The sequence below is a fragment of the Brachionichthys hirsutus genome, chromosome 14 (genome assembly GCF_040956055.1).
Source record: "Brachionichthys hirsutus isolate HB-005 chromosome 14, CSIRO-AGI_Bhir_v1, whole genome shotgun sequence".
Lineage (NCBI taxonomy): Eukaryota > Metazoa > Chordata > Actinopteri > Lophiiformes > Brachionichthyidae > Brachionichthys > Brachionichthys hirsutus.
The window spans coordinates 9,201,615-9,457,936 of NC_090910.1; the positions used below are offsets into that span (position 1 = coordinate 9,201,615).

The 256,322-nt window shown below is 45.1% G+C and overlaps 10 protein-coding genes across 11 annotated transcripts in view; 4 read left to right on the plus strand and 6 right to left on the minus strand.

Moving 5' to 3' along the window:
- Positions 1–65,908: 65,908 nt before the first annotated feature.
- On the minus strand, positions 65,909–79,637 carry dipk2ab (divergent protein kinase domain 2Ab). The gene is made up of 3 exons (XM_068748146.1): positions 78,984–79,637; positions 68,805–69,108; positions 65,909–66,255 (listed from the first exon to the last, which is right to left on the minus strand). Exons 1-3 carry the CDS (start codon positions 79,635–79,637, stop codon positions 65,909–65,911), a joined length of 1,305 nt encoding a protein of 434 aa, XP_068604247.1.
- A 47,741-nt stretch (positions 79,638–127,378) lies between these two features.
- chst2b (carbohydrate (N-acetylglucosamine-6-O) sulfotransferase 2b) lies at positions 127,379–128,776 on the minus strand. The gene has a single exon (XM_068748143.1). The coding sequence runs from the start codon at positions 128,774–128,776 to the stop codon at positions 127,379–127,381; it is 1,398 nt and encodes a 465-aa protein (XP_068604244.1).
- Positions 128,777–131,821: 3,045 nt separating this feature from the next.
- On the plus strand, positions 131,822–140,882 carry trpc1 (transient receptor potential cation channel, subfamily C, member 1). The gene is made up of 13 exons (XM_068747774.1): positions 131,822–131,990; positions 132,266–132,420; positions 132,489–132,590; positions 132,682–132,884; positions 133,474–133,605; positions 133,781–133,976; positions 134,674–135,010; positions 136,299–136,438; positions 136,693–136,842; positions 139,299–139,483; positions 139,593–139,794; positions 140,088–140,282; positions 140,416–140,882. Exons 1-13 carry the CDS (start codon positions 131,822–131,824, stop codon positions 140,641–140,643), a joined length of 2,394 nt encoding a protein of 797 aa, XP_068603875.1. The 3' UTR covers positions 140,644–140,882.
- Positions 140,883–142,161: 1,279 nt separating this feature from the next.
- Positions 142,162–147,266, minus strand: pcolce2b (procollagen C-endopeptidase enhancer 2b). Its single transcript, XM_068748253.1, has 10 exons — positions 147,257–147,266; positions 146,355–146,538; positions 146,000–146,108; positions 145,407–145,662; positions 144,851–144,975; positions 144,246–144,382; positions 143,999–144,162; positions 143,630–143,713; positions 142,636–142,803; positions 142,162–142,292 (listed from the first exon to the last, which is right to left on the minus strand). Exons 1-10 carry the CDS (start codon positions 147,264–147,266, stop codon positions 142,162–142,164), a joined length of 1,368 nt encoding a protein of 455 aa, XP_068604354.1.
- An 89-nt stretch (positions 147,267–147,355) lies between these two features.
- u2surp (U2 snRNP-associated SURP domain containing) lies at positions 147,356–155,357 on the plus strand. Of its 2 annotated transcripts, none has more exons than XM_068747812.1 (26): positions 147,356–147,400; positions 148,176–148,274; positions 148,357–148,471; positions 148,593–148,717; positions 148,799–148,869; positions 148,988–149,076; positions 149,226–149,261; positions 149,392–149,474; positions 149,629–149,794; positions 149,895–150,106; positions 150,492–150,535; positions 151,950–152,054; positions 152,136–152,202; positions 152,295–152,458; positions 152,539–152,701; positions 152,802–152,881; positions 152,948–153,035; positions 153,141–153,278; positions 153,375–153,567; positions 153,660–153,773; positions 153,833–153,884; positions 153,966–154,113; positions 154,216–154,326; positions 154,410–154,537; positions 154,626–154,802; positions 154,885–155,357. In XM_068747812.1, the coding sequence occupies exons 1-26, from the start codon at positions 147,356–147,358 to the stop codon at positions 155,018–155,020; spliced, it is 2,949 nt and encodes a 982-aa protein (XP_068603913.1). In that variant the 3' UTR covers positions 155,021–155,357. The 2 variants fall into 2 exon arrangements, with proteins under 2 accessions (XP_068603913.1, XP_068603914.1); XM_068747813.1 differs by having other exon boundaries at positions 153,660–153,740.
- Positions 155,358–156,462: 1,105 nt separating this feature from the next.
- nphp3 (nephronophthisis 3) lies at positions 156,463–175,258 on the minus strand. Its single transcript, XM_068747745.1, has 46 exons — positions 174,935–175,258; positions 174,738–174,863; positions 174,498–174,648; positions 174,189–174,341; positions 173,947–174,080; positions 173,691–173,851; positions 173,447–173,603; positions 173,208–173,282; positions 172,922–173,092; positions 172,739–172,842; positions 172,407–172,521; positions 172,162–172,305; positions 171,984–172,081; positions 171,747–171,849; positions 171,534–171,616; positions 170,821–170,956; positions 170,553–170,717; positions 170,376–170,470; positions 170,180–170,302; positions 169,916–170,105; positions 169,593–169,834; positions 169,410–169,485; positions 169,199–169,326; positions 168,823–169,063; positions 168,605–168,730; positions 168,396–168,511; positions 168,152–168,301; positions 163,921–164,020; positions 163,546–163,671; positions 163,250–163,411; positions 163,010–163,174; positions 162,784–162,925; positions 162,569–162,690; positions 162,253–162,378; positions 161,890–162,015; positions 161,673–161,750; positions 161,382–161,520; positions 161,174–161,281; positions 160,959–161,057; positions 158,126–158,192; positions 157,724–157,809; positions 157,573–157,644; positions 157,273–157,427; positions 157,060–157,176; positions 156,866–156,975; positions 156,463–156,796 (listed from the first exon to the last, which is right to left on the minus strand). Exons 1-46 carry the CDS (start codon positions 175,256–175,258, stop codon positions 156,682–156,684), a joined length of 6,102 nt encoding a protein of 2,033 aa, XP_068603846.1. The 3' UTR covers positions 156,463–156,681.
- On the plus strand, positions 159,243–160,346 carry ackr4b (atypical chemokine receptor 4b). The gene has a single exon (XM_068747746.1). The coding sequence runs from the start codon at positions 159,243–159,245 to the stop codon at positions 160,344–160,346; it is 1,104 nt and encodes a 367-aa protein (XP_068603847.1).
- uba5 (ubiquitin-like modifier activating enzyme 5) lies at positions 164,625–168,042 on the plus strand. Its single transcript, XM_068748013.1, has 12 exons — positions 164,625–164,795; positions 164,907–164,952; positions 165,299–165,388; positions 165,497–165,606; positions 165,690–165,776; positions 165,861–165,945; positions 166,023–166,127; positions 166,207–166,334; positions 166,436–166,571; positions 166,656–166,737; positions 166,850–166,956; positions 167,130–168,042. The coding sequence occupies exons 1-12, from the start codon at positions 164,632–164,634 to the stop codon at positions 167,205–167,207; spliced, it is 1,218 nt and encodes a 405-aa protein (XP_068604114.1). The 5' UTR covers positions 164,625–164,631; the 3' UTR covers positions 167,208–168,042.
- A 1,964-nt stretch (positions 175,259–177,222) lies between the features above and the next one.
- On the minus strand, positions 177,223–240,445 carry si:ch211-285f17.1 (sickle tail protein homolog). The gene is made up of 22 exons (XM_068747761.1): positions 240,124–240,445; positions 211,299–211,585; positions 199,580–199,660; positions 198,677–198,872; positions 196,183–196,381; positions 195,246–195,339; positions 191,193–191,974; positions 189,795–189,899; positions 189,308–189,357; positions 188,244–188,383; positions 187,953–188,128; positions 185,962–186,083; positions 185,422–185,569; positions 184,838–185,312; positions 184,440–184,638; positions 184,077–184,360; positions 183,792–183,947; positions 183,371–183,493; positions 182,152–182,232; positions 180,450–182,060; positions 179,798–179,929; positions 177,223–178,767 (listed from the first exon to the last, which is right to left on the minus strand). Exons 1-22 carry the CDS (start codon positions 240,443–240,445, stop codon positions 178,252–178,254), a joined length of 6,279 nt encoding a protein of 2,092 aa, XP_068603862.1. The 3' UTR covers positions 177,223–178,251.
- A 13,932-nt stretch (positions 240,446–254,377) lies between these two features.
- The window catches only part of LOC137904089 (OTU domain-containing protein 1), a 2,439-nt gene continuing 494 nt past the window's right edge, over positions 254,378–256,322 (minus strand). Inside the window, 8 exon segments of the mRNA XM_068748254.1 lie at positions 254,378–255,091; positions 255,093–255,203; positions 255,205–255,606; positions 255,608–255,696; positions 255,699–255,749; positions 255,752–255,829; positions 255,832–256,041; positions 256,044–256,256. Of these exon segments, the coding sequence (XP_068604355.1) occupies positions 255,059–255,091; positions 255,093–255,203; positions 255,205–255,606; positions 255,608–255,696; positions 255,699–255,749; positions 255,752–255,829; positions 255,832–256,041; positions 256,044–256,256 (1,187 nt within the window). The 3' untranslated portion in view covers positions 254,378–255,058.

Consider the following 256,322-nt stretch of genomic DNA (forward strand, 5'->3'; position numbering starts at 1 on the left):
AAGAAAGTGCATTGATTTGCCCTTGCGCTTTCCAACTTTGCAAGGTAAAATATTTTTTTCCACTGTCATTACATTATTTATGTAATTGATGTAATGTATTTATCTCAAGGAAAAAATTTCTGGCATGTTTTGTAGTCATCAAAAAAATAAACCACAAGTGATTCGTTCGTTTTGTGCCAGTTCAGCGGACAAAAATGTTGAAATTACATAACACCTTATGTTCAAGAGTCAATGTTGGAATTTTTAAATCTCAAATCAAATAGCTACTCAATGGCAAAATATTTAAAAATAAGAGTTATTGGGAGCTTCATTTATGCACATTTCAAAGAAATGAAGGTCTCGATCTGAGTCTTTATTCTAAGACTTAACATTTTGTATGATTGATAACAAATATCACAGCAGGCCTTCAGCACTGGAACAGAGCACAAACTTTGGTCTCCAACGCACATAAAGAGCGCACGTCCTCCTGCACAGGCAATGAACAGAAGCCTTGATGCATGAAATCATTCTCTATGAACATAGAGGAAACAACCTCTCTTTTATGCTCCATGTGCGCCGTTACAGCGCCGACACTTGGCTCAGTAAGACAAAATAGACCCAAACTTATTCTTGCAATAAGTTAGTCAGGCAGCAAACAAAATTCTTGTTAAAGACATGACAAAATTGAAATCTTCAGGCAGAACTAAGCAGATCTCTCCGCCTTTTGCGAGGGGCTGTATCCACTGATGTGTTAAGCGTAGATTAGAGGGGCCAGGTTGATTAGGTAAGGATTTTACTGTCAGGGCAAAGAAAGGTAAGGCTCTGTGCCGATGGTGGCACATTGCTCCTTTCTCTTATCCCACCACTGATTAATGGCAGAGCCCCACAGTCCCCGGAAAGATTGCCGAAGCCGATGGGAATCTCTAGAGATGAACCTCCTGCCAATTACCTGCCTCAATAATGTCCGCTCGATGCCTGAGTGACAAGGACCTGCCCCCAAGGATCTGAGTGGGCCGCTAATAAAGCTGAAAGGCGCAGGTTTTCGTGAGGCTGCATTTGGAACCATGTGTAGGTGGGTGGGGGGGGGGGATTGTGCTGTCATTGCTATCTGCCTACTTCCTGAATACACAACTGTGTGGCGGGTGCTTTGCCACTGCTTCGACCTCGGGTGACCTTTTTAGAGTTAAATCAAACTTAAATGGATAGAGGTTGCGTGATCATTCCCTTTTAAATGTATTAAAAAAGGATGACATACCCTCTTGGGTAAAAGATGTGCGCCGCCGAGGGCACGACGGAGTCAGACCGGGCCACCTTTGGAGAATTGTCCCCGGAGAGAGTAAGTAAAAGCAGGGCTGAAAGGACAGATTAGCAGCTTTCAGGAGACTCCTGCTTCTCCTTGTCGATTTGAGCATCCGTTTTAATGGGACACTTAAGACTTTACTCTGAAGCCAAACCCGGAGACTCGGCTTTCTTCTAGCGCCGTCACACGACACCCAGAGCATGCAAATGGTGGCCATTGTGCAGGGCATCAAAAATGCATTACCTACGCTCCTCTGTCTGCTCAGCATTCTCACTGGCGGCTGTTCTCATCGTTGGCATCGTCACCTTTACTGACGGAGCGGAGCAGTTTGTAGGCTACAAGGAAACAAGGCTGTAAAGAGCTACACTCTGCAAACCACAGCTCTGCAATAAGAAGCAAGACGGCGGAACACAAACGACCTTGAAGCTTTGGAAATATTATTTTTCTTTTGTCTTCCTACTTGGCAAACATTGAATGTGAAGATAAAGACTGAATTAAGATATGAAGGATTCATAAACCTGCTCTGCAATTCAGTATCAGAGTTCAAACTTTGATTTTGATGTCTGAGGACTCGCTGCCGAACTCCATTCTTCTTTTTTTTTTTTTTTACCAGCGTAGAGATCAAGTCTGAATCAAAATCTCATTAAGTGCTTCACTAAAGAGCTCCTTACATCGTGCTCTCTCACATATGGGGCCGTCCAACGCTGCAGGACCAACATCCACTAGAAGCGTTGCTGCCAAAGACACTAATGGCAGAATGCCAGCGACTCCAGTGATAGGATCCAGCAGCAAAACAGCATGACTGAAAATGATCAAGACATGTGGCTATCCAGACATTTGTCAAGAACAACAAATATATGAAAAAAAGGGGTCTACATGTTGTGCCCTTTTTTTTTTTTTGAGGAGATGGCTCAACACAGGAGAGCCAACTCCTCGGGACAAGACTCAGCAGTCCACCTGCACCTGAAAGGAACAGGACACTCCTTTGAGGACAGTAATGTCCACATTTTATAATTGTATGTTATGGCACATGACATTTACACAACATACATTCCTAACGCTGTGTTTATACGCTTTGCATATGCAATTAATGTTGAGTATTACTTCTCTCCTTGTCGCTGAGAAAAGGCTCCAGTGTGATTGTTTTTCTGTTACATCTTTTTTTTTTTCTGAAAAATGACTTGCCTCTTTCCTTGACAGGATTAAAATGGGAAAACCGATGAAAACTCTCATGGGGAAACTCATTTGGAACTATTGCAGACAGTCGCTTAGGATGAGTGAAGGACTGCTACAAATGATTTTGTTCTCATTTCCCTTCCCTGCCACCATGAAACGCAGCCCATTACACACTCATAACACTGCAAGTGGTATGATAATCCACGGTGTGTGTCCTGTTCTAGAATATACGGGATGTATATTAGAGATAAGAATGCAACAATGGGGTAAAGTAAAAGGAAATAGCTCGATGTTGGAGGAGGCAGCATATTTTTTTAGGTAGTTCAATGAACATTCACCGACCGTCCTGTAACATTTCCAAAAAGAACAGCTATTTGTTTTCCTGTGTCAGGAGAATCAGGTTTGCTCTCGTGGATTGGGATATACACAAGAATATACACAGGAGGCATTCCATTCTAAGCAGCTGTTGCGTGTCTTTCCCTTGTAAAAGCTATGCAGAGGGAGTGTAGTACGTTTCATTAGCATACAGTACGAAGAACACTTGGTGGGCAGAATATGAATGTATTTTGCAGAATAATGTGACAAGCATACATCTTGGCCTATGGGCTTAACTGAGCAGGAAGAGACAAAATGGAACGGAGAAACTGCTTAATATTGTTTTGGTTCCAACTGCTGGAAGGTGAAAAGAGAATTACTATTATCCATAACAAGAAAACAAGAAAAACCGGATTGCTCAAGTCGTGCAAAAACCGGGTTCACAGTGAAACAACTCTGTAATACCAGGAAAGACTGACCAAGTTGGCAAAAGCGGTGTTTGATGACTTTTATGACTATTTGTCACAAAGTAATAGTCTCTAAACGCTCTTTATACAAAGTTTTATTAGAATTGCTTTCAAGCTTTGGATTGGAAAATGATACTTCCTGGTCTAAAAAGAGGACAAGAAATGCACAAACTAAATACGGACAGGTAACGAGCAGCGATGGGGAAGGACGGGGACAAGAAGGACAGCAACAACAACCAGAGACAGGTGGAAGGAGGAGTCTGGGCAAACAGACAAAAAGAAAAGGGACATATGTGACTGTTTTAACTTGTTTTAATTGAAGTGAACCATCCATTGGATAGATCATTTCAATTAGACATTGATTGCTTTAAAAGGAACAGTGAATGAATTTAGTTGATCAACTGCTTGATCAATCGATTGGTGAAAAACTGTCCTAATTGCATTAAGGTCACACATATCGATTAGTATTAGCAATCGGAGCAAGTTGGCGTTCGGTAGTTCAGGGAGGGTAATGGCCTTTGAGTTTTATTATTGATTAGCAGTCTGGCGAGACTGGTAAACTAAACCTGTCTCAACAGCTCACTTTTGCTAAAAGGAGACAAAAACATGCGGCCCTGTCATGATCTAGATTAATCATCTTGATTGAACTGACCAAAGGAAGCACTACAAGCAAATCATTATATTATACTTCTTTTTTTTTCTCATTTTTCTGGTGTTCTTTATCGTTTTCTCCAGTTGGAACTGCAAATCCAACGAATATGCCTTACTTTATTCCATTACGATATTGATATTCCTTGTACCCCTCCCTATAGCAGTCTAAGCAGAGGTTAAAATAACCCTCAATGCTTGTGCTCGACCCCCGCTTCAGACCAAGACAAATATTGCCAATCTAAGCTCCTGCAGACTCTCGCTCGTTACTCTGTGGCCAGAAAGAAAAATGGCCTGCTTTCCCAAAGCAACAGAGGTAATAGAGCCGTGTGTGCGCGGCTATCAAGGCTGTGCAGCTCATGGATTCTGTAGATATTGCACACTCTCTCTGAAATAATGCCATTTATCGCTTCAACAGGAGCTACAGATCGGTGGAGATGGTTTACTTTATAGGAGGTGTCGAGTGTGACATTTGCAGGCATCAACCTAAAATGGAATGTTTGGAGGCATTCAACAAAATAGCTAAAATGTTTACGGCAGGGTGTTTGCCAGGAAATGAGAGCGCGCATCCTTCAAACGAGGCATCTTTTGCGATTGGAAGCATTTTATATACCAGATGGAACAAGATTATGATGCACGGTCTGCTCTGAGCGCATCTGGGCTTTTGCCGGATAACGCAGAATGCTAAAGTTGTTCACACACCTGAGAAAATGTCTGTCTTCATTCTCTGCCAAGAACATACATCATGGCACTGATCATAAGATAATGCCTCAGAATCAACCTGCCGTGATGCGCTAAAACACATGAATATCCAGAGAAGGGCTGAACAGTTCCGGCGTGGATTCCAGCCAAAGGAATACCGCCAATGACGCGTTTGATCTCAGCGATACAATGGTGGACTTTCTTTGGAGGCAAGACAAGAATCGAGAACAGCGGTGAGGATCCTGGCTTCAATTGACAGCCTCGCACTTCCACAATTGTAATTAGCCCCTTGGAGACACAAACAACACTGTGTTGAAGGAGATATCATTATTTTTCTCCTGCTCTTGTCAAGAATCTGTTCCCAGAGATCCCACAAAACCTAAATAAACAACTTTATAAACTATTAAATGCAAAACATGCCATTACAACATCTTAATGTCACTTTTCTTTTTGTCTTTGTTGGACCTTCTATGGAAAGAAATATATTTTTGAAGGTAATGAGCTGTGCATACTGTTTTTTGTTGTTTTTTTAAAGAGAGACAAATATATAAATACTCCATCTAATACCTCTCAGAATTTACCTTGCCTTGCTGGCATCTCATTGCAAATAAATTTAATGGGCTGGTGTCTTGGAACCAAATTGATGACCGTGAAATTAGACAAGAAACTGATAGACAAAGACAGCATTTAAAATACAGTCAGAAATCTACAGGATACAACAGCAGCACTACAGCGGAATCTTATCTTGGTAAATGCAAATGTTGTTTACCTAAAACAATACGTGCACTCAGTCACACAGATATCCAGTATAGATACTTTGTGTTTTCCTACACAGACAGAACTGATTTGTTTTATCCATTTCAGATTGATTTCCTCTCGTTTGATTTCCTCTTGTGCTCCAGACGCTTGGTCTCTGCATTCTGTGTCAGCAGTCACAGTAAATCCTGACTTGCGCGTTCGAGCTTGGTTGACCAGACATGAAAAAATGAAATGAAAACACTGCAAACGTTAAAGGTACAAATAAATCCACAGCAAGTGCAAGTTCTCGATTTGTCCCATGTGGAGTTACTGAATATATAATGCAATGCTACTGGTGACTCCGACCATCATTTGCTCAACATTTACTCCACTCACAACCCATTTATTAAGTATGGGTGGAGTCAGCTTGTAGCACTGTTTTTTTTTCCCACTTTTATCTAATTTGCTTGATACGAAACGATTGCTATTTGACGGGTTGTAAACAATAATTGGCAAAGAGGAATTGGTCTTTCATTACGATGTGAATAAACGCAACACATTGCATCAGGTATATATTATGGCGGCCATCTAAACATGCATATTCAGTGTCTGAGTGACGGTTGGCAGATGCATCTTCAGAATTCCCTGCTAACAAATATAGGTAATGGTACTGCCGTCAAATATCAATATACTGTAAGGCAGAGAATGAATGCATTGAGCTAAGATGGTTGATGACAACAAATGAGCTGTCCTGTGTTGAGCAACAGGCAATATATTCATATACCCCTCCAGGACAAAGCGTTTTGTTTCTTCCAACGTAACGTGCAATTATCTCAACTGAAGAAACCATTCAATTGTAGACCATCGGAACGTTGGTGCAGACAATGACCTCAACTGATTCCTTACGGGTGGTTAAGGATTGATTAGAAAGGAGAAAGTGATTGTTCATCGTGACATGAGCTGCACTGTGAAACTCACCAAACTGGATCCACCAGTCATGCTAAAGCGTCAGATTAAATTTAGTGAGCATCACACAGGACACCCTTTACCAAAGGATGTTATGGTGATGTTTTGTACACGTAGAATGAGCAAATTACAAATGCTAACCTAGTAAAGTCCAACTGAGTTCTCGTAAGGAAAAGCAAAAATTATCCGTCCTTATTGGGATAACTTCTCTAACCATACACTGGTGATAAACGGGAGAACTAGAAAAGCGCTCAGGGAGTGCAAAACTCTGCCAAGCTGCTCATCCCCCTCCTAATTGGATTTACAATTATTGTAAATAATAAAATAACATTTACATAAACGATATTATCATATGTTGCTTTTTTAACACGATAGTAAAATGTCATTTTTTAATACTGTGATTATCCGCAGCCCTAGTTCAGATCATATTCAAAGCTTAATGAATCATTATAGATTCATTTTTGTTTCATCAAAACAAAACCAGGGATGAAACCCAACCCACTTTTCCAGGTGGATTTGTTGCAGTCTAACCTGTAGTAGAATCTGTTTCGGCCTTCCAACCTGCATGAAAATGCCATGTTCCCGGTCATGTTGCCCCCCCCCCCCGGCTGTGGCATTCATGCATTTTCTCCTCAATTTCCATGCCTTTTAAGCCGGTTGGGTTAGTTTAACAAAGGAGTTCTGTTGTGGATTAGTTTGGTAAATGCGTGAAAGCTATTTCTATTTTTAAAAAATGTGTGCTTTCAGACTCAAGACTATACTCGCAGAAATCAGTCAAGTGTGACCAAACCTTGGATTCTTAGAATTAGCACAAAACCTGCCCTAGATATAAATGTACAACCAATTTTAAAATAAAGTAAAGGCTTTTTCATATAGGGATAAAAATGAATGGAGCATTTTTCTATCCCTCAAGCGTAAAGAGTAAGAGAAATGAAAAATCAATGTCACATAAGCCTATAAACACCAAAGGAAGAGCTAAATCCAGCAGAATGCAGAACTGCCTGTGAGCCTTGAGAGAAGTTTGCTTGTCAAATATTCGACAATAAGAGAAAACATCTTCACAACAACACAAAATGTTTGGTTTGCATCGACACAAAATGGTCTCCAACACCAATCCATCATAATGCCTATCATTAAATATAACTCTCTCTCTGCCAGTGATCCCTGAATGCAATCTGACAGCCACGTAGGCAGCTGTTTAAAACATGGGCATCTTTTTTGTTAATGGCGTGCACTTATCTAACATATCCCGGGGCAATATTGTCTGCCTGGACAATAAATCACGCTGTAAAGCCATGTGTGCTGAAACTAATGTACGGGTGGGGTGGGGTTATAAGTCTCCTTTATTTGTTGAAAGGTTCTTTTATATGCATTATTCTCATATATAATATAAATTCCCTCTCTATTTCTATCAAACTTGTCCGTTCACATTGTCTGATAGTTGAACTCTGATACTGACAGCAATCTTTATTTCCTCTTCTTCACCGTGACAGATTAAAGAAACAAAAAAAACAGGAATTACAGGAATACAATATAGAGACGCCTGATTTGCACCCAATTAATTTGTGTATTCTGCATATTTTAATCCAGAATCCAATATAAAAGAAACTGCAATCAAGAAGTATAATAAAAAAAATACTGCAACCTCATCACTCCAACCATCATAATTAATATATTACCTTCCAACGTGGGATTACAACATTTCTTTTTTTATCAGTCACTTCACCATTATACTAAGTAAGCAATGGCAAGATGTCGAGAGATTTTATTTTCATTTATTTTATTTTACGTAGCAACTATACCTTGAAGACTGTCCACAATCTACTGATGCTACAGTAGATTTACTTCCACTTTATTACAAAAAAAGAAGTTCTCTTCCTCGTTCCGCTTCATTACTCGCAGTAATGCCTCGGCACAATGATGTATGGAACTCTTCTCACTCCCAGATATGCTTCTGGCAGGAACGGCTAAACAAACTTGCAAAAGGGATAAAAAATAAAATAAAAACAGCGTACCAAAACTTATTTCCACTTGAGAGTTGGTGAAAGACTAGTTTAAAATGAACGCCTCTTAGTGTGGACATAACTGTCCTTGTTTGTTTTTTTTGTTTTTTTTTTAGACGGCTCAATTTGAGAAGGTAAGTCTCTAATTTGAACAGATTTAAAAAAAAATTACAAATTCAATTGAATGTCTACAGAAATGTCCAATAATATGCCGAATATCAATTATGGATTATTTTGTACGTTTAGGCATTTCTAATCACTTTACGTGCTCATTCGACACATTAAAAGAGAGAAATTATACTATTCATAATTAGTCACCTCCAAACTTCGTAAAGGCAACCGTATTCATAAATGTTCCTCTAAATTGTAGCACCATTGTCTGGTGCTGTCTGTACATTACAAAGCTGCTGCTTGCATCTATGAGAACAGCTGAAACTCAACTGACAGCGTCAGACAATGACAGCAGGTAATTTAGATTGGGTCTTCATGAAAGGTGTGAATGATGGAAAGGTGTGAAAAATAAACAATGGCAGATGTTTGGAAAGAGTTTTTCTGACTCCATCTCCAGCAGAGCTTGCTTTTTCTTTTGAGCAGACATCCTTACCAGGAAATAGTAGTTTAACGTTGAAAATATGATATTGTGCAATCACAATTGTTGTTAAAATGCATGCTGTGCGTTTTTGGTTTTATTTCGAGAAGTGATTTGAATACAGAAATTTATTGAAAGCAATGACATGCACAGTTGCTCTAAGTCTGCCTTACAGGAAGTATGCGTGAGGTGTTGGAAGGCATAAACACAAAGACCATTTGTAATTAATAACACAACAAATTGGTTATTTCTAAATGAGACTAGAATTGGATCAGTAGAAAGGAAATTCTTGTTAAAAAAAATTACATCGTATAAATGTGGATGATATTAATATCGCTGTACCTGCAAGGCCCCAGTAGTGTGAATAATCAGATTTCAAATGTTTCCTTTACTAAATCGGTATCGAGGTTGATTAAGGCAGAGTAAATTGCAAAGAATGAAAGACAAGATTCATATTCTAGGACTTATTTCCCTGTAAAGATTAATATCAGTCCTGTTTGAACGAAGACATTTCCACCAGCTTTTTAAATAAGGTAGCCGAAATGTTTTGCTGTGCTTTTTTTCGATGGGATGCATTAAAGATCATCATGAGTAATTGCAATGGACTGAAATCGTCCATCAAGCAGCAGACAGGAGATTGTTTTCTTTTTGTGTGAAAAAACGTATGAGCGCAATTATGTTAAATGTTCCTCAACCAGGGACCCGGAGCTTAAATCCCATTCCTAAACCCGTGGCGGTGCACTATTTCATGAAGTTTTTCATGGTAGAACAAATCCCCTCTCCTCGACTTCATACGTCGGCTCATTACGTCCTCAGCCCTTTAATCAGTCTCTGTTTGCATGCTTGTGTGGAAGCTTCAAGAGTGGAAAAGGACAATCTAATGCTGCAGCAATGGATTTGAGCCAATGCAGACGTGGATGTGACAACAGTGAGGATTCAAAAGAACAGCAGCTTGTTCCAGGAACAAAAAAGTCCTAAACATCCTGTTGAGAAAGACTGGGTGAGGTAAAACTTTCACTGAAAGATTTTAGACTCAAAGAGCTTCTTGCTTCTGACTTTCTATGTTTTATTTCTATTTTCATGTTTGCGGTTATGAATCCAGCTCAACCGTAAACCGGTACACGCGTGAACTATTTAATGCGCTCCAGCGAAGCGTGTCAAGATGCAAACGCTCCACGCTAATCAGCCGCAAACATTAATCGCCTGTCATCTTTTTAACATCAAACTCCTGCACGGCAGCAAGAAGCAATGATCAGTCAGCGCTTGACTGGCGAAGAAATAACAGGAAACCAATGTTATAGTTTCAGCTCTACAGAAGTGGTATCAAAGAGTCTAATTAACGTATGATAAGCTTTAATTACCCATTTATTTGTCCATCCAGTCAAGTCAAACTTTCATCTGACTGATCTGAGATTTCAGGCCTCTTTCCATAACATTTAATGATGATCTGTCTGAAACATTTTTATCTGGGTGACTAAAAGAAAAATAGTTTGTGTGGACCCTGCATCTGGTAATGTACACTCTTGCCTATCCTTTTCAAGATGAATTTAAATAGCAGCCCTCATAACAGATACTTTTATTTTGTTTTTTTATGTCATTGTACAGGACTGCAAGTTGTTTATTGAGTGTTTTGTGAACATTTCTGCAACTGCTCCAACTATTATATAATGTATTATAGCGAGAGGGTAGTCATGACGGCAATGCAAGCAAAATAATGGAAAATGAGTAACAAAATACACCACAGAGGCAGGAGCCGTCTGTCTCGGGCGAACAGCAGCTACGACTCAGCTGAGATCAGATACTCCTGATTATCCTTCCATTAACCTACAAAGGCCTCCACACACAGTCACATGACAGCATTAAAGTAAGTCATGTAATAGCGCTTTGTTGGCTGAAAGCTGGAGCAGCAGGAGAATAGCAATTATTCTTAACAGTGGATGGAGCCAGTCGACAAACTAATTAGAGGGTCAGAATGTGAGCGGGTCCTTCATTGCACGGTGACGCTAATCTGACTCGAGTTATTACATTTTTGTTGAAATACTTTTGTGCTGTTGAGTATTATTTTATTGCTTACAAGATGGGATTTTTCCTGTCTACAAAATCGGGGGGGTAATCCAGAGGGAATTAAGGCTGATGGATTGCGAGTGATTATTGATGGTAAATCATGTGATTATTAGGATGTGCTCCTTTTATAGTAGCTCCAATCCAGTATCAGAACAAGCCCTAAAACAATCCTATAATCCATAAGGTCTGCCCCAAGGCTACAGCAGAAACAGCAAATGACATATGAGGGAAAGGCAATACGTTAATAGCATGAATTACATTCGTATTTAGGATTAAAATCATGACTGTCAGCATCCAAGGTGATGCAAATCCCGAGTGAAAAGCATGGCTTCCAGGGAGGCATAGCCAAGATGAAGCAGAGGAGTAATAATAGTGAGAAGGGAAAATTGGAAGCAAGAAACAGCTAAATGGCTGCACCGAGTAACAAACAGCTGTCTGCTGCAACGGCTGCTGGGGTGTTCACACCATTGTTTAATTACAGTCATTAAGGATGCCTTGAAACCTTTTAGATATGGTTTACAATCCAATACCTTTACTTTATGACGACTTTACACAGTGTTGACAATTACTGGGTAATCAACGAGACCATTCATTTTACTGTGGCCAGGGCAGTGAGCACCAGCAGAGGTACAAATTATGCAGCAAAAAACAAAGTGACAAACTTTTTACATTTATCAGCAATTGAAAAACGAAATCATGATATTGAGGCGAATGAACATCGAACCCGAGCGTCATCCGAGGCTAAAAATTGGTTGTTCTGCAGCATGACAGCAGTAACGGCAAATAATGAGTCTGTTTCAGGAGATGTATGATGAGAGATGCAGCAGCACAGTTCAGACAGTCAGTTTCCTCACAAATGCAACACCCAACTGGGGAGGGGGGGGGGGGATTCAGAATAATGTTGCAGGAATAAATGATGCAGCCCGTGTCCCCAAAAAAGAAACCAGCTGACTGTTTAATCAACTAAACATTACAAGCACTTTTTTTACAATTAGAATTCGTGTCAAGCTCAGACTCTGAGTCAACTTCTTTCTTTTACAGCATCCTTCAGTGCTTTTCACAGTTCTGACTGAAGGATCAAAGGACCCGCCGTTTGCACCTAAATATAAAGAGGCACGGGTCAACCAATGTTGAGCTGGCTTTTGAAAATAAGGGGATGAGGCTTAATCAGGCTGCAGCTCATATTATGTACGCTTCTCACTGGCTGTTCTGGCTGCCTTATGCGTTTGGATTATACTTGTCTGAAAACCAGTGTTGGCCCATTTAACCGTGCATCCTTGCAGCCTATTGCAGTTTATTCTATTCTATTTCTAAATGATACAAGACTATCAGGCTGTGCCGTCTCATACATTATATTAAAGTTTGAGCACTGAAATGTGCAACTCAAGCATAATAAGACCGGTTTTTACGCAGCTTCTCCGCGCAGCGCTGCCGTTTTGTTGCGCTCAGTGTGGTGAAAAGTTAATGGAGGCTGACAACAGAGTCTTCTGATATTTGGAAGAAGCCAGAATGTTTTCGCTTGGTTCATTAGCAGTATTTCTCATTGAACCCTGCGTTGGCAACACATTTTGGATGTTTACTCAATTGGAAAAACATTTCAGTGCTCATATTTGGACCTTCATTGGTCTGATGTTTTCTACACTTGAGTTCAATTCAACCTTTGAAGGAATCGCAGCCACAGTCCAGTACAGGCTCGTATCTGATTGGCTGGTCTGCCACATGTTTGCATCACTGTACATATAAAATTATATTCAACACTCAGCTCCAATCCACAGCAGTTAGTGTCTATTGTTAGCTCTTTGCACATTAGCATCCCACTTATTATCATACCCAGAGATGTTACTGCGATCAAAGGCAAGGATGTACTGCTTAATATTCCCTCCTCATTACAGTAGTAGGGCGTTTGATTACTGGCCTCCGTCAGTTTGAGGCAATGATGTCTTTTGCTGTTTGGTGGAAACTGAAACATTAATAGCAACAGAACTTCGCTCCTGAATTAGGGAAGCACTCCGAGGTGCAACACACCAACTTCTAGGCAGTGCAGGCCCTGCAATTGGTCTTCATGCGTCACCTGCTTGACTTTCTCGCATTAAACTCATCTCACGGTCTTTAAATATCAAATGGTGATCCATTGTTTCAAATTCAACACATTTGAGCTGGTTTAATAGCTGCAACATTTTAAGAGGTGTAAAACACCCGGATTTCCAAATTCTTAATCTGGCTTCAGGTGGGATTTGATATGCACAATTCCCCACCAAATAAAGATTCTACTCTGCTCTTCTCAGCCTCCGGAAAGCAGCACAGAATCCAGCCTCCGAGTTAGTGGATCACAACAAGCACCTGCTCCGGAGCATCCCTCCGCTCCTCAGTAGGAGAAGGCGCAGCGGACGCTTTCCAGGTGCATACGTCTCATGTATGCTCGAGTAATTAGCGAAAGAGGAGAGATGACCGTGAAGGTTGTTGTTGTTGTTCACTGCGGATGAATAAATGGTGAGATGAGATGGGCTGGCTGATTGATGGCGTCGATTCGCCCGTGTGCTCGAAGCTGATTACGCAAACAGCTCTGAGATCATCCCCTACCTGCTGAAATCCATTAATAGCCAGGTACCACATAACAGCAACACACACCCGTCTCCACCATCAAGGCATTGCTCATGTTTATGTGCCACATTCACGACTAGAAAAACCCCACCCGATCGATCACCCCAGAACTGCTCTGTTAATTTCATGGACTAATCAGGAGCAAATTATCAAACAGTTCTTATTCAAAACTTTTTCTCAAGAAAAAAAAAAAAAAGGTCAAGGATCCTCCTTTCGGTATCTTCTGGGAGCTCTAAAACAAATTCCCACAAAGGAACGGTTTCCACAGCAGAGAAATCAATTTGACAGCTTTCAACCGAACCCGTACCGGCAGAAGTCTGCAGCGGCGGTGATTACGTCATCCGTTTCAATGCACAGTGTGGATTTTTTTATTTTTTTATAAACAAAGATTAGCTCTGCTCTTCTGTTTTTTTTTTTTAGACAGACACAAATTTTCAGAACCTGCGTTGAAAAATGATTGAATTCATGACTGACACCTTAATTATGAAAAAATAGAAGAAAAGAAAAGAAAAGGCATCACAGTTTCAGTTGGGATTAGTTTGAGCTAATCCTAAAATGTTATGACCTCATCTGATTCACATAGGGCAGTGTGAGTGTGCTGCATAGGTGAGATTGACAAGGGTTCATTAGCCAACATGACGGAGTGCATGAAAAAGAGCTGCAGCGGCGGCAGCGGTGTATTCTGGCCACAACCTAAACTTGGCACTGCATAAAAATAATCTGTTAATTAGCCGCATTCAGGCCAGTCAGTTCATCAATTTAAAATGATGCTCTCTATCTCTCTTCACATTAAGAGATGCTGGCATGGCCCACTGTTAGGCTTGACTTTGCAACCTTGGTAGTTAATGTATGAGCAGCTTTAAAAAAAAAAAAAAAGTACATATTTTAGCCAAAACTGTGCTGAGCAAGTAAAGCAGACTGAGAATCTATCACACCTACCGACTGCTGAAGAAACTTGGCAAACGTATTATTGTTTCAAATTGATTGAGCCGTCTACCAGAAGCTAAAGTTATGAAGTATGTGTGGTAGGATGTTAATGAAGTACTTTGCTACCCAACTGTTGAAACGCAAGGAGTCAATGATTACCAAGAGGCTGTTGAAAATGAAAGATCAGCCCTAATTTATCAGAATAACCAGCTATATATATATATTTATTTTTATTCATAATTTTGATATTGTTAGAGCTTATAGCCTATAATTATTGTGGCCAGCCATTGCTCATCACTTCATTGAGACCGACTAAGAGAGTTTTCCAATTAGTAAAATATGTCATCCATCAGTTTAATTTGTTTGATTAAATCTCTAGAGGTGTTAAATGTTTAGCATATTTTCAATATTCATTTTAATGCCACAGACACCTTTTGCATTAGGAACAGAATAAAGGCAATACAAGCACTTATCTAAAGACGCATTATTATAATGGTATCGAAATGCGCGCGACAAATGGCCCAACGTTGCGTGAATAGGAATTAAACTAAGAGAAACACAATCGCATGCTGTAATTCTCCTCCACACTTGCAAACACAGGGCTGCACCCTCCTTGTTTATAGAGATGAGGAGCCCAACTTTCAGCAGTGGGCAACATTAAATGAGGCGGATTCCCTGTGATGCTCTTATCACCTCATCCTGCTCGTCTCGCGGGTCCACTAATGCATCCCTCTCGCCGTTGATGCTTGACAGAGCCCGTGTAGTCTGGAATGTGTAGAGCGGCTGGCCCAGATATGACAGCGAAGCAGAGAACAGTGCGGTCCTGTGCCCAGCAGGGATGGAAGCAATTACTGGCCATATCATCTCCAGGTGTGGGGCTGCATGAGCTCTACTTTTTCCACACTTTTGCATTTGAGCCCAAAGATCTTCTGGGATTTCCTTCATCTGTTCCTCCATTACCGATCTCAAATTATTCCAGTCGCTCTCATGCAAAAACTAATTTTATGTGATATATAGCACATGCTTAAGCTTAGATATATATTCCACAATAACAAAAGACACCTCCCAAACCACACTGTCATCATTAATGCTTGTTTGCATGCCTGCAAATTCTATATTAAGCACTATATCTGAAAGCATCTTGAGCTGCAGGGAAATTATAGCTCCCTCACACCAACATGAGAGCTCTGTTTTTTATTGTTAAAGAAATTTGAGGATGAATTACAATCACACACATTAGCGATTATGTCGAATGTGATTTAATCTTGCTTTAACACATTTATGAGGCTGTTTATGATGACGACGGGAGCTCCCCCTGCACAGCAGCCGTCAGTCACACTGGTAAACAGCGTGTGATCGGCTCATTATGGAGAGAGAGTTAAAATTGGATAACGATCCTGGCGCGCTTCCTTCATTTGTGTGTGACATACGATATGTTGGCATCCATCCACAGGCCTGAAACGCAGGTCGTGTTGCAGGAATTCACGGCACGGCCTTTGACGCAAGGACAGTCGAGTCTGCAGCAGAGGGAGCGATGAACAGATTAGCTGCTGCAACATACAAAATTAGGTAAATGCTTTATTGATTTTGCCCCTCCCTTGGACAGAGCATAATAGCATGCCAGGAGATGTTAATAAAGACCGACGCTTTAATGAGATGACGCCCACACTGTCTAACTCCTGCCGAGTTGTGCATTTAGCTGCAGTTCCCACCAACTGATCACGTCTGCCTGTCACCTAATACAACAACTTCAAATGAATAATTATTTTTACAAGGTGTCAAGATCAAGGAAAGTGATATAACTAAGTTACTGCTCCTGATCCTCGTCTAAGACTTAAACATAAGTGGGGCTTGACAAGTATCATCAGTGAGTTGCATCAGCCTAAATGTAGCAAAGCCTTTGGGAAGATCATCAAAAGTGTTTGAGAAAGGAGAGAAAAACTATTGATTTTTGGGGGGTTAGTTGCTTCGCTTTTCCACTGAAATCTCATTAAGGATAAAGAGCCTTGCCACAGTTGGCTTTGAGCTGTGTTTACCAGCTCCCACATAGACGGCTTTTTTTTTTTAATTACGGGAGCTGCCTCGCTGCCAGAGTCAATAGTTAGGAATCTCACACTGGCTGGGGTCAAGAGACCTGAGAAATGGAGCAGATGGACGGGAGCACTTTGCATCGGAGTTCACAGCAGTGCCTTTCAAAGGTTTGCCTCCAACTCTGACGACCTGGACAAAAGGCGCGGGGGGGGGGGGGGTAGAAACAGACATCCAGATGGGAAAACTGGATATAAATGGGTGTGATGTGGAGTCAGTTAGGCTTGCTCATTTTACCCTCGTCGATAAAAGTGAGAGACATGAGCTCGAGGACAGTTCACTTCCACCTCCCACTTTACCCCTTCTTTTTTTTGCATGGGTTTAACAAAAGTCATTCTGTGCATGGAAGATGCATCGCTTTCCTTCCAGCTATCGTTCTGCCCCGGAACTCACAAACGTGGTTACATCTTTATACGCACACACACAAAACAACAACCGTTGTGAAAGATATTTGCATTTTAGTACAGAAATCAGCCAACAGGAACACAAATGAAAATTCCAGTCTAGAGTTATCCTTATCCCAGCATGCAACACGGTTCTTTGATTCACAAAAGCATATTTTTCAGACAAAAATGTCTTTTGAGATTTTATAAAAGGACATCTAGTTTTAACGTCATCCCCAGAGCTTTTTCTCAGATGGATAAATTATATTTGAATAGTGACTCGCCATATTTCTTCTGCTAAATTGAATTTAAACAAAATGTTAAATGACAGTAATGATTAATTGGATATAGAACTCAATTCACATGATTAAAATCATTTTATTTGAGCGGTCGCAGCCACACAGTGAAAAGGATGTCGTCGAGGAAATGTAGGATTTAATGAGTGATGCTATTGAAGAAGATACAGCATGAGACTTGGTAAAAAATAAATACAAATGCAAGTATTAATTTTTCATTGAATAGACTGAGGGGTTTTACAGCCTCTGAATTTCACTGCAGGCAACAGTGCAGTTATACATTCTAAGACCTGTGAAAATATTTGATGGGCCTTGAAGCTTATTACAGCAATCAAATCAAAAACATATTCATGTCGGGGATGAAGTTATTGTACGCTCAGGTGTGCTCAGCCTCAGGATGAAGTCGATTCCTGCAAGCGAATGAAAGCCGAGCTGAGAAAATGTCAACATTGATCAGTGAAATTTTGCAAGCATGAGTGTTATATATCAATATATACGTGATGAGGTGCTATAAGTGTTATAAGCGCTAAATTCAATTAGGCTAAATCCTTAAACTAATGAAGCACCCTGTTGCTTCACAACAATTACACCCATTGTTCAAGCTGATGCTAATAAATACCATGCTTTCATTATGTGATTATCAGCGGGTCTGTCTTTGCATATCGTGTCAAAATGTCAACTTGAGCGAGGATGAAAACTAAATCAAGACGAGCCGTGACGCATTTCTCATTCTCTATCTGAGACGACTTTCAGCTTCCTCAGCCACACCGTGGCCGGCAAAGATTACAGCTGTAAAATGCTTTACAATGAGTTGCTTTAAAAAGAGGTGAAGCCTCCAAAGCTTTAGGTGCGACGTGGCATTCATTCGTTGTCCGGCCTGTCTGCTTTACGGGTGCTGAAGCCCAGCCGATATTGCTGAGCGCAGCGCGGGAGTCCAAGAAGAAACACAATAAACGCTATCGACACGGCGCGTGCATGGCTCTCTTGATGTCCTCGGCAAACTGTCTGGCTTAAAAGCTTGCCGCTCTAATTAGCTATGGATTATCCTTTACAGTGGCTCTTCCTCATTATTTGACACAATGTCATTTGTCCAACCCCCGAACGGTTATTATTTCCAGCAGCTGCTATGCTGCCGATTGGACTTCTGCAGCAGTTTATGTGGTCATTGATTTTCATCTCAACCCAAGAGTCAACTTTGGGTTAGTTCCTGCAGGGGATTGACCCCAAAATTTAGGTAATGCCACCTTCTTTTAGAATGCAGTCGTGTTATCTGACAGAATTATTAGCTGCTTGTGCAAAGGCACTACTCGTAACACGTTTCGCGCCTTGCTTGAAAGAGCAGCAGATATAACACCTTTATTTCTGTTAGGGGACCTGGGACTGGGGTTGTAATTAACAAGGATGTCTGTAATGGAGCTAATTTACCAGTCCATAGATTTGAGTTTGGGTATCATATTATAAATAATATCATTGCTGTAAACTCAATTTGGCTCTTAGTGGTCAGCATTTTGCTGCTGCCTTTTAAACAGCCAATCGTCTTTGGAGATGCTGTAGTGAAATAATGATCATTTTGAACTCTTAGGGTTGCTAGGTGACCGGAGAGGTCTCACTAAAGTCAGTAGGGGTATGAACATGGGCACAGAATGTGTTACCTTGTTTTAATGTAGCTGGAATAAACTGGTCAAATTGAGATTATTCAACCAATGTTGAAGAATTGTTTGTGCTTCCACTGAAATAAATAAAACAAAAATAGCATTCCTCTTGTCACTTGGCCAGACTGCAAACGCAGCGGAAACTTCATATTGCCAAGCTGTTGGACGATCTCAGGGATACCGACACATTAACACATAAATATCCTCAAAAGACTCCCTAACTGCACAATTAAGCAGTCAGAAGATGCTTCCCAATTATTATTTTTTTAGGAAGCACACAATTGGACCAAATTCCATTGCTTTTCTGCTGCCTTATGCATTCAGTAATGAGACGACGGAATCATCATGCTGCATTCCCACAGGAAAAGCATCTCCCTAGCGTCTATCGCCGCGTGCGAGCAACTTACCAACTTCCCTGTTTTAATGCAAAAATGGGCCTCCAAGGAAGCAGCTCATCAAATCTGAATTCCATGGTTTCTCTCATTTGTTGTTTTGTTTTTTTTAAGTGTAAGAGCGTAATTAAACCCACTTCGTTGTCCTTGTGCATTGATGGAGTAAGTATTTATTGAAAGCTTATGCAGTCAAGCATCCATATTGGAGTTCTGTGTGCAATTTTATTTGTGCTAAAGTTATTTCTCCTCCATATATATATGTCTATAAAATGTCCATGAAACTATAACAGCTGGTTCTCCCTTACACTTACGAAAGTAATAGGTCAGCAATGTTTATATGAGGCCGTTTCCAGCTTGCCCGTTTACCGTCAGAGGCTGCTCCAGTGGATTCAAAAGCACCTTCACCGACACCTGCAAAGATCCCCTGTGCATTTCTTACAAACATTTCCCTCAACACAGCACAAATCTTCACACTTTGTGCTCGTCTAAGTAAACAAGATCCTTAAGGTGTGCGTTTCCACTCGCGACCATGTCATCTCGGCGTTTCACGCTCTCCCTCTCTCCGAACCTTCAAACCGGTCAGCTCTTTTTTTCCCCTCTGTAGAATTAGAATCAATCACGAAGCCCTCTGGCCACCTCTGCCAGAGCTCCGTCATTCTCTAGCCAGGAACAAAATGTAAAGACTGGAATCAGTCGGGAATATAGACAGAGAAAATACTAGAGGGCTGTGAACGAAGTGAGCGCGGCTTGAAGTCTAATTTTGGTAGATGAAAGCCTGGGAAAAAACTATGGCAGAATCTGACCCTATTTTCCCCCAAAGAACTTTACATTTGGGATATAACTGAAGAGATCCTGGGAAAGCAGATCTTTGTTCCTCTGACAGGCAGGATGGAAAATATCATGAGCTTTTGATGAACCGAACACCCCAGGGAGTAAACAAGCTTTACGTCTGCTGCTTCAGTTCAAACTCATACTGTAGCAATAAAACAGATTTCAGTGAATTTTCCACATGAATGCTGGATAATGAGGAACTTAGCAGTGTCTTGCTCTTGACCACCGGGATAAAGACAGCTTATAGCTAAATGTCGTATTAAATACCATTAGCATAATCGATCCAAACAGAGTGACATTTTCCCTGACATTTAACTGACCTTTTATGTGCACTGATGAGGTTACTGCCTAAACTTGCAGTGTTTGTGTGTTCTGGGTTGTTGGGTGAGTAAGAGATTCCATGCAGTCTGAAGTGTGGTCTCAAGATACTGACACGCATGGCTTTAGCAGCAAAGATCAGGTTATTTGTAAGGCTGCAGTCGCTTTCACCATTCAGTTCACAGCACAGCCGCAACTAATAAAAACATTTTGAAAAAACTTTGTGCATCAATGATACCGTTTGCAATGTGCAAAATACAGAATTGTGTGAAAGGATTTATGGACACGAATCTCAAATCCCTCTCTACATGAAATAATCATTATATTAAATTGCCATAATGAAAAATGTTAATTTCTGCAGGAAAAGAATGTGAAAGACGCAACCTAGACTCATTTGCTTCCCTCATTGCTATTCATCTTGAACCCTGAAGTTTCAGAAGCAGTTTGACCCGATCCAACTGTGTAAAACATTAATGATCTTAAACTCAAAAATATAAATACATTAAACCAGTGGAACCCAACTGGAAGGCTCAATGTAATATCTTAATTTTATTTTCCGCAGTATCTACAGGGTATATTTCAATCAGGAGAGAGAGTATTAAGAGCAACAAATAAAAATGAGACATTAGAAGTCAAATTTAATTTAATTTCAAGAGAAGAGTATTTCCTTGCTCGGTGCTTTAGACCCCGGCAGAAAGTCGACGGCCGTCCAATGAATTACGTGCTTCCGACATGAAGCAGACTTCCCCTGGGACCGTCGGCGCTAGCGGTAAGGATGAGGGATGGAGCTAGCCGTTGGGATAACGTAATGAAAATGAAACAGCAGAGAGTTGGAGCATATTTAGAGTTTGACAGCCTCGTGATTGGCCAAAGGAGAATCTGACGTGGATGAAATAGAAAATGAGCCAGCAAAGTTTAATAGCAGGAAAGCTCCACGGAGTTTTCCCTGAATGAACTTTCATTAAGTTTCATTTGTCATCCATCCATTTATCATTTGTGGGGTCAAGGAAGTAGAAAGATAATCCTGGCTACACTGGATGAGACATGCCAGTTCACCTGTGTTAATGTGGAAGGAGATCAACTCACGCAGATAGTCTAAAGTCCACACAGAAACTCTCCAGGTCGCAATTTGAAATCAGAGCCCCGTGCTTGAGAGAACAATAAGAGGAAAAAAATAGAAGTGAGATTTATTGCTAGCGTAAGAAATAGACATTGGCATTTAAACTCCAGTAGGAAGTAGATGCCCAGGAGAAATTGTGCAATGAACTTCACAAATCTGACAAATTGCCCTAAATACAAGAGGTATATTATACCTGGATATGAAAGGGTAGAAAGAACGGCTTAGAGCTTGAGGAAAAATGCTAAACAGTAATGCAGGGCAATTAGTCATGATGAATGAGCTGGGGGGAAATGTGTCATGACGCGTAAGAAGAAGTCATGAAGTGTCAAAGGAAAAGGTCTGACAGAACAGAACAAAAGCATCAAGTATAAGGGGTGATGTAAGAAAAATGCAGTGTAATGATTCAAGAGAATACTGAATAATGATCAGGATGAAAACGAGGAAACTACCTCCAGTGGATATCAAGAACTCAGAATATGACCAGTGGACGACTATAGCTTGCACTGCTGCAGAGGTGGAAGCAAGAGTTGTGAATGAATGCTAAATATACTTGAGAGAAGTTAGTTTGCCCTTGAGGTGAAGCTCTTAAAAAGGGATGGCTCGACCGTTGATCTTAGATCTTTGTCTCTGAATTATTGGAAGAGATTAGAAAAAGGAGCAGCAACAAATGGAAAGGACTTAGCATGGTTATCTGAAGGGAAAATAGTGAATCCTTGCAAATGTTAACAGCCGAATGAGCACCATTCAATTTCGAACATCTCCATCAGAATTAAATGGAATATGTGGATTCTCCAGTAGAAGACATGGCATGACTATCAGCCTAATAAAAAGACAGGCCCTCATGATCGACAGCCATCAAAACAGGAAGCCCAGTCTCACGTCAACTGGTGTTATCAAGAGAAGGGAAGCATTTAGAAATATTAGTTATTTTTTAATTTTTAAAGAAAAAAAAAGCTGGGAAATAAGGATCAAAGCATCTGAGAGGAGGATGTGCAGCGTCTGCACTGACAGCCAGACAAAGACCTGAGAATTGAGAGTTAGTGATGACGTTGACAAGGCTATATTAAAGCCAGGTTCCAAAGGCCTCGATGAAGACAGCCTTCCATTTGAGGCACAGATTTTCTGGTCTGTTTATGTTGGCACTAAATCTCATCGGATCCTGCAACACAGAGGACTGCTAAAAATATTGGGTCACCGCTTAAACATATGCGGAAGTGCATAATGTTGGATCACCTTTTGCAGGACGACCAAAATAAACTCTTCCCCTGCTGCTAAAAAGCTGCTTGCAGGGCAAACCCAGCTGCAGTCATCTTTGAGTTTTGGTGAGCCTGACAGCGATTATGTCCACAGTGGATGTGCGCAGTTTAATTTCCCACACAGATCCCAGCAGTCCAATATTGGAGCTCCTCCACTTCTCATCTTTGCTCCGTCATCTCCTTTTTGATCTCAGCGTCAATTGCCCCCCCCCCCAGGTGACTCGCTGCCATTTGCGCCAAAGACACTCATTCAGAAAGTTATTAACGCTTGCTGATATGGGACCCGCGTCTCTGATTTCTATGTACACACTTCTCGAACATTCCCCTAGACGATTCCAGAAATCTAATTTTATTTGGCTTGTTATCAATGTGTGGGAGCTCCTGGGATGGGACAATGCAAATTAAAACGCTCAATTGCTGCTCAGGGTGAGAGACGGAACAGACCGAATGATTGGAATGACGGATGCTGAGAGAGAGAGAGCTACCCACCATGTAATTACCAGCACATTGTTATTCCCCTTTATTCTCCTAAAAGATATGTTAAAGTCATATTAAACAGTGATAGACGTGCAGCAACTGACTCAAAGGGACTTGACTCGCACTAATGAAACATGCACAGAACTGCCAAGAAACCCACAATACACTACCCACACAGCCGTATCCCATTTGACGTCTTGTTCCATTTGGAACTTGTGGGTACTGTAGTTTTACTCACCGTTAGCGGTGGTTAGACTGAGATTAATAATTTAGTATGAAGAAATGCACACATGACTTGGTTACAGTTTTTCAAATCTAATTTGCTTCTGCTTATTTTGTTACCTTAAATATTTTAAGCATCTGTAAATCTAGACAAACTTGAAATTTACTGCTAACCTGAAAGCATGGATTCAGCTGCAATATATATATATATACATATATACATTAGACATTGATATAAATGGACACTGTAGATATACTGTAGTGTATTTTGGTACGCATCATAATTAAGATGCAGTGCAAACCTTCCTCTGAAGCAACACCAGATAAACCCTGTTTAGCGATTTAAATGGATAACCTGAAAAAAGGGAGAAAAAGAAAAAGAAAAAAAAGTGTTGCCCGAATTTGCTAAATTAATTGCCAACCTCTTGGATATGATGTCTGTTTTCAGATTAAATTATTCATGCAGACACTGTTTGAGTTTTTGGCCGTCCTTACAGCCAACAGGCAGGTTTAAGCGATCACATCTTCGTCTTTGCCTCAAGTTATGACCGTCCGTCCACCTTTTGCTAACCCATCATGCATGTGGAAAATGTCAGCGAGGGACTGCCGGCACTGGGGAAATGGTTTCTATTCCTCCTCTCTGTGCATTTATCTTAAAGCAATTGACCAAATCTCTTAATCAAAGCCTCCACACTGGAGAAAATGGTTCGGATTGATGTTTCGTACTTCAACTAAATGAACCGCATCACTTGCGGGTTCTCCTTTGTACCCCTCCCCTTATTGGCGTTGACAGAGGATCTTGTAGGGAAGTGGGAGGAATCTCTCCTGTCATGTAAAGTCATTTGACTCGGAAGGACGCAGCGAGGCCCTTCCGAATGACATATTCCAGTGTCTCGCAGACAATGTCGGCTAACGATGAACAATCGTGCGACTGCGCTTGTATCCTCCGTTCTCTTCCGACTGCATTCTGAGTGTTATTGTTGGCAATGAATGCAGCGTGGTGTAATGGGGTAATGGGGCTTAAATGGAGAGTGTCATGGAATAATCCATCTGAGGAGAGCGGATGAACAGAAAACCCATCACTAATGAACGTCTGCAACACCGAGACAAAATATTGTTCCTCCAGTAACTTGCGAGATTCACTGGCAATTTACATCAACGCAGGCAAACATGGAAGGCCGTTAAGATTTTTAGTTTACAGTGTAAAAAGTCTGAGCAATAAGTTTTAATAAAAGTACAAAGGGAATAAATTGAGAGTTATGTTCGCCTTCTCTGCAGCAGCCTTCGATTTGAGCACAGCATGATGTCCTTGCAAGTTCACGGCAACCATTCAGAGAAAGGATAGAAAATGAGGCCACACACGTCACATCGGTGCGCGCCTGCACAACTATTTCTCCCCTCCTGTTCCCAAACTCTGACATTGCATCCTCCTTCGCCGTGCAGCGGGAGCAGCAAAATAGAGAACAGCAGGGATGACGATGATGCAAGAATTAGGGTCAACGCCGCACTTGATGTAAAAAGACACCTCGGTTCATTTCCAAAAACATTCTCGACATGCGTGACAAACACAATGTGGCAGCGCTGCCGCACCACAGCTGACTCCAATGCTGTTGCTCCGACTTGTTCTGTCCAAATAGTGTGACTCATGCAGCAAGTGTTCCACATTGCAGCGGGGTGCCAACAGCTTGCAGACTTCAAAGTCTCACTTTCTTTTCATTTGTTTTAGCAATGGGGTTTTTTTTTTTTTATAGCAAACTGTTTCCTTCACACCTATCCTTCCTCTAGATATTAAAATTGCTTTATTGTATTCCACTCCACTGGGCACTAAATTGGCAGGTTATAAGGAGACCTCCACAGTGCCTGATTCATTCCGAACTCCCTGAAGGACCCTGCTGTAAGTATCCATGACGGAGGCGGCACATTTATTAAGAGTATCTCAGATGAACCGCTAGTAGATCTTCTATTTGTTGCAGACTTGACTCCTTTGAGTACAACAATCAATATTACCTTGTTGCAGACTCTGTGGGGAAAAAAAGGACGAGTATGGCCAGATCTCATCTCTGGTTGCCATGCTTCGGATATTTCTGCCTCCTGAATGAAGATTAATAGCAACTCTAACAAGGTCCCTTGTAAAAGATGAAATGCACTAAGACATTACATTGAGCATGAGCGATGCTGCAGCCAGGACATGAAATATTATAGACGACCCTTAAAGATTTGTATTCTCCTGCGCTTTCTGTGAGCAAGATGAATTATTCTCGCAGGAAAGGCCGAACAAGCTTGTTTCACATTTTTTATGACAAGAATGAATAAAACAGGTTATGATTGTGCCACGTAGAGTGAAGAGGGTTTTATTTTTTTTATCGTTATCTTCGTGCCTCGTCAGCATGGCAACCAGAAAATTCACCCACCAGCAAATGAAAAACGCCACGGATGCGAATGATCAGAGGCGACCGACGTAGGTCGTACTCCATCCATGACGTCTTGAACACTTGCACTTAAAGTTTAAAACAATGAAACCTGATTTAGTTTTAAATGACTATAAAAAGGCCACGATGGTGTTTTATTGGCTGTAATAATTATGAAACATATAGAATGGTAGCTGGAACTTTTTTTAATGATTTTTAACTACTATTACTGACCTTTTCAACGGTCTTAAAGTCAGGATTGGTGCCGAGGTTAAGGGATGACTTAAATTATTTATGACATTCTGCATTTAGAATGAAAATGACCTTTGAAGAAATGATTAGTTATAGAAACACAAACTCTTAATATTTCCGTCTACCGCTGGCCTCGGTTCTTTCCTCCATTTCCCCCCCAAAATGGCTGAGTTCAGTATTTCTAGCAGAGTTCGCTACTTTGAAGGAGCAGAAACCAAACTTTAAATTCCATCTTTCTCAAATAACTTTGTAAACATATTTCAGATGGAGCCCTTTTTCTTTTTTAAATGGATAATCATTTGTCTCACTCTCTTCTATCCGCCCTCATATAGATAGGTGTCTCTTATGCTGCATGCATTACATTCTGCATCGGACTCTTCCTCCACAACCACACCCCAACAGATGAATTGCAAGCAATGAACTCTATAATAACAGTCCCTCCATCTTGTTCTGCCGCAGTAAATTACCTGGGCTCCAAGACGAGCCTCATCTTTGCCTCGCTCAACCCTTGAGGGATCTTTATTAATACCCAGGCTTTACATCAAATACAGGCCTGTGACCTGGTAATGAGATCACAGCCAAGCCTGGCCTGTTTTAAATGCTTAATAAGGGTCAAAGCCAACCAAATGACCCGAACATACCCCACGGGCTGGGTGTAATGGAAATCCAGAGCCTGGTGTTACAAGAGGGGAATGGGAGTTATCATGCATGGGGGGGGGCACATTTTTGGGTGTGTGGGAAAAAGGATGCATGCCGGGTAACACTAGTGAAGGACCCGCCAGAAGCACTTCTCCCTAACACACCAATTACCCAAACTCTGCGTGATCCGTCTAAAGGTTGAGGAAAAAGAGATGAATAAAAACACAACAAACTTACAGTAATTAAACACCAAGGCCCTGGAAAAAGGAAGCACTAATCCACCCAACTCAGCTGATTCCATCACAGCATTTACACTTTCATTTCATCAAAAGCGTGCAAACTCATCTGGAAGGCACTGCATAAACCGGAGTCGACCTGTGGTCGTCGCTGCCACGAGGTTTAGAACGCAACCAGTAGGAGTAGCCGTGGTCACAGCAAGACATTCACAGAGAGGAGCTTCTGAGGAAAATCTAGGCCTGGATAAGTTGTTCAAAGATATAAAACCGCCGTCTGACAGTGAAAGAGATAACGATCACACGGTTTGGTTCCTTCTCAACGCACAAAATGGGAAACGATAAATACTTTAAAGAGGATAAAGGGATTCTTATTGTCAATCTAATTTCAAAAAATCTTGTATGAAAGCCTTGAAGCTCGGCGTTTGAGCCAAGCAATACGAGGAGCCAACAAAGTATTACAATTATTTCAATCTAAATGATCTGTCAAACATGGGAAAGGCCCAGGAGCAGTAGCAGCTGAGCTACGTTGGCCATGTGTTCCGGTTGTAATGTAATTAATGAGGAAGCTCCGATTCACACATTTTACACCAAAAATTGGCAACACATGTGAACATTTCCAAAGCAGGTGTGTAGACAGGAAATAACTACTGATACATAGAGCTAATAGTCTGTTGAGAATTGCATAATTATAAGCCTGATTTGAGGTTTGCATGTATGCTTGGGGAGTATTACTCAACGGCTGCAGGAGGCCGGCGGGTATCTGTCTGCAGCATTCTATATTAGCTCCCCTACCGATTAATGAAAGCATAAAGCTTTCAAATATGCATGGAAGACTAACTTATTAATGTCAGTCACAAAGGCCAAGCAGTCCACTCGATGAGAAGGGTTCTCTTTTTTTCTTGCACTTCATTAAGTTCTAAAATAGGAAAATCAATGCCTGGAACCCACAAAGTCAGCGTTTTTGTTGTTTTTTTAGCAGTCATTGGGTGGAAGTAGGAGTCAGTCTGAGGTGACTTGACGGCTCGCGCTGCTACCACTCCCACCTTCATCTTTGCTACCGGCATTATGCATTTATTCTTTAATGATTATGTTTTTCCAGAGGCTGAGTGAGCGTGCCGATGATGCATGCGGGAAGCGCATCGCAGAGAGAGGGAGGGTAAATAACTGAACACACCAACCGCAGAGTTTTTCCCAGTCAAGAGTTTATTCTAGGACTCTCTTTGGCGCCACAGAACACTAGCAAACATGCTGGAAGGTGAGAAATAACAATGCATCTGAATAAACACTCAGACAATATTTATGTTTAAGTCAATACATAAAAAAGGTGCTTCCTTCTCAAGGTGTATGTATTCCTGAGACCGTAAAGGAAAATATTGCTACGCTGGTGCAGCAAACAGCATTTTTATTTCACTTGACAGGCACACTATAAGTGAAACACTGATCCTGCAGATAACGCCTTCAAAACAGAAGGATGAGTTTAGCAGCGGTCAAATGCGCAACGTACTGCTTGAGCGATTTCGGCACAGATTGCGATGCATTTAATAAACTGTTTTGCATTGCTGCATTTCAAACCTTTTTCTCATTCAAAAATTTTAATTAGTTACTCTTTTTTTAAAGGTCTCTTCATCGGTTGGGTGGAGGCAGATTTAATGTGAAAGCTTTAAACTGACAGATCAGGACATAAATCGCATTTCTAATATGCATTTCCTACGGCAGAAAATGTCTAGAGGCTGTTTGGGGCAGCAAATAATGGGAGCAATAAAAAGATGTGACGTGAAAATGGAAATGAAAAGAAAGGTCCAACCCAGAGAGAAGAGGGTGACAACCAGCAGATGGCTTAAGGCTTTCACACTTGATCTCAAGTTAAATCAAAAAATTAAATACCAATCAACGTCAACGTTGTATTATGAAAACAATGACATCTGAGCCCATAATTGCTGTTCATGGGAAAAAAAAAAAAAAAAAAGGCTCGTAACTCGCAAAGTCTTATAGAACCCAGCGGGACGCGTCCATTACTCCTCAAAACGCTTGATGTAGCTTCCTCTGAAGGTTTCAGTCGACGTCCAGCGGTCCGTGATTCAGAAACATGCCAAGAGAAGAAGCAACAATATGGTCCAATTTATTTTCCTCATGTTTCATTGGCAGCCCTTGCATCTAGGCATTAATTAATACAGAGACATTCCTGCGGCTGAATCTCATCGTGTCCTTATCCTCGATATACAGGTACACACAAACGATCGATGCTTGCCAAGCGCCCGTTTGCTTTTTAATTAGGCCTGCTTTCAAACACACCGCATCTGAAACGCACTGCGTCCCTCTGCGCACCCGACGGAACAGCATGTGGGTAGATTACACCCGACGCTCGCGGCGCGGCACATCCATCTAGGAGCCAAAGCACAGGCTCAGAAAGCGATAGCATCGGTGGGCTCCTACCGCCTAAAGCTGCCAGCGTCCGCTCCTGTCCAAAAGAAGACAAACGGCTGATCCCACGCCAGTTCCTCATTTCCTAATAACAATGGGGTGGAGGAGGGTCCTTTTCTTTTTGGGCCTGCCGGTGTGTGAATATCTCAGGGAGGAAATAGACCCAGTAATTATTCTTTTCTCCACTCATCCTTCCTGTCGCATCCCACCATCACTCACACACACACACACACACACTATTGAATCCTGATGGGAATCCCAGCACAATAATACCTTGTACGGTGTGCACAATAGTTCCTGGTTGGGCATTCCATTTAACTCTGAGGGACTAATAGCAACCTGTGATAGATGACACGCATGTACGGAGCTGTGGAAGAGTCGCCTTCATATGGATTTCTGTCTGATGGCAGCGATATCAAGCGCTGGCGTTCACTCATTGTGTGAGCAATGACAAGATCACTTCATGAGAGAAAGTCAAGATAATGTGAAAATCCAAATCTCTAAATGGAATGTCAAAACATGACAAAGATGGAGGCTCACCTCGGACTGAATATAAATATCCTGTAGCATAAATCCACGTCCAAACCTACTTAACACGGAGGCAGGGGAGTTATGAAAATCAGCAACGCTGGCCTTTACAACGCAAATATAAATGTGAGGCGACGTCGTCCAAGAGAGAGAGAGGACGGCGTTGTTCTAGTCACATCCAGCTTTCAAATAAGTGTGTTGTCCTGTGAAAGGTCACCGTCCTCCCAGCCAACTGTAGAAATGATTCAGGTGCCACCGATGGCCTGTTTGTACACATGGAGAGAATATCCAAAGGCATTAATATGCATTTTCAATATGCTGTGTCCTGTGCAAAGACTTCATGTAATCACATGTGAAGCTTTCATCTCTCGACGAAAAAACAAATCAGTCTGCCTTCCTGTTGTTCTGGCTGTGCATCAGTGATTGCCTGCAGACTCCATTGTGCGCTCCCCACATGCACGCACGTCGGCGTGTGTTTGCAAAATAAGGAAATGTATATAATTGTGAACACAATATAGGAAACAAACTAGAAAAGCACACAGAGCGCAAACCTCCACCAAGCAGCTCATTCCCCTCCTAATTGGATTTACACCATCCACATGGCGATCTGGACCATAAAAATAGATTTCTGAGTGAATTGAATGTATATTTTACAACATTACTTTTTGAAAAAGCCTCCATTGTAAGTAAATGGGAACACCTGGATCGTGACAGAGATCCCCATCCTGCACGACTGTCAAATTCTATAAACATCGGTCAATAATCAACCGAGATTTTGAGGAACAAATTTTGAAGATCCATTGACTGCAGTGCTGTCGAAAATTTCAAAGTGATCCAGAATCTCTTTTGGATCACCAATAACTAATCAACTTCCTGGTAAGAGCCCCAACACTTCCTGAAAATGTAATAAAGATCCATCCACTTTTTGAGTTCTCTTGCCAACAGACAACCAAACAAACGATGGCGAGAGCATAATCGGGAAAAAAAAGTGGCCGGTAGAATGTTCCAGATGGCAACAGCGCTGTGCATGGGGACGCCGATAGAAGGCCATTGAAATGCGAGCCAGCTGGGGGAGGTCAGGATTTCTGTCCTCAGAGGAGGAAGCATGAGGCTGAAAGACCAATAGACAGGGGGCCAAGACATATAGCATACAGCCGCTTCAGTCTTCCTTCATGATTTCCCGAGCTCGCAATCCATTGTTGTCTGTGAAAAGTCCCACGATTCCTCAGCAGCATCTAAAACATTTTATGCACTGCTAATCAGTAAAGTCCCCCGTATGTTCCCCAGCGTCAGTAAACTTTCCCATACGTTCCACATCTCTGCTTTTGCACAAAGCATGACACCGTTTCTAGCCTCGTCATGCTTCATCCCTTCCAAGCTACTCATGAACTCCATCAATCAACAGTGTGTGTGGGGGGGGGGGGGGGGGGAGATAAATAAAAATCTCCACCAGTGTCAAAGAGGTCTGCCTGCCCTTGTCATGTTCCCGCAATTCCACAAGGAGATATAGGACGGCAGTGGAATCACGCCTCAGGTGGCAGGAGCCGCCGAGCAAAATCCTGTCATGACCGGTGATTTGGAAAGACTTCGCGGGGTGATGCTCCTGGTTCACCTCGGCGCCATGTTTGCAGCTGGCCTTTCTAATTCATGACACAGAGGCTGATGAGCAGAACACGTGATGATGGAACAGGACAGGACAGGACAGGAACCCCCTCCCCCCCCCCCGAGCCGGTGGCGTGATCCAGAATGTCGACCCACCTTTCACAGCAGTCATGTTGCGCAGAGTATACAAGTGGGTTTTCCACCTCTGTTTAGCGTCTGCATGTTACGACTACACATTTGCTGGACATCTATTCACATCACGCCATCAGCAGCCTTAGCCACCTTCGGCCGCTCCACCCCCCCGCCCCCCCATCCATTCTGCTGCAACTTCACACTTGTTCCAGTCAAGGTCCATTGGCTTTGTATGCCCTCAGGCCCTGTCCAGACAACGTGTAACCTTCCATGTATGACATGGTCCAACAGAGTCTGGCATAGTGAGGAAAAAAAGAAAGCAAGGGGGGGGAGCTGTCAAAACACACCAAAGGTACTAAAACAGACTACTCTTAAATAATAATGTCACCATTTCCCTTTTTCACAGAATACTAAAGAAATATTGAGAGATCAGGATGTCGGATGGGGGAAATTGGATCTATGCCCGGCGTCGGGTCAACATACATCCACAGTCTCATATGAAGAAGGTCACTCAGTTCCGTGAAATGAAACCCGACATGAATGCGATTCATTATTTTGGGCCAACTGTCTTTTTATTCTTATTATTCGCTATGCATTGCGGGTTGAAATGCACGCAATAATATTCCAGATGCATTATTCATAGCTTCGCTCAAAGTAAAAAATTACTGCAATTTCAGGAAAGACAGCCGTAACCATTGGCTGCCAGTCCCAGTGTTTTCAGGTAGTCCCATGAATCTGCAATGATAAATATCCTGACGGTGATGAGTGCTTCAAATCGGTGCGAAATAGAAGTCATTCTCAAGCCTGTACTGCGTTTTCATGCAAAAACATGCAAAAAACTGATTATTTTTGACAATAATGCGAAGCACTGTTTTTTTATTTGCTGCACTGAACACCGATTTCTGACCTATCGAGGGGCCGCAAAGGAAGAAAGCAGTTTCCAATTCTGCTTCTTTACAACCATTCATCCCTGGAAATGGTCAGCGTGGCTCATAAACCTCAGCGAACGTGGCTTTGAGTCTTGTGCAGTAAAAAGCCTAACAAATGGGACCTTTGTGACTGTGCAAATCCTTAAATCAGTGTGTGCAGCCATTAAATTGTTAACAAGCCCGGTTCTCCCGTTTGCTCCGGACACCGCCCAGTTCTGGTGGAAGACTTCATCCATACTGGAGCTCTTCATGAAGCAGAAAGTTAAAATAAAATTATTGGTCCGGGGTTGAAAGCCTGTTTCCATCTGAGAGACTTGTTGTTTTGTTGTCCTTTCTTTCATTGGCTTTACCCGCTTTCTTCTTATCATATTGAAATCATATTCGAACAACGAGCAAAGGTCACAATCAAATTAATCCTCAAAGTGCCTCACATATAGCTGGGATGCCGTCAAAGGGCCGAGCTCAGCAAAACAAACAAGCCATGAGTCATTATGAATCAAAATTACAAGTGTGATATGGAAGAATGGAAAAACTAATATCAAATTTGAAATGAGGGGCCTTGATAATACTTATTTGCATGCTTGAGTAGATTTGTAATAAAAAGATTCCAGCAATGACATGCTCTGCCTACTTATCGAGCTCCTTTGGGTCTCTTGCCACATTTAAACCAACAAACACAAAAATCTCAACAGAATATTATATCTGGGGGGGGGGGGCTTCATACTATTTATTTGAATACTTTATTAAAGCAGTAGAAACATGCCCATGAATTCAAACTGAGCAGCGCTCAGATATCTCAGAGTTTAATAGGAGGCAGCGACTGGTGTATGAGATGATACCAGTGACTCTGTAATGCACTTAATCTGTCGCTGACTCACCTTACCAGGAGGGCATGACTCCGCAAAAAAAAAAAAAATCATTAGCATCCTACCGCGATAAAATATCTACATGGTATTTTCTGGTCCCTGTATTATACATCAGATTCCCCGCTCACCCCCTTTTTTTACAGGAGGGTGTGTGTTTCACGCTCAAATAACAAGCCAGGTGCCGAAACCCTGCGAGTAGAGAGACCTCACGTCATTTCTAAATGCCACTCACCTGCTTTTTAATAACCTGCAACCGCAGACGCACCATTACCGTCCCACTGGGCCACTTAGATTCTAAGGGGCCAGCTGAAAACATGCTCCGTCTTCATATCTGGCCTTTTCCAGGAGAAGGATTCTCGAGCTCAGAGGTTTTCAAACTCAACTTGTAAAAAGGACAGGAAGCGCGTCTTCCAAGGGAAAGTGTGGCAGGCATCAGTGTCACCGCAAACTCTAATTAAAATCTGAGGTCTCGCCGCCGAGAAGGCCCCGAATACCTTCGAGGAAACAAACAAGCTCGAAGCGCTTTGATTGGTAGCCAGGGGACGAGAAATTGTTTGCCAAAGGTAGCTGGAACTTTGCTCTGAAAATGCTACGCTGACCTCTGGAACTGACCTCAATCACTCGGCCCCCGCCGTGTCCCACACAGCACCCTCGAGATCTGGCAGTTTCCCCGCGTTGCTACGGTGATGGCCTAATTCGAAAGAGAACGTGAGAGTGGCGAGTGGGGGGGGGGGGCTTGTTATAGGAAAAGGATGTGGGGCTTGGCCCTTGTGACCCTCGGTTCCTGTTTCACTTGCGTCGTTGCGCAGAGAGAACATCTTCGTTGACTCGGTTTCTGTTTTAGCTTTTATTTTCCCAGGAGCGCTCAGGAAGGCGAAATCGTCTTGAGTCGCGCTACTCATCTGTGACCTCTGTCGATGGATGATCATTTATGAGCAGGGCTTTTGAGAGATCTCAGATGAGGGGTTTAAGGAGCTACCCCTCACTACAATGGGATGGAAATAGAATTTGTTTGTGCTAATTGCAGAATTTTTTTTTTTTTTTAAAGCTCCACTGGAAGGATTCTTTGTAGAAATAAACTTCGGATAATCTGCAGCAAGCAAGTCAGAAATTGTAAAAATATCCTTTGGAATATTTGTGTGACATCTGATAGGCAGTCCTATACGGAAAAAAATGAGGCCGTTATACGTGTTTGATTGTCATCGTGAGAAAGTGTGACTAAACATGTCCCGCCTTTTGTTTGTGTGCTACGTAAACTCAGCCATGCGCCAGAGATTGACAGAAGAAAGTCATTGCACATGATCCACTTCAGCAGATACGTCTCCCAGACTGTGTGTATTTATATATATATTTTTATATCTGTAGCTGGCAGAGACGCGTGTTCAAAACATCACTCGCTTTCTTCCCTGCTCGTGATATCTGTGATGAAGCGGCGAGGGCGATAGAAAATCTCTCTCATCCTCCAGTCAAAATGGAAACAAGACAGGGAGGAAAAGAGAGTGGCGGGCCAGAGCAGCTCCCATCACTTACCCACCACTCATGCATGATTGAAAGGCCTCTGCAAGCTCGGAGGACTGCATCATTCATAGCAGACTCCTTGAAGAATCAAGAGGCAAGCAGCAGCTCTAGTTAATATTGACAATGCATTGACTTAAAACAAATTAAAGACAGAGAGAAGTCTAAATAAAGTACAAGTCGAGTCCCTCTTGGGTACAGCTTAAGACTTTTGTCTTTCCTTTTGTCTCTGCTGCCGCAACCAGTCTTTGAGATGGATTCAGCTAAATTGTTAGAGTCTCCCACGGAACGTAAATGGAAAGCATCCAGGGATTCGGCGCTGCTATTAGGGAGACAAAGCGATCCATCAAAGCAGCTGCTAAGAAGGAAGCTGGGAAGTAAGGATGATTTTTTTAAAGGAACGCCACGCGGTGCTTTTTTTTAAATACCCTTTCCCATTTGTTAGCACTGCTTGTTCTCCTGCCCATCGTGTGCTCATACATCTGGCCTTCATCAAACTTGTGGTTGGTAAGCACCCATTAAGTCCAGGCCGTCACACCACCGAGGCGGCCGCCTCAGCAGCAGCAGCCTCAACAGGCTCGATCACGGCGACAGAACCGAACGCTCCCCGCCCTGTCGCCCACCTCTGGTCCGCATCGACAGCCTGAGGTTAACGCAGAGGGCTAGTTCTCATCACTCAGGGCCCAAGGTGGTGCGAGGTGCCGATTCCAAGTTAGATGCCATGTGGGGGTTGAGCGTTTTCGGTCACAACGATTAATGACAGAAAGCAGAAGAGCAGATTCTGCATTAGCTCCGCCCACATCCGCACTTGGAAAGAGGACATATTCAGCACCTCATTCAGTTGTTGTCGTCAAAGTTAAGCCTCATTTTCGTTTTAGAAGCTTCGCACTCTTTGCAGCTGGATTTTGATGCTTTAGAAAGTGTGACATCATGCTGTGATGTGAGATCGGAGCCCAGGTTCCACCCACTCGGATCCGACTTTTTGCCTTTTCTCAAACTTGAAAATAAAAAATAAAAACAGGTCCCAAAAAAGATCAGAGGGCATGACACAAACTGGTAATTTTGCAAGTATGGGCCCTGTCCTCTACCTCCCACATGGTTGGTTCAGCACCTCAAGGCCCTATTTTAGGATGCTGTGTAATCCTCCGATGAGACTAGAAGACAACATATGGCCACAAAAAAATCAAAGGGAACAATCCTGCCAGGTGGGGGGGGGCTGATATAAATCACACAGAATATTTAAAAAAAGTGAATTAAAGTTCTCCCGCTGCTCTTATCAAATATGTCTGCAAAGTCCTGTGGATCCAATTAATAACCCGTTCAGCTCCTTCTGGAGTCACTGAGCTAGATTGCTGGATTTTTCCAAGTCTTTCTACTTTAGGTCAGTCAATGCCCATATTTGTAGTTTCCATGCATGTGGAAAGCTTTATCATACCTCAGAGACCTTATTATAACCCGTTAGCGAAGGGAACAGACCTATATTATTCTTTATGTATCTCAAGCTGAGTGAGACGTGGTACTGTATAATTTCCATCATTGTTATACACAGTCAATATGAATTACTATGTAAAAAGAATTCCGCAGGAGTCATATCGGGGCGTCCGCAGGCGCCCTTGAACGCGGGTCCCTGCTAGTAGGCGCTGCACGCTGGGTGCTGATGTACACCCGGAGGCTGACAGACCTCAAAATAAACCCGACGGAGATTCAGTTACAAACTTTCTCTTGTTAATCCCCCCCCCTCACACCCACACACACACACACACACACACACACACAATACACAATATTGAGAGTGACTTATCAACCGAGCTCCACGTGGGAATTAACTGTGATTGATTGCCCCGGCAGCTTAGATTTTCAAGAACTCACTGGAAGGATGAATGAGGACAGATATGCTTAGTTGACCTCCCAGGCTGCTGATTAATGCCGTGTCTGCTGCTGATTTGTGCCGCTCTGCCAGAGAGCATTGAAAGGAGATCTGGAAAACATGCTCCTCTACTCCCATAAAAAAAAAAAAAAAAAAAACAGAACAGGAGGAAACGCACTCCTCCATCCTCCATCCTCCATCCTCTTAAAAACAGCAGAGGCGTGACTTAGATGGTAGGTAGGCAGCAAGTAATCCACCTCAGTGCTCCTGGAAGCTATACTATTGCCAATGCCACAGCCTCCAATGAGTGGCCAAGATGCTGACGCCGCGATTGATCAGGCCAACAACAGGGCTCCTCGCCATAATACGAGGAAAGCTGGGAATCTTGTGTAAACCCTACAAAATGTTTTTTTATATAGGCTCATTCCGTGGGCTGCAAGTGGATAACGAGGCCAAGGCTTGGTAAAATGAAACAGCCTGAGAAAAGGTGGACAATGTGTGGGGAGCAATCCATTTTGTGCGTTTAAGTTCGAGGCCGCTGCGCCGCTTTCAACCCCCGGGCTCAGGGGTTTTTGTTTGACGCAGATCAGATCGGCTTTGTTCGAGTTCTCCTTGGGTTTTCTGTTTAGTTTCCTCTTCGCACAGCTGCAGGGCTAAAATGTTTGTATTTGCAGAGCCCAGTGCGATACTGGAGGTCCCTTAGTTCAGGGTTGAGATTTGACGGATGGGCATGATCCCTGCTGGCCACAATATCCTGCCTTCCTGCCTATATGCGGGGGCTCGGCCTCAGAAGGCCATCTGGAAGAACTCAACGGAAGGGAGTGTGAACAGCTACGAGTGTCTTTGATTTTGCCATAGAATCTCTCCAAGCCTGTATTTTGGTTCCAAATTAATAAATATATGATAAACAACTGCAGATCTCTCAGTAAAGCTTATTTCATACGCAAATTATGTGTATTTTTTAGCAGATTTTTGAATCCATACATGGGGTTTCCGGGGTTATAGATTTCCTGACCTCATTCTGAATCAGATCCAGAAGACATTTTGCATGATAGCGCATATCGGACCTCTTTATGACAGATTTTTTTCGTGAGTGAATTGAATGTATATTTTAAAAGATATATTTGGAAAAGGCTTATAAATGGGAAAATACAGATCTTTTGGTATCCGGAACACCCTCAACATGGAAGATCAAGACCCATCTTCAGATTGATCTATTTTCAATATCCATCCAGCAGTTATTCCATAATGCTGAGACAAACGCCATCAACAACATAACCTCCATGGTAGAGGTGATAAAATGCGACCCTTATCCTTTGATAAATATTAGTCTATTTTTCCTCACCACTGCGCACAAAGCAATTTTCACCTTTTCATCAAATTTTCACCTCTTGATCCAATTATCACCAGTTTACTTTCCAAACACACAAGGGGCCCGGAAAAATCACAACCGAGCGCACAAGGCTGCAAAATCTATTTTGAGACGATGCACACCCCCCCACCCCATGTAGGGGAAGAGGCCCCAGGTGGAGCTCTGAGTATGGGGTCAGGAAATCACTTGTCTGGGCATATGCAAACAAACAAGGGCACAGCGGGCCGGGCAAAGTTAAAAAAAATGGCCTGTGAGAACGACAGATTAGAGATGCAGATAGGATGAAATGGCATAGAAGGCGTTTAAGGGGGGTCAGGCACCATCCATCCTGGTATGCAGGTGATCCATCAGTATGCACAGGGGTCCACGATCCCAACGATCGGAAATCAGAATGAGAGACCTCCCGGGAAGAATGACTGTCAAACGCAGCATCTCCCACTTCTCTGGCTTTTTGTTCATTTGCATTAAAAGAACTTTAACCTCAGAGTTGCTGAATCAGACAGATATACGTGGAAAACCGGTTCAAAAGAAGACATGCTTGAGTTGCTGCTGAATGTGCAATCATATTCATCCTCTGCCGAAGCTTTGGGATTCCCCAGGAAATATATAGGGCTCACGCATCATCACGAAGTCAGGAGGGTGCTGATAACATACAGAAACGTAAACCATAAAGCTACGGATGCCTTGCATTTCTCCGGAGGTATCCGTCTACGCAGCAAGAGAACAATACGCTTGTGCAGCTTCTTCGGCTGCAGGAGTCAAACACGCTCCTCTTCCGACTGCATTAGGGATCTGTGGACTGGTTAACGGTGCCTCCAGACTATGAAGGGTTGATTAATTGATTAGGCCCATTAGGAGCGGAGCACGAGTAGTGCTATTAATTTTGCAGCAGCGGCGCCCCGATGCACCGCCAGACAGCAGATGGCAATGAATGATGTATTTTGTTAGAACGGTAAATATTGACAGGTGCACCCGGGCAACTCCTCTGGCTCCCTATGGAGCATTCCTAATTGGCCGTCTCCAGCAAGGAGACCTCTGGCAAAGACATGCCGCCCCCCCAAAAAAGCAGGTTTCTGTCTGGTGTAGAGGAAGGCCAGAGCGAGTGGATGGTTTGGCTTGGGGAGACCCTCCAAACAGACCTTCACCTGGCTTCACTTCGCCTCGCCTCCACTCACAACGGTTCCACATCACTTTCAATGGAAAGCCAAGAAAACTCATTTCTAAGCAGGCTTGACATCAATTGCACTCTCCCGCTCAGTGGCAATTTTAAAATCGATTGCTTGACACAGATCCCCCCTCCCAGACTTAGTGACACCGAAGCCCATTTCAGATACAGCACTGACACTATAAAGCAACAGAGAGGCCCATGAAGGGAACAATAAAGTTATACTCGCTGTGATTAGCTGCTCCTTCGATGCCTGGTGGATCACGTCATAAACGTTTATGGCTTGATTTGCAAGAAGGCGGCAACAGAGGAAATATTTCCTCAGTATTATAAGGACTCCAACACTGTAAAAAGAGACCGATGCATGCAAGTTGCACGTCTTGAATCACGAACAAACACAGCAAGAAGTCATCAAGGCATCGATTGGGGCTCCTTCTCGCTGGGAGACAGCGGCGCTGCGATACAGGAGAGGCATAAATTAGGAGATGGGAAGGTGGCCCCTGAGGGCAGAACGCCATAGAGATGCTTGAGTTCCAAGGAGTACAAGGAGGCAGGAATCCAAAGCTGGGAGGAGAGCATCGCTCCGAACTCAGAAAATAGATCAAATAGATAAAGCAATTCACTATATTTGGTTTCATTCCCAGACTCTTTACTTACTTTTCAAATACTTTGGACTTATAAAGATGCAACAAAAATAATCCTCAATTTTGTATACTGTAAAAAAAAAATTGCAAAATGAGGACATTTCCTTTAAAACTACTTTGCAGTAAACCTGCAGATGGTATCATTTTAGCTGCCTCGCTCCCCTTATCGTGTAACATCCCAAAGGGTTCACGAAAAAGATGAATCACATGTGATAAGAATGAGGTTTTTCGACGCAGTGGTTTTCCCTTCCAGAGACATTCTCCCCCCCCGGTGAAAATCACACGCATGATGTTCAGCTGAAGTGTCTTTCCCAGAACAGTGGGAATAACTCCCCATCATCACTTCTATATTTTGCTCCTCGATATGGGGCCACTGAACCTCCGTTTCTACTTCAGCCATGAAAACACAGGAAATTGGATTAGCCTCGACCTGGGCATACGCGTGTGTGCACGGTGTGTGTGTCCATTTCTGCACAGCATTGCTCAAGGATGAGATGGGGGGTTATTTTAGGGAAAAATATTTTAAGTGTGCTCATATAAGCTTTAGCTTAGCAAGGTTGACAATGAGAAATGTTGTCATTTGTTATTTCAGTCGAATCTTCTGTTACCTCAACTGCTTTCTTGTTGACCTTTGGCCTATAGCTGAATGATTGTCTTTTAAATCATTGAACTTAAACAGGTCCATTCATAAATACATGCCGCTGCGAGACAGAGATGGATAATAAAGCAAAATCGTCTGGATCAATGCGATTGGCCATTCCAACCCCAGGTAACATAACAGCACAGATAAACATGCATCAAAACCAGGGCTGAAAGTAACGGGCAATTCATCAAATGAACGACTTGACCATTAAACGCGCCACGACCCGGCTTGCAAGTGAATTTATGCCCTTAGGGAGAAAAGTTGAAGCACGCCGATGGAAATGATGCACTGAAATTACAAATAGGGAGCACTGATTTATTAGAACATTAGAAAAAACTGTATCTTCAATTGTTTTAATAAGAGTACGCCAATTTGAATTTGAAGACCCAACATCAAACGGTGAACTCAGATTGCACTTTGTTACGCATATATACTTAAATCAATCTTATACGCATCTTTGTTTGTGCTGAGCACAACACGATGCAAGTGTGCATGCCAAGGAGCAGTGCTCGCATCTAGTGAGAAATCTTTTTCTACATGCGTGGAGCGTTGCTTCGTAAACGTATCAAGTGCGAATGATAAACTCGCACTAAGCTCCATCCTTTATCTTCAAGGGCTCATTTTAGTCCATTACTTGACCGGCAGCCGCTTGGATCCAGTGAACCCAATCATATTACGATTGCCCGGCTACTTTTTGGGGCCCCACCAGCCAAAAATAGAATTTGTGTTCTCCATCACGGCACTACTCACACACTCCCATTATGTAGCAGCTTTGATAAAAATCAAAGCACAGGAAGACAAGGTAAAACAGAGGAAGCAGCGGTCCAGTTCTCCCACTGCTATCGAAGTTCTCCGAGCCTCATTATCCAGGAAGAAATGAACCGGCACGGTATGAAAGGTTGAAAACTCTCGCCTATCTTTACCTCGTTTCCTTCAAACAAAAGGGGAAAAAATTAGGTCTTTGTCAGCAGTCGGAACATCTGCCTTTTTTCACTCCTGCTCGCTTTGAGATAAAAGAATCAGCAAAATAGCATAATGATAGTTAACGGGGCCATTATTAACCTAATTACAGCCCGGCCTGTAATTGTTTTCTCAATGTCATGCAGCCGCTTTCACACTGGGTGGACACCAGTGGCATTTATTAACCCACATCCGTATGATTCTCACTCGTTGTGATAATCACACAGATGCATCTCAGACCCGGGACCACGGACCGCCCGCTTGCTTTGGGAGCCGTTGCACAGAAACAATTCCACTGTGCAATCTAATGAGAGTTTCATGCACGTGTGGGTGGTAAGCGTTTTGTTCACGCACACGTGTATGTGCACGTGTGCATTAGCCGGCGCATTTAAAATACCATTTCGTAGCAGACATGAGCTTCGCCTCGTTTTAATTAGTGGCCCAGAGGACTTGACCTCGCCTCATCATTCTGCCTGAACTAAGTTCCCGCAATTAATTGACTCCTCTGAGTTGTCATGGAACTTTATTTCCTCAGGACACGCCCACACTGCCCGCGAGTTCACAGCACATTCGGCGTACGCAAATATTGACTCTTTAGTAGTAACATATGGTGACGTGCTGAAAGTCTTTGATGTTCTATTTTCTATCTTCCTCAAAGCTGTGAGATGGGTTCATCCATCAGGCTTGACAATAAGCTTAACAACTTCTCGTAAAATAAACCTTTTTTTTTGCCCATTTTCATTCCCCTTCCTCCTTTACAAATCATTACAGATTTAATTGTGCTTTTGAACTGCCAGCAAGTTGCGCGCTGCCCTCAGTTGGTGACTTCATTAGCGTTTCCATCCAACTGTCGAGAGAATCTGAATTTGCACTTTTGAAATGACAGGAAAATAAAATGCTAAATATGGTTTGTTTTCATTACCTGAGCTGAAGGGAATAAGGATTCTTTCAGAATAGAGCGCTTGCTAAAGTAGAAAATGGACCCTGAAGATAAATGTAAGCGGTCTTGATGCTACATTAAATGATACGTGGTAGGAGCATTTTAACCCTTTGAGATTTACTTCTCTTTCCTCATCAAAATATAACCTTCATAGTATCGTTTGGAGCCCTCTGAAATTAAACATTAAAAATTAAAACCTTTTTGATCAGGAACAAGAGACGAGAATATGCAAAAAAAAAAAAAAAGACAAAATATGATTAGAAATGCCAGAGACGATACATGAGGGGGGCCTGAGATAGGACGGTACCACGGGATGCAGCAAGCACACCTTGGCAAATAGGTTCGCTCCTGCCTTGAGCTACACTTACACAGTACATTATATATATATTTATACAAAGAGAGTGAGACCTAGGTACTTACAATTCCCCAGCAAGGACGCAATCATTCTCAGTCTGCCACAGAACGCAGACCTCAAAACTCACGAGTATTCCTGGATGAAAAGAAACGGATGGAATAGAAAAAGATTTACTTTATATCGACACAGCTCTATAATAATGTGCATCTTGCAGCTTTGGCAGATAGAAACTTTACCAAAGTTTTCTGAAGTAAACTTTTCCAGATTAGGTTGCTGACCGGAGGTGGGTGGGGGGGTAGCCGGAAGCACACTGACAGGACAGCGGAATCCAAGAAGAGTTCACAAAAGCAGGTAATCAGTCCAAAACGGCAGACAAATCCGACAGGCAAAGACTCAAACCTGAAGTAGAGCCGAGTCCAGAGTAGAGTATATGGGGGGTTGAGACTGATTGTGAGATGGGTTGCAGGTGTGTGAGGGAACACAGGTGAAGAGGATGATCTCATGATGGGACCAGAGAAGCCTGAAGCAATGAATTCCACCCAGTGCAAGGGCATCGAACGTATCCTTCCACGCCTAAATGTGCAGCCACTGTCGGTACACAAAAAGAAGCACATTGACCTGTTTATATTGAACCTCATCCATCATGCCTGGCTTCTCACATCACTGCTGTTCACCTACTGGGCGTCGTCTCCCTCGGGGGGATCCCCCCCTTCCCATGAATCACCAGGACGATGTTCTCTTTGCAGAACACGACCATTTGTACGTCAGGATGGAGCTAAAGATGTTGTGCCAACCTTACTGACCTATAAGTCTATATAAAATGTGTCGCCATGTGTTTAAGGCGGCTAATTGAAGTCACATGATGGACTGTTTCTTTTTTTAATATGACACCATTTGTGATCTAAATCCATCCGGTTACCATTACTTTATGTTCTTAACCCATCATATAAATCAGGTCGAATGGGAGCAAATGTTCTCATTTAAATCCCAGCACAACAAAACATTAATTAATAAAAATGGAAAAAAATGAAAGCCTAATGTTAAAGTTTCAGGGCTGCTGACTATTTTTACAGTATTTGTTGAATCCTTCTGCTTTTTTTCTCACTTCATTATCATGTATATTACTGGAGCAACACTGAACCAAAAGGATGTGTTAATTTATTCATGTTTAAACATAGACCCATTTTCCTCCTGGGGAGGGGGGGGTGGGGGGGGGCAGGACATGGCAGTGTCAGATTGACACAAACTCACACCATATGCTGATAAAATAATCTGCCAAATAATATGTGATGGTGGCCCAGTGGGTTGGGCCTTGAACTAGGAAGCAGAGAAGTCCACCAGTTCACCAGTTCAAGTCCCAGCTCGGACAAAATGTGGAGTCTGGCTCTGCCTCAAGGCGCTGGCAAAGTGCCCTTGAGCAGGGCACTGATAACGGCACCTTCACATGCTAGGGCCACTGCATGTGTGTGTGTTTCAAGGGGTCCAGTGAATTGGGGTGCCAAAAATAAAGTTAATTCAATTACTAAACTTTGTGCCTCTTAAAGCCGATCAAAGCAATGTCTTTTTGCATAATGGGGGTTTTATTTTGTCTTTATTTCCTTGCTGACAATATGAATATCGCTTTATCGAGGACATTATTTTAGCTTCCGTCGCTGAAATGGAGAACTGTGAGATCGTATTCTCTTGCATCTTTTGCCAGCTACGGTGCGAGCTCCCCTCCAGAGACTAGAAAAGAAAGACTATTCTTCTCTTCCCGGACGTCACCTAAAGCCGCACTTTTAAATGGGCTTTTAGTGTAATTCATTTTCCCACCTCCACAACCACTTTGTCTCAAATTAATGGGCCCCTAAACGTCTATCAGCTGAACACATTTAACAGCGCTTCAATAACTGCCAATGCTTTTAAGGATGATAATTTTGCTACTTTGCATCAGCTCGAAATGTTCGCTCCCTGCATTAACTGACATTACAATTTTACTCAGAGCCCAAAAGACTCGCAAAAGGAAGGAAATAAATGAAAATTGGCTCAGAGCGGTGGTACTTTCGCAAACTTTAGGATCATGTCTTTATCTCGTTCCAGCGAGGCTATAGATGAGCTACGGGGAATAGATGTCAATCACTGCAGCTTCGCTCCTGTCATATCTGCAACGCCAGGTCGACACTCCCAAGGAGGAGGAGAAATCATCAAGTTCATTTTGTTAAAGCACTTTCACAGCTTCTTTCTGTTGTGCAACTGGCTTGAGGCATGAGTCACACACACACAAACACCTACACACACTCCTCTTAACAACTAATAAAATAGGCCATCACGGCGTGCAACAGCCCATAACTTCCAGCAGATCAGCTGATGCCACGGTCTTAACCTAGCGGTCCATGTGGGTTTTGTTCATTTATCTCCACTCTGCTGCTGACTCCAACTTGCTATTGCTATTTTTTGAACCCCCCCCCCCCCCCCCCCCTCATCAAAAGAAAATTGGAGCTAGGTAAACAGCTGCACAAGAACAAAGAACAAAAGCTGTTTTGGAGTCCAGCTGGCTCCTAAAATATGCTTTTACCCTCCTTGCCAAGGCAAGACTCGACTCAGGTCAGCCCAAATCCGGAAATAATACAATCAGTCCCAGCGATGTACGGCATCACGCCGCACCGCGGGGAGATTCGACTCAGCCTTCGCATCACAAAGGCGTGCAGCTTGCTGTCATCATAGCCAGTCTGCTCTTTGTCTCCTTTTGTTAAGCTGTCATGTGAGAATGTCACAGATCGGCTCCGTCCTGTTTGTGCCGGCGTCAGCGCCTCACAAACACCGTGTCGGCACGGCTGGTCCGGGATCACAATTGCATTCATGACTGCATAAATACAGCTGCTTCCTGCATTTCAAACACAGGTACTCACACGGAAAGATGAACACACCCGCGGTATCATGTTGTGGACTCAGCCCACAACAAGAGAAGGGGCAATCAGATACACATCTTTCTAACACACACACTCAGGCAAACACTCTCAGAATGAATGACCTTCCGGTAAAATACCCAGGAGATTCCGCAGCCCTGAGACCAAAGTTTGAGAAGCATCCTCACTCTTTGTCTTTGTCTTTTTTCTGTCCATGTCTAGCTGGTGACGTGGCTTTTGAGTCCTGACACAGAGGCCAGGCAGGCTGGGAAAGAGCACCAAGCAGCAGCCATGACAACCACAGAGCCATTCTTTCCCTTTCAAACCGACTCGCCTTCTACCACCAGGCTGCCAAGAATCATTACAGGAGCAGAGGCGGGGGGGGGGTAAGTGACCCCCGCATTAGACTGATTAGACCGTACTGCATATGATGAATCAAAAATATTAGAGTAAGAGACACAGGACAGAATCATCCATCCATAATGCGTTCGATTCTTCTACCTTTAACTTGTTCCTTGGGTGGCATTAGAAAATCAATGTGTACTCCATAAAGGGGGGAATAAAAATCAGCTTCCTAAATTTTACATTCGCTTTCTCTGACTTTCAGCAAGCCCACGATGTGATATCTTCTCAATGCTGCGTGCAAAAGCAAGGTCAAACGTGCAGCATACCCAGCGCTGTGCCCGACTTTCAGATCGAGTCCCCCCCCCAAAAAAAAGAAAAGATGCAGATGAGCCATGTGCAAAGTCCTCTTTAAGATTCAAGTTCAAGCATCCTCGCTGAAGTTTTTAGAGCTCGCGCTCTTAAAGCTCAAGCTACCACCGAGTGCAACTGTCTGATTGCGTTTGTTTTGCGCCGTTAGCCATCTTAGATGTAATTAGCTGTCAGGGTTGGTGAAGAGGGGCTAATTCCCATTCTATTTATTTATTTTTTGCCTGCCTGACCGGAGGAGACGCTGAAGTCTGACACTGACAGTAATTAAAACTTTGCCTCAACGACTCTCGTGTGCGGCGTAACATTTGTTTTCATCCGTGTAATGTGTAATGCAGCTGGGCATCACTCCCACCATTTCTCAGTGTAATCCCCCCCCCCCGAAGGGTCCGACCGCCTGACAACGGCAGGCCATGATACTTAACCGAGCTATCACTCACAAGAGGTAGTTAAGAAACATCTGAACTGGAGGGCTTTCAAACGTCGGCAGAACGTGAACCAAGATCACGCGTTTGACATTATTTATGGTGACACCATTTTCTACTTTAGCATCTTAAGATTTTGGCATCTTTGGGTTGGGGAGGGTTTCAACAGCCTCCCAAGATATCCTTATTTTATTTATTTCTTTAACAAACACCTAACGCCAAATGTAATGATTTTTCATCGAATTTTAAACTCTGGGGCCAAAATACATCCATCCTGCTTTGTTTCAGCAGTTTAGAGTGAGAACCAAAGTTCAGAGAGTGCGCAGATACTCAAAAGGTGCAATGTAATCATTTTTAGTATCACTATTCCGATTTAATGCATTTATTAACAGGCAGAAACAGGAGACTGACCAGCGAATAGACGGGTTTGATATGCAATAATACACTGGACAAAATAACAGGTTCAAAAGGCAACAGGCAAATGGAAAATCTAATTAAACTGCAAGAGTCGAAAACAGCAGAATAAACTAGAGAAACCCCACAAGAGATTACTAACACGTGAAAAACAAGGATGAGCATCTGGAGCATCTGTATCCACAACACATCAGCAACTAAAAAGGGAAAATGCACAGAGAATAATGAGGAAAAGGTGAGGATCAAACACTTAAATTAATCTGAAAGGGGGGGGGGGGGGTATCCAGGAAGGTTGAGGTAAAAATACTGACACAGGGGGAAAAACTTTGAAAGTAAATACTAAGTACAGAACAATGGTCCTTTTACTTTCCATACATTGTAATTGCACCAAATAAGATCGACGCCATTCCATTAATAGCTGCTTTCACCGAACAGAGAAGCTCCTTTTCAGGAAGCCTTAACAACGCTTGGAACAGGGCTAGAAGACAACCTGGGAGAAGGTTCATCATTTATAATCCGCCTTTTTTTCCAATGATCGGCGTCCCTCCACAGCCAGAACGGCCCCGCTGCAGCCTCACTAAATATTATGGACAGCACTGCATCTTAAATTGTCCAAGAACGTTCTGGCATTGCTTAAAACCTAATTCAATTGGAAAATGGAAATTGACGATAAAGACAGAAATTAGATTTTTCTCTCCAGCTAATGCGTGAATATAATTATAGCACAACAAAATTATGCATCTGGGAACCATCAGCTGTTATTAGAAGGATTATCATTGCCGTCACAATACGGTATGAAAATGAGCCGATATGCTCACACACTTTACCCTGAACAGGAACCCGGTGATATGATGCATGCACACACCAATAATTGAATCCAAAATATAATGCATCTCATAACAAGGCAGGTCATCAGCAGCTCCTGGATTTGCGGGGCAGGTTGCATCGGGAGGTGCACAGATGCTTGTTTTCAGAATGTGCAGTGAAGGGAAAAAAAAAATATTCAGCTCATTTTTCTTCTCGGCCCGTCTGGAACCTGCAGCATATTATCTAACTGCTGTTTGCTTCTGCAATGAGCATCACCAGCAGCCTTTTTGCAGATTACAGCAAGGTAAAAGAGTCCGGTTGACAAAAAGGAAATGCAAACTACTGGAGACGTTAACTGTGAGCCACTTTTGTATTTATATACCAAGTTGAATTTTTGACCCTCGTCGTAAAATAAATAAAATCCAACTCTGGGCTGATAAGAAGCAAACCGCTGCATTTCGAGCAAATTAAGGTCTGGGACTGAGAAAGCGTGCCAGAGTGTTCAAAAACCTCTATTGTTTGGAAGCTAATCTCCAGACAGGTGCAGCAGACATCTATTTTTAATTTGTTATCGTCTCAGTATTCAGCTGCATGATTCGAGGGGACAGCTCCCCTCGCCCAATGCGTGCAATGAGGACTGAGGCAGGCCCTCACAGGAACCCATTTGATTACTGTTCATCATTGCTGTCGGTTTCCGTGGTGACAGAGGGTCAGATCCCTGGCTGCAAAGACGCTACAAAACCGATTAGCAAAAGGGCCCTTATTTTATTTTTTGAACCACTTATAGACTGAAATATTGTCCGAACTAAATTGTTAATTAAAGTAAAAATTATGTTAAAGGCCCATTTCCCAACGGCGATGTATGCCACTCTGTATTTGCGGCTAAAGCAGTGGACAATTACTCAGAAAGCACTTCATTAGCATAAAAACTTGAAATAAATTAAACCATGAAAAGGAAGAAACAGCTGTAAGCCCAGCCCGGGCGCTCGCCGGCCACGATGCCGCGCTCGGCTGCAGATGCTGACGCATGCCGATGCCTCTGCTGCTCAACGCAGGGACAAACTGTGAGCCTAATTATCTCCCTCCAAGTTTGCCGTTTTCCGTTTCTCCCTCTCATCCTCTCTAGTGCATCCTCAACGCTCACTTTCAAGCCACCTGAATATTTCCTAACCACACACTACAGCAGCATTCATTTCCAATTAGAGACACTATACTTTCATCCCTCAAGTGAAACTAGTAAAAAAATATTATCCGATTGGCTTCCCTCTCCAATATTTTCTTTCCCTCCCCCCCCCCCCACTTCCTCTCCTTGTGTGATATTTCCCTGTGTCCACATTAGCATGAGTGAAGCTCACGTTGTTCACGTTGACGCTTTTCAATGGGGAGGAGTTTCCATTTCACAGAGGGACGCATGTGGCAACGGGTGGTCGAGGAGGGTTTGGGGGGGTTGGGGGTGAGGATCAGCGGTTAGGGGGAAGCGGTACAAAGAGAATAGTAGAGGCATTCTGGAACGAGTTCCGTCACTCACGCTTAATAATTCAGCAGGGATCGGAAAGAAGTGGTCGTCCTCGTGCCTAAATGGCGGGCTTCGGTTCGATGCCCCTGGATGCCACAGAAAAAAAAAGATAAACCTCAACTCTGTTCATGAATATGTTATCATCAAATCGGAACCACGGGAGCGTATCGGAGGTCCTTCAGGTCTTCCCGAAAGGCCTCCGGGGAGCACAGGTGACACACAGGTAAGTCCCAGAGCCTGGCCGGGGGGGCGGGGGACACCGCGCAGCAACTCGCTGGAATAGGTTTAAATGTTTGGTCTATCGGTAGATTTTTGTTATGTATTAATGTGAATGCAGCGCCTGCCCCGAGAAAAGGCTTGAATCCGCCAGCATAAGCCAAAGAGATGAATAACCGTTGCATCGGCTTCATATATTGTATTTTTTATTAGTGACCTGCGGCCAGTGCGCTTCACATTTCTGCCTTCAGCAAAAGTTATCTATAAGGGAGAGGTCTCCACACAGACAGCCCTCTGCTAGCTTCAATCTCCTTACACCCAAAGCCTCGTTTTTACATTTGTATGAACAGAAATAGTTCTGAAACAAAAGAATTTGGGTAAAACTTTCTTTGGGTTTCCTCCCACCTTACTAAATTGCCTGTAGTGCATGAGTGGTTGTTTGTCTCTGTGTGGCCCCGCGATGCGCTGGCGACGCATACTGGGCGTACCCTAATGCGTCGCCAGTACCTCTCGCCAGTACCTCTCGCCAGTGGCAAACTGGGAAAGTGGAAAAGCAACAAGAAGATGGATGGAATTAATCTCATGTTTCCAGATCTCAGACTTAAGAGCTTGGCAATAGACTGAAATGTTTGCGCTGTATGTTCCTCTTAGCTGTGTGGCAAGAACCTCTCATTTTACGTGTTTCCTATTGCTAAACATCTGTAACAATTCCATTAGAATACTAAAATATAAAAGAGCTCAATTAAATGCTGCACACCATATCACTGCATCTGTGCTGAAGAGCTCCAGCACATTGGTGGATTATCAAAAGGCTGCTTCTCTCTTTATTGTGCATCTTCACTTTACCCTCCGCTCAAACCTTTTATTGCCGCTTCCGCTCGAGACAATGTATTATTTATGACAGAAATATTACTCAGCTTTTGTTCCTTCGTGTTTGAACAATACTTTTCTGTAGTTTTCTAACAAGGTTACCCGGATGAGGTTAATTGATCAAGTCGTGAGACGCAGCCACGTGGAGACGGCGCCCCACCAGACCAAGATGACATAAATCAGAGCCTATAAATTCATATGATGATAATTCGGATCTAAGTAGATAGTTGGCCAAAATAAATCATCCATCTCAGCTGCCACTGGTAGCCTGTGCAGCGTTGAGCAGATGGCGCTTTATGTATTTATAATTGTCCAAACACTGTAAGAGCCTCTCATTATTTGGATCGTGTGTGTGCTAATTAGCTTTGTGGGTATAAATAATGTGTTTAAGATTTTTTTGCAAACCGTGTGTCGGTGTGTGCGCCAGCATGGTTTGGACATCATGCATGGACTCTGCCCCAACACATTTCTAAGAGCCATCTTTATACGTGAATTATCCAACTAGTCAACAAGCTGCCGTGAGATTTCCCCAGCGTCGCCAGTCACTGTGTATGATTTAATGAACAGGATAGCCGTTGGAAACGACCTGATCTAATAAACATGCCAGCCCTTGTTTCACAACTAGCATTTAACAATGTCTTCAAAATGCATGTAAGGATTGTTAATTAGGTAATTGTAATTCTTTTTTTTTTCAGAATATGTCATCAACCCATCAGCACCAGCACCAACATGAAGTGAGATTAGGATTAAACCGAGCCATTCCTCGAGCATGCAAAAGTAAAACTCATTAGTTTGAATGCAACATCCTCCAGTGAAACACCTGCAGTGGACTCATTTATGGAGACATAAACTAGATCTACAACTAATTTCACCTTGATGGTTATTAGTTTTCCATCTTTTGGATTCGGATTAAAGGCCCAGATAGAAGCACAGTGTTGTTGCAGACATGTAGTATGACAATATTGCACTAAGTGACACAACAACAAAAATGTGTCTTATGTTTTCAAAACCTTGTTTTGAGTTTCAGGATGTTTTAGCCTCATCTCATGGCTGTCTTCATCAAATGCAGTCATCATCATCATGGGATAACTCTGGATGATGTCACCCTGTGGCCAGCCCACTCTGTTCAGTCAGATCTGCCTGGAGATTCTGTCACGCTCACTGAACTGACCCCCCCCCCCCCCACAGGTCTGGATCGGGCTCAGAACCGTGACATCATCGTGCTCCAGAAAACGGGGGCATTAGCTAGTGTAAGGTCATCGAGCTTGAAGTTCATCTCGCCTGGTATGATTTCCAGTTCTTTGCTTTTTCCAAGGCAAACGGTCTACATGTTCACTCAAGCAGTGGAGGAGGCTAAATCATCAGCATCGCTCAGTAGTTTATGCAACACGTGGGGGGGGGTTGGAGTAATTATGCGTGCACACCCTTGTAATTGATGGGAAACGTGTCCTATTTTGATGTCGCAGGATTTAAGAAACCTCCGAGGCTTTTTGACACCAATTCACGCATGCAAAACATTCTCAGCGTGTCACCGACAGTCGTAGCTGCATCAACAACGCTGTGCTGGGGGAACGATTACACCGATGGGGGCACACGTTGTGCGAGTGCAGACATCCACACACTTTTATTGATGTAAAGCAAGCAGGCTGTTTGGCCTCATTTCTCCAAAGCTGTTCCCATTCGACTAAAAATACAGACGCATGGAAGCTGATGGTTTTTATACGAGGCTGGTAAAACCTTCCCAGGTGACGTCATTCTGTTTTAAAAGAAAAGAAAATCGGTTTCAGGAAGTGAAAGTTAATCCGAACTTGATGCACAGGAAGTCTTCACAATCAAATAATTGCAGAAGAAACTGGAACGTCCGACTAAAGAGTCACAATCACTTTTCACCAATTGACGTTGATGGTTCTCTTTTCACGAAATAACACCCGTTCAAATTGATATGACATGATTCCTCAGCGTCTCAGCGTGGGCAACATTTATCTGGTAGAAACAGACACGTTGTGCTCTCCGGGCGACGAGTCTGTCATCTCTTCACAGCAACTAAAAATCCTCCTGCTCCCACTTACAGCATCAACGATCTGCCGCCAACGTGGGCAGCGTAAATATAACCGTGAGACAGGATGATGCAGCTTTCCCAGCCTGACCCTCAACCCCTGCAGGCTTGTTTTCCCTTTCCTGAGATCTTTGGCGTGGGTTTTGTTTGTTAGACTCATCTTGCATGCATTTATTTTATTTTTTTCCCATGAATTAATATTAAACCAAAGGAAACACGCGTGTTTTTAGGATATCTTGTTCAGCAGCAGGCTCTCTTTAGGTTCTCATCTGTTCTATAAAGCTTCAGTCAAGTTGTGCGTCAACTCCAAGATCCTTTCCCTGGAAACAATTTATCTTGCAATGAACGGTAATAATGGTCAATAGAGTTTGTTGGAACCCGATTTGAAAAAGACAAGTGAAGCCTGTCCTTCGGTTCACAGCGCCGGGAGTGACTGAAGGGAGCGCCTCGCAGGATAATCCCTGTGGCTGTGTTCTCCGGGACGGTGTCGTTGTTTCATGCATCTGTTGGAGGCTGGTTTCCAGGACAATCTGCTTTGTCACATCTGCTACACATCACAGAATCTCTTTAGTTTTTTGTTTTTTTTCTTGCAGCAGCCCTCTTATCTGGTCTCCTGCTCCCATTTTTGGATTATGTAGCATTCACATTTTTATTTTTTTTCTGCAACCAAGCCACCGCTTTGTCTTTCAACTCCCTCCTCGTTATCCTCCTGTTATTTTATTTTTTTCCTGACACAGTAGCTTGGTAAGCCTCTTATCCCAAACCTTCATCTTCATCTTCTTCCCTGCCCTAATGTTTAGAGCAAAAGGTTCATAATATCCAAGAGAAAGAAGGAAGTCTTTCAAGAATCATTATCGGGATGGGTCGAGCCCCCCCCCCCGCTATGCAATGTTATCGGGGGGGTTACACATTCTGGAAGTTGAATCACATCAATTTTACAATCTCTCCATCTGGTAAACCAACAGCTTCCCCAATTTCTGCGAGGCCAAAGCCCAGAAATAAAGCAGCAGCTCAGCAGGAGTGGCCTACTTAAGCCGGCGGCTTGATGCTTTTCTGTTTGACTGATTTCAACTGCGAGCTCCGGAAAGACTTGGCTTTTAAACCCCGCTGAATGGTCTTCAGGGTCCAGATCTCACAATGAGATCAACTTAATGTCTTCTTAACCTTAATGTATTTGGCTTTGCTGTGGCAATGCATTTAAACTGGTCCTAATGGGACTCAGAGAGGGCACTCGTATTTCTCCGCCGTATTACACTCCAGGATTTTTTTTTTTTTGTCATCTGTAATCTTGAGTTTTGTACTATATTACGAACTACAGTCCGAACTACAATCACCATCAGCTCTGCTTTCATGCTCCACATAGGCCAGGGTTGGATGATCCTCCGAGCATGTTAGCTATCACGGGATAGAATAATCCGGCTGGAGGAGTCGGAAAGCAAATTACAACAACACACTAGACTCAAAAGCAACTAAAGCTTGGATTGGCTGAGGTCCCGGAAAAAAGCAGCCAAAACAAAAATACTCAAGACTTATATTGGACAGCATGCAGGCGTTGGAGAAAATGAAAATCAAAAACCCTGCCTAACAAAAACTACAATATGCAAAGCTTACAGTCACGGAAGAGCAGGCAGTAATGAACTAGAAATGGATGGCAGGTATGTCTCCAGGTGTTCTGCCGACTCCCACAGGATCAGAACGGCACAACAAATGGGAGACCGTGACATTAGCTGTAGCTAAAGATGTCTTTATTCATCAGGGTGTTTTTTTTTTTTGTCTTCATCGAGGGATTGTGTTGGTTCATTTCTCACATCTCCGTGCAGGATGGAGAGTTTGGTGCCAGGACGAAAAAAGAAACATTCACCTTTCTGTCACGTCTCCCGTTCTTCTCCTCGCACCCATCTAGGATCCCCACAGTGCGGTAAAGCAAAGCAGACGGCTGTCCAAACTCCCCATATCATTACACAGGAATCACACTGGGAGAGGTGTGTGGGACGTGGCTCTGACTCAACGTGGGCACCGTTAATTGTTGGCATTCATCTCCACATGTCACCCCCCCCAGCCAATCAGAAACATGCATCAGGGTTTGCACTTTTTCCACACTTATTACCAGGCAAGGTAAGCTGGTGTCTCCATAGATGTAGTTCACTTACATATCCTATCAGAGTAGTTTACATTTTGTCCATTTTACACACCGCACTCTGATCCTGCACATGGTAGAACATACTGTTTAGACGGAGGAGAAGGAGGAGGAGGAGGAGGAGGAGGAGGAGGGGGAGGAGGGTGGGGGGAATCTCAAACCTCAAATGAATACCCTCAAATCTCAAATGAAAACGACCAGCTCTTGCACCGATTCCAATTACATTTTGGCATATCAGTATGAGAATACATACTCCAGAGCAAATTAAAGCCCTTGCTTAACCAACCTCCGCCAGCATTTCGATTCTATGTAGCGCTAAAATCACTTCCCTGACTGCACTGCCAATCTCTCCGTGTGAGGCGAGAGATTCATTCGAGTCTATTTCTGAAAGTCTAATAAGATGAACCTTCACACTCGCCATGCTCAGATAAGAAGCCGCTTGAGTGTGTTTTCAAGTGTTTACCATGAATCAGACTTGCCTACTGTGGACACAATACCCCCCCCCCCCCCCCCCCCCGGCTTCTGAATGTTAACCCTCTCACTTCCTCACTCCTGTATAAATATGTCTCCTGAGGTCATGAAAACAATGCTTTTGATGATTTATCTGCATATATTTAGAAATGCATTCCAGCAATGACCGATATCTATTTATAAACCGCTGATTGCACAAATCACCAGGGCCTAATCAGTGCTGTGCCAACGTAGCAGAGCTGCGTTGCTTGATTGTTCTCTGACTGGCTGCCTTTGATTGTTGCAGGTGAATGCATGCAAAACATTTTCTATATACACTCCTTCAAAATATGACCTGCTGTAATGAGCTGGGGTTTTTTTTAATTGCCGTGTGTGTGTGGATTGAATTCTGGATGAAGGAATGAGATGAAGCGGGGTGCAGCAGAGTCAGCCGCTGTTTAATCTACTTGGCTCCAAGGCAGTAATCCTCTTTCTTCTAACCTGACCTCGAGAGCTTAGAACACAAGACTGAACACACACACCTTATTCAGATGATATAATAACAATAATCATCTCTCCTTCTTCTGTCTTGCGCCGCACGGCACCGTGAATCGTTCTCATTTAGCCCTACGCTGCAGATGGGGATGGCAACACACGATCGAAATCCTCTCTGAAAAGCGACAACATCATTTAATAGCCCGCCTTAAACGTCGAGAGTTGAAGTTAGCTGCGAGGGAAGCTGCCGTGAAAGTGGTTTTTCAAAGTAATTTGGCGCTTTTTCATTTTTGCTCCCCCCCCCCCCCCCCCCCCCCCCGGGCGAGGAATGGAAAGGAACAGATGTCTGTCTGAAGGAGATGTAGGTCACCGAGTTTCCTGCACTCCCGTTGATACCATCCGATAAAAAGGAGGTTGTTTCTGAGGCAGCTTCCCTCCGTGACACCCTATCAGATCCCCAGCCCTGTATTACTTCCTATGTTTGAGGACAATCCATGTCTTTTGAGGCCGCTGGAGAGGCCATGTCGGAGTAATTACCACATCATGATATCATCTACCCCCCACTTATCCTCTAATGACAAAAAAAACAAAAGAAAGATGCCGAATCCCAGTACTGCGGCTCCCTTTTATGGGCTTTATCCCTGCCCGGGATTCTACTTTAATAATTAGAACGCTTTTTATTTTTTAGATTTTTACTTATTGTAAATATGCGTACGACAGACGGTACTCGGGCATCCAGAGCACGCATCCCTCTATTCATCTCCTGTGACATGCAGGCCTGTTTCATGCCACGGGGGGTTAACAAGGAGCTTAATGGCTTAATCCTCATCAACTTCCCATCTGGCAGACGGTCCTCTTAGTGGCTTATCCACTGAGCCACAGGTCAAAGTGCATCACCCAGGAAAAGACACCAGAGCCCAGGCAAAGCCATGCAAACCCGAGTGCACCGTTTACAAATGTGTGAAGGGAAATCCTCGATCGGCTTCTGCAGATGCTTCTTTGTAAACGCAGCACGAGTCTTACCAATTCCAATTTGACCCCATTGGCTCGCCCTTGTCCCCCCCCGGTGGATTGTGGGTCGACCTCAGGGAAGGCCGACTGACTGGTTTCACTACCTGCCGAGTGTGACCCACATGCCGCTTTCTCGCTAATCCTTTGTTTCCTGTGAGTCCCTAACTGCATCTGATCCTTTGTGCCGCCTTATTTCAGCGCTTAGATTTCATCTCATCCGCTCGTCTTCCTGACGACAGCCTTCACTCCCCTCGTCGACTGCTTTTGGACGTGCAGCGAAGCCGTTTTTTGCCGCTGGTTCAAAGGAAGGGAAAGGATGACGTGAAGTGTGTCCTATTCTGGTCTCATTGTTTCAATCAGAGCGCTTCACCTCATAATACTGGGCTCACATTATACTGCAGCCTGCAGCATGTTTCAATGATCTGAATCCTTTTCCCTTTCAAACCTGTCGGAAGCATCATCAGCTCGCATTTCCATCAACTTGGATCCGAGCCAGTCGAGATCCTTCTTGATTTTCTTGTTTGTTTCGCTTTAATTGGATCCCAACAATTTCCAGATGGCATGCCAGAATGAATATGCCACGCTACACCAAGCACCACCTATTGATTGATCAGTTCAATGCATCAGTTAATACGGTGTGACACATTTGATTTTCTCTCGTGAAATTAGGGGAAATTCCCATGTGGACGACGGAAGAACTGTGGTCTTTTAGATTTATTGTTATTTTTTTAAAGTTCTTTGAAAGCGAAACTTGAAAATAAATAGGTCATATTTATATTCTCATTGTTTCCTCATGCACGCACAAAGAAGATTGAAATTGGCGGAAGCCCCTTGAGTCATTTGAAGCCCATCAACAACCAACCCTGTGTCTGTTTTAATAAATAAATGATGCGCTCTGCATCTATTATACATGAATATATATGACCAGGACACACAAAAGAAACCGAGCTACAATGTAAACTCATGAAGAATCATTTTACACTTTACAGAATAAATGTGCATTGTCATCACAAATATGAAATTCTGTTTAATCAGAGATCAAAAGGCCCAAAAAAATAATGGTCACAATGTTGGAACCCACACACACACGTATAAGCTGGTCGAGCCGCTATGGATTATTCAACATGGCTCATCAACTAAAGAAAAAAAAAATCAATTGATTATTAATGACAGTAAAGCTAAAGAAGTGGCAGCTAATATATGCTGGTGTAATCAGACAAAAGCAGCGACACTGAATTTATGCAAATGTGAATATATTCAGCGTCAGCTTTGCCTTTTTTTCATTTAAATGGCTCTTTGGCTTCAAATGAAAACAAAAGCAGACTTCTTATTTCTCGCACTTTGCCATCTTTGTTTTCAATGCCTGGAACCACCAGGCTGCCTCAGTTAACAAACAGCTGATTTAGCTGAGGTAATATTAGCTCCGCAGCGTGGTTGGAAACGCTGTTCCAGGCTGGGAAGCCCAGAAGAGCATGCTGAGAATGCACTTGAGCTCGAGTTCCGTCTTGCTGAGAACAAATACCCAAAGGTGTGTGTAACGGACAAAAAATGCCAACTTCTACACAAATCCTTACAAAGACACGGCTATAAAGAAACAGCAGTCAGCCTTTTAAACGTCTATAAATAAAAGGAAAGTGTCAGAGGGGGTTATGTTCCTTTCACAAAAGATTCTGTAGCTAATGCCCGAATTAGAAAACGTATGGGCCGTGTATTAATTCTTAAGTGAGGAAGCTTTTAGAATCAATATGAGCAGATGAATTTTGCGAACTCAATGCTTTCTTATGGTGTGTGTGTGTGTGTGTGTGTGTGTGTGTGCGTGCGTGCACGCGGGCAAGGGACTGTTATGATATTTTACCACTTAAAAATCATTTAATTAAAATATTAAATAATTAGGCATGAATTGGGTTAAGATGTTAAGCTCATGAAAATGTTCCTTTGTGTCTCAATGAATGTTTTTGCTGCTGTCATTTCTGCTGTGCTGTGATTGGACAATTGCTTTAGTGAGGTCAAGGGTTTAGCAATCAAAGAGCCTACAAAATCAGTTCCTATTGACTTAAGAGATATAATTTAATTTGAAACGTTCATTGTATTTTTTGGTCTGATTTCCATTCCTAAATTTGAATCGGTCAGACCTGTTCCTGTTGTGTGTCGAACAGTCTCGACGCACAACAGTACTTTACACGCACAACCATTGTGCGAATGCCGAAATTACAATTCTACTGGCACAGTGTGGCGAGATCTGTGCGTAAAAGGAGTCATGACATTTAAAAATTGAACTCGGAACATATGGATGAGAGCGTAAAATGCCACCTCGAGCTTATCTTTGCCGGCGATCCAAATTATTCAGCGTGATAAAATGTGCTTTCCACTTTGTTTTTCCTTCGGCTTTTCATCGCTGCAATTCTCCGTCCAGCCAATCGAGATGCAGAATGAACCTTTCATGGTCAGATTTCTTTTTTTTGGTGCACTTTTTTATCTCTGACTGTTTCTTGTTTTTGGCACAAACTTGCAAGGAATGAAATACCAATTTCCTCACTCGGACCTCGCGTTCTCATTAACAAGCAACTATTTATAACAAGGAAGATAAGGACTTACATATCACATATCAGCATCTAATAAACTTGTTTTTAGATTAAAACAGTTCATTTACTTCATGAGACGTGTTGAAAAGCGAAAAGGGAACCGCAAAATGATGGCGTGGGCGGCTGGCCCAAGAGGCCAGGGGCCATGTTTTTTTTGAGCATGTGGACGCACACTTGTACAAAAGGCAAAAACTTGGCAGCCTCCACAATAAATACTCATCAAATTGCTTTCGAACCCGCCGCAGGCCCCCCCGCGTTATGTCTCGGCGCTCGGACGACAGCTTTGAGCAACTTATCGTGCAGCTTCTCTGGCGTGCGCTCTGTTTGCACGTGCTCGCCGCCACAATCTCTGTGCAGCAGCAGCAGCAGCAGACTGGGGGGGAAGCTGTGGAAATGATTATCTGTCATTCCTCGTTGGCTGCTTTGACGTCTGGCGAATCCCTCTGTGGTTGAACTGATGGACGCGTTTGAAGTCGGCGGGCGCTAGCATCCTGGTTCATTCCGTGGGAGGGGGGGCTGAGCAGAATAACTGCAGGTCTGACCCCAGCCGATGGGGGGGGTGACAATTCTGAATGTAAAAAAAAATGTTTCCTTTCCAAAAATACCATCATTCAAAAACAAGCCTTCTCTTTTTTTAGCCATCATTTTGGCTGCTAGCTTTGTCCTGCATTGGATGTTTTTTTGATCTGAGCGAACGCACCTGTGGCATTAATCAAAAACAAAAGAGCTCAATATCGACTCCAGTTAGGGATGATTGTCTCGTGTTTATTTCAGCGTTGCTGCTCAAATGATGATGCCTTAAACCTAACAGGTTGAGAGCTGGCAATCTTTGGAATAGCTTTAAGAAACATTTTGTCAATTTAATTTGGCCCCTAATGTTCATGAGAAATTCAGTTTGGTGAGAGAATGAAGGAGGTTCACCCTCGGTCACTTTGCTCTATTGAAAATAAATGCAGCTGACTGCAAGTGTCTTAAATAATCATGTTGCCTGCAGAGTGGATAAGAGGTGAGAAAGTGTGTGATGTATTTAGAGCCACGAGGGTTTTTATTTATTTATATATATAAATGTGCACCGTTTAGTCTTTTCCAATTCTTACATGGCAAATTCAGCAAATCCGAGTGGAAACTTTCTGACCCTGCTATCAGCTTTATGTCAGTGAATGTCACTCAGCGAGGCGGACAGCCATTAGAGAAATCTTCGCTCTCGTCCACTCAAGTGTCACTAAGTGACGGATGCCTCTGGAGTGAGCCCGGGCTGCAGTCGTGAAATGCACCAAGCGTTTTTTAGCGCTGCTTTTCACAGGCATAGGAGAGATGCCCATGTGAGGTCACGGCGGAGTAAATATAGCCCGGAGAACGTGTTGAAAGTCGTCCGCCTGGGTCCGGGTTCATGCCCGATGTGCTGTCCTTCCTGTGTTCCTTCCTTCCTGAGGGCGGGCGAACAAAAACGAGGGCTGAAGGTGCACCGACATGGGTCGGACAGATGAAGAACACGCGGCTGTCCTCATGCTACATGAGGGGTTCCACATTTTTACCACCCAGGTAATTCCACTCGTTCGTTTAAACATGTTTGATTCGCCTTATCTGGAGCGTGACGGCTGGGGCAGCGTTCCTGCAGCCATCCAGCAGCCTGCCTCTGAAGTGCAAGCAACAATAATCAGTGCAAATGTCACCAAATACACCCCCCCCCCCCAACTTGCTAAAGGCTAATTGCGTCTTGTCTCAGTCACAGAGCATCGTATGGGGAGCGATAAGAGCAGGGTGCCAGGGAAACATCAGCTTCACTGCAGACACCCTGACAAATAGCCGTAAATGAAGTCTCGATTTTGAGCAGATGTGCACATCAGGACTTAACTGATCGGGAGAGGGGTGTGCGATCGTCGTTCTCTGCCATGCAGGCTGCCACCGCTCGTTCTGATCCGGTTGTACGACAGATAATATTTTGTCTTCATCACGGTTGACTAGAAAGCATTGGATAAGTGAGCTTGCTGAATAAATTATGTTTATAATCATAGCCCCAGGCGTCAGCTAATGTGCCTGCGGAGTCGTAGGTGGGGGGACGTGGGGGGGGGGGGCAGAGAGATGAGGAGTTCCAATCATCTGTCCAAGCAAGCCCCTGTAAGGCAGATTATAATGTGGGCCTTAACTGCTGCACGGGTGGGTAATGGCTTTCCTGCTGGACCGCTTCCCCGATAGCTGCCTATGGGAGGCACAGCATGGCTTCGTCTGATGTGTGTGAGTGTGTGTGTGTGTGAGTGTTGCACATATTATATATGAGACCTTGTCAGTATCAGTAGGTGGGGTGGTGGGAAGGTGAAAACGTGGGAGGTGCACCACCCCCCCCCGGCCAGAGGTATAAGGGAGCGACTAATAAAACTAAAGGACAGTTAAGGGATGAAAGCCAAGGAGAGGTCGTGTTTGCAGAGATTACATTTGTGTTTTCCGTTCAGGCCTCCCCGTCACTGGTGATTAAAGCTAAAGGTGTTTTTTTTATTGGAATAAAATAACAACAATAAACAGTAAAAATAATAATAAAGTTTTCCATTTTGACACCTCTGAATGAATCACATTAGCAGACGGCTTATTGGAATAGAGGAAGCGCCCGTTGCACCATTCTCTTGTGGCTGCTGTTCCTCTTCCTGGAGCCATCACACTGTCTATGGTTTATGACATATTAAGTAATGTGATTTTTGGATCTTTGTTGGGGCGGCTTGTGTCGCAAACCGCTGACCCGGCGGACTTCTTTAACGGCTGGCAGTGAAAACCTGAAAACAACATTTGGATTTATCCAGAGATGCTGTATGTTTCTCCTCGAGGACGACTGTCAGCACAGCACAATTACTTAGATGACTTTTTCTCCGGATCACTATCATTAAATTCTGACCAGCGCTTAGATTAGAACTGGCTGCCTGGGGGGGGGGGGGGGGTAACTTCCCACCCAGATAATAAGGCACTTTGAAAGGGAGCTGGTAGGAAAAAAAAAACGAGTGAATAATTATAGTCTTCTCACTCATTGCTGTTCATTCATTCGGTTCCTTCTCCTGCTCCATTAACCTCCGCGATGATGCCAGAATGTCCAGGATAAAAACATCAAACTGAAGCCATTGCATTTTGATGTTGCTTTTTTAAGTGAATAACTTCTGCTGTGGGTTCTCGTGTTTGGCTTAAGTGTGTAGTCAGTGGCTTTCAAAGAAAAAGAGCTCCAGAAGAGGAGCTCTTTCTAAATGAGGCCAAACACATGCGAGAGCGACACAAGCGTGTTGAAGGGATGCAGGGAACATCGCTTCTAGCAACTCCTGTGTTGCATTAGTGATGATTTTACAGGAGGTGCTCAGAGCGAGTCTTCACAGGGCTCTCCTGAGCCCCCCCCCCTCAAAAAAAACAAAAACAAGAGGCCATGTGAAGACGAGCATGCAGCGCCTGACACAGCTTCACACATCGCTTATTCGTAACCCGCCCCTCAACACTGGTCGAAATCTGTTTCCTCCGGTGCTTAAAAAAAAAAAAAAAGAATACAAATATATATTGGACATTTCAGGTCTAAAAATGGCTGCCTCTCCCTGGGGCTAGCCAGAGCATGAAATAGACTTTACATCACGTTAGCTGAGCAACAGCAAGTGGGGAAACTTTCCTTTCACCGTCGATGCTCGTTTTGCTATAATCTAACATATGGTTGGTCTCGCTTCTCTTTTAGTCGATGACCTGAATACATCAGCGGTTTGCCAGGTTTGGAATACGACAGACGAGGCAGGAGTCATGTACAGATTAAGATAATACGGTTATGGCGCTCTTTACAGTGCCTTCAACTCTGCCTTTCAGAACCCCCCCCCCGCATCCAGAAGAAGGAAAAAGGGTGGATTTCTAAAACGCTTTGGATTTGAAAACTCCTGCCGACATGAAGTTTCATGTTTATAATACTGCATCTACTGTCAGTTAACCCCCCCCCTGAGTAAAGTAGTGGCTGCAAAGCTGCAAAAAACAATACGGCAAAAACAAAAAAGAAACTGCCTGCTCTCGCCTCCTCTGAGGCGGCGACATCTTCAGACGGAGATCAATGGCGGGAAGCTCAGTTGCGCCAAATGGCATCAAAGCAGTGAGGAAATTCCTGCGGTTCAATTTGCTGGAGTTTATTTGACACATTTCCACATGCTCATCCTGCACAAACATTTTGTTTAGTTTATTCAAGAACTCCCTTCCTTTCCAATTTGGAAGAGACTCCCCAGTGGCCACCTCTTGAAATTGCCTCATGTTTATGTACCCCCCCCCCCCCCACCATTCTCGTAGCCAGCAGACCCCGTAGCCATTCATCAGATGGGATGAGTGTAGCTGCAGCAGAGCAAAACAGCACTTCTCCAAAATGAGTGTGACATCAACTCTCCACGCAGCACAATTACAGAGACGGAGAAATGACCAGAGGAAAGAAAGACGCCGTCAGTCACGCAGCTTCTCATTTTTATTTTGGGTGTCAAGAATTTAACAGTTACTCTGAATTTTAAAAAGGCCAGCGAAACGGAATTTCCCTGTAAAAATATAACGTATAAAATTCCACACTGCCGCAGTGAAACGTTTCAAAAATGATCGCAAGTACGGATAAAAGGGGAGGACTCCCATCCCGGTTGAGTGGAGGAGAAAGACGGGCTCGGCTCCAAATGAGGAGAATGATGAAGATGTGGAAGATCAAAAACGGTGGAGGAGGAAGGAGGAAGGAGAAAAAAGGAGCAGGAATTGGCAAACAGACAACCAGCTGTGCTGCAGTTTTAAGAGCAATATTAAATAAAGCTAAATCTCCTGCAGCATATACACACCACAATTTAAATGAAATGGAGACAGACACAAGAATCCACACAGAAGAGAGTAAATCTACTTATATATATTTCTTTTATTTTAATATTTAAACCCACTAAAAGTTGTTGATACAACTTTAGAATGAAAGGCACAGGAAGAATCAGACAACGCTGATAATACTCCAAAGGAAAATTACAGTACAAAAGTGGACAGTTAGTTACGCACAAAAGAATCCCTCCAGGCTCTTCCAAATGGGGGGGGGGTATTTGACACAACAGAAAGACAGGAACGGGTTCAAAACCAGAAATCCATTTGTCAAGCTTCTCTTTATTGCTTTTCATGACTGCCGAGGGTGGAGTCAGCTACCAGGGCTCTCAGAGAAGCCCCCCCCCCCCCCCCCCCCGACACAACTGCCGTCCTCTGGATCGAGTTCATATGCGCTTAATTCATGTCTTTCATACGAGACACTCCATGAGAATAAAATTCATAATATGAATTTCATATAGTTTGTTAGCAAATTAACTGAGTGGGTTTCAGAATATATAAAAAAAAATAAGTGCAGGTCAGGAGCGAGTTCTGTCTCCAAGACAACATTTTGGCTCTCTTTATTCTCTTCTTTTCATTTACTGGACTGCCAGATGGTGAGATTGCGAACACATAAACAGCTCTACTGGGGAACATCTGGAGGGAAAGGTGCCGTCACACTGTACTGCTCTTATTATTATAGGTTCTTTTTATTATATATAGCCTCTTTGGAATAGGCAAATCTGCATCAAAGGTCCAATTATTTCCTTTTCTGATCTGCAGCTTCTTCTCATTCTCCATTTACCATTCAGAAAAAATTTTAACAAATAATAAAGATTGCTATAATCTTGGAACCTGAAAATCAAGTGAGTGATTGGAGTAGCGGGATTTAGACTTCTATCGCCGCAGAGGGCTTTTTCTTTTCTTCTGCATGAAAACCAAAGCTCTACCCCCCCCGCGTCTCGTCTACATGCTGCGGCTCGGCCTTCTTCACTGCCTGGCAGCAGGAGACTCGAGCTATTTCTGCCTGCCCTACAGCCATGTTACAGAAGGGGGGGGGGGGGGGGGGGGCGGCAGTTCCATGGCACAGCAAAACTAAGATCCTAGAGAAACGAAAAACGTCATGAAACAGTTCTGACAGACTGAGTGGGCTGTGGGATTGCTGCTCCTGGATGTTCTGGTTTTGCATGAGCCCGGGTCCAAAGCCTTTTATCACCTTCCACACCTCCTAGGACGACAGTCCACCCTGAGAGAGGAGGTTACCTCTATCCCCCCCTCTCTATCCTGGATCTAACCAGTCTCTTAGACTCTCTCTTCTTTCACACCGGAGCAAAGTCAGGTAAAATCCAGAGCTTTAAGCGAATCTGCTTTGATGTGTGATTCTTACATTTCCTGATGCAAGACCTCCAACACCTTCCAGCCCCAGTGCACAAAGGGTAGCCAATGACATCATGTACAAGAGCCAGGATCGCTAGGGTCCAGAGATTAAGAGTACACGATCGAGTCTTTCAGTGCGTCAGGCTAACGCCGACTCCATTCATTACCTGGCCGCCGCTGAAGAGGAAGCGGCAGCTAGCTGTGTGAGGTATTCGCGCAGTTCCTTGGCCGCCTGGAAGCGGCCAAAGTGCTTTTTGGGTTTGGTGCACTCGTCTAAAAGGGCCTCAAGTTGTCCATCTTTGGCTATGTGTGCAGGGGGGTCATGGAGGAGGCCTCCAGTGGTGCCCCGCCACGTAGCATACCGTGACAGCAGGTTCTGGCACACGGCGTAAAAGTTGTGATCCACGGTGACCCTGGAACAAAGGGAGTCCTTCGAGAACGACAGGCAAGCCTCCCTGTCGCACTCCTCGAAGCGGCTCTCGTACCACACGTCGTAGTTTTCGGGCTTGTCTGTGGGCAGACAGAAATCATTTTTAGAAACAAACCGATCAGGAATGAGTAAAAAGCTTTAATGTCGAGACCGTGCACACTTTGTCTCATCAAAACCAAACAGGAAATATTCTAGAGCAACGTGCATCTAAAAGGGGTTTCGCATAGAGCTTCAAGCTTACATTCTAGATTGCTTCTCTTCAGGGCTTCTTCACAAGTTTACAGTGTAACCGAACTGAGCGTGTTTGATGGCTATTCTTAAAATTGTATAAATGTATTACCACAAGCGCAATGAAACCACTTGGGAGCCAACTGGGCGGACGAGCCATGTTTTATACCCCTGGGGGGGGGGGGGGGGGGGGGGCTAAGAGGAAATTATTTTTCCAAACAAAAGGATCAGCTACCGTTTGATTTGACAGAAATGAACCACTTTCTTTTATTTAATAAACACAAAGTTCTTTCTACAGCTCAATTCACGTCGCTTTTTCTCTTTAGATAACTGTGCTAGCAGAAGCAAGAGACAGAAAAATAACCCGGAATAATGATCGGTTGGTGCATTAAAAAAAAAAAAGAACAGATCAATAACACTGTTGGGAGGGGGCGGGCCGGGGGATGCAAACACATAATCAGCATCGGTGTTGTAATGCACTACTCCTCTGGCTCATCAGTACAACTCAATCAAACACCCAGCGCTGCCCAGTTAGCAAGGGGGCCCCCTGAGAAGGAGGGGGCACATCAACCTCAATCAGTACTGGTGATGAAGATGGATCTGCCCGTGTGCGCCTACAGCAAACGCACACATACATGCACACTGATGTGAGCGCGGTGGCGGCGGATTGAGGTGAAAGCAATTAAGGTTTCAGAGCCGGCCATGCACGACACCCGAGCGCTGATTGACAGATGGCGTCAGGAGAGCGTCCCGTTTGTCTTAGCCCCTCGCTAACGCACACATTATGCATGAAACTCCCCCCCAAAAAAGGAAAAAAGAAAGGGCAGGTCCATTCACCTCCACCAGAGTCTCTTCTGTTCAACTCCGAACATTACGAAAGCAGCACATTTCCGAAAGCACACCGAATCATTTCAAATTCAAATGAGTGTTAGAGCGGCGGCCGAAGGTTGGCTCCCGAGTCCCTCTCATCTCCTGTGTGTGTGTGTGTGCGTGTGTGTGTCCCGTTTCCTCCATCACAAGCAGCTCAGCTTGGACTTACATTCCCCTCACTCCCCTGCCATCCCGGGGAGACACCGGGCCAGAAGCGCTTGTTAACGTGGCCTTACTGGTGGCATCCAACAGTACAAGCAGGTTTTAACAATGCATGCCTGTGCCGAGTGCGATGTTCAATACGATGGGGGTGGGGCGCTTACAAATACGTGGGGGGTTGGGCGACTGATATCAATTGGTGCAAAAATAATGTAATGTTTGTTTTTATATATAAGTCATGTTATGCATGAACAGAATCGGAATAAAGCTCTGGAGTGCACAGTCGCAAATCTCAGGATGCATTTCACACATTTTACAAATATTATTACGTGCATGAAATTAAGTTACACAACTCTCCACTCACTTTTGTAAATAGCTTTGTGACAGAAATAGCTCCATACAGAGAGCGAGTGAGAGAGCGGGTGTGTGTATGAATGTTTTAAGTGTATTGCAGTTGTGCGAGCGAGTGAAATGTCTGTTCGTGCACTTTTTTCCAGAAGCCACTAGGGATGAAACAACCCTCAAACGCTACCGTGATGATGAGGACTGGCTTCTTTCGCACCACTGGACTTTGCAAACACGCACACACTTGAACAAAGTGTGTTTTAATTGACACCTCAACATGGTCCACCCCTAACAAGACGATGGGAGTGTGTGTCTTTGTATTGCAAATGATTTGGCCTCCGTTTTACACAGATGAGATTCACGGCATGCAAAATAACTCTCTTTCAAACTCGGGCTCCGGCTGCGTCGATTGGACCGCATGCTTGCGGAACCGTGGGAGGGTAACGTGCCTATTTCCTACTGCTGGCCGACATGTGGCCGTGGCCTCGGAATTCTCATTACTGCAGTTTTGAGCCTGGCATACACACTCCAGCACGATCGCACAGGAAGTGGAGGTGAAGAACTGCTGGATATGATGGAATACATTGACCTGTGCATCTGTTTGAGGTTTGTCTGGCATCAGATCATGTGATTTGGCAGCGCGGCCCTTTATCTCAGGACAAATTCCTCTTCCACAGCACAGAGTGGCAACAGTTTAATAGGTTTCCTGTAGGAAGGAAGGAATCCGAGTCCCCGACTGGGTGGTCGTCTTTCTATTTTTACTATTCTATAGGTAGGCAGACAGTGGCAAGGCCCCCACCCCACAGAAGGTGTAATGTAGAACTCGGTTCTTATTATGCAGTTTATTCTGCCTTGTTATCCAATAGACGTCTGCTTTGATGGGATGAACGCGTCAGAGGCTTCAAGCAGATTTGCCCAGCGCCATCCATCCCTCGTGACTTTCTGATAAACCTTTGTCGCCGTCGCGTACGTTACAGTCGGCGGTTATAATCACAGGGTACATGTAATAACGGACGCTGCCACTTACTCTGCTTGATCAGTCTTTTGTCTGCCACGAGAACATTCTCTGCATCAACAACAATGACCTTTCCATCACGTGGGCCGACCGCGAAGTTATCAAAGCTGACATCAAGCAGGTAGAGGGCGAACTCAAAGTCGTTGTTAGTAAGCTGCTCGGCGATGTCCATCAGCTGCCGTGCCAAGTCCACCCTCTTCTCCCAGGGCGCGTTGTAGAAGCTCCACAGCTCCTCGCCCACGTAGTTGACAGCTACGACGCGCCCACAAGCTCCCAGGTACTTGGCAAAAGGCCAGCCTTCGTCCGATGGAAAACTCTGGGAAGGAGAAAAAGGAGAAGAGAAAACGCTGAGGCAAAGTAGGCTGAAAGGAAGACAAATAGATCCATTGGATCCCAAAAAGCCTCGGCCAAACCCATTAATCACAAGAACCTCCACACTGTCAGAAATGTTTGCTTAACTTAGATATTTTTTAACAGCAAATCAGTTTCTTATAAATAAAAAAGAGCCAAAACAGAAAGTTCCTCTGAGCACGCGTTGATAGATACTTCTAAGCTCAAGAAAAACAGCGCCAGCGCGGTGTATAATGGATTCAATTTAATAAAGGAGAAGAGCCAGTTTGTGTTCAAGCCCTACAGCTACAAGCTGCTGTACGCTGCGTTCGGAGAACCGATAGGAGGTGATTTGTGGCAGCACCATTCAGCCTTATGTGTTTGTGAGGCAGCAGTGGGACGATTCAGGCTGCTGCATGATGCAGGCTGACTTGAGCTAATGTTGTTTGGACGCATAGACGCCTCGTATCCCTTGTAAAAACTGATTAATAATGCTGCAGTAACACCTCGAGCATGAAGTGGAATTACTGCCGCTGCACATTATCCCCGTCTTTTTGAAGATTTACTCGACATTATTTGAGGTCTGATAAAAAAAAACGCACATGGATATCTGGTGTCACTCAGTCAACAGGCAAACACAGACACAAACAGACAACTCAAATGAGCGTGAAGCAGCCGCGTCTGGTGGATGCGTCAGGCCGCTAACAGACTAAATCTGCCATCTCTCACTATGAGCTCTGTGTCTAACACTCCCCTTCATCCTCTTCTTTTCTCCCGGTCTTCTTCATTGCCACAGACAACCACAAAGACGTGGCCAAATGAGAGGAACCGCCAATATTTGGCAGCCCAAATTAATTTCAGTGAAAGTGATAAACTCCTATGCTTTATAATAAAAGCCCTCTGATACTGGCTTGGGTCTTTTACAGTTAACACCCAGCCCACACTTCCAATTCAACCACTCTTTTGTCGGCTCCTAGACAGACAGAGGCTAAGGAATGGTCATGGTCACCATGCCTTTCTGAAATTGAACCTCATGCAGCTATAGCACCATGTCACGGCAGGTAAGGTGTCAACGACTAGCGATAACTCGACACTTCACCAGCTTCCAATTTATGTCACGAAGAGGAGTTTAAAATATGTATGGCTGCCCTAACTCGCATTCAACTTTAATGAAATGGGAATTATTTAAAAGTAGCCCCACCGGCCACACAGCTGCCGGATCTCAAAGACAACAGCTGGATCCCCGCCACAAAGCCACTGTGGGAATGGGTGGCGTGGGGGGGGGGTGACCGAGACACCATGGCTTTGGTGAACGGATGACTACGCAGCAATTTCCCACTGAGCCGCTAGTCATCTCTACTAATAGACACAGATATGAAGGTAGAATCTGCAGTCTGAGACAATGTTGGAATTGGGAGCGTTCTGGTCTTTGTCTGTTCAGAAATCATGTTTGAACAGCCTTTTGCTGCAGACAGGTAAAATACATCTGCATAAACAAAATACCAACACAAATCTTGAAACACACTCTTGAAAGCAACCAAAGGAATAGAGCTTTATATTAGTTTACATAAACACTAACATTTCTATGCAAACAAACTGTTGTATTTTATTACCAAGTCCATTCACGGATCTCTGGTTGCTAATCAGAGTTGTAGTCTTTTCTTTGAAAACACTGGATGCCTTTGACACAACATCGGGGCCTAGGTCTAGGTCGTTATTTTAAAAAAGAATGAATTCTCAATTAACTTACCTGGTTAGATGATGATGAATATATTTATTAGATAGAATGTTAGAGTACAAGTACAGTCACACAGTAGCATGTATTACAGTACAAATAACGTCAAACATCCTGTCTAAGAGGAGCATTTCAAAAAAGCCCTTGCGGGCTTGTTTCCGTTGAAAGTCCTTCGTACATAAATCATCCACAAAAAACAATACAAATAAAAATAAATCCAATATTAAATTACGCAATTGATGCAACGTAACATTAGAAAGACAAAAATAAAATGTTATTACACCGCCAGTGCAAACTAACAATTAATCTAAAATAAATTACACCACTGATGCGAAATGACAATAAATAACTTACATAAATTACAATAAATGACAATAAATAACTTACATAAATTACAATAAATTACTAATACTACTAAATAAAAGGTCAAATACATTAGCATTGTTGTTTCTTTATTAGCCATTTATTTGTGTATATCCTACACACTATGCAACTATTGTTCCCATCGGTGTTAAGAACAATACCCCACAAAAGAGGGGAGGACAATGATAAGTTGCATGAAATGCAGTCTTGGCAGAGCTGATTTCCCTTAGGTGACCCAATCAATTGTGGGCCAGACAAAAGTCTGTCAAGGTAGCACTACTGGCTTCCAGCAGCCTGTCTGACTGACTGACTGCGCCTGTCAGACTTAGCAATGACTCACCCCAACTTCCCCCCAATTCTTAGCCTAATAACCTACCTCTACATTCTGTGACAGAGCAAACCTGTCAGGAAAAGGAACCTGATAAAGAAGGCACATCAGAAAAAGTGAACATTTTTAAATAGTCGATTAGAAACAAAAACAAAAGAAAAATCTAATCTAGCCATATTGCTTCTTGAAGTCAGCACAGGAAGATGAAGTTGAAGGTGGATCAGTAGGTGGAACACCCTTTATAGGCTTACTTCTCTTGACCCAAATTCAATCATCAGATTGCTTCATGTTCGTCAGGTCCCAGCTTGAAATGGACCAAAAGTAGAGTGGCGGCAGATTTGGGGGGGGGGGGGGGGCTGAATGGAATGGGGTGCCGGATGAATGCCCTTAGGCTACTTTCAGACGCTATCGTCTGTCTGTTTTCAATAGAGATGTCTTTCATTCTTTGCGCTCTTTGGCCTTGAAGACTCATACGTAGGTGCCATCTTTACAAGCTTCCTATTCAAATTTCATATGAAATAAGTTTAACAGAGAGAACTTTTGAACAGGGTAGATAAGAGGGCAGACACGTGGAGATTCACCAAATTCAGAGGTTGATAATAAATACCCAATGTCTCCCACCAATCATTCCCCCTTAGCACTCTTTAAACGGCTACTCTGCAGAAGTCATTAAAGTCTGCAATGAGGCGTTTAGGGGTGTGTGGGTGAAATAAATTGGAAAGCCCAGCCTAATGTTACATCCACTGAACTATCTCTAGCAGAAGGTTGAGGTGTTGAATGTGTGTGCACTGCACAGGTAGTGAATTTTACCAGTAACCTCCCAATGATGTTACTGCTATTGAAAAACTGCTGCTGAGGGTACAGAACTGCCAATGACGCATCCCAGCAGCTTCTACTGCTTTTAAGGTCTAATCACTTCTAGTTCCTGTCATTTGATAAAAAACCTTTTATGTCCAGCTAAGCAAAACCTTTAACTTAGAAGTCTGTGCCAAATGCTGCTCTAATTTTAAACTTCTTTGCTAGAATTCCTTTCAGTCTTATCGAAATAATGAGCTTGGAGTTTTAGACTGAAAGCAAAGAGGTGCAACAAGACCAAAACAGAATAATCTGATTAAAGATGACCTCTATGACCAGATCTGACTGTGAAAGTCGTATGTCCTTCAGTAGTATTGACTGACGGAGTGGGGTGTTTTTCCAATCCCCTCCCCAACAGACACAGTCATCCTCTTGGGGGGAATACTGAGTGGGCTGAAATGAAACAGAGCCACAGACAATCAGAATCAGAACAGGAACGCACACCTGCGTCCTGACATCTGCTGAAAAAGGCCTGCCCCTCCACAAGACCACCGGGGGTGGGGGGGCTCTTCAAGCGGGCCTCTTCATGCGCAATTGTTTGTGTGCAAGCATGTTTGTGTTTGTGCAAAAGTGTAATTAAGTGCATATATGAATTGGAACATGCAATGTGACCAGGACTGATAACGTCCCATATTCATGGTCAGAGTAAACAAGAGTGGATCCCAAGATATTGCTTTGGCTGGCCTGCAAAGTACCCCGGTAAATCAAATGCAGAGGGGCAAATACAGAATACTGTGTTTATGCAAGATTTTAAGGAACTGGCTGCCACCATCCTGACACCACAGCTTCTTATAGCAAAAAGGAAATTAGCGTGTGCAACTTCTTCATTTCTTCATGCCATACGCAGGGAGTGGTGTGAATTCTCAACATTTTCTGTCTTCGACAAAACTCCGCATGCATTACAGCAAACATGTCGGGACAGGAATGATCAGGAGTCCAGGGATCAGAAGGTAAAGTTGAAAAAGCATGGGGGGGGGCTGCATGTTTCATGATGCTACAAGATAAAATTGAGTTCATTTGTCAAAAACAGCCAATAAGGAGTCACATCTCCTCTGCAGGATTTGGGCTGCCAAGCTGAATTTGGGGAAAAAGGCACCATCACTTTTCCTCCTGTTTACCTTGTGTGACAGATATGTGTGTCTGGGAAGTTTAAAATCCAGTTGGTTGTCCACAGCAAGAGCACAGATCCCACAGGGAAGCCTGCATCAACTCCTTATCCCAGCAAACATGCTGCTATCCCTTTATTATTTCTTTTTTCCGAGTCTCGCTGCTTCTCCTACTAACAACCCCTCCTCCGCTTCCCTTTGTTGCACCCCACCCCCAAAACCAGCAATCCGGGGTGGGGATGCTATCTGTTACCAACATGGAAGCTGGGAATAGTTTAGTAAGAGCACCAGGCTGTGGAGAGAGAGTATGTCTGACAAGGAGAGAAAAACCGTCCTGCATACGTGTCTGAATTTAGAAGAGTCCCAGCTTCTTTCATTTCCAGACATGTGCAAAGTCGTTGCACGTAGAGCTGGCAGGAATGATACCAAACTGGAAAATTGTGAACAAGACCGCAACTAGACAGACTTGCTGAACGTGTGAGAGCAGTGGTAGCCCAGATGAGACAATAGGAGTTCAGGTTGACGGACAGGGCAAGGCACACGTAGGCTTCTTGGGGTAGAGGGAAAGAGTGTGGGCATGATTCAGCAGCAGCCAAGTCGTGATATTGAAATTAGTTGGTTAGCAAGGAGTTCCGCGGGCCTGTGCTTTGTACATGGAAATGAGAGCAGGATGAGAAATGGGAGCACAGGAACGCCGCAGCCCAGGGTTGCTAATATACACTTTGCCACGAGCTGATACCTGAAACCGTTTGCTGACTGAACCTGAGCTGCAGAGCGCGCTCATAAATTACCACCAATGAAAACTGGGTAATGTTCAAGTACCAAGTCACAGGCCATGGTGTTGACTCAATCTAGGCGGCACTGTCGCCCACATAGCTCGGGAGAGGCCAAAGTGAAGCTTGGCTGGAGACCTGAGGGCTGTGGGTTTGAGGCCCGCATCGAGGGTTGCGCATTTCAAAGAAGGCGGCAATTATATTGGGAGCAGCTGGTTGGTGTTAGTATGCACCCTGGTCTGCACTCTATGTTCTATGCAAAAGGAGCACAAGGACAAGGAACACTCTCCCCTTCAAGGCACATGAAGTTTCTCACATGCAAGAAAAGACCATAAGAAAAGATGGCAGCATACAACCATTTCTAGTTGTTTTACAAATTGAGAAATGCTCTAGGCCTGGACGATGCTTCATTATGCCCCTGACCCCTCATATTTAGTCTGACAGGAAGTAGATGCCTGACACTTTAATGCAGTGGACTTCATTAGTGCAGTAAGCTGATGGGCTAAAAAGCATTTTCATGCTCTAACACGAGGCCCTACACTTTCAAGGGGACACGGCGCGGTTAAAAGACGCTCTTCACTGATTCATTTTGGCCGTGTTAAGGAGCCCTGGGGGGGGGGGGGAGCGTTGTGGGGCTGTACAACTCTGCAGTGTTACAGATGGCTTCTTCAGGAGTCTTGCATAAGTCAGCTGGGGGTGCAGGATGTAACAATAGGAAGCTGGGGATTGAAGGAATCGAAAATGGTGAGATTTATTTTTTTGGGGGGGTGGGGGTTAGCCACAGGCATTTACCTAACCAAACACAGCTGTCATGCATGTGTGTGTATTGTTTGAAGAAAGGGAAAATGAGAGAAAGTATTATGGTGACAAGCAGTCTGACTCATTCAAATTTAGGGGGGGGGGGGGGGGGAGCACAATGCTCTGGCTTGTACAACACACACTCTTACACACTCCTCTCCTCTTTCTCCCCTTTGCACCAGGGCCTCCATCCAGAAAAAGGCAGACAAAAGAGGGGAGTCAGGCCCAGATAACTCCCCGTCTTATCCTAACAGGATTCAGCCTGTACACAAAGGCCTGTAGGAATAATGAAAGGGGGTTTGGGATCGCTGGAAACGGGGTTAAGAAACATACACAACCTCCTCTCTTATGTGCAGAGTGCGTTCCAATCCCCCCCAGACTCAAAAAAACAAAAAAGGTTCTAATCACAGAGCAGCAACTTAAATACTATTTATCGGTGGACCTCAGCCACTGAGCTGGCATTAGAGACAGAAGCCTTTCACGTGCACGCAGTGCCTGTGATTAGATGAAAATAAATAACACAGTTTTTCCCCTGCAGAGGCAAAATAAGGGTTCAAATTCTGTTCATCATTTGCCAAAACATGACCATGTTGGCCACAGAGGGTTTCATTTAAAATACATTATAGCAGAAATACTGTAGTAACTCCGTTTATACTGCTTTTCGTTTCCTTCTTGCTTGGCTAAAGGGACATATAAAGTTACCCTTGTCTGCCTGTACGTACATAACATATGATCTGTACACATTTACTAACTATTTGTGCTAGTTTGCAAGCGGTTTTATTTTTATTTGACCTCCGAAGTTGCCCGACACGGTCATAACGGAGCAGATTTATTGCAATAAAGCAGAACGTCAGTACTTTTCCTTTGTGCACTTTAGTTATAAAGTCATCCGACTATAGCTGCTGTTGGCAGGTTGTACGGCCTTTTATGACCAGTTATTATCTACCGGTAATCTAAAATAAGTTATGGTTCAAAAGGTCATAATGGAGCTGGTGCTTTGCATCTGGAAAACTATACTGAAATTAGATGATTTGCTTCATCTTCGGTTCCGTGTGTGTGGGATGTGTTCTAATACATGCAGCATCTCATTAAATCAACAGCATACCAAAGAGGCATTCCCATATAAACAGAAAGAAATCAAACAAGCTGCCAACGCATTTGCTCACAGTGCCGTGCATGTTTATTTCAACATTTGCGTTAAAACGCTGCTGTCAAAAATCTCCAAAAGGAAGCGGAGATAAGGTCAACCATCTCGTCTCGTTTCTCTGTCTCCCCTCCAAATTAGTCTCGGAGTCAGACTTCCGAGCTTTGGCAAAAAATAAATAAAAGAGGCTCAAGCCGTCGGATGAATTGTGCCTGTTTTGTATGAAGACAGGGAGTCAAATGAGAAGGTGGATCTATGAGAGTCTGGAGAAGCTGAGGAGGTTAGCCCCAAAGGTCCATCAAGTTTTGCCGTGCCATGAAACAGATGACGCCACGAAAGGTGCGTCCTTGGATTTCTCCTTGGAAATCCTTGGATCCAAGGATTTCTCTTTTTGGACGTCGACTTTTTCTCTTCCCAAAAAAAATGTGAGGCAAATTGTCTTCCTTGTGACAGAAGAGTAGGGAATGTGTGTGTGTGTGTGTGTGCGTGCACTGGTCCTGCAGAGCACAAAGAAAAAGCACTGTCGGCCAGACCCAAAACAACACTGCAGATTGTTTCCCACTGACAAAGAAGGTCTAGTTTCTCATAATGAAATGGGGCCAATTTACAGCCCATGGCTTCAAAAGAATGGAAACGCAAGACATTCTAAAAAAAAACAAAAAAACATCGCAACTCAGTTGTTGGCATCCAACTGTATAAAGCCAGATGGGATAGAAGAAAAACTAAAACCACAAGACGAGAGGAAATAGTCTAGTTTAAAGACAGCAAACTTGAATTGTACACCGATTATTTCTGGCTTCGCCAATTTACCGAAGAGTGTCTTTAATAACAACCTGGGAAAAAAAACACACACAAAAAGTAATTGTGAAGCCCTGAAGAAAATGCAAGACTGATGAAAAGTCAAAGATCAGGTTTCATTAAATAACTGGTCATAAACTCTTCCACAGTCCTCCACCTTTTGTTGAAACGCATCACCGCGCTGTAGCACTAACCTCTGGCGAATAAAGGAGACCTGTTCCCGTTCAATCTTTACAGACCCCATTAATTCTTTATGGTCTACTGCTGCCCAACCTTGTGTGTAGGAAACTCTTTGCAAATTTTCTCCTTATCTTTTTTTTTTTTAGTTCAGGGATGCTGATGAACACTCGAGGCACTCGGGATCTGTGCAGTCTCTTTGTATATTCCCTCCCCACACACACACAGTCCATGCCCACCATCTGTTACTGCTGGCGAGGGGGCATACACAGACCCCTACCGTCCTTTGTAATGCCTGCGGGTCGCAAGTTCAGGACGAGATGAACAATTCATGATTCTCTGTAAACATGGAAAGACTACACAGAGAAGGGAGTGGAGAGAGCTGTGGGCAATATATGATGCATTAAGTGTGTGATGCCTATAGCTGGCAGCGAGATAAGCACGGAGGAGGGGTATTCACGTAGCATCGGAACTGAGGCGTAATGACATTGAACACACTGGCAGAATTATCTAGAGTTTGTGGAGCGGACAGGAAACCGTAGAATGGCACAGACAGAAAAACAGAAATAGGAAAAAAGAAAAAGGAAGTAAGTTCTGGAGGAGGGGGCAACCACACACGGCTAATCAAATTTTATAGACTGACCACCCTGAAGGGTTTATCTCGCCTTTTGTCCTCGGAAAAGCCTCGGAGGTATGTAGGCCTGCAATGTGCATCAGAGGTGGTTTGGAGGTCATGTCTTTACAGGTCACAACCCATTGTTGTTTTGTTCCGTTTAGACCCACGGTCAATAGTGGATGCAGATTGAAATTGATTGACTGCTTGTAAATCAGTGGCATAACAGGATGTGGAGTGGCTTTAGAACTTATACAGTGACAGAAAAGAAACCGGTTAGAATTGTTGCCCCTACCTCAGGACCTGTTGGATAAAGCCAAGAAAAGTCAAAGGGCCCGAGCGAACGAAGCTCACAAATCAACGTGGACTAAAGCAGTTCCATAAAGATCCATTTAAAGCCCCCATACCCAGACTAATTCAAGACAGGTTCACGCAGTTAAGTGTGTGCACACTATTCTCAAGCAGCCCAAGCGATTGAACAACTGTGCAAACAGCGGCAATAAAAGAGAAAGCAGCAATGTTGAGCCAGGAGGCAGTACCGACAATTACAAACATATTGGCAATTCAGAGGGGGAGCAAGCAAAAACGGTAATGTAGCCATCATAAAAACAACAACAACAAAAACAAAGAGGCAAAGATTGAATCATTTGAATCGGTAAAGAGCAACTAAACAGAAATGTAATATCTGTGTCTGGGTAGCGAAGCTCGCATCCCTTATCCCGAGTCCTCAGCATTGTCCTTTGCAATGTCTTTCATGTTCTCCGTTTCCTCTCATTCTGTAGTTATAAAAAGAACAAAGATGAAGTGCTCCCATTATAGGTCATAAACTTGGAGACTGGTAAATATACAAATACGTACGCAGATACCACTGAACAGCCATGAAGAGACACCTCCACATGATGTCTCCCACAAGTGAGAAGAGTCCAGTGGTCAGACGGATTTAAATTAAAAACAATCTGGACCATTTACAGAAGCAACCCTGAATAATTCAAAAATGCCCTACATAGTGTTAAATATGCAGAATTGCTGCCAGCCAAATCTCTCATCTTCTGAGAGGCCACAACTCTTAAATTCCTTTCCATTTAACTCCAAACCGCACTTGGAAAAAGTAAAATCATAAGAGCAGATTATTTCCTGAAAACACACAGTGTTAAAAATGTGTATAAAGTACCTGCAGTACGAGTGGCTCCGGGTTGAAGGCCAAGGTCATGAGCAGCTGCATTCTCTCCGTGTCCTTGAGGTTCTTCAGCAGGAAGCTGCCAGAGTCTTTGGTCTCGGCGTACCTGCGGACCACGCGGTCCAGCAGCCTCTGAGAGGGGCAGTGCACCAGGTCTGACCAGCCCTCCACCACATCTGGAGTGAGCAGACGAACATCGCCGTTGATCCTGGCAAATTCAGTCTTGTACATTGCCTGGATGAGGTCACACCGAGGCCTGCCCGTGGCCCTCTTGCAGATTTTCTGGTCTATATCAGCCAGCTCCTGGTTGGAGCCGAGCCGTTTGAGCACCACCCGACGGGTGCCCTCCCTGGGCTCGCCATACTGAGCAAAGTAAACGTTCTTGACGTTGAAAACGTCCAGGAATCGCAGGCGACCCCACGTCTCAAAGGATACCTGGCCGTTCATGAATTTACGGCACCAGCTGGTGCCGAAGCAGGCGGGACACTTGTTGAGGTTGATGAATCGCCGATCTGCGAGTTCGTTCTTCTGGAAGGAGGCAAACAGGTTGTGGGTGTTCATCAACAAGATGACAAACAACCCCACCACCAGCAAGAGCTTTAGACAGCGGTACAGACGGCCAAGTTTGAGAGGCAGGAAACTCAGCATGATGGGATGAGGGCGGCAGGAGGGATAGGAAGGAGGAGAGGTAATGAGATGCTTCGTCAGGAGAGCTGTCCTCAAAGCCTCTCCGTCATGATGACCCAGTCGTAGCCTCTAAAGCGGCAGGCAGGGGCGAGGTCGGCACGGCTGCCCTGTCCCGGTCTCTGGCAGAGGCAGGTGAATCATGGTCTCCCTTCTCGGGGTTTGTGAGGAACTCTGACTCAGCAGGCCTGCAATTAAGCAAAGAAAGGAAACAATCAGGGCATCAGGGCAGATAAAGCCGTCCTGATAACATGAATCAAAGCATGAAAAAGAGGAAAATAGTGTCAGTTATAAAATGTACAATATCCACTCCTTGTATAAATAAACTGAGCCACAAGCAAGATTCCTTTGAGGAGCTCCATCTGTACCCCCCCCCCCCCCCCCCGTGGTATCAATCACTTTTCCTCTGATGAACAGCAAAACAACTCATCTTCAAACCTTTAATGGTTAAAAACCTGGATTTGGAGAAATCATTGTGTCGTGCTGTGCGTACTTTACCCTTTAATCAGAGTTACTCTGCTCATTTTTATTTAGTTACTAAAAAAATAAAACACTCTTTGAAGTTGTTTCTTTAAAAAAAAAAAAGGCTGTTGTCACTAAAAGAATCGGTGAGAACCTGAATACCTCTTTTTAGGCGTTTCAACGTCAGCAAGAGAAAGAAATAGGAAGAAAGAAACAACAACCTGGACTCGCAGGAGGAGAGCACATCTCAGACAACCCCCCCCCCCCCCCCCCCAACAGTTTGCCGATGACAAACGCATGTTAGATCAGCTTGTGGGCATTAGCTCATACAAGTCTCTTCAAGGAAGACAGAGGCTCGGAGCCACGGAAATTAGCCACTCTCAATTAGAGTTCATTAGAACATGCCTATTAGGACAACTGAGTAAGAGGACATGGCCGACGAGCGGACGCACAAGAGCGATTAGTGCGCACATCGATGGCCAACTCGCATTTCGCTTTCAGATGGGAGCGGTGAAGATCCGGAGAGACAAGGGGGGGGGCTCGAGGCAACCGAGAGAGCAGCGGTTGTGAGACGAGCAGCCGCGATGTCAGATAAGGAGCCCGATACGTCGAGTCTTACCTCACACCTCCGTCTGAAGATACCTCCAGCAGATCCACCGACATCACGAATGTAAAAATAGATGACATCCAAACAGACAGCTGCACCACGTCACTTTTTTAATGAAGAGGAAAGTAGGATTTGTGCGTTCGCTCTCTTCTCACCGCAAATAAAATTAAAATAAAAAAAAACTAGCAATAGCGACTCACCCATGAGCGTGCCATAAAATAGCGATAATGACGGTGACAGAATTACATTATTAGTGCAACAGAATCAGTCATTTTATAATTAATGCTATAATTCTAACAGGATTTTCAAGAATTTCAGTCGTATGATACATTTACTAGAAATTTATTTCTGACTTCATGAATCCATTTAGGAAGCAGCTTTTTGGAAAAACTGTACAGAAAGAACATTTTCTTGCAGTTTGTCATTTGCCACACTAAATAAAGACACGGTCAGCGACGGCGATCTGCCTTGAACGACATGCATTTCGTGTAATGAAATGATAAAGCCCCTAATAATGAAAGATTAAATTAATCAAAAAAAATCTAAAAAAAAGGCAACTCAATCATTAAAATGTGTCAGGCCTAAAAATCATTACAATTCTGCCACATTGTGTTATATTAAATTTGGACAAGACAACATGTTGACAGAAGAAACCAGATTTATGAGTAACAATATTAATTTTAATTGGAGTCAAGGGGTCTTGTGTATCTAACCGGAATCAAGAAAAAGCAGATTATTTGAGGGGATGAATGTTTCAAAGTCTTGATTGAAGCGGCGTTTAGCATTTGACGATGGCAGTCACAGAATGCAAAGGGTGTAAAAGCTGACTAGTTATGACCTCAGGAAGACTGAGGCGTCGACGGTCATCTCTTCACCCCTCAGAGAACACGACAGGGACGGCGCAAGCCTCATCCAAGACCTGGATGCTGCTGAGCAATGAGATCCGCTGGATCTGGTGGCTAACACGGACAGGATGCATGGCTGCTTCCCCGTCTCCAGAGAAAGTGTTAAACCTAAATTACCTATGCAGCATTACCTGGATTATGTCAATGACCACTCTAATTGCTGGAGCAAGAGGAGAAGATACAATCAAGGTGTTCAAACGCTTAAAACGTTGACATCAGACGCACAAACGCACCAGTGATGGCTTATCCTTGATCCGCTACTTTTGTTTAACACAAAGCAGAGCGCGCATTAAAATGCTAGATTAGTGTTTTATAGCAGCAGCGTGTGAATGAGAAGTAAACGTTCAGCTTTATTGGAAAGACGGCATGGTCACTGACGAGGATATATTACCCCCCACTAGATTGCGTCTTGTGGATTTTTTTTTTTTTACACCTGCAACAATATTTATTCAACTTCTCACCGTCTACTGCCAGATGCGCCCCCCCCAAGACCAAGCAGTATTAACAAGATGGGGAGAAAGTTGCACATTCAGGGTGAATTCACTTAAAGCTCTAAATTACAGCCAGCTGCTTTGTGTTCTAAACAGATGTTACCCACTGGAATAAAAGATGCATTCAAAGCAGCGCTTTCTGTCGGACAAACGTCATCGTGCACACAGAAATACGTTTTAAATTAGCCCCATCTAACCCCACTCTGAACTTAGAGGCACAATACCGAGTGTAGGACCATGTTTATCCCGAGCATCAAATTACATCTCATCAGAGGTAGCCACTGTAACTGGAGGAGGAAACTTTCTGCACCGTTTGCCAAGTACTGCGCAGCGCGTTTCAAAGGATGCCCGACTCCTCGTGCATAAGAAATGAGACTCGCATTCAAAATGTTCCAAGTTTGGCAGATGTTAAGAGTTGTAAAATGGCTCATTACTTGGACAGAAAAGGCACAATATAAACGCAAGGAGATCCACGCTGGCTTAAAACAGAACGACAAAAGGGCGATACGGAGGAAGATGACATTACATCTCAATATTCTAACTTTTATTAAAACTTAGATTTGGACTGAATGAACAAGATAAGAACGAGGAAGTTGAAAAGGCTCTTTTTCTTTTTGGTCAAAAATGTCAAACTGATGCATAATCCAGGATCTAAACCGGTTCCTTTGCCGCTCCTGAGGCCGCCATCATGATACGATGACGTCAAGCTACGTATGAGCACGCTTGATTAATTCCACTGGAAAAGAAAAGAGAGAGCGCAAAGGAAGAGCGGTGGAAGACTGCAAACATTTAAACCGGTAACTTTAGAAACGGACCTGCAAGGTAGCGGACGAGCTGGAAAATAAACATCCAAACGGACAGAAAGATAACGAACGGCTAGTTAATGGGCAGTAATGAATGAGGAGACCTGAATGCAGAGCAGCAGCTCCCCATCACTGAATGGAGGCACGCAGACAGACACATAAACGGGTTCGACCCCTGGAGACTGCGGGCATTACCGCCAAGCCCTCCTCAAAGCTGGGAAAATCTCTCACACACACACACACACACGCCTCCCATTGCAAGGTGCAGCTCGAGCCGGAGAGTGGAACTACTGTTGCCAAGGTTATCGACTGGGAGAGTCAATAATGTTTGATCGCAGAAGCATTCAGCCACAGCCGGATCGCTTCAGCACAGCGCACGGGCCGACGGCGATGGACGGGTGCAAACGGCAAACGCTCGGAGAACCGAGTCCTCAGAACACGAGCACCAATCAGCAGCATCCCACACGAACATCCGGTCCGTGTCGCTTCTCACCCAAACCCAAATCAGAGGTTTCAAAAAAAAAAAAGGAGATTCTCGACGGCGTCTTTGTTCCAAATGACCGAAGACGTTCAAGGAGGACACGTTTTGCGTCTGGATTCATCGACGCGATTTTGTTTCGTTCGATTTAAAACAGCTGCAACTTTTCGCAAGCCGACATCACTCCCTGCAGAAGTTTGAAAAGCTTCCGTCTACGATTTCAACGTTGGAGCTGCTGCGAGACTAAATGCGTCATCCGAGCTCGCACCGTTTAAAAGAACCTTTTTTAAAACCGGGATCGGTTTATACTGGGAGCGGACATTATCCAATAGACGCTTATTAATTCATCTAAAAAAAATAAAATAAGGTCGCTGGGGGGAAAGCGGCTCCATCTGTAGTGGAAGCAGCCTCATCCGAGGAAGATTTGTGGAGTTTGGAGGTTAGGGAACGGAAATCAACGGCTCCTCCGGGGGCTTTTTAGGCCACAATTACAAGATCCCCCCCCCCCCCCCCAGCCGAGCGAGGAGCACTGAAATCAACCTAGCAGAAGGTTTTAAGTGTATTTTCATTGTTCCCTTGTCCACTGACCTTTGCAGAAAAGCCGCACAATTAGTCTCCTGCTATGTAGAAAAATAAATAAGAATTGTAAGAAGACCGTTCTATTCATTAGACTGAGAGAAACAGCACAGGGTTTATTAGGAGCCTTTCCTGCCCCACAGACAGTGACTTATAAGCTACACTTCTCTTAAAGAAATCAAGGTCCAGAAGTTTGCAGAAAGCAAAGTGTCACCATGAAATAACAGTTATTACGGTGTAATAATGCATGGATCTCTCTCTCTCTCTCTTGTGGGAAAATGACAAACTGCTGTCTGAACAAGTCACAGGAAACCTGTTGAGGGATTTAAAAAAAAAAAAAAAAGCAACAAATATAAAACGACGAATAGTGATGATGCGTTATTGATTAAACCCGAAACATCAATATGATCAACATCAGCCCCGGCTGGCTCTCTGTTGTATTGATTTAAATTCGAAATGCTCTTCTGCAAAGAGCAAGATGAAATAAATAATAATAAATGAGTGTTCCCCGCTCCAAGCTTTGCGGTTCTTCTGAAGCGCAGGGAACTAATCCGAATCGGAAGACACTTGTCTTTATTTAAACAGAACAAACCTGAATGACTTTCGTCCGGTGCGTCTGTAGTTTTTTTGGAGAATTGCTTTTTTTTTTTTTTTAGACGGTCCTTCTTCAAAGTTGCCGGTAACCGAACGGAGGAGGGCGGCGGACTCCCGAAGGGACCCGCCGACTGTCTCCGAACCGACAAAGGGCTTCCCGAAGCTCGACGGAGAAGCTCGAGTCCTAGCTCATGTGTGCCTTTAGCCAGCTAGCCTGCTAGCAGCCGGAATAAACAGTTGAGATGTCGAGTCTTAACTCTTCACATGCCGGCGCTCTCCGACCGGTCGACGCGGCTCTCGCCACAAAGGACAGCAGCGTCCATGATGTTTATCACCGTCCGTGCGCGTCCGTGCGCGTCCGCGGCGCGTTAATGATTAAATCCCTCCGTGGTGACGGAATTCCTCCTCTTCCTCCTCTTCCTCCTCCTCCTCTCAGGCAGCAGCTCAGTCCTCTCCCGACACCACAATGGGTTCTGTTTGGACTCTTTTCAACACCAGCCTCTTTTACCCCTTACGACACACGCCGTTCCTTTACGGCCGCGGTCGCTAAGCGACCGGTCTGGAACGCTTTCACTCTGGGCAATGTTTGTTCATGTTTATTTTTAACTCCGAGAGTCTTCGTCTCTTTTTTTTCTTTGGATTAACATATGAAGGCATCCTGGGATTAAATTAAATGTTTTCAAAGCAGATTACAATTTTTTATTATCTTTGTATGCAGTATAAAAACAAGCGCTCGTATCTTAATTGCATGAGTGAGAGTGTAGTCATTTATAAATTCCGATTCAACCGTGTTAAATTCAGTGTTCAAAAGACGCGTTTGATATTATTTTATTTTCTCTTATTGTTTAGTTACAGTCGAAAGTCGAAAGATCAAAACAAGTCATTACAAACGAAATGATTAATTAATCGCCGAAGTCCTCATTAACTCCGTGATTGAATCCCTCTGAGCTGAGAAACAGCGGGGGAGGAGACGCTGGGACTATTTATTTGTATTGATCGCCATCTACTGGACAAAAGATGACATAACAAGTAAGAGCGTGTCCAAAACAGCGATAGGCATCGCTTGTAACCGGAGATGCGGTGTTTCATTCTAAGTGGGACTGCCTGGCGTGTTTACTCAACAATTGAAACGCAACATTCGTGTTTTTGCTTCTTTTTTTTTATAATGCTTGCTTTCAACTTCCCCCTATGTGAGATCCAATCCACCATACCCAATAAATATCTTACCTCACAATGTGCGTTGTTGGGTGGCCCTTTCTTGTGAGTAGCTCAAAGCACACCTGCGGAATAACGATGCAGTTTAATCAGCTCCTTGATGAGCCACACCTGTCAAGTGGACCCCGGACGACACAGCCGAAGAGTGGCGGAGACGTGACCTGCTGTTCAATGCACAAAATCCCCGTGGCACCAGATTGTGTGATCAAACTGCACATTATAGACTGTCCTTTTATTGTGGCCATCGAGTCACCAATTTTGATTATGCTTCAACTGTTTGGATGGATTAGCTCCATAAATGGCATGAAAACCATGGAGATGGAAACATGTGGAGGGGGGGGGGGGTACCTGGGGGACCTTGTGTTCCTAATATTTAAAAGTGTATTATTGACCATGAGAATTACACATTTCACTCTGAGTTAGCTCAAGATAATTCCCCCCTAGAAAGAATGGGTCAGTGCATTTTTAGACCTTATATTGACTTGATGTGGGTGACTGGTGGTTAAACCACTGTCGCCTTACAGCATGAAGGCTCTGGGCTAGATTCCAGAAACGGGGCCTTTTAGAGTTCACAGTCTAAACACATGCAACGTAAGCAAGCTGGTGATTCTTGCTTGCCTCGGGTGTGGAGATGTTTGTCTCTCCGTGATGAACTTGTGACCCGTGGAGAGAATATCTTGCAGTGCAGCAGTGATGACTGGATTCTGTGGCGGTTTTGTACCATATTAATTGTATGAACAGAATAGAAACGCCTACAGTAAGGATTTATTCAAGGCTCGGTGATGGAAATGACATTTTCAGGTCTGCTAGCTGGGCAGGGAAAGGGAAATTAGAAGACAACTAAACACAAAAAAACGCCTTCATAGAGTGGATAAAGTAACATAAGGAGCCTGATCAGTCAGCAGAAAGGGGCCTTCTATTAACTATTCCTCAAAAATTGTGCATCTTCAAACAGTCAAATGTCTCAATTCACATTTCCCACTCCGGACATTTTCTTTTTTGCCCGACATGCATCATGGAGCGCTCTAAATTCTCAGTCTGGGTGTTTGATGATGATTTCCAGATGTGCTGCAGCTCGACGCAGCGAGATTCCCTTTTGCTTTTATGAACGCGCTGAAACAAAGCTTTCATCACAACAGTTGTTTGATTTTAATTCATTTTTGTAATGATCGTTTATGCTCAGTCAGAGGCATGAGATGCTAAATCTCGTACATAATTAAAATAATAAGATAAGCCATTCTGTTCTATGGACCATATGTTTAATAGGTGGGGTTTTTCTAAATGATAAATATCCAGACAGTCATGTTTTCTCAACAAATTAGCATTAACATTTTTAAGTAGCCGCAAGTTTTTAATGCTATAAGATGATGCAAAAACTCTTAAGGAGTTTAGGATTTGCTAGAGATGATGAAACGCTTCCTCGCGCACGCTTAAGGGGTTTTTGGCAAAGTGTTATTTGTTTTGGACTGGATTCTGAAAAAAAAAAACCTTGAAAGCAATGATTTGTTAAAAAGGAATTAGTCAGTTAAATAAAATCACTGCTGAGTGGAAGAGCCCGACTCTTGACGTGGCCCTCTGCTCATTAGCATCCTTGATGCTATTTTAGCCCCATGTCATAATTCAGAGATGTGTCGTCTCAAAGAAATGAAGCAGAGCGCCGGATTTTGTGGCATGGTGGCTAATGAGCATGCGAGCATTTGGACCAAGCGTGCGCGAAGAAGCGTTTCATCATCTCCAGCAAATCCTAAAGCTGAGAGAAAAGGAGCGAGTCAACCGTGAACCTTGAATCATTCAGGCCAAAATGTAACTCTTCGCTAATGGCTTAGCCGCTTTGGACCTTTCGATGCTTGGGGTCTCATTAGCAAACCAGCAGAGGCTGCCACACGAAGGCCATTACACTGGTCGGAACATTCTGTTTGGCCTTCACACCATTAAGCCTGATGCATATGGGGGAACCTAGCAGGGCGAGATAAGGATTTCATTGCATTGCTGAGTCCATTAAGTTCCACTGGGGAGTAAGGCATTAAAGTTTGTGGTCTGATTAAATTTAGCGCTGCTCAGCCCAAGAGGCAATTAGTGTATACAGCACACCTCCATCCCTGGCTGTGTGGCGCAGGTGGCCCTTAAAATAAAACCCCCAGCATATGCATAATTTATTGATTACAGTCTTTGTATTATTCTCTGTTGTGCAGTTTTGTATTTATCACGCACAGCTTGCATGGATTTAAAAAAAGCATATGTATATTGCACCGTGTGGGTAATTGCACAAGGAAGAAAGAAAAAAAATAATTTATATTTAGCTCGGCGATCGTATAGCAGAAAGATGGGAGCAATTTAAAGCTGCAGCAGCGATTTCAAGAGTAAATTACTGAGAGAGCAAGGTGCCGCTCCGAATCTGCAGTCGCCCAGAATTAGAAATGATCATTATCTTGCATGTGTCAATGTTCACTAAAATGCAGTCTCTCTTGGAAATAGGACATTTTCATAGGCAGGCCTTAATTTGTATTAATAAAAAATAATTTTTATGTGATTCATGTTGCTTCAACATCTGATTGTTTTTCAAAAGCAAAACCGAGGCAATGTCCAAAAATAAGGAGCGTGATTGGAACATCTCGCTTCTCTGGACTGTAAATGCAATCGAGCCAGAATTTGGAAATGTGGCGCGTGGGATGCGGGGATGAAAATAAAAAAAACAAAGGCAGGATTATTTTTGATCTGAATGTATCGCCGCTGCTGTTAGATCCTCAGAATGTAACCACAATCGACGTTTAAAGGTTTCACTGGTGTTGCGTCATGTTGGCTAAGAGGAGAAACACACGTCTCTGGTTTCTGCCTGTTGTTGAAGGTCTTGTGATTTTCAGATGGGATTTTGCTTCCTGTTAATCTATTATCTGATGTTTAATCCCAAAGTGCAAGTATTCATCCTTTGCCTTGCAAAGATGATATTTCTTTTAGGGTCATTGCTTAAAAAGTGTAGCCAGGTAGAGACGGCTGTATCCTCGAAATTAAAGTTCCACATGTGTTCCATTTCTTATCTACCTATCGCTTCACCTGTTGTTGCCATGGTACCTGCCGATGGTTGCAACAGTAGGCGTCAAAGAGAAAAGACATCTAACGGGCGTCTGCCCTCCTCTAAGCAAAGGTGCTGATGCGACTCTTGTGTAAAAGTCAGGGCGAGTAAACGGAGTGCTCTCCTCCCCGTGGAGCGCCGTCAGTCACCGACGCAGCAGCTCTGCCTTTTCAACGGGAGGCCCTTTCCCAATCTGTCCCACCGAGCTCACACCCTTAATCAGGTGAGACTGCCGGACTGACACGCCACCGAGCAGAGAAAGAAAAAAACACACCATGGCAGGATCGCTCCTTCTATATGGGAGCTGCGTCCGCACACAACTTAACAAAAAAGTCTAGAAGCCACAAATGTATAAATAGGCAGTCACAAAAAACAATCTGCCCGTGTGTGTTATTGTAAAAGGGACAATAAGCTGTAGAAAATGTGCCGCTTTCATTTTCTCCCTTCATTCATGATTTTCACAGTGTGTTGATCATCCTTAAACAAATTTATAAAAGCACATTTTGTTCCAGTTCTTAATTGTATACTATTAGTATACATTACTACATGTCTGATGCGTCAGTTTATGTACTTTGCTATGTCTTTACTGAGGTAAACTAATTCTTTCATGTCGTTTTTTTCTTCTTCTTGAATTGTGAGTCTCTCCTTTTTTTTCTTGCATTGTGTGGAACATTTGTCAGGAAAAGAAAGAAAAAACATGTGTGTAACTAATAACAGTAATTAGTGCTCTAGTTTGAGCTCCATCTGCAAACCTTTCATCTACAATAACACAAATGGTTTGTAGCGTGCATCTACAGCGGAGCTGAACATTTAGCAGATATCATTTGGTTTGAGCACAATGAATGGCATCTACTGTATCTACTGGGCATCAGTGTGGACTGTGGAGTGAAGAGCAGTGGTGCTATTCTGAAGTCATAACGCTAGAGGGCGCGCTCACACTTTGATGGAAATTGAGATCTTCCAATTCGACTCCAGAGTACAGACACCGCTCTCTGTCGGTCTGTCTGACTTTTAGCAGCATAACTCAAAAAGTTACCGACGGATCCTGATGAATTTGTCAGGAAATGTTGGGAATGGCACCGGAAACGGCTGATAACATTTTGGTCATGATCCAGAAGAGATCCTGGATTCTGGATCACTTTGAAATGTTTAACACTGCAGTCAATGTAACTTAAAATTTTGTACCTCAATATCTTGGTTGATTATTGACCGATGTTTGTTTGACACAGTCGTGTAGGGCGGGGGCCTCTACCTCGTCACCGTATTTCATCCGGATCTGATCCAGAATGAGGTCATGAACAAAAAATACAATATATATATATATATATATATATATATATATATATATATATATATATATATATATATATATATATATATATAACCCCATTTACAAATACAAATCATCTCCAATTCACTTTTACTTTTCATGGTTGATGTACAAAGATACCAAGAACTATTTAGAACCTTTTGATGATGATCCAGATCACCATGTGGATGGTGTAAATCCAATTAGGAGGGGAATGAGCTGCTTGGCGGAGGTCTGCGCTCTCTGAGTGCTTTTCTAGTTAACTGTGCGCTAAGAATAGCAGCCCTTTCTTTCTTGATAAGATTACATAATTAATATGACTCAGTTTTAAATTCAGATTTTTTTTGGAAATGCAAGTTATTCTCTTTTTTTCCCACCCACAGCAATACCCACTCAGTGGCTAATTGTATTAGCTACACCTGTACAGTACAATATCGTTCAGCCGTAAGGCTTTAAGATGCCTTCCATGTTCAGTTGGTAAGAGGGAGATGCTAAATATAGTAGCCTATAATGTTTCATATATAAAAGCTTCACCTCCTCCAGATGTTATTACTGGAACTAATTGGCTTCTCCAACCTGCTGAAACACCACCTTTCCCTCCTCCTTTTTTTCTTATTTCTTAGAGCTTCCCTGGAGCGTCCTTTGTCAGGCTCCCCTGAATTGCCATGGGATACAGGGCGGGGGTTTGATGTGTTGACTCACATGCCTATTATTTGATGCTATAGAGACAGACCTGACCAATGGTGCAGCTTCTGAGTGAGTCTAATGGGGTCGGGATGGACTCCCAGGAGTGAGCGAGCCCTTCTGACTCATCTCATCATTGTGTGCATCTCTTCCCATCTTCCTCTGTCCGTCTCCTCCTCTCTCTCTTTCTTTGTTTCTGTCTGTGCGTCCCTCCCTCTCACATTTTGTTCATACCAAAATCTCAGATTGTCCATTAAGAGCACGAATAAGACGGCTTAGTCGTTTGATCTGAGGACAGTGCTTTAAATCCCAGCCTTGGGCGGCGGCGTGTGCCGTTTCCGTAGTAACAGACTTATGCCAATGGATGGAGAGCCTCCCCGTGGGGGACACCCTAACGTACTGAGTATTCTGGGATGCCTCACAGCAACAGGATTCGTGCTTGGCGCTCACCGTTTGCCCATCAGGAACTGGCTGGGCTCATTAGCTGGTTTATTTGTAAGGGGGAGCATGCAGTGGTGCATTCTGGAACGGATTTATGCCCCCGCCATCTGACAAACAATCTCCTGCATGGTCTCACACTCGCACTCTCTCTCTAGCTGCTCTATTATGTCAGGCTGCTGGTAATAAATACTGTGAAGATGGATATATGCCAACAAATGTCGTGCGTGTGTGTGTGTGTGTGTGTGCGCGTGATATACAGCTGGCTGTGAGAGACTCTTTCACACACACACACACACCGATAAATGCTTTCGGATTTATCGCCCGCTCTACGTTTCCACCTGCGTGAAGCAGTCACCGCCTGGACACAGGTCAACCCATCTGTCTTCGGGGTGGCGTCTGGCCCCATCGTCCAGACGTCTCAGGGGGGGGGGGGGGGGGGCTGCTTGCGGTTAGAGGGATGACTGATGGGCCTGCTCTGCCTGGCACTCCCCGATGACCTCACCGTGCCTCCGTTTGTCTGCGTGTCCTCTAGCCCAGGGCCGGCGTCTTTGGCTTCGCCAGACCGATAGGGCCAGGGAGCAGATGGAAGCTTGTTCCTTGCTGATTTGCCACCTGTTTCGGCCGCTGACCCGGGTAGCTGGCTTCCTGAAGGGATCATAAAGCCCCTGCAGCAGCTTTTGTCACTTCAGGAGGCAGCACTGGCATTTTTTAAAAACAGATTATTATTTTTACTCTCCTTTTAAATCCTGAACTCTATATGATTTTTTTTTTTATATAACAGACACATCACAAAGATCTACCAAAGACAAAACCCGAAATGAGTCAGCGGTTTGTGAGTTTGATGCTGTCCATTGCAGCATGAGAAATTGCCATGAAAAAGGTCAAAGTCGCTCGTGCTGCTCTTTCAGACTATCAGTATCTCATTTTTCATTGCATACATGATACTATGTACTATCAGACTATATCCATGTTTTACACGCTTGTGTCTCTAACCTCTGCGGAGCTCTTTAAGTACAGATAACATTGTCCAGATCCTTTAACAGTCACCATCCTCTCAGCATATACCGTATAACTGCTTTAAATTCAGAGGACCTTAAATTTACACCTAAATGGAAACACAATCTAATCTCAGTTTTGAGGAGAAAAACAGCGGATTAATTTGAGCACATTCTTCATTGCTTTCTAAAGATAATTAGATTTAATTTAGATCTTAAAGAGGCATTAAAAAAATCCACTGAGAGCGTCAGAGTAAACAAAAATAACCCAAAAAATTGGAAGTGGTACATTTAGTTTTTAAAGTGAGAGGAAGGCCTCTCTGTTGTTCCAACCCCGTTTGCAGAGATTATAGTAATCCCCTGCCGACTGTTTTCTCTTAATTTGCCTAATTTGATCAAATCAACAAGCGGCTCTCGTGTCACGTGACTGAGACGTCCGTTCGATGAAACCTCTCCTGAAATCATTTGACCTGATCAGGCTTCCGTTTGACCCTTTTCAACTGTGTTATGTCAGAAATAATCGTGCACTCCTTTCACCTCATGTTGTTGCTGTGGAAACTGATGAACACTTGACAGCTGTGGGACTGGGTTGCCATGACAACGCAGCCAACCCGCACCCTATTTGTGCGTGTGTGTATAGTGTATACATGTTTTTTTTGTTAGTTTTTTTTTACTGCGTCTCGCAGTTTGCCCAGTGCATGACGTGGTCTCATCAGCCAATCATCACGTGAGCATGGAGGTGGAACAATCCCCCCCCCCCTCCAGATGCATGCATTCTTCCCAAACAGGAGGCGTTTTAGACCCGTCAGAGACCAAAGAGCCAGATCTGTCACGACAAGTCCTGAGGCTGCGCTCATTGTCAGTCTGGTTGTGTTCTCCCTGGGATGACCTCACTGGCCTGGTATTTACTGCCGTTGTTGCTGTTAGGGCCTCGACACGCGTGGAAGGCGGAGCTACCGAAAGCTGCAACATATGGTTTTTGATATATGATTATTTTGTCTTGCCAGAATGAAACCTGTATCTATGCATTATTATTTTTTTCCTCTCTGTACAATCCAGATCGGGAGCTAATCTAATCTAATCTAATCCAATTCATCAGTGATCATAAGGCACTACAGCGCACCGGTCGATATGTTGCTGACGGGCACGTCACCACCTCGTCAACGTTAGTATTGTCCTTGTCACTCAGCGACAACGCTGCACCGCCCGGCGGGGCCAGGCCTGTTGTGTGTGTGTGTGTGTGTGTGTGTGCGTGCATGCATTCACATTTTTCACCCCAACATGCTCTTCTGAAGGAAATTGATCGTCCTCCTTCGCGGCTCATTAGATGAAGGCGTGCCTACGATCAGTTATGTCGGCTTTTGGCTTTGGCGAGACTCTGTCTGACGCGCTCTCGCGACGTTCTGCCGCTGATTGAGGAGGTTCCATCAGTTGCAAATGATTTGGTTTGGCATTTCCAACATTTCATCTCGCACCTTGACATCCGTCACATTAAGGCGGAGTGATCTGCGGCGTTTACGGCAGCGCAGCATCTGGGGACACTTCGAGATGCCAGCGTTGGTGATTTGACTCTTTACTCGTCTCAACGCTCAAAACAGTGCACAGCGTGTCAATCAGGATACGTTTCCGGCAGCGAGGGAATCCTGCACTGTTTAAAGCCTGGATCCTTCTGCCTTTAGTTTCTTCCCCCCCATCGCTCTGTGGTTGCTCAGACAAGGAAATTAAATGATTCGGAAATATTAAAGCCACGGCAATTTGAAATACAATTTAGAAATGTAGGAAATATGCCCCGTAATAAAAACAAAAACAAAACACAGTCGTACTCTCAGGGAGAGCGTCAGCGGACTTAAAAAGGTGTTGACTCAAGATGTGAAATCTTGTTATGTGTGAAATTATTTTTCCCGTTGATTTGCGCTTCCTTCATCGTGCACGTTGGCTCAGTGTGGCGGGCGTTCCTCTGTGATCATTAGCGATCACTGAGACAGAGAACAATCTGGCGAGAGCAATTTATTTCTAGGTTGAATTGTGTTGGAGCTCATTTTTCTCCATTTGCCACTATGGGGGGGGCTGATTGGACGCTGCCAGCTTTAAGAGGAAGGGGTGCGACTGGCAAAATAAAACCCCACATGAGTACCTCAGATGATCTGCAGCCGAGTGCGAAAGCCAAGTTGCCCCTGGCACCGTCGGCATCTCATTAAGGCGCGCAGCCGATGGACTCACTGCCAGAGCCGACACACTTCCAGGGAGCGGACTCGGCTAACAGAGTTACTGTCACATTCAGACAAAACACAGCATTAAATAATCCCGAGCAGTAGCCACAATGGAGTCTCGCCTTCTCTGTGCAGGTCCCTCTAGTGCCCCCCCCCCTTCTCAACCAGTGCCGTCAGCGACATTTCCACATCACAGTTCGTGTTTGTTCTTTTACACGTTGCTACTACTCCAAAACTGTTGGGGATGATCTGTGGCGGCGAGATGGAGAAGGAAGATCATCTCTAAAGGTCCACGTCCGTGGCCAGGCAGGGGTAGAAAGATGGCGGCAAAAGAGAAACAACATCCATTGATTGCCTGCACAATCCTCCCGTCCTGATCGCACAAACAGGTCCAAAAACTGAGCGCGGGAGTCTGCGCATCGTGCCGGACAAGTGTTCAGACAGCGTTGTGTCTCTCCCTGGAGTGGCGTGACCGGCCTTCGTGCCATCTCCTGTCAACTTGACTGGCTCGCCGGCCCCCCGCCGGTCGCCCCTGGCTGGCTCCACACACAAAGCCGAGCCTTATTAGCGAGCCACCCGGGGTTCTGGCACTGGAATTTTAACAAGCTCCCGGAGCAGCTCAACCTTACGCTGATGCGCCCTCTGACAGGCCCTAAACCTCCTGCGCCGGCGGCCCTGGCCCAGGAGCCATTCAGCCAGGTCTTGTGTTGACAAGACATCGATGGCCACGCTGACCAAAGTCACCTCGTGACCTTCGTACAGCCTCTAACAACTTGAGCATTTTCATGCTAGGTGTTTCCCATTTTGGCTTCCTGAGCTCGTTGAGTGTTTCCTCCCGTTTCTGCGATTAAAGCATGGAAAGTAGAAATCAGATTTCGCTGAGACTTTAACTGAGCCAATGAGAGTTCCTTCCTCCCAAAATCTCAGTTCTTCTCTCTCCTTCCTGTTAGGCCCCTACTGCATTCACGGTTTTGTACAATGAATTCCATCTGGACCCCCCCCTCCTGACCCTAACCCAGCCTTCTCAAAGTAAATATTTACAGCGGGGTGAATAGCATGCCGCTGTATTCGCGGACAACATTAGTATTTCACCTCTGTCTCCGAGGTGACGTCTCAAAGGTCAATAATTGACTACTGCTCATTTTTCAGGGGGGGGGGGGGGGGGGGTTGACCGCTGAAGACATTTGTGTGCTAAAGGCTGAGATCACTGACTTTTTCCATCTCTCTTGACTGATTTACTTCATCATATTCTGGACGACGTACTTTATCTGTCAAAGATATTCCTGCACTGGATCCCTCCCCCCTTCACATCCCTTCCCCCCCCTCCCATCTGTGTCTCCACACGCCAAACGTAATTATCGCCTCAGCATCCGCTGCAGTCGCTCCACTTCCTCAACGTCGTGATTGCTTTTCCTCACAGACGGCCTTACAGAAACTCTTTTATCAACAAAGGCAACACGGTTAAGTGTAAAATGCTCCTGCGGCATTAACGGCTAGCAGAGGGGTCTTCAATCAAGCCAATAAGCCTGCGACGAGTTCCGCAGCCGTCTGGCATTTCTGTCTGATCGTATAGTAATCAGGGTTTAGGATGAAAAATGAGGACGTGTCATGAGGAGGCTTGGGATGCAACTCAGCTCTTATTTGCAGTGACAAATCTCCAGGTGTGAGCGCAGCGTGAGCATTTATTAGACGGTGCTGATGCTAACCATATTGCAGCAGCCTGCTCTGTTGTGCTGCCTCTTGTCTTAAAGCAGTTTCGCTTTGACATACGGTTGCTCATTATTTTATTTTTTTTATAACTTTCTTGATAATTGCAACAAGAGGCTCGAATATGCGTTTTCATCGCTGCGAGGCGGCCAAAAGGGAATTTAACGGAGCTGGGATGTTATAAACAAATGCGTGGTCCTAAAACTGCGGGAATTACGGCACATAAATGAAGTACCATTTATGTGCGTGTGTTTTTTTTTTGTTGTTGTTCGTGTCGCATTTGTTGCATGGTTTGCCCGAGGGGATGTGAGGAAGTGAAAGCGGGGCGTGGACTTGAAAAGCTTGATCTTAGTGGGAACAACAGTTCCGATTTAAACTCCTGTCGCGATTCTAACTGTATATCAGCGATAAATATTGCATGAGTGTCTTCATGAAAATAATTCGCTGATTCACTTGACTGTTCGGGAAAACATCATTTATTGTGGCGGAAGCTGGCGAACAGTCTGGCAAGCAGCGAGCCCCTCGTTTTGGGGGTCATGTTCGAGCTCGGCTGGCGCTGAGGTCGGCTGTAGAACACAACTCCACCATTTCTCCCTGAGGCAGCTCCCCCCCCCTCCCCCTTCCAGCCGCATGCACCGACATGCTCACCGCTGCACAATAGCAGCAACACAAGCAGCTGCTTGATTGGCAAGCTTTTGCTGCCTCGGGGGCCGAAGCCGGCACTTCACATACCTGCGGTATGAAAGCGCACTTCACCCAGACGTGACCATCTGCCCAGTTTCACACTGGAGAATCGATGAATTTCCGTTAGAAACAAGGGGAGGCCACTTTTTATTTTTGTTAACTTGTTCGATTTTTCACTCGATCTGATTCATCCGCAGTCTCGGCCGGCTTCTGTCGCCCAAACAAATAATTATTTGTCTGATGTCATCGTTTTCTTGTTTTTTTTTTCCATCGACCGCTCCATAATGTGGTTGTGAAAAATGGATGCATTAGCTCGGCCGTCCTGATTGTGTCAAAGGGATTGCCCTCGTTCCGCTCGTCTTGGCGCGGCTTTCTGTGGCTTGTGGCGAAACGCAGGTTCATGAAACAGTCTAACCTTTGTCCATTTAACCTCAATATATTAACCCCCAATGCCCAATCTATAGGCTACAGTAGAGACCGAGCCTTTCAGCCCTAATGGTTTCATGGGGACTCCAACCCATCCAGGCTGTTTGTCTCCTTACCATTAGAAAAAAAAAAGATCCATCTAAAATCTAACAGACTGCTGAACAGCTTCTCCCCCCAGAGCGGCACTCTCCTCCACAACACGTCCACATCTTCCTGCAGCTGCTGAGGGCCAATCTCCAACAACATGCACGTTGACAAACCCACTGTTGCAAATGTATGAACTTGTTTCTAAACATGTCTCAATGGTCTTTTAATCTAAGGTTTGTCCAGTGCCTTTAGTCTGAGAGGAAGCTAAATAATGCCATGAAATGAAGAGTAAAAATGAAATCTGCTCGTTTTTATTTCAGGATTCTCGTGAAGAAAATTTTCCAGGGCATAGTAGGGGGAAGAAGAAAAAAAAAGACTTAATGGAACCAGGTTTAAATCTCACAGTTCACCACGGCAACCTAAAAAAATCTTAAAATTGCTCAACCAAAATCTGGTGCCGCTCTGTGAAAGTGTTTTTAACGGTCCATTTTGGGCGCAACAGCTCCTCATACAGAGCGACCCAGTGAATAATAGGAGTCCTCCTTTTCTAATTGAGGCTCTCTCGGCCTCTGTTAGCGACGGTGAACCTGCTGACCTTATCTGCTGTCATTAATCTCACGCTCCTCAAAAACCGCTCGTTATGTCAATCATCTCATTTGTTGCCAAGCGCCCCGCGAGGATGATTTGCTACTTCAGCCAGCGCCACGTAAACCAAGGAGGATGACGCTGCCATCAATCAAAGGGGAATTCCAAATCTGCAGCGCTGGCGTTGGCCCATCAGACTTCGCTGAACAGCGCTGGAGCGAGCGCTGTAAACAGGAAATGAAGGCTGGGATATTGCCAGGTCAGAATCCTAGTGTGAAGGCGGGAGATGAAGGGAGTAACGGACTGGCTTTTTTTCCTCCCATCCTCTTTGAGGCTCTCTGAAGTCGAAGGACTGGAAAAAAAAAGGAAATTGAATTTCTGCATGTCCCGTGAGGCATCAAACCCACCATGCATTATGCTTTAAATATCAGCCTTCTTGCTCCAGCCAACGTCCCCTCAACCAGCAGGGGCCCTAATCGCTCCACTCTGTGCCTGACTTTGTCCGCATTCCTCCCCCCCCCCCCACCCCCTTTGCCTTCTGTGCTTTTGGTTGTGTGTGTTGTGCTTTTTGTGTTTCAGATTTTGTTCAATTCTGCTCCTCCACATCTGGCATGATTCACAGCGATGATGTCATTCGTTGACGTTCATCTTTCTCCGGAGGGTGGAGGTGCGAGGAACATTTTTGGCCAGAAATGTGAATCTCTTCCAATTAGGTTGGGCAGCACATTATGATTAAGCTGTTTATTCAGTGGGACGTCAGTGGGTGGATACTGGGTTGGGTTGTCTGATGTCCTGTATTTAATTTTGAAATGGAAAAAAAAAAAAAAACCTTTTTTTTATGCTTCAAATTTCTTACGGATTTAGTTGATTTCTTATTAAAAAGCCACCAGATAGAAGCACGCAGATAAAAAAAAGATATCTTCGTAAATCATTTTCCTGCAGCATGTTCTCAACGTGAGAAGCCTCATGGCTCTGTGCATTAATCAGCGCAGATGAATGCACAGATTCTCACAGCGTGATCACATAACAGGTGCATGCATAAGCAATTGTGTATACTTTGCACCAATTAGATTCGGCACGTTGTGTCTCCGGATCCTCTGTTGATAATAACTTTATTCAGGCTCACATTTGCCTCGTATGCACGTGTGCAATCAATCTTTAATTGCCGGTAGCTGTCTGTTTGTCGAGCTAACAGGCCCAACGCTCTCCAGCTACCTGCTTTAAAGGCTCAGCACAGATGGAGGACAGCACACCATCAGCATGCTTCACAGAGGGGCAAATAACTCAGGCCTGCACACATACACTAATCTTTGCATTTATTATTCATTATCGGTGCCGGAGCGGACTGTTTATCACAGGGAATCTTTTTTTAATAGCCCACACAGCACAGCCGTTGCCTATAAAGTGTATTTTGGTGGATGTGTACGTAGACTAGATCTGGCAGATCCTCTTCATATGATTTATACATGTAGCTGCAACTCAAAGAGAAAGACAAAGTGACCCGGTGTGTGCAAAGAAAGTTGAATCGCTATAGCAGGATCCATATTTTTTTCATGTGGCATCTCTTGTCCTTTTGATGTTCTTAAAGTAAAAAGCAGGCTTGTTTGGTTTGATAGCATTTTCATCAAAGCATTAAGGCAAAGTTGACGGGACTGAATGAATGAATCGTAAAAGAAATGACAACATCTGCTCTTAATTTCGTCCAGATACAAAACAGGGACCTCAAATTACATTTGATTTTACGTCCAATTTTTTATTTTCTTTTATAATTCAAATTCTGTGTTTCATCTACAGCAAAAGCTTTTTGATTTGACCTGGACTCCACGTGGAACTGCAGGGCTGAGTTGAATATTTATATTGTTCATCTCCAAAGAAATGTTTTGGTAAAGGGTTCTCTTTTAAGGTCTAGGAGTCTTTACAAACCAAATCAGTTAATACCCAAATGAGAATAAAAGAGAATGACGTCAAACTTCAATCCCTCGGATGACCTTCTCCTTCGTCATATTCTCATACAGTACCTTTTCTAATTTGCAGATCCTTGACATTTTAAAGATCTTTTCATCACCATCGTGAATTCAAAACATAATTTGCATCCTTTTCTGCACCCCCCGCCCAACCCCCTGCCAAAATATTGTGCTCTGATCTCTTTTATTCTGTCTCTACCTTCTGCCATAACCTTATCTGCACCCTCACTTGACACTTATTTGACCAGAGTTGTTTTTGTGTTTCCTTCTTGCTCCTTTGCTGCAGTGCAATGAAGTAATTTCCTCAGTCCTGGAAAAACAAAAACAACAACTCAGCACTTAAATTGCACCGGTTGTATTCGGTGTGCTTTGCAAATGCCATTCGGCTGGTCTGCAGATTAAGATGCTGCATTGCAGGGTTTCCTCTGAGGAACGCCTATTAAACAGAAAGTTAAATTGGTCTTAAATGATTGTTTTTTCTGCTGCTTGTTTTCTCTTCTCACTGGAATAAAGATGCATTAAATAAACTTTCAGAACTTTAATTCGTAGTGGATGAAGCGCTAATGCCCAAAGGTGGAACGATAGCGTAGGTTGAAGGTGAAATCTCATTAGTTTCAGAAGCTACAATGAAAGAAGTTCCTTCTTTTCTTTCCTTGTATAAAAGAGAAAGTTGCTGCTTCCTGAAGAGGACGGACTCGAGGGCAGTTAATGGATTCCTGGCAGGAGCAGTCCTTCCCTGAGAGCGAGCACGACCGTAGCGTATGCCTGAAGAGGAGAACACTCTCGGGCGGCACTTCAAGGAGCTGCTCTTTCTCAGCCCAGATGGCCAGCGATCGTTATAACAATCCATCTTCCACCAAATGGTCAAAGGCTCCATGGAAAGCCAACCGGGCAGAATCTGTTGCCAGCGCTCTCGTGTTCTGCGTGAGGGGCCGCCAGATCTCCCCTTCATTGTGCTTCCTTATCAAAGGTTCGAAAACGCAAGAAGCCTGGCGACACCAACAGCTGACCCGGATGTGCAAGCAGGAAAACGAGTTGTCGACCAAACTGAAATAACCCTGTTATTCAAAGCGCTCTGGTTATGCAGTAGGTTTTAATCGTCCTCGCTTACCGACATTGCCACTGACAATGGACGCAGGCTTTATTGGAAATGAGGCTGTGATGGAAGCGTTTAATTACGTCTTTTCAAGGAGCTACGAGGCCTTTGATAAAGAGAAATGCCTGCTTTTTGGGGGGCAGGATATTGCTTCTGAAAATCCATATGGTACATCAGATCCAGTACTGGCTGAGTGATGCAAGGGAGCTCTGTTTCAGCCGTAGCCTGGAACATTAAGTTCCTCTCCCTGAGGTCTCTTCATTATTCCAGTTATCACATTTGGAATTATTATAGAAGAACTACAATCCCTCTCTTTTCTTCTTGTTTGTAGACATAACCTTAATATCCCAACGTCAGAGCAACTGGAGGACCCCAGACTGTCCTCGGGCTTGCGGGAGGTTCACAGGTCATGTAGGGAACTGCAGGTTCAACAACAACAAAAATTCGAGCTATGTCCCTGATAAATGAACAGATATCCTCTCCCTATTTCCTGCCCAGGATGCTTAGCATTCAGTCCCATCCAGTGGGAAACATCAAAGTGTGTGTGAAGGGCAGAGACAGCTGGGAGAGGCTGATTGGCTTCAGCACCGGCGTGGTGATGCAAGTGCTCCTCTTGCATCGGAAACAGACAGTATTCAGAGGATATTGTGCAAAAATTAATAAACTTATCCTTGACTGGAAAAAGTAATAATAATAACTTATTTTAAGCAGCTTGACTACGAGTGGAAAACTTCTGTCGGTTAGTTCTTCCGTGAAACCATGTTGACTCGTAAAGCGCTGCAATTTCTGCACGCGCCTCGTAAAAAGTCTCCTTAATCTGCACACAGTATAAACAGTCCTTCGTCTGTCCGTCAAGCAAGATCATGCCACATGTCTACGTTCGATGCTTCCTTCGGATCCTGAGACGCACAGATATACCCCACACCTTTCAACGCATCGTCACGTTTGAATGTTCTGGGTTTTTGGGTTTTTTTGAAGATCATAGCAACATTTAATTATTGCGATTTGTCTTTTTCTGCATTTTCCAACCTCAGAAAAATATTGTTGATAAATGTGAGCAGACAGGAATCTGGAAAATGGAAGATTTTAGTCCAATTTATCCTTCAACAACTCTGAGATTATTTCTTTCTTCTAAGTGCCTGCAGCCGATGGCATTAATGGGCACTGAAAGTGTCCTGCCAAAATGTGATTTTGCGTAAAGTAAATGAAGCTCACTTGAGTGTGTGAGACTGACGGTTGTGGGTGACTGGGTGGCTGGTGATGCAGTAGGAAGGAGTGTGTGCCGCTCTGTGATGCAGGGTGGTGCAGCAGCAGCAGCGGTGTGTTTCACCGCCCGCCTGACCCACTTTACCTCTCCTTATATAAGAAGGTCTCTATGTAAAAAAAAAAAAAAAAATCCTTGTCTTGCATTTTCTTTAAACTTCTCCCACCTCTTCCGTCTGCTTCTCATGGATTTGCTTTGGGAATATTTTGAACCACTCTACCGTCCCCTAAGGTCTTTTTTTTTTTTGGCGAGGGGGGGGGGCGCTGCCTGCACAGTGATTGCCCACAGATGTAGTTATTGCACACACATCCACAGAAAACGCCTCTATCCACGCCACCGTGCCGCTGTTAGCCGGCATCAGCTATGGCTGCCGTCGCTCAAACACACACACAGACGCAACTTAATTAGACTCTCATTAAATATTTATCTCACGCAGCATGCAGCAGCTTTTTGTAACGCATTTCTCTGCATGTTTGAATTCTACCTCATTGTCTCCACCCCCCAACCAATCCACCTTCCACCAGCACTTAGCTCTACTTGTGTCGTGTACAGCTGGCACTCAGGGGAAAGCCTGGTCTACGGGTCCCTGGAAACATGTTACGGTATTAAAATACAGCACACAATGCCGGAAATCTGCGTATACAAAGAAATCCACTCTAGCTATTGGGAGAACACAAAAACGCACACGGTTCTGGTTTCTGGTTCTGTTACTCGTGTAAAGTGTCGTTGCCCCATCGATGAATATGAGCCCAGTGAAAGGATAGGAGGCTTTAATTACATACTTATATTATTAAAGAGTAATCTATGGCCTAGATCACAGTGGTATAATTGACTCCCACGGTCCTTTGAGGCGATGCTTTTGAATCTCCATGGGTTGCCAGTGTGTGTGTGTGTGTGTGTGTGGGGGGGGGGGGGAATTTCTCCTAAGCCACCAAGTGCTATTGAAATCTGTCAAGTTGTTTAAACAAACGGGCACTGATTTAAACATATACTCCCTCATCATGGGAACAAAATGTCCCGTCCAATCATCCCGGCTACACAAATACAACGATCTGTGATGCGATGTCCAACCTGGAGCAGTCCTTCTGTTAATCAATTACAGCTCTGCTTCGGCCTCTCAATCTGCCCAACCGTTTCACGGTGATGCTGGCGTTCATGAAACAGACAAAGAAGCGACGTCTCTGTAGATCTCAGGGCAGGTGGATTTGCGTCCTCAAACTTGGGTCCATTGTTCCGCATCAGCTCAGCAGCTCAAGGAGTTTTTGCATTGCTGTTCAGGGCCCACGTCTTCACCCGGTCATTTGCATCGTCCTCCCTCACTACGTCCATGCGTCTTGTCCTCCCAACATTCAAAGTCCCTGCTCTCAAGCGTAAGATATTTCCATTCCCTCCTCTCTCGCTGCTGATGCACCTCGTCTTCCTCCTCCTCTTCGTCTCTGTCTTTAAACCCACAGTAATCCCATTTCCAGCAGCGGCTTCTGAGTGGAGGTCGTTGTTAACCCGGGCCCTTGGCCGGTCCGGCATGAGTTTCATATTAAAAGTTAATTGCATGTCCAGATTTGGCAAAGTTTTACACCGGATCACAATCCTGCCGCAGCCCTCTGCATTCCTCCGGGCTCGGGACCGGCTCAAGGGAGACGCTGGCTGGGTTACGCTGGCTCCTGCCAAGCGTTCTTCCGGTGCTCCAATAATATATTTAGTATATTGGTCTCTCAGGGTCCCGGAAGGAGGTTTTCCCACTTCGTTTGAATGTGGTTTGATCTTCAGCCACTGCAGTCTCGATACTAAACCTCACAATACTCCCAACGGCGGCTCTGTGGCTTTGTTTGTGTGAAGTCCGCCCCTCCACGAGGTTGAGATGTCGTGACCACAGAATGATGCCAAGATTCTGCACAACTTTGGAGTATTGTCTAAAATCACATGTCTGCAAATTTAAACCATCTCCTTAGTTTCCGCTCAAGTGTTGCCAAAAATAGCATCCCGTATCTCGAGCCGGCAACTTCCCGGAAGGACTGTGTGAATGCTGCCTTTTGTTCAGATTAGATTATTCAAAATCCTAGTTCAACTGCATGAATAAAACATTTACCAGATATCTGTTGCATGCGGTATCAGCCGAGACGCGTCCTTCACAGCGCTTCACTTGCACCTCTCACGCGTGAGCTTCGCCTGTGAATGAGGGTGCATACAGAGCCTGTATGGATGTAGAGCTCTAATACACCCTCTTTTGACGGGTAAGCTTCAATCCCCACGGCACTGCCATCTTTGCGTGCAGTCGTTCAACCTCTGGAGCGTACTGCCGTTTACTGTGTCGAGCCTTCAGGGCTGTCATGTTTCAGAGAATAACTCTGTTCTCACTTTCTAACCCCCCCCCCCCCCCCCCCACCTCTACCGCCCTCCTCATCTCCCTTTCCTCACCTGATCGTACGAAATGAAGGGACGAGCACCAGCATTGAAAGACTTCATTTTTGTGAATAATACATTACATTTCTACACCCGGAGAGAACTTTATCTGACAATCCATCTCTGAAACGGTTTTGTGGCGGTCTTTGAAAGCTAGTGTTCCATTGTGAGAAATGATTGTGGTAATGTTTGGGGGGGGGGGGGTTATACCCCTGTAGCTACCTCAAAAGACCCCCAACTGCAGATGAAGAGACAGTAAAACATATTTTTGTTTCCAATGTGCAAAATATGTCTAAGAAAGGTGGTATCACATATAATGGGTGCTTCCCATTGCATTGTAGAGTGGAAGTGGTGATGATTGCCGCTCTGTTTTCATATGGAGGGTTTGATTCTTAATGCAGAAACTGAGACTGGAGCGGACGAGGGCCGTTTTCCCTCAGTTTGCTTTATTATTATGTTTTTTTACCCCGATCATAAAGCAGGAATGTGGATTCAAGAATACAAAAAAACTAAACAGTTGAGGCTTATAACCCAGGCTCAAAGGAAAAACATGCGTAGAATGTCACTGTGTGTTCCGCCCTCCCGAGTCCTGAGACTCTCGCAAGCAACCACAAATGCATTTAAACAAACACACTCAGAAATTCATGACATACTAGGGTGAGCTGAGCCTGGAGAGGTGATCCGTCTGTCAGGCTGTAAACCAGATGATGACTGCGCAGTGAATAAAAAAAACGGCCTCGGTTTCAGTTGGCTCATTTTGCAGGCTTCGGAACACGAGATGAAATGTGCCCTTAAAAGGCTCGGCTGCATGGCGCTCCTCTTCTCACCAATTCTTGCCTGTCCTTCTCAATCAGTCTCCCTTTCAAGGTGCATTATTCGCCCACACTTTAAAGTGTCATCCTAAAATAATGGGATTATTTACAGCTGCAACTGCGTGCGGGAATAAAGACACTATATTTGCCTGTATTTGTATGATTGATTGTAGTTGTGATATCCACATTCATAACTCACCGTGAAGCTGGAAAATCTTTCTTTTCTCTCACTCTCTTTTTCTCCTTCACATTGTCATGTTTGTTGCACAAGTCAAACCTCCCGGGACGTTTTCTTTCCAACGAAGACTTGTGCCTGAGGAAAGTGGATTTGCGCCACCATTTGTTCCTCCATCTGTTTTGCTTTTGAGTATAGTTTAGAGTTTGTTTCTGTGTTTGGAGCCATTCTTGCTTTCTTTTATTTATGGGACTGACCAAGTGGCATCATAAGCACACAATTTCTGTCTGTTTCCTTGGCCTTGATGAGAGCTGGGGGTGACAGGACGTCCCCGGTGAGACCTGAGACCACAATAGTACACTCTTTGACCTCCATCAGTCTGCAGAGCCGTGATAACATTTTGTCAATTGTACGAATCGTGGCAAAGCGGGAATACATCCAGTCAAACTCACGCTACACCCATCCTCCATCTTCATAGGTGTAGCAGGCTGAAGGAGAAAGGAAAGTCACTCGCGTATCCCCTTGTGCACAGGCAAATGCAAGTGTCATCCCGATAAGATGGAAGATACTTCAAGGGGATCTTAAGATGAATAGTTTTGTCCCTTTCCTGGAAAAGAATGGAGGCAATCAGGGTTAGATAAAGAGAAAGGCCTTCCTCTTTTTATGCTTTATTCTACTGAATCAAAGCGATCACTCCCAAACAAGAGAAAATCTGTAAGGGAGAATTAGAAAACCAACTTGGACAGGCAACAAAGACGTTCCGTCTCGCTTTAAAATGCATCCTTAAATCGGCCTTCCAAAGCAATCTTTGTTGCACTCCGGCTTCGTGAATATGAAAACTGGTGAAGTCGTCCATCTTTTCTTTCGTCTTGGAATAGATCGCTGTGCTCGGATGGCTGTCTCTGAATTGTCAAGCAAAGTACATCAGTTATTTCTACAAAGCACATTCATTCTTAATGCAGCCTGATGACCGCTGATGGATTGGAGCTACGATGTTGTTCCCGGAACACTTTGTCACCATTATTTATCAGAACAACCTCCAGTTATTTCAACCCGTCTTCTTCGCCACGTTTATTCTTCCTCTGCTCGCAATTGAGCGACCCCTCCCTCTCAGCGTTCTGACAGTTCAGTCTCATTTTTCATTAGGCGAGCCTCGCCTCCAGCCGGCGTGACGGTTCAGATGTGCCCGCGCTAAGTGGAACCCCGCGAGTTCAGCCCGCCACACCGACCACTGGCTGCGTCTCATTAACATGAAATAAGACGCTTTGTTTGTCAGTCGAGGCTCTGCCATAATTCAGCCTGCCTTCATCCGGAGGTGGACCTTTACAGCAGAGCTACATTATCCTAAGCCATCATTTGACATTTCTGCACTGTCAAGGCCATGTACGCCACGCTTATTCTATATTCATGAAAGCGATAAGAGGCCATCGGTGCAGCCCAGACGGTTGTTAGGGTGCTCCACGGTGCTGCGTTCAGGGTCCATTCAAAAGATTGAATCAAGGGCCAGCCTTGAACAGGTGGTTTAGAACTTTAGATGAGGCTTTTGATGCTGATGCTGCTCATTAGCTCCTCTCAACGGCACGAGATGCAGACAGTCCTCTTTCAGCTCGGATATCAACACGCCTGTGTTTTTGTGTCCGTGCGTGAAGAAAATAAACAGGTATGTGCGCCTGCTAAAGCAACGCTCGCCCTCTGACACGGTTCGATGGGTTTCCTGTTGCAGCGGATTGATAGTCGGGGCGGGGAGCGGAGAGACTGGACAGATTGCGCGGGTAAGCACGTCTGTCAGATCCGCCAATACGAGGAGTTTATCAGGTGGCGATTGACTCTGGACGGGGGTCTTGCACGTCGGAGTCCTCCGCTCCAGCCTCTACTAAAAAGGCCCAGAGGCACGGCCCTAATGGATGTGCGGTCAATACGAAGAGAGAGGAGGAGGAGGGCCATTAAAAAGAGAATCAGGGAAATAAAAGTGCCCAGTTGTGTGTGCATGTCTATGTCGACATGTGTGGGCGGATGTGGGCGGATGCTCTAAATGCAGAGCTGCACAAATACCTTATGCAAATGGAAAAATGCACCAATACAAAGTTTTTTTTTTTTACTTTACCGTTAAAAGACATTTTCAGCAAAGCGCCAGAGAGGAAAAAGAAGTTGGAGGGAAAATATAGCAAGAACATCAGTATGGGCTGCGTGTTTCTGTGGCAGGTGTCTGTGGGCTGAAAGAGGATCCACACATGAGTATGAATAATAAAACAGACACGGGGGTGCCTCAGCTGTGCACTGTCTCACACATGCATAAATGCAAACGCAACCACATGCACACACACAGTTATTTCCACTCTGCTGGTAGATGAACAATGCTTGAAGAATGTGGCCCGCACGAGTCCTCGGAGGGAATGTGAGATTGGTCATGAGGGTTGATGGATGGCACTGATGGGGCTAAATTTGCAACACTGCAGAGAGCTGCAGCAGGAGAGATGGAAAGCATGTTCAAAACGCTCCGGATCCCAACGAGCTGACGAGCAAATCGCACCGCGTGTTTGTGTGGGAGAGTTGTGGGGGCTACGTTTTGGAAATGGAGAGTGCTAATGAATCCAGTTTACCCAGCATCCCTTGCTGCCTATAGTGACCTCGTCTCTCAATCACTCGCAATGGGCACACCTTATTTATAGAGCCATTATTTTTAGCCCTGTATAATTTAAGCCCCTCTCCCTATTGAAGAATTAACAAAATGAACATTGGAGCCAACGACGGAGACAGAAAAATGGAAGCGTAGGAAGGCGAAAAGATAAGATAAGTGCCACATTATTAAGTTGATACATTTTAATTTAAAAAAATTAACAGGCTGTTCAATGTTTTCATCTCTAAATTCTTGAAAATGTACTTCCTCATTTTCTTATTGCTGAGACCTTGGCTCGCAGCAGAGGTGGGTCGAGCAGGATGAAGAATTTAACTATAAATACCTATCTGGAAGTGAGGTGACCCGGAATGTCGGGTGTTATCAGGACCCCTGACATGTTCCTGTTGACACGCCGGGATTTAGGTGTCGGTATGATGGCAGGGTTTAGTTCAAAGTCAAACCCAGGTCTCTTTCTGTTTTCTGTAGAAAACACAATGGATATACTTAAACGCTGCATTGCGCACCATCCAGTGTGCAATGCTGAACCTTAACTGTTCCCACTCAAATGATTTAGAGGCCACAAGCACACCTTCCAGCTCTGATATTTTACATGCGCTCTTTAGAATCGCTAAACCTCAGCATAAGTTACAAATGGCCTGCGGCTAAAGGCTCCTGGTGTAACCTGTACCAGTCGGTGTGGGACATAAATCTACAAACCATTGCAGTGCACATTGCACGTGAGCATGCTAATATTTGCACTAAAAAACACAAGCTAAATCTAAACAGGATGCCATTAGCTTTGAATGATTTGGGGTCTTAAAGTTGCATTCAAAGGACTTTGATTTCTGCACTAAACTTATTTGAAATCCCTGTAATAGTTGTTGCGCTATTTAATAATTAATCAAAAAATGTCATCCTCTAAATAGCACTTGAAGAAAAGTCAGGGGATTCATCCAGTTTAGTCTACCTAAATATTTCATCGCTCTCCTCCTAACAGATATTTCTGTGCGGACCAAAGTGATGCACTGACACATGGTTCCATGCATTAGAGCATAATGCTACTAGCCTAGCGACATAAACTGTTTAATACATATTTAGCATCTAACTTTGGTGAACTGCAAGCTTGTTTACTTGTCTGTTCACCTGAGGTGACCCAGTTTGGGGAAGGAAAAAAAAAAACAACTTTTAAAGCCAGCAACAAGAAAGGATGCATTCATTTCCTTGGACAATGATCTATTGTTTTCTTTGTTTGACTGTTTCCTCTCCTTTCATTGTTGAAGGAAACTCAGCGTGAGTTACCCTTCAAGGTTCCACACATATGAGCCGATCATTACTTCACTCCACCTCTCGAGCGATGACCCTCTCTGTCCTGCTAAATTCATTGTGAGGTTATAACCATCCATCTTTCTCTGATGAGCGCTATGAAATCCAAGTTTCCTGAAGTGGTCGTTGTTTGGCCCCAGCTGCTTCTTCCTATATGGCAGGAAATCGTTGGACGGCGCCGGTCAAATATGGACTCCCAATACGCAGATGGGAAAAGAAGCCGCTATAATGACGCGGGAGAACGATAACAGAAGGAGGAGAGAGTTTTCGAGACAAAGGGAGTGAGCTGACATTTAGACGGTCCTGGAAGCCTCACTGCACAAATCAAAACCGTGCAATCAAATCTAGCTTTAATGCAATTCTTCAGAAAAGATAACTGCTGCAGCGAGCGACAGACTTCACCCACACAAATGAAGGTGTTTTTTGCACATGCATGTTTTATTATGCGCTTTTGCCATTGTGCTGGAACACTTCTGACTTGGACCCTACATCCTGGCCTGCTGGCAGAATTTCAAGAAAGGAAAAATAGACTTGGCAGGCCGAGGGTTGGCCATCTGCTTGAGGGGATGTGGTCAGTCTGAATTAGGTCCTTGTGTGTCTGCGTGTGGGACGCAGACACACAATCCCATCCTCTTTCTAACCGGCTTTCTCGCGTGCCGCATTTCATCCCCGCGCGGGCACAGGGCATCTGGCTGTCCAGTCTGCCGTGTCCCATGGCCACATGTGTGGACTTCTGTTCGGAGGGCCTGTGGTTTCATGGTGGGTGGGGTGGCGGGAGCCTCGTATCGATTCTTCCCTGTGAGCGGCGTGCCAAGAAGCTCCTCTCATACTCCTGCCTCTTAAATAATTCACGGCTCACTCTTAAAATTTCATCAGCACCTACAAACACAGAACAATGTCCCACAATGCAGAACCGTAAAGGGGTGTGAGCGTATGAGATGGGGAGGGGAGGGGGGGGGGGGGGTGAAGAGGCAGCAGATGGATGAGCAGGTGGTGCAGATGAGCAGTTGTTCATAAAAACTCCACCCTACCATCGCTGTCTAAACGCTGAAGAAGTTGACGACACGCTTCTTGCATGCCTATTATCGCTTCCCTCATTGTCTTTTGTCGTCTCAAAGTTAGTCCGCGGTCACCGTCTCAAGTTTCCAACCAGTGTAGGTTTCATTTACGCACCTCGACTAAGCCTCAAGTTCAACGTCACAAACGCAGGCCTGCCATCATCCAGTTATTATCCCAGTACCTAACATATAACCGGTGTTGCCGTCGTTCCGTTGGCATCAGATGGCAGAGTTCAAATATGACAATAACACAAAGGACTTTTTCAAAGGAGGAATTTGACCTCACATCCGTGAGGAAGGAAGGAAGAATCAGGACCAAACTGGAAAAGCAGCTCCTTCCCCTTGTATTGGCAATAGAATAATTACTAAGCATAATGACAATTATATTAAACTGCCAACACACCCTCATAATAGGATTTACACCAACAATGATCGGCTTGTTTTTATTTTATTTACATTATTGTTGATAGAGAAGTTTACATTAATGCAAAGAATGTCTGATCTGGAGAAAGATTTTCCCGGAAAAATAAAACGTAACAATAGTCACTAATAAGCACTTGCAGGCTCGTTCCATTAGACCAATCCAGTTATTGGAAGCTTCATCAGGAACCTTGTTTGTGAAATTGGTTGGTCGCAGCGCTTTTCATTATCATTTCCCAGTTCTCTGTGATCGGTGAGCAGTAAACTCAGCAGGCTATTATCGCTATTTCTTTGATTGCTTTGTTTTGGAATTAGTAATCTTTAAACAGCTTCTGGCTTTAGAGAAATTCCAAACGCTGCATGTCATACTCATATTTGTGCATAATTATAATTTCACACATTAGCTTGTAGCTCCTGTTGATGGTAATATCCAGTTAACTGCAGAAGTAAACATGGATTTGCTTTGATTTCCCTAATGTAGATAAGATATAAGATAAGATATAAGATATTCCCTTTATTCCCTTTAGTCCTGCACGGGGAAATTCCAAAGATGCTGCAGCATATAAAACAGTTATGATTCATTTGGAAGACATTTAATTATTCATTACTACACATTTACATTGCATGACCTTGTTTCCATATTTCCATGCAGACAGCAAAGGTTTTACTTGTGTATTTGTTTACTTATTTGAATTTCTATTAGCTTTTACTAATATAGCAGCTACTTTTGCTAGAGCCCACACACAACAAACAAAGTAAGCCATGTGGAAAGTCTTTAAAAAAAACTGCTTCATTATGAGGAAAGAACATTTTCAACAAGTTCTCTGTGTAAATGAACATTGGGGTTGTCTTGTGTTTGGCTAAGACTTGTGAGCCAGCAGCAAAACTGCCAAGTAATGTATTTGTCATAAGCAATTTTCTTTTTTTTTTCTTTTTCTCAGAAGCAATAACTCATCTTCCATTCCTGTGACACTGATCTCGTCACAGGATACACATTATTCATCCGTCCATCCTTTTTCCATCGCGATCACCTGCATGCATGCAACAGGTTAGATGGGTGGGAGTTTTTTTACTTTAATGCATCTCCTCCTGGGCAGTGACTGTTTTCTAGCCAGTTTATTTCCTCGCTCCACATCCTGCAAACTCCCCTTGGCTAGATTTAGGCCATTTCCCAGCATCACATTGTGTATCCGTTGAATGCTGTGAGAAGGGGAATAGATTATGCGTGGTAATATCGCTGCGTTCCGCAAACTCCTCTGCTCCAACTCGTCCTTGGCAATTCATGAGGGTCCAGCTGGCTGGAAGGCTGAAGGACCCCTCCTGCTAAACCCACGCTGCTTGTAACAATGGTGATTGTCAGCTTCTGTGGTGGAGGGAATTGATGCCGTTAGAACATGTAAGAGAGATATGATGCTGTGTTATTGCAGCGTCTTTCCACCCTTTAGTTTTTATCACATATGTGCAGAGTAAATGAATGCACTAAAATGAACTCGTGGAACGACATAAATTATGTGTATTGTCTTTGTGTTACCGATTACAAGGACTCTTAAACATCTACAAGGTAAGAACGTTAGACGTTTCGGAGACAAGGTCAGAGAGGACAGACTTTGATGGTTTGGACATGTCCAGAGGAGAGACAGGGACTATATCGGTAGAAGGATGCTGAGGATGGAACTGCCGGAGAACAGGGCTAAAGGACGACCCGGGAGAAGATACATGGACATAGTGAGGGAGGACATGAGAGTGGCTGGTGTTGGGGAGGACGATGCAAAGGACAGGGTGAAGTGGAGAAGGTTGATTTGCTGTGGCAAGAAAAGAACATGAAGGGGCCACTAGAGACTCCAAACACATTTTTTTAATATATTCTGTGTTTTTGAGGTGTTTTCTTTGTTTGTTTCTTTGCTTTGCTGTATGTGCAATGAGTACAAAGTATGTGCTGCAATCACAAATTAGGGTGCAGGCATCCACAGATGTTTTCAGAGTGGAAGTTTTTTTTTTTTCTTGGCACACAATTACACGTTCAGGGAGAATACAACAAACACACTCAAGCACACGCTGACTATTAATAGGTTTGAGAAAAATGTTGCCTTAGAAACAAAGTTACAACTGAAACAGCAAAAAACAACATTCAACACACTTCCACCAAATGTATTCTACAGTAATGGTAATGTGGAGCAGAATACTTGCTGTGGTTGTGTAGCATTACTACAGAGAAATATCGACATTGATGTACCATATTCATGTTTTACATTAACTTACGGTAAGTTGCAGCGCAAATGAGAAAAGAATTGATTACAGCAATTTACCATCGTGCCATTCTTTACTAGAATTTACTGTACACGTTCCGGGTAATGAAAACACAGTAATGAACTGCACTTTTATTTATAGTCATATAAAAGGATTAAATTGTAAAATATTCAGCACTTTGCCGGCAAAGCTGTAAATTTGCAGACTTAATGTGGAGACTTGTTCCTCTGGGTTTCTGTTACTCATAGAAATATCAGATGAACTGAACTGTTTTTCATTTCTCTGCATTTGGATCGGTAGAGGGTCACCGAGTCGGGCTGAAACTGCAAACCGGAACAGGCCGACAGAAACCAAGTTGCGAAACCTCAAGTTCAGGCACAATACTGTCAGTAGATTTTAAGTTGCTTTTTTTTTTTGCCAAGAAACTAATGTGGCATCAATGTTATCATTTAAGTCTAAAATGAAAATACATCATATGTCCCAGAATGCCGTGCTTCCACTTTTTGAAATAAACCGTGATAAATAAAATTCAGTCCTCAGCACAGCCCGTCCATCACAGCTCAGATGCAGTTGTGCATGCAGCTTATGATGAAATAAGAAAAGTGAAGGTGTAAAAATCTCAATAGTTCCCATTCATTTGTAAATGAAAGTGCTGAAATGTAAATACTGAAGGACAAATATCTCAGCATTCTGATTGGCGTTCCCGTGTGGATGCGCATATCTATTTGACTTCCAAATCAGATCTCTGGTGACGGGAGTGGGCGCTACTGAATATGGAATTCTTGTGAATCCCTGGTGGGAACAAACCCCCCCAAAGGGAATTTGCATACAGGAAACTCCATGGATAACTTACAGATTTCCTCTTGTCCAGACTCACAGCATTGAGTAAGTGCAGCTCCTCAGAAATTCAAATTGTCTTTGCCTCCTCCTGTCTATTTCATTCTGATCCTCTCACACTTCAGCCAGAGGGCATGGTTTGGACTTGGCATGTTTGTATTGAATGTCAGGCCTCTGCAGATCCCAGGGGTCAGCAGATACACAAAGCGTGCTGCCGGCCCAGACCGGCCAACCCTGCCTCGTTTATCTCTTTGCTCCTCCCTTGAGAGAGAGAGGATCACTCTTCTATTCTCTTTATTGTCTTTCTCCGTCTTATTCTAGTCAATCTTTTGGACTCATCTCCCCGTCTCTCATTCAGCAGGAGGACTCATCCTGTCTCTCTTAGACCGCCCGCCGTCGTTCTACAGAAACTGGACTCACCATCTTTTTTTTTTCTCTCTATCGTCTACGCTTTTTGCCTGACCCTTAGCTTGTGTTCTTCTTTCATCTCACACCTTATCTTCCTTCCCTTTCCTCCCCCTATCAGGTTAGCTCAGTCTGTCGCCATGACTTTCAGAAGGAGCTGTGTCACGGCCTCAACTCTTTGCACCATGCCAAAACAACTTCCTCTCCTGGGCACCTTTTAACCTTCCGTATCTGCAGTTTTGATGCAGATGGATTTCTTATTTTTATGACTGTGATGAGAAGTTTTGTGTATAATGGACAGGATATAAGGGGCGGGGGGGGGACTGGGACATGGTGGTAAGAAAATAAACATCAAGGCGGGACAAGGCAATGAAGACAAACAGAGTAATCTGAGGCAGCAAAAGAAAAAAAGATGGAAGTGGAAGAGAGGAATGAAATAGATTTGAATGGGGGGGGGGGGGGGGGGAGACAAAGATAAGGATGGGTGTAAAGGGAAACTTAAAGAGAAAAGGTGATGAAAATAGAGGAAAGGCAGAGGTGGAAAATAAAAAGAAAAAATAAATGTCAGTGAGATGGATGGTTTGTTGTGATCAAAAAAGCCAAGTAATGACCAGGATGTTTTCCTTGGTAATTCACATAATAGTTTCACATCCCAGGACCTGTCAGAAGCATAGTGTAAAAATACGCTCCGTTTGTGCTGTAGGTGACAGCCAATAATAAAAGGAAGGATGAACAGGGAGACAGAAACGCAGGCAAACAGCAGCCATGAATCAAGGACGGATGACAGTCACGCCGCTCTGACGTTCTGATTGGGATCGCCTCTCCCTCTGTCTTCACACGAACCTCTCAGAGAAAGGCTTTGGCTGCAGCACATTCGAGGCTCGCACAAAGCTACGCACACGGTGCACAGTCATGGCACTATCTCAGAACGTCTTGAAGGCTTGCAGCAGTAATGCTAGCGCTATTAGCTTTAAATGCTGATCTGCACAAACCAGAATCCACAGCCGTCTCACACCCAGCATGCATCTAAGCTGAAACGTTTCGAGGCTGGCTGCGTGCAAAACAGAGCATTTTGTGGTCCTTCATGATTGTGAAGTTATATAAAAATAACAGAGTAGTCACAAAGAGCTGCAGAGTTTTTTCATACATTTTGATCTCAGGTTAAGGTTAGATTGATGGTGCTGCAGCGTGCAGGTTCAGTGCAGGTGTAGATGCAGTGCTTTGCATGCATGCCGAGATAGTGCCATTGTTTCAGCCGATAGTCACTTTATTTCAATTCGAAGCCTTCTAACCTATAGGATGCCTGCACCAAAGTGTGCACAGGGCAATAATCACAAGCCTGACGCGCTTGATTGCAACGCGGTTTTGTCATTTATCACAGTTTACCCTGTTGACATTTTCATGACGATGTAGCGGATTTTGTTGAAACTGTTTGAAAGGTCATATTCAAACTGAGCTCCACAGCGGCTCTTTTATTCCAATGCCACATGCAACACTACACTGAGTGTCTTAAGAAGTAAAGATTCTCTTGTGGAAGCTTGAACCCTTGAAAGTTGCCTGCTTCTTTGACATTTTCACGTCGTGAGTCAGGCTCTGGCTGCACTCGCTGCATTCTCTCCGAGTGGACAGACACGAAAACCCGCAAGTTCTTTTTCAGGTCAAAACATAATTTCATCTTCCCTATTTTTAGTTTAATCTTTTACTTATTTAGTTTATCCTTACCTGCATATCATAGCTCTCATGCAGTTAGATCTGTAGCATTATATTTACTGACACTTTAAAATCACTGACTGTCTTTTTCTGCTTTGATTTGCGTAAGCTATCAATATAAATCTATACTCCCAATGATGGAGTTTCATATGATTCATTTTAGGTATTCAGGGTGATGGATTTATTTATTTTATTTTCAAGGATCTCTGCCAGCATACCGTATATAAAACTTTAAAAACTGTAAGGATGGAGATAATTTGAAAACAGATAATGACATATTGCAGTTGGGAACAGATCAAAATACATAATAAACTCTTAAGACCTGTCACAACAAGCAAGTGACGAGTCATGCACGTAATAACATGTCCAAAGATTCATCTTTTTCCCTGCTTTAAATAGCCTACATGGATAGATTAAAGGTGGTGGGTTTAAAGGTTTCTGGGGTCCTGGAAGGCATCATGATATTCTTGTATAGGGGTCCAGGTGCCAAAGAAAGCATTATAGATTCTAGAGTTTACAATGTGCACTTGAATGCACCATGAAATCTGCCTTTTTGTGCCAAAGTCCCAGATGCATTGTGTGTGGCTTGTGTTCGTTTCATACCAGTGACTTTAGCGTTTGCCAGCTGAGAAAAAGGAAGGAGGCAGTTTATTCGCAGTCCACTTTTTAAAATAACGTCTTGTACTTTTTAGTCTTTACCCTTGAGTGAAGGTAGCAGTTCTTTTCCAGGCAACAAGCTCACATTTAAGAGAAGTCACAATGCATCTGGTGTTAAAAATTCCCCTCAAGTTGTAAGTTGTCAGTAAGTCATTAGATTTTGCACTTAAGTTCAAATCGGGTCTGAAAGACATTGGCTGCGTCCGTGCCTCTGGTAGATTGTTTCTGCTCGGTTGCAGTTCTCTGCCGTGGAGGGAACTGAACAAAGTGGGAGAGCAGCGTTCACATTCACAGACAATGAAACTTCATTTGCTTAAGAGCTATTTTTATTCGCCCACAAAAGTGCCGCAGCGCATTGCTGCGTCACATTCTGATTCTGTATGTGCGTACTTGTACCTCGCATGGATTTAATAACGTGGCATTTTTACACACGAAGGATTGACAGTATGTCCTGCCACCCTATCGTGCAAACACATCACGAGCTTCCACCCTTTAATCCTGGCTCTGTTGCCTGTTAGAACACACCTTGACTTCAAAGTGGAGAAGAGGTTCAAGAGGAGGAAATACTTTTTTTGCTTCCTGCAAAATGACAGTCTGTAGCATATATTTTTGCTGTTCAGGCACATCCAGACACACACTCCCTTACGGTTCTCACAGTCTCTGCTACCCTACCCTAACCCTTTATTTGCACCCGGTAAGCGGGACATGATCTGGCCAGGCAGTATCCTGGTATTATGAGGCCGGCGGAGCCAGATGGAATTGACGGCATTGCAGGGAAACCAAGGAGGGGAGGATCCCAGCGAGGGAGCTGAGGTCAAGCGCCAGGCTTCTTTCTCATGAAATGGATAAGGGGCCAATGGGAGGCGTATTCTTCTGGTAGCAGATAGGGATCTCCTGGGACTGTGCCGTTTTTTTTGAGAACAGGATGTTCCTATAAAAGCACAAGGCCTTGGGTCCCAATTGTAACAGTTGAGATCATTGGATCTCTACTGATCCCCTACTGACCCACCAAGGGGTGCAGATTTCCAACATTTCCATCAGACATTGTGTGAGGCCACCCCAGGAGGTCTTTGTGCATCGACAAGTAAGAATGGGTTCTCTTATGGCTCGCAGGTTGCAACAGCGAGAGCCAGACACAACACGGGGCCGGTGGCACCATCTCGACTACAAGTGGCCTTTATTCACTTCTTTCTGCGGCACAGCACTCTCGCATCTGCTGGCTCTCACAATGGTTAAATGCATTTGGTCCGTGGAGGAGGAGACCTATTATGCAATTTTGAGTTGAGCATAAGAAAAGGCAGGAAATGTGGAGAAATGCTCATATACGCTATGATGCGAACAAACAGGAAGTCAAATTAAATTTCCTGTGTAGGGATGGATGTGTGCAGCCAAAAAAAATGCATCCATTTACTTATATGAAATGTGTATGTGATTGCATTTTTTTTAATGCACATCACAAATAAAATAGTCCAACTAAACTAAGGAATCTTTCATATTTCTTTTGGTTGATCAAATGAAACTGTGTAAATAAGAACTTTGGGTTTTCAAATATATTTAAATATATTTAGCTACCAGGCTTAGCCTTACATCACAACCATACAAATCTAAAAAAAACTTTCCTCCATGAATTTATTTGCTTTTGCCTTATGGGTCAGCTGGATTCCTACAATCAGAGAATGTGGTATAACCATTTTGCAGTAAGGAAACATTTTCTGTCCTCTGCAGCGGAATTTCATGAGGATTGCATTAAGGCTAAGATAATCTAATTTTACCGCTTAATGTCTCCGCGACCTGGCCAGGTGCTCGGTATAAGGAGCACATCATTCGTCTTTATGGACTCTATCGCCGCTGTAAAACAATGAGACGCAGCTCTGCGAGTGCATTAATTTAAGGAATTAAATCACTGCAATGTGCAATAAAGTTTATGCAAGTTTTTTCTTTTTTAAAGAGAAGTGCATTAAGCATGAAGGAGGGCTAAATAGATGAATGGACTACTAGTACTCGGGTAAAACATCAACCGCTCATTACCTGCCAGTAGGAAAATCTCCAAAAGAGAATATTTAGATTATATATAAGGCACCATTTATGGAAACTAGAACCGCATCGCGTCATGCATGTCAGTTTTCCCTTTGTCTCTTTAATTAATCAAATTGAATAGGGAGCATCGGTGAACAGACACCTTCAAGCAACACGCATATAAATGGCAGATTTCATATATCATTGTTTCGCTCTTTAAATATTCCCTGAGAAATGCCACCACTTCTTTGTTCCTTTGTGTTCTCACACGTCTCCATGTTCCTGCTGCTGGAAAGCCTCCTCATAACACATTGCTGCCGCTGCCGCCGCCGCCGTTTCTCAGAGGGAGGTGTTAATGAACGATAAAAGCTCCCGTCCAACATTGTGCTTCATGTTGGAACTGAGTGCGTTCCAGCTTTTGTTCGTCCCTTTAGCCGGACAATGTAATACCGCTTCACAATCTGTTGTTGTTGTGTGTGTGAGGGAGGTTTGGGCATAACTTCTCAAATCAAACCCCTTTTCAGCTGTTAAAACGTGACACAGAAAATGTGCATTTGGTGAATAGGGAGGAATCAGCAGGCCGACAACACGCCGTGTTATTTTACACGGCGTGTCGTCGGCCTGCTGAGAACGTCGAATCAAACATAAATGTTCTCAGAACTGACTGCACAATTACTGCTGAAATGAAATAGCCTCTTATTCTTTGTGGAAGGATGCTCTGGATTCAATAGAGCTCGACCGGCGTGGGTTTTTATTATTCATGAAATATTTTATTATTCATTAAAAATGCTGGAAACTAGTGAGCGGCTTGACGGTGATGGAACACTATCTGACAATACTGACTGAACTCAGTCTAGACAGGCCAACATCAAGGAGAACAAAAAATGCGCCTTCCATTCTAATGGTCACTAAGAACATGTTTGTTTAATCCTTTTTTTTTTTATACCCAAAATATAACAAGAAGCCAAAAAGAAGATTCATTATTTGGACTTGGCCAGGTTCAACATTTAACTATTGACACTTCCTGACAACAAAACAGGACAGTCTTTGAAACCATAGTGACCACGGCATTCTGGTACCCTTTGGCTATGGTTAAAAGTCTATGCGGTGGCTGGATTAAGCACATTTGAGAGAATGTGTGTGTTTGCATCCTGTGAACGTGAAGAAGCGAGAGAGAGCAGGATGAAAGGCGCAATCCCCTGGCCAATGTCTCCCATTGATGGAGAAGCTTTGATGTGAACCAGGTGAGAGTCGCCTCGACACGGATCCTGCTGCCAGGTGACTGAGCCTCATCTCGGCTCTCCGGGATCCCATCCTGAAGGGACGCCACACAGCTGCCGTCTTGTTTCCCTCCTAGCCTGGATTTAAGGCTCATTAAGAAACCACTTTATTCTTAAGCACTGATTTTGACAGACATCAAAGCCTGTTTGATCTTTCCTTCTAATGGGAAACGTGTGTGTTTTAGATTTAACTCCAGCCTTCCAGAGGCCTAGCATGTCCTCGTTGCATGCCCTCTGCATAAACCTCTCCTCTGATTAGAGTATTTTATAGTTTAAAGCAGCATAGCACGGATTACGTGTTGGGGAGACGGGAGCTAGTGCCTGCAGCGGTCAGTGGAATACAGCAAAACAGGAAGTTGGCTTTGAAATGTAGAGAAGTCTAAAATTGCTTAAATAGATTAAATCAAAGTCTTCCTTAACTTTGGGACAGTCTAGGATGTCAAGGAGTGTTTTGTACGGCAAAAGTGTTTAAGATAAACATAGGAAAATGTCTTCCTTGCTAAAAGATAGCAGTAGCGTCACTTAATTTAGCAGTTTAACCTGAGGAATATAAATTCACGAGACTCTGCTAACAGTTTCCTCGCAAAAACAGGATATAGCTTTTAAAGATAAATTACATTCATGTAAAAAATTCCATATCTGTGTTACTTTTCTACATATTGATGCGAGTGCCGTGTCTCCAGCTCTGTTGCTGTACTGTGACCCAAAAACACGTTTCAATCCATCCAGATTACGATCAGCAAACAAGGCCCTTTCTCACACTGTTAAGGAATCATGCACCCCCAACATGCCTTAAAACTTGATTGATTCTTTCCACCCACTCACACAATTGAATCTGTTGACAACCTCTTTGATCAAGCCAAACCCTGCATAGCCTTTAACTGGTGGGGGGGTGCAATAAATAGGAGCAACCCTTTAGATGGTTTTATTTTTTTGCTAAAATAATGTTTGCTGACTGTATATATTTATCATACAAAAAATTACATTATTGACCTTTTATTGCAATTCTCTGCAAGAGAGGGAATGAAGTTGTTCCTTAAAATGTCAGACTGGGGAGACTTCCAAACAAATTATTTTCTTTGATTAGAAATAGCAAGACTCCATGTGTTAAAATGGTCACAGGAGACAAAATACATACCCAGACTCATTTTTACATAAAATAACAAAAGAAATAAATGAATAAATTCAGTCAATTATCTCTTAAGTTATTCTTTTTGAATGCAGACAGGCTCTTATTCATTCTCCTTCTTTCTTTCTTTTTTCGGTGTGCAAATGATCTTTGGTTCACTTTTATTAGCATAAATTGAAAGTAGAAGCGTCTCGAAACTGCAAATTAGTAAAGCAGTTGAGTAAAAGTACTCATTACTTTTCCTCCACTGATTAGAGGTCGGGAAAAAAGGTGATGTGTGGGACATGTAAGAAGGAAATGAGCTCGCTGCAATGACAGGAGGAGCAGCCGTACCCCCACACACTCAGCACCTTTTCACACACACACCCCATAATATGGCAGAACGAAGTTCCAGAAGTAATTACCATTACTGTCAAGTATTATGCTAGCGTAGAACAAGAGTCCCTGCTCCATCACTTCTGCAGGACCCACGGAAGTCATTATCCACCCATCTTCATCCATTCCACCTTCATTTCTCGCCATCGCCTCCTCAATTGGGACATTCCCAAATCAATCTTCTTAGGTTGCAGAACAATGCCCATAATTCCCATCTGGGTTTTTTATATTTATATATTGCTGATAGGAGAGCAACAATCTGAATGAAATATCAGATTGGTTCTTCTGGGGGGGGGGGTTGTTTTTTATGCTCATGCCGGAGGGATTGTGTACACAAGTACTACTCCATACATTATTCATCGCAGGCAAAGGTTGCTTTCATCTGGAAATTACAGCAATGTTAAAGAAATGGTTTGTATTTTTCCGATCCGCGAGAAAAGTTTGGATCCTTTCAGAAGGATGATCCTTAATCAGAGATAAACTTACAGCTAAAAGCTTGTACATGTGCTAGCATTTTTTTCAGGCTCCGTACAATACGGGTGTATTACACGATTAGCTGACACGCCTTGTGCTGAAAATAAGCATCGGAGAGTGAGTAAAAAACATTTTTTTTATTTGTAAATCATTAGCTACAATAAAGGTTTGTAGCTCTGAACGCACGACAGCTCCAGGGAACTTTAACCTAAGATCTGGCACCCAAAGCACAGCCCTCTCTACTCCTGCTTGCAACGCTAATTAGTAATATTCTAGCCTGTACTGCATGTACTGCATGTTATCAACACTTCAACACATTTATATACAAGGTCTGACTTTGCCTGCAGACGTAATCATGTGGAAGACTGACCCATTTTGGCTGGAACAAGATAACAGCCCCTCTTACTCGCCGAGTCATTTTTATCTCCGTCAAGCAGCTCCCCTCCTTGAAACTCCTTTCTTCATCGCTTATTTCATTGTGAGCTTTTAGTGTTAAAGACAGCAGCGGATAGGAGCTGGTGCACTTTATACTAAATATGCGAACAGTTTCGCAAACCTAAAGCTCGAATGACTAATATCCTGCTCATGACAAAAAGCTTCTGGTGCCTATATGACGGCAAGCTGGCGATGACTTTGGCCTTATTAGGGGAATATGATGCTTAATATAAAAGTATGTCTGTCTTTCCAACATCACTTTATGTGGATTTCAAATGTAAAAAAAAAAATAGCATTATTGATCAGGCATTCATTTACTTTAGCATTTTTATAGTTTTGAACTAGAACAGCACTCAAAGAGCGCAGACCTCCGCCAAAGCAGCTCAGTCCCCCTATATTGTGACTTACACCAAAGATTATTGTCCTACATTGATTTCCTCTATATTTTTAGATTCCTTAACCATGAAAACAAATCTTTAGCATTTGCCTTCACGTTGATATCATTATTACTTTAGTGATTAATGACACTTTCAGTATTGGTGGATAGATCTAGACCCATATAGCTTTTGAAGATACAACAAATCCGTTTGTCCGCTACTAATTCCACTGTCTTGGTAAAGACGAAATCGTTTTGTTCTGAAAATTTAGCACAGGTATTAAAGATAGAACTAAGGAATATGGGACGACAGAACGGGAGCGCCTGAAAACACTGAGGAAACAGAGAGGATGTTCTGGCGGAGAACCGTCCACAGAGGCAGGTCCAAATAGGCAGGCTGATTAGGTGAGATGTGTAACAGGTGCGTCTTGTTCAGTTCAACGATGCCTCCGCAGCTGTGCAGAAATCAGCCTGCAGCAAAAGTCAGCATAGCAACCCTCACAAATGGGGTTTTAAAGTTAAGATTTAATCGTTTTTCCTGACCTCATTCTGGATCAGATCCAGAAGACATTTTGAATGATAGTGCATATTTGACCCCTTTATAATTGTGATTATTGGTGAGTGAACTGAATGCATATTTTACATGATATGATTTTTTTGGAAAAACCCTCCATTATAAGTAAATTATGAAAATCCAGATCGTAAACAGTATCCGCAATCCGGACCCTATCAGGATGAAATTCAGTGGTCAAATAGAGATCCACGCCCTACATGACTGTGTCAAATTCCATAAACATCGGTCGATAATCAACCGAGATATTGAGGAGGAACACATTTTGAAGCTCCATTGACTGCAATGTTACCGAAAATTTCAAAAGTGATCCAGATTCCCGGATCTCTAGTGGATCATCAGCAAAATGTTATCAACATATCCTGAAAATTTCATCAAGATCCGTTGAGACAGACAAACAAACAAACCCCGGCAAAAACATAACCGCCTCGGCGGAAGTATCTATAACCTGGTGACATGAAGCCAGGTTTAGACAAGCCCAAAAACATTTTCCTCTCCTGCTTTCAATCGTCGACACACTTTGCCCTCTTGTCAAGGTCACTGACCGACTTTGATGATGTGGGTTGTTTTTTTTTTTTGCCAGAAGGTAAGACCTCTGTGCTGCTGCACACTGTGCTCATCATCAGAGACCAGACATAAATTAAACCCATCAACTATAATTTTCCACTTGTTATTCAGGACGACGGAGCAGCTGTGCAGGACTGAATCAGGAGTCTCTGACGCAAGCTTTGGAGAAAACAGAATCAGTTTGATGGAGACATGCTGGAGGCAGACCTCGGCCTTTGACTGTAGAGCTCCAGGGCTCGCTTCTAACCCCGGCTCATCAGCCTCTCCTGCCCCGAGGCTGAGGTTCATGCCTCCCAGAACAAACGGGGGTCACTGACGAGGAGCCGACTGGAGCCAGAGTAACAATAGCTCCCGAGAGGTCATGCAACCCAACCCCCCTCGCGCTGACATGCATGCAAACACACACACTCTCAGAGGGAGACAAACAATTACAAAGGCAATGCTCAATGGATCTGAGCTTTCAGGGGAATTGCTCATAAGGGCACACTAGGCCATGAAAGCTATGTCATGTCCCTGAATTGTTTGGTTTGAATACTTGACCCACAAGAGCAAGCACTTTGGAGACGGAGGCAAGGAAAAACTTTCTTTTAGCAGGCAGAAACCTTGTACAGAACCTATAAGGCTCATAGTGGGCGGCCGTCTGTCTGCACCGGTTCGGTTGAGAAGGAGAGAGAGAGAGAGACAGCGGTAGGAGGACAGGGAGACAATGACAGAGAGGGAAAGACAGAGACAAGGACAGGTAGGAGGAAAGTCAAATACAAAGAGAGAGAGAGGGGGGGGGGGGCGTGAAAGAGAGACAGAGAACGCAGGAGCAGACAAAAGGAGAGCACAAGACTACGGGGAAGAGGGAGGGATTAATGACATCTGTTTATCACATGAATCTCCAGATTTGGGGGGGGGGGGGCTCAGTGTGTCATTGGAGTTTATGCCACCAGTGTTTACCTATGACAGCATATTGATTATTGCTATAGGTTGTACTTTGGAAATACACAAACTGTTTCTCGTGTATTAATAACGCCGGCCGTTGTCCTTCAAATGAGGGCTTCATTTGTGTCGTGGCCGCATGGCTGCATCTCTGGAATGCTTCTGTTCTCCGAGGCTGCAAAAAAAAAAAGAAAAAAGACAGCGTGCTCCCCTTTTGTCTGAGCTGATATTTGAATTTGAAGACTAGAACCTCCTCCGTGCGAATCATTCTTACTCGCTCTGGTGCCACACTGGAGGTTTGATGATATCACCCCAAAAAAAAGTAAATGCTGTATATGTTTGGTTGCTGACGCACAAACTAACAAAGCTTTCAAATATGACATTTGTAAACCCAAGTGGCAGAGTCACCCCCCCCCCCCCCCCCGGTGCACCACAAACCTCATTTTAAACGCTGCCACTGAGAGCCCACCAGCTACAGCATCCATCAAAGCCTCTCGACTTCTCAGTGGGTCGAGCTCTCCAAGTGTAATTTTTGGACACTTTGAGCATCGCAAAACCAACTGATTCATTGAAGTGTATCTTTGACCTCAGCAAACCAGACCTCGAGTAACAAGATTTTTTTTTTTGCCTTCATTTTAAATTGAAATATTTTACTGTGAGTGTATTCCTCTATTTCAGCCCCATTTCTAAGATGTTTAAAGTTGTACTCTCAAATGACTAATTTCATCACTTTTTAGACTGGTGTGAATCTAATTTCTACCCTGTGGATTTGTGACCACGCTGGGATCAAGTGTCAAGAAAGACGCCAATGCACAGGTATGTAAATGCAGAGAAGATTGTCAATTAATGAGACGACTAAGGCACTGAAATAAAAAAAAATCATTCTATAAAAAGCTATATGTCATTTAAAAAATACATTTTGAAGTTTTTTTTGTTGTTGCAAACTGTGTACATGACTTTATGTGCTTCGCTCCAGAGGTCTGGCGCTCAAGAGGTTTTCCACCTCCATGAAGGAGGTTGAGCTTTTCTCCATTTTGTCTTTGAGCAAAAAAGATTTTTTAAACCACGTGAAAGACTTTTGATGTTGACTTTGCTGGTGATTTTGAATCATCTGGATCCAGATGTTTTGTTGAAGGATTCTTATAGGACACAGAGAACTGTAAACTAATTGGATAAGGCCTACAGTGCTTAGTGCGGAATATCAACAACGCACCAGAGTCAGATTAGAATTGCTACAGAGCTCAAACTGCATCTGGCACTGTGCCGAATGAGTTTGGTGTCAAACGTGATGCATCTTCAACAGTTACTGAGTTCAGCTAACTCCTACAGGCAAGTTTTTTTGTATTATGACGCTGAAACCATCATGGGACTGTTTGCTTTTTAGGCCAGAGACAGAAAAGGGTGAAACCGAGCTGCCCGGGGCAGAGCTTAGTTAGTTAGCATGCGCAGCGGTGCTGGTTGTGAAATCAAAATTGCATAAGCCGTCTTGTTGACTGTGAACTTTACTCAATGCAATATTCCCCAGATTCCGTGTTTTTTTATATAAGAGCAAGCATTTGTAAACATTTGAAATGGTAGAACAGACTGCTTACACCGACATCGAGACACATTCTCCAGGTTTGCCGACATTGTCCACAGTGAGGATTTGGTGACAACAACAAAAAAAACAAAAAAAAAATACAACTACTACTCTGCCCTCTGATGTAGCCCACCGATCACATCGCTACCTATGGCACATCACATCAAGCCAATAAATTGATTGTCTCTCACTTCAGAACTTACAAATAAACAGTAGCAATGATTTCTCTTTTATCCACTATTTTCATTATAACAGACAGAATGGAGACTGAAAAATAAGTTTTTTGTTTTTTTTTACGTTTTTGAACATTCAAAAATAACTCCCAAACATCCAATTGGTAGTGTCGTAACAGGATACAGGAAATATACCATTTTCTTTTTTTGTGTTTTTTTTTTGTCATCCTTTCGGCTTCATTGAGTCGTGTTTCACGGGCCTCACATTGTCAAACACATCCAGTATTCCTGTATAAAAGGAGCAGTCCCGCCAAATACCAGTGCAATTCAACTAAGAGAAAAATGTTACATTCCAAATGTGTCCAGTGGAGTTCCCCCCCCCACACACACACACTTATTTAAAGTAAAGCTTTAATTCCACAATAAGAGGAAACGGCACTCAATGCAAAATTGGACATTAAATGAATCGGTCTTTGGTGGCGAGTACATTTTTTACAGTTTGGAGCGCGCAAGAAGTGATTTGCTCAAGTCCTTGGCCTCCCCGGCCGTGCGGACTCTTTCGTACCCCAGAACCGACATGGAGTGGTGGCAGTAGTCCTCCACTTGTTTGATCTGCTGGATGCTGAGCACTGTCCTCCATGCGCTGGCAGCTTGCGTGGCGTTTCTGGACGAAACGATGAATGGCTTCGAGGAGGAGCTGGAGCCGCTGGTCATGTTCAGGGCAAAAGTCTCAATGTCGTGGTTTGTGGTGAGGTTGGCAAAGCGGTAGATCCGCCGCAAGGTCTTAACCGGGTTTTCAACCAGGTCCTCGTACCGCACGGCCATGTACTTCCCCTTCAGCCAGCCGGGCGGGTTTAAGGCAGACCTCAGCGTCCTGGAGGTGCGGTCGCAGATCACCTCCATGGCGCCGATGGAGTGGTAATCTGAGCCGTCCTTCTTGTTGGCTTTGTGGCCAGGATCCACAAAAGGTATCCGACGAAGTTTGGGATCCCTGCTGCGAACCACTTGCAGATTCTCCCGAATCAGACCGTGTCTGGATTTGATCCTGGAATTAGCCACGGCCCGCGGGTCTCTGACCAGGTGTATTACTTTTAAATCCAAGGACGGATCCTCCATGAGTGGGGCCAAAACGTTCACGTCCAAAATGCGCACCCCTTTTATTACTATGGTGTTATATTTGAGGCACTCCTCCTCCAACAGGCGAAGGCTCTGAGGGGGGCACTTTTTACACACCTTGTCATCCACCATTCCCACCACCTCCTTCCTGTAGGCTGAGCAGAGGGGATAGGAGCACACCACTTTGTTGAGGGTGGCCCCAAATAGCCCCAGGGAGGTAAAATTCTTGCCCCCGGGGCTGTTGTAAAGTTGGAAAACAGACAGATCACAGCGGTACAGGGAGCTAAGCATGTCTCGGGCCGCCCCTTGTAAAGACACTGCATCGCCGGGGTACAGTTTCTGCCAGATGTGCCACATCGGCTCGTACAAGAAGAACACTTCGGGATTTTGGTTAAAGAGCTCCCCGAAAAAGGAGGAGCCCGACCTCCAGGTGGTCAGAACATAGATGAGCTGCCTCTTCTTGGCCAGCGAGGGCCTGTACAGGAAGCGGATGTCTGACCGGCTCTGGTACGTGGTGCTCCTCATCTGGTGATTGCACTGCTGCGGCTCTTTAGTCCATTTGTAATTGGCCAAATTAAGCATAGTGAGGACCAGCAGCAAGAAGTAGGCCATGAATAAGACGATCCTCTTCCTGCGGAGGACTTTCATCACGATCCCCGGCTGCGCTATGATCTTCGTGTGATTCCTGTAGGTTTTAAGCTTCCTCCCAAAGCCAGCATCCTTCTCCCAAGGCGCTATCAACTTCAGCGGTTGATGGTATTGTTTGCCTCTCATCTGTGCCCAGAGAGATGGGGGGGGGGGGGGGGGGCGCGTCTCGCTGCTTGGCAAAGCTGCCGCTTACACGGACAGCGCAGGGGCGCGTTCTACACCGCCTCTATACGAGGAGCCAACGCATCAGCCGAATGCAGGGTTCAGTAGGTTTATTATAGTCACCACCGATTCCAAATCCCGTGCGCGGTTGTCCGTTTTCACTGCATTGCGCAACGTTCCTCACCGGAGCGACGCGCTGGAGGAGCCTTTCATCTGTCCATCACAGAGCGCTGCGGTGATTCCGTGGGTGGCCCGTGATGAAGACGCCTTCATCGTTGTTCATCAGGCGGCTCGTTTCGTCCACGATCAGCGGGCGCATCCGTGCGCAGTTACCGCCTCACGCATCCTTATACAGGCAGGCGGCACCGCAGATTCATGAAGCCGTCACGATCACCGGCGCGCCCGGCTTGCGGCTCGTGTCCGTTCCACGTCTGCCCGTTACGGGAGCGGCGAATGGGCAGTATCCGCGGCTCCGGCGCACGGATGACGGTAACAAGCGGCGTCCCAACTAATACGAACTGGACGGGTTCAGTCAGAATACGAGAGGGAAAACCCCGCCCACACCGGGATTCCTATTGGCCCCTCGTTTGTTTTCGTCGCGCGTAAACGAGCTGCGCCATTGGATGTGACGCGCGCCCGTCCACAACGCAGGCTCGATTGTGGATCCCACGCAAGTGGTCCACTGTGGGAAATGATGCTGTTTTTATGTTTCGAGGAGGTCGAGCTGCACCCCTGTAAACATCCTCAGCCCCGTTTTCTGATGAAACGCGGCTGCACGCTGCGCCACCCCACTACACACTGCGCCACCCTGGTTCACTGGATTTTAGGATTCTGTCTTTTCAAGCGCCGTTTCTCATCCCCCAGTGTCTCGGACGCTGGCTTTGTTCTGTGCTGAAGTTTCTGTGTTAAAAAATAATTATCTTTGTATACAACGCGACTGCAAAAAATATAATAATATTTCAAATTAAACGTATTTGTTTTTCCCACGACTGCCTCAAGAGGGTAGCCCATGCAGATCTTTAACAAAAAAAGAAAGGACAAATCCTATTATTAATTAAAAAGGAGACTATACCAAAAGGGATTTTAACTGTGTGCAAAAAGCAAAAAAAAATAAATAACACAATCCAGTCACTAACTCATAATAAATGATAACAGTAAAGGGCTGCTGTGTTATTAAGATGAGATCTCAGGTGATTCTCAGGAACATTTATAGCATTGATTTGATTTATTTTGCACCAATGAAATGTCATTTCACTATTCAGTTGTGTGTTTGATCCAAAACCTTCTCGCCTTGTTTATCTGTGTGAAGTTGCGCGTCCTGCGAAGTGTTGACTGATCTTTCCGTCTTTCGGCTGCAGCGCTCATCCAAGGGCAGCGCCTTTGTACAGACTGCCCTCTGCTGGAGCGCGACGCGGACAAAGGAACACGCTTTTCACTCCCAACTCCCAAAAAACGAACAACAGATTTGTTTTTACAATATAAGTAAGTATAATATAAGTATAACAAGTAATCCATAAATGGTCTATTTTATCGACATTTAAGAGCATTGAACAACCGATGTGCTGACATGAATGGAAATAACACATCCAGGAGCTTGTAATTAGTTTGGCATTACCTAATGGGAATTTGGGCTGCATTGTTGGGCGATAAAGATTTTCTCTGAACTCACTCATTTTCGAATATTCTGTGGCTGCTTTTCTCTTTCTTTTTTAGGTGGATTTGGAACCCTTTTTTAACCTAGAGAGCAACACAGTGAGTCATTCATTTAAATGATGCATGACAGACTTTCAAAATATAACACTGCAGGCTATATATACATGGAGTCACTTTGTGGCCTATGTAAAAGTATCTGGTTGACAATCAGTTCTAAAATGTTCTTAAACCTTTGGCCACAGTATGATGGCTTCATTCCTATTCAATTTTGAATTCGCTTGAGCAGCTGTTTGATGCCTCAGACCCTAAAATACAGATGTTAATAACGATGAAATGAATGCTGAGTTCTGGAGTGTCTGCAGTATCACCCTCCTCCTGGCTTATTGTGGTGCCCAAGTGGAGCCATGTCTGCTGTGAATCTAATTGTCCTTTTATATTCAGAATATTTTTGCCTAAACTATAATATTGTTTTTGATGCCCTGGCTTCATTAAAATGTAGAATATTCTAAATTTCCCTCTTTGCTCATCCATTTCTCTTTCGTTATCTCAACAGATGTTTGTTGGTCTGTGTTTAATGGTCTTGACTGCTCAGTATATATTTAGTATGTATATATATATATATATATATATATATACCCAGACATCGCTCTCGGGCTCTTTCCATTATCCATATGCTGCAAAGAAAAAGGAAACTCATCCATGCATCAGGGCAGGGACACGCTCACATTACAGAAGGATAGTCCATCCACTCGACAGAGGCCCACGCACAATCCTTCCACGTCATGCATTCAGACCACCGTGAGCCAGACCCAAATATTTCACTGCGTCCAGCATTTAGATTTGAAATACATGGCGGTTCTCTCGGCGGACATCCATGTAGTCTTTGCGCATTTTAAAGATATTTTAAACGTATACATTTGCGTATCTGCATGTAACCGGACAAAGCTGCGCTGAATTGAAGTTACGTAATGCAGAAAACGCAACGGCTTTTTGCGCCTGCTGAGTGAATGAGCGAGCGAGCAGGTGACGGAGGGAGACATGCGCACTGGGACGCGCCGTCGGCAGCATCAGGACCGAGTGGAGCGCCGAAAACAGCCTGGCCCAATGTGAGAAGATGGCGCATGTAAACACAGCGAGGGGAATGATCGCGACGTTTTTTCGGGCCTCCTGCGTGCGCGCAAGCAGCGATATCTAAAGCCGTTTATCGCGGAGAGTACATTTTCATCCAACAGGAGCGCGTAAACGGAGCCGATCGAGACGCGGCAGGCGGGCGTTGCGACAACGCAAGAGCGCATTCATCCGATGTCACCCGACCGACGGGGCTTTCTTGCGTAATGGTCGCTCCTCTGTAGTGGGATGCGCGCCAGTGTTTGGCCGTGCTCGCTCTCCGTCGTAATGGCAGCTCTGTATCAGGGCACGGACGCCTCCTCCTCTCCGGATAAATTACTGGCCCTGAAAGACGTGAGAGAAGTGAAGGAAGAAACCACGCTGGACGAGAAGCTCTTCCTGCTGGCATGCGAGAAAGGTCGGCCATTATTTGTGTCCTCCGGAATAAACCCAAACGTTTGAGTGTTTAAAAGAAACGCTGGAATCCAGTTGTGATTTAAGCTGCTCGATACAGAAAGGGAATTATATAAAGCCTCTCCTCCGGAGCAGAGCTTGCCCTTTGATGGAGATGTTATCATTACACCGATGGTTAAGCGCTTTGTTTGGCGCCGAGCCTGCTCTGGCTCTGGGACGAAGCTTGGGCGTCCTTTAAAGCTGCCTTTAGCTGCTTCGTCTCTGGCGTTCTCCATGCAGGCGATTACTACATGGTGAAGAAGCTGCTGGAGGAGAACCGGCACGGCGAGCTCAACGTCAACTGCGTGGACGTTCTGGGCCGAGACGCCGTCACCATCACCATCGAGAACGAGAATCTAGACATCCTGCAGCTGCTTCTGGAGCACGGCTGGCAGGTAATAAACACGCACGCACACACACACACAGAGAGTAGTCGTCATTGTTTCATGTTGTCTCCGTGCAGGCAACGGACGCCTTGTTGGTGGCCATAGACTCCGAGGTGGTCGGCGCTGTGGACATCCTCCTCAACCACAGGCCGAGGAGGTCCTCCCGGCCCTCCATTGCCGTCAGTCTCCTAAAACTACAGCGTCAGCGTCTCCTTGGGGATTTTTTTTTTTTTTTGTGCGTTGAAAGCTATATTTTAAAATCTTTTCCAGAAACTGATGCAGAGGATTCAGAACCCGGAGTACTCCACCACCATGGACGTGGCTCCGGTCATCCTGGCGGCCCACAGGAACAACTACGAGATCCTGACCATGCTGCTGAAGCAGGACATCTCGCTCCCCCGTCCCCACGCCGTCGGCTGCGAGTGCACGCTGTGCAACGCCAAAAACAAGAAGGACAGCTTGCGGCACTCGAGGTAGCCCGCGGCGCTATGAACGCCGTTAGATTTTGCATCGCTTTGATCGGTGTTGCTGCCTTGCTCTGGAGTGAAAGCCCTTAAACGCAGCTGTGAATCTAAAGGTGTTCAGGAGAGATGAAACGCTGCGCTGTCCTTGTTTTGTTGATAGCATCAGCTTCAAAACGCCGCCCTGAAGGAAATGATTTATTATCAAGTGCCTTTTTTCTTTATCGCCATGGCGATACAGCGCACTCCCAGACCCACGGCGGACTCCCAATGCGCTCTAGTGCTGGGCTCCGCCTCTGCGCAGATGGAGTTTGCTGCTGCTGACAGTATCAGCGATGCTTTTTTTTTTACATTGAAAAATAAAATAAATACGGACTTTCATTTCAAGGGAAGAAGCTGCAAAGCCAGCAGCACTTCCTCTGAGAATTAGCGATTTGTGTCTTCTGATACCGTCTTAGACTTGCAGATGAGATTTGACTGATCTCCTCTGCTGAACTCTTTGATTCTGTCTGCAGAAGGGTGAAGCTTCTGGATCCATTTCTCATCTCTGCTGCTTTTTTCTCATCCTTCATCTCCTTGTCCGCCTTGATCTCTGGAGCAGATTCCGCCTGGACATCTACCGGTGCCTGGCCAGCCCCTCGCTGATCATGCTGACTGAGGAAGACCCCATTCTCAGGGCTTTTGAGTTGAGCACAGATCTCAGGGAGCTCAGCCTGGTGGAGGTGGAGTTCAGGTACGATTGCTTATCAACGGCTGCACATCCGTCCATCATGTCCGGGCATGCTAAGGGAATGTCTTTTGTGCATATCCACAAATCCACTGTGCATTCTTAAACACCGCTTTCTTTTAAATCAAGGATCATAAACGTTCATTCGGGCTGATCGTATGTGTCTAATTTCGTACTCCAGGAATGATTACGAGGAGCTGGCCAAGCAGTGCAAAATGTTTGCCAAGGACCTGCTGGCTCAGGCGCGAAACTCTCGAGAGCTAGAGGTGATCCTCAATCACACGTCCAGCGAGGACCACGTTGACAAGAGGGGCTTGCTGGAGGAGCGCATGAACCTCAGTCGCCTCAAGCTCGCCATCAAGTACAACCAGAAAGAGGTGTGGCGCCGCACTCTGCAACTTTTACACCAGTAGCCAGCAGAGCTGCAAATATTGATGTGGTTAGAATTCTGCGATTATTTACCAGGTTTGAATGAAAATAACGGCATCCATCATTACTGGGATGTGGTTTACTCTGCATCGTGCGGGACTCGCCTGCTCCAGCACACCTTGAGCCGATCACTCGTTAAAAAAAAAAAAGAGTTTGGCAGATCAAGCATTTCCTGCAGGCAACAGCAGTCAGAGACAAACTAAAGTTGGATGTTTGGAGCCGCGGGGCGATTCACAGCCGCGATGGCTCCTCCTGAAAGGTTTGACAGCTATATCGCGGTGCAGTTCTTGGCAGGCTGCTGTTGTTTTCAGCTGGAGGAATAACACCTCTCTGTCTGCACATCAGGGCAATGCACCATTACTTCTGACAAGTTGGGTATGTTTTGTCTCTGCATTGACAATCAGGGTTACAGAACAACTAGTGAGGGGGGGGTGTAACCTCTCCATTCTGGAGCAGACCCAAATCATGGGCCGGATGTAAGAATCATTTTTTCACTCGCAAGATTGGGAGTTTGGGCCCCCGGTGGAAAAATGTACAACCAAAATAGTTCAGATGTGACATAAAAAAAAAAAATACAACACATACTGCTGTTCTTACTCCCTATGGAAACCAGGCATTCAAATCCCCTGACATCTCCTCTTACAGTTCGTGGCCCAGTCCAACTGCCAGCAGTTCCTCAACACCGTCTGGTTTGGGGAGACGGCCAGCTACCGGCGCAAACACACCTGCCTGAAGATGGCCACGGTGCTGAGCGTGGCGATGCTGTGGCCGCTGCTCTCCGTCTGCTACCTGCTGGTGCCGCGTTCTCGCGTGGGTCAGATCATCCACACGCCTTTTGTCAAATTCATCATCCACAGCGCCTCCTACTTTAACTTCCTCCTGCTGCTCAACCTGTACTCGCTCGTCTACAACGAGGGAAAGAAGAACACCATGGGCCCTGCACTGGAGATGATCGATTGCCTCCTCATCCTTTGGATCATAGGTCAGCCCTTGCATCCACTCCACTTCCAAGCAGCAGCATGTGTGTTATGCTCATAATTTCAGCGCTTATATGGGGCTGATTTATGGAATTGAATAAGCGTTCGTCTCCTGATGGACACAATAGAACCAAGAATAGATGAAGAATGCAATCCTGCAAAAATGGATTAAATAGAAAAAACATTGCGTACTGGAGCGAGAATGAGATAATCCGTTTATGGTCTGGCATCGATCCTGGATCCTGTGTCCGTAATCCTATCAGGCATAATTTGACAAACAGTTCCTTCCATGCTAAATGACTGATTTGACTGGAATAAATGAAGCAGTTCTGCACCTAATTGAGCCATGCAGAAAGAAACCACAGAGCTTCTTCCGTGCATCCCAAGGCCCAGCTAAGTGCTGGTATTACTGGGCAAAGCCAACATACATACAAATACGCGTTTGCATGAGGGCATTCAGATGAGGCGGGATAGTTAGAAATTGGCCCCGTCTCTCTTTCTCTTCCCGGGGAATGGGACTCTTTACCTTCCTCTTCTCCCAAGAAACCATTAGCATCAGCATTCAATCGCTTTAATGGCCCTGCTCTCTCAGCAGAGACGCCCCCCCCCCCCCTCCCACACACACTCCTCACTCAGTCGGAGCATCTTTACCCTTCTCCACCAGACACAAAGCATCGTTAGCCACGGCCAATTGGTCTGGATGTCATCGGCGGCTTGATAAATCCGCCCAGTAATCCCGCGTGATGCATCGCAGGCGTAACTGATGCGTGTGATTCAATGACGCAAAGATGGCGGTGGCATCATTTGTAATTGAATCCGTGTAGTGCTGTGAGTGAGATCCGCAGATCAGTCATTAGACGTAAGGGGAAAATGGGCTGAGATGGATTCCTTGCCCAAATAAAATCAAAGATCAATTCTGAGAACTTTAGACTGAGGTTTCATTTACAAATGTCGTCTGGATATGAAAATGGGGGGGCTGTTTGGCCGGGTGTCATTTTTCTTCCCGCCCACCCCCACCCCCACCCACCTCTTCCTCCTGAGATCGGCTACTGAGACGGGCGAGCTACATGCGACTGCTTGTCAAGAATAACAATTTTCCAAGTATAATCCTTGTAAAAATGATACTTAAGTAAGTATTAGCATCATATGTAATACATGTAGGAGAGTAAGAAGTATAAATATTCACCACACACATACATTCATTTCCGATATCTGTGTCTGCCTTTGAAATAAATCCCGATCCCTTTTCCCACCTGCGTTGCATGCTTGATGCAAATCCGTGCTCTCCCGTAGGGATGGTGTGGTCGGATGTGAAGCGCCTCTGGTACGAGGGGCTGGAAGACTTCCTGGAGGAGTCTCGGAACCAGCTGAGCTTCGTGATGAATTCCCTTTACCTGGCCACCTTTGCCCTCAAAATAGTGGCTCACAGCAAGGTGTGCACACGTTGCATGCACGCTTTCAGAAGATAAACAGCGACATTTGTTATTTTTTGCATTGTCGGCTTGAAAGGATTCGAGCTTTCCAACCCGGGAAGATTTTTATTAGAATTTTTTTGTGGGGAAAGACATTCATTTAAAATGATGATTATGCAAAATTATTAATTTTGAATAAACACATTGCTGTTCTCCTGTCTGTTTCATAAGCAGTGAGCCTATCGTTGAATGAGACTAATGTGTTTTGTCTTCAGTTTAAGAACGTGGCGGACACAGAGAGGAAGAACTGGGATGCCTTCCATCCAATCCTGGTGGCCGAAGGTCTTTTCGCCTTTGCCAATGTTCTAAGTTACCTGCGACTCTTCTTCATGTACACCACCAGCTCCATCCTGGGCCCCCTGCAGGTAGGACAGAAATATTCACACGTAACCAGAAGACGATTGAGTCCCAATGGATGCAGACAAGCCATATTCTTTTCTAATGATTATAAAGTATCATTGTGTCTAACCTGACCACACACACATACACACACACACACACACACACACACACACACTTACACACAGCGCCCACTCTTTCTTCTCTCCGGGAAGTGTGAGCTCTCAATGATGAGCCCACACTGAACATCACAGCAGCTGTGCTCAGCAGCAGAGCTATCATCATCGGCACTAAGTATAAGCACGGTGAGCGGAGGCAGCAGATGAGCACGTTCGGTTGGGGTAATGCGCTCCTAATGAGCTGAAGGCAAAATCTTAGTCTCCATATGCATCTCTGTGCCATCATCATCACGGACGGAAAGCGGCGTAACAATCCTTTGACATCTTAAGAGACGTTTTGGCTCAGTGTGAGTGAATTCCGGGAAAAGGCCAAAGCACACAAACTTGTGGTATTTGAAAAACAAAAAGTGTTCCTGAACTTTTTTTGGCCTAAGAAAATAGCTTTAAAATATAGTTTTGATGCAAAATAAATCCTCCCTGCTGGGGCCAATCAACGGTCTCGATGTCCGTAGGTGCTTCTTTTTATTGCGTCATGGCGCCCGGCCATCTGGTAGAGAGAGCATAAAGCTCGGCGCTGTAAGAAATGCGCTTTTCCCTCCTCGTGAGATTTTATTATTTTATGACATGATGCAATAAGGATGTCTTCCTGCCATTAAGAGTGACGCCGTCCTGCTTGTGGTTGACTTACCTCCTCATTGTTTCAGCCTGTTTCCCCCCACTCCCTCAATGACATCACTTCCCGGCCTGGCAGGATATGCTAGAAATATTAGCTTTGGAAATAGTTGCTGCGCTCACATTAGCATGGCAGACTCCACCACACACGCCCGCAAGCATCCACACTCTTGTGATACACGAGTGTGCGCGCAGATGAGCTCTCACACACACACACACACACACACACACACACAGTGAGGCAGTGATATGCGGGCTGTGGTGAAGCCAGTTGCTTTGATTCCGTCTTTCCTGCCGAGGGCCAGCTCACATTTCTGCCGGGCAGTGCCCCCCCCTACCGAGGTCGGAAAGTGTGACTGTGTGTCTGTGGGATTCCACTGTCACCGTACAATGAGCTCACTCATGGGCCAGACTTAACCCCACTGACGGCGTTTATCTCCCACGTAGTTTGGCGCACCAGTATGTTAGTGGGAGGAGGGGGGTGGGGGGGGCATTACCGGTAATTGAAATCTAATCAGGTTCTGGGTATTTGTCACCGCAAGGCTTCACTGCCAGCGTGTAAAAGGTTTAAAAGATGTCCTTCATTTCTTAATGTGGTTTTAGTGTATGCTGTTTCCCCAAAGTACCCCCCACCCCCCACCCCATTTCCCGTGAAGGTTAAGAGCTCCTGACCTCCCGCATTCCGGCTTTATTTGTTCAGTAACTAAGTGAGGCCTACCTGTCAGGCTGCCCAAACAAGAGCAGCAGCCTCACTCCCTAAATCAGCTCATGTGCAAAGTGACAGAGGACTGACTACGCGAGGGGCATTCAGAAAGGACAAGTCTCCTGGGTCATGCTGCAAAAAAACCCCCACCGCTGACCTTAAGGTGCACGCGGAGGGGTCATCCATCACACTGGGAACTGTGTGTGCGGTTGTGTTTCGCAAGAGTGGAGTGTGTTACGACCTTGTCTGAGCATCACGAGTACACAGATAAGCCCCCTCGGGTCTGGGAATAGTCGGATTCCACTGGCCTGAGAAAAGACTTTCTTTATCTTTTACCCCTCGTTGCTGGTTTATTCCATGTTTGCCAGAGAATATACTGGCTTCTACATTTTCTCAGGGGGGGGGAAGCAAAAAAAACAAACAACAACTAGCAAGCAGTTGCACGGGAAAAGGGTTGAAATAGCAAAACACGTTGAGGCCAAATAGTTTAGCGGTAAACATTGATGTAATAAATATGAAATAGGACGAAATATGTGTCGCTAGGTTTGTTAAAGTAAACTGACATTTTGCTAATCCTAAATATACAACGAGTCCTTTTAATTGTTTTTAATGAACTGTGCTTCCTGCTACAAGGTAATTGCCTGCTGGGATTTACTGTACCCTGTTAACATGTTTCTAGCTTCATGCTAATTCTCAAAAGTGTCAAAAAAAAAGACTGGGATTGCCTGTAGGGAAACAAGAGGCTCCTTTAATTTATTAGAAGCATTTTCCAGAAAAGAAGCAGAAATTGATTGTGCAAATACAAAAATGACAGATGTGTTATAAAAGTGTCGCATTAATATATTCCTCCTGTATTATCCCTGCATTAGATGCCAGGGTGATTAAAAAAAAAAAAAGTTAAGAAATGCCTGACGTGTGTTTGATTACCGTAGATCGAATCAAGCAGCCCAAATTTATTGTTGTTGTTTTTCTTCCTTTCTTTTCTCAGATCTCCATGGGTCAGATGCTGCAGGAATTTGGAAAGTTTTTGGGCCTCTTCCTGTTGGTGTTATTCTCCTTCACCATCGGGCTCACTCAGCTTTACGGGAAGGACCAGAAAGACCCAGACAAGAATCCGCCCATGGACTGCGAGGGCATCTTCTGCCAGCAGCAGAGCAACGACGCGTTCCACTCGTACGGCCCGACCGTCATGACAGTGATGAATGTTGCGACGGCTTGTTGAGTGGTTTATGCATGGGGCTGGATTCACCGCGTGTGCACTGATACCAGCGTCTCCTCACAGGTTTATGGGGACCTGCTATGCTTTATTCTGGTACATCTTCTCCCTGGCGCATGTCGCGCTCTTCGTCACCCGCATCAGCTATTCAGAGGAGCTGCGCTCTTTCGTGGGCGCCATGATCATCGGCACCTACAACATCGTGGTTGTCATTGTGCTGACCAAACTGCTGGTGGCCATGCTCCACAAAAGCTTCCGACAAATTGCTGTAAGTGCAAATACGCTGGAGAGGAATTTGAGTTCAACTCTGAACCGAATGTCGCAATTGTTTTCACTTCCCCCCCCCCCCAACTCATCATGAAATGTTTCACAGATGTTGGAATTGCTTCGTTCCACAATGAAACCTTGCAGCATATTGTCTCCTTTTTTTTTTAACAGTGTTTGGGTTTTTGATTTACGCCTTATTCTTGTGTTGCATATTCAAGATTCCTGTCTAAATGGAGAAAAAAGCATGTCAGAGTTCACAGTAAACGATTCCTGCATTGTCCCACCTTTCTCCAGAATCACGAGGACAAGGAGTGGAAATTTGCCCGGGCCAAACTGTGGCTTAGCTACTTTGACGATAAGTGCACCATGCCTCCGCCTTTCAATATCGTCCCCTCCCCAAAGACTGTGTGTTACCTGTTGACCAGCATGAGCAAGTGGATCTGCTCACACACCTCCAAGGGCAAGCTGAAGAGGCAGAACAGCCTCAAGGTAAGAAAAATGATCAGCTGATACTAGATATGCCGGTATATATATATACATATTTTCTCTCAAAAGGAATTAGCGCATTGTGCAATGTCACACCATCAATCCGAATCTACTTCTCCTCTTTTTGTTCACGTAGGAGTGGAAAAATCTGAAGCAGAAGCGCGATGAGAATTACCAGAAGATCATGTGCTGCCTGGTTCACCGTTACTTGACCTCCACGCGGCAGAAGATGCAGAGCACAGACCAGGCAACCGTGGAAAATCTGAATGACCTGCGACAAGATCTCTCAAAGTTTCGCAACGAGATGAGGGACATGCTTGGCTTCCGCACCTCCAAATATGCCATGTTCTACCCAAGGAGCTGAAAAGGACTAAATATATCTCCCCTTACCTTCATTTCTCCTGCAAATACTCTGCTTCTCATTCATCTGGGATGCCGTGTGATTCGAGCATGTGATACGCTGCTTCTTTGAGTCAGAGGCAAACGTTAAGCCTGGAACTCAACTAGATGCTGTATATATTTATTATCTGCCAAAGTCTCCAGACTCAGGCCCCCCTGTGTATTATTCAACTATGTTACCTTTTTTTTTTTTTTGTAAATAAAGAAAGCTATTGTTTGCAACAAAAAAGACAAATAAAAAATATATGGAAACATTTGATCCTCTGGGGTTTTAACTGCTTCAATGGCTGATGCTGAGTGCTGCAGGTGAGCAGCAGGCCGCAGGTAAGTGGTGAGATCCGTTTAGCATCGCAATATGCAGGAGACTTTCTTTCTGCACGTTGTGCTTTTGCATCGCGTTTCATTTAGGGAAAGCTCAGGTGCACATAGAACGCGACGCATCGCCATAGCAACCAGCTACTTTTCAGATCTGATGTTACTTGCAATCCAGTCCATGTGAGAGTGACGTGACACACACCTGATTATTAGAACATTGATGCCTTAATCAAGCAGACCAATTAATCAATTATTTGGTATAAAGTTGAACTTTATTGTAAAGAATTCCAACAAACAAAGCAAACTTGAAGGAAGGGATTTCATTTGGGCAGATTAAAATAAAATATAAATAATATTCACAAACCCTTTCATATGAAAATATTTTTTCATTTCATGCATCTGCCTTTAAAAACTAAGAAGGTAAACTAATGTGTGCTGATGTGTTGCTTAGCAACTGTATATAAACTGAAGCCGAGCTTTAGCAAGAAAGCTCCTAAATTTGTTTCACATAAAACCAGCATTAAAATATTTAAATTAAAATCTTGTATATATTAAATATTGCACATTTTACTAAAAATTTTAAACTTAGTAATCCTGCCCACGGAAACTGAACACCGTGATTAAAACCCACTTTCAGCTGTGGATCTTATTCAGACTTTGCCATTTAAGATTTAACTCTGTCAGATGAATTGTTTCATTCATATAGAAAATAGATCACATTGGATATTCACAACAGTCTCGAAGGGAAACAAAAAGTTTTTTATAGTGCAATCATTGGATGCAAAACTGAACAAAACTAAAAGCTTGAACGAGTCTGACACTTGCCTCCGTGAAATGTCTTAATCCCCTATTCTTGTCTGTAATTAATTCCCTCCTGGGGACATGAGAGGAATGTAACAATGCCGTGAGAATGAACTATGAACAGAAAATATGGGATAGTGTTTACAAAATAATTACTGTGAAGTGTTCTTTATAATCAGAGGGGGCAACACCTCTTCCCTGTTTCCGATTCATCTGAGTCTGTAAACAGACTAAGCAGTCTGGAATGTAGACCCCGGGGAATGCGCTTTATTCAAAAAGATGGAGATCATTTTGGCCCTTAATCAAATTCACCCACAGCTGAGCCTTCCTATACCCTGTGGAGATCCTCAGGGCTATGTACTTGGACTCAGCACCGCTTGTTTTTCAGAACGTTGAGCCCTTTCTGGTTCCTTGTCTTGAACGCTGCGACAAAGTGTTGGGGGGCAATTTTCCCCCGGCCGTCGTCGTCCACGTGGCCCGTGAGGATGTAGCTCAAGCCTGGTAAGGTCACACACAAAAAACCTGAATGCAGGCGGTGGAACGGCAGAGAAATTCAGGAAGGCCAAAAATCAGAATCTCCACACAGCAGCTCTGTATAACATACGTTTATATACATACATATGAACAGATTTAATGCTTGATTGACCGCTTGGACAGTGAGTTCTGCCGCTCACCTCATACTTGGGAGTAAAGTCTTTCAACCGGGTGTGACGACACAAAATGGAGGCAAACTCAGAGCCGTGGATTATTAAAAAAAGTCAATCAGGATCTGCATACTCATCATACACTCAGAAATATTCTAAAGGTCACTGAGACACTTTACTCTCACCAGTAAACTCACCTCTTCTGATGAATGGACACTTCTTGCACAGGATGACAATTTTGGTGCTCATGGTCTTTCCTGCCTGCTGAATGGCTAGATTGCCTTCTTTATACACACTGATGATGGAGACGGTGGCGTACATGCTTCCTCCTCTCACCACCGCAGTGATGACAGTCCCGGTTATCACTGCCGTAGACATATAGACACAGAAGAGATGGCTTTAGAACTTTTTTAACGTGTTTTTTCTGGGCTGTGACTCAATACAAATGTAAATATAGTAAAAAAAAATATTAATATATTTTGCTGATATATGCTGATGGTTCTAAAGAAAGAACCACCAAAATCAAATTTCATTGCTATGCTGATGACACACAGCTGTGTCTTTCAGCAAGGCCAAGCGATGTTACTGTCATTTGAGGACTAGTATTACATGATCAATGTTGAGCTTTAATGACATTTAAACTATGAATCATGCTTTTAATTCCTTGGTTGGACTTACATCGAGCATTCTTATGTTTCAGGACTGATGTTTACATTTATTTTCACTTTTAAAGTCCCACGCATGAAGGAATATATCATGTCCCCACTCCACCCCTACATCACATAGACAGCCTTTTTCTAAAACGCACCACCGCATCGCCCGCCTTTCCCAACTTCCCCATGCAAATCCGAGTAAACGCTTTGAAATTCCAAGCTAACGCATGTGGCAAACATCCCTGAGAGGAACACATCGCCGTCACAGGAGAAAACGGAGGCCGAGCCTGAATCAACACGTTCATTTATCAACAGTTTACCCACAGTCAGCGCCTGAGTGTGTGTGTGTGTGTGTGCTGGAGGTAACTGCATCCCACTGTAGACACTCCTTCACTTCCAGACAGAACATCAAGGAGGTCTTTGAGATGCGCAATGAGAAATCAGAGGCGATCAAAGACCAATATGTAGATATGTAACACCAAGGTAAGTTCAATCATCAGATGAACAAAGCTGGAACATGTAATCAGCGTATTCTTACCAAAATTGCTGGAGCAGTAATTGCTGTCAAGCGTTCCACGTCTTTTACATTTCTGCTGGCACAGGGCTACGGAGTACTTCAGAGCTGCAGAGACACGCGAGAGAAAATGCAGCCTGTAATTAGGACTTCCACTGATACCAGTATGTAAAGAATGGTGGCGTCTGTTTCCAACCGTGGCTGAGTTACAGAATATTCCGGGTGGCGCAAGCATCTCCGCAAATGAAAGGCCACTGAGGCAAATGCGTGTGTGTGTATAATAGTGTGACAATTGAACATATGTTTGATCCCGAAACAGTAAAGAGTCCATGAAGGAAAGCAGCAGGAAGACAGAAGGTCCAAGGGTTAAATGGGATAGAAGTTGCTACCTACGTATGGGCCTGGTGGTGGCCGGCTGCGTGGTGGTGGTGGGCGGTGCCGTGGTGGTGGGGAATTTCTTTGGTCTAAATTTATAGTGTCCAATGAAGCCATCCGCAGTCAGACTGAGATCTGACAGGAACTGGATCCGGAGCTGGTTCCCCTCCGAGAACACCGGTCTGCGGGGGGAAAACACCAAACACGAACGTGAACCGAAACGGATTCCTGCAAAAGGATGCTGCGATGAAACGTATCACCTTACGCCGGGGGGCTGTCTCCACAGTATTTTCCGATCCTCCTGGCGTCATTGATTTCTGCCCCGTTGAAAATGGAGACGTGGTCGTAGCGGCAGTAGTTATCTCTTTCCACATCAAACTTCTCAAATTTGACTTCAATAATCTGCAGCAGGAGACAAACGATAACAAAACAAAACGAAAAAAATCTAAATTACAGGCTTTCATCAGAGGCGAACCTGTCATTTGGCCATCAGGATAGGTTGCTCAATGAAAGGAAGGCATATCATTCGTGGCATGATTTAGTCTTGTCCCACATCTAACCTCAATCAGAACTCTATTGATTAAGAATTACACTCCGACAGGTATTTCAGACTCACAATAGATGCTTTTAAAATCAATGCAGCTGACACGAAGATGCTCTCTTTCTCTGTTACAACCTGGTGCCTACATTGCCCACAATGCAACTCCACCACAATTCGGAGCGGAGACTCCGGGCTGTTTTGCTGATTTGCGCAGCTCACTTTAGCCTCAAAATCTGTTTTTATTTAACTGCCATCCAATATCGGAATTGGCATTTAAATCTTAATTTCACTGTCAAAGAGTATCACGATTCCATTTTGGACATTCTGACCTGGTGTTTTGGTGCTACGATGTGCCAAGAGCAGGTGACCCCAGCAGGATAGTCCTTCTCGGGCCAGTTGGGCGTTTTGAAAGTCCCCGAAGGCTTGTCCAATCTGCCTCCACAGTACTGGTCCCCTGTGGAGTCATGATCTTATCGGTCTATGTCCACTTCAGGAGTCTCATTTGACTTGAGCAGTGAATGGGTTAAATACATTGTACTTCTGCCATTTATAGTTTTATACATCTTGTTTTTGTCTGCTCCTGCTCTGTCTCTCTTTCACTTCCCCATCCATCTCTTTGTTTTTTGACTCTCCTCTTACCTGTCATTCTCTCTCTCTCTCTCTCTCAACCCAGCCGGTCAGACAGACAGATTTCTGCCTGTTAAAGGGAAGTTTCTCCTGGCCTCCGTTGCCAAAGTGCTTGCTCTTGTGGGTCAAGCTGGGTTCTGTCTTTCCCTACAGGTATTTCCCCGCTACTCCTGTGAAGTGCCTTGAGATAACTTTCTGTTGTGATCTGGCGCTATATAAATTACATTTTATTGAATTGAATTGAATGTTTATCTGTACCTTGCTCATGCGGGTGGGCAGCAGAGAATACAGCCAAGAAGCCACTCCCAGCCGTGTTGGCATCGGACACCATCTGCATGAGCATCTTGTTACCCGTGGAAACCAAGGCTCCTGGTTTGAACGTTCCACAAAAGCGACCAAGTCTCTGCCCGTTGACATGACCGCTGTAAACGTCCACGTGGTCGTAGCGACACAGGGTGTGACTCTCCAGGTCGATAAAGCGGAATGACAGGACCACCACCTTTCCCTCAGGAACCTGGACGGGAATCAAGAGTCAGTTTTACGCAAATTAATGATATAAAATGTCACAACAATCTGATGGGTTTTTTTTTTTAAAACATAAAGCCTGGACTTGTGAACTGCATGCAGAGCGCAACTTGGTCCAAACTATCAGCTTGACTGATCAAAAGTGCCAGGGAGCAAACACTGCCTTGAGCTAACTGTGGTTAAGTATTTTTAGAATCAAATTAGCAGTTTGGGGTCAGTGAAAGAAAGAAAATCCTACTGTTATACAGCAAAGTGATATCGATTTGGCCATCACTCATATCATGGTGATTATACTAAGAAAGGAAAGAATGTGAATTTGGACTCACTGTGATTCTCCACACACATTTGGTGTTGGGAGGATAAACTCCTGGGTACCCCTGGCTCCCGATTACTCCAGATTCTCCACTAAAATTTCCGCCGCACGTGAAAGCTGGTCTGGGTTGAGAAAAGAGAACGTTTTCTGTTGTCCAAATAATAAATGATCATGTGTTTTAAATAAAAATAAAAATAGGCGTGTGTCAGACAACGCTTAGATTTAACGCAGATTTAATGCAATGCCTATTTTTTCCTGACTGGAGGAACCACATGCTGCAGAATCAATCCTTTGAATTAACTCCTGTCCACAAAGCTTTCAGATCAATAATAATAAATAAATAAAAAACCACGCAGATAAAGGTGTACCTCCGCTGAGACTGCGCACAGACCTCTGCCAAAAACAGTAGACTCCATGCGCAAAAAATACTGCCCGTTCTCCTGCACATTGTTGGGCTGACGGAGCGGCTGGAACGGTGGGAGAAAGTACCCAGGAGTTCCTGCGGAGAGTTTCGGTAAACGCAAGCCGGAGCAGATGAATATATCGTTTGTGCTGCGTGGTAGGAGGGACGGAACACAGGCTTTTCCAGAAAAAAAGAAAAAAAATTAAGAAGCGCTGGGATTGGTATAAACTCCCATTAGTTTCCTATAGGACTGGGTCTGACCTTAGAAAGGTGACCTGAATAAACTTGATCCAAGTAATTCCTAAATGGTTTGGAATGTCAATCAATAGTTTATAAATTTATAGATTTAAATACCCAAACCCTGCAGGGTCATATAACTCAGTCCCTGGATTGCATTGTATGATATCGAGGTGTGTCTTGTAGGACGACAGTTGCAGGAATGTGAACTTTAAACCAGCTGTACTGGAAATAGCCTGCGGGCTGCGGGCTGTCAGAATTCCAGTAATTACGCACAGGTAAACGCACATCTGCTGGATTTAGAACGAATGAAAGCAAGAACACCCCCTGCTGGATAAATCATGTACAAGATTCTGTCAGTCATAGCTTTAAAATGAAACGCTTGATTCTTCTACATAAATTTTAAAAAATGGAAAGAATCAAAATCGCATTAAGACAACAACATTTATGAAGCTATTCGTTCGAGAAGGTAGATTTTATTTGCGTCTCTGTCACGAAATTATCGCGCTGAATTGCAAACGCTTTTGCTGACTTTATGAACTAAAACGATCTACAGTTTTTATTATTCGCGGGTCCAGTTGCAGTCTTTATTCTCATGATCACCACTGAGTGGATGGGGCGGAAAAATACGTTTAGCCATCGTTAATTCGGCGATCGACTGCATCGCCTGTTCAACACATTTGACGCTATCTTGTATTCGGCGATTGATTTTATTCAGTTCCACAAAAGATGGCGGACCGAGCGCCTGGTGGCTCTGAAAGAGCTAACGCTAAGGTGAATTTACCATTTGTTCTTATCGGTTTCAGTAAACACAATGTAGGCGGCGGTATGCCTTAACATCCCATCTTATCAACACATTTGAACCCTGTAACATACAAGAATTGCTCGTACGAGTGTTTGCTAGCCGCAAACGCGCTAAAGCAGACCGTCTGCTCTCCGGCCACACTGGCTAATTTAGCTAGGCTAAGCTAACGATTTTACAAACACAACCATGACGGGGATAGTTAATGCTGAAACGCATGTAAGTCGCGCAGCTAATCGGTTGATATGAGTATAATTGGTCTTCGGAACAAAGTTTTTCTTCATTTATATGTGAACTTTAGTATTTAGTAATGGTTTATCTGGGAACTCGGGCCTAACTTTCAGGCTGCGCTCTTCGTAGAAGTCATTCCGCGCTTCACGAATGCGTTCGGTGGTTGTGCGGCAGCAGATGCTTGCTGATAGGCCTCTCTGTAGTTTGCTTACATTTATCTCACTTTATCAAAAGTGATTTATTTAAAAATGCAGCTTAAATCATGACCATCTTATCGTCTTGGGCAATTATGAGTGGAATGCGTGTCGACACAGCCCACTTCGCAGTGTTGTGAGTTGTCTGGTTTTTATGGTGAACACAACACAACACAAGGGCCAGGCTCCAAAAAATCAACAGAATAAGGACCAACACTGGGTGACACCTTGGTTATTTACTTTCCTTTTTTTTTTTTTTTACATGATGACATTGATAAATGATAAAATGTTGAAAGTCGTTCGTTGTTTTTAACATTTACAGGCGCTGCTTGAGAGCAAACTGAAGTCTTTCAGCATTGGAAAAATGGCCGTGGCGAAGAGGACGCTAAGCAAAAAGGAGCAAGATGAAATAAAGAAAAAAGCGAGTGCACATTTCCTCTTTGTAGCTATTGTTCATCATCACTTTGCATATATTTATATTGACGCTGGGTGTCTTTGTTCAGGAGGACGAGCGGGCGGCGGCAGAGATTTATGAGGAGTTCCTTGCAGCCTTTGAAGGAGGCGGTGAGGGGAAAGTCAAGGCCTTCGTCCGTGGTGGTATTGCTAATGCATCGAAAGGTAAAACGTCTTATTTGCAATGTTTATTTTTCCCTTTCACGACCTTCTTTAATCGTGACTCTGACAACATGCACCACTTGTGTGATGGAAAAATTCAGTGAAAATATATGTCATTTTTCAGATGAAGCAGCCGCTGATGAAAAGAAAGGAAGGTTGTACAAGCCCAAGTCGCGCTTTGAGAGCCAGACAAAAAGCTTTTTGCCTTTGGACACGCCGCCTCAGTTCTTAGCATTAGACAAAAAACACGTAAGTACCATCACCGGTGACGAATACTGCTGGAGTACACGTTGCAGTTTTTTTTTAATACGACCTCGTCTGTGTTTGCAGTCTTCGAAGAAAGGTAGCGAAAAGGAAAAGAAGAAGAGCAACTTGGAGCTTTTCAAAGAGGAACTTAAACAGTGCGTTTCAGCGCCAATAACTGAGAATCCGCCTGTGATTTGTAGCGTGGCGGCGTGACGATGTGGAGGGGTGCAGGTTTTTACCTGATATTTGCATGGTGTGCTTTTATTCCTGCAGAATACAGGAAGAAAGAGACGAGAGGTACAAGATGAAAGGACGCGTCAGCCGTTTCGAACCTCTCTCGGGCGCGGAAGGAAGACGTTCATGTAAGAGTCGTCGAGCTTCACGGCTGCGTTCCTCTCGCTAACTCGGCCTGAGATAGCCCCGCCCCGCACGCCTTACCCACAGCCCCCCCTCACCCTTTCGCCACATCTACCCTGAAACAAAATTTATACTGCTTTTCTGCTTTTTTTAGCGGATGGTTCTTCAAGGAGAAACCGTCCGTCCAGTGGTAATTTTGACTTGATATAGTGGCTGTGAATACTATCTTCATCTTGTAAAAAAAAAAAAAAGAAATCGGTTGCTCTCAGGCAGCAGTTGGAAATTCTTGCCGTCTCTCTTTCTTTCTCCTGTCTCTGCAGTTTTGGATGATTGCGCGCCGGGTTCCCACGATGTCGGAGACCCATCCACGACGAACTTGTACCTCGGAAACATCAATCCACAGGTGGATAGACGGATGTTTCCTTCTTACAGGAGTCCTTGAATTGAGCTTTTATTGCTTTGCTGCAGGCCGACTCTGAATCTAAAGAGATTTCACGTGGTTGCGTTTTGCAGTATGTTCTCCATATGCATTTAAAAAAACCTTTTTTATTTTATAGATGAACGAGGAGATGCTTTGCCAAGAGTTTGGACGCTACGGCCCGCTGGCGAGTGTGAAGATCATGTGGCCGAGGACGGATGAGGAGAGGGCTCGGGAGAGGAACTGTGGCTTTGTGGCTTTCATGAACAGGAGGGATGCTGAGCGAGCGCTCAAGAACCTGAATGGTGCAGAGCGCCGTCTTTTTATTGTTAGTAAATAAAAAACTATTTGATTCTGGGTTCTTACTGCTCCATGTTGTTTTTTTTTTTTTATCTCCTTTCACAGGAAAGATGATAATGAACTTTGAGATGAAATTAGGATGGGGCAAAGGCGTGCCCATTCCGCCCCACCCCATCTACATCCCTCCTTCCATGATGGAGCACACACTCCCGCCGCCTCCTTCTGGCCTTCCTTTCAATGCACAGTCCCGGGAGAGGCTAAAGAACCCCAATGCCCCCGTGCAAGCGCCGCCGAAAAACAAGGACGAGTTTGAGAAGGTAACTCAGCCTGTCAGCCTCGGGGGGGTTTTCTCTTGGGTTTAAGGCAGGGCTTTGTTAATGCAGCTGGTGAGATGTTAGCTTTCAGAATCGGCCAGCGTAGATTTTAATCCCGTTTTGACACCAGCAATAGATTCTGTAGTTTTGCAGTCTTTTGTAAGTGTGGTAATAATGAAATGTTAACGAGTGGAACAATCTCAGTGTTAGCGACGGGTTAGAACGAGAGTCTCGGCGTGTATTTTGGCCTTTTAGCGAAGCTGACAGCCGTAAAGGATAGTCGTTGTCTATTTGCACTTTTTAAAATGCATTTTTTATACTTTTCACTTGTTGCCTTTTAACAATTCTCACATTCTATGTTTATTATCTGATGTGACTTCATATACAGACTCTGTCGCAAGCCATAGTCAAAGTGGTTATCCCAACAGAAAGGTACATGATTTTCCTTTTTTAAAATTGGTACACAAACTTTCGGAAAAACATCCCATAATGAAGCATAAAGCTGGATCGGTTGATCACTTGCATGCTACGGGGGGCTGGTCGGTAGGGGTGAGCAATGGTTGAGGCTCATGTCACACTAGGCCATAGAATAATATTGATTTAACGGGGTTTGTCTTGTATCTTGCTCTCACAGTTCACTCAGTCATGTTTCTTTTCAATAAGTAGCAAGAGAAAGCACTAAAAGTCATTAATATGTCCATTATATGTGCTGTTTAGCGCCAGACATGCTAACTTCAGTCCATCACACTTCCCTTCCTGCTACACACTGATCCTAGCTCTGCAGTCGAAGCCCTGCTCTCTGACCATTGCTCAGTCAGACTGTCTACCCCCCTCGGCCTCTGTCACTCAAAATGGGGGGCGGGGAGCTCAGTAATCCTGGCCCCCCGCCAAACAAATCCAAACCTGCTAGCATTAGCCTACATACGACCTTTGACATTGGCCTTGGTGAGCAGCACAAGTTGAACTGTCTGCAGCCGCGAGGGACCTGAAAAGCCTCTTGGGATGGATTGGGAAAGTATACTGAATTTTACCCCCCCCCCCCGCCACTGGTACGATCGGCTCCAATACAAGTAAATGTGATTTGTGTTGGCAATGAAGACGTCGCCTTGTTGGCCGCTTGAGGGTTAGTTTTATGCAGCCTGCACCATTTATCTCACCACAATTGTCACGGAGGAACTTTAGCGATCTCATTTCTCACTGTAGTTCAGGCGGTAGATAACAATCCTGTACTGCTTTGATGTTTTTCCTCACTTCACGTAAAGGTCAGGAGACGAGTGGGAATGAGACATTTCCCATTAAGGCAGCGTCTTTGTCCACGTCTCACTCTCACAGTTCCACCATTGTGAAGTTGAATTTAAAGACTTGGTCTCGGCGGTGCAAAGTAATTAAGAGACGTGCCGCTACAGTTTAGAGGAGCACGGGCACAATAAAAAATATTACCGTCACCCTGATTTAGGTTTTTATTACGATTAACGAACATTAAAAGTTTTACTGGAACATCAGCAGTTCACATCTTAGATTATTTATTTTTTTGCCGTCATCTTTTTTTCATTGATATTAAGCAAAGCCTCGCAGGAATAGTTGTTTAATTTATGCCTCGTCACTAGACGCTACACAGTTGTCTCTTGAGAATCGTCTCGTTCTTACGACGCTGGTAATAAACACGTCTTAATAGTCATTTTAATACCATTTGAGTATTCTGCGGCGCGGCGCCGTTCGGTGACGCCGCCTGTGAAGAGACAACTGTCCTGCGCGTCGACGAACCGGGCAGAAGTTAAACCGTTGTAGCGGTCGCGAGGGCCCGGCTGGTCTGAATCCGTTTGCTTTAACTGTGTCTTTCTTGTAGGAATTTGCTCTCTCTCATCCACCGAATGATCGAGTTTGTGGTGCGTGAAGGCCCAATGTTTGAAGCCATGATCATGAACCGAGAAATAAGCAATCCTATGTACAGGTCAGTGTGGCGTCGGCGGCGCGTCAATCACGCCGCGTCGCGACGCCGCGTGTTCAAGCTTTTTGTTTTTGGTTGATCCAGGTTTCTGTTTGAGAACCAAAGTCCAGCTCATGTTTACTACCGATGGAAGATCTACTCCATACTCCAGGTTTGATTCCCGTCGCCGTATTTCACCGGTGTCCGACCCACGTCGAGGGCGAGTGCCTGTTTGACATCGACCGTAAATGATTCCCTGCTCAGGGTGAAGCTCCGGCCAAATGGCGAACAGACGACTTTAGGATGTTTAAGAACGGCTCCATGTGGCGGCCGCCTCCCCTCAATCCATATCTCCACGGGCCATATGATGATGGCGAAGATGAGGACGAAGAGGAGGAGGGCAGCAAGAAAGGCAGCCTGAAAGAAGAGTAAGGCCTCTGACATACAGCTAATTGAAACATTGGATCGATTTTGCTCTTATTCCCCCCCCCCCCCCCGTCTGCCGCAGAGAGAGGGACAAACTGGAAGAGATGCTCCGCGGTTTGACCCCCAGGAGGGGCGACGTAGCGGAGGTCATGATGTTTTGTCTCGGCCGTGCCGACGCAGCCGAAGAGATCGTGGAATGCGTCACGGAATCTCTGTCCATCCTCAAGACGCCGCTCCCCAAGAAGGTCAGATAAATATCTGCAAAGAAGAGGAGCATCCTCCGATGTCGGATTCTGTGCCGGACGTCCAGCTTTAAGGATGAACGTCTTCTCTTTCTCTTTTCAGATTGCACGGCTATATCTCGTGTCGGATGTGCTGTATAACTCCTCTGCCAAAGTGGCCAACGCGTCTTACTACAGGAAATGGTAAGCGCTGTAATTTCCCCTCGCTCAGCTCCGGCTCAGTTTTAACGCTCGTCCAATCACCAACAGCTTTGAGGCGAAGCTCTGCCAGATCTTCTCAGACCTGAATGCGACGTATAAAGCGATACAGGGTCACCTGCAGAGCGAGAACTTCAAGGTACCAAATGTTTAAACGTGGCATTTAAAGTCATTTTACACACTCGGGTCATCGAGAGGACGCCCCCCCCCCCTCTCAACCTTTCCTCTCTTTTCTTAATGGCAGCAACGAGTGATGGCGTGTTTCCGGGCCTGGGAGGAGTGGACCGTGTACCCAGACCCCTTCCTCATCAAGCTGCAGAACATCTTCCTCGGTCTGGTTAATCTGTCTGCAGAGAAGGAATCTCCCGTCATCATTATGGAGGTAAATGGGGGGGAATGATCTAAGAGTAACGTAACGCCCCCCCCCCCCCCTCAATCCATGGCTTGTGATCAATCTGCATGCGCCATCTTTGCCCAGCCTGAGCCAGTGGAGGACATTGACGGCGCCCCGATAGTGGGGGAGTATGTGGAGAACACTTCGCTGGAGGACATGGACGGAGTGCCGATCGATTCGGGAACGATTGACGGGGCTCCCATCGACGGCGCCGCTCTGGACGACCTCGACGGCGTTCCGATCAAGCCCATGGAAGAAGACATTGATGGAATACCTCGTGAGTAGAGAGGCGGGATGATGTGGACACGGTTAATGAAGCTCTGAATCCAGAGCTGCCTCCGTTTGTTGTGATGTTCCTGCTTTCTATAGTGGATCCATCCAAGGAGGCCACCTTCAAGGTCGCGCCCTCAAAATGGGAAGCGGTGGAAGAGTCGGAGCTGCAAGCTCAAGGTTCGACCTTCAAGTTTTCCAAACTACATTTGAGTCACCGTAATGTCTTTTTTTTTTAGTCTCACCCCTGCTGTCTTTAATTTGCTCCGTAGCCGTGACGACGTCTAAGTGGGAGGCATTCGAGCAACCGGAAGAAGCAAAAAAGTGAGTTCCGTCTTTATGCCGAAGCGTCGAATGGCTTCGGTGCACATTTAAACGTTTTGTAAACTCCGTCCGTCTCTCAAGGAATGACGAGGACAGCGACTTCGAAGACAGGAGCCCTCGCTCGGAAGATAACCAGAGCTTCTTCAACCCGGTGAGAGATGAGTCTGATGTGAAAACCAAGATGTCTGCGATGAATGAGGAGAAACGCAGCAAGCTCAGAGAGATAGAGGTGCGTGACCTTAAAAGGCGTCGCCGACATCTGTGGTGGGGGTTTTCTGTGCCAATGAAATTCATCGTTTGGGGAAAAATGTTTCCTTTAACGCTCAACCAGGTTAAAGTCATGAAGTTCCAGGATGAGCTGGAGTCCGGGAAAAGGCCCAAGAAACACGGACAGAGTCTCCAGGAGCAGGTGGAGCACTACCGAGACAAGCTGCTGCAAAAGGTGTTTGACATTTTCAAATCTGCATTCCTAGAGTCAATCGACTTTCAAAATGAAAGTGACTAAATCGTGTTCCGTCACGGTAGGAAAAAGAAAAGGAGAAACTCGAACGGGAGAAAGAGAAGGAGAGGAAAGAGAAGGAGAAGGCCGAGGCACGGTTGAAAGACTTGAAAAAGGAGAAGGAAAAGGAGGACACGCCAACCAGGAAGGAGAGGTGAGCTCAGCCGCGTTGCAGCGAGCCGAGGACAACGGGATGTTTCATTTCCTGTCTGACGGATGCGTTCGTCCCTTCCTGTCGACAGGAAGCGGCGTCACAGCGGCTCGGCCAGCCCCGCGCGGAGCAGCAGCAGACGAGGTCGGTCGTCGTCGCCGCGCTCGGAGAGATCGGAGCGCTCCGATCGGTCGTACCCGAAAGACACGACCTCCCGCGCCTCGCATAAAGATTCTCCTCGCTCCAGCAGCAGGAAGTCCTCCAAGAGGTCGGAAACTGATTCTCGGTTGACTTTAAAGGGTGAAATGTCTTCAGGAAAATAATTCAAACGTCTTCTTTGGTTCCACCAGATCGCCCTCGCCTCGTACACCCAAACGATCCAGGAGGTCGCGCTCCAGGACGCCCAAGAAATCCACAAAGAAGTCCCGCTCCAAGTCGAGATCGCCTCATCGGTCCCACAAAAAATCCAAGAAGAGCAAACACTGAAACGCGCGAAGCAGCCGCTTCTCCTTCCTGCCCATCGTCGCCTTCTCCACGCCGTGTTGTATAAAAGAAAAGCCGACCGAGGAGCTCTGCCTTCAGCGTTCATGTACAGACAACGAAGGGGGGGGGGGGGCATGGATTGTCACCTGGTGTTTCAAATGGATGGGGCCCCCATTGTTTTATATTGTACAAAGAAATGTGCTCGTGTGTCCTGATTCACCCCCCCCACACACTTAATGGAATCATCCATGTGGTAGACCACACCCCTATTGCGTGATGACGGTTGTCACATTCATGCTGTCATTTTCTGTTTTTGTAGTTAACATTAAAAATAATTCATAATAAATTGTTGATGTTTTAATGAGTCATTGAAACATCAGGTTTTGGGGTTTCCATTACGTCGATCGCGTGACGATCGCTCGGGGATTATTGTCAGCGTGTTATTGTTGCGCTGTCCCTTTAAGACTAGTGACGTCGTGTTATGTACGCGCGAGTAGTGGAGAGAGGGAGGGCCGAGAGCGGAAGGTCCTGCTCTGTGGTTTGCGCCGACGTTACAATATTCTTTGATTGACATGCACGGCAGCCAGTCAGATGCCGACTTATTTTTTTATTCGTATGGTGTTTAGTGATCTCACTGCGAAAGAGGAGCTATTAACAGTGCTTGCCATGAAAGAACACGTACGAGGGGAGGACATGTTTCTGTCGTTTAAAAACTTTATTGAGAAAACTCAGCTTCCACTGTACAGATCGGTGTCTATCACCACGGACGGAGCGCCAATGATCGGCCGCGCCAATGGATTTATTGCCAAGTGCAGGGAGGACGGCGCTTCCCCAGACTTCTTGAACCCGGCATCAGAACTGGACGGCGCTCGCTACGCGGAGCAGGTTGACGATTGTCTGTCAGAGTTTGACAGTCGCTTTCAAGACTTTCCTTTGATCGAGCCAGTCGCTACATTCGCGCGCTATCCGTTTAACGAAGATGCTGATGTCGATTCACTCGCATCAAAAATAGCAACGCTGTTTCACCTGAACTGTTCCGGAGTGGAAAATGAGATTTTGACTCTTCAAGCCGACATCGAACTTAAGTCAAGACCTCGCGGACAGTTCTGGAACTCGCTCACGGAGGCAAAGTACCCCAACATGAGGACATGTGCCGCCTTCTTGACTGCATTATTCGGCTCCACTTATTTATGCGAGTCAGCCCTTTCACACATGAAGATCATCAAGTCCAAGTCCCGTTCCGCCATGACCGATGAACATTTGGAAATGTGCTTGAGGCTGGCTGTCAGCAGCTACTGTCCGGACTATGCATCGCTGGCTGAATCAAGTCAATGCAAGTCATCAAAGTAAACTGATGTAAATACAGAAAATGTTCATTGTTAATTAAATTGTGTTGTGCGGTATCAACGTACACTGTTAATAAAGAATCCTCAACACATTGAAAATACTTCCGTGTTTGTTTTTTTAGTGGGTAGATCTTTGTGACTTGGTTATTTTAAAAGTAGCTCGCATGCTGATTAAAATTTAATCAAACAATAAGAAACTTTAAACAAAAGGTTGCAGTTACACATGATTAAAAAATTACTTTTATACACAAGTTGATCAGCAAAATGAATTTGTAGAATGATCGATTGAGGTTGTTTTTTTTGGGGGGGGGCAACATCTCAAAGCTTGGCCTGCGCCGCCTTTAGCTGATCCCTCAGTTCCAGGCGGGCGATGGAGGAGAGGTGAACTTCATCCGGCCCGTCGGCGATGCGGAGCGTCCGCACATAGGAATACCTGAGGAAGAACACTGGACTCAGGAAGGAGGCGGCTTTAACGGTTGTGTCTCTGGAGGGGGGGACTTACATCTGTGCCAGAGGGACGTCTTCGGACACACCTGCTGCTCCGTACACCTGTATGGCGCAGTCCACCACCTTGCAGGCCATCCTGGCGGCCGCGACCTTGATCATGGCGATCTAAGTCACAAACCCGATTAGATTCTCCACCGTTTTGCAGCATCGGGTCGGACGCCAACGCGGCACCCGCCGACGCAGCCTTGCCTGTTTGCGAGCGGCGCGGCCGCCCAGTTTGTCCAGGGCGCGAGCGGCGTGCAGAGTCAGCAGGCGGGTCTGTTCGATCGAGAGGCGACATTCTGCGATCCAGTGAGCGACGACCTCCTGGATAACGCAAAGAGGAGAGCAGGTTCACTCGCGCTGTGCAGGAAACGCTCTACTGGGTGCGGGTCGTCGGAAACCGGGTCCTCGTCCTCCTACGTGTTGGTACAGTTTCTTCCCAAATGTGCTTCTGGAGGTCGCCCGGCGGCAGAGCAACTCCAGAGCGACCTCTGCCAGGCCGATGGCCCTCATGCAGTGGTGCAGCCGGCCCGGCCCGAGACGGCCCTGGGCGATTTCAAACCCGCGTCCCTCTCCTGCAGGAGAACCACAGACAGAAGGGAACATGAATCCTCTAGTTGGAGGCCTTAAACACAAACGTCAAGCACAAACACAAGCGTAGAAGAAGAACTACTTTATATGAGAAGCCTTTAATGTAAATAAAGACATGGGAGCTCTGACCTAGAATAATATTGGAGACCGGGACGCGCACGTTTTCAAAGTGCACTTCAAAATGGCCACCGTGGATGGCATCTGAAAACCAAGAGGAAATTGTTTGCAATGTCTCTGTGGAAACTAAAAACAAAAACAGCGTCACCAGACATGATCCTACCATCCTGTCCGAACACGGCGAGCGGCCGGACGAGCTTCACGCCGGGGGCGTCCATCGGAACCAGGATCATGCTGTGCTGGCCGTGCCTAAGAAACAAAGTTTAGAACAGACGCTTGAAAAGGAAAATGCATTTTAGTTTCACAACAGAATCTCCATGTTGTTACACTGCTGGCTCATCAAGGGACGGGGGGGATCTGTCACATCACGGGTGTGTGTGGTTTCTTGGTTTTTCTGAACACACAACAAGAGCTTGTGAATAATTAACATTGGCTTAGAAGAACAAGCCCCCCCCCCCAGCCTAAACTAATGGCATAGAGGAAGTAAGAAGTAAAGAGCAAAGGTAGCCTGACCAGCATTTAATAAGCCTCCCATGGCAGGCGGAGGAGATCACGGCGAACAGACCTGCTGCCGTCCCGAGTGCCGCTCCTGCACATCACAATGGCCACTTTGCATTTGGGGTTGCCTGCACCTGTAAGACAGGACAGAAATGCGTTGCAGTGACGTCATCAAGCCACGTAGAAAGATTTCCCTTTCAGGCTCCCAGCATGAGAGAGTCCGCATGTCCAGCGCTTCATTACAAAGGGCGCTGGCGCACCCCCCCCCCGCCGTGACAGCAGGAATCAGAGATGACAGAGATGAGGAGAGATACGCCAAGTGAGGGAGGCTGAAGCGAAGAGGGTTCGTCACTTCATTCCTCATAAAAAGAAAAGGGATTCGGATCAACTCCAACAAAGCAGCAGAGACGAGGTAAAGAAAAGCTTTCGGATTTTTCACCCCCCCCCCGATGAGACAAGTCGAAGCCTCGCAAGCAGGGAAATGTGCAGCTTTTATACGGCGCCAGTTTTACTGAATGCAGACTCACATTTGTTGTTGCTTTGAGGCGAGGAACTTTATTTGAGCTTCACTTCTCAGACTACGCCTCGTTGTTCCAGTGAAATCTAACGGTCGAAGTCCCGATCAGGATTTTATATCACATCATTCCATCTTTATTATTATCAATACGCCATCATTGGACTTTATACCTGCTTGAATCAGCTTTTTTTTTTATCTTTAGTCCCTTTATGGATGCAGGAAAACCGAAAATGATTCGTGTTTTTACGGTGCCGTTTACAGTACTGTTAAAATAAAACCATTTCACTTCCCATAAAACGGCGTCATCGTCAGCTTTCTGGGGCCAAGCAGAGAACCGTCATCCATCCCATAATGCGTTTTGCCTCCCCCGACGTCTTTTGCTGATAAATCGGATTAAACCTGAATAGGTAAACTTCAAAACATCACAATGATTCCCTTCAGAAGTCCTTTATCTTCTGAATCCATCTTCCTTACCGTCGGATCGTAAACCATCTGCATCCGATCAGCATGGCCAACCACAAACGGGACGGCGTTCACTCACTCGCCCCCCCCCCCCCCCCCCCCCCCCCCCGGTCGACACGGCGCCTCCATTCGCCACAGACGACATTCCCTGAAAGGACTCTTCCCCACATAACCGTTTGTTCTCTCTCTCTCACCACAGCGAACAATGGATTTCCATTACCATGACGACGAGGACTCCGGCCTCAACGACAGTTACGACTACGCTTACGAACACACCCTTTGCGAGAAGGAAGCGGTGCGCTCCTTCGCTGGCGTCTTCCTCCCGGTCGTCTACTCCCTGGCTCTGGCGGCGGGACTCGCCGGGAACGCCCTGGTCGTTGCGGTCTACGCCTCAAAGCTTCGACTGCGGACCCTGACGGACGCGTGCATCCTCAACCTCGCCGTTTCGGACCTGCTGCTCCTCCTCACCCTGCCGTTCTGGGCAGCCGACGCCGTCCACGGCTGGAAGTTGGGCTCAGCGGCCTGCAAGCTCGCCTCCTTCCTCTACAGCGCCAACTTCAGCTGCGGGATGCTGCTGCTGGCGTGCATCGGCGTGGACCGCCGCCGCGCCGCGACCCGCGGCCCGGCCGCCCGGACCGGGTCCGGCCCCCGAGTGAGGAGACGGTGGCTGTCGGTGTGTTTGCTGTTGTGGGTCGTCGCCGGCTTTCTCGCTCTCCCTGAACTCGTCTTCTCCACAGCGAAGCAGTCCCATCGCGGGACGTCCTGTAGGGCCGTCTTCCCCCCCAGCATGGCCCGGCCGGCGAAGGCCGCCCTGGAGCTGCTGGAGGTGACGCTGAGGTTCGTGCTACCCTTCTCGGTCATGGCGGCGTGCTACTGCAGCATAGCGCGGGTGCTGAGCAGGGCAGCTGAGGCGCAGCGGGTCGGGAAGTGGCGCGCCCTGCGGGTCCTGCTGGCGGTGGTCGCCGTGTTTCTGCTCACCCAGGCGCCCTACAACGTGGTCAAACTCGTCCGCGCTCTGGACGGCGTCTACGTCCTCGTGACCGACTGCGACGTCAGCAAGGGCCTGGACGGCGCTCTGCAAGCGACAGAGTGTCTGGCGCTGGCCCACGCCTGCATCAACCCCGTCCTGTACGCTTTCATCGGATCCTCCTTCAGGGGACACGTCCTGAAGGCCGCCAAGCACTTCGGGCAGAGACACCGGAGACAAACCAACCGGGAGGCGGAAGTGGAGATCGCACTCGAAGCACGCGCTCAATCCCAATCCCAGTCTGCTTCAGGAGAACGGGACACCAGTACCTTCACAATCTAAACTCAAACCATTTCCGTCTCTATTCTCCTGATGGATTTCTCCGTGTGTCCGTTTCTCACTTTAATTGAAGATATTCTGCATTATCTTTACGGTCACATGAGGTCAACGTCAACGCAGCGTTTCAGATTTCTCATTTAAACTCTTACATCTGGAAACACGAGAATGATTATCTTGTTGTAAAAGTTATTTACGACTTCTTCTTTTTTTTAAATCCAGTCTACATATTATTTAACTTTTCAAATTCGGATTTATTTCTTGAATCAGCGATTCAATCTTAAATACTTAGAAATTTGACAGAGCTGCCGCCTCTCTGCCAAAAGACTTTTGGTATTTTTTTAACAAGGTAATAGGAAACGAATTTACTCGAGCTACTAGAACTGAATGCAAGCCATTAAAACCGGGTCGTGTTATATAATGTATGTTTTTGTTTTCCTCTCGTAGTTTACAACACAAACATCACGACTCCTTTAAAAAAAAATAAGAAAAAACTACCAAAAGCATAAGAAATATAAATATAATAACCTTTACAGTCACACGTAAAAACATTCTTAGGTTGAACATAGTGATTTAAAGCTAACGCTAGTCGGGGCTATCCTTGTTGATGCTACCTACCGCTGCTCCACCATTTCTTCCCGTTAATGACGTAGGTGTCTTCATCCCTGTGAAAAGTGCACTCCATGTTTGTGGCGTCACTGGAGGCCACGTCAGGCTCTGGTGGGAGAAGGAAAAGACATGGCTCACGTACGAGGGGCTTCCTGCAGCACGACAGGAGTTCCAGACTTTATACGTTTTGGCCTCTCTCACCACTCGTGCACACACACACACACCTGTCATACAGAAGCAGGAGCGGACGTCTCCTCTGAGCAGAGGCTCCAGCCACTTCGCCTTCTGCTCCTCGCTGCCGAACATGTGGAGCACCTCCATGTTTCCCGTGTCTGTTGAGAAACAGCACGCCGTGCAATGTTTGTGTCGTTCCGTAGATACGTGTGGCCACTATAAGAGAAGCTTATACCGACTTTAAAAATCATCTCCTACCGGGAGCGCTGCAGTTGAAGACTTCAGGAGCGAAGACGCAGCGACCCGTCTCCTCGGCGACGTAAGCGTAGTCCAGTTGACTGAGTCCACTGACCGCAGGCAGGAACAGGTTCCACAGCCCCGCCTCCCTGGCTTTCACCTGGACACACACACACACACACACACACACACACATGTACGCTGTATTGTTATTGACGCAGCACCTCTTGATAGATCTTTCTATGTCCCTGCAATGTTAAATGATTCCCGATCACTCTGTATTTGTTGCACCGATTGTCGGTAACGCGTCACCTTCAGATCTTCTATTATTTGGGGGGGGTGCCACCTCTGTGGAGACGCAGAGTATCTGGAGTAATACGCTGCAACTTCCTGGAGACAAAGTGAGAAGCTTTAAACAAGTTTTGTCACTATGAATCCATTTCCATTTGAATCAGACCATTTATAAAACCCTAAAAATAGAATGAAATATGAACTATAATAGTATTATTCTGCAGGAATGAGTCCTGACCTTCTGAGCAGGAAGCACATGTCGACTCATGAAGTCTTTGACCCGCTCGAGAACATCCAACCCTTTAGCTGTCTGCAGGAACAGAGCGTCCTTTCTTGGATCCGTGACAGTCCTGGAAAGAAATGAGTCAAAGAAGAAGAAGAAGAAGAAGAAGAAGAAGAAGAAGAAGAAGAGGAGGCTTAGATCTAGTCAGCAGGTGGAATCAATCTGTTCTCTGGCTGACAATAGCGCTACATCTCGCAGCGTACCGAATGTTGATTTAGCTGCTTAAGTTGGAATACTAACTAATATGAAAGACTTTATGACTTCCCAAAATGCATCTGTGACAATTAACAGATAACTTTTCAGAGCATGCGGAATCATTTCAACTGCAACAACCGACCTCCGCGCAAGCTGCAAGGCGACCTGAGCCAAGGGCTCCACGCATTGGCCGAACACGGCAGCATTGGGAGCGCTGGCATTGCCCAGCAGGTAGCGGGCGTAGACCCCCTGATGCACAAAGAAATGAATGAAGGGCGGTGAGCTGACAGACATCTAGTTAAAGTCTACACGGTTAACTAATACTTGTTCTTTGTTAGACATTTCAAAATAAATGCATCGATATATTATCGTACAACGGTTTAGTGTCCTTATCTGCTTTCTGGATTTGATATATATACACAAGTAGGTAGATACGAACTTGGGCGATTGCTGCCATTTTAAAGACCGAGAGGGCCAGGTAGAAGTTCAACTGAGGCAACGCGGGTGGGATCCCCCGGCAGCGGCAGTAGACGGAGATCAGTTCGTCCACGGTCGGGATCCCTGCTCATTTATTAGAGGACGAGACAGAAGCGGTTCCACAGGACAGGTGAAGCTCGCATTTAGCGTTTCACAACGTCATCCCTTATAAATTACCTTCTATTCCTTTCAAGCTGCCCATAGCGCCACCTATCTGCAGACCCGTCGGCCAGTAGTGGTGCATGAGGAAATAAGCAAAGTCAGCCAAGGGATGCCCCGTGGTGGACAGCTCCCAGTCCAGAACCGCCATCACGCGCGCCTGGTGGCGTTAAACGCACTTTGTAAAATCACTAAAAACACACATCAGGGTTTGTACAACTAAATGTTCCAACACGCCGTGTACCTCCGTGGGATGGAATACTAGATTGTCCACTCGGAAATCTCCATGGACGAGAGTGACCTCGTCATCGTCGGCTGGCAGATTCTTCATCAACCAATCAGACAGCTCAGTCATGGCTGGGATATCTTTGTGGGCTGCTGCGGCGTACTGCTTCGTCCAGGTGGACACCTGCGCAGGTGGAAATACGGTCACTCGTTGCTTTAAATACATTCTCAAATGACTCGGTGAGCGAATCAAAATCACTTGTCTCCTGCAGTAGCCCGCTCCTTTTCCGTATCCTTCCAGATTCAGCGATGCCGGGTCCAGCGAGTGTAATTTTGCCAGCACTTCCGCCGCAGCCACGTAAAGAGCTGCCCTTTCTGCTGCGCTCACGCCGGGGAGACGACTGTCCTCGAACACACGGCCCTGGTTCCAGAGGGGGGGGGGGGGGGGGGGGGGTCGTTAATTAAAGCAAGAATATATTTTAATAATAAGTTTTGCATGTGTCGGCAGGTAAACACGGGCAAGTGTTGAACTTTTATTTTGCAGTGGAAACCTACCTTCACATGTTCCATTAAGTAGAACTCCGTTCCGAGGACTTCGGGATCGGTGCAGTGCAACAGAGGCTGAGGCACCGGGAAGCCGGTGGAGAACAGGGCCTTCTGCACCCGGTACTCCCTGTCCACCTGCAGGTGAAGCCCGCTATTGTCAATAAAGTTATTGTCGCTGACATTTTTGTGCAGAACAATAATAATAATAATAATAATAAATAATAATTCCAGAACAGATCTACTGCAAGTGAATTAAATCATTATCAAATCGGTATTCCCCTGTCGGGAAAAACTGGAATAGCTACAGCAAAAAAACAACCCCCCCCCCCACCCCCCCACCCCCCCAAAAGAAAACATGGAATCCAATTTCATCCCCCCCTTTACCTTATGAGCCCCCGGCAGCAGCTGACCGGGGGGTTTCTTCCTGAGAACGTAGCTCTTCGAAGGCGTTTGGAGAAGGAAGGTTGGATTTGACTGACCGGCGCTGCCAAAAGAAAACAGGAAGCGTTATTCGGCTAATCTTAGATAAACAGAGATTAAATTCTTCGATTTGCACCGTCGCGCTTCAGCTTACATGTACTGTCTGGCAGTGAGCGCGTCGTCACTGGACACCACCGACCTGACGGATAGATAGCGTAAAAGTCTGTCGACGTTAAATGCATGCTGCCGCCGCACAGGCGTCGTCAGCTCGGCGTCCATGTCTCAGAGCAGAAGGGTAATCAAGTTAGCAAAACTTTAGCTGTTGTTAGTGATCGGACCTTTTATGGATGCGCACAATGACGATATTTGTTTCACAAGGGATTTTCCGTATAATTTCTTTATGTTAATACCTTACAGACACTCATATGTTGAAACGAAATTATTAAACGCTGTAATATTGATTTTTGTGTGTGTGTGTAATATTAAATTAATAATGTCGGAACATGTTTGGCGTAACTCCTTTTTCCAACACGGACATTATTCAAGGGAACACACACATCCAGTCATCCTTGTTTTTGACTGTGAAGACGTGTACTTTCCACGCTGATTAAGTGGTCCGAATCGTTCATTTATATCTTATTTCGTTATAATTGTGTAGAGGAGTTTAATTTCTTCATGGCGACGGTAGAGGAATTGAAGCTGCGGGTCCGAGAGTTGGAAAATGAGTTAATAAAGTGTAAGCAGAAGCGGAGCGCTGCGGACGATGCCCAAAGCTCCGAACGCCAAAGAGCGAAAATAGACAAAATGAGCGCCGAAGTTGTGGATTCCAATCCTTACAGGTGACCTTTTTTTTCACATTTTATTTGTTCCACTTCTTATGTCGGGGTTTGGGCTACACCTTAGCATATGGAGGTAATACCACAAGCTAATCTCAGCTGTTTTCATTGCAGTCGTCTGATGGCTCTGAAGAGAATGGGCATCGTGGATGATTATGAGGTATTGTGTTTAAAAGCTTTTATATTTGCGGTTTGACAAATGCAACGTTGGTAAACATTATAATCTGTTGATATTTCAAATGTGGTTAATTGCGGGTATTTAAAATCGTTATAAAAGCTTATAAAAATGTTCGATATAAATCCCGCATCCCCATCTCATCTGAGATGAATTACCAAATTATGGATTATCGTACAGATTGCTCACGGTAATGTGCATTACAAGTATGTTAAAGGACTTGACCCATTAATAAAAACTAAAACTAAAACTGGATTCCACATAGAACTAAATGCAAACAAGGAAAATAGATTTGATATTTGAAATATCATCTCCAAATTTTGTTTCGCAGAAAATCCGGACATTCGCAGTGGCTGTGGTTGGCGTTGGGGGAGTCGGCAGTGTGACGGCTGAAATGCTCACTCGGTGTGGCGTCGGTAAGGTAATAAAAAACATTTGTATTTCCCTTTAATGGCTCTTCATCTCGACCAGATCGTCTGGATGCGCTCACGTCCGTAACCCACAATGCTCTGCTTTGCACCCATCGCAGTTGCTGCTCTTTGACTATGACAAAGTAGAGCTGGCCAATATGAACAGGCTGTTCTTCCAGCCTCACCAGGCAGGCCTCAGTAAGGTGGAAGCAGCAGAACGCACGCTTCGGTACGCTAAATGTCGCTATCCACGACTCGGAATGAAAAAGAGATTTGGTTTTCATTTGTGCTCAAGCGTTTCCTCCTCAATAGGAACATCAACCCGGACGTGTCGTTTGAGACGCACAACTACAACATCACCACCATGGACAATTTTACACATTTTATGGATCGCATCAGGTAACCGTCCCCTTTGATGCTTTTTTTTTTTTTTACGTTGAACCATTTTCTAGCCTTAGAACAAAATACTCTGCGTCTTCTCAGCCATGGCGCGCTGGAGGAAGGGAAACCCGTGGACTTGGTCCTGAGCTGTGTGGACAACTTTGAAGCCAGAATGGCCATCAACACAGTCAGTGGATCCCTCTCGCAGAATAACAAACTGCTCTAGTCGAGCGTAATAATAATCATTTCCCGTTTGTGTCTCAGGCGTGTAACGAACTCGGTCAGGTCTGGATGGAGTCCGGCGTCAGTGAGAACGCCGTGTCAGGACACATCCAGCTCATCATACCCGGCGAGACGGCGTGCTTCGCTGTACGTCCCACATGGAAACTACGGCTTTCTAAAAGTGACCCTCATAATACTGTTATCATATCTTTTATCTTTTTTTTAGTGTGCTCCTCCTCTGGTGGTGGCAGCTAACATAGATGAGAAGACTCTGAAAAGGGAGGGTGTATGCGCTGCCAGCTTACCGACAACAATGGGGGTCGTCGCAGGCATCCTGGTGCAGAATGTACTCAAGTAAGATCTCGTCTCGTCTCATAGTGGTTAGCGACTCTTAACCTTTGAACGTCCGTGCAGCGTGTGTGTGTTAAGGTTTATTTATTTTTTTTGTCTTTCAGGTATCTGTTAAAGTTTGGCACCGTCAGTTATTATCTTGGCTACAATGCCATGCAGGACTTCTTCCCCAGCATGGCTATGAAAGCCAACCCCCAGTGCAATGACCGCTACTGCAGGACGCAACAGGAGGCGTACAAGGTGCGTGGCTGACCGTGCACCGATTATGTGTGCACGATGGGAAGCCTGTCGGTGCTGATATCTGTGTGAAATGTTTTCCTGCAGAAGAAAGAAGCTGAAAAGCCAAAAGTTGAAGCTGTGCAGGCGGAGGAGGAGGAGGAGGTAGTGCACGAGGACAATGACTGGGGTGAGCAACAGAAGTCGTGGTTGCGGCTGAAGCTTTGTTTGGATTTTTAATCGTGCAACACATTATATATTGCTTTGTGTGTAGTTTTAACCCACAGAATTATTCCGTGCAGGTATTGAACTTGTATCAGAGGTGACCGAAACAGAATTACAGGCCGCGACCGGAACCACGCCTGACCTTCCAGAGGGCATCACCGTGGCTTACACCATCCCAGCGGAAGTTAGTATTCTGGAGCGCAGCTTTAGAATCTACTCGGGTTATTCAGTTTATTATTGTTGAGCATTACAAGTTACAAGAGTGTGATGGTAATGCCGCTGTAACAGTGCACCTTTCGCCTGTGTGATGGCTGCTGTGTTGATGTTCTCATGTGTGTGTTCTTGTGTCCGAACCAGAGTACAGCAAGCGGGGAGACTGTGGAAGACACTGAGCAGAGCCTCGAAGACTTGATGGCTCAGATGAGAAAACTGTAGACATTTATTACGTTCCAATTCCTCTGATTTCATTGTTGACAAGCATCCTGGTAAAAAAATCCTGTCTAATGTCTAACAGTGAGGAAATAAACTCCTCCAACAGCTAGAGGGGACGATGCATGGATGACGCTGCTCGTGGCATTTCACTCGATACACAAAAACTGTTCAATGAGTACATTTCAAATGTAAAGCTGGAATAACATCGCTGTTCATGCATCAATGTGTATTTTCTGCATTTGGATGCCTGTTGCCTTTATTTCCTGTCATTCATACAGCTTTAACAAAATGTGCTGCAACATTTATCTCAATAAAGTATTTATTAGATGGAAAACAGGATGTTCAATACATCGGAAGTGATTTTTTTGTTTGTTCTTGCCCTGTACTGCTCTTACATCTATACATGAATACATATAAAAAAAATACTTGGGATACATTGTTTAAACTATGATGCAATGGTTTTTGGTGTCCCTTTTGGCTTCTCGTACGTTCAGTCAAACAGATCGTTGCTCTGAAACCTGGACATTCATGTGGAATTGTCCTATTTTGACAAATCCCTTCAAATCGTTTCTATGAATGAATCAATAAACCTTTAAAGTTTTGTATAGCTGGAGCAGAAAATCAGCACCAGAGGTGATGCGTCCTCAGAGTTCTCCAACAATTGACTACGTGTTTAACACTGGTACATAAAACATGGCATAAGAGTTTTTTATAAATGTCATAGATTAGAAACTAAACATGTTGAAACATTTATCCCCCGGTTCACAAAAAAGCAAAGTGCATAGAGTAATATATAGTGTACTTCAAAAAGTACACATAACCCTCAGGTGATTCCATTTTTGAGAGAGCCATGGGGGGGGGGGGGGGGGGGGTGTCTGATGTTTTTGCTTCTCTGTGGTAGTTAGAGCTCTCGTTGTTTTGTGGCACCAATGGTTGACGGCAGTCACCGCGGGGCGTGTGGGAGCGGCGCTGGTACTCTAATACTGAATGTGTCCCCACTGGAAGAATGGCGGGACACCAATGACGGCTCCGCCTCCTTTATCTCCATCGCACGTTTGTAAAGCTCCGCCGCCTTCTCAAAGTCACCCTCTTCGTAGCTATTTACAAAAGGGACGAGCAGCAGAAACGGGATTGTATCTGAAATGTACACGGAAGATGTCAATAAGACAAATATAAGCTCGACGTCCGTACCTTAGCACAGCCAGGTTTTTGAGGGTCTCTCCAACCCGTGGGTGGGAGCGTCCCAAACTGTCTTCATACACTTTCAGCGCTCGTTCGTAAAGAGGCAAGGCGTCGCCGTGCTTCTTCTGCCGAAGAGAAGAACAACAAACACGTGAACAGGAACATGTAAAGGGAATAAATGCGATCTGGAATGATTGAAGCTTGATAAGCATCCTCACTATTTGGCAGTAGATCACAGCCAGGTTGACCAGCGCTGTGGCCACGCTGGGATGCTTGGGCCCAAAACTTTTTTCCCTGATTTCCAGAGACAGCTCGTATAGCGGCACTGCTTTGTCCAGATTCCCCTGAACGCAACGCGGAAGGTTCAGCAACAGCCAACGACAAGCGGAATAATGTACCGTTCCACAGAACAAATTCTCCGAAGGCTCTGACTCACTCTGCGTTTATAAAGCATGGCCAGGTGCTTGAGGGTGTACGCCAGTGAGGGGTGGTCTGGGGACAAGGCCCTCTTGCGGATGTCCAACGCCTTCTCGTACATGTCTTCGGCGACTTCGCATTCCCTTCGCTCCGTGTGCAGCGCAGCCAGGTTGTTGAGGGACTGAGCGCAGTCGGGGTGATCCGGACCGAGGGCCCGCTGGCGCATCTCCAGAGAGCGGGTCAAGAATATCTTGGCAGCACTGACGAGGAGGAAGAACAGCGGAGTTTCGGGCACGTTTGAGAGGAAGGGGAAACGTCTCGGAGGTGCGAATCATTTTCCTAATGCAGAGTGCTAGATGCCTTTGCTAATGCCGGATTGCTAACGTGTGCCTTACTCCAGGTTGTTTTGGAGGTAGTAGAGGACTCCCAGTTCATTAAGAGTCTTGGCACAGTCGGCGGAGTCTTTTCCCAGAGTCAGCTCCTCCAGCTGGAGGGCTCTGCGTCTCAGTAAACTGAAGCCGTACTGAAGGAATTGGGGGGGGGGGCATGTGGTCATACTGATGGAGTCCTGAGTCATGCATGCGAGCGCCTGCGAGGCCTGCTTACCATGTGTCCTTTCTGACGAGCAGTCTTCTGACGGATCTTCATCGATGTCTTCCTCAGTTTCTCTGCTTGTTCATACCTGAAAATATCAGGTATGTAAGTAGAGTTCAAATGATGGCCTAATAACATAATCAGCATAGTTGGGAAGGCGTTATGTACACATGGGGGGGGGGGGGGGGGATTTACTTGTTCTGCTTCTGGTAGAGCACGGCGAGCGACTCCAGCTCTCGCGCCACGCTGGCGTGCTCGGCTCCGTAGGCGTTCTCGCTGATCTCCAGCGCCTGCTTGTACAGCTGCTCCGCGTTGCCGTACTTCTTCCACTGAACATAAACCCCGGCCAGCTGGTGCAGAGAGCGAGCGACGCTGGGGTGGTCTGGATCCAAGGCGGTCTCCCTGATCTCGAGGGATCGCTGCAGAGGGGCTACGGCCTGTACGAAACGGTGGCATCGATGAGGAAAAAAAGGAAAACTGGCAACGAAAGGTGAGGTCAGAGGTCATTTTCACACTACCTGACTAGGAAGGCCCAGGTCTTTGAGGAAGCGTCCCAAGGTCTCGTAGAGGTTTGCCAGTTTGGTCATGCTGTCTTCACTCTCACAGCTCTTCTCGTAATGTTTCAGCGAGTCGAAATACTCATTGGCCATGGAGCTTTTGTCTTTGCCCACATATTGCCAATAGGCTAGCAGCTCGGAGAAATGGCCCCTAGCGAACACACGCCTGGAGTAAACATGGCAGGATTGTGAGCTCAACTCGCGTGAATACGTAGAATCCAGTACCTCTTGTAGAGGTTCTGAGAGACGAACAGGTTCAGGAGGCTGTTCTGCAGTTTAGTCCGGTCCTCCTGCTGCTGGAGCAACCAGGGCAGCTCGTCTGCGACACGCCAAGTCACGCGCTCCTGGCTGCGCACATGCATGCAGTAAGAGTTGTGCGTGTATTGTGTCGCATGTGAAGAAGATAGTTGCTCTTACGCACCCGAGTTGCTGACTGAAATAATGAACGAGTCTCTCTCTGTAAGCAGCAGAGCCGCTTCCTCCACCCAGGAACTCCAGCCTCACAGCTTCCCACGCCTGGAAGGCAAATGTTTAACACTGTCTGGGAGGTCTTAGATATTTAATCTACACAACGTTCTGCTGAACTGGGTTTAATTACCTGTAAGTGTTGAAACCTGATGAGCCCACAGCGGAGGCTCACAATGCAGAGTCTGTCCAGGCGGCGAAGCAGCGAGGACAGAACCGGAAAGTCCACCTCTGGGAAAAGGTCCAGCACCTCTGATTCACTCAGTCCATTATGACTGGCACACACAAGGCAGAGAATCTAAAGAGATCAAGACATGCATGTATTCCCCTGCTTCTTGAACAATTTAAAATGGGAGGTGTACTTGCGATTGTTCGAAGTTATTGATACGTTATCTGCTCACCTCTCTCAGAACGTATCGCTCCCTGTCTGTGTTGAGCGAGTTCAGCATCATCTTGAGCGCCTGGCGGTAGAGGGACATGGTGTCTTGACACTGAAGACATTGCTCCAGTCTCTTCTCCAGTGACCAGCAGGATATACTGCTGGGGCAACAAGCATGGCACAATGCAGCATTAAACTGAAGATCCATCCGTCCGTCCTCTCGTAGATGACATTTCATAAAATGCTTTATTTATATAGCACCTTTCTAGAAATAAAATTCACAAAGTGCTTTTACAGACAAAAAAATAATAATCAAGAACCATACAAACAAAAAGTACATAATCAATAAACCATAAAATAATAAAACAATCTGAATAAAATAAAACAAAAAATAGATGAAGTAATTAAAATCGAGGACACCATCAATTAAAAGCCAGTCTATATAAATAAGTTTTCAGAAGTGTTTTAAAATAAGTTACTGAATCTTCAATTTACGACCAGTGCAGAGATAATTGATCATTTATTCTACACAAGTTCTGAGAAGCAAGTTTAAAAAGACATTTTCTTAAAAGAACACACACAAAAAGTGTTTTTGTAATAAGTTTCAAGCCACTGCTCTATTTTTAGAAACAGGTTCACAGAAAATGCTTTTCACATTTTGTATCTGTGCTTAGTGGGAGGAAAAGAGATTTGTTTCCTGTGATGTTTAGACATGAGAAGCCCGAGGCCACGGACCTGACGATCATTCTTGCCATCAGTGTTGCATACAGCGCGTTGCAGGTGGACGCAGAGCGACAGTGCCGTTCCAGCTTCTTCTCCTGAGAGAGACAAAAAAGAAATACATTCAAGTGTAGTACTCACAATACACAATAATGATTCTTTGATTCTCCCATATTTTCAAACCCCTCTCAAAAAAAAAAAGAAGGAAATGACGGGATAGTGACTAACCTGGTCCTTGGTACATTTCAGATCCATGCTTTGGCACTCTGCGTGAACAATACTCCTGACCTCTCTGGGACTCAGGGGGTCGAGGTGAAGTGTGGGCCACAATCTAAAAATTACAAATGGCAAAACTAAAGCAGCATTTCTGGACAGACAAACAGCAAACAAATAGCAGTTTAAGCCAATAAAACACATCTGGAAAACATTTATTTACCAACAAGCCCGAGACAAAGTGTGTCTCACCTCCAAGCTTGAGGACATGTCTCCACATTGACAGACACCACCACCCGGACATTAACAGGAAGAGGGTCAATCAGCCACTTCATGTGTCTTTCTGCTTGCTGGAAAAGAAATAGTCCACTGAAGTACAAGTATACATGTACTTGCTATTAATTGAGATTAAAACCGAGAGGAAGTGTGCCTGTATTTGGTCAATGGAGTCGATGATGATGATGATGTTTCCTTGAAGGCGTGCCGACAGCCGTTCAAGCCAACGTGGAAACTCCTCCAAAATCTTACTGGGCTCCAGAGTCAGGCCAGAAATGGACCAGAAGTGCTGCAGCAGCTACGTTAACAACGTACAGATGGAAAAGACGTTCCTTGATTCAAATCATTTCCACTCAAATAAAGCGTGTGTCGACAGATTAGCCCCGGAGACACACCTACTTTGACTGTGAGGCGTTTAATGATGAGAACCGGCTCGGAGCTCGTGGAAAATGGCCGACCAACAAAATGATAAAGGAACAAGGTGTTGGGCGACTGCTTCTGCTGCTGCTCGATCCTGACGGGGTTACAAAACGATGAGCGCGGAGACAATGTGTCCTGTTCCAAATCAGCACATCCCACCAGGAGAAAGAGCTGAGACCACTTCTTAGACCCGGTATAAAAACAAGATGCATTTAAAATCTCAAGGAGGTACCGACATTCCTGCCATGTGGTAAAAGAGTTATTACCTGGAGAAAAGATAGGTGGAAAAAAATGATTTTAAAAGTTGTCACCATTTTGAGAGCAGGAGAGACTTCCCTGAACCCGGACCACCGGAGACCAGCAGAGGGGGGGTTGGAGGGGGAGCAGCGATCATGTCATTCAGACGATCGATATACTGAGGAGGACATCAGATAAATGATGAGATCTGAAGACAAGATTAAGGAGGCTAAAACAAAGAGAAGACCATCAGCTACCTTTTGACATCCTAACTGGGAGGTGTTGTTATTACAGGCCTGCTGGTAGGACTCAATCTGTTCCTGCTCATCGTGTAGGTCCCACAGCCCGTCCCCCGAGTCGTCCTCATGCCCCTCGTCTATCCCAGAATCCTTAGAATCAGCCTCTACCCCTTCGAGACCCAGCATCTCCTGCGTGATGAGGGTAGCAGCGGAAGTGATGTTGTCAGAAACAGGACCGATGACGACATATCGCTGTCGGAGCTTTTAAAAGGCCGATGCTGCTGAGGGACAACTTTTTTTTTACCTGTTTGATGACTTTCTCTAACTGAGCGTAAATCAGGCCGGCCCCCTCCTCAGCAGAACCAATATGATCCACTACCTGGGTTAACGTGAAAATAAACATAATAAACGTCTGCTTTTCGGCTGCAGCTGTGATTTGAGGGGTATTTGTATTTGTGAAAAACTGCAAAGTAGATGTGTATTCATAGAAATCGGAAGGATTATGGATATTAAAAGCTACCTATCAAAAAAACAGACACTAACCTTGACTTTCGCAGCCTTGTCTGCAGCGTTGACTCTTTCTAGCAGTTGCCGGGTGGGTCCGGTCAAATGACGCTCCTCTTCAGTCCGGAGGTAAAGCACCAGCGGATGGCCGTCTGCATTCTTCACAAAAGCCTCCTCACAATCCTCCGCCACGGAGCTTCACCCCATCGTAATGGAATTAATGAAGTACATTAACTTACGTCGGGCTGTATCGCAGTGCTGGTGTGTTTGGGATGTACTGCACCTTGTGACAGAAGATTTAAGAAGAAGCACACACACAGAACTCCTTTCAATTTCTTCTTTGCGCTCCGAAGCGTATGAAGCAGCGTTCTCCTCCGGGAAGCAGACGTTCAGGTAGAAATGGCCGAGACCCTCGCAAAGTCTCCGTAACGCAGACGAGTGTTTCTGGAACGAGAAGATAAAATAAGGATTTCCATTCATATAATAAACACACATACAAATATCGATATATAAACGGAATAATTGCTTTGTTAGCCAACCTTAATGAAGATGTCCAGCTCTGCTTTCGTCTCCTGAGTAAACATTAAGTAGCAGCGCACCGTGTTACTCCATAAGGCCTGGGGCACATGAGGGGAGACCTGAAGCAGACTGGCCACCGCAGCATCCCAGTCATCTGGCAGAATCACACAAGAAACGTTACGACATGTTTTACTTTCTAGGAAACCAGGATTATATCTTCAAAGTCTCCCTTCTTTCTACAGACTGACTGACGTTCACGTACCTCTGCTCACATTTGCAAACGGTCCCTCCACATCGATCAAACTGTGTGCAAACTCTGGTCCTCTGAAGGTCTGTTGCAACTGCATCATGCTGCCCATAGACGGCTCACTTCCCAGCACGCCACCGGACCAGTACTCGCACTGGGTCCCTGCAGCTGAGGAGGACAGTTCGTAACCCAAAACATTTCAAGAAGCTCCAGACACCATTTCAATTATTCAGACTGTTTGCCTGCCTTTATGGGAATCACACAAACACTCATTTATATAATTCTAGATGCGCTCTAATGTTAATGTCATCCACCGGGCCTTACCTGTGACAGTGGTTTGGTTGTCATCCGAGTCTGAATCAGCCGGGTCATAAACCTGGATGCCCTGAGCTTGTAACTGTTGCAGCTTGGCTTCTAAATCCCTCTTTGCCCGCAGGAGATCCTGAATCTCTTTTTCTTTTGTCTCCCTAAAAATCTGAATCAGCCCACGTACCCAATTAGCAAAGGATGCAATCACAATTACTGGAGAGAATGAGACACGATGAGACACGTGGAGCGGTTCACCTTAAACTGACGTTTCACTTTGTCCCTGTCGTGTTCGAAGGTGGCAGCCCTCTCCATGGCCTGGTACTTAGCCTCCAGAGCGCTCTCTTTTTCTCGAAGCATCTTCTGGTAGGTCTTCTGCAAAGCCTGTAATCACATCGAGAGCAATGAGCAACTTAAAGCTAACGACACGACGAGCATCCCGGTGAATTGCGTACCTGCAGCTCAGCTCTGAGCCTCTTGTTTTCTTCGTCCAGCTTGGCCTCCTTCTTTTGCATGGACGAGATCTCGTTGTTCTTGCTGACACGAAAGATTTCGTACTCCTTTCGGAGCCTTTCGTACTCAGCGGCGTACTCCAGGTCCACAGAGCCTGTGGATTTGAAACTAGCCCCGATCACCCGAGGTCCTCTACGAAAGGAACTACGCAGGAGTCGCGCTTTGGGTTTGACCTCCACTGGAATCTCACACGCTTCCCCTCCGTCGCCCCCATAGCCGTCCTCAATCACCTCTCCCGGGCTGACCAGAGAGGATGCGGTGCCCATGGCGGCACCTTAAACTGAAAACAGAATTCAGCCTTTTCGCTTGCCCATAGCTGTTTCCTGCGCGGTGACATACAGGACAGGGGTGCATCGTTATTTCTTATTTCCTATTTATTCATATGCACAATAATAAACAACAAATTATAATGATACAAAGGCAAATAATTGTGCAAAAGGGCTTATGTAAAAATCTCCCCTCTAGTACAAAATAACTAAACACAATCAACCAATAAAAAAAATAAAAAAGAGGCAAAAAAAAGGGAAAGAAACAAAGAAAAAAACCAGTAAACAAACGGAGTAAAAGAAAAAAAAAGACAACAACAAGAACAAAGATCATACAAACTACAAATTAATTTCAAATACTAGACATGCCTGGACAGAAGATATTTCACCAAATGAGACCTAAAACTTGTGTAGGAGGATAAAAGCTTTAGCGGACGTGACTACGGGGTTCCAGAGTTGTGGACCACGGAATTTGATGAATAATTTATGCTTGGAGGTACGACAAAAGCGGTAAATGAAAATTCTTCTGACCTCTTACCGAATAGGAATGGATATCTGATGACAACAGGAAGAATTTATGAAAAGTGCCTGGAATGTCTTGTTTATAGTGAATGAATTTAAACATAAACAGACATGTTTGAAGCATATTCATAGAAAAAATAGACAAAAGTTTAAATTTGTTAAATAAAGGAGCAGATGGTGCTCGATTGTTAGAGTTTGAAATCATTCTCAAGAATCTTTTCTGAATTAAGAGTATCTGATTAAGGTGTGATGAGTGTGAAACAGCCCAAACTATGTTACAGTATGTCAAATATGGATAAATATGGAACTTATTAGGGCGACCTCCTCGGTCCGGGATTTGATAGATGATTGATGTACCACATAAGCAAAACAGCTAGCCAAGCGTGTTTGGCTAGCTGTTTGGCTACCCTAAATCTACAAGGCTAACTAACTTGTTCTTTAACAAAAGCAACATCTTATCCTGATGTTACTTTTTAAGAAGCGCTCCCAACTACGGATTTGGTCAATTTGACACCTTTTGCTAGCTACTTATTCAGCTAGTGCTAGCATAACATGGGATAATAACAAATAGCCGTTCAACACACCCGCCACGGAATTTACCGGCGCAAACAGACTCCATAAATAAATAAACATACTTTAGTTTCGATGAAATGTTGACGAAAATTTCAATTTTGTTAAAACATTTCAAGCCAATTCAAGCAAACAAGAATGGCCTTACCGTCCGCTGCCCTTCCAGCTTCTTCCTGGCTGCCTTGGTAACAAGTCGATGTTACGGGTGCTCACACAGGACAAACTTAATAAGTCTTTTTTTCCCTGCTCGCTTACTTCGAAGTAAAGCAATTACAAAGAAACTACAATGCGTTTACAAATACATTTTAAAAATCAAGCCAATTAACGAACGACTGAAATTTAACAAGTTCAATTGCAAATAATAATAATATTTTGCCATTATAATTTTTTTATTGATTTATTTTTCTCATTTTGACACGATAGCACTAACAAGAACAGTGTTTTGGTTATAATGCTAGTAAAGATCAACATATGAACCAGAGGACCTACAATTGTTCAGACCTTCCTGAAAGTTTATAAATGATTAAAAAAGAATAGCCAAATGAGACATTAATTAAATGAAATACTTTTTGAAAAAAGTGTGTTGTCTAGTTTTTAGATAACGTCTCTTAGTTTTAATTATACTGACCCAATAATTGTATAAAATCAGTACTTTGAGGTCAAAGTTTCCGAAACGATACTATACGTTTGTAGTCAAGCATAACTAATCTTTAGTTATACAGAGATACAATCTCTGTTGTGTGATACATCGCCACTTCCATATACGGTATACTGTATATAAATATATTTATACACACACAAACACACAGAGATGTCACAGGGTATTTAACAGGACGCTAGAAACTGATAATAAAACACTGACACTCCATGCATTACAAGCATGCAAGTCTTTATTTTTTGCTAAACCAACACAATTTTGTCTTTACCACATTACTCACTTATAGTATGATTTAAAGCTTTACAAAAATGAGGAAAACCAGATATTTACAAATCTATTTGTGCAAACATAATTCTTCTTTAACGCCACTCTCCTAAAGTATTTGAAAGGCATGCAAACAAATAAACTTTGGTATGTTAAGAAAAACAAAAACTACTTATTTTCTTAGAAGCATCTATGTACATGTAGAACCAATTCATCATTAGTATGGTTTACATTTAGACAACAATACACGTTAACTTAACAAACCGAGACCAGCAGTGGAAAGACTGAGGTCAACACTTGAGCCATCACGCATGAAAATTCCCCCAAAATCCTGTGAGTGGGCTGGGCCTGAAGTTAGTCATTGTACAACTTTGGCAGATAGGCACACCAAAATGAAAACCTGTACTACTCATGATACCAGTTTCGTAATTCTGTAAATTAGAATAGCAGTGAAACACGAGGCAATACAGAAGTTACCAATAAATTCCACTTTAAAATGCACGTATACATTGCGTTTACATTAGTAAAAGGCATATACAAGGGCTGAGCTGAATGTCTGGCAACATAAGAAATATAGAAATTTTAATATTCTATGGTTATTCAATCTGCTTTCAAAAATAAAACAACATTTTTTTTTACATGGTAATTTGTGATTGTACACCAACTCTGTATTTTCTATTCATAGCTACAGAAGAAAAATAGATTTTCAACACCGCTGAGAGCCTTCCACTGTGAAGTGGTAAAACTACAAACATTTTTTTCTAAATTCCATTATAAAATATTTTTGTCACAACAGTACACCTTGAAAGAAAAAAAAAATGCTGTGAGAATGCCAGTGTCAAAAGAAACATAAATTGTGAGAGTGCATCGCTTAATACTTACAAAAAAAATAAAAATGAAACAACAAACCAAACCAATATAAAATGACATATGATCAGGTCTACCTGACCGGCGTTAAGCCAGAGGGGCAATAAAGGGGCTAGGCGGTGTCCTTAGCTGCTGTGGCTGTTGGGATACAGGATTTGCCGCTGCTGCCGTTGTGGGACCTGTAGCTGGTGAAGCTGGGGGTGTGTATGGTGCGGATGCTCTTTCCACCTGGGCCCAGAGGTGTGGGCGACAGAGGGGAGGGGGAGGATGAGGAAAATGAAGCGGAGGAGTGCACTCGACCATTCTGATTCTGCGAGGAAAACGAGAGAGGTTTACCTGCGTGCGGTGAGGGTGTGGGGAGTTTGAGGGATCCGTTAGACAGGGAGGGGATGTGGGACGAGGGTAGGGAACCGGAACGAGGGGCGAGAGAGGACAGGGTGGAGGACTTTGTCACAGAGGAACAGGAGGAGGAGGAGGAATGGTTAATTGGGTTAGTAGCATCTGAGATTTGTGCAGACTGGGGACTGCCTTTAGCAGAGCTCGGATAAAAAGCAGGAATTTTAGAGATGGGTATAGTAGGGGAAGCAGCTTTATGATCCCCTCCCACTCTTTTAGCACTTCCGTTAGCCTGCAAACAGAAATGCCAAAACAAACACCGGTTGTCAAAAAGAAAGAAATTTGATCAAATAATACACATAAAAAAAGGTAAGACGATGTTTAAAAAAAAACAAAAAACTACAAGTTATATACACAGAAACAGGTAACCACTACACAAACATTAATACACAACTAAAAGACACCAAAAAAAAACCAACAACAAATATCGAAGCTATGTTTTAACAATGTTACACAAACGCTGAGACACATGAGACATGTTACCATTAAACAGATTACTTGCAGGGGTTAGGACACTGTGACGGCAGACAGGAGGGGCGTCGTTACAGGCTGCCGGGTGTTAGAGAGAGAGGGGGGGGGTCGTCATTCATCGTAAAAAAAAAAGGGGCTGTCTGGGAAATTTCACAAGGCAGAGACGCAAGACTGAAGAGAATTGGGGAAACGGGGTTAGGAGACTGAAGAGTGATAGCAGACGGGCGATGTGGGCCAGCGTTCCACTGAAACTGACGGTGCAAGATGGTGAGTTGTGGCGAGGTCTTTTGGGTTTAAGGAAATATTTCATTGTGAGGTTAAGAAGCTATGCAACAATATTGGGATTTGAGCAGAGGTGCATTGTGAGGAGGAGGAGGAGGAGGATGCATAGGCAAAAATGTCAGTGAGGGTTGTATTTCATAGCCAATAAGCCTCCCGGCATTTGAAAACACGGTTTAGGAACTCAGCTGTGATGGGAACGGGAGGAATGATGACAGGAGAGGATTCCATTCTTCTTCAACATTTTTCCTTTTTGTTTTGTTTAGTCACCAACACAGTGAAACCAGCGAGCAGTGTGGACATGCAAAAAGCCATACAGTACAGTGATGTTAAGGGGTAACAGTCAAGAGTCAAGCATGCCTTCTGGTCGAGAGAAACATCAACAGCTCCACAGGGTGACTTTATCTTTATCACGTCACAGCTCACAGCTTTGGTAGGTATGTCTCATGTCTTCAATCGCTACGTGTTTTGTTCCCTCTAGTCTCGGGTTTAAGGCCCTACAGTAAAACTACCTGTCGGAACTGCCTCTGAGCGTCCTGCAGCTTTTGCTGTTTCCCCGTTTTGTCGGTAGTCCCCGGCGACTGCCTGGACTTCGCAGACAAAGGGACGGGCATCCGACTAGTAGGGGACGCGACACTGGTGTTCTGCAAGGGGATCCAAATGAAAAACAAAAAGAAGAAATAAAACAAAAGAAAGAAAGCACACACACACAAATAGGAAGTATGAAAATTCAGGGCGGCAACAGGTCAAAGAGCCTCATTTAACACCTCAATGATCAACACCAATGACAGAGCATGCACCCAGTGAGACCCTAAGTCACGACACAGTACATGCAGTCAGGAATTAGGAAGATATAAAGGAGTGACTATCGTGAGAGTGTCTCTGAGGAGGCGTTCACCACTTGCTGAAAACCTTGGAGTTTTTAGCAATGAACTGAAGGCGGGACACGGCAGCCAGGAACCCAACAAAATGCCACCGCAATCATGTCACGGGTCATGATTTCACAATGTGGGGGGGGCATTTCCAATGTTTCCAAGCACCTGTGGAGTGGATTAATCATTTCAGGATTTCAGTGGTTAGAGTTTGGAGCAAAACAAAAAGTAGGTTTTAAACTGAAAAGGAAGGACCCAAAGCCTCCAAGAGCAACGAGAGCTAGAAAGAGACCTGCTGCACGGTGCTGGGGGCGCTGGGGGTCGTGGGGATGACTACAGGGCGGGGGAGCAGCTGAGGCTTAATCTTCTTCTGCAGTGACTTTTTGCCGAGCGCCGTTAAGCCCGCCCCTCTAGAGGTAGGGAGAGACGAAGACCTTTTCAGCCCCGCCCCTTCTGAGCTTTTCCCATTCCCCGTTTGAGATTCCTCCGTGCCCGCTGGCTCGGTCGGGGAGTGAGGCCCCATCTCACTGATAGTGGTCTCCAGCTGCTTGATGGTCTGCTCCAGGCTGTCCAGTGTCTTGTAGGTGTTCTTCCTGATTTCATTGGTCCTGCAAAGGGAGTCAGAGTTCTGCCTCGTCAGCACCGCGGCGCCCGCCGCTCTGGGAGAATCGGCTAAGGATTTCGAACGTGCGATCTCAAATCTCGTCGCCTCCTTGTGCTGCCTGATAGTGCCGTCGCTCTCCTCCTCATCCTCATACACGACCACCTGCAGAGTCTTCTTGCCCGACTTGGTGCCGGTGCGAATCGCCTGGGTGAGTGCAGCCAGTTGCTTCTTCGGGAACTTGAGCTTGAACCTTTTCTTGCCGTCCTGCTTGGGGTCACCATTCGACTCTAAGTTAACTCCATTGTCTGACGAAGACGATGAGGATGATAGACTGACATGGTCCGCAGCCACTCGCGAAGAGCTGACCTTTTCGCCGCCCACCACCTCGGCCGCTCCGGCTTTTACCTGCGGCCCGCCGATCTTCTCCGTGTCTGACTCCTCGCTCTCCTCGTCGATTCGCTCCTCTGCTAGCATCCTGTCTAATTCCTCCTCGCATTCAAAGATGGTAGACAGGCGTTTGTAAGCGGAGCGGATGTCCATGGGCTCGTCAAAGATGATGATGACGGGCTTCTTGCTGAAGCAATTCTCCCCGGGACCCGTGGGATCGGTAGGGGCATCCCCCCAGCTTACGCTCGTGCCCACAGTGACAGTCTGGACACTTCCTTTCTTGGTATTGACCAGTTCCTGGTACTCGCCGCAAGACAGGGCTTGCACTTTGGTGTTGGTGATCATAAATGCTATGTTGTCAGGGGGTGGAGGCGCCTCTTCTCCGGGTAAATCAGGACTGAGGCTTGCCTCATCGTCCCCCTCCAGACTGTTGGAATTGGTGTCCTCACTCGGAGCCTTTTCCGGAGGGGCAACAACACTTTTAGTACCTTCTTTTACGCTATTGCTTGTTGTCGCTGCCTCCGGCCCGGGAGTTGCATTTTTACTTGAGGAAACATGTAGCGCCGATACTTTTCTTTTCTTTTCAGTGTTAATTCTGTTACGAATGTCTCCCTTTTCCATTTCCGTGCTGGTCCTCAAGGATTCCGACCGTCTTACTTGCTTCCTTGGTAGTTTGAATTTCAGTCCCACAGGTTTTGGTGATATCGGAGGAGGGGATTTTGGCGGAGGTGATTTTGGTGGTGGAGACAATGGCGGCGGCGGCTGCTGCTGCTGGCTTGGAGAATTGTCATTAACATTGACATTTGACACCTGTGATGAAGGCTGCGCGGGTTCTCGAGGTTCGGGCGTTTCCTCCATTCCTGGTGGGGGTTGTTGTTCTTTGGGAATCTGGCCAGTTAAATAGTATATTACCTGAGAAACAAAGAAGTAGCTGCTTAAAATCTCTCAAAAATACAGAGCATAGATTACGCTAAATGAAAGTATTGCACAGAATCTGACATACCCCTTGGCTCTGGCGGACAGTCGTGTTGCCATTTTCATCCGTGTCTGGATCTTTATCGTCTCGACCGGGTTCTGAGCTCTGCTAGGAAAGTGCGTGAGGGAATAATATTACTGTGCAACTGGGCGTGTCAGGCCGCTGTTGATTAACTGTGCATTTCCATACGGAACGCCGGGAGCATCCAGTCAAAATTGCAAAATTGACCTTCGACAAGGTGACAGCAAGTCATTTACAGAATTTTTTTATATTTTCAGCAGACAAATCAGCTACTTGTTTCCTTCTGGTCTCTCCATCGCTCTACCAATTTTTGTGTTGACCTTTATATCCCGTGTCCTGTCGCGTTCATACAGTACACGGTTTAATGAAAAAAACTCCTTTACAATATTAATTAATGTGTATTTCTTTAATTCTTTACAGAAACTACGAGTTTACTCTGCCTCTAATTGGTTTAATGGCGACAGAGCAGTTTTAGACTGCAGGCTTTTAAAACTTGGTTGTGAAGTAGATTTTTTTTTATTTTTTACAAACAAGATATATGACAAAAATCCAATTACATGTGTGTGTTATTTCAGAAGTACAGGGTTAATATGGTTAATATAGGCATAAAGCTGAGAAAGCGTCGTGAAATGAAGTGAAAGGCACAGAGAAACAGAAAAGAAAGCAACCAGTGAAGCTTTAAATGTGGTAAAGCAGCATGCAAAGCGGCCACACTGACCTCAAGTGAACCAAGTCTGCGAAAACAAGCTGCGTCGCCACACTGAGTTTAAATTTGTAGCTTTTGCTCAATTTTCATTTTCTTTTTTTTTAAAGAAATTTGCTCTATTGACGCTCCATTTAAAGAAAGACACAAGACTATTGAATTGCCTGCAGAATACAGTGCCGAGGTCTTTATTGATCTGGAGGACAAGACAACTTGGTTGGATTGAATTGGCAGCAGAAAACACATCATTGTCTGGTTCGGAAGACGGAGCGTCTTTCCAGAGGCTTCACTTTAAGCTGACTTTAAATCCTCAGATATTCAAAGGTGTGAAATCCAGCAGAATTGCAGGAGGGGGAGGAAACAGAGGCAGCCAAAGAAGGGTCGCTTTGGAGGTGGATGTTAGGGGGTTTCTCTTGAGCGAAAGCAAGGGGTGCAAAACCCGTGGAAGCGTTAAGACAGAGCAGATCCAGCTGACAGAGGCAGGCGGGCAGCCGAGTAGCTGCACGGCGACGTCAATGTTACCTTCTTCTCTTTGAGGGGCGATAACACCCCGGGTCTTATTTCCCTGACTTGTGGCTCAATTCGAGGGGTGGGTTCTACAGAGTTTTTCACCCCCATATCCTTAACTGAGCACTTCTGGAAAACCTAAAGAATGGAAAACAGTGAAGGGGAAAACGAGGAAAGAGGTTTTGAAGAAGGAACGTTCTGCGTGTCGTCAGCTTTGCCGCAACTGTAAAACCCCAAACTGTGACAGGACAGAATCAAGCAGTCAGTGACACTGCTCTTCGTTGTCGACGTTGGGAGAAGTCAAGCACCATGGGGGGGGGATGGGCAAACCTCACCCGGAGGAGCCCACCAGACAAATTCAGTGAAAGCCTGTCGTTTAAGCGCTCTGAATACAGGTAGGTGGGTGTGTGTGTGTGTGTGTGAGCGCTTTTCGAACCTGGAGTTCTGCCATGATCTTGTGCCCTTCGTCCTCCTCTTCTCCAGGAACAGGAGCAGCGACAGGGGGAGGGGTGGCTGGCTTCACCTTGCTTTCTGGAGGAGCCTTGGTGGGTTTGGTCTGTGGAGCAGCAGGTGGAGCGTCCCCTTCAGCTTCCTTTAAAAAAAGAAATTGTACGGCATTGTCATACAAGAGCATGAAAAATCCCCCAAAATATAAAGTGTATGACACCAAAAGCTGAAAGTTTCAGAGAAGTATGCCCTTATTCTTCAGCCGCAGACTGACCTGAGTGGTCACGGACTCTTTCCTGATGAAGACCACCTCGCCGGAGCGAGTCGTGGTCATGCCTGAGCTCGAGCTGGGAAAGGTCTTCCTTGGAGGAGGTGGTGGCGGCGACTTGTTGAGCTTTTCAGACGCTTGCTTGGCGCCGTCAGTGGACGCAGGCTTGGCGGCGCTCTTGGAGGGTCTCTCCAGTGTCGGTTTAGCTGGTTTTTCCATCACAGGCTTTGGAGGTTTCTCGGGCCCTTTTTTCACCGTTTTGTCTGAGTGAGGTTCAGACCGTGGCTCCTCTGTCATCAAAATAACAGACATAAGGACCCTCCATATTAAAAATAAAGAGTTGAGGGCACATTTGTGTCGCATGCTTACCTGATGGCGATCCCACTAGTGTGTGGGCGTCTGCTTGTTCTGCAGCGGCAGCAAGGGCGAGACCAGGACTCTCATCAACATCGAGACTGGGAATGCCCTTCATCATGTTGGCCTGGGCCTCCTGGAGGACCTTCTCAAAATCTTTCCCATCATAATGTCCCATGCTTTGCCTCCTCTCTTCCCATTCCTTCTCTGCGGCCTGCAGCGTGAAAGAGAGAGAGAGATAATTACATGCACAACGTTTCTAGAAGTTTAAGGTGAGCTGGGTCAGAGAATTGTATTTCTGAAGCAACAAATATTACAACATGTTGATATTTGCAGGAATGCTAATTACAGCCAGAGAATATTTCCACAACTTTATTGCACTTGATGAAAAACACGCAGGTCGTCAAACATACCTCAATAGACAGCGCTCGGTTCTTGCTCTTGTCCCGACTGATCTGGAGCTCCTCTATGACAAGAACTTGACTGGCAGTGCCGTTTCCATTATTTCCTGCATTCCCATTTGTTTTCTTATGATTTGGTTGATCCAAGGCTGCCCCATTGGGAGAGTCCCGGCCTTGACCTTTGCTGGGATTGGGACTAGGCGTGTGGGAGGGGCTGGGAGTGAGTGGCGGACTGGGCTGCGATGTCAAGGCCGCAGACTGCTGGGACTGCTGCATGAAGACCGGGGAGCTCTGGACGTGATGGATGACCACCGGAGAAGAAGGCATTACCTCTGATCTGAGGGTCGAGGTCTGGGGCTCCAGCTGGGCTGAGGTGGAACTAGGCTGGGGGGATGCTTGGGTATCTGCTGCGGCTGCTGGAGGGCCGTCGGTCGTCGTGACATGAGTGGAAGAATCAGGCGCCTTCTGATGGCCCTCAGTAGCGCATCTGCATGGAGGAAGTTAGTGATATATCAAAATGGTGCGTGCAGCTAATTAATTCAGTGAAATAGACCGCACCTAAAGTTAGCCTCTTTCTATCTATTTTTTTCGGCTACCTTCTCAGGCTGCTGAGTGTGTCCGTCAGGCTCTTGACCCGCTTCAGCATGCTGTCCAGTTTATGAGGCTCCTCCTTCAAAAACTTGACAGCTTCCACCTCGACCCGGAGCACAGATCGCATTCTTGTTTGCAGGGCCGGGAACTCTCCTAAAGGAAACACACAGAGGAATCGCTCCAGTTATTGCTTGAAATATTTATTGACTCATCTAATTTTGAAAGTCAATTCATTCAAGAAGTTTTATTTTATAATTTGAAACACTTATTTCTGAGAATATTATTTACATTTTCTCAAATACCCTCTCATTTAAGTAGAGCAATCCACGATAAATCTCCAAAAGGGATAACTTTATTGATCAATTAACTGATGACATAACCTTTGAGATTATTGATACAGATTTATGGAGTGTGGAGGAACATCCATCATATCTGATAAACCGCATTTATCATAGAAATATGATTTTTATAACGGTAATGACGTTATTTAATCTGGAAAACTGACAGCACATAAGGGATGTACACAGACGGATATTTCAACGCACCTTTGAGCCCTGCCAGAGATTCGCCCACTTTCCTCAGAGTCACCGCGCCGTCCTCCACGTCCTTCAGGGTCACGGCTCTGCGCGAGTCTTTCTGCAGAGACACTACATACTGCTCCAGCTCGCTGCAGACACAACAAACAAGGCACAGTGAAGAGGACAAAGAGTTTTCTCACAGAGAATGGCAAAAATGAAAACTCATGAGAAAATTATTTCGAGCCGATTCTCTCATGGGCATGAAGGCTAAAATGTAAACAGCAGGGGGCAGAACACAATCAGTTATCTTAAAAGCAAAGTGTCAAAAGTCAGACGTTGTATCGTTGAAAATATATGTACAAGAATGAACAACAACAGTAAAACCTTCCCACAATGCAGTTCACGTTCCTGCCTAAAGATTGCTTTAAATGACTGTTTACGTTATACATAGAAAACCACAAATCCTTGCAAACCCAATGAAGGCTTATTTTTTAAGTGATCAAGCTTCTTCAGAAGAATTGTACCCTGCAGGGGAAACGAGGTGATGGCAACGTGTGTGTGTGTGTGTGTGGGGGGGGGGGGGCAGATTGAAAACAGATGAGGGGGGAAAAAGTAATGTGTTTTCCATTTAAGACAAAATTAGAGATAATGCATCTCATTAATACGTGTATCAATTTGAGTGACGTTATAACAACAACGTAAAACTCCTTGCTCTAACTCATTTCCTTGTTTTTCATGTGTGCTCGCCCTCGGATTACCATAAATGTTAATTATTAGACAGCGTCTGTTGTTGACAGGGAGTCATAAGAAAATGTGTCCTTACAGCTTATGAAAGGTTGCACTCCTGCATATCAACACGCCGCCTCCCACTGGTCGTAAAAGCCGACAGCCCTAATTACCCCACGGTTTATATTTTAAGGGCCGGCAGCCATGTCTCGCTGCCTCACAGCTGGCTGGATACCAAAGGTAACAGCGAGTTTAATCGACTGACTTGCACATTTTCCGTGATCCTGCCTCCGTGAGCTGCTTTCAGTGTTTATTGAGAGTATTTTTGATCGACCTCGCCTGTAAACAGTCAAATAAAAAAATAAAAAACATTACGTTGCGGCTCCCGAGATGAGGAACGTGAGATTCGGGCAGGTTTGAAAGAATTTAACCAGACAGCTGTGTCCATTGTTCTTGTCTGCTGAGAGGCGGGCACTGCCTGTAGAAACCTGTGAGCTGCAATTTGGAAGGTGTTGGCTTGTCGAAAGTATAGAAGTGAATAGCATTAAAACAAAATTAAGCCTTTTGGGGATTTCCTAAGAATGGAAGCACCTTGACTGGAGTCGCATGGGTGCTTGCTAAATCGCCTCGAACGGTAAAATCCCTGATAATAAACATCCAATAATGAATGCAAAACAACCAAATGTGCTTTAAATCCATTTACAAACCAACAAAGAAACAAACGACAAGAAAGAGAGAGAGAGAAAATGTTCACCCAAGGACATAATGCCCCTGCTGCTGGGGAAAATCATTTGTGCTCATGTGGATAGACGACGCCTCCCTCCGAAGGAACGGCTGGGAAACGGCCGTTCCTTCGGAGGGAGAAAAGAAAGGCATTAAAGACTTTGCTCGAGGAGTCTATGCAGGTTTTTTTATGTGCACTTGATTCATTTCAGTAAGTGTCTTTTATTGTTTTATGTGTTTCCCCCCATCCTGATCAATGCTCTGCTCTGCAGCTTGTGTTCCCGTGCACCGTGGGCGGAGCTTGTCCGTGCTTCACAAAGCTAGGACAAGGTAGAGTAACTCCAGCGAGAGTTGAGGGCGGAGTCACAACTAAACTTCCCCCCCAAGGAAAAGATGGTCAAATGCCAACACGGAAGTGCAAACCAGGCAAAAAATACGTTTTCCAAATACTAAATAGTAAATAGAAATATAATTTACACCATACACATCAGCAGTCACACCAGATGTCCAGTTTAATTCTATGACGTACGAGACGTACAGAAATGGGCCACCCCTTTATGCCCCCTTACCCGAGTTGCGTGACGACACGCTCCTCCAGACCCAAGTACTTGTGCCTGTCCTCGTCTACCAAAGCTCTCTGCTTTTGGACAGGGTCCTCCAGACCCCGCATGGCCTCCGTGAGTTTAACACTGATCTCCTGCTCTGCCCGCTTTAGATGGGCTCGTAATGCCTCTTGGTTCTGGAGCTGTGGGGGATGCACATGGGGGGGGGACATGAAGTATCAGAAGACCAATTTACAAAAGATTACAGTAATAGATACCAACACGTGAAATGATTAAAGAAGGAGAAAGGGGTCTTGCCTGAAGTTGTCTCATCTGATGCAGTTGCATCCTGAGGTCAGAAACATTCTTCCTGAACTGCACGAGGTTGACTTTAAGCGGAACCGTGACCTTGTCCGTCGGAGATGCATTGCTCTTGGGACCCAAAATGGGAGAACCGCCTGAATTGGTGGAAAAACAATCAGATAATAATAATATGTTGGCGCGTGAAAAACTACACCTCAGCAGACAGCGACAAAGACACGTCTTATTTTCATTCACATGAATTCATGCCTGGAAAGACATGTTCATCATCATCATCATCATCACCGGCTGCATCTTACTCATGGCTAGAGATAGAGAGAAACTTGCAAACCCCAAAGCCATGAGAGGTTATGGCAAGAAAACGATGGCCAACAAGCATGACTTGAATGACCTTTACTGACCTTTACTCTATAGAATAGAGGTCATCCAAGGGTGAATTTAGTTCACTCATTAAAATAAATAAGTTACCGGTACTTTATTTGCAGTTGAAACCAGACCAAGTGGTCAGTTAACCTCAGATGGAAAAATAACACTAAGACAGGATGGCTTGTTGCTTATCTCTTGATGCAAATGAGAATATCTGAATTTTGTAATCTCAGGGAATAATCCTTCGACCTTGTTTAAGAAATGACACAAGAGGCGAGGAGGAATGTTCCAACTGCTAAACCCAGTTGGCACAAAGAGACAGTAAAAGAACAAGCCTTTGTCTTCATAATCCCAAAACTCTCTTCTTTGTTGTCTATCTGACAGCTGCCTAGACCTGAAGTACTGGTTACATTGTGTGCTGCTGGTATTACTATTGGCCTCCGGGACACAATGTCCATCAGAATAAGTGCAGACTGTGTGGTGACAATGAAGACATTTTGAGTGGGGAAATGCGCCGCTTATGTCTCTTGTGTTATGTCTCAATCTGGTATGGTATGTTTTGTAGATTCTCTCATGCAAAACAACAAGTAGATCCCCGTGAAAGATGGGGGGGGGGGGGAGGATTGCAAGACACATGAACCAATCCTGAAAACCGTTTATTATACAATAGGAAGTCACGAGAACGAACAACGCACCTGAACTATGCGCGCTGTGGGCTGGAGACGAGGTCTTTGGAGGTCTCTCACTGCAGCCAAAGAAGACATGACATCATCAAGATTTTTCATTGTGAGGGGGGGGGGGGGGAAACAACAACAACAACAACAACAACAACAACACATTTTGGGACGGTTTAGAACAACAAGTTAGTATTAGTAAGAGCAAACAAAAAACAACAAAGTATGATGGAAAATACTGACGAACAATGATGTTAATAATGTTAACAAGCTAATCGGCATATAAGAGAAACGCACCAATCCAGTGCATTCACAGACATGGAGCGAATGCAGCCAGATCAACCTGAGATAGCGACCTTTAACCTTAGATAGCGACCTTTAACCTAGATAGCGACCTTTGTTATGGCCATTATATGCCCCCCCCCCGACGCTGCCTGGACAAGCAGGCTTTTATTTTGAAACTCCATTCCACCCCCCTGATGCATCACTCCACAGTGCGATTGCTTACCTCACAGGCTCCTTGGTGCCACTAGCGTTTGACCCCTTTAAAAGTGCATGCTGAACAAGACCAGTCAAGCTGGCAATCTGGTGCTCCATTGCCTTCATTCGCTCTCTGCAGAAACATTAGAAAATGCTACTTTCAACACTGGAGGCCTATTGGATGTTCCCGCTGCCACCCAAGAAGATATCAACCTCAGAATTAGAACGAGAGCGCTGCAAAAAGGACAGGAACGTCTCAGTTACCTAAAAGTCATTTCATGGAGTTACACAATGGAGACTGTTTTGCAATAACATCCTAATTTAAGATGTTTCTGATTAAGAGCGCAAGAGCAGAGGTGCCGATTCGCAGAAAGAGAGAAAACTCGATTTAAAACTCGAGAAGAAAACAACCCTAGGGTGGGGGCAGAGGGGCGTTCAAGCAATATCGTTGGGGTTTTTTTTTGTGTGTGGATAAAGTGGAGAGCTCTTAAAAGAGGATGAAAGGACAATTGGGAAATGACAGTGCCTGAAGAGAGCCAACACCAGAGGGGGCAAAGGAGAGACTTCTCTCCCAAATTGGTTGCTGAGCCTGGAGGACAGAAAAGAGAATAACGTCTGTTGTCAGACGCCATTTATATTGAGGATTTGCTGCCAGCGAAACACAAAGGAGTGACGGCGAATGCCGTTTTGGACGTGCGTTCCGACGAAAAAGACAAACACAACACGGCGTAGCTTCAGCCTCACGCTCCAAAAATCCACAAGAGTCAATTCTGTGGCAGCAGTCCGAGTTGGGGAGTGTTTATTTTGAAAGTGGCATTCAGGACGTGTCCGTTCACATTCCTGCACTGTTGCTAAGGTGTTTACGGTGGAAGTTGATCCAACCTGGTCTGATTGGCCGATTGCACATTCATATGGCCTCTGCAAGCGTCCCTCCTGGTAGTGGATTTCGTGTTTATGTGCTCTCAGTGAAAGTGGACCAACCTTGCCCATGCAGGTATCACAATGTCTGCTGGATTATCCAACCTGAATGGACTCTCCAGAGGGACTGGAACAATCGTCACAAGGGTAAGGGGAAAAATATACAGTGGCTTGGTGGGGATCGCCAGACGCTATCCCATTGCTACAATAATCAACACTGTGAGCTCCAGAGTCTGAATATGAAACTCTGAAAACAATGGTCAGATAAGCCGTTGGCTTTGCACCTGAAACGCATACATTCTGGGTTCGATGTTTCCCCCCCCCCCCCCCCCCTTCAGTCATGAATGATGAAACAGTCAGAGCCCAGGATCAAAACCGGCAGCTCGCAGTTAGGATGAGACTGGGATACAGGAGTTAGTCCATGCTTCCATGCAATGACTTCATCTTAATTAGAATGATCCATCCAGCCCATACGAGGGAACATCTGGGACCCCCCTTTGGTTCTTACCGTGTCTGATGGTCAGCGGCAGGCGGGATTGGCCCTTGGAGGTGACCCTGGAGGTCTACAACAACAGGCGATCCCATGTTGCTCCGGGGCTTGGTCCCGGCCGCTTCCTCCTTCCTGAAGGACTGGCGGACGGGTGAGCTCCGCTCCATGGGAACGCTATGAGGCGGCATGCCGTGGATGTCGATCATCCGGACCTCAGTCATCCTGTGAGGGGATTGGGGAGGAGTCTTGGAGCCCAGAGTAGGCAGTTGGCTGTTTCTGGACTTCTGCCTGTACAGAGAAGGATGATCCATGGAGTCTGTGGGGCTGGGCCCGCTGTAAGAGCCAGTGGAGCGTATTGAGGCGCGGTGAAATCCCAAACCATGTTCTGGACCATCAAGACCAGGGTTGGGGTGTGGTCCATGGGAAGAAGCCAAGCTCATTCTTCCCTCTTGCAGCAAGTACGGGTCTGCATACAAGCCCTCATTTCCCCGAGCTAGACTGTGGCTTTTGCCGGCCATGTCCTCATCGGGCTTGACATCACGCCTCTCCAAGATGGCACTGGGGCAGGGTGAGCTAGAGCGGGCCGGAGAGTTGGTTGACACGCGCTCCCTTGGCATAGTGGAAGTGCCAGGGATGGAGCTGGGCCGGGGGCCGAATGGGATTCTGGACGGGGATGGGGGCATGGAGTGAGGAGCTGGGGGTAGAGCACCCTGTATTGGGTGGTGCAGCGGCGGACCCATGGGGTGCTGCCTCAGAGGTTGAGGGCCGTCACGACTGGCGTGCGCCATCTCGTTGTGCATCTGGAAAAAGCATAAAGATATATATTATATGCCAACAAATATGAAAGCTGGAACTTTCATATATAAAAACCCTTCAATTTCAAGCCAGCCTGCATACTTTTGCCAGCGAGACAGCGTCCTCGACTGCTTATTTTGCACATATCCTGTATTTTTGGACTGAAGTTGCCCTTAAAATAAAAAAAAAACATCCATCTAACTCGGTTTACACGGTTTTTGTTCAAAGAAAATAGACAGTCAGCGATTTTTCCCGAAGCAGAAAATTGTTATTCGGGAGACCGACTATCCCTGGATGCTATCCCCAGAGGCTTCTGTAAAACAATATTGCAATGCATCAACACAAGATTCCTTATTTTGATGGAAAGTCCATATTTTATAATGGCGGTTGTTTTTTTCTCAGCATGTGCACCTCCAGGGCTTGAAGGCAGTTAATCTGCCCATAAATACCATACCATAGCATGCAATAAAGCTGACCTCCTTTCACTGGGGTTGCATTCCAGGTTAAAGGAGATATGAGCGCTCAGGCTGTTGGAAGTAAAACATTTAACCAGGAGGTGAAAGTCTTACGGCTGCAGCGACTCAATCCTCTCTTGTCGTCTCCGCAGTGTTAGAATGTGAAAAACACAGCTACAATTGATTTAAATCCTTTTTGTATTGTATGCAAATGACCTGTAAATTAAAATCCCCATCGGTGTTAGTTTGAGAGGAAAAACATAAAAAGATATCAAAAATAATATTCCATAAATAGAACAATGCAACACCCAGCCAGACTAATTTTGCGTTGCTGTCATCACTATTGAGACTGCGTGGCGATGGAATGTGTTAGTCTCACTTTTGCGTATAGATATGGATTCATACAGGTGAACTCTGCTAGCTTAGACCGTCCATCCATCCATCCGTCCATCCATCCATCCATCCATCTTCCCCCGCCTATCCGGTTCCGGGTTGCAAGCTATTCCTTTTACACAACACAACATTTTTCTCCTAATTATTCCAGCCTGGAGATGATTTTTCATACACATTTCCTGCATGTGACGGTCCACACACTGAGGAACGTCACATCCATCGAATCCATCTTTCTTGTTTTATGACACATGTTCCTGTCAAGAACAACAAAAAGAAGCTATTGTTCCAATGAGGTATGACTCACGGCTGGCAAGTGTATAAGAGAATGAGTCCAAACCGAATGCAACGTTCTTAAAATAAAAGCAGACATTTTGACAGCTTCTTTTTCAGCCGTTCTTTTTCTCCTGCACTGGTGTGTGTGTGTGTGTGTGTGTTGTTGCTTGCTGTGATAACAAAGGACACAAAAGAGGAAGATTTCTGCTGGCATTAAAAGTACGCATTGCCCAAAACTTGGCCACAATTAATTCAATTAAACAAGAGAAAAGCTAAAAGGAAAACTGGATGGCCATCAAACCATTTTCACAAAGTGTCAACACACACACACACGCACACACACACACACCAAAGTTGCCCTCTTGTGCAGGAATGTCTCTGGAACGCTTTTCCAATTCCGGCAAAATCTTATAAGACTAATTCTGGGCCAAAAGCATCACTTGTAAATCCCAAACAGATGTCCCACCTGTGGAAGTCTTAATCTTTCTTAAAATGTCCTCAAATACACTGACTGCAAAAAAGAAAAAAGAAAACAGGCTGCCTTTGTCTTAAAATTATTGGTGTGAGGCAAAGCAGCCCAGCAAAGGCTCAAAAAAACAAATAGATGAACGTGTCAGGGAGCCGAGTCCGGGAACATTTGCTTTGAGTTTGACTTGTGGAGTCGCCTCGGATTCCACTGTCCGCTCTTAAGTTTCCAATAAAGAAGGAAGCATGTCTGGTAGGAGCAGGAAAAGTCACCTGGACCTCGAGCCATGCTGGAGAGAAACTGGGAAGTCTCAGAAGATGAAGAGGAGTTGTGGTGCTGGGTTTTTGGGAAGTGCATCAACATCTATTATAATGTTAAGGCCAAAAATAATAATAATAATAATTAAAGTTTTTCATTTCTTGTGTTAACATGGGTTTACATGGATAATAAAGGGTAAACAATAAATTAACCTCTATTTACAAAATAGCATCTCCATCTATGTGTACAAAACATCGCCCGTCACAGCCTCTATTGACTGTGTTCCTATGATTACAAAGCACCACTGTGGACAAATCCCTGATACGAGACCAGATCCTTTCAAAATATTTCCCGCTTATTTCATGAAACAACACGATCCTTCTACAAGAAAATGCTTTGGATTCTCACAAGCTAATGCGATTTCTGCTCTCCGAGATGCTGATCTGACCAAAAGTTTCAGCCATTCCATCGGGACACAAAGCTTTGTTAAATAATAGAGGTAACGGCAGATGGCGCTTTAAATCGGATCCGAGGTCCGGCATTCTTTTGAGAAAAGAGGACACTCAATAGCCCCCCCCCCCCCCCCACCCCCCTCGAAGAAGTGTTTGAACAGGTGCCCAGTTCATCGGGTAGCATTTTCCTCTTTTGTCGAGTGCGAGTTTCTGTTTCATTCCTAAAAGTGTTCGCCGAGAAATAAAAACAAGAAAGACCTTTTTGTCGCTCTTAATCATTTTCAAAAAGGCACACAAATGAAAAGGAAAAAATCTGCAGCCGAGAATGTAATAGGTATAAAATGTTTGTGTGAGAAAATGGCTTGTCCCGCCGTATCATTGCAAGAATGCAAGTGATTGCCTTAGTGAAAAAAAAGAAAGGCCATCTAATTCATCCATTAGCCAACCTGGCCAACACAATCACGCCCAATCTTTATATCTGTGTCATTTCCTGCTTGGTTAAACATTCACAGAACTGTTCATGACGACAATGTCTTCAGTCTGTTTCTACTCCATGTCTTCATTTCACAATATTTGCACAGCAACCTTTGTAAAAGTTGCCTTTATATGCACATACAGCATGTGGCAATTGCTATAAGGTTAGTGCAGTTTTGAAAAGTAAAAATGCTAATCCAGAACCTGCAGCAAGCAGAGAGGAGCAGCGGGATACTTAAAGGGTCAGGTGGATTAGAGAGAAAGACTGGAAGAGGAGCTTTAGGAGGAAACACATCTTTCCAGCTTTAGTATGTCACTTTCACACGAAACATGCTTTTGCATCTCAAGATTCTAAAGAAATTTGCGATAATACTAAAAACAAGAATGAACGAGAAAAACGATCCTGAGATTTGAGCCCCTTTAAGAATGCGGCACCAAACCAGAAAGACGAGGCACAATCGCTTGAGGCAATGCTTTTCGTCACCACACCAGGTTGAGGACTCACCCTGGCATCGCCATTGGCAGGTCTGGGCCCATGGCTGAACGCCTGTGCAGGATCTTTGTGGTAGACCTTCAGGGACGCGTGATCCGTGATGTTTCTGTAAGGGGAAGAGGTGTGGGTCGGTAAATGGGCAGCCCAGATATGGCCGTCCGAAAACGGCCGAGGATGCCCCAGTCTGGATCTCTTGAGCAGCCCTGCCAAGGGTATGTACCCTGAAATAGGCGCGGACAGTCGCCTGCTATCTGACATTTCCTCTAAAGTCTATAAAAAACGTCTGCTAATATTCCTCTGAAATGTGGATCTACTGCGTAAGCGGAGCGCAGATCTGCCCGGCCTCTTCCAGTGTCTCAGCGCTCAGTGTCGCAGCCTGGACCCTTGTACCAACCCTTAAGGGATCATGAGATATATTTTACTGCCCTGATAAAGCGTTAGTCACTAAGTACACATTACATTTGAGCAGGAAACCAGCGCACAACAGGCCAAAGTTGTAAGAGTAATGCGTTTGTTTGTTTTTCTTTGCTTAACTAAGGGGAAAAAATAACTGGGTATGTCGCGCCAAATAAAATCTACGGTATTATAGAAACGACACGATGGGAGGGCAAGAAGATAAAGACCAAGACAGACACAGTACAATGATATTTAAGAGCACGAGTCGATGTTCAAACCTTCTACAATCAAAGTTTCACTGGAGCAGAGGGCAAGAAATGCACTGAAGAGTCTCCAGAGGCTTCTTCACTTTGTTTATCTGAGACCTTTCGCCACATGGCTTCATTTCAAAATAGCTTTTCATTCATATTAAGATTTGGCATGAGGCTTAATGTCTATTCCAGTTTGGAGCTTAAAGAGGACGTGCTCAGGAAAGGGAAAAAAAGACCTTCAGGAGCAAGTGAACCTTCGCGATCGGGGATCATGGGAAGCAAACGCAAAACGCATCGTTTACCTGACGTCGTTGAGCTCATAGTACATATTCCTCATGTCATCTTTGACGTAGACGGCAACGCTGGGCGACTCCAGCATCTTCATGGTGAGCTGCTGCGGGAAGGCACTAACGAACAGAGCCCTGACGGTGTCGATGCTGGTGATCTCATTAGGCATGCGGATCCGTTTGGTCTCGTCCCCGTACTGCAGGCACAGCACACCTGCGTGCAGAGAGAACACGGGCGCAAAAGCAGCTGTTAGAGTCACTACTCTCATTCTCACAGATTAGACTCGCACCATTTTGTCCGCTGCTGGAAGAAGTCCACTCCCAAAGCAGTATTAAACCGTTAATAACACTTCATGAATACAAAACAGCTCACCAAAGTTATTTTTGGTCTTTCAGAACATTTGTATTACACTTCAAACAACCACTAAAGCACAATCCAAATTTTAAAAAAGCACCATTTCCAGAACCCTTCCGGACCTGTTTGGTGCCCATATCACAATGTCTGGTTCTGGTTGACCTAATGAATGGTTGCCCTCGACCGTTGCCCAAAGGATATTACAGTCTCTGAAAGCAGTTCTGTGGTGCATGTTTTCCTGCTCGTATGAATTTTGTATTAGAAAAATCATGCTCGACGTTCCAGACAAATAACAGGATTTAAAAGTGGGCTGGGGGGGGGTAGGATCGGCAGGGCCCCGTGCGCGGTCCCGGGTGGAACCGTGCAAGTTGTGCATCAAAAGGGCCAAAAGTCTGAACGTCTGAACTCTGGGTGTGGCTTTTGTACTGTGTTTTAGAAAAACAGATGCCCCACCCCCCCCCACAAATTTTATGTTGACGCCTACGCTCCACTTGTATAAATATTGCCACAAAGGAAACAAAAAAAAAAACCACACATTTCTATGCCCATTCTCCATTTTCTTTTCCATCCTCTTCTCACAATACAACTTACAGTAAAAAAAAGATGGACAAGTTCCACTTACTTCCACACTTGTGCCCTTCTCAAGCTTTTAAGGAAAAGAAGGGACGGGTTAAGTTGGTGTATCTCCATAAAAGGGCAGAGCCTGTAAAAGCTACCAGATGTTTGGTGAAATATTATACAAGATCCTACATGCTCCGTGAAGGAGAGGGCAAATACAGGAAATACAATTGCTGAGTCTGTCATGGCTCTTTCTGGAATGTCTGGGTTTCAGGGCACAAACCGGCCATTTGCAGAATAACTTCCATCCCCGCCCCCCCGCCCCCCCCCCCCCGCAGAGTGTTGTTATGGTAACTAACAGCCGGCTAGTTTTCATCCAGATGTTACCGTTTAATGAAGAAGTGACAAAGCATGCTTTAAAGGACGTTTTGAATCACAAGCCTGTTCTAACGAAGAGCGAGTCGCGTCACATTCCCGAGTGCCAGATTCCACTGGAAGCAAATGGGCCTGGTGGGTTTGCCCCAAACCGGGCACAGACCGAGTACCCCCCCCCCCTGATGTCATGCAAAGGTTTCACTTAAACAACCGATTTCAACTAACACGACAACGAACAGAACCAAGACGCAGACAAACGCAGAAGGTGCAGCTTGGAATACGATCCCGTGCATCTCCAGGATGAAATTGGATACTCACCTCAGGTTTCAAAAGAGCTCTTGCTTTCTGCTCGATTTTGATGATGCCGCGCCACAACGTCGACAGTAACTGACTGACAAAAGCTAAAGAAGAATCCCCAAACACCCGATGGGACGGTGTGTGTGTGTGTGTGTGTGTGTGGGAGGGACACTGAAGTTAAGAGGTGCCCCATTTTCTCTCCTCCCCTTTCACAGCACCATAGCCCCCCCACTGTCACACCGCTTTGTCCTGATGGGTTTTTTTTTTTTAAGAGAGAGATGTGTGTGTGTTCGAACGTGCAGGCATGCTTGGCAAAGCTTTATTTTTTGTGCGTGTTTTATTTTTTGCATTTGCATTTGCAAAACGTCACACTATACAGTCGCTGCTTTTATTTTCACTTTGCTGAAAAGGCAGATTCCTTGCCGAGCTGCGAGCTGCCTTCAAAGACTATCCTCCTCAAATATTACAGACTCTCCTTCTTTGCTCGGGGAGTTCGGAAAACCTCTTCCGAGCACCCTCACCCGAGCGCAGCAACTTAATTCCGAACGACTTGCTTCGCGTTTCTGCGAATGGATGCAAATGAAGCACCACTCGTGTTGATAAGACGGCCCCATTTCTAATCCTGTCAATAACACGATGGCATATTATGGATGAATTCACTAATCCTTTACTACAGAGGAAGAAAATTAAAATTAAAATGAAGCCACGAGACGATGAGGTGAGAGATGAGGGAGGGGGGGAGGGAGGGGGCATAATTTAGATGGAGTAAGAAGAAAGCACTTGGACAATATCTGAGGTTGAACCTTCATTGGAAACAAGGTTTTAATTGACCAGAGATCATTTCTTTTCAGTTTGGAGGTTTTCAGATTCCACGATGGTTCGCCGACACATTTCTCAACCCAAAACGTCTGATGCAGATCGTACCTAGGGAGCGATCCTTCGTCTGGTTGGTCGATCGCACAACGGGCAGACTGGCACGAACCCGGCTGCCCCGAGTGAATCCTGTTGGCGAGTCTGCCTCCGACATGGTGTCCAGTGACTCCAGGGAGGCCAGAGAGAGGTGGTCAACCTGGTCGCCGGCGCCGGGTTGCGGATTGGGGCCTTGCTTTGGGCTTTTGCTCTGGAGAGACGGGGGGGGGGGGGCACAAAGGAGCGTAACACGTTAAGGGGGGGGAAAGCATGCATCAATTGTGTGAGTGATAGCACACAGCTTTTACATGTCACACTCATAATGCTGCGTTCAAGTCTTTGGCAAGTCACAGTAAAGCGTCTCTGACGTTGACTTTGAGCTTGACTCCACTGCAAGAAATAAAAAATCATGCAAGTGTTAACACTGTTAGTGCTTCATAATGCCACTGGAACACACTCAAACGAATGACGCTGCTCGGTACTGTCTTACAAAACCACCAACTTAATGATCATGATATTAACCGCGCATGTCAGAGGGCTTCAGACAAACTGAACGAGATCAAACGGCGACAGCGGATGCAGGAATTCCTTTTAGCGAGATCAAAACCTGCGTCAGCAAAACGTGACGCTCAGTTCGCCGCGCCGTAAATCCAACCTGCATGACGTGATGCGTGAAGCACCCGTGGAGTTACGGCGCCACGCTGAAAAGTGATCTGGTCCATGGGGGGGGGGTGAACACTGGACTCCATGTAACGCTCTCTCCTTCTCTACACTGGTAATCAACTCTGCTTGGCAGGCAGACAAAGACAAGTACTGGGAGAGTAAGGGGGCACGCAAATATGCAAATGAGTAGGATGCACACATTTCCACACACACACACACTGACATGATGCAGATAAGATAAAAAGGCTGACTAACTCTGTGTGGCAATTGGATTCTCATCAAGTACCTCTGAATGTCGAGCTCAGAGCGGAGGGATGAGAGCATGTCCTGGAAAGACTGATGGGAGAAAAGAAGAGAGGAGGAGGAGGAGGAGAAGAAAAAAAGCAAAGGGTGCCAAGAAATGGTCATCAAATGAAAGAGAGGATGCAAATCAAACTCAACAGCAAACGAAAGAAAAGCAGGAAAGGGGTTTAAAGTAGAGTCTCGATGAAGTTGTTTCAACATTTCTTTTTTTTTTTTTAGTTATAGTCCGCCGACGTCGATGCGGCGCATCTTCCCAGGGACTTAAACGCAGAGGGCGAAACTGCTGAGCCATCACTCAACTCCTTTAATCCCATGGAAATATCCTGAGGCCGCAACGGCGCGAGATTAAAAAAACATGAATAAAAATGTGCCCTCGCTCTTTTAAAGCCACCTCCTAAAACAGACGGGTCACCTGGAGTTGAGATGCCACCTGAAACCATGCGTGTCAGGGAGTTTAATCTGGATGCTGAATGATTTATGAGCGTATCTGATGATGGAAGGTCCCACGCTGCCGCTCTACCTTCAGGTACAGAGCCAACACCCTTCCAGTCATGAATCACCCCCCCCCCCTTCCGACACATGCGCGTTGGATGTAATGTTGAGCACTAACTCCTGTTTACATTTTTCTCAGTGGAACAGCTAAACGTCAAATGCTAAAACATAGTTTGACGTAAGCTAACAGGGAAGAGCCTAGAAAGACAATTTCTTGTTGTAACCCGGCCAGTTTTGTGATTTGTTGTGTGAAAAGAAACATAAAAAAATAAAAATAAACATTTGTGAAATGATGTCTTTGACAAATTCCAGGTGATAGCTAAACATCGCGGCTGAATTTATTACCAGGCCGCGGTGAACTCCCGTCTCTCTCTCTCAGGCCTCCTGACAGGAGGTTTGCATGACGATGCAGCCCCCCCCCCCCCCCCCGGCGACAAAAGTCGCTTCCTGCCTCGGGCCAACCACTTCCCGCTTCAGGGTGGCCATTTGCAAACCGCAGGCCAGCCGCTGGTTAGCAGTGGAAAAAGCCCGGACTTGACCCTCCTTTGGTCAAACAGCCTGCGATTCTGCTTCCTCAGCAGCGACTCGCCATTTCCAGCATGGTATGTGCCTTTGCGCGACGGCATTCTCCAAACGTATAATATACCTACGTATATTTGCTCATGTGCTATAAAACTGGGCTGCTTGTTGAGTACAGTACTCTCATTTATCTAACCCTTCTGATCACTTTTTACAGACCACTGTTAACTTCACACGCTCTGTCGGTTCGCCCGTCATTCCGACTCCGACGGCGCCGCGTGCATCTGCACCTGGCGACCCTGCACGCACAAGCAGGGGGTCTCTTCACTGCTACCTGTCGCTTTGTCTTGAACACTAATGCAATTTTTGTCAAATGGAGCAGACATGATTCCCCCCCCCGGAGTGGATTATTGCTACGTCTGAGCTTCTGACAGACAGACAGACTGACATTTAGAGCCAAGATGAGGCAATTAAAGACAATCACGGCCGTTAAAGAATAATGGCAGTTCCTCGCCAGGCGTTTGCCGTGTCACTCGTGGAAAAGTGCCCGACCATCATGCACAGCGCCCGCTGTCAGCCCGCACAAAGCCCGCTGCTTGGTGCCTGCTTTCTTATATAATGAACCGTTTTCTGGTTACAATAGATTTTGATGGCATGGCCTGGTTGTTTTTTCTGTTGTTTTTTTTTTTACATTAAAAAGGAAAATCATTGCCTCGTAGTTGAAAACTGACATTTAGCATTTCAGAAAAGTGATTTCCAGTGAGAAACACGCAGCCTTCACTTAGAGACTGTTTTACAGAGCTTCGTCACAAAAGTGCAAAAAACAGAACTGTGAGGATTAAAATCAGCAAATCAGTGAGTTTGTTTCAGACTGCAGTGCTTCAAGTATTAATAATTCTAAATATATATATACATGGAAACAAGCCCGCAAGGGCTTTTTTTGAAATGCTCCTCTTAGACAGGATGTTTGACGTTATTTGTACTGTAATACATGCTACTGTGTGACTGTACTTGTACTCTAACATTCTATCTAATAAATATATTCATCATCATCATCATCACATATATTAAAATATACATGTATATTTTATGTGTATTTTCCCACCTGATCAACTGTATCTAACCAAATGTAGTCTCTACTTGTCTAATTGCTTTTACAGAACCTTATTATGTTATAGTGAAGCTGACATTTAGCTCTTTGATGTCGTCACTCCATATTACATGTTTGCCATCTCCAACTGGTCTCGACCTTTGACCACCAAATTAGTAGCCGTTCACCCATGAATGCAAGCCGATAGTTGCCAAATGGAAAGGAAGTCTTTCCAGGCATTCCTGAGACTGGGACGGAAGTAGGAATAAATGTATGCAAAACTTTTTTTTAAATGTAAAAAAAAATGATTGCATTCTTTGAAAATTGCTGCAATTATTTCAAATGTTGTTCACCCTGTTCTGACAAATGATAAACTGCAAGCTTCCAAAGTCAAGCCAAGAGACAACCTCTCTCGCGCACACAAACACACACACACACAGGTAACCAGAGGAACAGGTTCCATTTATTCATTCTGTATTTCCCGATGTGAAAGAATGTAAATACGAGCGCGGAGGTGGAGAGTTGTGCGACGAGAAACAATCAGCCCAGTGTTGTGAGCCGAGCGTTCGACTTAAGATGAGCATCCTTGCTCTGGGGGAGTGGAAGTCGAGCTAACCTTACCTGGACTGATCTGCACGGCAAACCCATAAACGGAGGGTGGCGGGCCTACAGATTATTAACCCCGTACCTAACTGACCTAACTATTCCACTAAAAATGCATTAACCCTGGCTTTTTTTGGTGTGGTGTCAAATTCATGTAAGCTAATGAAAGTATTTTGTGTCCCTGTGCAAAACACTGAATAAGGCACATTTTTCCTGCAAAAGAAGAAGTTTAAAACGCAGGTACAAGCCCAGGATTCATTAAAAAAATGGCTGCGTGCTTCTGAAAGTCACTCCCAATGCAGCCCAGCTCAACTTTAAACCTGTCAATCAACCAGTCAGCGCTTAGTCCGTATGCTGTCTGTGGCTGGACCATCATCCTTTGTCTCCCCGAGCCCTAATGACATTATATTAAAATCCCCGAGTCATCCATTCTCATTCATTGCCACCACATCCCTCTCCCTCCCTCCCTTGTGCATTCCTCCTCTAATCCCTCCACCCAAATCCCCACATGACCTTTTTTCAGTGATGGGCTCGCTCGTTAATTGATGTGTTAAAAAAGGGAGATGACTTTATGGTCGCCACAGTCACAGCTGACAGCAAAGGTGAAGCTGCACCGTTGGCAGAAATGGGCAGAGCAATAGTCAGAATTAACACCAACCTCACATGAGAGCAGACAGATCCATCAGATCAAAGAGCAATATCGGGGGGGGGCGTCTCTTCCTCCACTGTTATTTCAGTGCTTGTCGTTTTTGCTCGACGCCACCTCCCCGTCCCGCTCCCATCGCTTCCTGCTCTAGCTCACCGCAGATCATCCAACGCTCCGTCCAACGCGAGCACGCGAGCCCACATCCCAAAACTATCCAACACCGCAAAACAAACTCACACAATCACCACCCAGCGGAAAGAAAGGGGGGGTCGGGGGGGGAGGCCATTGTTTCCTTGACGGGCTTCTGCATTCGTGCACCATTATTGGAAACAATGCATGCGCTCGGGGGGGGAGTGAGGAGCATCTGCACGAATCATAAACGGGCAAATGATTCCCTGCTTGCAGGTTATTGCTGCGACTTATGTGCTGGAAATCGAGTCACGGAGACAGCTATACGAAACGCCTTAAAGTTCTCATATCTCAAACCGGGAGCTGCGACTCTAATCCCCAAGCCCAGTCGCAGCCTCGACCTAACAGCACCGGGAACGTGGCTGAAGACGGAGAGATGGCACTTGTGTCCCAAAGAGGTAAGACCCAAGGATCCTAAAGACGGATGTACGCTCGTCCTATAGGAGACAGAGACATTCGGTGCTTTTTGACACTGGGTGCAACACGTCCAAATAGCAACGCATACGATACCTTCCACCCATCATACTCTGGCTTGGGGGGGGAATTCTAAAGTTGTGCACGTTGGGATCATGACAGGAGAACCCATTTGAGTTGCTGCAGAACACAATGTATTATCGAATGGCGACGTGCACAAATACGTAATACGTATTTACGTAATAACAATACAGGTCCAGACCTAGAACCGACAACCACCGGCACATTATTCACGGAATGATTTGGACACGCCTTTCTAACGTGCACGCATGAAGTCTCTCAGCGCTCCTCGCTCACGACCTCTGAGCCAACAAAAACACGCCATGTATTCGCTGACGGGGCTGCAGAGACATAATCTGTCCAGACTTGTGCTTGAATACTCGTTAATCACTTCATAAAGAGGTAGACGTATTTTAGCGAGCTAAACACTTACTGCAGCATCCCATAATAATAATGTAATAAGGGTTTGCCTAACTGTCACAAAAAAGCCGATCAGACTGTAGTGAAACACAGACGGCACCAATCATTAAGCCCTGTGGACAAATATATATATATGACATGTTCTCAAACAAACCCAGACAGTCCCTCCTGGGTTTAATAAAGGTTCTTCCAGGTCTAATTCGTGCTTCCCTGGGTGCGCCTCAGGGCCTGCGGTCACCCAAACAAAGAAGCCTTTCTTCTCTCAGGTGAAATCAGAGTCCTGCATCTTCTGCATCGTGCTGCAAGCACACATTAACTCACGTATAATCCGGAGTAATGAAACGGGCATTATTTTAAAAGTCCCAAAAAAGCAAAGCGAATTTGAACACCTTGATCATGCAAACAATGAATCAGAATTCTTGGCTGCTTTTAAATGGCTGTAATTTCTCCCAAGTGTGGCGCCTCCTCTTTTCCATCCCACGAAAACAGCGCTGATAATGGCTTTGCTCTACATGCCTAATTAACAAGTGACTGAGGGCCACAGAGGCTCCTTCCGCTGAGCCGAAGATTTATTACACTCTCAGAGGAGGCGTCTCTCCGACTGTGTTCAAACTGAGACGCATATCAGCTATAAACTCTTCAAACAAATAAAAAAATTAAAGAAAGAAAGAAAGTAATTGAGCTGGACAGAACTGCACACAATGTCTGGATGCCCAAAAAGGAAATGCATCCATGGGACATCACCCACACAGAAACCGTGTCAGCTACAGTTTACACTCTAATCTCTGCGCCTATCTGCCTGGCCATTGTTCCATCGTCCTCCCTGATTGGTCGTAACATGCATTTTCCTCATTATTCACTTCTGACCCAAGTGACCCGCTTTCTGACCTGCGGGATGAACAATGGAGGAACGAAAGCATCGCTCACGCACGACCGTGCACACGCACACTGAGCTCGCAGCTCTGGAGGACTCAGTCGACTTCGTGTGATAAATCGGGGAAACTTCAGCTCACAGCATTAATAATAACAAATAAAAACACAGCATTCATTGGTGCTTAAGGCGCCGCCATGCTTCCCCTGAGCTGCGGCTTCATTACCGACTTCTATTGTTAACACTGCCTGCAAATAGTAAACCGGGTTACATGGAGATTGTGTGACGGCTGGTATATGCAAAGCATGAGCCATAAAGGCGAGGTACACCCCGGATGCGTCGCCACGCGGAGACAGACACTGATACATTATGGACTATTTAGTGCAACAGATTCACCTAAAGTGCATGTTTTTTGTTGGAAACTGGAGAACCCGGAGAAAACCCACGCGGGTACGGGGAGACATTACAAACTCCGCTCAGATAGGATTCAAACCCAGTACCTCCTTGCTGTGAGGTGACAGCGCTAACCACTATGCCAATAGTTGAATGTAATACCGATTCCATTAGCTGTTGAAATACAGATGTTCCCACTGTATACATTCTTATTCCAGGTGTTCCCGATCATCTGTCGTCTTGTTTGTATATATATATATAAAGCCCTGCATTCTCACTCTCTGTTGAAAATATACATTAAACGTTTTCAAAAAAAGCCAGAACAAAATGCCATTCTCGACTCAGATGCTCCGTCCACGCCGAGAAGGAGGAGCGGCTGGAAGTGAGCGCAGGAGATCAAAATGAGGTCTGAGCCAGATGCTTGGATCTGGTCCTGTCAGCAGTGAAATCATCGCGGTGCGTTGCCCTTTGAAGTTATCCTCATACCTTTGGCCCAAGGCGGACTCCAGATGTTGGTCTGCATGCAAGGACTTGGCGAAGCAAAAAGTACAGATCGTGAAAGTGAGACGGCAACACGTCAGGCTCGCCACCCTCCGGTTCTTGAAATCCCAAATATCCAAATATAAAATATATCCAAAATATTAACAGTCAGGCTGGTGATTGCGAGAAATTAGAATTGAGCCGTTTTTTTAATTATTATTTTGATTTACTAATTTTTTTAGATGATTTTCAAGCTGATAAAAAATACATAAAGGCCATCAGAGTGTTGGGAAAAGTGTTGAACTTCATCCTGGGCTAACGCAGCTCTTTTAGGACACGGAATATCGCACTGGAAAGAGATCAGACCTGATTAGCCGGCCTGATTAACGCGTGTAAAACCGCGTCTGGCTTCACTCATAATCAGCCGTGATCAGAGGCCGGTCCATCCGGGCCTTCTGTCACAGCAGTTTAACCCCCTCCCCCGACGACACTCGGGATTAGACGTAGCCCTTGGCGCCACTGCACAGACCACTTGTCCTCCCCACACCCCTAAAATGCTAAACCCCGCCACTCAACCCGTGTCAGCTGGCAGGCTAACGCGTCTGCCGTTAACCTGGCGGCTCTTTGTTGGCGTCACGAGGAGGGCAGCTCTCGAAGCGTCGCTTCACGCGAAGGTGGCAAAGTCTGGTCCAAACGGGCCAGCTGGCGCTTTCCGGGGGTGGAGGTGCGATGACCTGGAACAGATGTTCTGCAGATGTTCTGCAAGCGCCGACCTGCAGCGCGCAGGGTCGGCTTGTGTGTGAAGAGGCAGCGACGGCTTCGGCGTAAAAAGAATCACGGGGTTAGAAACGTTTCAGAAGCCATCGAGCTGCTTCAATCGCTTTAGAATCGCAGCTCGGCGCTTTAATGATCACTTTTCAGTTAAGAAGAACGATTAGTCCCCTAAACTCCCTCCCTATCTCGCTCTTGTGGGAAGTGGATGCGCGCCTCAAAGCTAGCGTTATCTACCCGACCTTGGTTCTGTGGAGCCGGAGCGAAGGAGGGCCAGGAGCCCACAGAGAGGAGTATGTGGGGGGGGGGGGGGGGGGGGGACTGGACAAATGTTGCAATGCCTCTCAAAGACTCAGAGGGAGAGTTTACAGTTTAGAATGACAAAAAAAGAGCAACACTCTCATGTGGCCTTTGCTCAACAGAAATTGGTGGGAAGCAGCAGACATGTTGGACCCTTGCATCTTATTGATCTTATTGCACCTCGTTGACGTTTCAGGCAATATCGAGGAAACGGATTTCTTTTTTTACAAACGCTTAACTGCAAATCCATGTTCCAGTGGCCGGATTCCGGCTCCTGTGAACTGATTCTATGTAGAGTACGTGTTTCTACACTCAGTTCGGATGCACAGCGGATCGTTCCCGTTTTAAATGCATTCAAACTGAACGCTAAAGACTCTACGAGAGCCGCCCGGCCCCGTCGCCGCAGTAACATCAATCTGCTTTTAAATAATGTGAAAACCCTCAAGAAATTAAAACCAATCTGAAGAATACACGTTGGGTTTAAGCAGCAATTAATGACACATATTCAATTTCAAAGACTTGCGTGGGATCTTTTCTTTTGGGGGGGGGCGAACAGCAACATGTTCAACAAGTGTGGGCAAAAACTCAACTTCTGCAGCAAAGACAAAACAGAAATCTGGCAAAGCAACACACTTTGTGCGCATCAACAATATGCCAGCAGAGATTGTGTCACGATGTATTGCAAAATGACCCCACCCTGCAGATGTGCAGCGCTTACTGAGACCTGTGTGAAAAGTTCTCGCATTGCTCAACTCCGATTCGCTCGACATCATCTCCGCCGAACACAGCTCACACGCAGGCACGCACTCACACACACACACCGTAAAGCAGCACATGCACCTCTAGCACCTGTCAGACGCTGGACATCGAGGCAGCTTACCCGTTTTGACACCGACTGTTAACATCAAGCGTGCCGTCATGAGCGAATGAATCATGGCAGCTCCTTCCACCGTGCACGGAGCCCGTTGGCCTCGCGAGTCACAGCGAGTCACTCACAAACACGAAAGGAGGGGAAATCGGAGAGCTCGTGGGTGTCTGTGATCGGCCAAGCGGTTCAGTTTGTGCTCCTCAAGCCCCCCCCCCCGCCCCCAGGGTGAGAGAATGGGTGCCGATCCGGCCAATCGGATATTATCTCACATCCCTTGGGTGGGATCCAAGTTTTTTTTTTTTTGCAGGTCTAATGACGAGAGGAGGAAATTAAACCGCAAGCTTTTGTTGCCGGTTTACGGATAGCAAAAAAAAGATACAAAGGAAGAAGTGATGGGAAACTTATACAGGAATACAGTTTGGGAGTGTGTGTGTGTGGGCCGTCATGCTGGGTGGAGCTGGGGGGGTGGGGGGGGGTCATCCTCTCCGGGCTCGAGCCATATCATCTTTCCAACCTCCGCTTGACCTTGATGGATCTTCAGCTTTGTAGCTCCAATCTTCAGAAGACGATTCGTCCTCGTGCGCTCTTGGCGCCGATGCCGTCTTTCCTGTGTGGCGAGGCTCTTTGCACGACTTGAGAAGTTTTTCCCACGCTGCCCCGTGACAGATTTCACAACCACTCCGCTGGTTTTCCTTGCTACTGTATTTCTCTTCTACACCGCCCCCACACTACAACAAAACGCTTCAACAGACTTGCACATTATTGCTCCGTGTGAATTCTCTGCTCTTTACGTCGGAATGTCGGAATCCGACTCGACATGCCCAAATGCATCATGACAAATTCACTTGCCAGAAGCTAATTCTCACAAACTCACAATCAACGGCGACACGTCCTCTCATCGCGCTCTCTCTCTCTCTCTCTCCTGTTATTTCAGTGGTTCAGCGTTTGAGGGACAACATTTGAAAACGGAACAGAACATCTTAGATATCTCCGGCAGGAAAGCGCTGACGGATGCTAATAATCAGGGCACTTCTTTCCCCAAATGAATTCTGCACATAAGAGTTCGCACACGCGCAGGATAATGCGTTTCTTCCCGGGACTTGGACTTTGCAAATGCTAAAAGGGGCGAAACTGAAATGCAAATGCAGCAAATCCTTGATAAATTTAAGGGCAACATGTTGTCATCTAGTCCCAGAAAACAAACACGCATCCAGATTGCATTAAAAGTGGTCAAATAGCCAGGAGTCAGAAAAACAAGAAAGACAAAAAAAATAAAATAAAAAAACAGGCTCCATTTTACTAAATTTGTTTGGAGACGAGACGTCAATTTTAACGTGGCACAAAAAAAAAAGATATGAATAGATATGTAATTACAAATAAGTGAAAATCAGACTCCTCTTATACTGGTAATAACACCTCAATCAGTTGTTATAGCAATCAATAGCAATTAGCATGTGTCAGAATCTTTAACTTCCATTTACTGAAGATTATTTGCGTTTCTCTTATGGTTCCTCATTAACGACCATCTTTTTGGGGGGCGCTGCAGGGGGGGGGGGCACCTAAAGCGTGTTTCACTGTAGTCAAACAGAAAGAAAGGAGAAATCTCTCCCTCAACTTCTCTTCAAGTTTTGCGTCGGCGTCTTAAACTTTTGCAGCACCTGTGCGCAACGGCGCCAAAGACGCGCTGCACTTTTTTTTCCCCCCTTTCCAAAGCGCGTGCTTTTGCTGCAAAACAGCTTTGCGCGCACGGTGGCACAGAAATCCTGCGGGAAATGCCCCGACTCTCAAAAAAACGAGGCGCCATATACATCCCATAATACCCTACCTTTACAGCTTCTGTCCGGACCGAGGCGACACGTTTAATCCATCTGTGTGAAAAGTGCTGCGGGCTTCACGCAAAGACACGCCGCGCCGCTCCACGCACGCAATCTCCCGATCCATCGCCGCGCGTCCTAGCAGAGCAAAGCGTTCCTCCGCGCGCAGCGCACGGCTTCGGAGCCAGTCCGCTCCAGCAGGCACCTACAAGTAAGCTGAGCCCCATTCGGCGGTGACATCACAAGTCACCATGGCAACTCTGACTCCACCCCAGTCCGGAGCTGAACTTACCTGTCTGACTGCCTCTACGTTTCCATAGCAAACTCTTTACCTGTTCTCCCCGATAGTAACGCCAGACGCACGTATATTTATGGTCATTGGATAATTGTTAATAATAATAATAATAATGGATAAATAATAACATAATACTAATGGATCATTCTCACGCGCCTTTTTTATTATAAGGCCTGAGAGAAACAAGACACCTTATTTAAACCCTTCGGACTAATATTAGGGCACCTGTGTGCAAATTCACAGAATTGACAATCAGTAAAAAATAATGATAATATAAAAAATAAAACAACTTGTCAGGCTGTGTCGGCTGGTCTGAAAACAGCACACAGAATCCATTTTGCTCTGTGCCAGTCTCCACTATTACCTCAATTGTTTTGCCCACAGAAGCCAAGTTTGCCTCTCCCTTTTTTTCACCTCTGACCCGGAGCGCACAAACAAAACAGACAATGAGCAGGTGAGTCAGAGTCCACAGTGGCTCCCACGGAGTGACCCCGCCCCGCCCCGCCCCGCCCCGCCCCGCCCCGCCAAGGTGGCTACAGTTAACGCTTCCTTCATGATCACACACACATATATATATATATATATATAGGAAATAACTTTGCAGCTGTACCGCCGCTTTAGTCTGTAAACAAAAAATACATAAAATAAGTTCACACATTAATTCTGGGCTACAGAAAGAATTATTTATGTAGACTCATCTCTGTTACGTGACTTTGGCGTCATGTCGAAGAATTAGCTCATTAGTTTTGGAAAATGTTGTTTGCTTTCTTCCAGGAGTCGGATGGGAAGATCTGCAACTCTTTTATTCGGATGGTAAATAAGGCGCAGGCTAGCTGGAGCCAGTAGCTGCCAGCTTAGCAGACAGGAAATAGGCCGCAACAAAGCCTTGACTTGACAGTGTTGCCTAGATAGAACAGTAAAAGTCTGCAAACAATGACCTGTTATTCCTGTTATGTGTTGAATTCCAGCTACTAGTTAAAATGACAAATTATTTCAAGAGTTATGTTTAGCTTGTCGGAATAGCCAGATGTTGAGCAAAGATTAAAACAAGCTACAAAAGGTACTTCTGCTCAATACCGTTGCTCCGAGAGGCCTAAGCTTCTCTTCGAAATGTTTAGAAAAATACTTTTTTTTTTGTAAGTATAAAATCAAAATCTATGCATGTTGAGAGAAGAAGTTCACGTTTCAGCTGCAGCCGGGGAACATTTGCATTCTTAAGGAGTTGTTCCTTTTGTTGTTGTTTTTTTTGTGTCAACCATTTGGTCAAAAACAGCTGCCCTCTGCTGGACATAAGAAGAACTACAGAGCAAAAACATGCACTGAAAGAAGCTAAAACTCCCCTCAAAGGGTTTCATTTTCACTCTTATAAAATACAGATTTATAACTAAGATGATCCAAACAATGCATACCCCCCCCCCCCCCCGCATCACCCACCCAGCCTCTTACCTGATCTCGCAGCCTCTCCTGGTGGCCCATGATGGCTGAAGCATGATGGGGGTATTTATGCTTCAAATGCTCCAGGAAGGCCTCCCTCTTCTTGTCCATGTCTGAAGGCTGCATTGCTAGGATCTCCCGAGAGCCGCGGGCCCCCCCTAACGTGTGTCTCCGAGGGACTGTGCGGCTGCCTTTGGCGTCCCCTCTCAAATGGGCCGTGCCATTTGGCGAGACCTGTCTGCGGCTCACGCGCTCAGCATCCTCTGGAGAGGTCACCTTCAGGTTGCTTTTGGTTTGCTCTGAGGGAAAAGACGTGGAGACGATATGGGTGTCAAAACGTGGGGGGGGGGGGGGGTGTGACAGAATGAATATCGATAGACACGTTCATGTTTTCGCTCATTATATCTACACTGCAATGACATTAAGGATGTTCCTGACACTTTTTAGGAAAACCCGAGACACTTCCGCCGCAATAAACGTTATCACATAAATCACTTCTACTACAGAAAAAAAAAGCGACATTAGGGATGAATTTTTGGCTTTAGGGCAGAAAGCAGACAAAATAAACACAACCTCCCGAGGCGCTAGAACATCTTTGCGCATCTTTTTTTTATTTGAAATCACGGGCTTGGGGGGAATACAATTATAATCCGTCAATCCGAACGCTCCTGCCAGTCTGCAGGAGGAGAGGAGAAAGAAGGGAAAAGAAGAGAAGCTGCTTGTGTGTGTGGAAAGAAACGAAAGCAAGCAGATTTGCTGGCTTGTTTTTCTACAAGCAGGCGGAACCATAATGTGCACCTTTCAAAGAGCAATGGTGGAAAATGAAGGACCTCGTACAGACTTCAGCTGCAGCAGCCGAAGGAGGATATTGAAGCGGTGGGTGTTTTAATAGGGCTCACCGTTTCTCCTTTGAAAGCTTTCAAGCTTGCTGTTATACGTATGTTGAAGGAATGTCTCGTCTGCCTCTCAAAAGACACGTTGGGATTGATGCAGAGGTCAAAGTTCAGCAAATGAAAAATAGTAAACTGAGCAACTTTGTCTTTTCTCCTTCCCGTCTTTCAATCTCCCATTTTTCGTTTTTTATCCCACAACACAACAACATAAGCATCGTATTTCAGATCAGCTAACCGGCGGTGCATCATCATCAAGAACCCCCCCCTCCCCCGTCACCAATCCCCCACCTTGCTCAAGTCCTTGGCTGGTAGAGTTTCATGCACTTCCAGTTCTATTTTTAACTCCCAAATACTTGGCAGTTTCCCCCCCCCGCCGCTAACCGAATTACGCTCAGCAGACAGATCGGAACTCAAAGCCCGAAAGTATCTGAATTAGTTTGCAGGTGGCGTATGAGAAAACTCATTACCTTCCCCGAGTAAACACTCTTTGTCTTCATCTGCAGCATCCTCTTCCATCGCAGTTTGGGATCAACAGACGCGATGACGGGGGGGGGAAGCGTGGCGCTGGGCGAATCGGCCAAAGGCTCGCTTAGAGATTCCAGACGCAGCTCACATGGAGAAAAAAAAAAGGGGGCTCGAGATAGGCCCTGCCCCACAGCCCCACAGCCCCAGGATAGACTGGTGGGGATTTAGAAAGTCAACTGCATTCCAGGACACAGAGCAAGCGTGCCCCTCACCCTCGGGTTAAAAGCTCCTCTGCTCCCATAGACAGAGCCTTACAAAAAGTAGATCAACGGACATGAAATGCATTACCTCCACTTAAAACGGAACCTCAGGACTATTCCAAGTCCACACACGGGCTGTTTATAAAGACTTTGCCTCTTGTTCAACTGCCTGTCCCAGCACAGGGGGCCCATGAGACATCAGCATGAACCCAAATGTGCCATAACCTACTTCAGCATGAGGTCACTTCTTTGCAGCTGTTGATCTAAATGTCCCTCCGAGAGGAAGGTCGACATATACCTTAACGGGGGGGGGCGTGAGGGGATCAATGGTTTAGTTTGCGAGCCGTGTAATTGGAGGTGGTTGGGCGAACACGTGAATGAGCGCGGCCCAGCAGCTGATGGATAACGTCCAACCGAGGGAGACGAATCGTGCTTCCACCCACCGATTGTCTGCTTTTTCTGTCACTCGCAAAAGACAGACACCAAAATGGCATCCTGTGGTCAGAACCCTCGCTGCATTTTTTACAGTCAGCATTACAGGCCGAAAAAAAATGACCTCCTTCTTGCAGAATGTCACAGCGGATCAGCGAGGGAAATGTTGAGTAAATGGTGGCCTTCTCAGTTTAAAGGCAACATTTCACACTTCCCCATGAACACCCAGGTCCTTTGAGAAGCAAGACCTCCCTGCTGTTTGTAGTGACTCTCTGGCTGTAACTTATTTATGGAGGAATGAGCCCCTCCCACACACACACACACACACACACACACTATCCGCTTCCATTACTGTCCCATAACTAAGCTGTTAGATACAAAGCTCTGTTTGTGTGCAATAAAAGCAAGGCTCAAATGGCAATAGCCTGAAGCCAATCAGAGCGGGTGCTCAACAGCACCGGTCCACTGTTGAGTGTTTTTTTTTATTATGTAAAAGTTACCAGAGTCGGGTATCAGATGATCCATTCATGTGGATCTGAGCTCGGAGCACAAAAAGGATTTGATTTCAATATGATTAGAACAACTTAAACTGATAATACACTGCAATAATATCCCGTAAAAAAAAAAAAAAGTCAACCGAATAATAACCAAGATTTTAAATCTGATTTTTAAAAAGGTCGCCAGTGGGGCTGGAAAAAATTTCAGATTTACAGATTTTTTTTGATTTTGCTAATCAGGATGCCGTTTTGACAGTTGAATCGTTTTTCCTTCTAAACTGTGAATAAACAAACACACAAAAAAAAGCTGCGAACGTGTGAAGAATTTTACACGCTAACAGCGTGTTTTCATGTATGCTAAAGAACAGCCTGAGAGAGGCGCTAAGGGGGTAGAAGATGCGTGTTTTTATGTGTGGTACGTCATGCAATAAGTAGGATTAAAACGGAAGCATCCTGGGAATCAGCAGGTCGTTGGTTAGCATCGTGAATAAAATCCAATCTACAGTAATGACTTGTGCAAACTGAAGATGAGGTTCTCTGAATATTGCCTTTGATTCTCCATCAGCGCCATCCTTCCTGCGCCTGATTCCACACCCTCCATCTATCACGCTGCTATCTTCCTTCCACACCCGGGCCTGCAGACCGACCATGCCAGGGTCCAGTCGAAGGCTAATGTGAAACATTGTGGATGTGAGCCGCTCAAAAAGAAGCACGCCTGAAAAAGAAGCTGCCTTCGACGCTGACTTGTCTCCGACAGATAATCGCTTTCCACGCAGGTAACTGAAAAACGTTTTTTTTTTTTTAATACGCAAGCACATTTTACACACCTGTCTGGCTACATTTTTACACCACCCCACACACACACGCTGTACAAACACGCACGTATATGCATGCATATGAGCACGCACGGCCAACTTTCACTTGCATGAACGGGCTACTGATTTGATTTTCTGTTTCACTCTTTGCATTGCTGAAGCAATAAATCTTCCATTTTAATGCACGCCAACGCTTTCAAAGTTCTCACACAATGGCAAAAAAACCCAAACAAACAAAACATTACCTCGTGTGAACGAACGTGAATCCTGACAATGTGAAATTGCTGTTCATAAATATCAGAGCTGCTTTGTGTTGGCTTGCAAGGCTGATCACACATTACGGGTCAGCGCAGTCACAAATTCTGCAGAAGGAGTAAAGATCATTCAGAGATTCTTACAGATTCAGAGTGTTAGCATTCTAAGTTTGGGGAAATTGACATACTAGAGATAAAAGAAGGCTAAAACTGTCTCCAGTTGTCAATGTGCTTTCCCAATTAAAACATGCAACAGCGGCTCCCTTAGCACAACATTAATCAGCACAAAGTGTGTACGAAGCTGACAAATGAAGCCTCATTAGTGGCTTAAGAAGTCCACATGCAAGACGGGAGCTATCGGACTCCTCTCCTGAACTCCGTAACTCCTTTGACTCCTCAGCAAATGACCGATTTTTCCTCTCCTTCACACGTCTCCTTCCCTTCACTATATCTCATGTTCTCTCTTTCCCACGTATCCCCTCCCCCACTCTCAATCCGTCACCTAATGAGGCATCTCCCGGCAGCCATTAATAAACACAGGAACCTGACCCTATTAGTGGGAGACCAGAACAACATCTGTGTCAGCTCAGACTTGTGGAAGGCTGTGCTGCACCCAGTCAACGATTACGATAAATCTCTGTAGATGAGTACAGTGAAAACGTGTGTGTGTGTGTGTCACATACACAGGCCTGTCCAGACCTTCTGCTCTGGTGAAGCCTTATAAACAGAGAGCTGCCAACCTGTCTCTAGGTGTCAGAAAAGCAGCAGCGGTGGGTGCGAGTCAAACAGCAGAGGATGCAGAAGGATGAACATTACAAAATAAAGGTTAAATAGACATGCATCATTCAGGAGACGCCCAGCTTATTGGAGTGAGGCTCGGCACTGTTGCTGCACAAAATTGATCTTAGTGCCGCTTTGCCTCCCGGGAGAATTGCTTATCCTGAGCAAGAGGGGGACTCGCAGATCTTTAACTTAAGTGAAATTGCAAATAAAGCCAAACGGATGACAACTTCAATGAAGATTAACTTTGGGATAAACTTTAAATTAGACTCTAAATCCAGGATAAAAGAACTATGGTTGTTTTAGCAAATCAATAATTTTGTTTTAGGGCATCGCTTCCGGTCCCTCTTTATCAACAAGCTGGAGTGGGGGAGTAGAGAGAGGAGGTCAAGTTGTGACGCTCCCCTCTCAGATCGTCAGAGGACTCAGCTCAAACAAACAGCAATGTTTGTTCTCTCCTCCCATTCATCAGTACAAATAGCGGCTGTCTCCCACGCCTGTCTGACACACAAAAGCACGTGATCAATCCAAAGCTTTAAAAAACAATAAAACAATAAAAAAAAAGCTCATTTCCTCACCATTGATTTATTTGCTGCCACTTTTGAGATGCGCCTCCCGTTTCTCACACCAGGTGGCGCTGCTGAGCATGCACCAGGACACAGTGTGTGCGTGTGTGCCCGTGAGCGTGTGACTTCAATCTACTCAGCCTCACAATACAATACAAATAAGTTATAGAATATTTCCTCTGTCAATTAGTGTGTCTCTGTGTGCAACTGTGCGTGTGTGAGTGTGTGTGTAGGTGTGTGTGTGAGTGTGTGTGTGTACACGTGTGAACCCAAGTGCACGTGTGTTTTGCCAATAATCCCCAGAAGTGACTACACTTCATTAACTCGTGGCCAGAGTAGGTGTAAGTCAACCTAGCCGTGGGCTCGAATGTCTGCTCGTCTCCCGTGACAACCGTCTCCGGGCCAACGGCGTCCTGAGGGGAAGGGCTGGGAAGACGATGGGAACAGCTGCAGCTGGGAGGCTGACATCCACCCAGGAGCCACAGAAGAGGACTCCGCTTCGCCGCTGCAGCCTCCCGAGGGTCAGAATAAGCCTGCCCCCCTCCCCCCCCCCAGGAGAAACTTGGGGGGGGCAGCGGGGGGTAGAAGATATTCCACTGCAGTCATTTCATGACTTACCAGGTGCGACTAGGGCGCCGTGAGATTTGGAAATATTCAATACAAGTGCAAATTAAATTTGAGATGATTCAATACTAAAATAACAAAATTAATATTTTTCAACACTGGTGACTGGCATTATCTTTATTTTATACTCTCTGGTAAAAGGATAATAATCCAGCAATGCCACCAAACAGCTTTCTAAAAAGTTTTAACCACCCCCTCAAGTATAAGCACCATGCCGGGCTGCAGCTCTCCTAGTTACGATGGACCGAGTTGACTCCGTACTCCTCTCTTTGGGGAGAATTGATCCTTTAGGCCAGTTTGGGGCTCCATCATCTCTCTGCTGAACTCTGACCATGCAATGATAATTTCACCGTGAAAATCAACTTTACCAACTAAGCGTTTTCCTGCAGGCTGCAGAATGTTGTCGAAGTTGCAGCAGAGATGACATGGAGAGCGAGAGCGAGAATTCTCAGGCCTCCTTCCAACTGTGTGCTTGTTGATAAGATATCTCTTCTTCTCTGCAGAAATGCTCCCTGGATGTCAACAGACGTAAAAAAAAAAAACAACAACAACAAAAAAGCACACACACACACACACACGCAGGTACGTGCTGAAGGTGCAAGAACAAGACTTAAAACACAGGGAGAAAGAAGCACCCGCTCCCGTTACCGGATGAGATGCAGACGAGGAATACAAAGTCCCGAGGAAATGAAAGCAACTTTGCTGCAGCGAGTTAACAACGCGCTCAGTCTCCACATGGCTCCCATTTAAAGATGTATTTATAATACGCCTGCTCCTAAGCAGGTTTATTGAAAAGTGATTGCGCTGCAATTGACTCTCTTCGTAATGATAAGCAGCTCAAGGCCCGGACGTTTTCCAGCGAGTCAATCATGTGTTCTCCTACTTTCTCCCTCTGCACTGTGCTTCTGTCTATTCCTCTCCCTGACTGTTTCCTGCTGGCATAACCAGCATGAAGTTCACATTTATTACTCTCCAACAATGAAAACAAAAGCGTGATTTAAATAGCATAGTAGCAAAATCAGTAGATTCATCCTTCGACATTAGGAAGAAGAAGAAACTAGTTTTGCCTCCGCCAAGGAGGTTCTGCTTTTTGCCGCCGTTAGTCTGTTTGTTAGCACGATAACTGAAAAAGTTACAGACCGACCTTGATGAGATTTTTAGGAAATGTTGGGCATGTTACCAGGAACAGATTATTAAATCTTGGTGATGATCCAGATGAGATCCTGGATTCATGAACACTTTTTTTTCCCGGTAGCAATCCAGTCAACGGAGCTTCAAAATCTGTTCCTCGATATCTCAGTTGATTATTAACCGATGGGGGTACGCTTGTGTTTCGGCCTACTGTGCATTTAATACTAGTGATAGAGATTTCTAACAAGTGTTTGCTTTTAGCCGAGTCAATTCCGTAAATCCAATTACAAGGAGAACGAGCTGCTTGGCGGAGGTTTGCGCTCTCCGAGTGCTTTTCTATGTAGTAGGATTATAGGTATGGATTATTTTATACTACCCGGATGTAACACCTCAGATTTCATTGAATTCTATAAGCGTTCACATCTGTGCTAGAGACGAGCCACTTTGGAGCGTGTGTGTGTTTTGGGGGGCTGTGTTCCTTCACACATGTCATTCAAAGCACACACAATAAAAGTGTTTTTTTTGGGGGGGGGCGTTACCCACATGTATAAATACTTAAGCGTTAGTGCGATCAACATTAGAAAGAAGCAAGAAACCAAAGTGTTTCCACTCTTTTCAAATCTCCCTGCTCAGTCACATCAGGGTCACGCAGTCGGGTTGCTCAACATTTATTTGTGACAATTGTGCGTTGGCTGTGCAAAGGGTTTGAATAAAGCCCCCCCCCCACCCCCCTCGCTACAGTCGTCTAACACAACAGTCACAACACATTTCTAATGTTTCACTGGTCTGACCCCCCCTGGCTTAAATAATGCTCAGCGCTGCCTGGTGGAAAGCAAACAGAGGAAAGTAGAAACGGGCACGAAGCCATTCACTCGGGTGCTATTAAGCTATAGTTTAGCCCTAATACCCTCAGGGCTCTCTCTCTCCTCTGTGGGCGAGTCAGTCGTTACCCCTCGGTCCGAGGAACGGGCCTGAGATGCATCAGTTTCAACACGAGTCGAAAAATGACCTCAGGAAAAAGCAGAAAAAGACACAACACAATCTGAGAGGGGGAAAATACTTAGTCTGATATTTTACTATTTCAGCCTTGTAAGCTGACCAAACTATCAGGAGTCCTCTGATTGGTTAAGAATGACATCACCACAAAAGCACGGTCCTCCTCCCAGGACGAAGATGTGATCAGTGCTGAAACATGCCAGTGATGTCATGCAGGGAGGGTCGTGCGCACCTTCTTTCTACCATCGCTGTCCTCCCTTTCCTCCTCCTCCTCCTCCTCTTCCTCCTTCCATCTTCAGCTGTTCATTAAACCCTTTCAGATCATCGCACATCAAGATAAAAAAAAAAAATCTCTTCCCACTTGTTTAGCACTCCAACGCAGGCCGCAGAGATTTGCCCAAAAGCCCCCCCGGGGCCATCAGGGGTTATTAAACGGCTCCTAAAAGGAATGAGACGAAGAAAGACTTCTGCATTCTGTAATCGCGTCTGTGTCCTGCAGCTGTAATTAAAATATGGATCAGAGATCATGGCCATTATATTTTCCCACAGGTGGGGTATGACATCAGTAAATTGTACCCTGGGTAAAGAGCTCCTCTGCAGACATAGGTGCATAAAACTACAAGGCGGCGCTTAATGGGATCGAGTTCCCCACAGACACAAACTATAACTCACAAAAAGAGGCGCAAACACACGCAAATGTTTAGCCTGACATTCAAGTGTTATGTCACTTTGTCCGCTTTTGACTTATTCGGACCATTTCATATTTTTTGGCAAGTGCTTCACAGCTGTTTTTTAATCACAATTTGCAAGTGTGTGCGTACAGTACGTGTTCTGGGCAAACATTTAGAGCTCAAGCGGATTAGCAGGGGGGGGGGAACTCTACCCTGATCAAAGCAGTGCAGAATCCAGCTTAGCGGGACATTCTGTGATGCACATAACCGCCACGGAAATGATGATACATTCTGCAAGCCCACGGAACCCGACTGCGGCCCCTTAAAAGGGAACAATTTGAGAAATCGTTTCATCGCTCTCGACAAATGGAAATCAGAGAACTGACACTTAAACGAAGAGCCACGATGGAGGATGAAGGGCGCAGCTGCTCCATGGAAACATGGTCCAAAGATGTCGTCGTCTAGAAAAGCACAGAGGACACCCCCCCCCCCCCCCCCACACACACACACACACTCACAACTAAATTAATAGAATGAATGAGTCATTTTCTCCTCTTTTATACAGTTGTTCATTTAAAAATGTTTTCGTTGAAGCAAATTAAAGCCTCAACTTTGCCGTAACATTGCTGAATGAAATGTTCATATCACCATTTGATGACATAATAATTAATAATATGAAATAGTTGCTATTTATTATCAGAATGCTTTACATTTATAGCTTGTGTAAGTTGCTGTTAAAGCCTAACAGCATACGCTATAGATGAAAAGAATTCCACTTTTCTACAAAGTCACAAAAAAGCCTTGCAGCACATTTGCTGGGGAACTCGACTTCGTAGTTGTGTCGTGATTGCGGGTCTAATTGTGGCGTGCTGGTATCGAGCAAGACGTGCATAATGGATGCACTTCCAGTAAATTCAGATTGAGATGACTGTAATTAAGACATTCAGACGGCTCGCTCGAACCGTCTGAGCTTGACTAGACCGAATGGGATGTCTCTGGTATGCGTCTCATAATAAAGACTTCTGATCTGCCTGGGCAGATACCGCGTAGCTTTCAGGCTAAACTAGCACACTGTAATAGGAATCGATATGGTAGTGTGAATAAGGCTAGTGGCGCACATTTGTCCTTATAAGGTGCTTTCCAAATGACACGAATTTCAACAGCTGCCCGTGCGAACGCTTTGAGGTATAGCCAACGACGTCCCACAGCCATTCCCTCGCCTTCTTTATGCATGTTGTGGAATGGTTATTTTGTGATGCCTCTGCGGCTAACCGCCATCATCCACCGCCTAATGGCTTTAGCATGCGGCTAGCGGCCCCGTTGGCTCCAGCTGTCTCAGGTCTTATAGAGAGCTGAAATAAAGCGGCTCATTGTTGCGCTGCTTCCGGGAAAGGAAGGAAACTTTGAAACAAAGCGCTAAAGGAAAGGTGACAAAGGGTGCAAGGGGAAGGAACTGTGTGTTGGTGTGTCTGGAGAACGTGTGTGTGTGTGTGTGTTAAGGGGCGGTTTCCCCTCTTCCCACCATTATATCAACTCAAGGAAATGTGCATAACTTTGTGGAATGTCCTGTGGCCTTGATATTTTAAAGCAGATGCAGGGAATGGAAACTCAAAGTTTATAGCCATTCTGTTCCATTTATGGGGAGCGTAATGATAGACTGGTAAAACCTTCAGACTGCTGCTATAATGTAGATATTATCTATAAAAATTAGCTTTAAATGATAATGCCTTTTAAGCTAAGAGCTCAGCAAGATGCCCGCTGCCGCTGCTGCTGCTGCTGGACATGCAAAGATGGAAAACACCTGAATCCAATTAAGAACAGCCATAAAAACTGCTAAAATATTTCTGCAATATTTTCACACTGGGGAAATATTCAAAGTTCATTCATCGCCGCCGTCCGTCAAACTAATTTGGGATGCTATACCCCCGTAGAGCCCAGATGTTGCACTAAATCAAAAATAAATCTGACTAGGAAAATATATTACCAGCGGGGGTTCACCTTCTGGGGACCATGAGTGTTAAACACAGAATTTGAGGTATAGCACTCGTATAATCCTGCCACAACTTATATAAAGTCATCTGAGTACCGTAAACAGCCTGCATGGCTCGACGTAAACAAGCAGCAAAAATAGCATCTGGCTCTGTATTTCATTACATGGGGCGCCGTCTTTATCAGCCGAAGCAGGACGGCGTTCTTTAAACAGACCAAAAACTTTCCCATGTTCAAGTATAGAAGACAAATTTCCTCAAAAACTTCCAGATCCGGAATTCTGGCGGCTGCTGTTCCTAAGAATAGCCGAGCTTAACAAAAACATCCAGCGTGCCACTGGCTTTTGCAGAACATTTTCATAGAAAGGACGTTTTATGATCGAGACCGTGGCTGAATGAAAAGCATTTCAAGTTGTCAGGCATGAGGGGGGTAATTATGAAACCCTGTCATGATAATGGCTCCTTAGCAAACAATCAACTCGGTCACATAGAGAGCATAAAGAAAAAAGATGTCAGGAAAAACGGGCAAGACGCAGCAGGTTGTTAAACATTCCTCAGGAAAGAAGTATTAGGCAAGTGTTTTACACATTTCCAAAGATGTAAGCAAATCTAAAGGGTTGGCACATGTGGGGGGGGGGCATTAAAAGATCTGCAGAGACAAATTAGAACATCTCAGTTAGCCGGGAGGACAAAAACATGCAACTCCTGTTGATGTGCACAGAAAAGCATTGTCAGACACTGAGCAAAAACAGTGCTGGTATGTTGCAGTGCGTTCTGGGAGGCGGCGCGTCAAACCAAATACTTAAAAGGGCAGACAGACGGGAGAGGGGAAAGACCCGATGGGGGTAAAAGCGAATGAGGCGGGCAAGAGCGGCGTCCGCTGGAGCCTCGACCGCCTCCGTCCGAGCCCGTGGGTGGAGAAAATTGTTATTGCCCCCCCCCCCCCCCGCACACACACACACACTTTCTCTTTACTGCTAGAGAGAAAGATGAAATAATCACAGAATCACACAAGTGACTTCACAGAATCCGTGAAGGGCAAGAACTTGAAAACTTTCTAAACCGTGATTTATTTTTCTTTTTTAACTTTCGTCTTATTTTCCGTCCATCCATCCATCCATTTTCTTCCGCTTTTCCGCTCTGCAGGTCACGGGAGTCACCTGGAGCCGAGAGGCGGGGCACACCCCGGATGCGTCGCCAGCGCGTCGTAGGGCCCCACACAGACAGACAGACAACCATTCACGCACACATTCATACACTATTGACAATTTCGGCGCCGAGCAGTACCAGGCGACACTTTGCTCGACACTTGGAGTGAGTCGCTGGAAAATAAAGGTCCTCAGAACACAGCGGCGCCATTGTTGCACTGAGTCAATGAAGCACTACATTTCCTGCCCTTGAAAGGATGCATTATATCGATAGTAGGATGCTGGCGAGGCAGAGAGAGGTCCCCAGAGAAAACAGAATTAGACTGGTAATGAAATAATGTTAGTGTTTTCCATATGGAGCTGATGAAAGAATTCAAACTGCTGCTGAAGCTGAGGATTATGGGATGGTGGCGGCAGAGGTGCGCGCACACACCTGTCCCTCAAGTCCCTAAAATGAGGTCAGCTTGTGACAGCTAGAAGTCAATTAACGAGACAAAGGTTCTATCTGATTAATCCTTGCCATCGTCACCGCTCCGATTAGACGAGAAGCTTTATCCATCAGCGTAGCTTCGGGTCTGCCGGAATGACGGGACGGGATCAGCTGAGCAAAACTGCTGCAGCGCCTGATTACCAGCAGCAATATGAATGGCTTTAATTTAGAGAGCGCCTTTAGTCACGTGACTCGGCCACAAACGGGAGATGAGATAAGAGCTCCACAACAGGCTTGATCAAACGCTGAGGGCTCAATGAGACACGGCACGTTGGCTCAGAGCCCGATGCTGACAGCTTGCAGGTGAAACACCTGGTTAACCCCCCCGTCTCGAACCCCCCCGCCCCCCGGCGGGTCCAGGTGTGTTTCCACCAGGCTCAATGTCCCGTGTCGGCTGTAAAAAACCCAACGGCCGCTGACGTGTATCGCTTAATACACAACTTAGTTCTTGATCTCTTGTTCAAATCAAATGTGTCTGGAGAGTCGTCCAGTCGGGCAATCGAGTCTTCTGCAGTGAATCCCTTTTAGCAAAGCAGACAACATCAGACACACGGGGGCGCATGCTCAAGAGCTACACTGTGTGCTTGTAAAAACACGTCCAAAATCCATGTTAGCGCTTGAACAAGTCGCTCGGCTGAATCAAAAACCATTGCCTTCCAGTTAATAACAGCTTCCTCTGCTCCTGTGGGGGGGGGGCATTGACAACTTGCTGTGTCAGCATATAGCACAGGGAGGAGGGGCAGGGGAGACAGTCTAGAGCTCTCTAGAGGATGATGTTCGGGAACTCTGAAAGGGGTGCAGGGGTGCGAGCTCATTTGTTTTTCTGATGAGGCGCTCCTCTCTGACCCTCCCAGCAGCGGGAACTGAAGCTGACGTATTCATCGGTGGAAGAGACGCAGCAAATCAACCACCCGCCGCCGAACGCCGGACCGTGCAGAAAGAAACTTTCCAGAACTGCTTCAAGACAGCACGTTTCTGTGCTCCAAGAAACGTCTAATTGGTGCGCTAACTAGTTTATAATAGAACAACTGTTAAAAAAAAGGCCATTTTAAAACCAAATCTGACATTAGATGAGATTCATGCCAAACATGAACGGCTGTGAAATTACCCACTTTAAAATTAATTTTTCCATCTGCCTTTATTTTGGCAGGCCAGACTCCTCCAGATGCAAATCCGCTTGACAGCGGAATATGTTAAACCAATTGCAGCTGGTAATGGAGATGTCCAGACAGGAAAACGGGCTTGTTAAGACAGTAAAATACTCAAACTACTGACACGGTATCATCGCTCTTAGATAAATAAATAAAAAAGAAAGAGGCCATTATTTACACCACCATGTCTGCCTACCTGCCGACATCATTCCTCTGCCATCTGAAAAGTAGGACGCCTAATCACGGAATCTGGGATGATTAGTATCAAAGGGGGGGGGGGGGGGTTGAGAAAATGAACGTTGTGTTTTCATCTTTGGTCCATCACGGTCTGACCCTCTCCACTCATCTCCCCCATTAGCTTAATGAGACACAGCCCAGCAGACGTTAGATGGCACCGGTGCTGAATGGCTGGCCGCCGTTCAAGCAACACAAAAAAAAAACACAGATCCAAGCAAATCAAAGTGGAAAACTGTGCAAGCACTGACTGAGGACACCAAGCCGAAAGCATCCGGAATTTAAAATGAAGTTGCACATGCAATAGTAACGATAAGGCTTTCCTTAAAGTCATGCAAGGACACTTTCCCATACCGAAGACATCGGTTTGAATCGACAGAGGGACAATCTGGACAGGAGTCAGGTTCAGCATATGGACATCGGTTGAAGGATGTTTGTTCATCCTCGAAGCAACTTACCTTCCCTTTCAGGCTAAAACAAAAAAAAAACTCCTCAAGAGAAAAAGTCTTGGAAAGTTCCAGTCTCGCTCGTGCACCATCCCCTCACGCCACACTCAGTCCCAAACTTTATGATCTCTCCCAGCAGATCTGCACCCCCTCCCACTCGCTCTTACTTCAACACTTCCTGGACTTCTGTTTATGCTCCAATCAGGCCATCCAAGGAACTGCCGCTACCCGTCCACCCGCCTTCTCTCCCCCAGCCTACAGCCATTGTTGTCACATGTAGACGTCAGAGCCGGAGTGTGTGTGTGTGTGTGTGTGTGTGTGTGTTCCCTCTTGACACCGAGCCGAAGCACCCCGGCTCCCATCGACCAGAACCAAAAGCAGAAATATAATGTGGGGTTGTAGGAAAAACACATGGAGAGGAGGTGTGTGTGTGTGTGTGGGTGGGGGGGGGGCGTCTTGCTTGGATGTATCGGACACAGATACACTTTTCCAGGCACAAGGAAAAGGAGTTGGTGGGTTAGGGAGTGGGTGGAAGCACCGAGTAGGAGTTGGGGGTGTGTCTGAAACTTTCTCTCCACATCCAATAGCTTGTTGTTGCTGACCGCAATGAGGCTCAAGCCCATGGTAGCCCCCAGATAGCCCCAGAGACCCCCCCCCCCCCCCCGCCAAAACAAGGCGCCTTTCTTATAGTCTGCCAATGGTTTTCACCGCAACATCACAACCGCTGCTCCCCAATTCCCAGCCTTTAATTTGCTGCCTCACAATAGCAGCCAAGCAAGAGCAGGCCAGGCTTTTGGGTGAAATAAAAAGGGTGGAGGTGGGAGTTGGGGGGGGGGGGGGTGTAAGACGTATATAAGGTGAAATGTGACATGCGGGAGGAGACAGGTTGACAGCAGCACACTGGGCTTTTCTTCAAGCCGTGAACAGCTAACATCTCTGAATGAAGGTAACACCTCATGGGTTTTTTACCCTGAAGATAAAGGGTCAAGTTGGGAACGCGGCCGAAACACGCTAACATTAAAGCATAAAGCAGAGTCAGGTTTATTACAGGTTTATTACAGTTTGGCCTTGATTTGTTGAATTCACGGTGGCATTGATTGATAAAACCGCAGCAAAGGCTTCAGGCATGTCTGAAAGCACCAACAGCGCAACTTAATGTGGACATAAAACAAAATGTGAACGCAGCAAATAGCCTCCATCATAAATTGTCCCTGAATGTTAAAAAAAAAAGGTAATGCGATGTTTCCATTTCTTATTATTTAATGCAGAAATGTCACTATTCTTGTTTTTCCTCTTCCCAATCTAAAAGCTAATGTGGGTTTCTCATATTTCCATTCCGCAAAATTGGTGCAGTGGCGGCCAAAATATCCCAACTTTCAGCGTAATCCATCCAAAATGCTAAGTTCTTAAATTTCCCATGATGGTTATCTTTGATTATATCCTAATAGCAAAAGAAAAATTCTCCAAAATCATATGCTCAGTTTATACTAGAGGCTTTTTGTTTGGCGCAGATTTGTAGTCACCGAGTCAAATTTCATGACATCATCGTTGTGCTCTGAAAATGTCACGAGGGATATTTAAGCCGAATTTGAAGTGCTCCATGCAGAGAACACACACACACGACATCGTTCAACTGTTTCCACGGGGTGTGCCGTTCTCCGAGTGATGAGTGAACTGAATGTGATGAGTCAAATCAGTGGAGTGTCCCTTTAAATCCTTCTTATGAGTCTGAGTGCTCGCATCTTTTGCCCCGTCTGACGACTGCTGCTTTCTAAGCATTCAGCCATCGACTTAATGAATAAAATTTGTATTCGATTGGAATTATTAAACCGATGTAGCAGAATCAAAGCTTGAAATGAACAACCTGAACCTCTCTTCTCTCATTCTACAACCCCGTTTCTTCCTCTTCTCCTGTCTCAGAACGCGTCCGTTCTCCTTGTTCTCAACGTGATTCGCTCAGTCAGCCCGTCAAGCCACGCGGGCGGATTTGGGTTGTCTCGGTGCCAGGTTGGATTCCCGGAAACATTCGTCTCGCTGTTTAGTCTGTGCACCGTGTGCTATAGAAAGAAGAAGACCGCTCCCTCTTGTGCACGCAATCACAGAAAACCCACCGCCGGCGGAGACGATAATGGCGTGCATTGTCTCGGCGGGTTGAAACGCACAAGGAAAACCCAACTTCAAAGCAGGAGTTTGCACAAAAACATGAAAAGAAAACGCTCCCTGTGAGATTCAGGTGTGCGAGGATGGAGGCTTTATGCATGCGTATCTATTTCTTTTTTTTAATCACATAATAACGAATGACAAAAGGCTGTTGACTCAGAGCAAAAAGCCATTTATAGAGCCGATAACAAGAGACCGAACGCACTCACTTTGGACTCGGCGACAGAAGATGTGCTCTGACATCACTTTCTTCCTGCAGGAACAGTATAAACAGAACCTGCTTTGACTAATCCCTCAGTTGATAAATCCCGGTATTGCTGAAAAGAGATCCCAACAAAATGGAAAGGGGGAGACACAATAAATCAGAATACTTGGGATTTAACCAGGGGCGAGATTTACACCTGACACGATGCGGTTCGGAGGCCGGGGAACCGAGGAATCCTGAAGTCACGCAGCGGGATGTGGGATTTGGAAGAGACGGAGCTACGCAAAGAAGGGGAAATGAGAGGCAGCAGATTTAGGGAAGAGAGGTTCAATAGTTTCATGGGTTGAAAGGCAATAAAAAAAACAAATTAAAAGCCTGAAGGAAAACTAGTGGCAGATTTAGATGTGAAGTTGAAAAAGACAATCTACTTGCAGCTGCATGTCAGTAAATCTACATGATTGTAATAAAACAGGAAAAAGGCGTCACTGAGATGACATCTTCCCCTCCCGTGTGAAGAACACGAGAGTCAACATCTCGCTGCCTCGCATTAGGCTTCGGTTTGCCGTGCACCTTTTAAACAAAATGATTCAAGGCACCAAGAACGAGGCCCCAGGCTGCCCGTCCTCTCAGATCCCGCTTCAGCCCGCGGACTGAGACTCCCTTTACAAATATTTAGCCTCAAATCGTCCAAATCCCCGGCGAGCTGCTGAACTCTGCTTTAAAGCCTCTCACCGATGGCAACAGCGTCGCCTCGCATGATCTCTGAATCAGCACCGAACACTCGAATGCACGAAAAGGAATTTCACATGACTTTATGACCTCACTAGTTTGAGGGCGGCGGCCACGCTTTAATGACACAAATAGCAGCGCGGCTTTGTGAATTTTCACACGTCACCAATAACTGTCAGCAGAAGCGGCGCGGCCCGCGTTACAGAATCTGCCGGCCGTGACCGACGTCTGGAGAGTTGAGCAGCTACCGATGAAATAAATTAATACAAGTCGAGTAAATGTGAAGTGAAAGGTGCGCGATCGCGTCCGGATCGGGGGGGGGGGGGGGAGTAAATGTGGCACTATGAGGCCAGTGTGATCGCACTGCGAGAGTGACAGAAAAGAACAATGAGACATAACTCGTCTAGAGAACATAGCACAGCGGGTCAGGGGGGGGTCACGTGACTGCGTTCCTGTCTCACTGCCTGTCTGACCGTTGTTCTCGCTGCATCTGGGTAGGCCTGAGCTCCACGTGTCTGGATGCAGGCGGCGATGATGTGCTCGGACAGATAACGTTCTACGAGAGGGTCGCGAACGCGTCATCCCGGTCGGCGGCCGGCGAAAATCTCAACAACTGCAGAGCAGAGAGTGAAACATGGCTCAGCGAGTGAAGGCACCAGGGTTTAACAAAGCAGGGGGACGAATGCCAGCTCGAGGCCCGGGCTGGCGTGTTCGAGGAGTTGGCTCGCAAATCTGAGCGTCGCGGGTTTGAATCTCAGGCCGGGCAGAAATGTCTCAGTAAAGAAATATATTGCACTTAAGTAAATGAGGAAAGTGCCTTCATCGCTCCGTTGCTACTGCCAGGACGGCCCTGGACTCTAGCTGGAAGATACTACAAGATCTAAATCTTCACGCGGACGCCTCTTTAATCTTGCAGCACTATAATAACATTAGAATAAAGCAAGTCTTTCCTCCAGCGATAGATTAAATGGGCTCAAACGTGTAAAATATCAGAGTTGAGAATTACTGCCATTCATTCTTTGCTGCTGTGGGCGTTTTGCGATCCGTTGACGAAAGCACGCACAAGCGTTCCTGTCCGCGGCCTCTGTGAGCGACACGTGACGACCGCGCTGCTGAATTGTTTTTGGTTTTTGCTATCATGCCAGCTCCGTCTTCCCCTGTGAGGTTTGCCTTTGATAATGAGGATGCTTATGATGATCAGGTTATTTCGCTCTGACCTCATTCTGAAAGAGAGAGACTCTACCAGAGGAAATCCTGCTCGTCATCAAAGGCAATGCCCGACACAGGATCGCACAATCGTTGACCACTGAGCTTGAGAAGCTTTTACTCCAGTGCAACTTTTGTAGTGCACAAAGTGCATATAAATTGCTCCCGGCGAGTGAGCATTGTTCAAATGAGAGAATAAAATTCTGGTTTCTCTTCTCTCCCTCTACCTGGTTCCACATCTGGCTGCCATTTGCTGTCTCTCTGCCTCTATTCAGCAACACGTTTGAATTATTAAAGTTGCAGTCCAGCAAACCAAAAACTGCAAATACACTTGTTGTTGTTCCTAATCAGGTTAACAGTAATACAAAAAGCCTTTTTAGCTTAATTGTGTATTGGCCTCATAACTGCACTTCAGTGCCATCTGGTGCAGCAGAAGAATTATTGTTCATAATATAATGCCTTTAGAAAAGCCAAGAATTGTGCAACTAAAATATTCATAATATGTAGTATTTAATGCCAAACAACCCCCCCCGAACAAACATTGTTTTTTCCTCCATTTGCGACTGTTTTAACGCCGAGCTGCAGCACGGCATCTGCTTTTCAATATGCGAAATGGATGTCCATGAAAATGTGAAGATGAATTGGCCCGGAAGATAAGAGCGGTTTGCTTATCGACAAAAAAGCCCCCTTTTATTGGTACTGGAAATAGTTTCAACGATGAATAAGAATAACTGATGACTGCTGGTTGTACATCACATTAAGCGTGAGCCATCACATGTGAACCGTGTGCCTCGGTATCAACTTATCACACGCCCCTCTGTGCGTCCCATTGAAGGAACACACTCCGGTTGCCGATCGTAGAATTTAAAGCGATCTAACAACAAGCAGGAAATATCGACGGCACACACCTTGGCCTCAGTGACAATTACAATTCTGTCTCCAAGAGCACGAATAGAGCAAACGGAGGAGAGGAGGCTAGAAAGAAAGCATAGATCAGACTTTGTATTACATTATATATGCGTATGCTGTAGAAATCGCATAATCCTCCATCGGTGCAGTGCTTTCAGTGTGGCAACGGTGCTCATTCCCATCCCTGTAGCTGAATCATTAGAATGTTTTACGACTAAAAAATCCGCCGTTTATTTCTTGCAATTATTATTTCTGCCAACATTTAGTTGAATCGACCGGATATGTCCCATCCTTTGTGCTGAAACAACTGAAACTAGAAAAGCACTGGGAGAGCGCAAACCTCCGCCAAGCAGCTCCTAATTAGATTTACACCGTCCACATGGTGATCCGGATCATCATCAAAAGGTTCTGAATTGTTCTTGGTATTTTTAAAAAAAAAAATTTTTTAACCCACCATGAAGAGCAAACGTGAATTGGGGTTGATGTGTATTTTTTAGGGTTTTCTTAAACTTAAAATTTTATGTTTCAATAACATCAGAATGCATTCTTCTTGTTGTGTCATTCGTTGTCTTTTCTTTAAGTCTGTCTGGGTAAAAAATATAATGATAATAGCAATATATAAATAAAAAAACCCTCATACGTTACATAACAGGCGCTGTTAGATAACAGTTTCTGATTTGCCTATCAGAACACATCTACGCTTCCCCGCCGGGCAACTTGAAACGCTGTTGGCGGGGATGCATCATGACAAATGGTTGCTGGGTTGATCGTAACTCAAGAAAACAACATTCTAGACTCCTCAAATAATGAAGGGGAACATTTGACTTCTACACAGCCAAAATAATCTGAAATGCATTTTCCACTTTTTCTCAGAAGTATTGCATCTTTCATTGTCATCACTTACTTGAATGTTTGATTACATTTGCTCCTTCCGGCTTCCAAAACTCTTTTTTTTAATTCAATGCTTGTAAGAAGAAAGCAAACAGGGCAAATGACGCCGACAAGCACACCTCCATGGATTTCAATCAAGAAATCCAGTGTCCCAAAATTCTCCCGTGCACCACGGTTATTGAACCCGCAGCGCTTAACATCAGTTCATGTCAACTTTACTTAAGAAACTCATAATCACAGCGCACAATTTGGCTGGAAGAGATGTAATCTGTCACAATCTGTACAATCCGTGCGACGCCCTGCGTCCTCAGACCTCCCTCTCACTGCGGCTCGGGCTGAAGAGCAGCGTCAGTTTCACGATGGCTTCAGCTGCCAAGCTGGAAAGCAGGCATGTCTTAGCAGTGAATTCATCACACAGCCAAACCGTATTACTTCCCCCTTTTTTTGAGAAAAATCCCCAGATTTAAAAGACGGTGGAGGAGGAGTGCATTTGATCCCCAATTCAGTGTATCCAAGCTCTTAATACAGTCAGAATGTAATAAAGATGCTCAGAGGCACAGGGAAGCTGTCAAACCAGCTCCAGTGATGGAATGTACTGAAGTACTATACTAACAATACTTTATATTTCTACTCTAATGCTAAATAAATGTAGAAAAAAAAACACCAGAAAAGACTGACAGGAACCTTTTAAACATGATGTTTAAGGAGAATTTTCTCATATTACTTGCAAGCTTTTACACAAACAAGGGGTTTAAAGGCAAAAACCTGGTTTATGTTTGACTAATCCTGCAGCACGGCACATTTACCTCCAAATACTTCTTCCACCGCTGCTAATATCAGCCTATAATGAGAAGCAGGGAAAAGAAAATAAATAAATTCACAGGCTAATTAAACAAGCTGCACTAGCTGGGATAAAATGAATAAATGTCAAAAAGTGAACATTTTTGCCAAAGAAAAAAGGCTCACGTTTTCAGTCACAGCTTAATTTAACTAGCTGCACAAACTGGGAAATAAATGAACGTCAAGTCAAAGTGGGAAAAACGGCACGAGAGACACTAATCTACACGAGAACTGAACCTAGTTTGAGCATCATGACTCAAGTTCAACTTGAAATCCTGTTAGCTGTACAGCTGGGGGCGCTACATGCCAGGAGCCATTGAACTCTCCACACCCAGTGTGTTGATGTGTCACGACTCCTGCATGTGTGCGAGCAGAAAAATCATCACTACTGTAAAAGCTAAAGTGCAGCACACCCACACACACCCACACAAACGTGTCACACGGGCATGACAGCCTAGAACACAAGACAACCTCTAAAGGTCAAGGAAAAGAGCAATTTTAGAAACCAGGAATGGAAAAACACAATTATAGTTCTTCAATAAGAGGCAGATGTAAAATGACAAAATCACAGAAACCATTATAAAAGGAGAGAAACAGATATCTGTGCTTTGAATTTGTCACCTTCATTATTGACTCAGAACCCGGGGCTTTCGGATTCAGTGCACACAGGTCCCGGCGATCTTAATGGATTCAGAGCCGGGGCAGGAGCGTTCTCTCAATCTGAGAGTCATTACGGTGGCGACGTCTGGCTGAGACCCCGCTGAGGACGCAATGATCACAGCTGGCTCTGTCTGTTTGGGTGGTAAATTAGGCCCTTTTGGAAATTGGCCCAACTATTTTTGATTAGGGCGGATCGTCTGACATCAGCACCGTGACCTTCAAGCCCTACGATGCGACGTACGCACAACCCGAATCTCTTCATTTGTTTCATTCGGCCCTTACTTTGTGAAATCTAATTTTGCCCCCCGACTTCATGTCGTTTATTCTTCTTGAATGATGCTCTTATACAAACTATGCAAAAATTGCCCCCCGAGTTGGAAATGTGCAATCTAAAAATGAAATCCAGTCGTCTGACTGTAACAATTCACATATTACACTGGCAAGAATTCTTTTTTGGCTTGATGCATGTGAGTAGTCCGTTTGTTGCAGACACTACTAAAGGTACAAAATTAGACTCCCCCCCTTCCCTAAATAAAAAAACAACCTCTCTCGACTCCTGGCATCCTTTTCTGAAGCGATGTGTGAGATCTGCAGAGAAACTAGAACGGCTTGCAAATAGAATCAGTCTCGCTGACGGCGCTGACACACTTCTCCCACGAAGTCGAAGGCCCGAGTTCTCACTTTCCTATTTAAAAAGGCGGCGGCAACCTGCTAATCTGAAGGGACCCCCCTGCTAAGAAGAGATGCTCACCCACGGCCGCTTGAGCCTTTATTTGCTAAGCCTCGCGTTGAAACAAACATATTAAAAAGGGCAGATTCCTGTGAGCTGCTTCTCTGCTGCTGGGAAACAGATACAGTCAACGAAAAGCTCCATGGCAACCAGACGAGTAAACACAACTGTAGGTAAAACACACGTGTCGATCAAAGAGGTGTCGATGCGTGCACCTGACGGAAGAGTTTTGCGCACTAAAAACCAGGATTGCAAATACACGCATACGGGCACGCACGGAGTAACCATGGCGACGAAATGTTTACGGACAAGGAAAATATACAGCAGATAAATCAAGTTCCTACTAGAACTTTTGAATTTATCTTTTTCATTTGCCTGCCTGTCTTTCCATCTCCCAGGACAGAGAGAGCGAGAGAGAGAGAGAGGGAGGGAAAAGGAGAAAAGGAGAAAAGAAGACGATACATCAGACGCGATTTAATGCTGTCTCAACCTGCTCGGCACTCGCATCACACGTACATCATCAATAACCTTTACGAGCCAGCGGCTTGGCCAAGACACAAGGGTGAAGCGTTGCTCCTGCTGGAAGCACCAACTCCCAACCCGGGCTTCCCGGAACTTCCATTCTGCTGTTTATTTTCTGCGTTGAATTGAATTTCCGGCAAAAGAAAGTGAATTCTAACACTAGTCCGCTGGCTTAAAGATCTGTCTCCGGCAGAACGAATTAAGCTTCCGAGTCCTTAAACGGCATCACAGATGAAGATTCATCAACAGGCAGCGTTGGAGTAAATTGTTCCTTTTTAATTGTTTGTCGAGCTGAGTGACTTTCACAACAGGCTCTGTGTATTCACAGCCTGGTGCTGCTTTCAATGTTGGAGACTGCATGGGGCAGATTGGGACAAGGGTCACTAAAATCTGCTGTCGCAGTAGGTGGCAAAGAAAATCAGTGTAATGCCAAGAGTCTCGTCAATAGTTCCTTTTCCTGACAATAAAACGCAGCTACGCTTTCAATTTTTTGCACATAAAAGCTTTATATCCTGTCAGAGAACTCGAAAAAAAACTATTATAATAAAATTCACTGCAGTTTGGGAAGTATTCATAAATAAAAGGAAAAAAATGGGAAGTTTAAAGGAGGAAAGGTAAAGAAAAGAAGGAAAAGATCCATGTTTTTTTGTGAACATGGATATGATTTAAAAACAGCTTGAGCTAAAAGCCAGACTGTAATTTTGAACACGGCTTCCTTTTTCATGCACGTCGTAACTTGAGGTAGTGACGAAAGGCGTTTAAAAACCGCTGGATGAGACTACACAAGTCAGAGGCTTAACAACCTCTACATATCATTCAGCTACACTATACATAAATAAATATTAATGAGACGCATTAAATGGAAATCCATCCCCTGAAAAAAAAACATGTTGCCATGAAAGAAAGAAACGCAGCAGGAGATTCAATTAGGAGCCTCTGAACGCCGGAGATGAAGGTGTCGGAGTGTGTAGGAGTTTGTGTGTGTACACTTCTACACAATCCGAAACTCACACTTACACAAAAACTGTAAAACGGGGACAAAGTATGGATTTTTCATTAACTTTTTGCATCTGCTTCAAGGGTTACTTGTCAAGAAGGTTCTACAAGTGTGGAAGAAAATAAGCTGTGTGAAAAAAAGAAGATTAAATGCAGCAAAATAACTTTTCAAACAAGATCATTAATATCATATTGTCTAAATGTCTAAAAAAAAATCACTTTTCACTTCAGAGATTTTGGTCTGCTCTTATTCTAACATGGAACAAAAGTCGATCGTGTTTCTTTATAACCTGCACGGCCATGAAGAAGCAAATATTGCCCTCTGAAACACCCCGAAAGAAAAACACGCCAGCCCAAACGAGATGGTTTACAATGCAAACTCATGAGTCGTCACATTACTGACGCTCTTTCTTCTTGGTCAGTGGTGCCATTGTTGTCTGTTTCAGCTTGACGGATGACTCACATCGACACGTTTTCTGAACACGGACCCGGGTCAGCGAACACACCTCCTCCCGTGCTCCTAATGACTCAGCGGCCTTCTCTCAAGCTATTTGGGAAGTGAACCTCCTGCGGCTGAGAAAATATATATTGAAGAGTTGTCGCTTCAGGCATTGTGGAGAAAATTAAGAGACACTCCAAACTGACTTAAAGGTGGGCAGGTGGAGCAGACATGAATATACAAAGTTGTTGTTTTCAGAAGTTGTACTTTTTGATTTAATTACCTCCACCAAGTAGGGATCGGTTCAGCGTGTTTATGTGTTTGTGTGTTTGTGTGTTGGAGGAATTATTTCCACGAGGCTTGTTGGGATTGCTTAGACATGCAGCAAAGAAGAATCCAACAAATGTTATATTGGATCCAGATTCAGGGTGATTTCAAGGACGCGTTCCCACTTTTATAAGGCTTTTTTTTTGCATCTTATTTTTTTTTTTTTTTGAGTGCATCTCTGAGGCAAGTCATTTTGATGGCGCAAATGTTTCGAGTGCAGACCTGCCGTGAATGACACATTCCACCTGATTCCACAGAAGGTTACTTTAGGTGTTGCTTTTTGCCTCCGGGTATACTGGCCTGAGGTGGAAAGATGAAACTGCAATCGAGAGATAAGTTAATGCACCTCTGACAGCAACGGGGGAAGATACTGAACAATCAAGCCATTGTAAGGCAGGTCATTTGTAAATGCCTTACCTGTTCAGCAATTTAAGGAGTCACAACAGTTCCGCTCATGTGTCACATAGCTAAAACGGATTTTTAGCTAAACCTCTAGTATACATTTCGATAGTTATTCAGAAGATATAATCAATTTTGTATCAGGTATTGAGTTATTAAATAATGTGAAAATTCTGAACAGAATAAAATATCTAGCCTAAAATATACCACAGTGGAAAAACAAGTCCCTTTATTTCATCACTTGACTTTATCAAAAGCTTTTCGTTGCAGTGGAGAAGCAGGTTCAGCCTCCTCTGAACTGACATCGGACTGTGTGAAGGTGTGGGAAGCAAAGTGGTGTGAAAACATGTGAAGTCAGTGTTATGGTTACGCTATTGTGCTACCTGAAACATTATCCAAAAGCTGGCTGCTTGGCCCTGGCAGAGATATGCACATGAAGTACCTTTCTAGTTTCGCCTGTTTTGCTACTCCTCTTCTCAGAGTGTGGCCTTCCTTCAGGTACAAATGAAATAATCTGGTACTTTTACTCTTGCGAAGGAGGCAGAGAATTTTGTAATCTTAATAACTCTTGCATATAGTTCTCAAAGTAGAAATCACCCGGAGAGACAACTGGGGGTTGAAAGAGCCCCAGGAGGCTGCAATTAATGTAATCACGACTCATGGATTCAATGTCAAAGACATGGGAGATCACCACCTCCCAATTCTCAAAGTCATTCATATTAGTAGAGCCAATTTTTACCCCCCCCCCAAAAAAAAAGTAAAGTAAAAAGTAAAGTAAAAAGTAAAGTAAAAAGTAAAAAGTAAAATAAGTAAGGCATCATCAGCATAGAAAGTAGGTCCTTGTTTCAAGTCATTCATACTGTCATTCATTACTACTTTAGCAAAACTGAGATACATCTAACGACTCTCTGGCCAATCATACACACGCTGAGAACGCTTTTGCCGTTAGCTACGCTCATGCACTAAATTACTTGCAACAATGAAATGTTGTAATAACACGATAACAAGCCGGAGCAACTCTGCACATACTGATGTGGTGATAGATCTTGCAAAACATTCAAGAGGCAAGAAATAACAGAGCACAAGTGTGTGTTCCAGCATATGGATGAGAACAGAACACGCAGACGATAAAGATGAATGCTTATCCTCACACACACACACACACTACATTGTCATTCTCTGTTTCATTTATTGACTCGTCTTCCAAATCACAAGAGGGTGAGGTCATCCAAATGTATACGAGCACTGGCTTTATCTCAAGAACATCTTGAAAACGAATCCTTGCATGAAGAGGCATGGCAGCAGCAGAACTGATAAACTTCAAAGTTTATCCAGTCTCAAAGAAGGGAAAGATCGGAAGGTTAGAAGATAGAAAAGATTGATGGGCGAGCAAGAGAGGATAAGACGTAAAGCTGTCCGAAACAGCCCTGAGTTCAGCGTGAAAACGCTTCTGATGCTCGCAGTCCTGGATTCAACCACGTCCAACACCTTTTTGAGCTCGTCCTTATTGGCCAACAGCCGTGCCCAAACTCACTTAATGCTGTTGTTGCAGAATGGTAACAAATCCCCAAAGCCAGTTTTGAAATCCTTTTGACAGCCTTCTCAGTGGGGGTATTATTGTGTATTATAAAGTATGCATATGGATGCACATTAAAGACATGAGACAGAATCAATTGCGCAAATCACTGCAACATCAAGCAAATAAGAGTCACTCCCAGGTGCACAACTGACGGCTGATTTGTGAAATGTAAAATTCTTTTTTTTTTTTGCTGCTGCCAGTTTTAGACATAACTATTCAATTCAATGATGTAATTCAGGAAAGACAATGTCTTCAAGCTAATATTTCTACTGTTAGTCACATCCTCCAAGCGTTCCTGTTGTGTCTTTGCTGACTGATTTGCTGAGTCCACATTTTATCAAGCCCAAAGTTGGTGAGAGAGTCTGAATTGTTCCAAAGCATCCAAAAATGCATTTTAGTTTTATGAGACTGAAATAGTTTACTTTTTAATAGCAATGCAACGGAAAAGCAAAGTGAATCAGCTAAGAGAACAAAGACTGTGATTGTTTCTGTAACCCAAACGTTGCTGAACAGTTTGTCTGATGCAATGTCACGCGGCATCAAGAGAGTCTCGTATTATATCCTCTCCGAACAGAACACGTCAAACGGATTTCACTTTCGCCGGGTGCTGCTACTCTAAGACGGAAATTGGGCCCTCTGGCAAGCAGCAGTCAGCGCTGAAGCTTTCACACAGTGGAAATGTCACCTGTCACACACACTTATCGTCTTGCCAGTGAAGTGCACATCGGCTCTGTGCGACCCCGTGGGCCCGCGCTTTAGCTGCCGTCGTGCCCTGCAACCGGCATTAGCTGAGGAGCTGGAGACCTGGTGCAGTTTGAACCTCTCCAACATTAACCAGCCTGTTTGTACACCAGCGGATAGAGAATACGATGAGCCGCCCTGTAGGGGAAAGCTATTTAAAAATCCAAGTGCTTATGTAGCACATGGTTCCACGTAGCCAACGGCAGTCTCCTAAAGTAAAAGTCTTGCACAGGAAGGAAAAAATTAAGTGCTGCAGAATCGGTCTACCGTGCAGCTAGTGTTAAAGAGACGGGACTGAGCGTTGGCTTTTGAATGTGCAGCTTCAAAGTTACTGCCAAGCTCCCCAGCGTCCCCAAAGCTCACGCTCGGAAACGAGCACCAGGACGGGAGCGAAAGGCAGAAGATAGACACAGTTCATCCCTTCTTTTTGGCGACATAATGCACATGATTTGTGGGCGAGAAATGACATATTTCATTAACTGATTCAGCTGCTGTCAACACATGACAAAGAAGGAATGAAGAGGAGGAAGGGAATCGAAGGAGGGGGGGGGGACGAGAAAAGACGGGGGGGGACAGAGCGGAGGAAAAGTGAAGGAAGACAAACGAAGACATGTGAATGAGCTCTGCTTAAAGACCATTTATTTGTGTAAAACAAAAAAAGGAATGGAAGCTGCACAGACAAGAACATCTGGTTTCCAGCACGCAAACGTGTCCCCATATAAGTCATAGCCTATCTTTACTGCAGGGAGGGACGCAGCTCAAGACCTGTTGATTTCCCAGCATGCCCTGCTTGCATTCCTGACCTCCTTCCGTCGTGCTCTTACTTCACTCAACCCCTGTAGCCTCCTGCCTCCACTCTAACCCCCATAGACGTCCCGACTGCCGTCATGAAGTGCAAGTATGAGCACCAAACAGTCAAGTGTGATTCATTTACTGACAGGAAACATTTCAACAGACGGGAAGAGAAAAATTCCAGTCTGTCAATCCGACTGTTAGGAGTTGATGACAGGATCCGCAAAGAGAAAATCTTGGTCTCTGCTCCTCTGAGGTTGAGACAAGACTTCAACCATGAAAGCTTTGCACCCTGCAGGATTGGGAATCTGGTGAGAAGGCCAAATAAGAACGATAAGACCCCCCCCCTTTCTTCCATTATTTTGCCCCACAAGAGACTGAGGCAGTGGGACAACATCACTGCTGCAGAGTATTTTTTTTTTTCCACCTTCCAAAAGTAAAGAATGAAATGAACTGTTGATCAAGAAATCGCAAAGACATAAAAGAAAATGTACAGCGGAATGATTTTTGTTGTTGTTGTTGGGACTTGCCCTCCTAAAAGCATTCCCTTGCCTTTAAAAAAAAAAACATCTCTATATATTTTTTGCCCGTGAATTATAGATCCTTGCCATGTGATTCCCACCCATTGCCACAAGGCAGGAAGGAGGAGGAGGAGGGGGGGGGGGGACCTAATCCAGGTGGTGCACAACACAGTGAGGTAGAATTACAGAGGACACACGATGGGCAAAAAGAGCCTGATCCCTTCCATCCTGAACTGACCAACCGACGAGGACAGACGAGTGGGAAAGGAAAACACACCAAAAACAACCATAAGAATGTGGGACACAACTTTCACGCCGCTGCATTCAGCTTGGTTTGCTGCCTTACTTACTGTGCACTAAGCCTTGACTTGTGGCTTTAGGTGGGCTGATCCTCATTTTAGGAGAGTCCATATTTTGGCCCCTCTCACCGGGACTCTGGCTCGGGGCCTGGGTCTCAGTCGGGGTGTCCCTCTGTCCTTTGTCCTGTGGAGCAGCGGGTGCTAAAGACTTCTGTCTGCTCAGGATAGCATCATTACCTGCCCTCATCAGTTTTTCCCCCACGCTCAGCACCCTGGCTCGACCGGCCGTGCCGGGGCATTCCTTTCTCGGGGAGGGCAGCTTGGATCCGGCCGCTAGCGAGGAGGGCCTGGACAGCCTGGAAGCTTTGGACATCCTGCGGGTCAGTGGATCAGCAAAGCGCCAGTTTGACCGAAACTGTGTCCCGCGGGCAGTCCGGGGTTCCCCCGGCTCTCAATGACTACGACGCCGTGGCTCGCCGGCTCCGGCGTGTTGCGACTGGCTCAGGTAGGCTGAGAGGCCCAGAGGGTGGGTACTTTTGAGAAGCCCAGTGGGAGGCGAGCTGAGGATGAGGGGTGGGAGGTTAACAGCTCCTCGGAAGGTGTTCTTCTGCCGTGGCCTCCAGGGATCATCCTCCAAAGCAAACAGTGCGTGTGCATGTGTGTGTGTGGCTGGGGTGTGTGCGTGTGTGTGTGTGTGTGAATGAACCCATGGAGTGACAGGACGTGCCGTGCCAAACGCAAACAAAAACTTAGGTCTCCAGTGTCAGCGCATTCCGGCTTTCTAATCCGTTCTCCACCTCTGTTTCCGCTCCGTCTTCACACTCTGCTTTTCTCTCTCGCTCCCTCTCTTCTTCCTTTACACTCATAATATGGTTGTCAACTTCTCCGTCCTCATACCCGAATCATTCTTTCCCGTGTTAATCTCCTCTCGCGCCTCCTCTCTCCTCCTTCACTTCGGTTAACTTGCTCCTCTATGCTGATGCTCAGCGGGAAACCGTTCCAGCGCTCCGGCAGGCAGGGATCAGAGAGAGAGAGAGAGAGAGAAAATGTAGAAACAGCAAGAGAAAAAGAGGAACCGGAGAGAGAGAGAGAGAGAAAGTGCTGGTGGAGGTTTCACGGTGCAGCCCTTCTTTTCAGGTGCAGCTGCCCAAGCTGTTCCATATGTGCGTGCAGCGCTTCGCGTCATCAGCTGACCGCTCAGAGGCACATTCTGCTGCAATCACCGGCTGCAAGTCGTCCTATTTTCCCTCTTTCCTCTTCCTTAAATATTTCTTCTTCTTTTTTTTTATCCGTCTCACAGCCTTGCGCTCCTCTCATGTGATGGGATGTTCTGGCTTCCAGAAGCAGGAATGCACACATCCACACACAACACAGCAAACCAAGCCCTTCACTCAGTGGTGGAATTTACAGGGAATTAAAGAACGCAAAGGGGGGGGGGGCGTTACAGCATGTGTGTGTGTGTGAGTGTGTGTGTGTGTGTGTGTGGATACAAGAGGCAGACAGCGGAGCTGTTCTGATCCCCGGCACTGAAGGCATCATCTGTAACAAGAGGAAAAAAAATACAGCAGACATTGGCTGGGAGAGAAACAGCGAGGAAGAGTAGATCAGAGCGCTCAGACACTGCTCTTCCTCTTTACCTCTGTCCAAAAAGATATTCTGCTGCTCATCACCCAAAAAAAATAAAAAAAAATGTTTCTTCTCTTTTGATGAAATTCTTGGAACAATTATCTGACCCAGGAAAATGGAACTTTCAATTGTAAAATTAAAAGTGTTTATGGCCGTTTTATAAACGCAAGTCAGACCCAGTTTGTGTCTTGGTCTAGAAGTACATTTGTTCGTTCACCATTTATTTATTAACTCCGCAGGGGGGTTTGAATTTTGTGAAAATGTGACGTAAACTGTTTACTGGATCAACACCAGGAAATGGATTACAGTGAGCATGCGGATCAACCGGGTCTCCAGGCAACACATTATGAAAGGGCAGCAATCCACACGGACTGGACCACTGGCCTGGATTTACATGGGGACAACTTCTCCCTGTGGCAGTCCAGTTTAATAGACCAGTGTAAAAAAAAAAAAAAAAAAAAAATCAGATTTGTTGTTTTACACCCCCCCCCATGTTTTATCTACAATGCATGGATTGACATGCTTTACGTTTGACGTCTACGTGGGGATTTAGGGGTTAAAAAAACCATTCAAATACGTCGTGTGCTCCATGTTTATATAAGCCTCCCTCTCCCTGATGATTGCCTTTTAGACTACTAAGCCCTCTCGACACAATGGCAGCGCTCACTGATCGTATACATATGAAATATTAATCATATTGCGACATATCTGCGTGGATTCAAAAAAGCAGATCGACCTACATACTTTCTGAGCAAATAGTTCTCAGGATTGAAGGGATAAGCGCCTCCAGGGTGCCGCTGCCTGTGTGATGGAGTTTTGAAAGAGAGAATAAGTAAAGAAGGTAGAGACATACATGAGATTAAATATTAGAATTGCACCAGATTATATTTGTGCGGCGCCGATTTCTTTTTTTTACAAATTCCACTGTGTTTGCAGCATCGTAGTACGAAGGAGTATGTCAAACCTAAGAAATGTTGACCATGAAAAAACAGAGAGTGAATGGTAACTCTCTCATTCTATGGTCACATGGTGTGTGTTTGTGTGTGTGTGTGTGTGTGTGCGTGTGTTGGGAGTAAATGAAAGCCCTCTGTGTGGAATGGTTCCAAGCCAGTCCGAACCGTATGCAGCAGTTGGGAACTCGGTTCAAAGGCTTTAAATAACAGAGCGTTTAGAGACGGATATAATTTGAGTTTCCTAATTAAGCCTGTGATTCCGCGCAATGTGACAGATCATAAAGTACATCGAGGTATCCAATGACAAACCACAATGTGAGCACACCACCCAGGCATGCGTGGCGACAATTTGCATTTGAGACAAAAGAAAGTGGAACACAACCACGCAAAATAATTCAAACTTATGCGAGCGGGTTATTCGAGGAGTAAACGGACCTGATTTGACAAAGCTGCCTCTCATTGGCTGTTTCAGCAGCTATCCCTGGTGATAGCACAAATGCAAAAAAATGCTAACCACTGTTTCACTTTTCAGGCAGGGAGTAGGCAGTTGAGTGTTAGTTGTGGAACCGTAAGGACGGAATGGGCGGTTATGGAAATATGATGCAAAAGACTCCCACAAGTTCTGGTTTAGTTGCTTACGGCCCATTACTGTGTGGCGGAGGAGTTACTTGACATATTTAGGACTGGCGGTGGGCTCAGCAGGAGTTGTCTGAGGGCCTCTGTGGTATTTCTCTAATTAACTGACTTTTCAGCCTGACGATTATTATTAAACCGGGTACATTACAAACGATTCCCTCTCCTCAAACGGAGCTCAGGTCAGCGTGGGATGAGCTATTTGGGTCCACATACAAAGGCAAAGTTTATGCTGGGCTCTTGATAGACCACGAGGTTGGGATTTGGTGAGACAATGGTGGTGGAGGGGGATTGAGCTGCTTACCTCCCCACTGAGGATTAAGTTTGGCTGCGTTTTCCATGCCCCCGGGGGGGGGGGGCTGGTTGATTCTTATTCTACATTCCACCTCAGCGCAGCCTCCCGACCACATCGTGAGTCACAACTGAGTGTAGCATTCACTCATCATCATCAAGCTTCATGCAACCTCACAAATATGCACGCGATAAGATAAGATACATGATGAAGTAATCTTATCATCTACAATTCATTTGAGATTTCTGACTAATGTAAAATAGATGTGGTTGATTTTTACCCAGAAGGTAAAGTCGCTCAAACTTTCACCGAGGCTACAGTAAACAGTAAATCTTGATTAACCCAGAAGAGAAGCAACAATTTCTCCCCCGAGCAAACAATCCATCCTTCATCAGACACTTTTAGTGGTTCACAAACTCATGAAATGATCATTTGAGTTTCTAACTGGAACACAGTGTGTGTTTTAAATTGGTCAACAACAACAACAAACAGTTTTTCTTAACTGCTTTTATTTTCTCCTCTTTAGCTCCTGCCATTGACTGCTCCCCCCCCCCCCCCCCCCCCCCCCGTAAAGAAAAGTGACTCACAGGCAAAAACTAATGTCTGTAAGACAATGAGACTCGCTGACAGTTTGGGACCAATTAGCTTCCAACACTCTGCTCTTCCCTGAGGAACGCCACCCAATATAACAGATTGTAAATCCCAGTTAAAGGCAGCAGAGATGGCGGTAGATCGCTGCCGCTCATTCAGCTGGTTGGGTAAGACAGTGACCCAGACATGGGGGAACATTCTGTCTGGCTTTATCATCAATAGTCACTTTAAAAAAAAAAAAAATGATCAAGGTGAGTCTGAACTGCTGTTGACTCACGCACCCTAATTAAACAGGATAAAGGCTTGACGTTTTCGAGTCGGCACTCCATTTTCAAGTCTCGAGCTTTACGCTGAACTTTAAAAACAATAAAACTAATTTATTTTTTACATTCATTCGCTTCAGCCTTTTGAGACTGAGTGGATGCCTCATCACCAGGAAGCTTTATTCTGATGAACTTCAATTTCAAATCCTTTTTGAGAATTGTTTACTGTATATCAGGATGGTGATCGAAATGGAAATAAATATATATTATAAAACAGTATGGTAAAAGTGTTCAGGGTAAAACAAAACCATCTCACAATGCAGATACTTTGAGAAGATTTATTGGACTAACATCAAACATATTAGACTTTATACTGACAGAAGAAGATGGAGGAATGCAAAAAAAAAATAATTGCCATTGGTTTTTTTAGAGGGAAAATATAAATTTGACATTAAGGCTTATCAGTCTCTTAGGTGATTTGAGCATTCTCAAACAAATAAATAGAGAGAGTTTGTAAAACACACCTTTCAATTACCTGCAGCGACCAGGAGCAATAAGAATAATTCCTAAAAATACAATTTTGATGAATTATTTCTTTCTCAGGCACATTTCCGCAGAAGATCGTTAATTTTATGAGACAAAATGAATCAAACCAAAAGCTGCCTTTAAGGTAGGAAATAAACTTTAACACAATCTGTTATTTAAAAATAAAACTTCACACTGATATAAAACATCCAGAATGTGTCATTAGTAGGCTAAAACATGCAGCAAAACATTGATTATGGATGCAGGATGCAGCACGAGTGGGTTTAAATGGAAGCAAGCAGCTGAGTAAAAGCAGGCTGCTTTCAGAAACAAGTCCAAAGGCCTCCCAAACACAAAGCTATAAGATGATTACAGTGCCAGATGCTCATATAGAACATGCATGCTTTTAAAGTTGTCAAGATTTACATCACATGGCAAAATTATAAATTACAATGGTTAAAACTGAATTTTCACAGCTTTCAGTGAGAAGGAAGTCCCACACTGAGCGTCAGCATGAATCTTCCCTCTTCACGCCTCTGGGGCCCCCCTGTGGCCTGACGTATCACTCATGGTCTTTACCCTCCATGGGCATCAACATGTGAGCATTCACATCTTCCAACCCCCCCCCCCCCACACACACACACACGATGTGGAAATGTTTAGCTCCAAAATTAATATTTTTAATCCAGTTATCCTGAGGAAAGCAGCTACGCATTAAGCACATCCTTGCTGCGATCCTTTAGAGAGATCAGCTTCTAATCTGGACAACCTGTCAAGTGTGTTATTGAAGGCAAAGCCAACGCATCTGCCTGGAGTGTATAAAGAGAAGAGGAGAGACAAACCACCTCTCCATCGGGACTGGTGTAAATAAGAGGCTTCTCCATTCCCTTTATGGCTTATTGATTTTTTTTAGTTCGATGGCCGGCTGTGGGCTGAGACGGAGAAAAAGAAGGAGAGAGGGATGGAGAGGAAAAAGGAGAGAGGTGCTTCCCTTCACACACAAACACACACACATACACACACAGATGCAAAATATGTGCCGCAATGAACTCTGAAGGAAGTGATGTTTCAAATTTCATCTGGGATCTGCTTTTCATTTAGAATTTAAATGAAAATACAAATAAACAGAGAAACCATTTTTACACTGGCACAGGAAACAAAAAGTTTTGTTTCCACGCATGGGAGGAAGAAAGGGACGATCTCCGCCTCTTCATCCTCAGGCGATCTTTACTTGATGTGAAGCACACAAAAGAAGACCCCTGTGCATCAGCAGACATTAAAAAAAAGAGAAAGCTGGCCACTCGGAGCAGCAATAAACTCTGGTAAAACTAATAAAACCTTGGAATATTGCCGTCCAGGGCAAACACAGCACATCATCTCTCTTCAATGCACGAGAAACATTCCATCCAGGAACATGCAGCTCAACGGGCCCTTCGCTGACTGATATCAGCTTTAATGTGGTCAGCAATGCATTCCTAAGCAGTTACTCTGGCGGGTTCCTCAACCCAGAAGTCGTCTTTTACACCCAAGGCCTCCTTTCTGCTGAACATGCTTGCAGGATGTCCAAACTCATGCTCACAGCAGCAATGCCTTTCTGACCTTCCACATGTGAAAATGTGCTGTGTCTAAGCACTCTCCGGGGATTGTGAATAATCTGTCTGTGTGGAAACGTTTGCCAAAGGAATGAGATTTTCACTGGAGGTTTTCATGTCTCTAAATCAAGCTGACGGCTTACAAATGATTATCATCCCCATAAATTTGTACACTTTCAGCGGTGAATATTATTCCACTCGACATGCCACCAATCATTGCAGTCACATCACGTGCCATAAATCACGCGTGGCGTGGAACATGCGCGTGTCACTCGTCAGGTTTGTGTTCGTTTGGTCATATTGCCATGCAGCAAGGCTCATTAAAGTGAGAAATGGTTATAAAACTACATTTTAGAGCTAGATCTTTTACACATTGCAATATGGATTAAACTCGCAGGGAATCACTTTCAAGGCATCGCTTGCGAGGGTTGGCCAAGTGTTTTCCAAATCCTTTCCATATGAAAGAAAGGAAACATCCTCTCTTTCTTATGAGTTTGGATGTGTTAAAAACAAGTGCCATGAACCTTTAGTGGGTCGGAAGTCGGAAGTGACTTGGAGGGGCTATAAGGTGATTAACACCAAATATCTTCCTGGTAAGTTTCCCAACATTTCTTGAAAATGTCATCAAATGTTTTGACTTATGTTGCAAACAGACAGAGAGATAAACACTGGTAAAAACAAAAACCCCTTAGTGGAGGTGAAAAATCAGCGTTGAAAGATCATTATGAGTCGAAACCTCTGGAAAGAAAGGAAAAGAATACAGGTAGTGAATGACAAACAGAGGACAAAAAAAAAGACAGAAAACATCAGCATTCACGCCGCTGCACGACGGGACGTCCTCCGTCTGGAGACGCAAACGTCAGCAGCCACGCATACACGCACATGCACGGACACAAAAGCACACAAGGCTTTGGTCAGCAGCACGGATCTGCTGAACTAACAGCAACTGGGCAAACACAGGATGGAGACACAAAGGGACACAAAGGGACACAAAGGGACACAAAGTGACGGAGACACAAAGGTCATTCAACATGGCGCTGGCGATGAGAGACGGACGGTGGTGTCAAAATGAATCGAGTAATGAACTGGTAGCAGTGGAGGCAAAGGTGCAGAAGTGACCGGAGGATGGAGGGACCTGGTAACGTGACCTATCAGGGGGTGTCGCTGTTGCATGGCTCTGATCACAAAAAAAAAAAGACAAGAGACACACATTCTTTGTGTGCATTACTCTTAATCATGTCATGACCCAAACGCCCCTCCAGGAATAATGAGCTCCACTCTGTGATGTTCCTCTGTGGCAATAAAGAAAAGGAACAGCAGCGTTCCTCAGACGGAAGTAGCATTGATCTGAGGATAATTGTGATGAATTGCGCAGGAAAGGGCTGCTGGCGATTGTTGTTAGCCTTTGCCTGCAGGAAACAAAGACTTTGTCTAATTGTTCCAGGGTTTGGCGCTAACTCATGTGGCAACATCTGTCGTTGATCCACTGCAGCGCCGGCTCACCATACGGAAGGAATCCTTGCTTTGAATGTCATGTGCAGAAGTGAAAGCTTCCACAACTGGTGGTTGACACGGTTACCACGTCTCGATTGGCAGGAGCCAATCACATCCCCCCCCCCCCCCCCCCCCGAGATAATTAATCAAATATGTTTTCAACAGGAAAGGCAGCCCGACTACATCACTGGCACACATGTTTCTGATTGGCTTTCAATTTTAGAGCTCGGGTCAGGGGTTTGTTGGGTCCACTCCCTTGTCTGACATCTGCCCCGACCCTTGACCTTGCCACAGGTTTATGTACACAAGATTCCGTGCTCTTGTCCACTCAGGACTGAGCTGGTCCTCCTCGGGTCTGTTTCCGTTCAGATCCTCCCCCACCCCATCCCCATGGTAGTGATGAAAAGACTTCAGAGACCGGATTCATCTGGGATATGTCCTCCTTAATGAACTGAGGAACTCACTCTGAGGCTCAGAAAATCTCTGGATGTCGGTGAGGCTGATTAGAGAAAGAGGGAAAGAAGAAGGGGAGGAATCACACTCTCTTGGGGTACAACTGGTCCTTCAATCTCCGCTGTCCCTCTGCTCCATGTGGAAGGGGGGGGGAATACCCCCAGAGTCTGATCCTCATTAGGAAGTACAAAGACCATCAAAGACCAACCCCAAACCGCTATCAGTCAGAAGCACCCGCAATACACATGATATTAAAACTCCCAGGCGCCATTCAGTGCCAAGTCCTGAGGCTGGCACAGGGGGGGGGGGGGGGTAAGGGACTTTTAAGGTCCCTAAGGTCAGTGTAAAGTTTGGGCAAACTTCTCCTCATCTCAGGGTTTGGCTCCTGATGAGTAAGCTTCAGACTGAGATGAAAGAACAAACGCGCCAACTGCAGTCTTTAATGCAATCTGTGACTGGCAGTGCAGAAAAGAAGACAGCCAACAAAAGACATTTATTTCATTAACTGCACTTCAGTTAAATATCAAACTATGTCATCAAGCCATTGTGTTGTTCTTTTTATTGTGAGGCCAACACTGTGACTCAAAGCAGAAGATAATTAAAAGTGTTTTTGACAGATAACAGCACACAGTGAAGCGCCTGGATTATTGCATGTAGAATAAACCTTATGGAGGGGCGCAAAAGAGTAAAAAAATAATCCAGCCTCTTCAAATCGGTACTGTCCATCACAGAGTATGGATTAAAATATGGCGATGACCCAACATAATAAAGAAGCTCTTAAAAACATTTGTCCTAAAATCGGATTTAAGGATCGACATCCATTTGCTCAGGCCGTCATTTATTAGCATATTGCAATAGGACTGCCTTCCAGGGAGCAAACAGCGCAGCGGATCGGCTGACTTGACCCGGAATGTACCGGAGAACTAACGGTACACAGGAAAGTTATGCTCACTTCCTCGTTTTCTGCTGCTGAAAAACATTCTACACAAGAGCTCTGCTGATAAATCAAATACGTCACTGCAGATTGTGCCACTCGTTGTTCTCTCTTATCACCGAAAGCGAAAGACGTATAATTCCTCCGGCTGAAGGTGATTAACTGTTCTGCAGATTCATCACCATGTCTCAGCAGCTTCTAGATTTCCTCCCACAACCCCCAGCTGTGACCACACCCAATCAACCCCCCCCCCCCCCCGCTCATAAACTCCCGTTTTGTATCCTCGCCATAAACCTCCCATTCATCACATTGACAGGTGTGGCTTACGGTTATTGACTGGGAGTGGATACTTTTCCCCGTCTCAGAGCTCAATCAAATCAAATTAGATGCTGAAGCAATGTGTTCGGAATGCGAATGAGGGATGAATGTACTGTTCCGTTTCCTGACAGCTGATCTCGTCCCCGAACGAGATGAGAGGGAGCTCACAGACATCGCACCGTATCTCCAGATGAAAGAGTTCGCTCTTGTTGCTCATCTTCTTTGACTTAGCCGCTAATCGCTACTAGCCGCTTTCTCAGTCTTCTGGTTTGAGGCCTGCAATGCTCAAAGTGTCCAGTTCATGCTTCCACAGGTGTTCTATTTGGTGTCGTTTCTACCTCAGTTTCAAGGTTTTTTTCTCCCTCCTATGTGTTCGTTCGTCTCGTCCATCTCTGTCGGACTGACCCACAATCCTTTGATTTGTCAAGTAATTAGAATCACAGCTGGTGACAAACGGCTCAGTGTCGTCAGCATAGAGTTTGAAGATTAGCCCTAATCATCAGGCACACACTCGCATGAGCCGTCTCGTGTCTTCCCTCACATATCAATTTAATATTTTCCTTTGAGCATGACCTCGCTGCAAGATCAAAGACATTTCGACTCCTCACTCGTCTGTGTCCGAACCAATTTTCTTCCTCTAAACGCCCCCCCCCCCCCAAAAAAAAAACAGGCTGGCATCGTGCATCATTAACGCTCGGGGTAAAGCATGAGGAGAATGCTATTGCATCCCTGTCTCCCAGAAATACAGCCAGATTGCCTCTAATCACCTATAAAGGAGCACAGATACTTCAAGACCACCGCTCAGGGCAGATGAATGATAACTGTGCAGAGCGCGGCGGCACCTTTGGGAGTCCTCGCTTTAACAATGTACATTCCCATCTGTGTATTATCCGGCATGAGACACTCCCAGAATTGAGACGCCTATAAACAAGATAGAAGTGTTTTACGCCTCGGTTGATTCCACGGCCAAAAAAAAAAAAAGAAAAAAGCAGCGGATACAGTGGAAAGGTCAGCGGAAATGGATGAAAGATGGAGATCGAATATTTCCTGTTAGCGCACAGCAGTATGCAAAGTTCCCGTAAGATATTTGATTTGCAACCATGCAGATTCTGTGATTCACCAAAGCAGATATCAAGTTGAGGTCGCTGCGCTTTATCGGAGGAAGACGTTCACAGCCCCTCGGCAGGAAAAAAAAGAACCCCTCGGCATACACTTAAATCTCAGGAGCCCCTTGAGGGACAGCTTTTAATCTGCTCTGAAAGCAGCTGTTTAGTGTCTCGAGGGGCTCGGCTATTTCCAGCAGCAGCGCCTAGCAAATGTTATCAGCATCTACGCCGACGTGGACGGCCCCACTAATGCCAGCGTTTCACACCTCGCCCAAGTGGACGGTAACTCTGTAAAAGCGGCGGGTGGGCCACGCAGGGTGAATGTCCCATAAGAAATTCAGGTCAGGGTTTATCCTCGTCTTCATCATGGAGCAAAGACAAGCTGGTGAAGAAGCCCAATGCGTTCCCGACCCAGTAAAGAAGCACATTCCCCTCAATGTCTGGGAAACATGATAGCGTGCTGTCCCAAACGAAAAAAGACACGATGGACGTGAACAGAAGATACGTTTGAATAAGAAACCCGTTATCGGAGTGCGTGTCAGCGTCTCCTCCTTACACTGATCGAAATGTTCGGCCGCTGTTGAATTAATTGGGTTTTTCTGCAGCAATTAACCGCCTCGGTTACTTTATGATTAAAAAAAAAATGATTATAAACAATTACCAGTCTGGTAAAAATCAAGGGGAGACATTTATATTGCTTTATTTTGTCCGACCCAAAAGGTCATAACCCAAATGTGTACAGTTTAATGTCAAACCAGACAAAGGGAAATAAAGCTGCTCGCCATGAAGAGGCTGGAACCGGGTTTTGGGAGGCTTACTTGATAAATGACTTTAGAGAATGAGCCTTCCTTCCAAAGGTTCCCCTCCTCATAAGTTACATTCCTATTTACATGCAGCAGCAGCATTTAAGATCCTTTCTCCGTGAAAACACACGTCTAGGACTTAAATACTTTTTTTTGCTGTAGGGAAAACAGCTGTTGTGGAACAATCTATTTCCCATTTGGCAGATTTTTCCAAACTGAATTCACCCGTTTCCCATCTTTGATCCGATCCGTCTATAAATGTCTGCGTTAAAGGCCATCCTTAAGGCTCTTGTTACTTTCTTAAAGAAAATGAAAAAGAAATCACATTTACAGCAAAAGCTTAACCGTCCTTCTTTGAAACAGTTCCCACTCTTCCATCCAGTTTCATCATCCTTAATCTGGATCGACTCCAAAAAAACAACAACAGATCACTTAATCTCCTTGGCGGAGATAACAAACAATCCTCAATGAAAATATTTGTGCTTGATTAATCAATTAAATACATTTTGGAGGGGGTAGTCGCCACATGCGCACCCGCCTGGTCTTGATTTATAACCATCTCTTTGAACTAATTACGTAATCTCATGCATAGGAAATGAGCGTAAAGGGGAAAAGGCAATGCTCCATCCTGCAGCGCCAGACAGTCTAAAGCAGACAGCTCTTTCAAGTCTGCTTGAAGGATGGAAGAATTCGGACTCGTAACGGGTCTGTTTGATTCATTCATGACAGATTTGGATTAATGGAGAAATGCTTCCAAGATGGAAAATACAGCAACAACCCGAGGCGGGCGGAGATCTTGAAGCCGTTTCCGGTGAAGATCCGGTTAGTGATTGAGCTGCAACCAGACTGATGGAAAGGGAGAAAGCGATCTTCACTCAGCCGTCCAATCAGAACGGTGTATCCTTCCCCTGAGTCTGATGACAAAATCTTTTCTATATTTCACCGGCATGTTTAGAACTCCCCTTTTCAAGCAGAAAAAGAAGAAAGGCTATAATAATCGGTTGCACTTTTGCAGCTGCTATACCTGCATCTCTGATGAGCGAATGGGTATTTGAACTTCAGGGATCTATTTTCGGATCGGATGTGGAACGGGTTGGATGCACGAGTGTGGAATGTGTGTCTGTGTGTGTGTGTGTGTAGTGTGTGTGTGCGGCATCGGCGAGAGGGGAAAGGGAAGTGACTGAAATTTGACCCCCAGTGTCACTCGCATCTGGGCTGCAGGACAAACGGATGTCACGGATGTAACGGGTCTGTTGCTGAAGATGCTTCTGCGTCCTCCCAACGCTAACCCGGGAATGAGAACTCGGATCACGCACATCTGTTCACGCATAAAACCTTCCAGAGCGGCTGCTGCGAGCCACACAAATACATACGTCGCTGTCATTCGACCCCGTCATCACCATGGAGATGAGCTCAGCTTCTCCGCAGCAGAGGCAGGATCAGCTGACTCTGTAGCACCTCGCCGGTACTTGTGCAAAGAAAAGCACATAAACACTCGTCTGAGAAGCACTGATGCGTATAGAAACCGGAGTATTCAGGGGTGCGGTACTTGAACGCATCTCAGTGTAAGAATCATGGGGGGGGGGGGGGGGGGTCTCACACTAAGGGTTAATAAAGGTAAAGGGAAACTGCCACATCAGAGCCGAGGCTGAGATCACAAGACAGATGCATTCAAGGCCATCAAGAAGAGGGTCAAGTCAACCTCTGCGGAGCATCGAGCGCGTTGGGAACAGGACACGGGAATGTCTGGAACGTTTTCCTCAAAGACACAACACAAGGGTTTGTTTGTAGGAACATGGAAATGCATTTAAATATTTATCTTTAATCAACTATAGGACTTCTCCTGTGGATTTGCACTGTAATTATAAATAATCGTGGCATGAAAGGTAAATCTATTTCCCCTAAAGAAGATCAAGTGTAAATAAAAACAGTTCTGCCGCCTTAGACCAGAAATGTATTAAATACCAATTTCATCTGGATTATTACAGTTTAATTGAGAACGACTAACTTCCTCTACAAACATCGCACTTCAAAGTCATCAGAGATTATACTTCTTAAAAAAAAAAAAATGTTTCTTACTGTGAAGTTTGGGACTTCCTTTGTGCTCGCTGGGAGGAAGGTCTGCGAACTGTACCCGGTGTCCCGACATGGTCCGATCCACGCGACCAAACCGACTGACTTGTGTTTTGTGCTTTTGTTTTAAAGTATCCGGGAACTTCCTGCCGGTCGAGGTGAGACGCGTCCGTGCGCGCTGGAGCGTGGGAATCCTTCACAGACGCGCTGCGCGCCGCTGAGGAGCGTCTGTCCTTGGCTGTCCCTCTCTGCTGAGTGAGCCCCAGCACTGCGGGTGAAACACCACCCCCCCCCCCCCGCCTCACCCCCCCAGGTCCGGTATCACCTGTCCTTTACGGTCCATGCGAGACGCACCGGAGCGGCCAGAGGTACCGTCTCTCCTCCTCCCGCATTAAAATGGATTTTTAAAAAAACTTTTTTTCCGCCCAGTAATGTCCACATGACTGCAGGGTGACGTCATCACTGCAAATCTTCCAGGGAAATGATCCATAGTGACCTTAATATAAAGTTTTTAAGTATAAACAGGCTGGAGTTTTGGTGAGTTTTATCGATTTAAATGCGCTATTTAAATCGATAAAAAAAAAAAGGTTTCATAGTGAATCATAAATTCAGAACTTCTCTTGAAACAAACAAACAAAACATCTCATAATTTATTTCATTTTCAGTTTTAATCCGGAAAACAGTTGAAGTTTTCATGGGAAAATTCAGAGAAGCGGTTTGAACAGAAACGGAACGGTAACTTTTGACGGCGCATACTGGGACCTGCAGCGCCCCCTGGTGGAGGAAAGAGCAACTATTCAGCAGAATAGAAAATCAACTTGATATGTATAGGTTATATTAATGAGGTGTGTGTGTGTGGGGGGGGCATAATCCTATTATGATTTATGCTTTTTGAAATATGAAATCATTGCAAATCCTGATTCTTCAGAAATTTATTTTGAAACATGGTTAACACAAAACTGCAAAAAGGGAACTGGAATAGAGAAAGAACTCTCGAGTTGTTCTCACATACACACACAATGTGGAACCGTCTCTGTGATTGGGCCAAGGGAACAAAGCGCAATCGTTATAGAGAAATAACTCGTCTGACCATTAAAAAGTCAAACATAAATACTGTATATTCAAAGAGCACCTCAGTGTACAGGAAACGTACAGCTTTGGTGAAGTTCATTTATAACCCACACAGCGTATACAGAACAAGCTCGCCAAACGTTCAGACACATTCAGAGGTCGCAGCCACTAATGGCTGGTTGGTACAAAAAACCCAAAGTCTGTAGAAACCGGGCAGAATGAGCGTTTCTGCGTCCTTCGCCTCCAAACGCGCGGTCTTTCACGCACTTCCGTTTTGCTCAATGTACATTTGGGGACAGCGAGGCCGCCATGGACTTGGCCAGCTCCTCGTCCCGCCTCCTCTGCAGCTGCGAGTGCCTGCGCCAGTCCTCGTACTCCGGGTTCGGGAGGCACTCGCCCAGGAGGGACGTCGTAGTGACCGTTGCTGAGCCAGCTCAGCCAGATGGCCGGCTCGGAGGCGTCCGCTTTCCCGAGGTAGTGCGCCATGGTGGAGACGGTGGGGCTCTCCAGGCTGCCCCCGGTCGTCAGGTGGACGACGACGCTCAGCATCTGGGTCATGGCGAGGAGCTCCGGGTATCCCGCCCAGGCGCCGTCCTGCGCCGCGTTGATCAGGAACTCGCCCGCGTCGCCTTCGATGATGGGGTTGAACTCGTCCAGGTGGTCTGCGATGTGGTGCACCGTCCGCTCCCTCAGCTCGCCGTGCCTGCCCTGGTCCCCGTACGTGGCCTTGCACACGGCCCGGTACAGGCAGTTCCCATCCGGAATGATGTGGTACCTGAATCTCTGCCTGCCCTCCAGGTACTCGTTTCTGTTTCTCCACTTCCGCCAAGTACCGGGTGACCTTTTCGTTGGCCTCCTGCCTCTCCCGGCACCTCTGCGAGGGCGACTCCTGCAGACGCTGAGCTCAAAGGCCTGCTTGTCGTCTTTGTCCGTTGTGGGGTCCTTAGCCCGGGGGCCCCGGGGGGGCCTCGCTCCTCTGCTTGTAACGAGGTCCATCCGTTGTGTCTGATGGGACCCAGTCGCATCATCCCTCGCATGAGTCTCGAACCAGCCTCTCGTTTGCTTCCATTCTGGGGTTTCGGGCGTCGTTACCGGTCGGAATCGGATTCGCAACCAGCTCTGGGCAGGCGGGGAGAAGCTCATCTGTCCCATTTCTTAGACGATCGATCAAGTCCGCAATCAAATCCGAGTCATGACAGAGAAAACCTTCCTCAGCGCGCGAGTCAGGGGAGGGCGCTTTGGTTTACGCACGATCTGGACTGGCACGGATCTCTCCACGCCATCGGGTCTGCGGATTAACACCTCAGCCGTCGACGTGAAGTAAACAGGCCTCATGGACGAAGCCTCGTAGCACGAAAAGGCAGGCATGTTTGCGGAAGTCGCACTCACTGGAGGCGCGTCTGGCGCGTCTGCTGCGCAAGTTTCTGGCTCGTCGGCCTCGGCGGAACTTCTTCGTGCTGCCCCGTTCAAGCGATCAGAGCCGGACAAAGTTTTGTGTAACTTTTCCGGAGGACCTCGGGTAG

Coding starts and splice junctions, on each gene's coding strand:
- u2surp (XM_068747812.1), top strand. CDS start 147,356: ATGGCGGACCGAGCGCCTGGTGGCTCTGAAAGAGCTAACGCTAAG. Junction 148,718..148,798: donor TAGCATTAGACAAAAAACAC/GTAAGTACCATC, acceptor CTGTGTTTGCAG/TCTTCGAAGAAAGGTAGCGA. Junction 152,702..152,801: donor AGACGCCGCTCCCCAAGAAG/GTCAGATAAATA, acceptor TTCTCTTTTCAG/ATTGCACGGCTATATCTCGT.
- dipk2ab (XM_068748146.1), bottom strand. CDS start 79,637: ATGCTGAGTTTCCTGCCTCTCAAACTTGGCCGTCTGTACCGCTGTCTA. Junction 69,109..78,983: donor CGGAGCCACTCGTACTGCAG/GTACTTTATACA, acceptor TCTCCTTCCCAG/AGTTTTCCATCGGACGAAGG. Junction 66,256..68,804: donor CAAAAGACTGATCAAGCAGA/GTAAGTGGCAGC, acceptor GTCTGCCCACAG/ACAAGCCCGAAAACTACGAC.
- pcolce2b (XM_068748253.1), bottom strand. Junction 146,109..146,354: donor TGTGCGCAGTCTCAGCGGAG/GTACACCTTTAT, acceptor TTCTCAACCCAG/ACCAGCTTTCACGTGCGGCG. Junction 144,976..145,406: donor TGCCCACCCGCATGAGCAAG/GTACAGATAAAC, acceptor ATGACTCCACAG/GGGACCAGTACTGTGGAGGC.
- si:ch211-285f17.1 (XM_068747761.1), bottom strand. CDS start 240,445: ATGTCCAAAGCTTCCAGGCTGTCCAGGCCCTCCTCGCTAGCGGCCGGA. Junction 198,873..199,579: donor GAATCCAATTGCCACACAGA/GTTAGTCAGCCT, acceptor CCGTCTCTCCAG/AGCAAAAGCCCAAAGCAAGG. Junction 184,361..184,439: donor ACTAGTGGGATCGCCATCAG/GTAAGCATGCGA, acceptor TTTTGATGACAG/AGGAGCCACGGTCTGAACCT.
- trpc1 (XM_068747774.1), top strand. CDS start 131,822: ATGCGCGCCAGTGTTTGGCCGTGCTCGCTCTCCGTCGTAATGGCAGCT. Junction 132,885..133,473: donor GACAGCTTGCGGCACTCGAG/GTAGCCCGCGGC, acceptor TCTCTGGAGCAG/ATTCCGCCTGGACATCTACC. Junction 133,977..134,673: donor TCAAGTACAACCAGAAAGAG/GTGTGGCGCCGC, acceptor CTCCTCTTACAG/TTCGTGGCCCAGTCCAACTG.
- ackr4b (XM_068747746.1), top strand. CDS start 159,243: ATGGATTTCCATTACCATGACGACGAGGACTCCGGCCTCAACGACAGT.
- nphp3 (XM_068747745.1), bottom strand. CDS start 175,258: ATGGGCACCGCATCCTCTCTGGTCAGCCCGGGAGAGGTGATTGAGGAC. Junction 172,843..172,921: donor CCCAGTTAGGATGTCAAAAG/GTAGCTGATGGT, acceptor TGTCCTCCTCAG/TATATCGATCGTCTGAATGA. Junction 162,926..163,009: donor TAGTATTCCATCCCACGGAG/GTACACGGCGTG, acceptor TAACGCCACCAG/GCGCGCGTGATGGCGGTTCT.
- chst2b (XM_068748143.1), bottom strand. CDS start 128,776: ATGAGAGGCAAACAATACCATCAACCGCTGAAGTTGATAGCGCCTTGG.
- uba5 (XM_068748013.1), top strand. CDS start 164,632: ATGGCGACGGTAGAGGAATTGAAGCTGCGGGTCCGAGAGTTGGAAAAT. Junction 164,796..164,906: donor GTGGATTCCAATCCTTACAG/GTGACCTTTTTT, acceptor TTTTCATTGCAG/TCGTCTGATGGCTCTGAAGA. Junction 166,572..166,655: donor CGCAACAGGAGGCGTACAAG/GTGCGTGGCTGA, acceptor GTTTTCCTGCAG/AAGAAAGAAGCTGAAAAGCC.